This window comes from Natator depressus, chromosome 17 (genome assembly GCF_965152275.1).
Source record: "Natator depressus isolate rNatDep1 chromosome 17, rNatDep2.hap1, whole genome shotgun sequence".
NCBI classification, from domain to species: Eukaryota; Metazoa; Chordata; order Testudines; family Cheloniidae; genus Natator; species Natator depressus.
In genome coordinates, this window is record NC_134250.1 from 15,792,610 (window position 1) to 16,053,175 (window position 260,566).

Genomic DNA, 260,566 nt, shown 5'->3' on the forward strand with positions numbered 1-260,566 from the left:
TACGTAAATCACATATTTTTGGCTCTGTGTAGGAGCAGGCAAGTGACACACGTTAAACGTAATTGTGAGAATAAGCTGATGAGATTTGAAATGTCATCATAACTTCTTATTTAAAGCCTCCAAATTCTTCTCACCTCTGGCTTTTCTGGTTAGTGGCATCTTCTAGCCATCTTTCAGGCCCTGTCTTACTTTACATCAGTGGTTCTCCACCTGTTTACCATTGTGGGCCGCATATGCAGCTCTCTGTGAGTTACGTGGCCTGCATCCACACAATATACAGACTACCTGTATGTCCCTGAGGCTATCACATGGGCCACAGCTGTGTGCTGTTTGGGCCGCAGATTGAGAACCACTGCTTTACATACAGGCTTAACTTTACATAAGGGACTTGCCCCATTGCAGTCCGTAGGACCACTTGTGTAATTTTTGTTGTTGTTGGATCGGGACCATTAGTGTAGAAGGAATTTTTACAAGAGTTGTCTGTGTATATGTGGTGAGAGAGAGGGAGTGAGTGTATTAGGGTGACTGGACAGCAAGTGTGAAAAATCGGGACGGGGGGTGGTGGGTAATAGGCGCCTATATAAGATAAAGCTCCAAATATCGGGACTGTCCCTATAAAATCAGGACAGCTGGTCACCCTAGAGCAGGGGTAGGCAACCTATGGCACAAAAGGCAGCACGCGAGCTGATTTTCAGTGGCACTCACACTGCCTGGGTCCTGGCCACTGGTCCGGGGGGCTCTGCATTTTAATTTAATTTTAAATGAAGCTTCTTAAACATTTAAAAAACCTTATTTGCTTTACATACAATAGTTTAGTTATATATTATAGATGTATAGAAAGAGACCTTCTAAAAACGTTAAAATGTATTACTGTCACGCGAAATCTTAAATTAGAGTGAATAAATGAAGACTTGGCACACCACTTCTGAAAGGTTTCAGAGGAGCAGCCGTGTTAGTCTGTATCCGCAAAAAGAAAAGGAGGACTTGTGGCACCTTAGAGACTAACCAATTTATTTGAGCATAAGCTTTCGTGAGCATCCGATGAATTGAGCTGTAGCTCACGAAAGCTTATGCTCAAATAAATTGGTTAGTCTCTAAGGTGCCACAAGTCCTCCTTTTCTTTTCACTTCTGAAAGGTTGCCGACCCCCAGTCTAGAGTATATATGCATGCGCATGCATTGTCAGCCGGCTGAAAACTACAACAAAATCCAGGGGAAGATGCTTCCAAAACTGCCGCAGAATAAAACTCAAACCCACCTCTCTCCCATAACTCAGCTGGGAGGTCTGAAAACACGCCTGAGACCCCTTTGCTCCCTGTCTGTATCAAACCCATGGGAGCCCGAGGCTACAGGGTCCCTCCCCCAATGGACTACAACTCCCAGCCTGCACCAAGCGGAGAGCGCATGCCCAGTGGAGGTCCGTTTGAGTGGCAAGTTGTTTGTTACACTGTAACACCAGCTGCTTTCTGCACTCTGGAGCTTCTGCTGCCTCTGAGCTCCTTTAACTCCTTTTGCCTCTGGTCCTTTGCTTAGCTTCCCCCTCGCCCCGTCTTCTCTTGCTTTAAACCTCTCTCTAACTTTCACCTCGGTTTCCCTCCCCCACCCCACCCCCCCGCTCCCTCCCCTTTCCTGGAGTCTTAAAGGGGGAGAAGAAAATTAATCATAAAAAAACCTCCCATTTAAAAAAAAATATTAATAATAAAAACCTGGACCCAGGCACAGATGAACTACAAATGAGAAAAAGGAAAAGATGGAGCTCCACATTTTAGAGCACCGGCTCAAAGTAGCCAGCATAGCGAAGGAGAGCATCCAGTTGTTTACCTATGGATTAATCAAACTTGCTTTCCTTTCCTCCAAGACCAGGTAAGTGCCAGCCACATAAATAAGGGGAGCAACATGAAAGACAAAAAGAGGCCGCAAGTGAGATCCGATTCCCTTGGCTAATTCCATTGCAGGAGCTAGGATAGCGATGGGGGGGCGGGGGGAGGAACCAACTTCGTTCCTTGGCATATATTTCTTCGTTGTCTCCAAACGTTGGGGGAGGGAGGGTGGTTTTTATTTCTTTTGTTTGTTATTTGCTATTTTTTTAAAATATTTTTGTTTTAAGAAAACCTCCATCTGTGTCCCCTTGTTTTGCTGTTCTGTGCTTTTAACATGCATATGTCGCCGGGGAGCTGCTCCTTGTAAATGAATGGATGAATGAAAACAGGTGTGGGGAATGTGCAGGGGGGTGGGGGGAAGCCATGGAAAGTTTGTTTTTTAATTTAAAGAAAAGTGAATAAATAAAAAGGCGATCGGTCTGGACAACAAAGACGAGAGCAGAAGCAGCAGGAGGAGGAGTGGTGTGGTTCCCCCCACCCCCAGCACTTATTTAAAACAAACACCCCTTACGCGATTTGCTCTTTTAAGGGTGTTTTTTAAATGCCGAGTACTCTGGAGTAAGGAGGGATTGAAGTGCATGCATTGTTGCAATATTACTGTCTTGTATTTTATTTTATTTTATTTATTTATTTATTTATTAAGCGTTGTGGTTTGTGAGAGGTATCGGAAGGGGAAAAGAATGCAGTGGCAGGCAGCGTGTGAGAATATTTTTTTATTATTATTTTGGCCAGTCTGTAAAAATACATGTGTATTCTGCCAAGGCGCCTCAAAGGAAAAACAATTTGAATTGCAAATACATACTATAGCTATATAAAAATCTAGTCAGGTTGTTGACTTTTGTTGGTTTACGTGGATAGAGTGGGAGGTAAATAATCCAAACTCTTTTTTGGTTTCCTGAGCCTGATAATTTGTGTTTCACTTTTCTTCACTGAATCATCCCAAATAGCATTTATGTTTAAAGACAGGGGACTTTTGCAGGCAAGAGGAGAGAGAATGTTAGCATTATTTTTCTAAATGGTTTCATTCCATTCTGTAATTCAATCTGCTCTCTTCAATAATGCTTACGGATGAATGGACCTGTTTGTGGTGTAATTTGATTGCAGTCCCTTATCTCTTACAGTTAAACTTCTTGCATTGAAATTTCACTCTGATTTGTGGCTCATTCCAGTTGGCTCAACACTGGCATTGTTTGCAGTGTAATGTATATGAGCACCTTGTTTACTGCAGCCTCTGAATACTCAACAGGGTATTAAAGGCTTAAATCTTAAATGTCTTTTTTAATGTACAGTTTCATTACTAATTAAAAGTGACTGCTAACCTTTGTTCCATTTAATTGCTAATCAAGTCACTTTGTTTTCTGATGCTTCATGTCAGCATTAAAGTCTTCCATTGTTGTATGCAGTGTTGTAACCCTGTTTAGTTAGATATTAGAGAGACAAGGTGGGTGAGGTATTAATATTATTATTAATCTTTTATGTTATGTTAAAGTCCACGTTTTGAATCTTTAAATCTGTGGCTCCTAACAAACAGATTATTTTTCAAGTTCAAGAATTGTCCAGTTGTCTTCCAGCTTAAAGTTACATTTCTTGCCCATAAAATTGGGCAACCATGAATAGAGTTAGGGTTGCAATATGTTATCTCTTGTGTTTGTGTGCAGTACTTTATCTTGCATTTTGGGTAGTACTTTATCTACCTTCAGGTTTCATACTACCACCCATCACTGTGGTTTCGGAGTGCCTTCCATGTAGAATTAGAAGCAATAGCAAATTCCCTAAGAATCTTCATGGAGTTTCTGGCACTTCTCCCTTTTCAGGGTCAAAACTCTGCTTGGGGAGGATTTTATGCTTCGTTTTTTAAAATATTTTATTCAGTCCCTCTTTTTTTTTTTTTTAAATATATATATGAATATGTTTCTCTTGGTAGGGATTTAGGGATAAAAGGTGGCACCAGTGTCGTGTCATTCTTCCGGTGACGCACTCCTTAAGTAGTGTTTTCTGTATATAGTGTTACCATGCTTCACAGGTGCTTAGGAAACCAAGGTCCTTGCCCCAGGGAGCTTCTGTTCTGATGGAGGTAGCCCGCACAGTGAAATCAGGGATGAAAGTGGGAGCAGATAACTGGGTTGATTTATTAACACACTTCCTCCCCCTCCCCCGTTCTGTTCTTTAAAGTGAACATGACGGTGGCTTGATGATCATGAGCCCAAAGCTCTCTACTTACTCACAGGACAGAGTTCCCACTAGTGTTACGTGAACCTCAGTTTGGAGTGACCAATCCGGAGGATGAGTAGGGAATTGAACCTCCACAACCATTAAACCTTTGTGCAGAGATATTAAAGGTGCCAGTTGCAATGGTAGCCTTTGCTCTCTGTGTAGGTGTGAGTCTTCCCCTGTGTTGCCATACTATCGTTAAGTGGTGATGACTTTTGGTACACATTGGTCTGGGATGGATTTGAGCCAGGGACCTAGTAGTGAAATGATCAATATCCTGAGATCAGTAGTTTTGAGCTCTTCAGACTCACTCTCACAGTTAGATTCTCATTCTGGGGGAAGATGAGTGAACGTGTGGTGAATTCTGTGATGAGGCATACGTCTGACCCTGTGAAATCCTTCCATTGTTTCAGGGGAATGGTTGGAACAATTTATGAATAGCATAATTTTTTTGGCGGGGGGAAAGAGGGAGAGAGTAGGTCACATCTCTCCTAAAAAGATCCCTCCATTTAGCTGGCCTTTTGCCACTTGTAGCCCACCCCGGCTCTCAGGCCTGCATTCATTATTCTTTTACTTGAGCTCGCATTACAGTAAACACATTTATTTTTAAAAAGAAGTAACTGTGGAAGTAATCTTATGGCCATGAGTAAGAAGGTAGTTAATAAAATGAAAGGGTGAGACCCAGGGCAAACGTGGGATGAACTGAGGCAGGCCTTAAAAAAATTACAAGTTGTGTTTTAAAATTAGCAAATGTTAATTTTGAAATGGCAGATGGGCAAAGGGTAAATAACAGAGCTCTCAGATAAAATACGCTGTGAAAATATATCTATGAGCCAGGTCCTCATCTGATGTTAATCTCTTTAGGCCTACTGTCTTCAATGGAGCTGCATTGAAATATGAGACACATTCTTAACTGGTGTAAATCAGTGACACTCCAGTGAAGTTGGTAGACTTGCAGGGATTCATACCAGATGAAGATCTGGATCATATATTTTTAATGGCACAGTTGAGGTCTGCACATACCAAAACTGAGATCAACATAATTTTCCTGCTGTTACCTTTGTTGTTCCCCCATTGTTTGCTGCTCTATTTTTTGCATCATGTCTAGGCTTGGAAGAATTAATTTTTTTGTTGGTAAACGTTGTCTGCAAAGCACCATGCACATTTAGCTGTGTGGTGCTGTATAAAGAACAGCTTCCATTCCACCAGCACCAAATACACCCCAACCTCATCTCCCATTCCTGCTGCGGTGGTAAAAATTAAACTGCTTCTTACGATGAGGTGATGCACCACGAGTGATCTATAGGAGGGCTTTCAGTTTAATAATACCTATTCACTGGTTGATACATTGCCCCGTTTGTCACCTTTGCTTACCTCCTGCTTCAAATGTTCTAATTACATCCTCCTTTCCTGTCCAGGAGTTAGAATCTAAATACACACTCTAAGCACTAGCAAGGAAGGTAACAGAGAGAAGGAAGGCAGAGGTATCTTGTCTTTTGAATGAGTGTAAAAATACAGTCACAGAGTTGAGTTTGAGTCGTGTGAGACATCTGGAGGTGAGGGCGGTGGTGGTGGGTGTCTCCCAAACCTTTTGAGAAAAGATTCATCCTGGAATCATGATAATTAGTCTGTTGATAAGTCCCTCCCTTCTTATCATTCATGATCCAATCCAATTTTATAATGTCTTCAGAGTTTATATATGTATGTGTGTGTAGTGTACATATGTGTGTCTTTTATCTTTTATTGCTCTTGATATTTGTGGCTTCTGAACAGCGCTTCAGACTATCAACTTTCAGGGGTCAATAGGTCAACACGTACCACATCCCTTCTGAGTTCTCAAACAGCTAATTAAAAAGATAATTCATGGGTGCTGGTTTTTCAAGAGGGGTGAAGTAAGCATCAGATGATCTTTAACCTTGCCAAACCCCTCATCTGAGATACTGGCCATGCAAGACCATGTGACAGCTCCCAAATGCAAAACCAAGAGCGACCAGAAGAAAAATGAGTTTGAGATGAGGAAGGTAATATTGATGGGATTAATTTATTGAGTCTCTGTAAAGATTTCTAAACCGATCAGTTGCCTGATTTTCTGCTGCCAAGGTTTAGTAGTAAAGAGTGAAATAAACCAGTGTGTGGGTCCAATTTGGGGCTAGAATAACATTACTTTATAATCAGGGTGAAGTTGAAAGGTATTGACTTGGGGTGGAGGGTATGTTTACAAACCAAAAGATTTATTTATTTATTTTGGGTTTTTTGTTTTTAAACTTTGGCTACTCAAAATGTAACAAGGAGACAAGTACAACAAACTACATATGTGTCTAAATTGGTTTCTCATTGGGGGAACTAAATAGAGGGAGCTTTTTAGAAGAGATGTGAGTTTATTCTTTGAGCCAATCTTAATAGGCCTGCAAATGAACAATTTATTGGTGCTTTTGAATATAAATGTCTTTTCTTTGCACTATCACTTGTTTTCTCATAAATGTCTTGGCTGGAGATAATTTAATGGAAGATGGTTTAACACTCTAATTTTCAGACCTTGTGATGTGGTAGTGTGAAGAATATCTTAAAATGTATCCAGTTATGTCATTTGGGGGAACACTACAGCATGTTCTATATGTTAGGAACAGGTATTCAGGAGATCTGTGGTCCATTTCCAAATCTGCCATTTTGTAACCCTGGGGAAGTCACCCTGTTATGTCGGATTCCATGTTGCGAGAGAGTGTCCAACTTTTGTCAAATGATCAGAGATCTTCAATCCAAAGGCAAGTTCTTACTGCTACTCAATGACTCTTATTTCCAGTTCCATAATTCTGTAGGTTCTAGAGCAGTGGTTTTCAAACTTTTGTATTGGTGACCCCTTTCACATACCAAGCCTGTAAGTGCCACCTCCCCCCCATAAATTAAAAACACTTTTAAAATACATTTTAACACCATTATAAATGCTGGAGGAAAAGCATGGTTTGTGGTGGAGTCTGACAGCTTGCGACACCCCCCCCCCCCGCCCCCATGTCATAACCTTGTGACCCCCTGAGGAGTCCGAACCCCCAGTTTGAGAACCCATGTTCTAGGGGGTCACCAAAAGGCTTCTACAGATAAGAGAGTACATTTAATCCCAAAACATTGGGAGGGGGTTGGGCTTGTTTGGGTTCTCCCTCCGCCCAGCCCCCCCAGTGAATATTGGTATGGAGGAGATTTTTCAAGGACCTATGTGCCTTCATTGTATTGTAAACCTGTGTGTGACATCAAAAATGTAAGGACTGTGAATTATCAGTCTAATCTATCTACTATGACCACACATTGTTGAGGCATGGGGGTGGTGGCTAGATTAGGCATTAAAGGCTCATGGAGAAATGGCTTCTTTTCTCCTCCCGGTCCTCCCTAGTTCAGCGATTTCCCCAAAGCCCTCTGCCATGTGCATCTGCATGCTCTGATTGCTGCCAAGAGCACTGGCTGAGTACTGAACTTAGCTGGAGAGACTCTGCACCCACTACACTGCAGGCAAGTTTGGGGTGAGCAGGAGCAGAGAATGAATTTCACTTGGCCAGCTGGAGAACATGGCTCTGTAACTAGGAATAGCAGCCATTTATGCTTATGAAGGGTAAATTCCATTTAGGGCTCTTAGAGGAGATTATCCAGTGTTTATAATCTTAGGACCTTGGAGATAACAGGTTTCCTCCCGGCTGATCTGGTCTTCTTTTAATAATTTATCTACAAACATTGTTTCTCATCCACCTCCCTTCCTCTATTCTTCTGACATATTGCCAGCGTTTCATTGTTTGTTTGTTACCATTGCCTGAAGCCTTGACCTATGAATCCTGTCAGACCTTGCAAGTTAAGCCATGTAAGAAGGTCATGTCTATACTAGAGAGGTTTCAGCGGCGCAGCTGCACTGCTGTAAGATCTTGTGTGTAGCCACTCTGTGCTGACAGGAGAGAGTTCTCCCATCAACATAATTAAACCACCACCGAGTGGCAGGAGAAGCTCTGTGTACAGTGACACTTATGCCGGTGCTTGCGGGAGGAGTTTTTTCACACCCCCGAATGACACAAGTTTTGCCAATGTAAGTGGTAGTGTAGACATGGCCTAAGAAGTTGGGAGGAACACTTAGCTAGAACCTGGATGGAATTCAATTGAAACATTCAAATCCCCAGCTTTGTGCCATGAAGCATTGTGTTGCTGGAGGGAGATGCTGTCTTCCAGGCATCAAGTAAAACTGAGGTTCTGACCAATCTTTGTCATTGACTAGGGCTGTTAAACCCAGGATTCTGTCTAGATTTGAATTTGGACAATTACCTTCTGACCATCTAAATTCCTGCTGTCGTTTCAAATGAATCTGGTATTTTTCCACACTTTCTATCCTAAACGGTTTGCATTGCCACAGCTGCTGCTTTGCATCACTGCATTTCCTTGGTGTGTGAGATGCAAGATTAGTAGGGTAAGTTAAATGCCCAATGATGTGTGAACGCTACCTACCTCATTCAAATATTTTTAGGCTTAATGTTTGTTCAACACTTGGAAGTGTTCAGATGGACAATGGTGAGTTTGGAAATGAAAAATGTGACCTTTTCTGATTTCTGGCTGCTCCCTCTGCTGGTTGGATGTCTGAATCTTCAGCAACAGAACAACAATATTGTATAACGTATCATGGACTGAATAGAGACACTGGATTTATGACTTATTACAACAATCTGTAACCCCCTAACAACCCCTTCTTCCAGCTGCTCCCTCCCCTTTCCTTTCCTTCCTATGACTGGAGGGATGTTAACAGGCCACTTCACCTTGAATTGTCCCTTGGAATGTATGTTAACTATTTATGCTAAACAGTCTGTTCCACCTCGTATTTAGCAGTGACGTTCTGGGTTAAGCCGTGTCTACATGTACAGTGCTGAAGCAGAACAGCTGTGCTGATACAGTTAAGCCACTGCAACGCATCTGGTGCAGACACTCGATAACGATGGGAGAGAGCTCACTCCCGTCAGCATAATAAAATCACCCCAGCAAGCGGCATAAGCTATGTCTACGAGAGAAGCTCGCCTGCTGACATAACACTGTGCACATGACTGCCTATATCGGTGTAACTTACGTTGCTCACGGGTGGTGGAATATTCACACTCTTGAATGATATAAGTTTTGGTGACATAGGCGGTAATATAGAAAAGGCTGTACTTTCCCAGACTGGAAGAAGAGCTGGGTGTAAGCTCGAAAGCGTGTCTCTCTCACCAACAGAAGTTGGTCCAATAAAAGATATTATCTCACCCACCATGTCTGTCTTACATGAACTGTGACTGTTGTGTTTGTATGACGACTTCTTAGTGACAATGTTGTCAAGTTGTTTATTGACACAGTTTTTAGAATCAATAGGCTATTCCCTCAGTGTATAGATAGTTTAGATTAGGTCCAGTTTTTAAGGCCTAGACCTATTTGACAATACCCCATTTCTGTTTTATAAAAATATAAACCATTGTATTTTTTACAGTGGAATTATCTGCTGGGCATACTAATACATTTATTTATTTAATACATCATTTCCTGCTAATCTCGCATGCCTCAGTGTTACTGTTTTAATACCTTTGGACAAGCATTGCCGTTTCTTTTTTCAGAGGAAACACAGTACGGATTTGTTCTTTTGTTTATTGCCAACATTAGTAAACTCCGTCTCTGATCTGCTGATAATTGAATGCTGGTAAAGGAAGAATTACACAACAAGAATGTTAGTGAGGAAATAACTCTATTCATTTCAGTTGAAAATCAGCAGAGCTAAGCTTGTAAGTAGCAGTTGTCATTTTTAAGTAGAAAGATCTTTCTTTTCCAGAGCTCAACTTGCTTTTGTGTAACTAATTAGAAGATATAGTTATTAAGAGAGAAAACAATTAACAAACAAACATGTTTCATTATAGCATAAAGGCACTACAAATTGTTCGGTTGCGAAAGAGATCTTACCAATTTCCCATTCGTTCCAGACCTTCTATACAAAACTTACTGTACTGGCCATTGCAACTGGACTCTAAGCTCACTTTTGAGGTTTGATGTATAATAAACATCTTGTACTGCTTGATATAAAGCTTTATTCTGCCATCTAAATAAAGCCATTAATGCCTTACAGGCCAGAATTCACTTCCTCACTTTCATCTGTTAAATATATGTAACTAAAGATTAAATGAAAGCTTACAGTTTAGCAGTCCATCTTAGAAGGCTTGTGCTGGTAATGTTGAGGTGTGAAAAGTGCTGTTTAGCTCAAGCTGGCAGAATCTAGAAATGATGAAGTCTAGATTCATGCAGTAGTCAAACTATTTGCAATCATTTTGGGGGTGTCTTTGGTGAACTACACTTACTGTATTATAGACATCTCTAAAAAGAAAAGGAGTACTTGTGGCACCTTAGAGACTAACAAATTTATTTGAGCATAAGCTTTCGTGAGCTACAGCTCACTTTATTGGATGCATCTCTAAGGACCTGCTTGTTTTGATGGGCAGAAAGCTGGCGTGTTTCAATCATGATAGACCAATTGAGTAAGCTAAACATGGCTGCAAAGCCTCATTTAAGATGCAGACTAACATAATACACTATAACTACAGGGAGATGTCAGGTGGGACTGAGCAATTGCAGGCTGTCATTGTCAGTGAACTCCACAATCAATCTGTACTGAGGTGTCAAGGAAGATAGGAAAAAGCTGCTTATATAAGTGTAGATTTGTGTTTGTTTTTTTTTTAATAAATGTGATTCCAAATGCATTGTTGGTGTTTTTCTCATTGTTGCAAAGTTTGGGCACCTCTGCTAGAGATTTAATTGTGTCTCCAAAACAGTGCCAGCTAAGTTGTCATAAAATGTAGCTTTAAAGTCTTCCTTATAAAGTATTGAAATAGGTGGGTTGATTTAAAAAAAAAAATGATTTACTTGTTCACAGTGGAATTTCTGAACCTAGAGGTTCTTGCTGGTTCTGGCAGGCTGGGGATTCACAGGTATTAGTACTAAAAATAGGAATGTTTACAAGTTGGGAGGTGGGTAAGCCAGTTAAAACTCAGGTGTGGTTGTCTGTCTCCGAATGTAACAAGTCATAAAGAATGTACTGGCTTTATAAAACTGTATCTGGGACAACGTCACTGTCTTTTCTGCCCCAGGGTTTTTCAAAATAGCACCATGTTGCAAAGGATCTTGGCAATGTTGTACACTAGTCACAGCAACACCTGAATATTCCTTCCAGTTGTAGGTGGAGGAAGGACAGCCCGTTGGTCAGGGTATCAACTTGGAACTCGGGAGATCCAGCTTCAGTTTCCTACTCTGCCACAGACCTCTGTGTGACCTTGGGCAACTCCCCTAGTGCCAGGTTTTTTAAAGGTATTTAGGCATCTAAAATTCATTGAAATCAATGGAAGTTAGGCACAAAGGCACTTGGGAAAATCTCACTAAGTGGCTATCTGAACTTTCAGATGACTAACCACCTTTAGAAGTCTGGTCTTTAGTCTCTCTGGGCCTTAGTCCACCATCTGTAAAATGGGGCTGATAGCCCAGGGGTACTGTGAGGATGAATATATTAAAGATTGTGGTGTGCTCAGATTCTATGGGGAGGGGGCCATATGAATATTTAAGGTAGAGAGATACTCCTATCCCCTGGTCTCGTTCACAGGCCAGACCATGTCTTAAACAGCGTTTCTGGATCGCTCATGTGTGCTCCCCTAGGCATGGTATGAAGTTGTGCACACTTATTTAGTTCTCTACTAAAGCTGTACATGGTTGTACTGTGGGTGAGAGTTAGAGGCAATGCCTTTAAAAATACGTATTTAGCTGTCTATGGACCAAAGAAAGATACATTGAGACATCAATTTATTTTGTACTGGTATTTTTAGGAGGGCCTAAATTTGGGGGCAAAAGTTAGCAGTATCAGCAGAGGCTGAAAATGCTTCCCTGTGAATAAAATGAACACATTCTTCTGGGTTTCTGCAGTGCAGTGTGGAGTTGGGATTAACTACATTGTGTGTAGGAAGATGCTAGTTAGTAATGGGATAGAACAATGAGAATCCTGATGACCATCTACCTGCAAAGACAGCGCATGATTCCCACAACAAAGAATGTATTAGAGAGGCGTAGTAATTCACAAAGTGTTGTTGAGTTTCGTTGAATCTATACTTATGCTTTTTTGTATGATGTAGGAAATATATTTTTCTTTTCGCTTTGTGTCTGACTGACATGCAGATGTCATAATATTCTGATGGCTTGATGACTGCCATGAACAAATCTCTCTGTAAGTACTGAGCAGAGTCGTATCAATTGACTGCCGAGGAGGTTAGAGAGAATGTGGGTTGACCTGGCACCTGACTTGATTGTTTTTCTGGAAAACACAGAGGGACGAGGTACAAGCTTAGACAAGTCGATCACCATAAATGTCTCAGAACCACTTGGGAGTCTCACTCAGGTCTTTGACAGTGAATCCCGCAGTGGAATCGTGATGCCTTGGGATCTAGTGCTATTGTACCAGCTCCAGGTCTGGAGTCAGACCTCTTCAATACAAAATGCTATTCAAAAAAGTAGAAGTAAACTTCAATGTAACTTTGAGCTGTGTGTGGTTCTGTGTTATCACGCAGGCATGTTGAGATGTTCTTGATATCACTGGATGATATCCTCGCAGTTTGTTTCACTTGGTATTACTTTCCATCCAGTATCATTAAGTATGGCTGTTATTTTTCCATTTGTTAATGGAGATTATTTTCCAGCTGAGATTACACAACTTCACCATTGACGTTGGAGATGGAAGCTCAAAGAAAGGCTGGAGTTATAAGAATGGGGAGGGGAAGCTGCCTTCTTCCTAGTTTCTTGGGCCTTTGAGTTTCCTTATGATAATTTTGCATGACCCTAGTTCCTAAGCTTGTAAAAACTAGCCTATGCTGCAGAGCATTTTCAAGGCTGCTATCTTAAACTAGAGCCCAGCTCAGGCCCTAGCTTCTCATGCATTGGACTAGTATAAAGGAGCTTTGGGTCAGAGCTCTGGTGCAGAGAATCTGTGTCTGGTCTGTTTCGGTACCTGTGAAATGGGGGTAAATGTTATCTCCATCTCACTCGTATTGTGCAGATTGATTATTTACCACTTGGAAAGGTTCTATACTTGTGTTTGTCTTCCTGCAGTTGACTACAACATTAGCCAAACTAACTAGTTAACCCTTCCTTGGAAGTTTTATTTATGTATTTGATGAAATTTGGCAGCAAATATTACGTCTGCACTACATCCTATTCTATTTTAGATTGGCTCTGTGGCGGTACGCCCATCAGTGATAATTATCCTAGATACCGTTAACTTGGTTTGGATAGAGACTGGGAGTGGCTGGGTCATTACACCTATTGAATCTATTTCCCTAAGTTGCGTATCCTCACACCTTCTTGTCAACTGTCTAAATGGGCCGTCTTGATTATCACTACAAAAGTTTTCTCCAGCTCACAATAGCTCATCTTAATTAATTAGCGTCTTACAGTTTGTATGGCAATTTCCACCTTCTCTGCGTGTGTGTGTGTGTATATATATGTGTGTGTGTGTGTGTATATATATACATACATACACACACACACATATCTTCGTACTATGTGTTCCATTCTATGCATCTGATGAAGTGGGCTGTAGCCCATGAAAGCTTATGCCCTAATAAATTTGTTCGTCTCTAAGGTGCCACAAGTACTCCTGTTCTTTTGCGGATACAGACTAACACGGCTGCTACTCTGAAACCTAAAATTATCCTTTGGTTAATGCAGACTTCTTGAAACCCTACTGTGATGAAACCACACTTCACAGAGAATGCTCTCCTTAGTTTTCCTATTGAAAACAAGCTACTCCATGTTCACATGTTTCTGGGTGGTTATTGTACTCCTTATATAAGCATTCAGTCTCCTTATAGTGAATCACAAGCTAAATAGGTGTTGTCAATGTAACACTGTTGCAAAAAAAAGCAAATCACATTCGGGGATGTATCAGCAGGAGTGTTGTAAACAAGAGATGAGATAATTCTTCCACTCTACTCCGCACTGATTAAGCCTCAAGTGGACTATTGTGTTTAGTTCAGGGCACCAGATTTCAGCAAAGATGTGGACAAATTTGGAGAAAGTCCAGAGAAGAGCAACAAAAATGATTAAAGGTCTAGAAAACGTGAGCTATGAGGGAAGACTGAAAAAACTGGGTTTGTTTAGTCTGGAGAAGAGAAGACTGAGAGGGGACATAACAGTTTTCAGGTACATAAAAGGTTGTTACAAGGAGGAAGGTGAATTTTTTTTTTCTCCATAACCTCTGAGGATAGGACAAGAAGCATTGGGCTTAAATTGCAGCAAGGGCAGTTTAAGCTGGACATTAAGAAAAACTTCCTAACTGTCAGGATGGTTAAGCACTAGAACAAATTACCTCCAGAAGTTGTGGAACCTCCGTCATTGAGGGTTTTTACGAACAGGTTAGACAAACACCTGTCAGGGATGGTCTAGTTATTACTTAATCCTGCCTTGAGTGCAGGGGACTGCACTAGAAATCGGTGTTTTCCCACACAGCTGGTCCGTAAGATCACCCTGACAGTTTAGGAAGGGAGCAAGCCTGGTATCGAAAAGGTTGAGAAACAGTGGTCTTGATGATCTGTTGAGGTCTCTTCCAGTTCTGAACTTCTGTGATTCTGTGGCAGGGAAAGCCTTGTGCCAAACAAAGGATAAGAGTCTTTAAGGAAAGGATTTGAATATAGTTGTCACCCTACAAATCAGTAGTTCTGAAGCTGTCACTGCTCAATAAAACTCTACTTGTGTCCCCTTTGTGCAATTCTTGGAAAGGGGCCTGGAATGAATGACGCACGAGTCTTCCAGCCCTACGATTTAGGAATTCATGTTGGTTCATTAAAGGCCTGAGTCTGTGCCCATTGGAAAGACTCCTGTTAATTTTGGTGGAGGTCAGATCCATCCATTAGACAATAATTTAAATATGAAAAGGTCCCCAAATTATATGATCAGTGATGGATCACTTATTACTAGATTTTAATGGTCCCATGAAGCAAAGTGGATATTTGAATGGGCTTCAAATTGTGATTGTGATCAGTGGCCTTTAGAAAAAGGCTATTAAATAAGGCCATGGTTTGGAAAAATAGTGCAAAAGGCAAGGCATAATAAATGCAGAACACTGTGCGTGGTGTGTGTGTGTACATATTTGAGCATATGCTTTAACTTTGATTTTTCCTCATTGTTTATAGTATTTGAGGTGTTAAACCACAGTGTCCTTGGCTGTTAATCCACATTTGACAATGTTCCATGGCATAACATCACTATTCATCTCCTTTCCAGTTAAATCATTCCCAGTGATTAAAAGAGCACCGTAATGTTCTTTTTTTAAACTCTACTAAAATGCTAAGTGGGTTTCTAGATGTTCACAGTTATTAGCTGATCTAGGCTACAGCCTTTTTCACCTGTGTGGCTGATTAGGTTCTACCGCATGTGATGATGGAGGCTGTGCTTTGCTAGAACTGTATGAGGGATGCTTTCTTGACACCTACCTACATACCTGGCTCATCAGTGTTACTAGTATAATGATTTGAGTATTGCATTTCTTCACTACTTTCTTTTTAAAAATATCCAGTAGAGACAAATAGGTTTTCTTTCTCTTTTAAGATTGCGATATTTGGCAAATTCACCAAGAGGGCTACAGATATTCCTGGACTCAAAATACACTGGATCAGTACTTTTTTTTTTTTTCTCATTGTGTTTAAACACACTCTTGATTATATATTCTATGCAGGACCAACATAGGGAAAAGGACAATGAAAGGATTTCATGGTGCTACTTAAATGACCCTTGTACAAAATAAAAGTTTTTAAAATGCACTTTAAGCACTTGTCAAATCTTTAGTGGGAAGAAAACCTGGTATTGATAACATTTTAATGTTCATTTCATGTCAAACTAACTGAGGCATAAGGCAAAATTTTCAAAAACAACCAGGTCCCATTTCAAAAAGACACTTGGACACTTGACCCTAAGACTCCTTGAAAGCCAGTGGGACTTAGGCTCCCATCTGCCTGTCACTTTTGAAGAATGGACTTAGACTCCTAAATCACTTAGGTGTGTTTGCCTGCTGGCTAAAGAATACCTCTCAACCTGCAACATGCAATGAATGATGAAGACCCAGAATGAGGGACACTCACACAGTCATCGATGAAGGAAACTGCAAAGATGATATTTATGCAGCCTCTGGTAGGAATAACTTAAAGTGGCTGGAAAGCTTTATTTCAGTCTTTTAAATAATAATGCTTTTAAACCTATGTGTGTGTGTACAGAAACTCTGCCATGAGACCCTGATTGAGGCCTCTGGTTACTACTGCTGTATACAATAATAAACGTGCGCTTCTCTGCCTGCCCCACCTCTTTGAGGATCTTATGGTACATCACAAATATGTGTTTCACTGCGCCTCTGAGAGGTAAGGAAGTACTGATGTCCTTTACATATGAGGAAACTGAGGCGGGTCATTGAGAGCTTGGGCAAGTCAGAACAACTCTGTGGTCGAGACAGGAATAGAACAGAGTTGTCCTGTCTTCAACTCCTACACTTTCTCCAACAGAATGTTCTCTTTGTGTGTGTGTGTGTGTGTGAGGGGGGGGGGGCAGCCTCTCTGCTTTCTGTTGTACCAACCATCTGAGGTTCTAACGCCAGCCTTTTTTTGTCCCCTTTCACATTCCCAGCTCTTCCAGTTTCATTAGTGGTGAAGTACTTCTTCTTTGCTTGTGCCTTGAGAGATACTCAGGTAGAGTTGAAAGATGTTGCTAGAAACCCAAATGGACAACAGAAACCTTCCCAAGAGTCATAAAAAACAGAGCTACAAATACGCCCATGCAGTATGTGTCATTCCAAAGCCAGAATGCTCTTGAAATGGAAATTGACTCAGCTAGAAATGAGATGTAGTGACCAATGACAAACAAAAACATGTGTTGTAGGGGTGCTAATGGCTGCGCTTCAGGACAGAGAATGTTTCATTTACCAATACCAGATGGCAGCTGCCATCACATGGACTGAATATGAAGAACGCATTTTCAGGCTGCCTTATATAAAATGCTATTAAGACTGTAACGCTCAGAACAATAACCGAATACTGAGCTGCCAGCAGGGAGTCTCCAAGTGGACAAGTGTAATCATGCACTGCTCAGCTTTCAAAGGAAATTGCAGTTAGTGCATTTGACTTGCTCATAATAGTGATGCATTGTTTAGCGTAATAACGAAGCAGCTCTCCAGGACCTGGCTGCTCACACTGCCATCTCACACTGCTAATCATTTTGTTCTAGTCATCCCAGAGATGAACTAATCACCTGCCACATCACCTTGTCAAACTGGCAGGTTGAGTGCACTGTAATTTTTTTTTTTTTTAAACTAAAGAAACAATGTTTCCACCCTTTTTTGATCAACTGGTTCATTTATACACCTTTGTCCTATTGTGTGTGGCTTTGCATTAATGTGCAAAAATGTGTTTTTAATATAAAGTTTAATAAAAAGGACTCTTGTCAAATTTATTTTTTTCACGATGCACAAAATCTTTCTTAAATCACAGTTGCTTCTAATAGCCAGGTGGGATTGCAACAGGCATCTGTTTTCTTATGACTGTTTGTTTTCCCTCCATAGCACATCCTTTTTTTAATTAACATTTCTGTGATGCTCGGTGTTGGATCTGGGCTCCTCTCAAACATTCGTGGATTTAACCTCACAGCACCCCTCTGACACAGAGAAGAATTACTGTCGCTGTTATGTGCATGGGGAGCTTGGAAGCACAGGGAAAGTAAATGACTTGTCCACGGGCCCACAGAGAATCTGTGGCAGAATGAGGAACAGAACCAGGATATTCTGAGTTCCAGTCCAGTGCCTGATCTCCAAGGCCGTCCTTCCATGTTGTATGTACAGTGGCTCTTTATTGAAGGGCTGTTCGTGAGAGAGGGTGGCCAGCATTGAAAGAGAACTCAAGCATTTGTTGTGAGGGAAAGGCTCCAGCACCATATCAACGGGTTTTGTGCACACACACAAAAGTGGGTGTGGGAGGAGAGTTGAACTTGTGATGCCTTGGAGCCACTGACCTTGATTCTTATTAATGTTTGATCTTTCGTTAGCCGGTATGGATTTAAGCCAGGTGTACCCTATAGACATCTGCTGGCATTGCTGTGTTGGTGAGAGCTGTGGAAAGGTGTGATCCCTGACAGCTATCGCTGTGCTAATGGAAGTCTGCAGTGTAGATGCAGCTATACTGGCAAAGTTATTCTTTCATGTGTTTTGTTCCTAGGAAGTAGTTTAGCTATCCTGGTACGAAGCACAGCATTGTCGGCATAGCTCCATCATCACAAGGGGCGTTTTGCCAGTAGGGTACTGGTATTCCTGTAGGGTTGACGTGCTCCTCGTGAAGACATGGCCTTTAATTCTCACCCCACACCCTCCTCCTTTATGATCTTTCTGCATGGGAAGGAATGTTGTCTTCTGGCTAGAAGGGTGGTTCTCAATCAGTTACAACAGGGAATTAAAATAGGAATTCTGTTCTAAGGGTTCATTGCTTGACTTGCCATCCTGGCCTGATATGGCCAGGGACATGTGTAGTGAACATTTGACTATCATTGAGACATCTTTTCATATTGCATAAGAAGGTACATAGTATTTCCAAATAACAGAAGAAAATTTTATGGTCATGTCACACACGGACTGTGTTGTGTCCAGAGCTTAAAGTCGTCTGCTGTTGCCAGCTAATGGCGTTACTCCTTTAGCTCTGATGGTAGAGGCCTGTGCTTCTGGTGCTAAAGACTTGAGGCCCAGTCTCTGCTGAGAAACCATGGGGGTCAGGTTCATTACAAAATAGTATCTGAACTACTGTGTACTGCAGATGGGCAAGCTTCCAGCAGTGGGGCGCATGCAGCATCCTGAATAAGTATGCTGTGTCCCAACTTTCATAAAAGGTGAAAAAATACCTGGAACTTTCATCATCCTGTAAAATAGTCAATAGGTTTGTGATTTTTTGTTGGAAAGTTCCATATCATCTCTCAGAGAGAGTTTTATTCTTTTAATATTTGTTTTACTTTTGAAACACACAAACGCACAGTTTTCTACAGAGGTAGAGGATGTCAAGACACCAGATGATGATAGGACCCAGACCCCAAGGGTTAAATTAGTTAATTATCATTTCTTGGCACTGATCAGAAATAAGGTTCCAAGTAAAAATAGTAATCAACACTCTCTGAATGGGTGAGTTACAGGCTAGAGTGTGGTCACACCAAGGAGTTCTAATTGTATAACTGCTCATATTGAAACGTTACCAATTTATGTTAGCCTGTGGCCACAGCTTCAAGCTTATGCTAACTTCCAGAGAAGACACCTGTCTTATTTACCCTCTCTACGGAAACAGGAGTGGCAATGTCAGAATAAACCCAGCCATCAGGTCCCTAAATACCTGATGCTGAGTGCACTGAAGACCGTGGGAGTCTTTCCCTTGACTTCTGTGGGATGTAGATCAGGCTCTAAGTGTCAGTTTAGGTGGAACACTTTATTCACCCAGGCTGGGCATTGGTAGACTAGAGTTTTCTGGAAGAAAATGTTTTTGCTGAGAGCCACAACGTTAAGGTCCTTGGAACTGGTTTACATTGTGCTAGTTAGCACTGCTCCCAGCAAGTCATTCAGCTGGCTCCAGAATTATTTCAAAACTTCATACACCGAGGGGTGGAGTAGGAAGATACTGGTAATCTGCAAAATGGTACAGAAGTTACTTGTCTCCTCGATGCTCTTCTGGCTCTGTTTGTAACTCTCTTTGTGGCTGCAGGATTGGATGTTCGTTCTCAGGCTATTTATACACTTAAAAGGCTAGAGTGGCATAGCTGCACCGCTGCAGCGATGGGAAGGGATCTCCCATCCCTATAGTTAATCCGCTCCCCCAAAGGCACAGGCTGTCTACCTTGGGGGTTAGGTTGGCTTAACCATATCACTCAGGTGTGTGGATTTTTCACACCCCTGAGTGACATAGCTGGATTGATCAAACTTTTCAGTGTAGAGAAGCCCTTAGGGTGTATTAATGAAATAACAACATCCATAGTGGAATTATGCCATGTTTCCAGAGCACAGCTACTCACCGGTCTCTGAGACAGAGTGGTCTAAATACACAGGTAGACTTCTTGGACTTGTATAGGCCAGATAAAAATGCTAACAGTACTGGAGCATAGGAGTGCCTTTGATTGACTGTCCCAGTTAGCAATCTTTGGTCTCTGTTTAAGACTCTACTTCTCAGCACCCAGGTTAGTTATCCCTAAAGACATTTTGTTTTTAGTCATCACCCCCAGGTAGGGGGGCAGCATCTGTTGCCCAGCACCGGGAAGAGTCCACAGGGCTTCAGAACATCTCCAAAGGTGGAAGACAAAAGCAGTCATGCAACAGCCTGCAGCCATGGGAGGTAGGGGTGGGGAGGGTACTCTGAGGGGAGGATGGGTGCCAACTGCAGTGCTACTAACAGGCTTCAGGCGACGCAGTGTATGCATTGGCCAGTGGTATGGTGAAAGTGGGGGGGAGATATCTCTTAGTTTCCAATCCACTGTTGGGTTTAGTTGAGGAAGTTTATTAGTCCATGACCAGTTGCGATCATGGTACTGTTGATTATCGTAAATTGTGTTTGTGTTTGATCAGGAAAGATCGTGCAGGTAAAAACAGCATGCTGTGATTATTTTCTTTTTCTACTCCTTATTTTATCATTTAGGAGGCACAGTCAATTCTTCTATCAAGGTCAAATTACCTGGTGTTGGTAGCATTACAGCTGGCACTGAAACAAGCTGATTGGCGTGATTTGAATAGGGGTAATTCAAGGAAGAGGATTAAAGGAGCCTGGCTTGGTATCGGATGGTTTTGCCTGACAATGATGAGAGTAGGCCTGTGTTACAATAGGAAGAATCTTGGTCACATTGAAATCAATGGAAGTTTTGCCATTGACTCAATTGGGGAAAAATGGGGTTGGCCTACTCTGTTGATTGTTCCATACATTATTTCTCCTACACATAGCACACCTAGTCAAGTTATTTACGGCTTCCTCTTCAGGTAGGCTAGTGGTTTGTGTGGGTGCTGCTCGTCGGTTAGCTATTTCCAAAAGTACGAAAACGGAGATTAAAGATACACCATAGATTTGTGCACGGTATTGAAGCACTGTAGCAATTATAATTTGTTCACTGCAGCATTATTAAGTGAAACTGAGATTTTGTTTTTTCAGAGATCCACTGAAATGTGTTTTGGCTCCACTTTGCTCATCTTGGCAGTGATGAGCTCTGGAACCTTGATACTCTGTTAAATTTCTGATGAAAGAAAGCTTGTTGATGCCTTAGGGCCATATTTTAAAACGTATTTAGGTGGCTAGTGGGATTTCAAAAGCATCTAAGTACTTAAAACCCATTGAAATTAATGGCTGTTGGGCACCTAGGTACTTTTGAAAATTCCACTAGGCACCTAAATACCTTCTAAAAATCTGGCCTTTATAACATGTCCACTATACTACTGAAAATTAGTTTTAGCCCAGGAGAAGAATGATGCCTTCCTTCTTCAATGCGTACATCATTGCTAATAAATTTACAGGGGAAAATCAGTACTGAGCGTATCTTCTAGATCTGCTAGCTTCCTAGCCTGTGCTCAGTGAGTTCAGCTCAGGTAACAGCTCTACTAGGTGGGCTTCAGTATTTTTACATGTAGATTCATATAGCAATGTGGTCTCTCCCCCTTTGAGAGGTTTTAAATCTGTGGAGCCCTATGGAATGGATTCTCCCTATTTCTCTGCAAGTGGAAGGCAAGGAATGCTATCCCTATAAATATCCCCATATAGAGAACTAGTGTGCCTCATTTGTTACATCCCCTCTCCTAAATAATCCTTGATAAATCAGCACACCTTGTGAATATGTTTTGAAAAGTCCAATAGGAAAACAGGACACCTCCTTGTGTTTGTTTTTTTCCTAGAAATTTCCAGTCCTTCACGTTATCTGAAGTTCATCACTGTGCCAAAAACTCTGCCATCCTTATTTTGACCATTTGTTTTACCTAAAATTTCTCTTTGTTGATATCTCTCTCTTTCATTAAAGCAATTTGATCATCTTTAGACCATAGCAGATCTCCTGAAAATAGTTTTTTCTATCTTGGATAGGAGAAGCCACTGACAAGTTCTTATCCGAGTCTGTTCTGCTTTGGACAGTACCTCTGGAGGGTCGGTCTCTTATCAAAAGTGCATTCTTCTCTGGGATTGGGGCTTAGGGATTTGTTTTGTAACAGAAGGGTTCACTTCCTCAACTGGCAAGTATCCTTTAGTTTGATTGGCTGAAAGTTTTTCTGTACTGACAATATATCAGGCTGATATGCAAGACATTAAATAAGAGATATTACCTATTTCAACATATCTTAAAAAGTTTTATATGCTCTCTGATGCCCTGGTAAAGGAGGGTTATGTCCATATGGATTTTTATATTTCCTGTATGGGGGTTCTTTCTGGACTATATCATGCCTTTGAGGCTTTTTGTTCTTGCAGCTAGACCCAAAGACTGTGATGCTTCAGAGAAAGAAATGCTGCTTATGTTGATCTGGGTAAAGAGATCAGCTGCTGTTCCTGGGATTCTACAGCTCATGTGAGACAGCTAGCAAGTATAGTGCTTATAAAATGCTTCATTTGGATTGTAAGATCTTTGAGGCAGGGACTTTCTTTTTGTTCTGTGCTTGTACAATGGGGTCCAGAGTAAAAGCACTACTGTAATGCAAATAATTGTATAGTGGGCAGGATGGATGCTGTAGCTCAAATAGAAGTTATGGGTTTGGTGCAAGAATTTCAGGGAGTTCTTTGTTCGTGCAGGAGATGATCATAATGTCCCTTCCAACCTTAAAATATAGGGATCTGTGGAGCCAAAACTCACTCTCTCTCTCCAAGATGATCTCTTTCCTTGACTACTTTTTTTAGTCCATAGTCGGGGCAGCAGAAATGAAATTCCTGCGGAGAAAGGCTTAGCATAAAAACTATGAGACTGATTACACTGGTACGTGGTACTGAAGTGTGAGTTGAATCTAGAACTGCTTCATAGTTTCCATTGCAGGGCACTTGGACGTGCGGGCCACGTTTTTTATGGAAGATTCTTGAGTTCAGATTTTCAAGGGCACAATGTCCTGTGCTGATTTTTTTTAGCCATGTTTGTGAAATCAAAGATCTGTTGTCTGTGGGAAGAGCATAGCAGAATCCAATGGGGGAGGTGTAGAAATTTGCTGACTGGTAGCAGGCACTGATCTTGCTGGAGTCATGATGCCCTCTGGCAGCATTGTCTAGTGAGCATAGGTTTGAGAACTAGGAACTCTATGAAGTTCGAATCCTAGCACTGTCACTGATGCTTCGTAAGTAGGGCCCTTCCAAATTCATGGCTGTGAAAAACATGTCACGGACTGTGAAATCTGGACTCCCCCCTGAAATTGGGCTATTGTACGGTGGGCCACAATTTCAGTGGTGTGCCGGATCAACCTTTTAGACTCTGTTTAGGCTCCCCTAGTTGTGGAAGTAGGATAATGAAACACCTCTGCTTTGCAGAGGAGTTGTGAGGCTTGACTAGTTAATGTTTGTGAAGCGGTGAGTATTCATTTCTGTATTACTGTTATTTCTGTGAGGACTGACATCAGTAAAGGGGAGTGATTGATTGCAGTCATCAGTTGGGTCCTTGGGACAGGGGATTGTTGGCTCATCTCATCAGAATACAATTTTACTTGATTATAGAGGATAATGCTGGAAATGCCTCTGCTCTGGGATGACCACATGTCCAGATGGTGAAGTCAGCATTGCACGGACCCCGCTCAATTACTTTATATGCTGGGATAAACGCTGCTATTTATTTATTTATTTATTTATTTATTTTCTGTTGGCTCAGTGATCACCGAATCCCATTGTTGTCCGTAAATATAGGGGGGGGGGGGGAATAATAAGAACTAAATTTCTATTTTAATTGGAAATAATTGTTTAATTTCCCACCCTTTCTGTAAACACAGATGTAAGTTGAATGGGAACAACAATCTTGTGGTGGTTCTTCGAGAGCTGTCCTGTGGGTGCTCCACTTTAGGTGTTCATTTGCCCCTGTGCTCGTAATCGGAGATTTTTGGTAGCAGTGCCCGGCTGGGTAATGCATGTGTGGTCCCCATCTCGTGCCTCTTCAGGTGGTTAATTGGCGCTGTGTGACCAAACCCCCCTCAGTTCCTTCTCTACCACCTTTGGCTTCGAGTCGGAGCACTTACCGATGCCTTGCTATTTAGTTCTTTTTAGTCTATTTACTACCATTTATTTAGTTAGGATAGTTAGTTGGTTAGTTTTTTCTTTGTCCCCATTTGTCCTCATTTAAATTTTTTTTTAATTATTATTCTCCTAGTTAGAAATTAGGTTTCTGTTGACCCTTTAGAATAGTCAGCCCCTCTGGGGGCAAAAGCATTTCCTGACGGTCATGCCTGGTTCCCCAGGCTTTAAATGTTGCCTCACCTGTGGGCTCTCCATACTGGTTTTGGACGGACACACTCATGTGTTCGCTGCCTAGGCGAAACACATATAACACAGAAATGTCCTCATTGCCACAAGTTAACTGCTCGATCAAGGAAGGCTGGAGACTTACAACTACAGCTCCTTCTCATGGAGAAGTCTCTCAGACTTGCATCTGATCCTGAAGCCCAGACCCCACTTGGACGAGCCTCTCTAACCACGGCTTCTGACAAGGGTCCCTCCTCCAGCACCCAGGCTTCTGGTCACCCTGCTAAAAAAGTGCCCCAAAAGCAAGTAACCATGTCCCCAATATGGAAATTGGCAAACAGCCTTGGCACCAACCGCACTGGCTGTTCTAGACACCGATTCAGTGGGACCATCTGGCACCGCTGGTACCACGAGAGCTAAGGACTTTAAACGAGCCAGCTCAGACACAGACGCTAAAGGGAAATTAAAACCCCGTGCCTCGGCAGCAACTCAGGCAAAGCCGCGATCAACACACAGCAGCGCGGCACGGCACCGGTCCAGACTTTGGCTCCCTCTTTGACCTCCACTGAAATTTCGGCCTCATAAAATAAAATTAAGCTACTTTCTCAAGTCTGTCATAAGCCAGTAGAGCAGAATTAACAAGATTTGATAAAGTGCAGAAAATGACTATAAAATTAGCATCGTCTTATCCTGCCCTTTGCTAACTGCTGACTTAAAAGTGAGATTTCACTCCTGTTTGGTACAGGAGGGAGTTGAATTCTGTTCAGGCTCATGCATCATCTACAGCATCGTTAACTAAATTCCTTTTGCAAAAAGAACAGGAGGACCTGTGGCACCTTAGAGACTAACAAATTTATTTGAGCGTAAGCTTTCGAAAGCTTACGCTCAAATAAATTTGTTAGTCTCTAAGGTGCCACAAGTCCTCCTTTTTTCGTTATTACTGGTGGTGCACAAACCAGCAAGAACCTAGCATGACTCAGTACATCTACACTGCAATCAGAGGTGTGACTGCCAACACCTGTCGCCATGTAGCTTTGATCTCACTAGGTCAGGTAACAACAGCAGTGAAGCTAGCAGCCTAGGCAGCAATATGAGCTAGTTTCTCAAGTGCATACCCAGGATACGGGGGAGGCTTATACAGCCTGTGGTCCTGCAGCGTCACTGTTGCTGTCACTCGAACTGGCTAGATCAAAGATAGCTCAGGTACGTCTACACCTGCAGCGGTCACCTCAGGCTGTAGTGTAGGCATACCCTGCGCGAGTCCAGGTTGAGCTTTCAGTACCGGCAGCTAAAGGAAATCCCCAGTTTATGTTTGTAAACTTAGCAAATGTATTATGAAAATTGAGTAAAGGTGACATAGTAGGAGCCCCGCGTGTCACGTTCTCAAAGAAACGCTGGTCGTAATGCCGCTGTACAGCCTCTGGAAGAGCCACAATCGAGACAGTTTTGTTCTCTGTCCAGTTGTCACAATTGGTAGAGAGTGGTAGCCTTAACCCACGGGTTGTGCTTCAGAGAGGTGATCACTGTGTGTAAGGCAGGAGGCACAAGGGTAATAATTTTGAGCTGCTGTCTCTCAGGGGCACAGACAGCCTCCTCCCCTCCACCTGACCCCCACCCCACGCTCCCACCCTGAGAAAATGTTGTACTGTCCTTTGCACAGGCAGAGTTCCCAGCAGTCTGAGGGTATGATGGCTCAAAGGGCACTGGCAGCCTCTCTGTCTGAATCGGAAGTAAGTTTGCTTTGTTGAGAGCCGGACGGTATACAGTTAAATACACTTGCAGATCAATTTGTCTTTTGCTGTTTGGCAATTTCTGGGGTTTTTTTGGCGGGGGTGGGATGGGAAGAGAGGGGTTGAAAACATGACATCATGGGTAGGGGATATTGCCACACTGGTAATTCCCAGACCCTGTAGCATATCCCAGCATGGTGCTCTTGTCCTCACAAAGTTCTGGGACTGTATGAGCATCTTCTTTCCCTTGTAAGCCCTAAAGGAACCCCATTTGATGTGCTAGGATTGTTGTTCTGGCTTTGATAAGGTGACTATTAACTTAGTTTTATATAATGTAAAAAGTCCCCTAACGTTGTTGTTAATATTTTAGTACACATCCTAAATTTTTCTACCCCCTGTGGCCCAGGAATTGCCTACTTCCTGGCCACTCTCCAAGTACCATCTTGTTCTCTTCCTCCCGTACAACTAGGCACAGAAGGATTAGATTTTTATCGGTAAATGTTGGTTTCAGCTTACATACATAAACCGATGAAAAGATAATTCCATTGATGATTCAAAAACATTGAATCAATTTGTTTCAATAGTGTTGAAACAATACAATATAATTAAAATGTGTATGCAATATTAAATATAATGTACACAATATGAAATTGTCAGAATGAAATTAAATCAGTCAAAACGTAGCATTTTTATCTTATCAAAAGAAAATGTTTCACCCTATTGAAATCAGAAGTCAAAGTGATTCATTTCAGCACTTTTCCTTCAAAAATGTCACTGAAATTATTGTGTTCCCATAAAGTGTTTAGTTTTCAACAAAACTGCCTTTTCTGACCGAAAACCATTCCTTTAAAAAATTTTCAACCATCCCCACAAAACAGTGACTGGCAAATGGGATTGTTCGAGTTTTAACATAGTTAAAAGGTTTTTTAACAATGAAGATAAAACACAGGAACAATCTTTGTTCTGAGTTTGTACAGCGCCTAGCACAATGGGGTCCTGATCCATGACTGGACCTCCTACATGCTACAATAATACAAAATAACAATAATCAGTAGAATTTGAAAAGCCTGCTTATCTCAGCAGTGTCCCTTAAATATCTTGATTTATGGAATGGGTACAGATCTGGTCCAGGAGCAATTTATGAGCACACACAAGGCTTCTTGTTTGACTCATCTTGCTGACGATCTTTTATTAAAGCTCTCGGCTCAAGGAGCTGTTTTTGAAGACTATATGGCCGTCCCCAAATTCCCAGGAAGGGGTTAGTTGAGCTGAAACTGGTTGTGTTTAACAAGTGGTGGTGACCTCACAGGTGGGTCTGTATAGTGTAAATTGTAGGTTGTGTTGGAGACAGCATTTCACAGCAGGACAGCGGGTAGGGAGCTGGATGGAAAACTCTATCGTGGTTTAATGTTTAACCATCTTTTGCTTTCAGGTGAGCTTGCAGGTTACAAAACTGGTTTGTTCTTCTAGGCAGAACCGGGCTGGGATTAGCAGAAAAAAATCCGCTTGATACAATATGGACATGTATGAATGGTGGTTGCTCAAGCAGACAGAGATTTGCTAGGCCATGGGAAAAGAATATGATGCCGTGTGCTTGTATAACAGGAAGTGTCGTTGATATATGGAAGGATCCTGAGGTGTGTGTGTGTTTGTTTTTTTTTCCTTTTCTTATTGTGGTGCAACATGAGTATAAAGGGTCCTTAGAGGGCTGACTGCAGCCTGTAGTGCCTTGGCTGTTGAGCCTGGAGCTCAAAGGAGGGTTGTGGAAAGGGGACCTCTCATTGGCAAGTGCTTATTTTAGAAACAGCATCCCAACAGGCTCTGTATAGTAGTAGTTGTTATGTTCATCCTAGGACACCAAAATACTTCACAAATGTTGGTTAAGCCACAGAACACCTGTTTGAGGTAGGGTTGGCAATTTTGGTTGGACGTATTCCTGTAGGTTTCTTCACAGGACATAATCTTTAATTCAAGATTAATCTTTAATTCCTGGAGACTCCAGGACAATCCTGGAGGGTGGGCAACCCTAAGGGGAGGGCATACTGTTTTCAGGGTTGCCAACCCTAAATGTTCAAAAACGATGAGCCAGGCCCTGAGAAATCATGAGGTTATTTTAAAAATAGTTAATTTGGGGTTCTTTTTATTTGCCTTTTTGTTTCTGAGTTTTCAAGGGTGCATTCGGTTCACAATTTCAGGCTTGTCTCTGCAACCCTGAGGGCTAGAGACTTAATATAAAAGAAAATAAGAAGAAAATTCAGATTTCTACATAATCACCTGACTCCAGGAGCAGAGGCTTTTTAGGAAGATCACGAAATATCACAATAGAATTGCTAGAGTTGGCAACACTGTATTTTGTGGCTGGCAAAACAAGAGGGGTGACATGTTCAGGGTCACAGATTGAGTCAATGAAAGAGCCAATAATATTATTGTCATTATTATTATTTGTATTATCGTAGTACCTAGAAGCCCTAGTCATGGACCAGAATATTCTTATACTGGAGGCACTGTACAAACACTGGTCCAACCACAAGGCATGCTGGGCCAAATTCATCCCTGGTGTAACCTCCATTGAGCTCATTAATCTGAATCTGGCCCACTGCTTTCACAGAAGAGTGTTCCATCTAGTCATTGGCAGTGATCGCTGGAGGCCATGGTGTGGGTACTATGTGCTAATATGGTTTAGGGGAAATCAAGTGGGAAGACCAAGGATCCCACAGGAAAAGGAGCAGGTGAAATGATGCCGAGACCAGAAATGATTATCATCATGGTCTGTGAGTAATGGAGAACGAAGGTTTCATCACATAGCTGAGGGGTAACCTTGTTCAGGGTGCCTTATGTGCTATCTGAACACAAAGGGCTTATTTTTCATATCTCAGACTCTGTATGAGCAAAGTCGGGTTGCTTCCTTTATTTGGGGTTGGAAGGATTAGATTTTTGTTGGTAAATGTCGATTTCATACATGCAAACCAACTAAAAAAATATTTCCATCAATGATGATCTAAACTGACAGAGGGGCAAAGTTGGGAGAACGCTGCTTGAGAACTTATTTAGAGTTTGATTTAAGGCTGTTTACTCACTATAGATTGACACATGATGTTGACAGTTTGTGTTTTAATTGTTGTAAAGCTTTAACTTTTTGAATCCCAATGTCTGCTGTCATAAATAATTACTGTCCGATTCCACCCCCCCCCCCAATTTCCTGCAACTACGAACATTTAAATTGATATGAAAATGCTTAAACATAATTTTATGGAACTGTGACAAATTCAATAGATAAAAATAAAGAAACTAAAAATTAAACATCTCTATTATCCATCAAAATTATTAAAATAAATAATCTAATTCTGCCAAGGCTACCTGCATTGGAAAATGAGGGAATGTGGCTTCTTAGGCGCTTGATCATTATGTTAGGTAGTGAATGGATGGAGCTGATGGTGCAGACCTCTGTTTGAAACTCTTCTGGGAGGAACTAAAGTTGTGTTTAAAAACCAGGTTGATAAGGAAGGGAAAGGCTCCCCTCAGAGTCCTTCCCTTTGCCCTTATTGCACATGAAATCGCTATCGCCGTTAAGTTCAGATTCTTTAGCACTAAGAAATGTAATAACTGTATTTCTGCTGTGATGGCTAGTGCTCGAATGGATAAATATGACAACACACCTTGAACTGTGGAAGGTCAATACCACTTTCACTTTACTGTGGTATCTTTTGGGAAATCCCTGTTTGTGAGAGCCCTCAAACTTGGCCTCAGAGATGCATTTTCAGTGCAGTGGACAGGGCAATTCAGGGCTCTGATGCTGTAACTGCTGGTCCCAAATGAGTCCTCCACCCTCATGACTGCCCTCAGGTTTTCAGCCAGCCTGCGAGGTGGTGCATGTGCATTACCCGCCATCCTGCCACATTATGCTGATCACTGTCTAAGTGTTGCATTCTCTCCCTGGGCTCTCAGTGTCCCAGACTCTTAACAGGATGTGTGGGATCCTGGCAGGTTTCACACTTGCTGATCCTTTGCACTTTTAGCAAGCCCATAGACTCCCTGAGGGATTCTCTCTCTCCCCATTGCCTTGTTCTCTTCTCCCACTGTTGCTCTGCAGAACCCCTGCACCCTATAGGTGGTTCTGCTCTGTAGAGCCAAGAGAAACTTGTCCTACCCAAGCATCTGAAGGTAAGTAGCTATTTACCTTCCATCTCTGGTAGGGGGACCAGTTCCTCAACCTGGTCTCCTTGGAGACACTAGGCTGCTACACCTCTACATTAAAGTAGGGAATACAGAGCTTGTTTAAGCTCCAATTGTTGGCAGTAAAAATGTGTGGGGATAAGGGAGTACAGCTGCAGAAGTCAGAATAGTTTAGTTCAGTATTGGGCTTGACTGGTACTGAGTGTGATGGGTTCCGTCCGGGGTGCCATCTGGAACTGGGGTACCACTGAGACCCCAACCCACCCGCCTGGACTCCCTTTACACTGTATGGCTGTGACAAGCTGCCCAGCCCACAAACAGGTAGGGACACACCCAGCTGCAGTTACATGCAGTCGCTGTGACCAGCCCTGCATGGGAACTCTCCAGCAAGGGAACTTCCCAGCTACTCAGGCACACCCCCCTTTTTGGAGTGTAAAGCCACAATGTACACCCTCTTGCGCTGCACAGGGAACTGAACTTCGTAAGCTTGTGAAATTCGCCCCTTCCCTCGATGTGGAGAGGAAAACACAACAGATTTCTGCCCCAACTTATGACTCCCACACACTGGTTTTAAACAAAGCAAAAACCGGTTTATTAACTACAAAGGATAGATTTTAAGTGATTATAAGGGATAGCAAACCGATCAAAGTAGATTACCTAGCAAATAAACAAAAACGCAAACTAAGCTTAATATACTAAAGAGATTGGATATGAATAGCAGATCCTCACCGTAGGTGATGATACAAGCAGGCTGCAGATTCTTAAGGGGCAAGCTGCACTTGCTTACAGCTTGGAATCCCCCGATGTTTCTTTCACAGGCTAAAAATCCCTTTAGCCTCAGTCCAGCACTTCACCACCATTCATTCTTTGTTCCTCAGGTGCTTCCAGGAGTCTTCTTGGGTTGGGAGTCAGTGAAGACCCACAATGATGTCAGTCCCCTACCTTATATAGCTTTTGCATATGGCAGGAACCCTTTGTTCCAAACTGTGGTTCCCACACCAATCAGTGGAAAACTACTGACATCCCAAGATGGAGTCCAGCACTAGGTGACTTGGTCACATGTCCATGTAGCAGCCATTACTCGGAGCTTGTCTGCAGCGTCCTCAGGAAAGCTCCACAGGTGTGAAATAAGCTTTTTCTAAGGCCTGTTATTCTCCCTAATGGTTGATTAACTTGAATGGGCCCTTCCCAGCCAGCCATTTAGACTGAGAGCCTTTTGTCTAGTGGGCGTTCCCCATGTGTAAACACATCTGTAATACAGATACACAGTCAATCTTCCTAACTTCGGGTACAAAATACATATAAATAGGATAGTTGGATTCAGTAAATCCTATCCTTTTCAATGATCTCTCACGTGACCTATCTTGCATAAAATACATCATAATTATGCTATACTCATATCGTCATATCTCTAGGAAGAATATGGGGTGCAGTGTCACACTGAGGTCAGTAAAGTAAAAAGGCAATGAATGAAAATTAATACTTGGGGAGGGAGGGGCAATGTGAGCTTGAGGCAGAGTTGTCTGGCACTAGTTCTTGACAGTTCACAGGCCTATGACTTTGCTGCCACAGTGGTGTTTGTGTAGGCTCCCTGTGGCACACAAACGCATGAACTGCATGTAAATGTGACAATTACCAATGGAACGCTACACTCGGATGCAGCGGGCGGTGTGGTGGCTGGTTGGTTGGTTGGGTTATTTTATTTTGCAGTGGCTTAGCTTGTGCAGTCCATTATTTACTTTAAGGTCTAACAGGATCCCTTTGGCAACTTTCACAACACTTATTTTATGGGAACATGAACTTTAATGGGTGTTCACTGTAAGTGGGTGTGGACCAGAGCATCGGACCTTTTTGTTCCCCTCCGCTGCATGTGCGCGGCGTTTTCGCACCTGATCCAGTTGTGGATCAGAATGGCATGACTTGGGCCCAGCATTAGCAAGTTCGCCTCTTATTCTTTTTGGCAGGTGGTTGCAGGCAGGAGCAAGAAGGGAGGCTAATTGAAAATCTGAACATAATTTTGTGTTTAGCTCTTAGGGTTGTAGCTCTTCTTGTAGATTCATATTTCCTGTGGGATCTTCAATTTCTTCTGCAGAGTGCATTTGAATTTTTAAACACATTATGAGCATAAGTGCCTATAATCAACTCCCCCTTCCCCACATACTGTATGAACTTTTTATCAATTTGTTTGCGATTATAGCCTTAGATTCCAGATACTCTCCTTTTTATAATTCTCACCTTTATAAATAGTATTTATTTATACAGTACACAGATGTGTTAACACACAAATCCCCACCCGAAAGATCTCTCAGAGCAGTGAAACCTGTCTTAAAACTTCATTCTCGCGGCTGATAAAAATCTGTAGCAGAAGAGATCTTCGGTTAGGTTGTACTTGGCATGTTTGGGGATTTTGGGGGATGAGATGAATTTGGAGAACTATTCTCTTAAAATATTTTGAATTTTTACTTTTTGGTTAAATCATCAGGATACTTTGGAAGGGGAGGGAGGGAGAAAAGAGCAGCACGTCTCTGTAACTTGATATGTAACTTAAGCTGAGGTATATGCAAAGCGATTTAAAGAGCATCCACACTGCAATAATTCCCCATCCTCCCTGGTAAGTCCAACCATCTGTTCTGTAGATCTGTATGGAGTTGCTGATGTGTGAATAGTGATTTATGGCGCGCTTATGCTTTGATTGAAACATGCAGACTTAGTCCAAGTATCCGGCAATTAACTCTGCAGGTGCATGAGTTCTCCCACATGCAACAAGTTGCAGGATCAGGGCCTTAATGCCCGTTTGAAAAGTAGCCTCTGTTCTTATGTGATTCCAGAGAGTACATGCCAGCTCCTCCGCTGGCACAAGGAATCTGCAGCTAGAACTGTAGGGAAACTGCCAGTGGCGGTGAAGTACAGAGAGACTGCAGCACAGATACTGGGAAACAAGCTTAAAAGGAAACAGTCACATTTGCTGAATAATCCTTGATCCTACTGCTGGATCTATAAAATGATTTCATGGGGATTCCACTCATGGTGGATGCCTATACCTATGAGGCAGCCTTTTAAAATCGTTGCGAGTCTGCCGGTACAGATCAGGTTGCAGGATCAGAGCCGAAGTGGTTACAGTGGAAGTTTGGGCAATGGGACTGTTAGGCCGTTTCCCACCTCTGCTACTGTCTTGCTCTGTAACCTTGGACGTCTCCTGTAAATTCTCTATGCCTCCATTTTTTTCCCTTCGGGAAGATGGGGATAATTTCCCTACCCCCACAGTGGGGTTATGAGGGTTCACTTAAATGTCTCTGAAGTACTTTTGAGATCCATCAGGGGAAGGCGCTGTAAAGCCCCAGTATCCCCAGCTGCTCGTGTGGACAGATCCCTGCTCCAATGCAGAGCCCCACTGACTTCACTTGGACTCTACATCAGCCCAGCTGTCTGCCCACATGGGACAGCTTGCGGAATCCAGGCCTAAGTGCTTCTTAAATAGCTGCAGAGATCAGTATTGTTAATGTGATTAGGTGAACGGAATAAAATTACTTCCTGATAACATGAGTGCTGAGAAATAGAACATATGAGAGACAGCATCTATTAATTTCTGTTCCTAAGGAATCCGACATAGCCACGCGTGGCTCCTTTCCAGCCACCTCTTCAGTGAAGTCCGGTCTGCCCTTCGAACAAGTAAACGAATACATGTAGCAGTCACACTACAGTCAGTTGTTGGCCTGGGCAGAAAGCATACCCATCTAAAATGTTCATTCTGTTGAACAGAATGTTTTGGGGTGGTGGTGGTGGTTGTTTTTTGACAAAATTGAGCAAAAAGCAAATTTGGTGGTTTCAGTTCTCTTTTCCCCCCCCCTCCTTTTTTTTATCCCCCACTGTTGAAACCAAAATGTTTTGACCAAAATGAAAAATTTCCACAGAGAATTTTTGTCCAAAAAAAAAATACATTCCTCGTGGGGGTGAATATGGACCTCCACATTTCTAGGGCCTGGATTGTGCAATTTACAGCATGCAGGCAGACTGCTGCCATGCCTTCCCTGGCTCTGAGGGTAGTCTCAGCTGTGTGTTTTAAATGGCAATATCAGGACCAAAGAATGGATCTATTCAGTGTTCAGAGACAGGGAACCATGTAAATACTTAGCTGAATGAGTTGTGGAACTGGTTGAAGACCAATTGAGCGGAAAAAATGGCAATTTCTCTCCCTTGCTTTTTTATCAACATTTTGATGACAAATTTCAGCAGATGTGAATTTCAAAATCATTTCTGCTCCCTCTAGAAGCAAGTTTTGGCCATGGGGTAATGGGAAAGCTTGTTAATACTTTAAAGGGCAAGTTGAATGATTTTTTTAAAAAAGCAAAACAAAACCTTTTTGCCCTCTTAGTGTGCTTTGAGACATACTCAGTGCTCCCATAGTCTGCACTAGATGCTCAGTCTTATGTTTCAATATTTAAACTAAAACAGTGGACTATTTTCCCCTCCATGTACATAGTAAAAATTCAGAGTCCTAATAAGTGAATTCTTTTTATTTCAATAAAATATTTTTCAAATTCCTTTAACGTGTTGTCATGTTTTTCTCAGCAAACATGTGCAACATCTTGTGGACACAGGGCTGAATTCTGAGATGAGATAAACTGCATGTCTCCATTTGTCTCAGAGTTTTAGCTTCATGTGCAAACTGGAAAGGAGGGATTCCAGGCGAAGTATAGCTCGGGTGATGCAGCACGAATCCCAGAATGTGTGTGTGTGTGTAATCCAGAGGGATTACAGCATGCACAGATTAAATGCTATGATCTGGGGTTGTAAAACTGGAGCATTTACTCTGGGTAAATAAGATGGGAAGCAAAGTACATATTTAACCAAGTCAGCAACAAACTATCGCTACTAAGTCAGTAACAAACTATCGCTGCTCCCTAGTGCACGCTTAACCTGTTTTTAAAAGGACATTTACGCAAGCCTAAATACATATTTACCTGAGAAACCACACCATAAATAAAAAAAACTATTCTGGTCTCTCTGGCAAAAACAAAATAACATTGCGCAGAGTTCCTTTCTATTTAAAAGTGGGCTATTCAGGAATGAGCAAAGGGTCAAATCCACAGTGGAGCCACCTTATATTGATTTAGGCTATATCCTGTTTGGTGTGATTGCAAAGTCTAGTATAGTGTGAGGGGTCCAACCTAACGGTCTAGGTAGGGGTAGTTGAGTGTGTCCTCATAAGGAGATCAGATGAGGAATTTGAGCTTGGCCAGCTCATCGTTAGGCATTATAAAAGGAGCACATGCGACCTCTGAATGGGAGTGGATAACCCTGTACGGTAATGTTTCATTTAGCTCAGGAATGAGATTCACAGGTTCTAAATGGATCCATATCCACCAGGAAGTGGTATTGACTTGTTATGGAGGACTAGGTGAAATATAACTGTGGAGGAGGCTGGAGGATCCCTAGAAAAGACCAATGCTTGGAATGAAAAATGGGCAACAATCTCGGAGCGTCCAAGAAACCGAGCTTTAATGCAGACACTCTTGACCCTTACCCGTGCTGTTACTTGTGCTCAGTCTCGGATGTGTGCTTCCAAGGATGTCGTGCTGGCCTTAACTTCCCCGTGTGTGGCCTTTGGCTTGTGTTACAATGAACCTGATTTTGTATTTGATCCACATTGCATACCAAAAAAACCCCACTTTCTGAGGCCTTCCTCCTAAACTGTCTGATACAGACTAACACGGCTGCTACTCTGAAACCTGTATAAGGGAGGTTAGTATAGGTGAAAGGTGCCTGATTGATCACTCAAGTCACGTGTTCCTCTCTGGAGCTGCAGGGCCAATACAATTGCCATTGTATCCCAGCCCTGAACTGGCACCAGCAGAGCAATGAGAGGGCAGAATGTAGCACTCAGCATTTACAGTCCCATCCCAGAGGCATATTATCACACAAAGGTGCTTATTTGAGTCTTTGCCTCTCTGCTGAACAGGATGTGATTTATGATGAGTGGCTTTGATAGAATGGAAATCTCCATTGTCTACGTTGCGAACAGACTTTTTTTGGCAAAACATATTTGGAAGTAAGAGCTACAGTATTTGTCTGTTCTTGCTCCCGCTTTTGAGAGTGAAGTGTGAAATTCCTCCTTGCTTATTAGAACTGTGTCCAATGGTTCCTTAGTGCCGAATCTCCTCCCTCCATTTGAGCCAATAGCATTAAACAGAGGAGGTGACGAGATAGTAAATTAATTTTAATCCCGGTGAATTCCAAATACTCTGTGGTGCTAACGAGAGTGTGTGCTTAGGTTTTTGTGACCTTCAGAATAATATTGAGAGGTAGGACTGGGATTTACTTTTACAGCCAACCATTGCCACATTGCTCAATAAAAACCCTGTTCGGTTTCCAAGAATATTAGGAAACCCAAGATGGTATTGGAAGGGGGGAAAAAATCAACTGCATTTTAAAGATCATGTTACAGGAAAACTTGAGTTACTCTGCAGTGATATTTATTACCATGGTGGGGAGTGTTAAGTAGTCTGGCAGATGCATTGTGAATGTTAGCTGGAACTCCCTTCTGCTAGCATGTTGACTATGTAAATGAGTAGCAACTAGTGCATTTTAAGAAATGATCAGTTTCCTTTGCTATGGTGTTAGATGATTGCTTGTCCTGTTACTTGGGCTTGGAGACAAAGAATGTATGACAGTAGCCAGTGACTTCTAGTGATCTGTAGAATTCAGCTCTCCAAAGTGGCATATTGATCATGAGAGCTTATGATCCACTGCAAAGCAAAGCTATTGGCTGCTCAGCAAGAGGAACAGGTTGTGTCTAAAGAAGCGCAAAATAAAGTGGCACGTTGGGCCCAAATCTGGTGTCTCCTTGTTGCATATTAGGGATAACTCAGAGTAGTTACACAGTGTATGTGAACATAACAATCAAACCAACATAATCACTCTCCTGTAGCAACACCGCTTAAACGTGTAGCAACATTAACTACAGGGGTGAGCGCGGAATTGCATGGGTGATTCACTGTACAGGTGGGTAAAATTGCTCCTCTCTTGTGTATCCTTTCTGATTCTGCTTGGATTTATTGTAATAATTAAATAAATCAGTGTTTGTGAGGAGCCACTTTCTTCCACTGTAATTTTTAAAAATTGCTTGGAGGTGGAAAATGAAACCTCGGGTCTTTTGTGGTTTTGTCTTGTGTGGTTTTTCAAGAGAATGGCTGGGCAGATGTGGCCTCGTTGGCAGAATTTAAATACCTTCTTTTCTCTGAGGAAATGTAGCGTTGGTGCAGGAGACTGAGCAGCCACTGTGCAAACATTCCCAAATCGCTCCCTCACCCCTGCCTACAGGGAGAGAACCAAATGCCTCACGTTTTCCTCTGGGGCAGAACCTTACTTTTTTTCTGTCCCCATTTTTGTCCAGTCACCAGGATAATAGATCTCCTAATGATAGTGAATCCACTAAGGGGGGGAGGGGGCTTCATAATTGTCTTCTCTGCAGCCTGCATGACGTGGAAATAGCCTCCAATCTCTGCAAAAGGAAAAAAACCCTCTTTGGGTGCAGCCAGGTTGTCATGAGTCAGTGCAAAGAGGAGCTGTAGTTTCTTTTTGGGTGCCCAATGTGGGGACACAAGTAAGCTACTTCTGTGCCTGAGGTGGTCTGTTAGTTAATCACTGGATGTGGGGCTTGGGAGATCTGGTTCCTTTCTAGACTGCCACAGACTCACTGTATGACCTTGAGCTAATCAATTGGGGCCAGATTTTTCAAGTGCCCAGCATCCATAAGTGGGGTCAGGGTTTCATACCATGCTTTTTAAAATGTGGTCACTTATTTCAGTGCTTGAGTGGGAGCAGAGGTCTGAAACTTTGGGCCTTGATTTATTTCTGTCTCAGTTCCCTGTCTATAAAATGGGGATGATAATCCTTCCTTTCTCCCACCCTCTTTCTGTCTTGTCTGACTCAGACTGTAAGCTCTTCAGGGCAGGGACTGTCTCTTACCATGTGTATGTGCAGCCCCCAGCACAATGAAGCTCTGATCTCAACTGAAGCCTCTCTCGGCAGCACCAGAAAACAAACACAGTAATAATTTCAGAACCCGTGTCTCCCAGCTAGCAATGCTGCTGGTGTCGCCTGCTCTGTTATATTTGTTTGTGTTTTTCCCATCTTTCTAATTATGCTGACATTTACTACCCGGCAGCTGTAATCTGGGAAGGAAAGCAGCAAGCGGCAGGCTCTGCAGCTGACAACCACGCTGTACCTTGGCTGCTTGTCAGCAAAGGGCCACAGCTGATCCACTTCCCTCTGGAGATGGGCCTGAATGCCATGGGGGCTGCAGCCGCCACTTCTCCAGCGCCCATGTTTGCAAGGCGTGCCTTGGAACTCATCCCCCACCAATCTTTACACCTTGGGGGTGCGAATGCAGTGTAGACATCTTCAACTGGTGGTAATGTATTTTATGGGACACGTATGTAGCTGGTTCGTGGCTCTGACGTTCTGTGAAGGGCAGTTTCATTTTCTTCCATGGCAGTAGCTCCTTGCTGACCTGGCAGCTGGCTGAGAAGGTGTTACAGGGAGGGAATGAGTGTCATCCCCTTCCTGTGTGTAGGTGTGTTGTGGCGGGAGGGGAGCAGGGAAAAGTGGGTTGCTTTGGAGAAACACCGCGGAAATGAACATGCCAATCGACAGTGTTGGCATTTCCCCATTGAGGCCACACTTGATGAGTTTCCCTGTAGGTGAGGTTTTCTCTTGAATGTATTAACTCCCAGTCCGTTGATTGCTGTCTAGAAACCTGTGGCTGATCCAGGTTCATTGCTTTATCCTGCGTGAGGGTGTATTGAGTTATCCCAGTGCCCACTGTTTTCCTACTACACCCTTCCTGCCGCTTTCCTGGTCTGAAAGATAATGAGAAACCCAAACACCATGGTCCATCCTTGAACAACCTCTTGTTCAGTGTGGTTCACTCTGTTAGCTAAACCACGAAGCGTGACGATTTCTCAAGGGCTTTGAGATCCTGCAATAAATGGTGCTCTATCTTTTAAACCACATTTCCCTGCTCTTGGGGCTGGACTGTATTATAGATGTCGTCCTACTTTTGGAGCCCTTCAGTGTTGCTACACCATTCTAGATGAGACAGAGTTCAATGGCAAACTGTAGTGCTCTGATGTTTCTAGATCATGCATGCTTAGCAGGATATTTACTGCCTGTACGAGACGTAGAACCGTAGCACTGCAGGGACTTGTGATGGAGATGGGATGGCCTGAGCACATGACTGGGGTCCAGAAGCTCCTATATTTTAATCCTGGCTCTGATCTATGACTCTGGGCAAATAGTGTATCCTCCATTTTTCAGTTTCCATGTATAATGATGATATTGACTCACCTGCTTCAGAGAGGAGATGTGAGAGTTAAGTATTATTTGTAAAAGCACTTTACAAACGGGAAACGTTCTGTATTGGTGAGTGGTAGGAGGTATGATTAACTGGTCATTTCAAGAGGCTTATGTTGAGTCATGTTGGACACTCCCTTTATTCTCTTCCATTTTGTGAGCTCGTTGCTCCCCCACCGTTCCTTATGAGCATGAGACTGGGGTAGCTCTTGCTCTGGCAGTCACATCCCATTCTGTAGTGTAGTGCAGAGCCCTACCACTGGATCTCTGGGCTGGCAGGCAGTAGTATATTTATCTCTCCCCCTTTTTCAACCAGGACTTCTAATGCTACAGCTCTGCCACAGGGGTATAATTACGTAAACCATAGACGTGTACTTCAGTGCCCAAGCAAATGGTGTTGATTTTGCCAATAGTTGAAACCTCTCATTTATTCTACCATTGAAGTAATATAATTAAAAATGGGACGGGGAGTTAAATTTGTTTTGACCAAGCCAATTATAACTGTGTGTGTGTCTGTCTGTCTTAAAGTGCCCTATAAATGGCTTGTTTGCTTTATAACGGACAAAGCACTGCAGTGCTGATATGATAAACAACCTCCAGCCCCAAACCATGTGCTATTTAAAATGCACAGTTATTGGCATAAACAATATTGTTATTGGCAGAGGTAATTGGAACCTTGTGTTAAAACAGAACAAGCCTATGTGGTCTTGACTGGTGGAAAGGTTTTCCTCCTTCTTCATGTCCCAGTAGTGCTTTGTCTTGTTCTTTTTACTGGGTATAAATAAAGGCTCTGGTAATTCAGCAGAATAAAAAAGCTTTCAATGACTGCTCCAAGAATGTTGCTCTAACGCTGGGTGCCGCTGGCCAACATTTACAATATTGGAATGGAAAATTGTTTTCCTGCACTGTGTGGAATTGACAAGGAGGAGTGGGGGTGGGTGTATGCTCCTCTGGACATGGAAATATTTTTTTCCTTTTGGATTGCTAAAAGAAGAAAATCCGGAGGAGTTACTTTGCTTGACTGGTCTCAGGAGTTGTATGAATTAATAGGAAGCTTCTTCATTAGTTCCTGCGGTGCAGAAAGTGCTGTGCCGGTGTTTGTCTGGCTAGAAATGCACTGCCTGTTGTTTTGTTTGCCTTTCCGGCTTTCAGGTGCTCGTGGCTGTTTGCTGTCCATGCAATCAGTGTTCCACTCATGCACGAGGGCTTATCATTTTACAGCTGCTAAATATGTAATCACTGCCATCCCCATGGAAACGCCGGGACTACATTTTTGACATGATACTGATTTTGAAGCTTTGAAAGTGTTATTGCTTACACCAGTAAGCTTGGCCATGGAGGTGAACTACAGGGCAAGCGTCTCGTTAAAGAGAGCTAAGTGGCAGCTATTGTTTGAGCGCTCTTTGACAGGGTTCAGGGACAGTACCACTTCCCCCTCCCTTTGCATGTAGGAGGGAGATATGCAAAAAGGCAAACAAGGAGTCAGAGAGAAGAATTCCTGTGGAAAGGCTCATCTCCACACCTAGGTTCTCAGCTTCGGTTTGAACTGTAGGCTGGGGGATGGTTTTGTGGTGTCGCATTTGTTTGTGGCGTACGTGGACTTGTTGTTGTTCTTTGTGATTATACATGTTTGTTTTTGAGAAACAGACCTTGTTGGTTCTTTCTCTTTCTTATTTCTGCTCAGTCATCCCGACTGGTTTTTTCATGTTCCTAAAGGAGACGGTAAGTATCTTTAGGAGCAGGGGTGCTCAGGAGTACAGGTACTCCTCTGTAGTGCAATTTTCAAGACTCGCTCTTCAATTTTGAATGTTAACTACCCAGTCTGCTAATTGCTTTCTAGTTGTGAGAATGCCATTCAACCACACTTCCTTGGATCCTTTCTTGAATGGGCTTAATTTACCCAGTTTGTTCTAAAGAACGCATCTGGCATTGGCTAGGCCGGCAGCCTCTTAAGATTACTTTGACCAATGTGGCTCCTTATTGCAGAGAGGAGTAAATCAGGAATCACTCCAAGAAGTCAATGGCATGAAACTAGTGTGAGTGAAGTATCAGACCCTTAGTCTCTGTGGAGTATTTCCTGCTGTTGATATGCTCTCTGGAATACATTTTTAAAATGATCATCTTCGTCCAGAAGGCAGGTTTCCTGAGATCAGCGTTGCATTCTACATCTTATAATAATCTTCAGAATTCTACTTATACGTTTTCCAAGCAGTAGGAATTATTTGCTCACACATAAGATTTTATGTCCCGATTTTCCTATTAGAATGTGTTTGTGAAAGGTGGAGATTGACAGCACAGGTGACTATGAATTCTTCTGTTTTATTTTCGCCCCAGCAGTGGCAACGTGAGCTTCCCTATAACTCTGTACTGGAGCTTCTGTCTCTTCAGAGTCCCTGGCTCACTCATTCCTTGGGCTCTTTGCTGAGACTGATGGCAACAAGAGGGCGAGTTAGTAGAATTTGTCATCTGGACACTAAGCTACAAACGCCAACTTATTTTACGTAGGATAACAACAGTTCTTACATAGCAAGCAATGTTCATTTATTGCCAGCCTGGTCCAGATTTGAACTAATGTGCTAAAGGGGAACATATCCATTCCAAAACCTATTCTCCAGGCCATCTAGCCCCCTTTGTTTTACATGTCATCAGTCTTTGAAAGTCTTTTTTTTTTTTTTATTTCCTTGTCAATTACAAGCCACTGAGTCACAAGAAACAACGTTTCAGACTCTTTTACAGTTGTGTTTATTTAGAAGTGGACAGGAACACGGAAAAGGGATTTAGTGGTGGTTCTGCCAAGAACAAGAGATGATACTTCCAATAATCTATTAAAGATTAACCACTTTAGAGATGAATAGAATCATAGAATGTCAGGGTTGGAAGGGACCTCAGGAGGTCATCTAGTCCAACCCCCTGCTCAAAGCAGGACCAATCCCCAATGAAATCATCCCAGCCAGGGCTTTGTCAAGCCTGACCTTAAAATCTTCTAAGGAAGGAGATTCCACCACCTCCCTAGATAATGCATTCCAGTGCTTCACCACCCTCCTAGTGAAAAAGTTTTTCCTAATAGCCAACCTAAATCTCCCCCACTGCAACTTGAGACCATTACTCCTTGTTCTGTCATCTGCTACCACTGAGAACAGTCTAGATTCATCCTCTTTGGAACCCCCTTTCAGGTAGTTGAAAGCAGCTATCAAATCCCCCCTCATTCTTCTCTTCTGCAGACTAAACAATCCCAGTTCCCTCAGCCTCTCCTCATAACTCATGTGTTCCAGTCCCTTAATCATTTTTGTTGCCCTCCGCTGGACGTTATCCAATTTTTCCACATCCTTTTGTAGTGTGGGGCCCAAAACTGGACACAGTACTCCAGACGAGGCCTCACCAGTGTCGAATAGAGGGGAACAATCATGTCCCTCGATCTGCTGGCAATGCCCCTATTTATAGAGCCCAAAATGCCATTAGCCTTCTTGGCAACAAGGGCACCCTGTTGACTCATATCTAGCTTCTCGTCCACTGTAACCCCTAGGTCCTTTTCTGCAGAACTGCTGCCTAGCCATTCGATCCCTAGTCTGTAGCAATGCATGGGATTCTTCCGTCCTAAGTGCAGGACTCTGCACTTGTCCTTGTTGTACCTCATCAGATTTCTTTTGGCCCAATCCTCTAATTTGTCTACGTCCCTCTGTATCCTATCCTTACCCTCAGTTGAATCCTAAATATGTGCTTTAGGATTCAACTGAGATTCATTTTTATGTTAAATGTGTACCAGATATAAAGTAAAAATAGGGTGCTTTGATGATCTGTTGTTTTTTTTAATTCCTTTAGCAGATTATTAATCTGTCTAGAATCACTAAACAGAAGAGCAATATACAAAATCATCAGAAGAGGCATCTCTTGATATGGATCATTAATGTGTTTTACTGGATGGGTTTCTCCCTGTGGGATAGATCTACTGTCCATTATCTAGCATCAGGGTTTTGTGAAATTATTGTGCAGAAGGATCTAGCAAGACTTTTATTGGATGGAAGGAATGTAAAAGGTATAGAATTACTGGCTCACAGTTAGGAGAAATACTGCAAGTCCTACAGAGGATTTGTATGTTTTTGAAAGGGTTTTGTTCTCAGATTTTTCTTTTGGTTAAATTTATATCTCCCCTCTCTCTGGGGCTATTATTATAGATCAAGACATCTTGTAATCAATAGCCTGTCTTTCCACCGACCTTTTTGGATGAAGCCATTCCATGAAACTCTAAAAAGACAGTGTTTTGATAACCGCATGCACACTAACATCAAATCCTAAATGGTTTGAGACCAGGTTGCCTGAGAAACCATCTTTCTCCTCATGGTACGTTGCTACAGCTTAAATCAACAGATGTTCTCCAGCTAGAGTCGCCTTGATCTCAGTGGGCTATGACCGTTGGCAGGAAGGGGGAGGTAATAGTATTGCCCTACCTCACAGGGCTGTTATGAGGATAAATATATTGAGATGCTAAAATACTATGGTAGCAGGGGCCATATAAATACCTAAATTAGACACTTAAATGTGCCATCGTTTTGGTAAGGTGTTAAGCCAAGGGTCTCTTTTGTCACTAGACAATAAGGATAATGTTCTTAAACTGTAAACTCTTTGAGGTAGGAACTACAGTCTTTTGTACAGCGTGTGTGTGTGTGTGTGTGTGTGTATATGTGTGTGTGTGTGTGTGTATATGTGTGTGTGTGTGTGTATATATATGTATGTGTATATATATATGTATGTGTATATATATATGTATGTGTATATATATATATATATATATCACAATGGGGCCCTGATTCAGGCTTTGGAGTGCTACTGTCACATAAATAATATAATTCTCTAGTATCTGTCACCCCAAAGGATCCAAAAGTGCTTTATAAACGATATACCTACAGCACCATTGAAATGCAGCTGACCCGTAGGCTGCATGTGGAAGCTAACCAGTGGACACCACTCTTCAGAGGGGAAGTTTTGGTTAAGAACACCAGCATAAACTCCTAAGCTTTTGAAACTTCCGTAGGGATGTTAATGTGTACACAGAGCAGATAGGAGCTCAGTTTTTAATCCCACACTTTTAAAAATCCCACACTTCCTAAATCCTGGGGAGTTCCTTATATGGAGTCAAAGGGCAGATGATAACTCTCAACATCCTGGCCAGCAGCCCCTATCTCTGTAAAATCGGAGCTAATGCCCATGCTGAGTGAGAGCTATTGCTGAGCACATCATGGTGCTACATCTAAATCAGTCCTCTATCAAGTGTCTTGGGATACACAGAGTTACTGTATTTTAGAATCCGGCTCTGTTCCCCACTGTGTAGACAGTTATTTGAGAATACAGCCAGCAGCGAGAATCCCAGGCTGCAGAATGTTGCTGTTGCAATAGATTTTTGTTTATTCGTTTTACTACTACCGAGTACTTGGGCAGAATACTAAAAACCGGGACCAACATTTTTCCAAAGACCATGCTTAAATCAGTATTGAGGCAAGGGGTCTGACCTCCCCCCCCCCCCCCCCAAGGTGCTGAGCGCCTGCAGTTCCAGCTGACATCAGGGGGCTTTGCTGACTGCTCTGCACCTCTGAAAAACCAAGCTTTTTATCAAAAACAATGAGGAGTCCTTGTGGCACCTTAAAGACTAACAAATGTATTTAGGCATAAGCTTTCATGGGCTAAAACCCACTTCATCAGATGCATAGAGTGAAAGATACAGTAAGTAGGTTGAAATATACAGCACATGAAAAAATGGGAGTTGACTTACCCAGTGGGGGGGTCAGTGCTAATGAGGCCAATTCAATCAGGGTGGATGTGGCCCATTCCCAACAACTGACAAGAAGGGGTGAGTATCAACAGAGGGAAAATTATTTTTGTAGTGACCCAGCCACTCCTAGTCTTTATTCAGGCTTAATTTGATGGTGTCCAGTTTGCAAATTTAATTCCAGTTCTGCAGTTTCTCGTTGAAGTCTGGTTTTGAAGGTTTTTTTGTTGAAGAATGGTCACTTTTCAGTCTGTTGTTGAGTGTCTGGAGAGACTGAAGTGCTCTCCTACTGGTTTTTGAATGTTACAGTTCTTGATCTCTGATTTATGTCAGGTATATTTATACCTGCCTACTGTATTTTTCACTCCATGCATCTGATGAAGTGGGTTTTAGCCCACGAAAGCTTATGCCCAAATACATTTGTTAGTCTCTAAGGTGCCACAAGGACTCCTTGATGTTTTTGCTGATACAGACTAACACGACTACCCCCCTGCAAGCTATTTATGTGCCGGAATGCAGATCTAGGGGCCTAACTAGGCACACAGGTTTGACAATGCTGGTCTGAATTACCAAAGTAGATGCATGTGAATAAATAGGACAGAGACATAAAATAGGATGCGGGGGGAGGAAGAGCTGTTCCATCTCTTGTTTCTTCATTTAAAAAAATGTCCATGCTAGAATTAAATTTGTTACTGGGATTCATTAATTGTTTCCCTTTGGGGCTGTAGGTCAGCCAGCGTGAACTCCAGCTACATTAAACTGATGTGTAATATTTCGCTCAGGAGTTAAAAGGGCATTGCTCACTAACAGCTCTACTGCATTGATCTAATTTGATCTGATTGTTCCAAATCAGTGAGTAGCAAGCTTTGACTTCTGGTTCTCCTCCCCACATAGCCTGCTCCTCCTCCCATTGAAGTCAGTGGTAAAATTCTCAATGACTTTATGGGCTTGATCTTGTGTCCAATAAAGATTTATATTTTCTTGCCACTGTGCCCCTCCCTTCCCAGTACTTGCACTGTTCTGTTTGGGTCCTGAGGAGTGAGAAGGACACTGACTGAGCCATGGAGATAGGGAGGGAATTGGACTTTTGGGGGGAGTTTTTAATGAGGTGCACTCATTATACTCCTCAGGCTATAAATCTGAGCAAAACTTTGTTGTGTTTCTGTGCGGAGGCTTCAGTGGGGGTTAGCCAGAAACAGGGCAATTGTAGCAGGTTAGCATGTCACGTATGAGGGTGAATTGCTCTAAAGAGGAGGAATAGAAAAAAGCACAGGTAAGAGGAGCTAGGCAGAATCTGCAGTGCTCCTCTCCTTTGTACCATCTCCGTCTTGGCTTATACATCTAGGACTGTCATGCTGCCTAAGGCAATGGCAGAGTATTGTGCATATAAGCACAAGGTAAAAAGCGATGAGTAGGATGAACTCGATTCTGTATTGAGAGTGCTGCTATGAAGCCACCAAATTCCTCCTGCCTGGTAGCAGGAGAGAGACCTACGAGGGGAGGCACATAGCTAACCACTTTGTTAGCATGATGAGCCTCATGCCAGGCACCAGTCTCCGGCTCAGATAAACCTTTCTGCCCATACCCTGCCCTTGTTTTTTCCCTGCAAGCTTACAAATAAAGAGCAGACCTGCAGGGGGATTATGGGTTGCCACTGCCTAGTGCAGAGGAATATGCCTAGCAATTAATTGTACTTTACCTCGAGCTTTCACTCGTGCACAACATCCCTGAATGCTTTGTCACGCACCTTGCAGGTCCACAGCCCAGGATAGTGATGTTCTCCCTTGGTCTCCTTCTCTTTAATCCTTTGTTGGATCTAGAATGCAATAAGCCCCACTTTCCATTCTTCTCATTAACCTGCAATGGCTCCTTACCAGAGAACCAAGTGTGAAGACAAAGGATTCATCTGAGAATTTAGCAGCTGCCTTTGCACCTGTTGGTGGGTCCAGACTCTGCATAGACTTTCATAATTGGAGCTGTTGGATTAAATCCCCTAGTCAGCTTTGAAAATGTCAATCCACATCTGCAGAGTGTAAGTTTCATGCTGTACATATGGTAACCTTATGGCCCTCAGATTCCATTAGCATAGACCAAAGTGTACTGGACTGCATGCCCATCTATTCTTTTGTTGCAAAATTATTTTTAAAAATGAAGTGGCTCTTTAATAAAGTAATGTACTGAATGTGCTTGGGGATTTTTTGATCAGCCTAAGAAACCTCGATGATTTTTGGCAGCTGCTCTGACTTCACATATGCATCTACTGAATTCAGCCTGCAGACTGTTTCGGTGTGTATAGCCGAGTTAGTCTGGGCAACAGACATCTCGGTCTTTTTGCTTGTAGGTTGCGCCGCTTCCATGGATATTTTGATGCTCTTCAAATAATCTTCAGATCATTTAAAATAAAGAGAGATGCAGAAGCACATACACAAACCTCTGTCATCAAATAAACATTGACCCCGCAAATTTTCCATTAAAAGCAAGTTAGGGCTCCATTAGCTAATGACCAAGACAAAGGAAAATGCTACAGGACTCTTCCGGACCCAGGTGCAGTCAGGACACTTGACGCTGCTTAATTGTTCTGCCTAGAGTCTTCAGAATTTGCTTTCCAGTCACCTCTTCCATAGCTGTGGAATATTGGCCAGCACTGCTCAACTGCTGGTTTTTATTGCTGGGGAGCAGAAACAGCAGTTTCTATTAGAAGATGGATCAAAATTTCAGGGATGTTGGGATCGTGTTTCAACCATCATAAAAGAAGGAGCCATTTTCAGAATTAGCATCTGGTTCCCGTTTTGGATTTTAGACACTTTCCACATGTTGGTATGTTCACATGTTTATTTTGGGTCTCTCTCTCTCTCTCTCATTTCCTATCGATATGTTAATTGGAAAAGTGCAATAATAATAAAAATCATACCACCTAACTGTTCTATAGAACTTTTTGTCCATAGATCTCAAAGTACTTTACAAAGGAGATCGGTATCATTATTCCCATTTCACAGATGGAGAAACTGAGGCACAGGATGGTAAAGTGAATTCATTAAGGTCACTCAGCAGGCCAGCACCTGCAATAGAATCTGGGTCTCCTGAGTCCTGGTCCAATGCTGTATTCACTAGGCCACACAAAATGGATACACCTGCAGATATTTTCATTAATAAAGCATTGTGAGGTGCAGTGACTGAGTGGTTAAGGTGCTTGACTACAGTCCTGAAGGTCATGGGTTTCAGTCTTGCTTGATCTTATACTGAAAAGCCACCTCTTGTTCACCCAGCTGCCAAATGGGTACCTGATCCATATAGTTAGGGCGGTCAAAGGCAGTTGGAAATGATGCTGGCCACATCACTCTCTTGTGTACCATTGGCTATGAAACTGATGTGCCTTAACTGTGTCAGCCCAATGAGCCATTGGCTTGGCGGGACTTTGACTTTGACTTTGCCAACCCCAAGTATTCAAAAAGCATGAGTCAGGTCTCCAAAATCATGAGATTATTAAGCCTCCTGGTTTTTAAGACTTCAGGATTTGTGCTTCCAGGCTTTTCACCACAAACATGAGAGCTAGAAATGTGCCATGATTGGTGTTTTTGTTTTTAAAATGAAAGCTGGGAGTCTCTCATAATCACATACCTCCAGGAGCTGGGACTTCAAAAACAAAACATGTCAAGACTTGAGATAAAACCATGAGAGTTCACAACACTGAAAACATGCAAGTTGGGCAGGCCCTGTTGGAGCGGCAACAAATTGTTGTAACATGGCAAACCAGAGTGACCATGTTCCTCGCTCTGACTTTCATATTTCTCTACCCCTGTCATATGGTATCGAGAGTTCTTGAATGTTACTATTAGGCTGTATGCGTTCAGAAGTACAAAGAAAATGAGATTTCTGAAACCATGGTGATTTGCTAGATTTCATAGACTTTAAGGCTAGAAGGGACCATCGTGATCATTTAGTCATTTCCTGTAGAGTCTGGTTCTGGTCTACTAGTGCACGGTAAATTGCTCTCCTCCATCTGTCTTGGTTGGCTTCTGTCCTCGGGACAACTCTTGATACATAATCCAGTTCTTGCTTTCTTCACAAAAGAAGCTGACTGGGTCGGAAGTAGCAAGGGGGGCAGGGGGATGGGGGAGGACGTTCTTTGGATCAGACCGCAGACTCTTCAGACTCATGTCAGCAAAGGCTTTTGGCTGACCACAAAGGAAGCTGATTTTATTTAGGTTGCTAATAACTTCTGGAACATTACTGGAAACATCTGATAAGTTACTTCATTCTTTTTCTATCCCAGCAGGGCACAGAAAAACAGTTAGCATAAAGCTTTGCTAAATGACCAAGCACAATTGGTCTTTTCACTTCACCGCAGTTGAGCCAGAATTCAGCATTCTTCATCAGCCATGGCAGAATGGCATTACCAAAGAACAACTTGTCTTTACCATTACAAAATCAAGTTTCTTTTTCTGTCTGTCTGTCTGTCTGTGTGTCTCTCTCTCTCTCTCTCTCTAATGGGCATCCAGGTTTGCTTGCTCTTTCTCTTTGGACAGGTAGATGGTACATATACACTTCTGGAATGATATATACAGTGCTCCCACCTTTACGTGTTTCTAAAGATTCCTCTGGATCAGCAACGAACACATACACTCGTTTCAAGAATACAGCAGCATGCTGTCAGCACTAGTTTTGAAATATGTGTTGGAAACTGTTAATGTTTCAAACTGAAACACTTTAAATTAACATGATAAAATGACAACAATCTAACCCAAAGAAGTTTTATCTTTAGGGGCTAGTGTATGTGTGTGTTTATATATGTGTATATATAATTAATAGGTTTATATAAATACTGGAAGGGCCCTCAGATAATCCCATTCATAAATTTACCAAGATCCATCTTAAACTAGTTAGGTTGTTTGCCCCTGCTACTCTTATTGGAAGGCTGTTCCAGACCCTCAGTCTTCTGATGATTACAAACTTTCTTATTTCCAGCCTAAATTTATTCACAGCCAGTTTATACCCATATAGGTATATGGCAGCATGCCCACTGTCAAATGCTTCTCTGCCTATCTCTACCCCATGCATGGGCAGTGTAATAGACTTTAATTTTGGAGACAATTGATGCCTCCATTAATAGCAGCACACGGTAAAGTTTTGAATGGATGGACTATCATAATCCCCTTCTCAAGTAGAAATAGCATATAATAGCTGTAACACATGACCGATCATCACATAAATGTATATTTTTCCAGCCTTCTACCCACCCTCCATGAAAGAACTGCAGTTTGAGTATATCTGAAATTCATGCAGATTACAGAAAAGCTGCCAAAAGAGAGGATTGTGAAAATTAACCAAAAACTAAATTCTGCTCCCTCATCCATCCCTATATCACCATCCACAGCATGAAGGCTTTTGGCACCATGTGTTAACTTTGATGTCACTCTTCAGTCTTTTTGCGTCCTCCCAGCCTTCAGTAGAGCAAGAACTGTATACCTGAGTGTAACAACAACAGGAAGGCTTTCTGTTCAGCTGAGAGTATGGCAACACTAAACAATGCAAAGGTAGAATGAGCATTTGGGAAAAAGGTAAATTGACTTATTATTAGGGACCCAACTTTTGTGTCAACCAGTATATTTTGTGGGGCCTCCCCAGTTTGACACTCACACTTGGTGATGTACAAAGATGCTGGTTCTTAGAAACCTCATTGCTAACCGTGTGACTGACACATCATTAATGGAAATCCAGATACGCCTCCCAGAATAGAAAACTAGAGCAGTGGAGTAAGTGAATTCCACTCGGTTGGGAGTCTGGTGCCTACTCTGCATCAGCACTGTTGAAAATCTTACTAGGCACTTACCTGCATTTTAGGTTCCTAAATGCCTGTCTAAATCTGGCCCTTGGTCTTTATGTTTCAAGTTGTTCATCTGACACGCAACGGTGGGCTGACCAGGTCAGTCAAGGACCTAGAGACAGTTCTAAATTGGCTTTGCCTCTCTATGACTGGCTAAATCAAAATCCTCAATTTAAACAGCCCCTCAACTTTCTGGAAATTGATGTCCAGATCCATGGGTAATCAATTTTTTTTTGTCAGGGTCCAAATTTCTTGGTCAAGGTATTGTCAAGGTCCAGACTCCAGAGAAAATAATACAAAAACAATAACAATAATAATACAAAAACAATAACAATAATAATAAGTAAATAAAAAGATGTCACAGTCCATTCAAAAGCATCTGGTGGTCCACAGTCCCACAGTCTGCCTGTTGACTACCCCTATTTTGTAGCTTGAACCCATGTGTACTACACAGTAATGAAATCCTGAAACTTACCACCCAGACTGCTGCGTGGCCATTTCTATAGGGAGGATACTAAGAAGCCTGTCTGTAAGGGGTTTATGTCAGTATTATAGTCCAGACGATGGAAACAGCTGAAAGCAAAGGCTGAAATAAACCTGGCTGTAGATGGGGGATGGCAGAAAAGATGGTCTGAATAACACTGCGTTCTACTGTCACGAGCCCTTAGATCCTATTGCTCACATGCCTAAGGGGGTGGTGCTCTTGGTTGGTCAGCAGTTCAAGTCCTTTGTGGAACTAGAAACTCACATTAAACTAAAATAAGGTTGAGATTCTCATGTATTCAGGTGACGTTGGGGCTGAGGCTTTAAGAAAAACACCAAATCTCGTGAGACTTGCAATGCACATCATGACAGATGGTGACACTGGGAATGATCCTTCTCCCAACCCCCCTGTCTGTCTCTGTCTGTCTCTCTCTCTTTCTCTCTCTCATGCACAGGGAGTCTGCTTCCCTTTTGATATCTGTGTGGAGGGATAGCTCATTTCTTACTGGAATTTTTGTGACTTCAGCCAAATCTAGAATCCATTGGGCCAAGTTGCCTTTTTGTTGTTGTTTGTTGTTAAAAACATACATTGATTATAAAAATGGAAGGGCTGGTTTGCCGACGCACCGGTTGGAGCTTGCAAGGCTCCTTCAGAACTGTAAGAGCTGTTGCTGTGAAGAAGAGGAAGTGAAAATGTTCATAAACTCACGTACCAGGAAGCATGTAAACCTTGCACAGATTTATCATGTAACAAGCATTTTAAGCCTGATTTTTAAAAACATTATTAAATGTTTTTACTTTTTTATGCACTTTCGTTTGACTTATACTAGTCAATTCCATTGACTTCAGTGGAATTTACTCCTAAATTACTTTAAATGTTGGTATATGACATGAAATGGTGGTGGTGGTACTTCCCAGGGGATGCCAGAACATTCAGTATTCTCTATCACCGTCTTCTGCCAATTCTCCCTTAGCCTTCATCGCTTTCCCTTTCCTCACTTTGGGTACCTGTTTAACACTTGCTTCACATGTCTTCCATCTCCCTTACGGTGACCATGCCTTCTGTCTTTGATATAGTCTAGCATATCCTGTTCTGTCAGCTTCCTTATCCTCACACTTGTTGTTTTGTCTTTCCATGAAATCTGTAGTATCTTCCTCTGCCATCTGTGATAGGCAGCCTCAATTTCTTTTTGCTAGCCACTCTCATTGGCCAAGTCTCTGCGCCGTACAGTAGCGTGCTCGGTACAGTCTGACCTTTAGTTTGACATGGAAACCTCTGTTTGACCAGATCTTGTTCATCCTTCCAAAAGGGGTGGCTGCTTTTCCTGTGAATATCTGTATTGCAGCCCCCCTTGGTGTCACCCCACTGCCCAGGTAGCAGAGCTCTCCTATCTATGTGATTTCTTATCCATCCATGCACATATTTGCATCTGTTGGCCTGTTTCCCACCTTCATAATCGCGGTTTTCGCTGCATTTACTTTCAATCCAATTTTTGATGCTTCCTGTTCTACCTCTGGTGCAAGGGCCATCATTCCGTTCCACGTCGTACTTTAATAAAACAATTTTTGTCGGCAAAGTCAAGGTTGATACCTTCATTTGTACGTCTCATGAATCTCCTTCAGCTTGGATGCTGCTGTAGTTCCTAAACTGCTGCCTCTCTCCCAGGATAGGTATAATTAACAGCTTGTAAGTGCTGCGTGCTTCAGTGACAACACGATGCGGGTCCTGTAGCTGAACTGCAAGCGCCTGCAATGAATCTGGGTTGCTCTGAGTCTGTCTGCTTGGTCTGGGCTGAAATAAACCTGGCTGTAGATGGGGGATGGCAGAAAAGATGGTCTGATCATTGCTCCACTTCCCCTGCTCTACCTCTGGTGCACACCACGTCTGCCCCATTTCTCCTTTCCTCCTTCTCACTCCCCCAAATGCCTTATCAAGGGATGGGGGATCTCTTTGCACTTGAAGGAATTTGCTCTCCCCGCTCCCTACGGCTTGCTCTCTGTCTCCTTATTCAGCCCCCTGTCTTTCCTTCAGAGCTGCTTTCTCTCTTACTAATAGCAGCTCTAAATAAAAGGGAGGGGGAGTTGGAACAGAGTCCAGGGCACAAAGGTCAAGAGTTTCCTCCTTACCAGCTAGCCTGGCCCATCCTCTGCTCCCCCATGCTTACCCTAGGGGAGTTGTCGTAGGCTCACACCCAACTGTTGTGTTTTTTAAGCTTGCTGGGTCTGGACAGAGTCCTGTCACTGTCTCAAGATCTGGGCCTCTGGGCACAGGCCCGAGGTGCAGATCCTCTGCCTAGTGCCCCTTCCTGAGAGATGGGGACTCCGTAGTCCAACCGCCCTGAAGCTAGTGCAGGCTCTCCCAAGCCTCCCCAACAGCTATTGCATACTCCCCAGAGTTCCACTAAAGCTTTGGACCCTCTGGAGTATGTGTGTCACCCCTCCGGAGATGCACACGCTGTGCATAGGAGTTCTAAAACCGCAGTGACTTTTCCTCTGAAAGCCTGGGTTGGTTATAGAGCTCTAGATAAAACAGAAAACACCTACGTGCTCCTTCGGGCTGGTAACGGAACTCTGAGACTCCACCTTTCCACCGAGGCCCCGCCCCCGGTTCTTCTCCGATTAAAAAAAAACTGGACATCAGGGCTTGTTAGATGGCACTTGGGCACACAAGGTGAAACCTGGACTGTCAGGTGACAATCCTAGTGCTCCTTTTCTCCCCCCATAGTTTATGCTCACCCCTTGTGTGCATTGTTAGGCCCCATCTATGTCTGAGGTGGGTAGGCCTCTCTTTCTGTTACTTCCTGCACAGTCTTTGTGTTATCAGCTGGTGGTTGAGGAGCGCGACAGCCCACCTGAAATCCCGATTGCCACTGGCTCCCTTCGGCCCCAGGCAGTTCATTGTTCTAGGGGGGGTTCCGTCTGAATGGAAGACCAGCCAACTTGACAATTCTTGATTGCTCTTCGCTGTTGGTCCTCTGTGGGAGGTCATAGACAGTCTTCTAAAAACCCCTGGGTAGCTCAGTCTAATATGGAGCGTAAAAGGGGCAATTATAAAAATGAGGGTATAGGGAGGATTACTATCAAAACAAAATGGGTTTGTAGTTTGATACAGACAAACATTGATCTGTCACAGGAGCTACTTCGGAGGCAGAGGGAAATGTGCTCTCAAGCCCCTCCTCTAGATTTCTAGCCCAGGAACTGAGCTGTGAAAAAGCCTTCTGCTGATCCAACCCTGCACAGTGGGACTTGATTGCTCTAACCTTGTCCCTTACTATCTGAACTAACCAGCATCTCCATTGGCTGTTAGCAGTATGGGACCTCAGATATGCAATTGGCAAGTTGTGATTCAGCCCAGTAGAGGGCGGTGGTGCACATCCGTGGTAGCCAACTCATTACAATGCTAAGAGCCATATTCATATTCTCTTACAATGAGTAGCACCTAGCTCTGCAAATAGCCACTACTTGTGGAGTGGAGTGCTATTCAGTAAAAGGGGTTAGGATTGGGCTCTAAATGACTTTAATTTTCTTTTCCCTTTTGTGTTTCATGGAACTTGGGTTTTCAACAGGAAACACAAAGGGAAAACAGAAAGGGTCCTGCTGCCAAATGAATGAATTAATGACAAGTCCTCTCTGAGGGATTTATTCAACTAAATGCATTGGGGGTGGGGGGGGGGAGAGGCAAATCAATCAATCTGTAGTCGGAATTTTGATTGATGTGTTCAAAATGTGTTTATGAAAGGCTGTAAGTGGATCTTGGAACTACCACCAGGAAAAAAATGATGATGTTTAGTTTGCATGGTAAATTAAGTGCTTGAATATTCAATAAAGGGTTTGGGTTTTTTTAGAATTGTTTTTATTGTAGGTTAAGCAAACTTTAAACATATATATAAAATAAATAAAGACCATTTTAGTCAGTTTTGCCCTGCCAAATCAAGTACAATAATCACCAAAACCACCCAACAAATATGTCATCTTGACCTTCGCCACCTCTCGGTTTTAACCATTGTTTCGGTACATTCAACAATGTTGTTGTTGTTTGTTGATACTATGGTAGTGCCAGTGGGCTTCAGCTATGGGTCAGGACCCCATTGGGTTAGGTGCTGTACAAACACAGAACAAAAAGATGGTCCCTGCTCCAAGGTATTTGCAGTCCTAGTACAAGGGTGGTTATCATTTCCCATGATGGTAACCATGCAGTAGGCAACAATTGGCTGCTCTGGTGTAGCAATCATCAGGCAGGGGTTGCTGCATCATGAAAATTTGAGCAGTCGGAGGACTTGCATTGGAATGGCATGTGGCAGAGTAGGCCGGAATTATGTGTTGGCAGATCAGGGATGGGATTCCTGGTCCAAAATACCATGGAGTGCTGCAGATCCGGACTGAGGTGCGCTGGCAGAATTGAGTGTATCCCTGGACTGGATTAGTAGGGCAGTGCTGCAGGTTTGGGGCTAAGGTACATGGGCGTAGCTCTGAGGTGCCAGGGACTGGAGTAGCCCGGGGCGTTACAGGTTGGGAGTCAGGTCGGTACACTGGCATTGCTGGGGAAGGAAGGGATTGCCCTGTGCTTGCTCAAATGTACTCAGTGTTTTTAAAAGGATTGAAAAGCCTGTAAAGCATTTCTAACGATAGTCGAAGGAGGATAACATGCTTGGGTTTCTGACCTTCTGGTAGTGATGAAGTAACCAGTCAATGTGTCACCTAGTTTCTTATCTGCCTTTCCGCTTCTTGTCTTGTAGCCAATGCTGAGATCAAAGGTCCATTTCTGATTTAAGTTCTTTCTGTTCTTTGAGCTGCTGCCCCAGTTTAGCTCTCTGAGTCAGCCTGAAAAACATACTGTTTACTTGCTGCCACAGGTCAACGGCAGCAGGGGGGAAAAATTGGTGACTAAGCCAGTTAACGTGCTGCCACAACAAAGCCTGTAAACCATATCTCGGAGCACTGGCTTTATGCAAACCTTTGGGCTCAGCATAACTTTAGAAATCTGTTATTGAAGCATAGACCGATCTACCCTTCCCGTATTGTCTCTGCCCTGCCCCCACTTCCCTCCCCAAAAAGAGTGGGGACTAGAGAGTCACGTTTCTAAAACATTTTTACTCTTCTATAAATGTTTTTTTACACCTGCATGCCTGCACTGAAAGGATGCTTGGGCAGCTGGTGTACGGCAGCGTTGGAATCTGTTCTCTCCCCCGGGGTGCAACGTAGAAAAGAAAAAATAGTGGCATTGGTGCATAGTGCAAATGCCCCGTCTGGAACTGGATTGTTCATCAGTTCATTGATTTTTAAGGTCAGAAGGACCATTCTGGTCATCTAGTCTGACCTCCTGCATAACACAGGCCATAAAATTCCACCCAGCATCATGTGAGGGAAATGTCACTGTTATGTTAGGTATTGAATCAGAGGATAGATTGGGACCACCAAACTGATTCTACTTCTGGCACAGTCTAGACACTTGAGGGTAAAATTCTGTGTGAGGCCTATGTACCACCTGAGTCTCAATAAAGTCTCCTTTACCCCTGTTCTGAGGACTTAAGTGGTGCATCCTTTGTGCTGGTCCTCTGTACAAGGCTGAATTTAATCTCTTCGTGCAGTGGTTCTCAGCGCTTTTTTCATTTGCAGACCCCTAGAAAATTTCAAATAGAGGTGCAGACCCTTTTGGAAATCTATTGTCTCTCTTAGGGGGAGAGAGAGAGATGATTTCTGTTCAGTCAGTTTTCAGTCAGAGTCTTTTGCGGACCCCTAGAGTCTGCAGACCACAGCTTGAGCACAACTGTCTTAGCGCATTAGTCCTTTATCCAGCATTTACTGTTGTTTAAGTTTGGCTTTGTGCTTATGTGGGGAGTTGAGAGATTAAGTGTTCTTGTCTTGATTATGCTTGCAGTTACATTCTCATCTGATTGTCTGTCTGGGTCAGTGGCTCTCAACCTTTCCAGACTACTGTATCCCTTTCAGGAGTCTTATTTGTCTTGCGTACCCCCAAATTTCACCTCAGTTAAAAACTACTTGCTTACAAAATCAGACCTAAAAATAGAAAAGTGTCACAGCGCACTATTACTGAAAAATTGCTGACTTTCTCATTTTTACCATATAATTATAAAATAAATCCATTGGAACATAAATATTTTACTTAAATTTCAGTGTATAATATATAGAGCAGTATAAAGAAGTTGTATGAACTTTTAGTTCGCACTGACTTTTCTAGTACGTTTTATGTCACCTGTTGTAAAACTAGGCAAATATCTAGAGGAGTTCATGTACCCCCTGGAAGATCTCTGTGTACCCCCAGGGGCACGTGTACCCCTGGTTGAGAACCACTGATCTGGGTGATACTAGTTTCTGAACCAGCAGTCTTTCTGACATACCAGTGCTCTACTGTTCTGTTTTCATGCCTTTCCGGCTGTAAAAATGCAAATGTTGAGCTAAAAGGAAAGTAAAAGCGTCATAAATCATCAAAGGGATTCACTCCATTCATACGATCTCACCCTCCGTGTTTTCAAACAGTATGTAATATTGAAAGAAGACTTTTGTTCCACGAGCATACTTAGTGGAAGATCACTGAGAATTCAGATCTGCATGTGCTGTGCGAGGCCAGGAAGAATGACTACTTTACACTTCTCTTTCTGCAAAGCAGGGATTCAATAAAGTGAGGATAATGGTACTTGCCTCATTATCTTACTTTGAGATCTAGTCAGAAAAAGCAGTCGGTACTGTTCTATCTCCGAGAGATTATTTTGCTTTTGTTCGTGAAAAACTGTAACTTAATGCTCTCCTAACCAGGGTTAACTATTTTTTTATTTTATTTTTTTTTTTGCTCTCCAGTTTTAACATTGTCTCCCATTCGTGATTGTCTTAGCACAAGATTGTGTCTGTTTGCTTATGCTTCTTAAGGACATTTTCATGTTTTCTCTCACCTGAATACATTTAAAAACAGAATGCTTTCTAGTACTGCTAATCACTGTTGTTTGCTAGCTCTGGCGAAGAGGGTACCATTTGGGTCATTCTACACTCTTTAGTGCATTACTGGCTTGTATTGTGTTTCCCAGAGCTCAACAGTGCTGCTTCGTCCATATTCCTTTGTCATTACTCTGAATTTTGATTCCCCAGCAGAACAGATTAGTCATGAGGATTTCAGGAAACCTAAAATAAAATGGGGAGCACAGATGAGCAAACAATGCTCTTTCCCATGCCAGTGCTAGTTAATGTACTGAAATGCAATCGACAGAAGAGTTTGCATAGACTATAAAAGAAATTGCTTATCTGTATGCTAAAGCATGTTGTTTTAAATCCTGCCTTGAGAAGAACCCAACCGTTCCTATGCCTTTCAAATGTCCCAGATTTTAAGGGACACTGCTCATGTCAGTCTCATCCTTGTGTATGTTCCACCCAGATTTGGTGTCCTCTCAATTTTGTTGCTAAAAACTTATTTAAACCAGAAATACAGAATCACAAATCTTAGGCTACGAAAAAAACTTATTACACTAAAGCAGTGGTTCTCAAAGTTTTGTACTGGTGACCCCTTTCACACAGCAAACTTCTGAGTGCGACTCCCCCTTATAAATTAACAACACTTTTATATGTATTTAACACCATTATGAATACTGGAGGCATGGGTTTGGGTTGGAGGCTGACAGATTGTGACACTCCCCCCTTCCCCCCCCCCCGTAATAACCTCGCGACCCCCTGAGGGGTCCGACCCCCAGTTTGAGAAGGAATTCCACTCCATGTTAAGGTTCCTGAATGAATAACTGTGTCTCCTCAGTTTGCATCTTTGTCATTATGGCACCCCAGGGTTGGTCCTTGGCAGGGTGTAAGAGGTCTGATTTTTACAGGAGAGAGTCACTATCTTCTGGTGGTAAATAATAATACAGAGAAGCTGGGTAATACAATCTCCTATATGAGATTTACTGATGAAAAGCACTATATAGGAGCTGGGTATTGTTAAAGCAGAACCCCTGTTTTACAAACTAATGGGGGATTGAGGAGTTTATAGAATTGAAAAGTTTATAAAACTGAACATTTCAATAATACAGTAGGTCCGATGCATATGTCTCAGTGCACTGCATCACAGTGCTTTCCTTTTGTCCTTCAGACAATTTCAAAATGATTTCCAATGCAGTGAAGGCATCAAAATATGAAGGATGTCAACTTGTTCTTCATCTACATCACTTTCGTCCTGTGATTTTTTTCCCCCCCGCCCCCCCCCCCCCCAATCAGGTATCTGAAGACCAGGCTGCAGGCTATACAGCATGCTTGGTGGTGTGCCACCTTAGCAGATGTGAATGGTTGGTGGTTGCACCTTCTCTCCTGATGTGGCAGGTAACTGCAACTAATGAATGTTTTTATGCTTCCCTATGTGTCCGGCCCATCTTTCACTTTCCAGATAAATCTATTGATTGGAAAGGGGAAAAAATGTCATTAGGAACATTCACTACTTTCCTGTTAGGATAGGGGCTGTATTATCACCCACCCCTACTCCACATGCCTTGTGTTGTGCATGTCTCGTCTTGTCCTCATGTAGGCTTGTATATAGGGACACAAATAGAAAGGTCAAGGCCGTTATTCACTAATTTTTTTAGCCCTGGAGGTGTTTGGTGTTTTTTCAGTGATCGGTATACTTGAATTTCTCTGTAGCGATTTTGTTGTCTAAACCCTTATGCTTAACAGGAGGATTATGTGGCTTTGCAGCATATTGTTTGTTTGCTTTAAAGAGAGACAGATCATTTTAACTGGGCCTGAATAGCAGCAGAATCCTGTCTCCATAGCACTGACACAATGCAGATGGTTTGTCCATTGACATTTCATAAGGCCTGATCATTTTGCAGTCTGTAGTTGGATGTTTTCTTGGAAGAAATATATGGTTTTTGCCAATTACAAGAAGGAGAACTTTCTCTCTTAAAAAAGGGGAATGGACAATGCAATACAATATTAACTGAAAGGGATATTTGAGGTTTTCATGTCAATTCATCTAAATTTTTCAAAGTCAAGTAGGGAGGGTGGGAAATCTATTCAGGTACTAAAACATGGCTGCTGCACATCATCTCTTTTCACTTCCAAAATGCTTGTCCTGTTTGAGAAAATTGGAGACGGAAAGATGTTGTCTTTGCCAGGAGGCGATTACTCTTAGAGCTACCTTCCCTGCTTCCTCCCTCTGCTTGTTGCGAAGGTTTTCCCAACGCATAAGTGTACTTTGTTTGTTCCAGCTCACATCTAAAGGCCTTATTTAAGGCGCGCACAGGCTGCTGCTATACAAATGCTCTTTAATTTGACTGAGAAAACAGCCTACATTCATCTATGGTGGCTAGAGGCACTGAACTCTTACTAAAATGCCAGCTTTCCTCTTGGATTAGTTTCAACTATAATCAGAGGTAGGTGGGGTGGGAAGGAACCTCAGCTGGCCAGTCACAGCCCAGCAAATCGCTTTAGTGCAAAAATAAAAGCTGGTTTACTAAATATTTCTTACCCATGATATCTAATATACACATTATGATTATAAGTATGAAATAAGTACATCGTGTACTATAGTGACTGCTCCTGTCCTGCAGGGCTGGCTGGGCTCTGCTCCTTGCTCATAGTTTGCAACCTCCAGGGTCGCAGCATTGCTCACATTTGACCCTTCTGTTGAGCAACCCTGACCAAGACCATCCCTGACAGGTGTTTGTCTAACCTTTTCTTAAAAACCTCCAGTGATGGGGATTCCACAACCTCCCTTGGAAGCCTGTTCCGGTGATTAATTACCTTATAGTTAGAAAATTTTCCTAACCTAAATCTCCCTTGCTGTGTATTAAGCCAACTACTTCTTGTCCTACCTTCAGTCATCATGAAGAGCAATTGATTACCATCCTCTTTATAACAGCCCTTAACATATCTGAATTCTGTTATCAAGTCCCCCCTCAGTCATCTTTGCTCAAGACGAAACATGCCCATTTTTTAACCTTTCCTCATAAGGTCAGGTTTTTGAAACCCTTTATCATGTTTGTTGCTCTCCTCTGGATTTTCTCCAGTTTGTTCACATCCTTCTCAAATAAGTGGTGCCTAAAACTGGACACACGACTTCAGTTGAGGCCTCACCAGTGCCGAGTAGAGCAGGACGGTTACTTTCCATGTCTTACATACAACACCCCTACTAATACACCCAAGAATGATACTAGCCTTTTTTGCAGCTGCATCACGTTGGTTCATATTAAATTTGTGATTCGCTGTAACCCCCAGATCCTTTTCCTGTAGTACCACTACCTAGCCAGTTTACTTCCCATTTTGTATTTGTGCATTTTTCCCACCCCACCCCACCCCACTTCCTAAGTGTGGTACTTGTCTCTCTTGAATTTCATCTTGTTGATGTAAGACCAGTTTTCCAATTGTCAAGTTTGTTTCAAATTCTAATCCTGTCTTCCAAAGAGCTTGTAACCCCTGCTGGCTTTGTGTTATCCACACACTTTTCAACTTATTCTCCAATCTGTTATCCAAGTAATTAATGAAAATATTGATTTGTAATGGACCCAAGACAGACCCTTGCAGGACTCCACTGATACGCTCTCCCAGTTGGACAGTGTACCACTGATAATTACTCGTTGAGTATGGTTTTTCAACCACTTGTGTATCCACCTTATAGTAATTTCATCTATACCACATTTCTCTATTGTGCTTATAGAATGGTATGTGGAACTGTGTCAGAAGTCTTACTAAAATCAAGATATATCATATCTTCTGCTTCCCCCCCCCATCCACTAGGCCAGTTACCCTGTCAAAGAAGGAAATAAGGCTGGTTTGGCCTTGTTTGTTTTTGACGGATCCATGTGGGCTATTCCTTATCACCCTGTTATCCTTTAGGTGCTTACAATTTGATTGTTTAACAATTTGTTCCAGCATCCTTCCAGGTATCGAAGTTAGGATGACTGATCTGTAAATTCCTAAGTCTTTTTTGTTCCCCCTTTCAAAGGTAAGTACAATGTTCGCCCTTCTCTGGTTCTCCTTGTTCTTAAAAATTTGTTTTAATGATCATTGGAATGAGGCACTTTTAGCACTGGTAAGAGCCAAGTGCATTGTAGGCAGAAATTGTGCATCATCCACCACGGCACTATGTTAATGAAGAGCTCCAGTCCTGGGACTGGCTTGAACAGAGATGGACAGCATGATGGAGAAATACAGATACAGAAATATCCAACCGAAGCTCAATTTCATTTTTTTTATTTCGTCCACAGTTTGAACCCTGCTTTCCCAACTCCAAGGCAGCAGGCAGTTGTCATCCCTTTACTTAGTGAAGTTCTTAACCTGGGGAGACCTGCATACACTTACTATTTACTTGTATTTTAGCAGTGCCTAGAGGTCCCAGCAAACATTGGGGACCTATTGTGCTAGGTACTGCACGTTATAGTAAGAGACGGTTGGTGTGCTGAAGAGTTGACAATCTAAAGAGACAAAAGATGAGAGGGGAGACAGGGGCACAGAGAGTTTAGGTGATTTGCCCAAGATCTCAGAGCAGTTCAGCGGAAGAGCTGGGAGTAGAACCCATATCTCCTAGCCCAGTGCCATATCTGTTACACCATGGGTGCCCTCCTAAGTACCCATGATGGGATGCTGCCTATTAAAGTAACCAACAAATAAACCTATGACCCCAGAATAAAGAAGAGAATGAGTAACTCCTTGAAATTTTGGAAGCACCTAGAACAGAGGTAGGCGAACTACGGCCCCCGGGCCACATCTAGCCCACGGGACCCACCTGCCTGGCCCTTGAGCTCCTGGCCTGGGAGGCTCGCCCCCGGCCCCTCCCCCGCTGTTCCCCCTTCTCCTGAAGCCTCCACTTGCCATGCTGTTGGTGTAGTGTATTAAACTGCTCCGCGTAGGAATGTGCTACTGGTAGCAGTTACGGAGAGCGATTTACTACACTGCACCGGCGCAACCCTCTGGGCGGCCAGGCAATGCTCTGGGCGGTGCGGCTTTGGCGCCGGCAGCCACCGGTGCTCTGTGCCACGCGGTAAGGGGGCAGGGGAGTTCGGGGTGGTGGTCAGGGGGCGGGCGTATGGGTGGGGTTGGGGCGGTCAGAGGGCAGGGAACGGGGAGTGTGGGGTTGAATTGGGGCAGGAGTCCTGGGGGGGCAGTCAGGAAGGAGGGGGAGTTGGATGGGGCAGCAGGGGGCAGTCAGGGGTAGGGATTCTGGGGGTGGTCAGGGGACAGGGAGAAGGGGTGGTTGGATGGGGCAGGGGTCCCGGGGAGGCAGTCAGGAAGGAGGGGGGGTTGGATGGGGGCGGCGGGGGGCAGTCAGGGGCAGGGATTCCAGGAGTGGTCAGGGGACAGGGAGCAGGGGGTGGATGGGGCAGGGGTTCTGGGCAGCGGGGCCATCAGGGACAAGCGCTGATCCAGCGCTGATCCCTGAGATCTCCCTGCCACCGTTTAGGAAAGCTGCAAGCCAGGTTGAGAAACATTGGTCTAGAATACCGGCTCAGCACTTCTGAGGTTAATTAAATACAGGTTATGTGCTGCTTTTGTGCTCCGCTTGAAACTGGAGCTCATCTGCTGGCCCTGCAGAGACCTGAAACAGGAAGCCAGGGAGGCCGAGCATTCTGGAATTGCTGTAACATTCTTTTCAAGACAGAACAGCAAATGGAATTGACTATGAGTTTGTGGAAAACTAACCATGTCCCAGTGGCGCTGGAACATTTTTAATAGTAGGGGTGCTGAAAGCCAGCCCCCTTACCCTTTCCACTCCTCCCCCCTCAGCTGAGGCCAGGACCCCGGGGGCGCGGCGTCGGCAGCTAGGAGCCCAGTGGTGCTGCAGCACCCTCCGCACCCGTAGTTCCTGCACCTATGCCATGTCCGATTTCTCTCAGTCAGACAGTGACTCACTCCTTGTGAATCATTTGCCTTCCGTGGAGCTCTGGATTTTCTTTTGGATGTTGAGCTGGCTATCAGATTCAATTGTCAATATTCAGAAACTACAGACTTTAATCCTAGTCCACTCACTACTGATTGATAACTGATTTTTGGTGGATGTTTTTGGCTCCAGGCACACCCTGGGGTCTTGAAGAATTCCACGCCCTTCTACACAGGGTCCGCTCCTTCCCTGCTTGAAGGGACTTATTTCAAGAGTTCAGGTTTTGGTAGAGCACTCTTTAAATAATATGACCTAGCACTTTCATGAATATGCGTGTGTGTGTGTGTGTGTGTGTGTTTTACCATTTTATTTTGTCCCACTGCTGATGTTTATAAGACTCTTGATCTGAAGGGGTGAGCAGGCAGGTTTGAAAACACTGCTGTGTGCGCACCCCTGCTCTGCTCTTCTCAGCCTGCCTGTTCAGAACCATGTCGTGGGAAGGCCCTTCAGTGTTTAGGACACAGGTTCTGTGGAGCTCTTGCTGCAGAGTGCCACATGATGCTGGCTCCTCCTTTTCACCAAATTGCACTAAAAGTCCGCTACAAATAACTAATTTCCTAATATTGCTTTCCTGTGTACTCAGTTTCTTGGTTGCCACAATGATGGCAAATCAGAGAGAGGCGGGTATGTGCAATCACCAACAGGAGGGCTTTTTCTGAAGGTGCCTTCCCAATTCATCCCCCACCTCCTACACACACACCCCATTGTTTTGAGATGTTCACTTATAATGTACTGTCCAGCCATTAGATGTTCCAGAAGGACAAACAAACACGAGACACAAAGCTGGCACTCAAGCTCTGTAGAAGAAGCCTGTTTATGTCTTTAGTTGTGGTGGTGTCTTTATTAAACATCTCCGGTTTAAGAAGGATTGTGATTCTATCTATCATGATGCCAACCAACTTAACTTTTCTCTCAGAGCAGAGGGAAGACTTAACAGTTATCACATTTACACTCACCTGTTAATGGACACTAAAGTCATGTGAGACATGTAGAATCTCAGGCAGTATTCCCTGTGGACAGGATTATAATTCACGATATTGAAGTAGTTGGCAAATTGGAACCCTTTTGAAAATGGTGACAACTGAAAATGTGTTTATTGTTCCATGCTGATGGAGTACGCCTTTTTCTACCCCTACTGAGGGTATTCTGTGCCCAAAAATTAAAAATTCTGCGCACAGTATTTTAAAATTCTGCCAATTTTATTTGTCAAATAAATGTGGAGGCTCCAGAATGTCATTGGGGAGCACAGGCCACTGACTGCAGAGAGGTGGGAGATCACTGTGCAGCAATCTCCCTCCTCCCGTCCCCACAGGACATGGACTCAGAGGTGAGGCTGCACTGAACTCTGACAGCGCAAGGACTGGCCTGCCCCAGAAACCCCCAGGCCCTGCCCCTCCATGCCAGGTGTGGGCAGGCAGTCTCAGCAAAGCAGGATCCAAGTGTGGAGGGGCTTAGTGTGGGGGGATCCAGGTGTGGGTTCAGAGGGTTGTGTGTGGGGGCATTCTGGGTGCAGGCAGCTCAGTGGGGAATCCGGGGGTTGGGGGGAGATCTGGATGCACAGAGGCTTCTTGGTTTTCCAGGTGAAGGTGGTTGGGGCTCAGCAGGGTGGGTCTGGGTGTCAGGGGGGATAGAGCTCGGCAGCAGGGTCTGGGTGTGGGAAGGTCAGTGGGGGGTCCAGATGCTAAGGGAGTGGGGCTCAGTGGGGTGGGGCTCCAGGTGCAGCTGGTTGGGGCTCGATAGTTTGGGGATCTGGGTGTGGGTGGCTGGTTGGGTGGTCCAAGTGCAGTGGGGCTTGTTGGGGGGGTTCTGGGTGCGGGGGGAGAGAGGCTTGGCGGGAGGGTCTGGGTATGAGGAGGTCTGGCTCCACGGGGGCTGGGTAGATGGGGGAGCAGCTCCCTGTACAGCGATCCCTCCCCCTGTAGCTGAGGAGTGATGGGTGCAGGAAGCATGTGTGTGTGGCAGGGGGTTGCAGAGCTTCCTACAGCCAGGGGAGAAATCTGGGGGTGGATCTGACATAGCCGCAGTGCTGTGCAGGGGAAGAGGAAATCCCATCCTCCCCAGTCTAGCAGCTGAGCCTGGCACAGGGTAGGAGCCACTAGCTGGGTCTTCCCCAGTCCCGTCCACTGCCCCATAGTGATTTACCTCTCTGCTGGCTGCCCTGGGCACCCAAAACATACTGCTGGAGAGGGTTGCATGACGGCCCTTTGCTTCCCCGTCAGAAAGTCATTTTTCTGTGGGGGAAGCAAAGAAATCTGCAGGGAACATAAATTCCGCACATGCGCAGTGGCGCAGAATTCCCTCGGAAGTAGTAAAGGCACTCATCGGTAGCCATTCTAGTCCACAATCATTTTGCCATGTCTTCTGCATAGCTTTACATCTCTGACAAATATTGAGAGCTTCTTGCACCCAAATGGGCAAGCTTTAGTTTCTCCCATTCTAGAAACAAAAAGCATATGCTATGAATTGCCATTGTTTTCAGTGTTGCCCACACATCGAGCCCTTGGTTTTTGGTTGAGCACAATAATATCAACTACGTACCTAGAGTGTTTGGCTTCCTCTACTAACGTCATTCCTAATGTGCAGGAGCACAGTACTTATGAATACTCAATTGCATTTTATTGCTGGTAAGATTCCAAAGTCAGTGTTTTCTAGCAGAAGGTATTAAAGGAATACCAGAAGAGGAAGAACAGAACACTCTAATACTGATGTGTATTACCTTATTGGGTGGGGGAGAGGAGAGGAAATGTTGTTTACTTGTTTCTGCGTTGCATTGTCTGTGCAAGATAATCCTACTGGCTCTCGTCAATAAATACTAAGTTTGTTTGTGACTTCGTTAGATATTAAATTGTCTTTTGTGCTGTAAACCTTAAATCCCACAGCCATGTCTGTAATGTATTTCTCATCCCTTTTCTAATTTGTTGAGGATATTTATGTGGTTTGGATAAATCCCATATCTCACTCCACCACCTCTTGTCTTGCACTAAGTTTACACTCCTGTGGCTTTTATCCTGAAGGCGTGCTCATTATCTGCATAAGGGAGAGGAAGCTGTTAAAATACGATCTTCCCTATAGAGAATGGAGGGGAGTATTGAAATGGAAAGGAATTCCCACCGCATCTTTTGTGTGGATGTGTTGTATCTGAGTTGATGGGCTTTTTAAAATGTCAGCGTAAGGGCGGGGAAAGATGTGTCTGCATCAATTGTATGAGTCTATTAACTTTGGTAAGAAATTAATTGTCTCCCAATGCAGATGCAGACTGTTTCCTTGCCATTAATAATTCCCTATTTATTGCACCTTCGGAGATTTCATTACAGTCCTCTTTGCAGAGCAAGGATAAATTGACATTTTCATATAACCATTTGTTGTTCCTCTGCAGAGATTTGAAAAAATGACTTTATGGGCACTTCCCAGTCATTAGCGGCGATACAAATGTAAACAATGTATTTAAAGAGGCATTAGGGGGAAAATCCAACCAGAAGGAACAAATGAAAATCCTGGGATAAAAAGTGATGCACGATTTTACAGTTATCCACAGGGAAGAATATTAACAGCAGACAGTATTTTGCTGCACATTAAAAGGTAGTTTTGCTTTGCAAATAATTTTGATGATTTTTGCAACTTCTCAGACTGAAATATCCAGCTGTTTTTCTGTGCTGTTTTGAAGTCGGACTTGTTGGTTCCAAAATTAGAAATAGCAACAATAAAAGACACTGAGTGGATTGTGTAGACTTTCTATCTTAGGAATTTTATATAGCCTCCATAACCATAGCATCTGAACGCTTCACATTTTTGTTTTGTTTTGTTTAATCTTCAAAACACCCCTGGGATGGAGCCCAGTACTAAATCGCTCCATTAAAGTCAGTGGACCAAATTCATCACCGAGGTAACTCCAGTGACTTGAATGGAGTTTTGACAGGAACGCACTAGTGAAAATGCAGTCAGACTGCGGGCAAAAGAATTTTGCTTATTAAAAAGAGCATCTCATTTGTGTGTGTTGACTCCTTCATAGCCTCTGTTCTTATTAGCCACATGTAGCTTGACACTTAGGATAGAAAATAGAAAAATAGATGGTGTTTTATCTAAATATCCTTCCTCTTCTGAACGTTTCTGTGACCAGCCATTGTTGGGAGTTGGGCCTTTCAGAGAACTGGGGATGGTAACATCACTTTTTATGCCGTTATGAGGTCCACCCTGCACCCAGGAACACAGGTGAGGCAGGGGAGAGGAGGCACGTGAGGTCACGTGCCCCCCAGATTTCTTCCAAGGTTTATACTTATTTCTTTTTTTAAATTTTTATTTATTTATTTTATTTGCAGGGAGTGGATTCAAAATACATCCCCCTCTGCCCAGCCCCCCACCCCCCACGCACTCTCTCCTGGGCTATCAATAGTTACGCATTGCCTCTGCTCAGAAAATCAGTGGGAATTTTTCAGTTGGTTTAAATGGGAGCAGGATCAGCTTCTTAGACTGGATTCTCTTTGGGGCAGATAGCTGTCAGCTGCTTGGCTCATCTGTCCTACAGTACTGGGATCCCTAGCAGTCCAGGAAGAAGGACAGGATGAGGCTATCGCTTCCTGGTTGCTGACCCCCTATATCTTTTCCGTAGTGAGATGAGACAAGACGCAATTTCATCGTTCTAGTCTCACGCACAGGATTTAGAACCTAGCTTCTGTTGCTTCATTGAATGTAAATGTTTTGGGAAACATAGATTCCAAAGCATTTCTTCTGGTTTGGACATATTCTTTTCCATTCTGTCTTTTTAATTTGGTTGTTGGCTTTTTGTCTGTTTACCTTCCAGCTGTAATGTGCACGGACACAAGCCTTTTCCCTGTGAAGCCCCCAAATACACAAAGGATGCTGATGATTTATGAGTAACTATATAATGCATCTTTATTTTATGGCAGAAGGATAGTGGAGTAAGGCAACAATTATAATTAGTGGCATATGGATTGAGTAGGGCGGGCTTGTCAGCAACGGCCTGTTTACAATTCATGTATGGAGTAGTGGACTTTGTCATATTATTCCTAAAAACGCTTCTCCCAAGCACACCGTCTTTTGGAACTGACTCTGCAAGGTGCATGTGACCTCATGGGCATAGAAGTGAGTGGGAGTTCAGCACTGAGCCTGTGGCAGTCATGTCAGTTGGGGAAGTTCAGCCCAGGGTGCGGGTATTTGACAAATTAGGGTCTAGGGCTGTGGCTTTAAGAGGGACCTAAGGGAGTGTCCGGTCCTAGAGTCCGTATTTACCATTTGCATCAGCAGGTGGAGAGGGCATTTAATATGCAATACTGTTTAGTTTTTATTGAAAGTCTCCCCCCTTCCCTGATTGCTTGTTTCTTGAAAAAGTCTCTAGGTGTGTACGTGTACAGGTATAGGTAGAGAAGTAGATAAATGAAGGTATATACGTATATGTGCTTGGAGCAAGTCTAGCTGATATGGTGGTTAATACATCCATGGCCTGTCTGCCTTCAGGCTACCAATGTTGCTAACATCAGTGGGACAGAATGGATGTTAGCAGCGGGTGAGACATGTCTGCTGCTATAGGGAAAGCTGTAGGTCCAGTATTTTGAATTGTAGTGTGGATCTTCTAACTTAGAAACTGAGCAGTTAGTTGCTCTGATTGGGTTTTGGTGTGGCAGTGTGCAGTGCCAGGTATTTCATTTTAAGGTGAATACACAGCTGTAATGTCCCAGTAGTGTCGCGCTGGATTACAAAACTTGTTGACATTTCTTAACCAGCTCTGCAAAAAACTGACCAGTAGCAACTATGGCAGCAGCTTACGTAAGGTGTGGAGGGTGCTCTTGAGCAAAAGGTTAAGATAGAACGAATAGGAGGAGCGTAACTCACATTTCGTATAATTCAGAGACATGCTAGTAGTATTGTTTCCGGTGCTCATGTTAAAGGCACAATTCTGTAAAAGAAATCACCAGTTGCTTGTGCCCTTTACTCATTTATGGTGGCGAAAGGCCGTTTCAGATTTGTTGTTTTTTGTTTTGTTAGGGAATTGTTTTGTGATGGGAATCGGAGCAAACTGTAACACAAGTGTTGTGTTCAGCGATCAGACAGCCTTTCAGGGCTGCCTGTGAAATGGCTCATGAAACCACATTTAAAAATACCTAGGATTGTTCTTTCACAAAATCTGATATATTTGCTGTGTGTGCTTCAAACTTAATTTTTATATTGGTTTAAGTTTATATTAGTATTGCGCTCTTGCTCTCTCGCGCTCTCTCTCTCTGAAGGTCCATTTTGTAAATTGAAAAAAGAAAAGGAGGACTTGTGGCACCTTAGAGACTAACCAATTTATTTGAGCATAAGCTTTCGTGAGCTACAGCTTATGCTCAAATAAATTGGTTAGTCTCTAAGGTGCCACAAGTCCTCCTTTTCTTTTTGCGGATACAGACTAACACGGCTGCTACTCTGAAACCTTTGTAAATTGAGTTACTGTAACACGTCATCCAAGTCTATCTAATGTGGTAACAGTGGAGAATTCCACCAACTGTTGGAAAGCTCAGAATAAAAACCTGCCTCTTGTGCTCTGCTCAGCCTCCACAGAATATATAGCTCTATAGCCTGGTGTTGTCCAAAAGCTGAAATTAGTATAAGCACATTCCGTTCCCTCAGAGCCTGTAACTTTGGCAAACACAAATCTGTCGAGGTTTCCCTTATGCTTCCCATTGACCCGGAGAGACAGGTGAATTGATGATGATGGGGTTTGCTAAACTGCTTGGCTTTCAATTCACTTCATTTTTCGCCTTAGCTTCAGGAGTGTGAAAGTGAAGCAAAGCTGCCTAAGTAGCAAATGCAATGTAGATAAGCCAGGGGAGTTTTCTTCGGGAGGCAGTTCAACAATAGTGTTCCTGATTTGTGCTTAGCAGTTGGCAAAATACAAAGAGATACGGAGAGTGTTCTTAAGACGCCAAGTTGGCTTCTTGGGCCTACCATGGTTAGCATTGTTATGCATCATATGCAGGGCCCTGAACAAACTCTAATTTTAAGACCAGTTCATTCTACACAGCCACATGTCCTTTGTTTGGCAGAGAAGGAAAAGCTCCAGAAGTTTCCCGATATTGGGAGAACTCTCTTTCATATGTAGGGTTTGTTACGAAGCACAAGATGAACTGTGTGTGTAGAACAACGCCTGCACAAATTGCAGGGCTCCCAGGACATAATCCCATATTCCATATCTGGGCCAGTTGCTGGGACTGCTTCAGCCAAATGTGCCTGTGTCAACTCTGGTGGCTTTGGATGGCATGTTTGCTAAATACTTAACTGAGGCTGGACAGCTTTAAGCTTTTCTTTTCTTCCTTTTGAAGGTTGTCTTAATGCAGAGCAATACAATGGAACACAGTCTAGCATCTGCTCAGTAGGACCAGAATGGCAAAAATGCTTCCGTCAGAACAGACTGTACAGACATGCTGAAATGATACAACATTTCAGTGGGAGTCTTAGGAGTCTTGCCAGATAGACAATGTGCCTTCTCCGTAGTAGAGCTACCTGTTCCAGTGATCAGGTAACTTCGCCTCTCTCTGCCACCTCACAGCTCTTAATAGCAACTGTCACAGGCTGGGCAGTGAGAGAAATGGGGAAACTTCTTATCTCCGCAACAAACTCCTCTTCAGTGTCTCCTTTCTTCCCTCTACATCTCTACATTCCTAGAGCCTACATCTCTAATTCCTCAAAAATCGCACTCCGCCGACTCTGACCGTGATGTTAGGTAGAATAGTGCATTGTATCCTTTCCAAGTGAAAGGTGTGTCTCTGTAACATACCCTGTTCCTGGAGATAAGGTTGTGCATTTGTAGGAGATCCTGAGAAACCAATGTGTTGGTTGTGGATAGTTGTATGTTGGCATTGAGAGGGAGTTGTGCATTGAGGTTGTGGAGCTGAGGGGGCTATGAATGGATCTCTGTGTTACCATCAGGATGCTAAGGAATGTGAGCTAAGGCTGGGGCAGATGTGAGAGGTGCCTTTACTGATTTCTTTTTCTTGTCTTTTTTTCTTCCCCAGTCTGTGTGTTGAGGGAAATTACTTGGGCAACATTGACTCAAAACAGATGAACTGATTTTTAAGGGAAAATGCATAGAGAGAGAGGCACATGTTCCAGTGTTCTTGAAGGCAAGAGTCTTATCCCATATTGCCTAGCTTTAACTAGCAAGTTAACTATGTAAGCTTCCCCTGCCTACTTTGCTAATTCACCTCAATCAAGACCTAAAGCTGTCCTTAATTTTCTCGAGCTAGGCTTCCCCTCTGCAGCAGCTGCCAATCATATCTGCTTGTGTGCTGTGGTTTTGTATTGTGCGCTGATTGAACCAAGAAATCCAGAGGTGTGAGAGAGGCTTGTACGCTTTCTCCTTTAATCAGAGCTCTCCACAGACTTTGATTTCTAGGCAGTTAGGAGCTCAACTAACAATTATTCCCCCCACAAAACTCAGAGGTGCCAAATGTGTATTGTGACCAAAATAAGAAATCAAGCTGTTGGAGTAGAAGGGAGAGTTTATTATTTACCCTCAGGATTCCCTGTTTGCCTTCAAACATTCAATCACGTACTCCCCATATAGTCTAGTGGCCTTAGCTGTATGATTCATTTAGTTTTTTGCTCACTCATCGGCTTGATGAAGTGAGTCTAAAATTACTGCAGAACCACCACAAAAGACACTAATGTCTTTCAGCATGTAGTAGCTCTTGAAGCTTGTGGGGCCAGTGGAAGATGAATGGCTTTGTAATTCTCTTCCATTTTGTGTTCCCTGCCTTTGGAGCATTCAGCAGTCTGCTTTTAAACACACACTAAAGAAAGCGGTTGGTTGTATTAACAGCAACCTAGGACATAGACCTGGAAGCACTGGGCACCTGCAACCTGTGCTGTCGAAGGGAGCCCCAAGGCTGCAAGGGGGGCCCCCTGATATGGTGACATGGTGTCGTGGAGCTGGAACATGCCCTACCCTTGCGCTACAAAATGACGTCCTCCATGTGGCATGACCTCACATGCGCTGTACATGCGAGGTCACGCCGCATGGAGGACTCAATATTGTAGATCAAAATGGTGTCCTCCGCACAGTTAGGGGGTCCCAGAATTGAGCTTTGTGGGGGGCCCCCACAGGATAAACACTGCCACCAACTGGATGGAACCTCTTGGGCCATCAAGTCCAGTCCTCTGCTATCCCAAGCAACCCCGCTCAGATTTATACTCTAAAGTTGTTTACTCCTAATGAAACTAGTACATTCAAAGTGTGGTCAGGAAAGTGTACCTTACTCAACAAATCTGCCCTCCCCCCGCATATTGTGTTAGTGGCAAAGTGAGTTTGTGTCCGTTTTCACTTGTCTTAGCAATGCTGTTCCCAAATGCATGGGACAGCGCCCCTGGGCTCTCTCATGGCTCTCAAAGCATCAACAGAATTGTTAAACTCACTCCAGCTGCAGAATCACTGGTGTTGGTGACATGTAAGCCAGCAAGATAACTTCTTGATTCCAGGTTAAGCTTAGCACGTACTAGCAGTTTGGAAAACCTGGACATTGATTGAATTTATATGAAAGTCACTGATATAATCATTGTGAACTCAAGAGTGCTGCTTTCATGGTCCTAAATGAGGATAGAAACAGACTCTGTGACCTCCCTACACCTTGAGCAAATTCTTACCCAAATGCAATATGTTGTTTTGGTAATTCTTGCTTTACAACTGGTGGAAGAACTCACTTCTGTATGAGAGTCTAACACATGATCTCTGCAATGTTTTCCTGTTGTAGGTTACAACTGAGATGAACATGAATTTCTGAACAATGAGGGATTAAGCATTGAGGCTTCTCCCTCGGGTTAGTTGATCCTCCAAAGTACTGAGTGTTTCCAATTAGAGCTGGCTGAAAAACAAAAAGTATCTTCCATGAGCATTTTTGAAAGAAATAGAAAAACATTCCCAGACATTTTTGGGTTAAGTGAAAAATGATATTTCAATTCAAAACAACAACAAAAAATGTTTCAGATGTAATAATTTTTTTTCTGATTTTGGCTTAGTGGGGTTTTGTTCTCTCCTTTTTCCTCACCCTCTGTCCTCCTTTTTCCTCACCCTCTGTTTCTCCCATCCCTGGCAAAGCTGGGAAGGGAGAAACCTCCCTTCCTTCCCAAAATTTTTACTTCATTTTGAGTCAGTTGAAATGAAAATTTATTTTGTTTCAACTACATTTTAATTTAAAATACAAACATTTTTGTTCTCAGAAATAAACTTTTCTAGGCCAACATTTCACCCAGCTGTATTTTCTGTACCCGTAGTGGGAACCTTTGACTCCTATTGACTGGAAGACTACCCTTGAGAATCAGACTCTGAATAGCAAATGAGACCACGGGAGTGACATGGCTACACTACTGTGGTCTGTCTCATACAGTGTTGAAGAGGGCTGCCAAGCAACTCGCCCTAAGAAACAATGGAGAAGTGCCTGATCCATGAAGTTCAGATGTAGAGTTTTGATTCTGGCCCATCTCTAGTAGATCTAGTCTGGGTGGTAAGTGGTGGTGTTCCCAGCAGAAACCACATAGCAGAGCTTATGTGAAATAGTGTATGTGATGGGGGGAACAGTAGGGAAAACTTTTCAGATCAATACATTCTATTGCATGACAAGACATGGATAAAGCAGATGTGTTGCCTGCAGCATGTCCGTGCCTAACCAGACACCACCACTTAATGCATTGTTTTCATTTACTACATGGGAAATTGTGTACATTTAACTCCTTCAGTATTCTATGGACAAATGCGAGATGAATGCAGTTAACACCTAAGGATGCAATGCATGCAAGTTCCCTGCAGTGTCCCACGGTAAGTACTTCAGGTATTTTGCCTGTAGGCAGGCATGTGGTGGTGGGAGACTTCTTTTTGCTCATATCGTGCATAATGGATTTCTTGAAAATTAAGGAAGCCAGCGCTGGTGGACCCTTCCACCACTCATCCTTTCTTTGTGTGTAATTAAAGTTCTTCGTACATACAGCATTATGATGCTCCAGGGATTAGCAAATGCCTTTCCTTTAATAGGTGAGCTTTATATTGTGTTTCACGTCAGAGCATGCTGAACATTTATTTTTTCACTTAATGTATTCATTTCCTAGATATTTGCTAGCACTTGACTTCAGTTTGGCTTCCAATTTCTCCTCTCAAATATAGCAAGAATATTCCGCCCCATCCCCCAAGTGATTTTAGGAGAGGTAGATTTTCTGGCAGAAGGGAAGATGGAGGAAGCCGGTAAAAGCCAGAGTGGCATGTTCAGACTCTCCCTGCTAATTGCTTTTAGTGGATATGTGTAAAAAAAATGTGGTGTGGTGAGTGAAACAAAGATCACGTTGTTGGCTTCACATCAGGGGCAAAGAAATGGAAAATAGCAACACAACAGATCTTCTGCTTTGAGAGGCGAAAACACCATAATTTGGACTTCACCAGTGTCATGCCTTAAACTAAATATGCATGTTGTTATGACCAAGAGAAGATTGTTTGGTAGTTATGTTGCAAGATAGGTGTTGAACTCTTCCACCATTGTAGGTTGTGCTCATCCAACTTGGGAAGTCTAGGTTGACTATGTCTGGCTACAAAATAAAAAAAGGAAATTTTATCAGAGTTACCTGTCATAATCATTTCAAGCTACCTTTAATCTTTCATTTGCATAAGTATTTATTTTGATTTGGCTGGGCTTGCGTGGTCCATGTCAGATGGGATTGTTTTCTTGGAGACTTGAACCAGGGTTGATATTAATCTAGTGACACTAACTAGGGTCCAAGCCAGGTTGCCATTTTAAAACATTTGCATGTTTGGTAGGTTAGCAGGGTCTCTTCACAAATGAAATCAATATCTTTTCTGTTTTATCCATCTTTCTTTCGAGGCTTTGTATATTGTAATACAAACTATTTTTTTTTTTTGTATTTGCCCTTAAGGTTTTCACTGTCTCAGTGATGTAGGTCCTATTCCTATTGCTCTGCTGTCAGTAATGTGGGAGCCTATGTGAAGGTTTAGATATTTCCCCATCTGCAGGCATGAATTACTGGAGCTGTGTGTTGATTCCTCCAATCAGTTGTTATTATTTGTATTACTCTAGTGCCTACGAGCCTTAGTCGTGGACCCCGTTGCACTAGGTGCTGTACAAAGAGACGGTCCCAGCTCAGTTGTTCTCATTGACTTCTGTGCTTTAAGAGCATCGGTTACTAGATTCTTAGATTTTAAGGTCAGAAGGGACCCTTATGATCATCTAGCCTGGCCTCCTGCATAATAGACTATGCAACTTCACTGAATTAATTCCTGTTTGAAAATTCCTGCTTTGATATATCAGAAAATAACTAGTAGTAGTGTTGTCCATTCATTAGGAAAAAAGTTTCTTTTTGTCATGAATTTGCTACTGTCATCGCAGTGACTCTCTCGGCTAACGTTGCAGCCATTTTAGGTTCAGCAACTGCCCTCCCACAGCCTTGGATGTGAGAAGGACTTGTAACCAGAACATAGGGTCTGCCCCTCCTCTCCAACCCTTTTCTAGGTGTGCCATGAGATCTTTAATTTTCACTTGGACAGCCAACGGGGACTGTAGAAGGGAATTTGATGCAGTGTTTCTTTTGATGGATGGTCCTTTTAACAGAGTAGCAGCCTTCTGGTACCACACAGCAGCGTGAGTTTGGGGGATCAGTAATTACACTGGTGAGATGTGAACCTGCAACCTTTAGGCCCCAAACTGAGTGTGCTCCCACTGATACCTCCAGGAAGGGACCTCTTTTGCCTCTGGAGTTAGTTGAGCTGCACATTTTCTTTGTTACTCTCGCCAGCGAGGCAGCTTAAGTGTTTTGACTAGCAAATAAAGATGGCATTTAGAGACTGCTAATCAATTTGCTCTTTGCAATTTTCATTGACTGTACAGTATAGTAATTAGATGGTATAAAGTACTTAACATGTTACACAAATGTGTCAAAATGTATTAACAGCATAAGTGTTTTGCTGCTCTAAATAAGTTTCACAGTATGTCATGCTAGAATCCACGTCTTGTCATTATTTTAAAAGCAGTGAAAAGCTTGTGATTGCCAAGAGGGTTAGCATGAGACTCTCTTCCTGCAGGAAAAGATGTATTCTTATCATAATGTAAAGACAGATGCCTATAAATCCCCTGTTGCGAATACATGAAGACAGACTGGAAGTTGCTACAAACAACACTTTCTTGATTGTTCATCTCAGATCTTGCTTGCTTGCTCTTCCATTCCCATTCAGATCTGCCACGCCCGTGTCTGCTGTCTTTGATATGTGAAGATGCTGGCTGCTCACTTAATCCTGTGAATGCTGTTTTCCACAGACCAAACTGCTTTACACTCCCCATCTCGCTCTTCCCGGACAACAAATGTGCAGCATCGTTTCTTTCCAGTCAAGAAGGCTGGACTTATGTCTTTCTCTTACGGCCATCTTCTGTACTTATCTTTTGACTGCCCCACTGCTTCCAAAGCAGTGCCCCTAGGCGGGCCTGACCCAAAGACCATTGATGTCATATTGAATTCAGCGGACTTCGGTCGTGTTCTAATTCCAGGTTTCATCCTACTGGCCAAGTCTTTCTTACTCGCTTTTGGATCTGGGCAGGCCTGGAGAGCAAGTATCTTGGGGACACCTCCCAAAACGAAGGCTCCCAGTACAGACCTGTTAGTAAGGCTGACAATAAACATGAATGCTTGGTTTGGTTTTCTTCCCCTCCTCAAAGGCTAAGTGCTGCTTGAGAACAAAAATTATGCTGCTGTGCCCCTAGGTGCGCCTTCTTAAAGCTTCAGTATTGCTTCTGCTTCCACACACAGTAAGTTGGACAGATTCAGTGATGTAACCTAAGAATAGATGGGTCTACATTTACTGTATTGCTGGAAAAAGACATTTGTTGTCAGGCAGTCAGAGCCAGAAACAGTGCTGAAGTGGAAATGTGCTGAAACATGAAGAAGGCAAAAATCCAGAAGAATCTATATATGGTTTGGTTATTAGTATACTAAAAATATTCCCTCTTAAATGTGTTCTCTCCACACTCACTTAGAGATACTGATTGCCTGAGATACTCCAGCCCATGAAGAGTAACTTCCTCTCCTTGGTTGGCTTCAGTGTGATGTTTAGGGATGCTGCTATTCTTCAGTTCTTCCTGAACTGGTATAAGGTGAAAGAAAGATTATCAGTATACGTTGGGTGGAGGATGTATGATATACAACACAGCATGTGTCACTGTGCAGGAGTGGAATCCAATGTAGGGGTCATTGTTTCACTGATAAGCCTCAAAATGAAGCAGTCAGTCAGCTGAGACTTCTGAGGAGTAAAAATGCTTACATAACACTCAAAATTAATGTAGATCCTATTTGTAGAGTATCTAATTTAAAGCAGAGCTTTTGGGTTTCTTTTGCCACTGTGATGGTAAAAGTTTTTTCTCTGTGTAATATTTATCATGCAGAGTTTGCAATTCAAAAGTTTCCTTTTCCCTTTGTACCAGCGGAGAAGGTATCAAGGCTTGAGCTTCGTGAATGTGTACTGTACACCACAAGACTAGTAATATCTTCAATAGGAGAAAAAAACGATACATGTTTTAATTGTGACTGCTGTATGCTGCTGACCCTTTGAGGCTTTGCTGTGAGGTGCAGGTTGGGTTTAGGATATGGTATATGGAAACGTCAGATTGTGACCCACAGGATGAACAATGTAAGGGCCAGTAATGTTCAGGTTTCAGCTAGACCTGTTCTTTGAATGTCATCACTTTATTTAGACGTGTCAAAAAAATGGCATCTGCCATGTGTCTGTGCAATTTCTGGTAGAGCAGTCAATATTTGTGTGTTTGCATTAGAGAGAACTTGGGGGGAGGGATAGCTCAGTGGTTTGAGCATTGGCCTGCTAAACCCAGGATTGTGAGTTCAACCTCCTTTGCAGAGGCTGATCTGTTAATAAAATGCCATATGGCTTAGTCTGGAGAGGAAGTCAACTCTGTCCTAATCCTGGATCCCGCTCGTGTGTGTTACATCTGGGCAACTTGGATTTCTGAATTAAAAAACTAACAATAAAGGGGGCCATTTAGGGATGTGGGGCTAAAATTGGGAATCGGTCCTGCTTTGAGCAGGGGGTTGGACTAGATGACCTCCTGAGGTCCCTTCCAACCCTGATATTCTATGAACTCAAGAGCAAAACTCCCCCAGAAAGCACTTCCACTGTGTGTGAAACTTTTCCTGCCTTACGACCATCTCTTCTATGTATTCAACGTGCACGTGTCCAGGAGGCCTGTGGGGTAGCAAAGCACCAGCAAATCTTAATCCGCACTAGCATGTAGAACTGGCCTGTGTGGACCCTGAGGACACTCACTAAAAGTTCCCTAGTTAATGTGGTACTGCTTGTAACAGGACTATGTTAACGTTCACTAGAGAACTTTTAGAATGTGCCAGCAGGGTCCATGCAGGCTAGTTAGCATGTGACATGCTGGCATGGCTAAAATTTATACCCCTCTGGTGCAGGCTAAAGCACCATGTGGAGAATCCCTAAGAAAGTTTGGAATTTGAACTTTTCTTGGAACAGACTTTATTTTCACTTAACGTTACTTGTTTGCTTCTATGGCTCTTTCCTTTTTCCTCCCTTCCTCCCTCTTCCCTCTTCCCCCTACCTCATTCTCCTTTTGTCTCAGAGTCTCGTCACTTTCTGCCAAGAAGTCACCAAGAGACTGGAATGACTCAAATAGTAATGACAAGTATTGATATCACAGATATAGGGCCTGGTAGCACTGGGAGCATATCATTAATAGAGATGGAACCAAAACAAAGCAAAATTGGTCTGATCTGAATAGACACGTGCAGATATGTTGTCATTTAGTCACCCGTGGCCTTACTTCAGTGGCCACCAAATTCTTCTCTTGATTTGGTGTCAGTCCAATCAGGAAGATGGCCATGTTGCAATTGACACCAGTTGACAATCTTTGTGAAGGACTAAATAGAAAACGGAAACTGAATTAGTATCTTCTCATCCCAGGTCTTTTCCTCCAGATCATGGTTGAGTCACACAGGCCGGGGGGAAGGTGAGGGAAGTTTGTTCTCTGCCTATGTTACCTCCATCCTGTCGATAAACAGAAAACTGATTTCCAATCAGGTGTTCCACACATTTTATCCATATCAAATTCATACGGTGAATATAAGCTGAACATTTATTTACGCTTTAGATGTGAAGTACTGTATGAATGAATTTTAAAAAAAAACTATAAACCCAAGTTGCTGTAAACTGACTCCAACAAGAACGTTCTTGACCTGCAAAATGGATGCATGTCTTCTTATATATCGTACTTTGAGTGTGCATATACTCTTTCCAGTTTTGCTAGGTGGTGTCATAATGCATTGTAACTTGTTTTATGGATGGTAATAAATTTGCTTTGCCAGAAATCAAAAGTTTCCTTTATAAGCAAGATAAAAAATCCTTGTGAGATGATAATTCATAGATATCCAATGTTGTGGGACAACTCTTTCCCTTAGGGCAATAAATCTAGTCTGGGGTGATACAAAGGAGAGCACGAGGCCTTATACGTTCAGGATTACTAATTATAGGGGAAGCCGTTAACAGCACCTATAGTTAGGCTAACACTTTCCATTTATAAAACGTTACTCTTTTTTTATTAAACATTCTATCACCTCCATTGTTGCAGTAGATAGACCTTTGAAATTTGGCAGAAGGAAAACCCTGGGGCTAGAGAAGTGCCTTTTCTTTGTCCCTCGTAATTCCTTTCAAGTTTTGCTGAGCAATAAACTTTTGAAAATCACCATTTCCTTTCAGTTGCTTGCATTTCTTAGGAAACTTTTTGGCAGCCTGTCAGAATAATAACTGACCACAAACATTCTAAGGCTGGACACCTGCGGCCGCCGCCACCCAAAGCAGCAGCTGCAGATGCTGCACTGGAAATGTCCAGGAACTGCCAGAGCAGCTGTTGCATGGGAAAACTGGGCCAGGTTACCCTAAACCAAAACCAGCACATGCCTTCAGTGACCCATCCCTCCATCTGGGGGCACCACATAGGGAAGTGGGGAGAGAGTAGTTGGGCCTAGCTCCCCCTGACCACTCAGCAACACATCCCTATCCTGGGATAAGAGTGTTTTGTCTGACAGCTAATATAGTTCTGTAGTTCAAGTGGTAGAAATCTGTGCTGAAGGTTCATGGTTCAGATCTTTGCTTATGATGGTGCAGCACGATATGGTTCTACATAAGAAAAAATTTTGTACCTTTTCCCTAGGAAATTACATACAAAAAACTATGTTAAAAGAACATTATTGAAGGACTAGAGGTCAAGCATGTGGAATTTAGAAAATGCCAGATTTAAGGTTGCTTGTGCATCCTTAACTCTGTCACCTTCTGCCTATGTACTACGACACAGTCATTAATTACATGATCACATACTTTTTTTTCCCAAAGGGTCACGCCTTTTCCAGTGCAGATGTTGGATGACTAAGGGGGGTAGAAATAACTTGGCCAAACTTAAGGAACATGGTCAATCTTAAATCTAGCATTTCCTAGCTTTTGAGTATTTAACTTTGCAACCTAAACAATGTTTATAATAGGATTTTTTATATGTAGTATATGTATATTATGCCTAAATTACTTAAGATTATGATGTGTAAAATCTACTTGAAAAAATATAATTTGGGACATTTCAAACTAAAACATTGGTCTAGATTTTGATCTCTATTTATGCCATCCTAAAACTGGATTAACTACTGATTTCAGTGGACAGTGAAAGTAAAGGAGTTACTTGAGGTATACACTAGTGTTACTGACATCAGAATCTGGCACTGTATTTGTGAAACTTAGCAAAACCAGCATTCTAGTTTTTTGTTAAGGCTGTGTAGAATATTCCATGAGAAATTAAAATTACTCAGAATATGCAGTATTTTTGTTTACTGGGTGTGTTCACAAATATTCATACCTGGCAATATCGAAGTCTGTGAAAATACTGGGACAGTTTTTCATATTGTAGAGCGGGTTGAAAAATGTTTTTTATTTCCATTTAAAATACGGACCAATAATTCCCCCCATATTTGGGGTCAGAAGGAATTTTTCCCTGGGACAGATTGGTAGAGACCCTTGGGTTTTTTCACCTTCCTCTGCAGCATAGGGCACAGGTCACTTGCAGGTTTAAACTAGTGTAAATGGTGAATTATCTGTAACTTGAAGTCTTTAACCCATGATTTGAGGACGTCGTAACTCAGCCAGAGGTTAGGGGCCTATTTCAGGAGTGGGTGAGTGAGGTTCTGTGGCTTGCAATGTGCCGGAGGTCAGACTAGATGATCACGACTGTCCCTTCTGACCTTAAAGTCTATGAATGACAGTGTAGCGAGAGAGCATGATACTGCTGCTCCACACTGTGATCCCTATGGGAGGTGGGCCCATATTTGAATAATGCAGCACAATAGGAAAAGTTTCTGCCATTGCTGGGAAGCAACCAGATAATGTCTGGATTAACTCCTTGAGTCTGGAGACCATTGTGTTTGTGTGTGTGTGTGAGAGAGAGATGATCTCATTGCACACGCTGAATTGTTTTTCATTTACGTATCCAGAATGGCAGACCCTAAAGTTCTGTCTATTTAATATACCATGCTAGGGATGACAATGTGTTTGGTGCTGCGCAAAATAGAGAGGCTGTGCCCCAGATGTCTCGCGGTGTCAAAAGAGAGGCACAGAGAAGATAGAATGCACTGGGTGATTCAGAGGAGGAAATGTCTTGGATTTGTGTCCTTTTATTTGATTTAATGCTGCTGTTATTGACTTAGTTGTGCTGAGAATCATAGATGAAGAGCACGTCGTCAGGAGGTCCTGGAATGAGGGAAAGGAAAGTGGCTTGGCAGATGGGATTGGGAGGGCATTCTGCATGGGGCAATGTGGAAAAGGGCTCTGAGATGGGAGCAGAGTGGAGGGGTTCAAAGGTCCATTTCAGGATGTAGAACCTTGAAGGCTAGAACAAGAAATTTTGAACACGATGCCATGGACATGGGGGAGCCGTTGGAAGGGTTTAAAGAGGGGAGTTACATAGTCAGATCAATGGACAAAGAAGATCTTTTTAGCTGCTATATCTTGGATAGATAGATGATGGGTCACTTGACAGGTAAGTGGAAGATCAAGGAATAGAACCCCTGGCCCTATAGGCTGGGCACACTGACTCCTTACAAAGAGAGCAGGCAGTTTTGTGGGTATCCTTGCAAACAAACATAAATAACTCCACTCAGTCCATTGGCTAATAGAGCTGCTGTCCTGTTCCCCTGTGCAGGTGCAAGTTCTTCAGTCTCACGGAAACACCAGAGGACTATACGATCATTGTGGATGAAGAGGGGTTTCTAGGTAAGTCGCAGCACCTGCTGCTTTCTACTCCAAGCTGGGGGCAGAGGGATGTGTGTTCACAGTTTTGTCATTCTTCTGATCAGACCATCAACTGAAATGTTCGTACAACGGTTCTGTTTGCAAATACCAGAAACACAGTTATGAAAGACGCTTTGATCATTTAAGCAGCCTGTCTCCACTGCTCCACTGTAAAAGACATTTCACATATGGAATGTGAATAATTTGTAGTTCAAGTTGCCAACTTAAAAAAAAAAAAGGCATATTAGAGAGCTTTTTTGAGGAGCAGGGGTGAACCAGAAAACCACCACATACAAAGCGGTGGTGGACTTCTGGAAATGCAGCACCCCCTCCTGGTGTGACATGGCATTTCATCAGCTCTGCCCCACTCTCCTGCTCGGTTCTTCCGTTGTCTGCTACAGCGGTGGCTTGGCTCTGCAGCCAGGTCACATTTGAGTTCAATACCTTCACGGGTATCTGTGTCCCAGACAAATAATGTTTGACAAAACAGCAGGAATCAGCACGTCTTCCACCCTTCCTGGGCTCCTCTTCAATCTCACTCTTCTTCTAGAGCAGTGTCTCATAGGGCTCCTCCCAGGAGTAAACCAAATGAAAATGCAAACTAATCCAAATCTGCTCACCCCAGGCTCCAGCGTTTACAGTAACCCTACAAAGTGTTTTGAGGTGAGCCCCCCAAGCATGGGTCCACAGAGTCAGGCTAGCAGGGTTCGCACTAGTGCTGTAAAAACAACTCTGTAGACAGCGCCCTGAAGTTGCAGCTCAGACTGGAACTAGGGCTCTGAAGACCACTCCCCTCCTTTTGGCTTTAGAGCCTAACCCACGATGTCAAATCACTGCGTACACAGCTATTTTGAGAGCACTAGTGTGAGCCCTGCCAGCCTCAGTCTGTCAGCCTGGACTGAGAGGCTTGCTCCCTGTCAAGGTTCCTTCCCCACTCTGAACTCTAGGGTACAGATGTGGGGACCTGCATGAAAAACCCTCTAAGCTTATTTTTACCAGCTTAGGTTAAAACTTCCCCAAGGTACAAACTATTTTACCTTTTGCCCTTGGACTTTATTGCTGCCACCACCAAACGTCTAACAAATATATAACAGGGAACGAGCCCGCTTGGAAACGTCTTTACCCCCAAAATCCTCCCAAACCCTACACCCCCTTTCCTGGGGAAGGCTTGATAAAAATCCTCACCAATTTGCATAGGTGAACACAGACCCAAACCCTTGGATCTTAAGAACAATGAAAAAGCAATCAGGTTCTTAAAAGAAGAATTTTAATAGAAGAAAAAGTAAAAGAATCACCTCTGTAAAATCAGGAGGGTAAATACCTTACAGGGTAATCATATTCAAAACATAGAGAATCCCTCTAGGCAAAACCTTAAGTTACAAAAAGTCACAAAAACAGGAATATACATTCCATTCAGCACAACTTATTTTATCAGCCATTTAAACAAAACAGAATCTAATGCATATCTAACTAGATTGCTTATTAGCACTTTACAGGAGTTCTAACCTGCATTCCTGCTCTGGTCCCGGCAAAAGCAACATACAGAGAGAACCTTTGTCATCCCCCCCCCCCCCCAGCTTTGAAAGTATCTTGTCTTCTCATTGGTCATTTTGGTCAGGTGCCAGCGAGGTTAGCCTAGCTTCTTAACCCTTTACAGGTGAAAGGGTTCCTCCTCTGGCCAGGAGGGATTTTAAAGGTGTTTACCCTTCCCTTTATATTTATGACACTCCCGTTCACTCCAAAATGCTGTGTAGATGTGCCCCGTGTCCATATTAACTTCTCCCTCCACCTGGCTTCTCTCAGGCCCTTCCCACAGAGAGAGAACTCCGGACCCATCTTGGGATGACAACTCCCAACTGCATTGACTGGATTGCTTCCTTTGAACTCCTCCTTGAGCCTGAGGCACCCTGCAGATGTAACAAGGCAGAGCTAACGCAGCTCTCAGGCTCTCGTTAACCCTGGCTAGATTGATATGGGGTTTATACACCACATCACAGAAGACTACAGTTACCTGCATGTTACCCACTGAGGTCGTTCATCATCCGCTCCCCATGAGCATATCAGATCTTGCTCCTCCTTATTGCCCTGAGCCCCCCAGTCAAAAGAAGTACTCGAAGATAAATATTTTATAACCTCCCCACCTATAAAAAGACAAGAAATAGCTAGTTAACGGCTCACTCAACCCTTGCAATCATAATGTCACCTTCTCCGTCTCTGCCACCCATGATACACACGCTACCTCCTGCCATACGAAATGTGCTGCCTTCCACTCTGACCATGTGCACGGGGCAGAAGTGGATGTTTTCTCACTGTTCGGAATGTTTCATCAACCCTGGGTTGCCAAAAGCGTGTGTGCGAGCTGTAGTTGTTTTAAGCGTGTGGTGTTGGACAGTTGCTTAATTGAGGGAATGGTTTGGCTTTGTAAGTGGAAATAGTTTGTAATGGTGTTTATCATTTTGAGACGTTTTTATTTGCAGCAGTGTTATTTAAGTGGTAGAATGAGGAAGTGTAGCACTGCTATTATTAATATTTTTTAACAGCTGCTCTTTGCGGTTGCACTTAAAGGTTACTCATTTTGCAAGTTTGAAGACTAAATTCAGTCATTAAAGTGTGAAACAGGAATTTATTTCTCTATAAAACTTATAACTATGGAGTTGCTACCAATGCCACCATAATATTTAGTAGTTTTTGTGAGTGCCTATGACTTAAGAATCAAAGCATTAGGAGGAAAAATTAAATTGCATGCCGTCATTATTAGTGATTAATAATTTGTAGTAAATGATTATTTCAGTGAATTACACCCTTTTTATAAGAGCAGTCATGAATAGATCACAGTTTTCTTGATTGTATTCCTCTATTGTAAATTGTTGGTTTAAATAATTTCATTAAGTATTCCCTGGTCTGTAAAGTGTTCATGAGAGATTTGGTTTTGATGGAAGATGCAGGTCACATGCTACAGTTCTGTTCCCTGATAGGAAGAATGTAATGCCTAGTTTGTGTTTCTGGAGCAGATGTTCATTGCTACTGATTCAGAATGTGTTTCCTATGAATGTTCTGTAGTGTTTGTATTGTGGTGACCCCAACTGAGATTTGGCCCTCAGCAGAGTAGCATATAGTCCTTGTCCCTGAAAAACTTTAGTCTAATGGGAGAGACAGACCAAGGGTGAGGAGGGGAAGAGATGTGCTAAAGATCATCGAGCATGTCAGTGTCGGAGCAAGGAAGAGAGCCCCGGTGTCCTGCGTCCCAGTCTAGAGCCATAATCACTAAACCATGCTGGGTTTCTAAATTTGCTGCAATCGATGACATGGCCATCGCCAGGGCTGCATATGTGGCAGTAATATCCATATGGGAGTGGTTCTTTGGCCTTGTCTACACTGAGAATTTGCCCCAATTCCAGCCATTGGTGGCCACAGCCCAGGCGCTGTAATTGCACCAGTGCAACCCCTAGTCTAGGTAGGCAAAGTTTCCGTTTGCACCAATGAAAATTTACCCTTGCTTGAAACTGGGGTAAAGTCAAAATAGCAGTTTTGCTTGTCTACAGTAGGAGTTGCACTGGAGTAACTATACCAATGATGTAATCAGAGTAAATCCTCAGTCTAGACAGACCCTTGTCTTCAGGTAGGTTCATGAGTCAGTATTGCCCCAGGACACCTCGGTGAGTCAGACAGTGCCACCACATTCAAGTAGCAGTTCTTTCTGATTTGATGATTTGGACTTAATTTCCCCTTCTCAGGCATATTGCTCCTTTCCTGGTTTGCATACATGTGCATATCTGCTGGTGACTGTCCTACTAACATTGCATCCTCTATAACATTTGGGGTTCAAGGACAATGGATTAAGTGGTGGTGGTATAAGGAGGATAATTATAATGACATTTTAGTCGAGACAATCTTGTATGCATCCATCCGTCCACACATACATTTTCTCTTTCTCTATATTTGAATATATTGCCTGTGGCTAGCTTCTCCAAGAAAGTGGGTAACTGCATTCTGTATCAGCTATTACATCTAAATGGTATTTAAAGAGACTCATATTGCAATAATCCACAAAGCGTGACTCACTCCCAGGCAAATTGCTGTGGATGCGTAACCAGTCGGAGACTGAGGAAAGGTGTTTTGGCCCCTGATCACCCCTGCAATTCCAGAAGCAACTGTGAATGCAAAAGCATCCCCACCCTGCAGATCTGTTGAATAAAGGGGGGAGACAAATGCCGTAATTTCTTCCTGCCTTACCCACAACATCTGTTCCCCAGGTCATTATCACCTCTGTCTTGTCTGAATTGAGTTCAAATACTTTGTCCTCAACCAGATTCCAGTCTCAGCCAGGTGACAACGAAGACACTGCACAACCATGCTGCAGGTAGTCATTGTATGGATGGTAATTCAGGCTGAACTGGGTCTGTCTCTCCCCCATCAAATACACAGCAAGCAGGAGGGAAGATGAAACAGAGCCTCGCAAAACCCAGTGGGACAGAACTCACCCTCTGCGTCTCTGAGAGCAAAGAAGGGAACCACTCCAAAGCGATACTGACTGGGCGCCAGTTACTAAAAACAGTATGGGCAACAGTATCCAGGGCTACTGACAGCTTGAGTGAATTGCTGCTGTGCCTAGCTAGTAATTGTCTACATGCTGTCCTACGTCAAAAGTCTGCAAATTTCTGGCCAGCTCTCAACCCGGCACACAAACGCACTGGGCTAGTGTCGTCTGAAATTCAGACCTCCTTCCTGAGGTTTTCCCATTATTCTTAAGGAAGAACAATAAAATCTCGGTCTAAATTTCTTCTTGAGGTTACCTCTTTTACCATTGTCCCAGCGGGGTCCCTGTCCTTGCTCCCAGTTCCCTTTATCCGGCTCAAAGCCCTTAATGCACCTGGGTTGGTGTCAGTAGCACCTACCTAGGATGGCTGTGAGGTTAAGCTGGCAGAAGTGCTCTACTTTTCTTCGCAGGGTCCTAGTGCTGCATTGATACAGCCTGACTGGCAGGGATCAAGGACATGTGAGGACTTCAGGTTGTCTCACCATCACCTTCAAAGGGAAGATCAAAGGCTAAAGACTTTTTTTTTTTATTATTATTATTTTTATTTTTGAGTAGGGGCCTAACTTTCATTCTTCTGCGAGATGCTTCTGTTAGGAGATGCTTCGGTAGCATGAACAATCTCAGCCTAAAATGGGCCCACTACATCTCGTTTTGATTTAAGTAGCTGTGAGGTGCCTGGAGACGACTCAAAGTTGAGAGGTGGAATCTTTTCCCTTGGTGAGCAGTGCTGGCAAGAACTCCCCGATGCGGACACGTCACGTGTTCTTTCCAGACATGGACGAACCCGCCACCAATCCCTGCTGCTGTTCTCCACTAAGTGGGGGGACAGTTGTGCTTCTGTATGGAAAATCTGACTCTCCCTCTGTTAACCGCCTTAGGCGAGACTTTGCAACAGTAAGAAGAATGTTCCCAATGCCCTTTTGAGCCATCCAGGCCTCTTCCACGGCCAACAGCAATCAGGAAAAAAATTAGGCTGGAAAAAATATTAGCAGTTTCAGCTGTGCTTCAGGTTGAGGTTTTTGTAGGCTGTCGTCTTGGTTAGCGCTCCACACTTAATGACGTGCTGTAATCACTGTTACCTGCTCTGGCTGAAAAAGGCATCTCAGGAGTTGGTTTGCCTGGGAATAGGAAGAGAGGCAAGCTAGTAAAGATATCCTCTCGCCACCCTGGAAAATGGCTGCCATTCACAGCCCTAACCTCCTTAAGTATTCATTGGGATGGAACGAATTCACTCGAGCCTACTTCTTTGTTTTAATTCCCTGGTGGTGGTGTGGGGGTTATATCAACACTGATCCTGATTGGTTCCAATGGTGGTGTCTTGGGTCTTTTTCCTGGTCTTTGTATTTGACTGGTAACGTAGGGAGATAATGCACAGAAAACTCTGTGCCCGAGTTGCTGCTGAGTCATATTAGCAAAAAAGAGTTTGGCCGTGAGAGTGTCCTGTGTGAAAACAGGTGACTGAGTATGTCAGGGGCTGGAGCGCTTGAATAAGTATTGCGAAATCCTCATGCGCATATTCAGCACATGGCAGAAGCTGAGGTGCTATGCTTGGTACACTGTTACTGCGCTTTTCATTTTTGTAAAGGTTTGGCTGGAAGCTTCCTGAGGTTGGTACAAATTCCTGTCTCCCTCAAACACGCACGCTAAAGCCAGATTCTCCACTGTTGCTTCATCTCCAGTGGAGCTGCCCAGATCTACACCAGCTGAGTGTGTAGTCTGTGCTCTCTTTACATCCTTTCATTCTTTTTCTTCAAGCATTTTAGCTTTCATGTTCTCTAACAGCGAAACAAATGACCGCACACCAGGAGGTAGCGGCGCTCTTCGAGATCCTGAGTCATGCATCCTGGGAAGGAGTTGGTAATGTTGCGTTCTTGTCCCGGAGACACCATCAAAATAAAATAATAGTGGTTTTGGTTGGGTGGCGGGGGCTGTGTTTTCCTCAAATGGAATTCCAGTCAGCATTCATGCTGCAGCTTTTAAACAGCCTGTCTGCTTTTTACTTCTCCATATCTAATACCAGCTGGCTTGTTTTCAGTCCTGTTCATCCTTTTTCACTTGGGAGTCCACTACGAGGCTTAGTGATGGGTCTGTTTGGGTAGCTTTGAATAAAATGCCATCCATCTAGCCTCCAGTTTTACAGTGCTCCTTTATCATTGCACAGCATGATGTGAAATGAAGTACTGAATCACTACCTGATCTGCCTTCTCTCCTGGATGCTTGAGCGTAACTAAAGAATGGCAGTAACTGATGGGGCCTATATGACTAGAAGCTTTGGTATGGAGAAGGGAGGATGTTAAGTTTCTCCCTGTGGCATTTCTTTATGTAGCGCAGGGATCGGCAACCTTTTCCAGTCAGGGAAATCCACTGGCGGGCCGGGACAGTTTTGTTTACCTGCAGTGTCCCCAGGTTCAGCTGATCATAGCTCCCATTGGCCGCGGTTTGCTGTTCCAGGCCAATGGGAGCTGCGGGAAGTGGTGCAGGCCGAGGGATGTGCTGGCCACCACTTCCCGCAGCCCCCATTGGCCGGGAACGGCGAACCGCGGCCAACGGGAGCTGTGATCGGCCGAACCTGTAGATGCTGCAGGTAAACAAACCGTCTCGGCCCACCAGCGGATTTCCCTGACGGACCGTGTGCCAAAGGTTGCTGATCCTTGATGTAGGGTTTCTCTGTTCTCTTTAGGTCCAAATATGTCTCCGGCTTCCCTCTTCATGCTGACAAGGAGAAGGGATGGCTTGTGTGGCCAGTCAGTTTTATAAGGAACTAACTTTTGCTGGCCCTTCTCAACAATTTTGACAGTGGTAGTTATAGGGTCAATGGTGACCACTCGCACGTTTCCAGAATACCAGACATTTGGTACTTCCGGGAGTGGTGTGGGCCCACGTACGGTTTTGTCTCAGTACCGGTATGGGGGAACAAACCATTCAAAAAGAGCGCTGTCCAGTTGAAAACCATACAAAGGACCTGCCTAAGAGTCAGAGGAACTGGTATATAACTTCCTATTAGGCGGTGGGTTTTACATCATATAGTCCATTGGTTTTCAACCTTTTTTCATTTGCAGACTTCTAAAAAATTTCGAATGGAGGTGCGGAAATCATAGGCATAGTCTGTGGACCCCAGGGGTCTGTGGACCACAGGTTGAATGCCACTGATATAGTCACCTTGACATAAAGCCTGTCTGCATATAGGCCACACGTGCCACCTGGGCTTTCATCACAAGTGGAATGGACAAGATTCCTTCTGCCGGCTTGTTAGCATCACTTGTGTAATTTGGGTGGAACTATCGTGATGATGCAAAGCTGCTTTGGCCCAGTGGATAGCATTCCAGACAGGGAGATGGGAGACCTGGGTTATACCCCTGCCTCCAACTTAGCCTTGCTATGTGATCTTGAACAGGACACTTAACCTCCCCTTGCATCACGTTCACTCAACACCTGTATCAACAGGGACTGTGATGGTCGATCACCTGTGTGATGCAGTTTGAGATCCAGAGAACCATGCTCATCGTTTCCATGGTGAACCTGCTGCTTCCACAGCCATCTCACCTGGTGGATGGCCTTTGAGTGTGATCCTCACCTGCTGAAGTGATGGATGGTGGCTTTGACCTCGAGGGAGTGTTGCAGGTGGGGGTGAGAATTAAAGCAAATAGCTGATGCAGGGAGTGAGTCCTCATGGCTCACCAGAGGCGAAGGGTAATAGTGAATGCCAGTTTGGGGTCTGTTCATGTGCTGTGGACTTCTACCTCCTGGACACTAGACTGAGACCACCAACCTCATTTCATGTAGGTCACTAAAGGATAATCACTCTGCTGGCCTGGTCTGGATTTGAACAAGAGAGGAAAAAGTGCCTTGTGGTTGAGACACTAGATTGGGACTGGAAAGATCTGAGTTCAGTTCCTGGCTCTTCCCCTGGATTTTCTGTGTGACCTTGGGGAAGTCAGTTAATCTCCCCTACATCTTATTTCCCCAACTGTGAAATGGAGACGATAATTGTCTTTTTCTCCCTCCCTTTTCCTGCCATGTTGAGATAGTAAATTCTTCAGGGCAGGTCTCTCACGATGTGTTTGTACAGCACCAAACCCAATGGGGTCCCATTCTCAGTTCGGGCCTTGAGGCACTACCAAAGTACAAGTTAAAACACACCAACAACAAAAAAGTGATAGAGCTGGTGGTTGAGAAATCCTACACGTTTTGGAGAAGAGGAGGCGAGGGGAGGTTTCCTTGAAATTCACAAGCCTCAGTACATGTCCTCAATATGGAAGTCACTCTACCTGGTTACCAGTTCTCATCAGACATCCTGTGTGCCAGGTGACCTTGGAGTCATGGTCTGTCTGATTTTTCTATTTTTCTTCCAGTGGCTAATTCAGTAACAGAAAAACATTGTGTTGCTTTCACATCCTTTCCAGTCCACTAGTAGAAAATGGACAAAAAGCCAGGCCTGTAAATTAGTACAAGCACTAAGCATTATTAGTTCAGTTCATAGTGTAAAAAAAAGAAAAATCTTCACAAGGGGGAAACAAGCTAGTAGATGAAGAGATTAAAAAAAATTTTCTGTTATAAATATCCCCCTCCTTCCCCCCGCCAATAACTAGCCCTTTGTATCTCAGACACAGTTGTTTAATTTGCTGCCTGACACTTCTAACCACAAATTCCTTCCCCTGTTCGCCACATTCAGGCCATTGGGAGTGCCTGTAAATTGCTAGGCAGAATATATTTTCTCACTTACACTCTCTAGCTCTCTGGTCTTTTCACTGACCTAACTGCATTGTGTGTGTACTTTTGAAATGATGTGGTAATAATAGTATACATGCAAATTAAACAGGCTGGGAACTGACAAGTGACTACTCAGAAATGTTTGTTTGTCTAGAAAATTACTTTCCTCCTCCTGATATTTGTGTGTGTGTGTTCTGCAGGAGGCATCGTGATCTAGCGGTTAAAGCCTGGAGTGACGAATCAGGATAATATGGATTACATTCCTTATTTTGTCCTGTATCACATTGGGAGGAGACTTAACTTCACCCTTCCTCAATTCATCCTGTCTGTATAACGGAGATAAACTATCCTATCTCACAGTGGGATTGTGGTGCTTAATTAATGTTTGCAAAGATTATTTATTATGCCTGTTACCTTCCTCATAGAGTCTTTTGACCCATTTCCGCTCCTTGCCCCTATTTAAAGAAATACTGTACAAATAATAGATATTTTCACTGTTTCCTCCAGCAGATGGGTGTGTGCTGAAATCTATTTTTATTTCCCAACCCCAGTGAGAAAGCCAGACGTCTCTTCCTGAAGCACTGGGCTGGCCATGACTTCCTCCTTTAAATTAATTAAAATCTCTGCAGTTTCCATACTCTTTCCAAAGCTTAAGATAAATAGATACCATGTGTATCTGTTCATCTATTCACTCATAGGAATGAAGGACTTTAAAAAAGTGTTAGAACTGAAATGATGGAATGATTCATTGGGAATTTAGGTAGGTTTCTGGGAGAGAAAAACAGATGGCAAAAGAGAGAGACGGTCCTGCATGTTTACCTAGGTAGGGTAGTGGTTGGCCATTTGTGTGCTGTTCCGTTGGTGGATTTTTCTAGGCAGGGATTTAGAGGAGAGCAGATCCTTTTGTTTATATTTGCCATCAGTAAAGAGGCTATGGCTCACCAGACTGCCACCCTGATGGAAATGAGCCAATCTAGGGGGATGATACACTAGATGACTAGGAAAGGAAGCAGGTAGTGTTTTAAAGACCTTTTGTAATATCTGTCTCCGTTAGGTATTTATATGGCCCCCATTACTGTAGTATGAGTGCCTTACAATCTTTAATTGACCACTCTACCTTGAATGGTCTCTTGCAACATTTGATAACTCCTTATGATTAGCGAGCTATTCCACCTTGTATTTAGCTGTGACGCTCGAGTACCTGTGTGGCTCCATAGCTTGTCTCTTTCACCCACAGAAGTTGGTCCAGTAAAAGATTTATTACCTCACCCACCTTGTCTCTCACAATCTTTATTATATTTATCCTGGCAGCATCCCTGCGAGGCAGAGCAGTGCAATTATCCCCATTTTACAGAGGGGAACTGAGGCACACAGACATAGGTGCTGGAACTAGGGGTGCTGCCGCATCCCCTGGCTTGAACAGGTTTCCATCATCTAGAGTGTTTCCAGTTTGGTTCAATGCTCTCAGCACCCCCATTGTACAGATTGTTCCAGCCAGCCCACCTGCACATAGGGGCTAAGTGATTTGCCCAGAATCACACAGGAAGCCAGTGTGAGAATTAAATTTCGGTCTCCAAAGTACTGAGCTAGCCACATAACTGCTAGAGCATCCTTCCGCCAAAGGGCGGACTTGCAAGAGGCTCTGCCGTCTGGCCTCTTGCACAGGTGGTGTGTCTGTGGCAGTTGCTCTGTGGGAGTTGAGGGCACTCGGCACCACCCAAGACTGTTCTCTAATTTTATTTACTGGCCTGTTCTTTAGGACAGCAGTCTTGGAGATGAAGGGGGCTTCCAGGTCTTGGGCTTGCTAAGGAGCAGCATGCTGTTGTGAAAGTGACAAAAACCATCTGCTGCTAGCAGACTTGGGAACCCTCATTGATATCCCTAAAATGAAAGGCCGGCCAGCTCTCCCTCCTCTCTGCAGCTAGACAGACCCTAATAGCACCTGCATTTCCGGAATTTGTGAGGTGATAAAACTCAGCACATTCATGCGGAGTTTTATTATCAACTTCCGCTGACTTTTGCTGCAGTGAGGTCTTTTTTCAGCAGCTTTTTTGTCAGCCTAGGGTCTGCCTTTTCCTTCGGTGTGACTGAGAGCTTCTTAGCTTCATCTGATTATCCCAGTGCCACCCCTCCAGTACAGCAGGTTCTGCCTAGTCTTACAGTAGAGTCAGCAGTTTAATTATGTGGGTGTCTTTGACGTCAGAAATGCAGAGGACTGTGCTAGATGAATTTTGAAGTCCAGACTAGCAGCAGGTAGCCTTTGCAAAGGGCCATCAGCATGAGCCAATTCTTGTGTAATAAAAGAACAGATTGGGGTGGGGAGGGAATGTTCTCCTTCCCATGCACTGATTGCATGATGGCAGGATGTCATCCCTTTGGCTGGCCAGCTACCCCCTCAGGCTTTGGCTTCAGTGGTCTTAGAAAATACAGTAGAACCGCAGAGTGAGTGACAAACACCAGAGTTACGAACTGACCTGTCAGCCACTCATTTAGAACCGGAAGTACCCAATCAGGCAGCAAGAGACCAAAAAAAAAAAACAAAACCGTAATGTGTTAAACATAAACTACTGAAAAAATCATGGGAAAGTTTAAAAAAAAAAAAAAAATCTGACCAGGGAAGGAAACTCTTTCTGTGCTTGTTTCGTTTAAATTCAGATGGTTAAAAGCAGGATTTTTCTTCTGCACAGTAAAGTTTCGAAGCTGTATTAAGTCAATGTTCAGTTGTAAACTTCTGAAAGAACCACCGTAACATTTTGTTCAGAGTTGCGAACAACCTCCATTCCTGATGTGTTTGTAACTCGGAGGTTCTGCTGTACTGTTTTGGTTTGGGGCTGGATCAGTTACCTGGCTAACTAAATCCTTGAAAACGTTGCCCAGCAAATGGCATCATTGATTGCCTGACCCTGGGCAAAGTAGAAACATTTTGAGGAGGGTGGGGAACTCTGTTTTAAGAAAATAATTACAGCGTTTGTTTTGGTTTTTATAATCTCATACCTTTTAATACTTGTGTAAATGTTGTGTGGGATTTGATCGCACAGTCCGCAAGTTTCAAGCCACACATGCTAAACCCCACCCGGCCCGGAATGTGTTGGCTAATTCTTAGAAACATTCTGGACTCACAGAATCTTTGTGCCAATCCAGCAACATTTTGTCTGGAATGTTGTTTATTTTTAAAAAAGATGAATTTTTCTTATTGCAAAATATTTAATAGGAAAATAGAAGCTGATAGAATGGCAAGTGTTACGAGTCAGACTGTATCCACTTCTTTCTTTTTCTTTTGATTTGTTTGCTAGAAATACATTGTGTACTTTTTTTTTTCCCAGCAATAACCTGAGAATATATGGCCTCAGTGTTCCACCCCGCACTGTCCCACTAAAATCTGGGCTTTTTTTCTCACTGGTGCTGCAAACTCTGTGTGCAAAGCCCTTGCCAAGATATGTGGCGAAAGTTATGTCAGGAGGTGGGAAATCTGCTGATTTTTGCAATTTGCATACCCTAATTACCATAAACAAAATACTTAATCCTTTCAGACTGTGGAAAAACCATTCATTGGTGAGGCACTAAATGGGTCATTGAGGGCTGGCTGCTGACTCTGATGTTAAAAAACTATTGAGCAGAGCTTTCCTGTCTGAAAGCAAATAGCAACGGACAAGAGCTTGAGAAGGAATCGGTATTTGATCACTGCACTGGGTGGAGTGGGCGTTTCAGAGAGGGTGTTGTACTTATTGTGCAAGTGCGCACGCACAGACACATGTATCATGCATGTGCCAGTCTCAGACGAGGCCTTGCAGTACCTATAATTAAAGGGGAGACATTCTTTTCTCTTTTCTGGATCAAACTCCATGTCCTGGAGCTGTGGCTACAGCTGTCTGGAGGATGACAAATCCGTTTGCTGGCAACTTCTGAAGTTTCGAAATTTTTCATTCTGCATTGGAATGAAAACACAAACCTTTTGAATGTTTTCACAAAATGGATTTGTGTCAAAATGTTTGTCTTTTTTTACTTGTAAAGCTGAGGGAAGAAATGTCGCAATGTCCAGGAGAGCACACGTGTGCATGGTGGGGGTCCTGGCCTAGGAAACGATCTGAGCAACTGTAGTTGTGGATCAGGTTCAGATTTTTCAGGTTTAATTCTTATCAGTGATACATTATGATTAAGGTCTTTTGAGGAAAGGAGAGAGCAGGCTGTACAGCATGACCTGGACTTGTCTGTCTTCACTGTTCTTGCGGTGTGAAAAGCTCCTTTTTTACCGCTGTGGACAAACATAGCAACTATTCTGAGAACTTGCTTTGTCCATATTCCACATTTTTGGCCAAATACAATGATGATACATGGGTCGCCTTCACTTTACAAGCCTACACGTTTCCTGTCTTGTAATATCCCTGTGAGGTAGGAATTCATTTTCCCATTTTATGTATGAGGAAACCAATGTACAGAAAGACAAAACGACTTGCAGAGGGTCACGCAAAAATTCTGTGTCACACTGGACGTAGGACCCAGGTTTCCTGATTCCCAGGATCTTCTCTTAACCACGCATCCAAGTCTCCCCATGTCTACATCTGAAAATTGGAGATGGCTGTCTGAGATTACTGAAAATTAAACATCTTGAAAAATGGTGTTAAGGATTTCTCTAACACAATACTGGTATACTTAGTCATCACTTTAACCAGGTAGGGATGTTAACATTTTATTGTCAGTGAGTCCCAGGTCCATACAAAGAACTGATTATGCTGCAGCACTCACCGTACTTCATAACCAGATCATTTGCTAATCTGACAGAAGTATGCTAACACACTGGGGTTTTTGCCACTCTTACTCCAAAATTCATGATTAGAAAGTTCATAAATGAGGCCACAATAATTGGAATTTTTTCAGGTTGAAAATGTTTCTTCTTTATTTTACATGATGGCACCAATCACATGACTGGAAAGATACCCAATTTTTTGTTCTTAAACATTAGCTGGGAAAGTATAAACCACACATTTTTCTAGGGTAGGGTCAAGTGTAAAATGACACACTTGATAAAAGGAGAAATCATTGATGGAAGTTATATCTGAATAGGGTTTTTGTGAATCTGTTTTTTACCCTCATCCTTGATAGCTATTTGAAGGTTCTTCTTTTGAGAGATGCTGAAGGTTTAAAGGATGTGAAGTATCTTAAAACATGCATCAACTGTACGTTCATGCCAGTTTCCAGGTTACTAAAGGATGGTATCTTAGACCTATCCCTCACCGCTGAGTAGAACTATTGTGTATTACTACATGGCATGATGCAAAATTAAAGGGCCTGATCCCGCATACCTTATTCATCCTTGTCGTCCCATTGAAGTGTCATTGGGACTCATTGCCCAAGTAAGGATTACAAGATTGGGCTTCATCCGTGGACAGCTTCATTCCATTCCAAGTTACCTCCAGTTTCCCAACAGATGGGATATGTGTTCTGAGACAGAGAATGGTCTCCATTAGGCAGTGTACCTACAGTGGTAGAAAGTTTTTTTTTTATTTGAATATGGTACTAATATTTGGGGCATATGAGAAACTTGTGTTAACTCTATTTCCATTTGCCTTTTGGCAAAGTTTTGTCTGTCCTCTTGGTACTCAGTGTCTAAAATGATTGTTCTAGAGCAGGGCATCTTAAACTTCCTTGCACCACGGCCCCTTTCTGACAACAAAAATTGCTACACGACCCCAGGAGCGGGGACTGAAGTCTGAGCCTGCCTGAGCCCTGCTGCCCCAGGTTGGGGGGCCAAGGCCAAAGCCGGAGCCCCACTGCTCTTGGGCGGGCGGAGAGCTGAATCCCAAGAGCTTCAGCCCCAGGCCGGGGGCCTGTAACCTGAGCCCACCCCCACCCCCCACTCAGGGCTGAAGCCTTTGAGCTTTCGCCTCAGGCTTTGGCCCTGGGCCCCAGCAAGGTTAATGCCAGCCCTTGGTGACCACATTAAAACGGGGTCGCGACCCACTTCGGGGTCCCAACCCACAGTTTGAGAACCGCTGTTCTAGAGAATCAGGCTTGCCAGTCTTCTTAGACCAGATCTGCACTACAAAGTTTGCTCAGCATGGCTGTGTCAGTGAGGGGTTGTGAGGAAAAAACACCCGCCCTAGCTGACATAGATATGTTGGCAAAAACCCCAGTGTAGATGCAGCCATGCTGAAAGATGAGTGCTAAGGTCATTTAGGGAAGTGGTATTACCGTGCTAACAGAAAAACTCCTTCTGTTGGCATAAGCTGCATCTACACTAGGGGGCTTTGCTGGCAAAGAGTTTATAATGTAGACAGGGTCTTAGCCAAAAACTCAAGTGTCTCTTGCGTTAAAACACTTTTCTCTCCCATTTGTTTATCATCAGTAAGTTTATTTTTCAGCTGCAACAATCATCCAGAAGTGCTTTCGATTCAACATGCTCCAGTAAACAGGACGTGCTGGGTTGAGTCTGCAGTGTATTTTGGATACAAGCAGGCAATAAGAAAGCATGAAAGGTTTAGCTGTAGTTGAGAATTGCAGGTTGTCGGGGGTTATATTATACCACAGAGCTGCCCATATGTTGTCTTTATGCCTGATGCACTTAGTATACCATCAGGCATTAATAAAAAGTCAACAACCAAGTCAACTGTTCTTCCAAGTCATTTATCCAATTTGGAAAGTGTGTTTAGCATCAAGTTAACTTAATTATATGTGGATTTATGATTTGTGCTCATGGTCATTTTTAAGCATTGAACTATGGAGATCAATTATTTTTAAATTCCTTTCTGTGATGGCAGAAAATTATTACCTGGGAATCCTTTAAACCCCACACCCTCCATTCTTCACTGAACCCAAAAGGGGAGGTATTAATAAATCACTTTGGATTTGTTTATTTTTTAGTATTTACTCCCATTGTGACTCCACTTGCAGAGCCCGAACCGAAGAATACTAGTGAAAACCTGGTTCCTGCGGCTATTTCCCTGCCAAGCTGGTGCACTTTTCATACTAGTCTTACAGCTTTCTCCTTAACATCTTCATGTCTTAAGATGTAGTCAGAGTTGCATAAGTGTCACGTTCCTGTATAAAAGTCATGGAAATTGAATTAAAGAATTTGCTAACTTAAGGCTGCACAATGATTGGAATAGTTGCAGTGGCCAAAGGGCTGCTTGCATGATTAAAGGTTCCTGTTTGGCACCCATGATAGCTGTGTAAAGGGATGGAAAGCTCCTTGGACTTTCCCTTTTCCCCAACCCCTTCCCCCACATGCACTGTGCAGCATGCAAGCAGAAGCATGGCCCTGAGAATCTTGCAATAGACATGTTTACTATTTTGCACAAGCCTGAGCTTTGCTAATTTTTTGCTGGGCTTGTTTTCAGCAGGGTTTGCATAATTGCACTTTGTAGGGCTTGTTTAAGATTTACTGATTCGTCTTCAGCTGAAGCTGCCTCACTCCATCGTCCGATTTAAACTATTGGTCAGTTCTCTAATTTCTGCAGCGATAATTAACTGTGTCATTGGAATAAGAAATATAACGTGTGTAGCTCTTGGAGTGTAAATGTGTAAATTTAAACAGTTCCAAAAACCTGGGTTCAAGTCCTCTTCTCAGGGGGCTAAAGGTGTTGCTAATACCAGATCTGTGGACTGAAGATCCCTTTCAGGGACCCGGTCACCCTGAGCTCTAGCCCCAGGGGTTCTCAACCTTTTCCTTTCTGAGGCCCCCTGACATGCTATAAAAACTCCACGGCCCCACCTGTGCCACAACATCTAGTTTTCCTTCTATAAAAACCAGGGCCGGCATTAAGGGGCAGTTGCCTGGGGTACCAAACCGCCAGGGGCAACGAGAAGCTGTTTCTCTGGCTTCTGCTTCAGCCCCAGGTGGCGGGGCTCCGGGCTTCAGCCCCACGCAGTGGGGCTTCGGCTTTCTGCCCTGGGCCCTCCTGAAACCTGCTTGTGGCCCCTCGGGGGCCCCAGACCCCTGGTTGAGAACCACTGCTCTAGCCCACTCTAAACGTGTCTTGCACAGCACCTAGCACAGGGGTGGGCAAACTTTTTGGCCCAAGGGCCACATTGGGATGCAAAACTGTATGGAGAGCTGGGTAGGGAAGGCTGTGCCCCCCCAAACAACTTGGACCCTGCCCCCTATCCGCCCCCTCACTGCCCCCCTCAGATCCCCCGACCAATCCATGCACCCCCCCTCCCCCCGCTCCTTGTCCCGAACCGCCCTCTCCTGGGACCCCAGCCTCAAACGGCCCCCCCGGGATCCCACCCCCATCCAACTCCCCCGTTCCTCCCCTGCCCCCCCCCCGAACCTCTGCCCTATCCAACCGCCCCCTGCTCCTTGTCCCCTGACTGCCCCATGGGACCCCCGCCCCTTATCCAATGCCCCGGTCCCCTTACTGTGCCGCTCAGAGCAGCATGTCTGGCCGCCACACTGCCTGGCCGGAGATGCGCTGCCCTGCAGGAACGCGCTGCCCTTGCGGCTGCAGAAGAGGGGGGACAGCAGGACAGTCCCGCGGGCCGTAGTTTGCCCACCTCTGACCTAGCAGATTGTTGGCACTAAATAAATAATAATCTCTCGGGTCCCGAAGAAATGAGTCTGCTAGGTCCTCACTTCAAATTTGTATGTCTTTTCTGCCTCTTTCCCCCCTCTTCGGAAGGGCTGTAGAAAGAGAGATAATTGGTGGGAAAACAAAAGGTTTTAGGTGGAAGATGGAGGTGGAACCAGCAAAAGACCGAAAAGAAAGAGGGGACAAGAGAACGCCCAGCAGCAGGAGTCAGAGGACAGAGCATAATGACAACAAGAGAAGGGCAAGTCGTATTGTGCTCCTTGGAGTCAGAGAGGTTTAGAAAATGAACCAAAAGGAGCTGGGCCTACTTGAAGGGGACTGAAACATGCAGCAGAGAGGATCCAGCTGGGATGTGTGCGGTAGAGGGGTGGATGTGTCTTCAGTGCTGTTTTCTTCTTCTGCCTTTTGCTGTTGTGTTTTCGGTTTGAAAACACTGCCACCTCCCTCAATGCAGCTGGAGGGTGTATGTGGGTCACCTTGGTGGATAGGTCTCTGGCGATATTTGTTCTGGCACTTTCTGCCAATGAAGGGTGGGGCGGGGAATCAAAACAACCGCCTCCCACACACAAACTCTGCTGTTTGGAGTGGACAGAAGTGCCTGGTCTGAGGATGTTTACGGTGCCTCCCCATGCTTTAAACAGGGAAAAGAGATTTTTCCTTCCAGCCAAATTAGTTTTTGGAATTTGTATAAACAAATTTTGACTTATATGAACGCAGTAACATGCCACAGCGCTTCCTGTTCTTAGTGGTTTGTAGGTACTTTTATTGCCCTCAAAGCCTCAAACTGGAACGTGTATTTCTGTGCTCAGGAAACCCAAGGCAATCTGTCAGCTACTCAGGTTGTTTCACAATGGGGTAAAAGAAAACTAGTCAGAAAATGGCTTAGTTTTAAAAGCACAGTCTGTGTTGTTTAAATACAGAGTTTGAAGGAGCTACAGGACACACTTACCAACTCCAAAGAAAGACACCCAGAAGATAGGAGGGTTAATAGTCATGTTCCTTATACAGCCATTGCTTTACAAGTGGTGGGCTCCAATCCTGCAAAGATTTATGAGCCTGCCTAATATTAAGTACGTGAGTAATCCCATTGAGGCCAATGAACTACTTCAATGTGAGTCAAGATCTAGTTAGATACAGCCACATTGGAACGTATCTGCCCCTGGGGTGGATGGAGGCAGCCAAAGGGAACAAAGCAAGACTCCTTAGAGTTGGGAGGAGGGAAAGTTTTAAACAAGGAATTTTAGGCACAGCCTTGCTCTTATGAAAAGTGCCAGTGGAGTGTTTAATGTCCCTGCTGAGTAGGCAGCTTTGGTTTATCAGCTCTCTCTTAAACCCTGGCACAGACAAAGACCTAGAACAGGCAAATACTGAAGCACCTTCCAACGTGGGATTTCCTGAATTAGCACCGTGGGGGGAAGCGTGCCACCAGTTGATGCTCTCTGGTAAGCATGAAGGTCTACCTGGATTTAGGGCAGGGATTTCAACATTTAAATAGGAGTACTTGTGGCACCTTAGAGACGAACAAATTTATTTGAGCATAAGCTTTCGTGAGCTACAGCTTACTTCATTGGATACAAAAAGCTTATGCTCAAATAAATTTGTTCGTCTCTAAGGTGCCACAAGTACTCCTTTTCTTTTTGCGGATACAGACTAACACAGCTGCTACTCTGAAACCAAATTTATTACAGCATAAGCTTTCGTGGGCTACAGCCCACTTCATTGGATGCATAGAATGGAACATATAGTAAGAAGATAGATATACATACAGATAACGTGGAAGTTGCCATACAAACTGTGAGAGGCTAATTAGTTAAGATGAGCTATTATCAGCAGGAGAAAAATCTTATGTAATGATAATCAAGATGGCTAAAATGGATAATCAACATTTAAATGTTTACTTCAATGCAAATGGTTTAAAAAAATAAAAAAAATTTCATTAAATTTTGAGGGGTTTTTCCTCCATAAAACAGAATTTCAGCCTGTTCTGTAAAGCAGCTGGATGAAAATGACTTTTAAATTTGCTGAAATTTTATTTTTTTCCCCTGTTTTTCGATTAGCTCATGAGAATGGAGTCCTGGCCCACAAGAGGGATTCCTAGCCACTACCTCAGTACAAATAGTATTTATTATTTATTAACTTGTTCCAAATACAGTTCTTCCAGTCTGTTTCTTGGGTGTCTTTCTTTGGAGTTGGTAAGTGTGTTCTGTAGCTCCTTCAAACCCTGTATTTAAACAATACAGACTGTGCTCTTAAAACTAAATAGATTGTCTATTTAAATATGCTGGCGAGTTCTGCTTCCAAAGCACCCATTGCAACTGGTGTGTTCTAGGTGGCAGGAAAGGTATTAAATAGAGCATATAACAAAGCATCTTATTTTAAAGGTAACTACAAGGAAAAGAGGCTTAATATACGAATTTGTTATACACTTGAGTTTGTTATGCAGGCTTAAAGGATTGCTTTATAATGAGCACACAGGATAGCCCATTGAACAGTTACTAGAAATGATATAATTTCTGTGATGATTAAATAGGGTAATAAATCTGTTGTTTTCCCTGCTTATGTTTGCAGCTTTTAAATGGTTTGGCTAAAGAGAGAAAGAAACTCTGTGGGGTTTACAGGATAAAATTAATGCAGCCTTTTTCCACTGAGGGGACTAAAACAAGGCAGTCTATTGTTAATGTAGGTTCGCTGTGACCTACTGTTCTCTCAGGTTTTGCAAGGTGCTGGAATAAGAGCCCAAATCACTGAAGCTCATTAAATGAGAGGCCTAAGCCACTCTGCCTAAAATTTGTACAACTTAGCAGAATGGGGAAGCGCGTGATAAAAAGAAGGCCCTTGTACTTATAAAATGCCAGAGATAAATTGTGTGGAAAATTCTTTAAACTAATGGTCTGAGAAATATTCTGCAAAGGCTATTTTCTACCCTTTGTTCTAATTGCATCTTAAACATTCATAGCCTGAGCAACCGGAGAATCACGCGCACTAGTGTCATGGTTCACTTGGAGCAATTTGTTTTATAAGATAATGAACTGTATCAGCAGAAGTTTAAGACAGATTATTATAGGTGAGGTTTGTAGCTTATAACTTTGTCAAACTTTTAACTGTCTGGGCTGATGTCTCTGCTGGGTGTCTGCCTCAGGCTGAATTGTTTTGGAAGTTTGGGGGGGGAATCTTGTGACTTTTTTTTTTGAAATGTTCTAGTGCCCCCATGCATGGGTGGCATGTGAACCACCAACTGGGGCCACCGCGTAGTGGGACTGGAGCTGCACCAGAGTGGGAAGCAGGTCGGAGGGGGACGTCTGGGAGTGGAGCCTGGGCGGGGTCACACCTGGCTGTTTGGGGAGGCACAGCCTCCAGCAGCCTATGGTACCCATGCTTTGGAGAAAAGACTTGAAATCTGGCTGAAAGGTGGCCTTTGTGTCAGCCACATGCCATTTGCCATGCCTGTGAAAATCCACCCAAACTTGGCTAATTTAAAAGCGTTTTGAAAAATCAAAGTTTGCACATGCTGAGAGAGACCTGCAAAACTTAACAGCCAAAATCTCTGAGGATTTCATGCTCCATCCTCTCTCAGCTCTTCCTGCTGGCCAGACTGCACATGTCACATCCTATAGTTCAGGTCTACAGAGGCTAAGAAGGACTTTGCATGTAGTGACTGCTCTGGGGTGGGGCGAGGCGAAGCCAGGCACTGCGAATGAGAGCAGAAAGCCTGTCTGTCATGAGCTCTCTGTACCCCTCACCCTGCCCCCCGCTGCCACCCAGGCAGTGTGGAGCAGGAAGCAGTGTAATTTGCTCATCGGATCTTCTCTCCATGGCCTGCTCTATTCCCACATTTTGTCCCCTCTGCTTTAGAACACTGAAGTTTTTCTCACGTTTTAGGACATTTGGTTACATATAAGTAATTGGAAAAAGCTTATGTCGGGCAAGTAGTACAGGTGATACAATCCAAGATGCAGTCAGTAAGATCAAATCACTCCAGTCTGGTTTGGCAGGCAGCAATCTCTGCTTTCAGCTTTTCTGCTAACACTGTTCATTTGATTTCTACCTCCCACCCTCTCCCATACCTTTCATCCAACTGTTGTATCCTGTCTGATATGTAGACTGTAAGCTCCCTGGGGCAGGAACTAACTTCTTAGTTACCTGACTATACTGTCATTTTCACAATAAGGCCCTGACTGGGCTTCTTAGGTATTCTTGTAATGCCAATAATTAACAGCAGCCATCCTGATCGTTTGCTGTATTCAAAATCTCTAGCAGTTGGGGAAAAGAGTAGGTCTCTATATGATATTTCTGGGTGTCCTTCGTACATAAGAATCCCAATTATCCAAACCTCCCTTGCTAAAATATTTGGCACTCAGATTCTGTGATGATAGATGGTTCAGTAGATGGGTGGATCTGTCTCTGTCTTTAGACCACAGATTATTTGAATGTATTCGGTGTTCCCTAGAAGTTTGGATACTCAGACTAGTAATAACACTGATTTGTGTAAACCCTTTAATCTGAGGATCTCAAGGATCCAGCACGGTGTAGACACCTCAATAAGTCAACCTAAGCTACGTCGACTCCAGCTATGTTATTCACTTAGCTGGAGTTGTGTAACTTAGGTCGACTTAACCCCATAGTCTAGACCTGCCCATAGGAAGAGAGAGCTCCCGCCCTCCCCTCCCCCTCCCCCCAAAGAGCTTGAGGTCTAAACAGTAAAGATGGACAGAAGGTGGGAGAAAGGAATCATTATTCCCACTTTAGAGGTATCAAACTGAGGTACAGAGTGATTGCGACTTACCCAGGATCACACAGGATTTGATCCCCGCTCTGCTGAGTGGTCCTGTCCAGTGCCTCAACCACCAAAGCAGCCTTCATGTCAGTTAGAATGAGTTTAAAAATATGTATTGTTGAAACCAAGCTCCTGTTTCCCCTTGGCTGGGTGTCAGCAGCTGATCATTAGCGATTTCACAGTCAAGTCTTGCAAAGTGTCTGTTTGATTAATAGTTCATATCTTTTTTGCAAAACTTCATCTTTTTATGCTGTTCATTTATTACTTACCATTTATGTGAGTTGAATATGTTTTACTTTTATGTTAAATATAGCGGACCCATCCTTACAATGAAGTTGTTTTTTTAACAATACAGCTTCACAATTGGAGAGAGTCACTGGGACTGGAAAATGCAATAGTTGGTTAATAATTCTTTGCCATCCCGTTAGCACTGGTCATCAAAGCATTTTAGGAGCATGAATGAATTAAGCCTGAGAACACTCCCTTCAGGCAGAGAGGCATTACTGTACCACTTGTACAGATAGGAAACTGAGACACAGTGGGCCAAATTCAGAGGGTTATGTAAGGATGATTGTAAATTACAGACTGATTAAGTTGTTTGAGTCTGGTGCTGCAACATACAGACTGAGCAGGGTGGGCAAAGGTATGAGTCACTAGTTGAAATACTCACCTCTGAATTTGGCCCTGTGGGTTAAGTTACTAGCCCAAGGTCACACAGTGAGCCAGTGGCAGAGCTGTGAACAGAACCCAGCAGTCCTTGTGCCCATCACTTGACTACTCTCCCTTCTGATATACTATTTGCAAAACATTGAACATTGTGGAGCTTTTATAGTACTATAAATGGGGTTACACACTATCAGAAACACAAGAAGTTTCTGCTGTATATGATGAAATAAGGAGTTGCCTGTGAACCTGTAGCTGCTCCCCACACTACCACCACTGGCTTGGCTTGATAGGGTAGCTGGAGAGAGAAAAAAAGAGGGTCAGGATTGGTTGGTGGTAGAGGGACTTCTCTACTAGGGGTTCAATTGTTTTTCTTTAGACAAACCCTGAATGTCATTCTTAGCTAAACCCTTCCCTTGAGTTCAGTTAGTTCATCCAGTCCGTGTACTCTTTTATTCCCTTTTCAATTAAGCATCCTTTTTCAATAACTCCCTACAACAGGGAGACAGAGAAACTGCTCTTCGTTGTTCCTGCGTGGTTTACAGCTGGAGGTTTCCTGCGGACTAAAACAGAAGTGTTGCAATACCAAACTGCAATCTTCTGTTTGATAAACAGCACCCAGACCATATGTTCGCTGCTGATTTCCAAGGATGCCTTTTCCATTTCGCATGCACGCACATGAACAGAAATTGATACATATCCACAGCCATGTAGTTGGGTTCAATTAGAACGGACATAGGGGTTGTGCCGCTTTGTGTGCTTGCCTGCAAAATAAGAGCTTTGTAAAGAAGAGTTTTGATCGCTACAGAAGAAGAAACCGTCCATCACAAGCTTCGTCAAGTTCCTTTGTCACTGCACCTGGGGCTGTTCTCTTGCTGAACTGTGCAGGTTTGAAATGACCTATGACTATTTGTTGATCCTCAGAACCAGAAACCTTTGTCTCTGTTGAGGTGGGTTTTTATTTTTCATCTCTCAGTGCTGTGAGTGATCGTATATTTAAAAATCCATTAGTAGCTTTTATAGAGAAGAAGACTACCAAGGCAAATGCAACAAAAACACTGGCCTCTTGACAGGTTTCAGAGTAACAGCCGTGTTAGTCTGTATTCACAAAAAGAAAAGGAGTACTTGTGGCACCTTAGAGACTAACCAATTTATTTGAGCATGAGCTTTCGTGAGCTACAGCTCACTTCATCGGATGCACGATGAAGTGAGCTGTAGCTCACGAAAGCTCATGCTCAAATAAATTGGTTAGTCTCTAAGGTGCCACAAGTACTCCTTTTCTTTTTACTGGCCTCTTGCTTATTTTGAGATGTGCCTCTCTAATATTTGTCAGTCTCTAACAATAAACTACCTTATGATTTCAGTGGTTAGCAGAGACCAAGTGTAGAGTACTGTGGAATGGAAGTATCTTGCTATAATGTGTGAGATATATATTTAGGTAAATAAAACCTGAGCAACTTTTTGCACCAGCTTTTGTCAAATTATTTTACTCTCTGTTGTTGTTGTTTACCCAAGATCATAGTTAGGGCCCTGCCAAATTTACGGCCATGGAAGAACTCATCACAGACCGTGAAATCTGGTCTCCCCTCGTGAAATCTGGTCTGTTGTGTGCTTTTACTCTATACTATACAGATTTCACGGGGGGGAGACCAGTGTTTCTCAAATTGGGGGTCCTGACCCAAAGGGTGGGTACAGGGGGGGGTCACAAGGTTATTTTAGGGGGTCATGGTATTGCTACTCTCACTTCTGCACTTCCTTCAGAGCTGGGCAACCAGAGAGCAGCGGTGGTTGGCTGGGCGCCCAGCTCTGAAAGCAGCGCCCCACCAGCAGCAGGGCAGAAGTGAGGGTGGCAATGCCCTACCATGCCATCCTTACTTCTGGGGCCCAGCTCTGCAGGCAGCAGCGCTGAAGTAAGAGTGGCAATACCATCCCATGCCATCTGTACTTCAGTGCTGCTGCTGGGGGCGGCTCTGCCTTCAGAGCTGGGCTCCTGGCCAGTAGCCGCTGCTCTCCAGCTGCCCAGCTCTGAGGGCAGCGCTGCCGTCAGCAGCCAGAATGCAGAAGCATGGGTAACAGTACCGCGAACTCCCCCCCCCCCCCCACAATTCCTTTTTGGGTCAAGACCCCTACAATTACAACACTGGGAAATTTCAGATTTAAATAGCTGAAATCATTAAATTTACTATTTCTAAAATCCTATGACCGACCAAAATGGACTGTGAATTTGGTAGGGCCCTAATCATAGTGGTTAGAGTTGGCAGAGGCCTATTGGGCATGTCACTTCACGATTCCTCCTACAGTAATGTACCTCAATGCTTTTGATCTTCCTCTTCCCCGTAATTTGGACCAAACCTTTAATTTTGCACACTCTCCTGCCAGGCTGGGGGCTCCTTCTCTGTACACACGATGCTGCTGTCTTTGTCCTGTGCTGTTCCTTACAGGTTCAGCTGTACATTTCTTGCTTATATAAATGACCCTACAGACGTTCCTCCTGCATAGGACCGTGATTGCTCTCTGCAAAGCTCTGACTGGCAATGGCTCCAGATTTTAATGCCAAACAGCTTCCCTTTAGCTTTGCTCAGTGTATACCGAGCAATGGCATCGATATTTCTCTCTCTGCTCAGTGTTAGGTTTTTCAGACTGTGTGATAACCTGCATTGTGCCTGTCTGGTCTCCTTCACATCTAGCTATCGGAGGGTTGGTTTTTATTTATAAACCTAGGGCCAGTCATTGAAGCATCAAAGCAGAGGCATTGCAAGGCTCTGGATGGGGGGAGAAGTGGGGTTTGGAGGATGAAGCGGTAGAGCGGAGGATCCTTAGGAGCTTGCTAGCTAAGGACTAGTTATTTGTCATATGATTTTCCTTCAGTCTTTCTTGGAACCAGCTCATTTATTTGTAATAGGACTTGACCCTAAAAAGACAGAGTTACTCACTGCTGTGATTGTCAGAGAGAGAGGCTCTGTGATGTTCGGATAACAAAAAAAAAAAAAAAAACCTTACACAAGTCAGTGGTGTGATATGAGAGCACGTCATGCTACTGGGCTGATTTTTATTTTTACATTCAGAGGCTGAGTTTAGCACCCGATGCTGCAATTTTTAGTTCCAGAGATGTGAAATGATGGATAGGGAATATTTGTGGCTTTGAAAAGCTTTATTTCTTTTGGTGTGGTTTTTTTTTTTTTTTAATAACACCTAGTTTTGGAAGAACTAGTCCCTGTTGCTCAGCCCGTACAGCTGTTAGGAAGAATAATAAAAACTGTGAACTTTTTAAAGAGCAATTTGAGGAATGCAGATTTGAGATGATCTTGTGAACAGGCAAAGAAACTTCCTTCAGTAGCAATTTTTCCTCACCTCCTTTTAAAAATAACTTTTTTGTGCCATCATCAGGAGATTTAAAAACCCTTGTGTACTGAGAATTTTGGTGTATGCACAAAATCCCAGCATGTGGCTTTAAACTATAGACAAGCTTTAGCGGAATTTCTAATTTAGGAATGGTTAATTCTGTTTGAGTTTGGCCGAGAGAGGGAAGTACTAGCAAGCTTAGCAACAATATTTTTACTCCATTTGATTTTCTTATAAGGATTTGCCTCCCTCATTTGATGGAAAATGCACTTATTGATCAACTCTCCAGTAAGGAGATTTTCTTTTTTTTTAAGCCATGCTTGAAGGAATTCTGTTTGGACAACTACATGTTATGCTTTACCAAACCAAACAGAATATTTGTATCTGTAGTGCTGTTATATAATAGCGATTATATCATGGCTGTTGGTGCCAACTAAAAATATACTCCAAGATAACTTCCAATTCAATGAAGCATTTAACTAGTGTCCTCTCAAGGTTTCTCCTTTCAGATAAAGGTTCTTTTACAGACTTTGAGGAATAAATAGGGTTTGCCTAGACACTATATCAGTCTCTTCCTGCTTCCTACTTTTCCTACCTCTCATCCCTTTTTCTCTCTCTCTCTCTCTCTCTCTCTCTCTCTCTCTGTCCCCCTTTTCCAATCTTTCTTTCCTCCCTGCTACATAGAATTTTAGAAATGGATAAGATCAGCAGTTCTCAAACTGGGTTGGAACCCCAGAGTGGGTCACGCCATGGCTGGCGTTAGACTTGCTGGAGCTCGGGGATGAAGCCCGAGCCCCACTGCCCTCGGCCAAAGTTGAAGCCCAAGCCCCATCACCTGTGGCCAAAGCCCAAGGGCTTCAGCCCTGGGTGGTGGGGTTCAGGCTTTGGTTTCAGCCCTGGGCGGCAGGGCTCAGGTTACAGGCCCCCGTGCCCAAGGCTGAATCACTTGGCCCCCCACTGAGGAGGTGTGGGCTCAGGTTTCAGTCCCCCCTCCTGGGGTCGTGTAGTAATTTTGGTTGTGAGAATGGGGTCGCGGTGCAGTGATGTTTGAGAACCCCTGGATAAGGCCTATTATCCCACCTCTTCCCGTGGCATGCAGCACATCCTCCTCCTCCTAATGAGCGATTGTTCCACGCAACTCCCTTTCAAATGCTTTGTACAGTTCAGTTTCAAATGTATGTGATGCATGTTGGATCTCCGAGAAAGACACATGTAAAACATCACGTGGAATGGACTTTGCAACTGCTTGTGCACTATCCGTTCAAAATTAGACAACTTCCTGTGCAATATTTTAGAGAAGCTTTTCTTCCTGTAGCAGAGCGAGAGTTAAAAGGATGGTGGCTTTTTCATTATGAGCCCCTCTTTTCATGACTGTTTTAAGCTGCATAGAGCTGAAATCTGGTGCACGCACACGTAACACCAGTGCAGCTCTTTCGTTGATGGTTTTCTAAACAAGTGAAAATGTAACAATGCCATTGTTAAGCATTAGAGAATTGAGGATCAATTCTAGATTGCTTGTCCCCCTCTTCAAGTCCGCAAAGCTAAAAATGAGTGATGGTTAGAAGCTGGAGCTTTGTGTACTCTTCAGGCTCCATTCATCCTTGGCTCAGACCTGCCTTCAGTGTGACGGCACGGGGTGCTGTGGGAAGAATTTTCATCTTCCATCTTCAGGGTTGCTCTTTATTGTTTTTTTTAACCTCATCAGCTGAATTTTTTAACATGTTTAAAAGTGGCACCATGCTTCTGCGTCTTTCATCCTCTTTATTTATTCACTCTACAATTTACACACACACGGTGAAATCCTTGCCCCTTTGAAGTCAGTGGCAAATCTCCCATCAGCTTAAATGAGGCAAAGATTTCACTCCTTGTATGGAGATTTATAGCAACCCCTTGCACTGATGTAGCAGCTGCTGTCTAAGGGTCTCATGCACATTCCGTTATGAGTCACTTCTAGTGCCCTGGGTAAGTGTTAGATGGGGGGACTCAGAGACATGAAGCAATTTACTTGAGATCACATAGTGATTCAGGGAATAGAGCCCTGATTCCCATACTCTTGCTCTAATCAATAGATTGTGTGTGCAGTTTCCTAACCAGACATAAAGGCCAAAATTTGCAAAGTTGGGTGTTTAAACTTAGCTTCCTAAAATCAATGTTAGGCATCTTAACGTTAGGCACCCAAGTTTGAAAATGTTGCCTTGAATCGGAATTATGGGTGTCCACAGGCATTTCTACAGTAAGATCTATGTCCTCTCATTTCCACTGAAGGAACCAGAGGGAGATACATCTTGATGATTTTAGGTTCAGGTCTGAAATATCCAACACCCCTGCAACCACGGGTGCAGCCCAGCCTTTATCCTTCAAAGGTGGATAAGCTGGGTTCACAAGAATAGTCTCCTGGACCAAAACGTCCCCTTCCCAACACAGTTGTTCAGCATGTACTGACTGCATTTCAGCAGGTACTTACGGTGAGCATACGTGCCATTTTGGCCAGGACAGTCCCTTTTTTAAGCTCTGTCCCGTCACGACTTTTTTGGCAAAACTGGGCATTTGTCCCGTTTACTCTTGCCAACTGATGATAAGCTGGCAAGAGCAAACGGGACAAATGCCCAGTTTTGCCAAAAAAGTCGTGTGCGACCCCTAGTGGGTGAATGGCAATGCCAGCCCCGCGCAGGAGGGAGGGCTCAGGACAGAGGCATGGCTCGGGCTGGCCCTGTGCACAGGGTGGAAAGGGGACCATGGGCGTTCCCACCTGCAGTGGGGGAGGGGAGCCTCGGGCCAGCCCCGTCTGGTGTCCCATTTTCCCTTTGGGAAAATATGGTCACCCTACATACTGTATGTGGTGTTGGTGAAGTATTTTGTTATTCTAGGTGCTATAGAAATGTAGGTTATTACTGTTCGTGATAATCATCATTGCTGCTGCTGTTGCTCTGTGATAGAAGTATAATGTGGTATGTCTGGAGAGAAGTTCTGTGTGAACTCTGTCATCCCTGGAGGAGCAGAAGGTCCAATAAAATGACACAGAAAACGAAGAGCTTCTTACGCTCACTTGGGTTCTGTGTTGGCTACAGTGGCAAGTGCCTTTACAGTGTGCCTGAGAATTTGTTCCATTTTCAAAAACAATAATAATCCCGGATAAATACATGAAATTAGGATTTTGTGAAGTATTAAAAGGAAGCTTTGATTGAAACTGCCTTCACTCTGCCACTTCAGGTTTCACACTCTCCGCACTCTGGCTGCAGGGTAGGCACGGAGAAGCGCAATCATTCTTGGAAGACAGGTGCAATTAGGAAACATGGGCTTGTGATTAAAGCACTGGGCTGGGACTCGGGTGAACTCTGTTCAGTTCCCAGCTCTTCCACAGACCCCGTGGGTATGTCTACACAGCAAAAAACAGCCCCTGCCGCAGCAAGCGTCAGAGCCCGGGTCAACTGACCCAGGCTCATGCTGCAGAGCTAAATAGAGCAGTGTAAACATTCGGGATCAAGCTGGAGCCTGAGCTCTCAGACCCTCCCACCTTGGCAGTTGTCGCAGCCCAAGCCCAAACATCTGCATTGCTATTTTTAGCCCTACAGCACAGAAGGGAGCAGTTGGGTTGCTGTGTAGCTGTACCCTGTGTGAGTACAGGGAAATCACGTATTCTCTGTGTTCCCATCTTTCTTTGGGGCAGTTGGGTGCTAGCATAATATAAATGCTTATGAATAATCATAACAATAATAGGCAAATAATTGTGTAGGGCTCTGGGATCACATAACCTGAAGTTTATATTCTTGTACTTTGTTGGTGGAGTAGGACGCTTCAACCACTTGTGCCCATTACTTTTTCTTTAAAATAAAAAGAGAGCGAGAGAGAGAGAAATGAGTTCCAGGCAAAGTGATTTCTGCGGGTGTGTCTGCTTGCAGAGGCCACTAACAATTTACTCCTGCCTCTGTGCGTTAAATACCAAGTGGCAGATAGTTCTAGAAGTGAAATACAAAATCTGTGCGGGGGAAAAAGACATCACCATTAACAATGCCGAGCCGATCCAGCCATGCAGAGTTATCGCTCTATACTTGCTTTGGCTCTTTTCCCTGGGTGACTCCCCCAGTGCACTAATTCAAGTGGTGGCCATGAATTTTTAGTGTCAGCAAAGACCTGAAAGACTGAAATGTTACAGCCTAGAAGTCCGACAAGTGGACCCCAGAAGCCAGAAGATCTCACTCCAGCCCTTTCTAGTTTATTAAACAGAAGTCATAGGTTGAGTGATACCAAGTAGAAGGAATAAAGAAGGTTAGAAAGGGTTACAAACAAACAAAAGTAGGAGTACCCTTCTAAGACTAAAACTTAATTTCAGCCAGTTACAAATGTTCAATTAAGCAGATTTCTCGCCTGTAATCAATTTCCAAGAGACTGTATTGCCAGCTCTCGTGATTTTGTCATCAGTGTCGTGATAATTGTTTTCCTTAAAGCCCCAGCTCCTGGAGTCAAGTGGATATGTGATGATTTCAGCCTTCATTCATTAAAAAAAACCCATAAGTTTCTTGCCCTGGTGGCTGTTGAGGAAGCTTCAGAATGTGATCCTGATGCACCCTAAAAGCTCAAAAAGCAGATGGCAAATAAGAACACCAAATCTATTATTGTTACATAATCTCATGATTTTTGATGAACCTGACTCTTGATTTTTGAACATTTGGGGTTTGCAATACTGGAGACTTCAGCCCTCTTGGTTGAAGGACCCATTGTTCTACCATCTCAAGAGCTCTGGCCTCTTAGACCCTCAAGTGATGGATAATTTAGGGGTTCTCTGCCCCTCCCTTTATAGTCCAGTAAACCTTTGAAAAGCATCTCTCTGAGTGTACTGACCTCGTTGCAAGAAGCAGGAAGTCTTCCTGGAGTTGACATCTCCATCCCCTTCTGTCGAGATTAAGTGGTCGTCTTCTTCCCTTCCTCTCATGATGGCTTTTTTTTTTTAGCCTGGCATGTAAATTTTCTTTCATTGTCAAATAGACATTACTTCATGATCTAGACAGGCTGCCTCCCCAGCAATCTTGAGAACTTTGATGGTTCTGTTTGCTGCATATATAAATTGCATTCCCATTGTCACTGGCCACCCTGCTTTTCATTTTTGAGTGGCGCAGATCTGTTTTCTACTTCATTCAAATACAGAGAACACCCATAACTCCACATAGCATGTTAATACATACATTTCACAATGAGATTAATCACCAGTGTGATTAGTTTTCCAGTGATATAGTACATGGCACCTTTTTAGATACAGATCATGATGCCAATGAGTCGGGGTATACTGGTCAAGCCAGCTGAAGATTTCTGTCAGAGGGAGCCCCTTGCTCGCTGGCCTTGGGATGCTCTTAGGTTCACACCTGCCCCGTTACAAACTGCAGGAGAATTAGCCACTAGCAGGTCAGAACCCTCTTTCCCGGCTAGGCGTCTGCCACCATATTTTCTTTCCCCTTTAAATAAAAGGAATCTGTTTTGTCTCATTTGTCTGTTTACAGTCTCCAGGACGTACCAGCAAATACACATAATTTCACCAAAGAATTGTTACAAGCATTTCACAGTGGCATTATTGACCGGTGTGGTGTTAGATTTCAAATGATATATTACGTGTCCCCTTTTAAATATATATTATGACAGCAGTGTGTGAGATGTAGTGAGCATCTCAGGCCTGACAAGAATTGCTGACAGAGTAGTGAACCGCAAAGGGGCCTCTGTGTCACACCTGCATATCTTTAAGTATTCAAATGAGTTCTCCAAATTAATCTTTTAGGATTAGTCATCTTAGATGTGCAGCATCATTGATGGGTTGCCAAGGACCCGAGTTTTGTCACCATGACTACTAAAACAGTGTTATTGAGACATACAAACTGTGCTAAGGTTTATTAAACAAAAAATTCACATGGCAGAAAATGAGTGGGTGGATGCTGAAGGTGCATCTTTCTTAGCTGATGGAATTCTTGAGGATTAATGCTAAAAATTCATCCAGCCATCAAAAGTGGGGCCTCTGAAGAGGGAAAAACACATTCCTAATTTGCATCAAAGAGGCAAAGAGTGTTATCATGTAAATTTCATGTACTACATCTTTCCTTTTCAGTAGATGATGTGTTTGGATTTGAAAAACACTACACAGAATCAAATTGGGAGAACGTGTTTTAGTTCCCCAAGGAGTACTATATGGTTTATCACTCCTTCGGAAAACTCATCCCCGGGTTGATTGGGAGGCTGGAGGTTATTGGAATGCAGCTGAACTTTTTGGGATTTGCTGCTGTGATGAAGCAGTTGTAATTATAGCAACAATTTGTTGCACTGCAGTTAATTGATGTGTCATGCGAATTACGTATGAGCACCAGGGAGACTTGTTTTTTCCCCAACCAAGGAGATGGTTTCTTTGGATTGCAGAGTCGTGTTTGTGCCATTTGTTTTCATTGTTGTATGCAACACACTACACAGCAACACAACTGTTCCTTTTTGTAATCTTGCTTCACCTTCATGCATGCCTAGAGCAAGAAACCAGCCCCCTGAGTGCTTTGTCTCCTGGAATTCTACCCTCTCTTTTTCTTTTTTGTATGTGATGGAGACCTGAGAATTCCACCTGTAAAATTCTAATAAGCACCAAGTGATTTAGGAACACAGGTTCTAGTGATTTTCCCTGGGACTTGAGCCCCTAAATGTCTTAGGTGCTTTTGAAAATTCAACCCAACATCATCTTCTCATTCCCTCAGTGTTGGTCCTCTGACTCCATGTATCATCTCCCTTTGGTTAATGGAATAAATATTTACACGTTATCATTTGTGTGCTTGGGACTTTACAGACAAGATAGGAGGCAAGTCCCCTTGCTTGAAAAGCATAAAATCTAAGGGCTAGTCTACACTAGGAGCGCTCCAGCTGCATTGATGCAGCTGCTGTAGCACATCTGGTGAAGACGCTCTATGCCGACGGGAGAAAGCTCTCCCATTGGCCTAACAAAATCACCTCCAGAGAGACCGTTGCTATGTTGGCAGGAGAAGCTCTCCTGCCAAGATCATAGAGTATCATAGAATATCAGGATTGGAAGGGACCTCAGGAGGTCATCTAGTCCAACCCCCTGCTCAAAGCAGGACCAATCCCCAATTTTTGCCCCATATCCCTAAATGGCCCCCTCAAGGATTGAACTCACAACCCTGGGTTTAGCAGGCCAATGCTCAAACCACTGAGCTGTCCCTACCCCCTAAAGCTCACTTCATTGGATGCATCATCATAGAATATCAGGGTTGGAAGGGACCTCAGGAGGTCATCTAGTCCAACCCCCTGCTCAAAGCAGGACCAATCCCCAATTTTTGCCCCAAATGACCCCCTCAAGGATTGAACTCACAGTCCTGGGTTTAGCAGGCCAATACGCAAACCACTGAGCTATCCCTCCCACAGAGATAGCCCTGTCCACACTGGAGCTTAGCTTGCTGTAACTTACGTGGCTTGGGAGGTGGCTTATTCACACCCCTGAGCAATATAAGTTAAATTGACGTAAGTGGCAGTGTGTACAAGCCATGAGCAAGATGGGTGATAGAAGGGGAAATATCAACAGGCCCTGGTGTATGTGAGGTGTTAGCTTCAACCCAAGATATTCTTTCTGTGTTGGTGACATACCTGGCTACGTCTCTGAAATCATTTCCTCCTGTCCATCTGCTGGACTTGACTCCATCAAATGCAGGCGACACATTAACTTCCTATTCCAAGACAGACACCCTCATCTTGGGTGAAATGTCCTCTTTGTCACGTGTCTATCGCTTTCCTTAACTTCACTCTTAATACTAGAAATCTTGATGTTATCCTTGGCCCCAGAGAAGTTTTCACACCATATCCCTATCGCTTAGCCACACTGTTGCCAGAACTTGACCTTGGGCAGTCTGCCACAATCTGTATCTGTGCTTTAATCATTTCCTGTCAGCAGTACCGAACTTTCTAGCCTAGCGGTCACGTGGGCCATAATGCTAAGAAGTAGAACACGTCACCTCTTATTTCTCCTGTACATTTCCAAATTCAGCTGAAAATCTCCTTGTTTATTTTCAAAACTCCCCATTGATTTGCCCCACCATAGTTTTCTGGTCTCATTTCCTGCCCACTGCTCACCTCTCTTTCATTCCTTTAACGTACAAATTTATAGGTGGGGCAGCTGGCAGGACATTCTCTGGGGCGGGAAGGAGGCTCCCAGGATCTTACTGGGCACATCCATAACATTGTGAGCATGCTGCAAAAGACCTCTGTTTGATACGGGTTTTGGAGATGGCTGAGAGTGTGCTTCCTGAAACAATGAAGGGGTGGAAGGGAGTCTCTGTAGATGGCTGGCTAGTTGAAATGATGTTGAAATGATGGATGCGCCTGGCATTTTATTGTGTTCTCTTTATTGTGATGTTAGTGTGCCTGGGGGTTAGCTACCATGCATGTGGGTTAGCTACCACAGTGTCAGAGCTTCCTCATTTGGAGGTTTCCCACTTAAGCCATTTTGGTTTCCCTCATGTTTTGTTTATACCTCTAATTTCCCACAAATGGGCAGGCAGGGAGCTCTCTCTACCACACTGCACAAGATTCACTTCTCCTGCAGGGGATTTTTATTTCCGCAGCACAGAGCTCATTAGAGGTCTATATGGGTGAGTAGATCCTATTTATTTTCCAGTTTTCATGCTGCTCCTTATTTGTGTGTGTCTTGGGTTGTTTTGAATGTTGCAGGGAAATAAAGAATATGCTTTAGGTTCAAACCTATCACGGTGAAAATGAATTGTGCTGATTTCCTCAGAGGCTGGCTATGTTGATCTAATGGTTTAGGGGGGTGGTGAAAAAGAAGAAGCCATGCCTACTGTAATTCTATTTGGGTGAACTGGGTGCCTCCAAAGCACCCAGCAAGATTTTTGGAATCTCATTTTTAATTATGAGTGGTGTTGCTGCTTCTCTGGTACTTAATGTCGGATTACCTCAAAGCTTGACTTTATTTCCATTCTGGAGGTCATAAATACTCCCTCCCTTAATTTCTTCTATACATGCCCCTGTGTCAGAGAAGATCAAAGATGGCTTGGAAGTGAAGAACAGAAAGAGAAGATTTCTGTGTGAGCCAGAGGATAAAGCATTGGAGAGCAGTTCAGTTCCTGCTCAGCCATTGATGTTCGGTGTGGCCTTGGGCAAGTAGTTTCACCTGCATCCCTCCTGCTGCCCTTGGGGTAGGTCTACCCTACAATCACAGGGCGCGATTGTCCGGCTTGAGTTGACATATCCGAGCTAGCTTGAATCTCGCAAGCTTGGGTCGCAGAGCAGGGAAACTGTGGGAACATGCACTTCAGTGTGGGCTGTGCAAACCTGACCAGAACCAAATTATTCACGGTGCCAGTCTGCACTGAAGCTGCACTGGGGTCCATGTTAGCTAGATTAAAGCTGGGACCCAAGTTAGCTAGAAGAGCTGCAATCACACCCTATTGATTACAGTGGACACCTCATGGACTTAAAGGGACTTTAATGAAGGGACCATTGTGATCATCTAGGCCTTCCTCCTCCATAATGCAGGCCACAGAACCTCTCCCACTTCCTCCTGTAATAGACCCATCACCTCTGGCTGAGTTACTGAAGTCCTCAAATCATGATTTAAAGACTACCCTGTATCTGTCCTGTCTGTTTAGAGCTGCAGGGCCTGTCACTCGTAGTGCATGTATGGCACCTAGCACAATGGGGCTCTGATCTCAGGTGGGGCTTCTAGATGCTGTTGCAATAGTTACCATTAATAGTTCTTTTTAAAATAGAGAGAGAGAGAGAGAGATCAAGGAATTAAAATGTTGCTGAAAGTTGCAGCCTAGGCCAGTGGACTTCATCCTGCTTGCATGGAATCACTGTGATGTTTTAGAGACAAGGTGGGTGAGGTAATATCTTTTATTGGACCAGCTTCTTTCTGTTGGTGAGAGAGAGACCTGCTTTTGAGCTACAGCCCAGACCTGAAGAAGAGCTCTGTAGCTCAAAAGCTTCTCTCTCTCTCTCTCTCTCTCTCTCTCTCTCTCTCTCTCTCTCTCTCTTTGTATCTCTAATATATTCTTTACCCCCCACCACACACACACACACTTTTAAAAGTGGCAGGGCACTTTTACTGGCCATAAGGATGAGCAACGGGGCTGGGGGTTTGAGGTGTGAGGGGCAGGGCCTTGGGGGGAAGGGGGGTGGCATAGGAGTGGGGCCACGGTTTGAGCACCGGTGGGGGCCCACGCCCACTATTGGAATGCTTCCGCCGCCCCTGCAGCAATTACATCCCCATGATACGCTTGGGGAAGTTTGAAGGGGAGAAGCTAGAGACAAAGGGTTTTGAAAAGTGTCCACTGGCTTAGGATGCCTTCATTTTTGGAAGCCCAGTTTACAGTCTGATTTTTTTTAGAGGTGCTGAGCCACCCAGAGCTCCCAGTGACGTCAGGTCAGGTTTAGCGTCTCTGATAAATCAGGCCACACACGTGTCTTACACAGGGCACCTCAAATTAGCGGATGCTTTTGACAATGTAGGCCACAGACCGAGTGAAAGTTGATGTCGGAGCTAGGATGAGAACTTGCAAGTTCCCGGCTCCCAAACTATGTTCTCGACTGTGCTTCATTTTCTTGTGTCTTAAATAATTTCCTTTAGTCCAGTCTGTCTCTCGCAGCAAGGCTAAGGGCTTGTACACACGAGCGCTTACTTTGGTATAACTTATGTCGCTCAGGGGTGTGGCAAAGCAAACACCCCACCCCCACCCCCACGGAGCAATGTAAATTACACACACCTAAGCACCGATGTGGACAGTGCTTTGTCGGTGGGAGACACTCTCCCAATGACATAGCTACCACCGCTCAGGGAGGTGGAGTAGCTATGCCAAGGGGAGAGCTTTCTCCCATCTGCATAGAGCACTGCAGCAATTCTAGTGGAGACCTGCCCTCAGTCTTCTGGAGAAAAGTTCTCCCCAGGGAAATGACAAACAGACTCCCAGGAAGTGATATCCCCACCCCTCCCCAGCCCACACATGGTGTCAGTCATGATGGATGGCGGCCATGAAACGGAGCCATCTACCTGGGCTGGATTGGTGGCTCATCTTCTGCTAAGTGCTAACCAAATGCTACAAGAAAGAAAAACAGACTTCTGTCTAAACTTTCTTCCCAAATCCCCCATTACTTACAGGCATCTCTTCCTTGCTGGGGCAATCCCCCCACCCCTATATGTATATATACAGCTACAGCTGTAGCTCACGAAAGCTCATGCTCAAATAAATTGGTTAGTCTCTAAGGTGCCACAAGTCCTCCTTTTCTTTTTGCGAATACAGACTAACACGGCTGTTACTCTGAAACCTATACATATAGTACGTCTGTCTTTTTATCTATGTCTGGGGCAGGAAATATTGTAATAAAATGTTAACACTTGGGTGAGCCTAGCTGTGAGCAGGTGCTTATTTTTCTTGTCACAGACTACATCGAACAGTGGTCAAGGCAGTATCTGGCTTCCCCCTTGCTGAAGGCACAGTATTGGTAGGGAACAATGTAAGCCATTATTGCTGCTTCCTCCCAGGGAGAGCTAAATATGTGGACTGCCCTATCTCTAATGCTCCTTATCAGGAACCAGCTTTGTTTACCTGCTAATTCCCTGGGTGATGTATCAGATCAGCATGATTTCAAAGTGTTAAGAGCATCTGTGCTTGCAGGAATTTTGCACTTGGCTGGCCTGGGCCCTCCCTGTGTTCAGATTAGATATAAACACATTCCTGACAGACAACCACGTGGGCAAAGGAGATGTGCTTTCAACATAGCCTAATACGAGGAATGTGGGGACCTGTCAGAGGAGTAGGGCTTAACTCTGCAGTTTCTGAAGCCTTGTACTTCTTTGATATGCAACCCTGCAGGAGTGACAAGGAAAGTGCACACCTGACACAGATTCATGGGGCCTGGTCTATGCCCCAGCCTGCAAACACGCCCTTAGGATTGCTCCCTGCAGTGTGCTGGACCTCCAGCATCCACACAGTTCCACTGGGACAGGCCCAAAACTGGGCCTTGGGGCACCAGCGATGCCTGTCTCTTTCCATGGCCCCATGCAGCAGAGTCCTGCCAAGCCTGACTCCTGTGGGAGGCTTGTCCCAACCCCTTTCAGGGTGCAATGCTCCCAGTGTGTATATGCTGTGACACTAGGCGGCCTTTTTAAAACAAGATGATGATTTATTAGTCACCTGGTGTGCGGCAGGGGACAGTGCTTAGGTCAGCGTAGAGAAACAAAGGCAAAGACCAAGTTCAGACTGGCCAACGCCAGGGCTCCCTTGAGCCGTGCTGCTGAAGGAACCATCTTTGCTTCCTGTCTCCTTCTCTGTCCCTTTCTCTCTGTCACAGGTGAGAGCCTCCTTTGTCTCTGTGGTACGTCTACACCAGGATTTAAAAACCCGCAGCTGGCCCATGCCGTCTGACTTGGGCTGCAGGGCTGTTTAATTGTAGTGTAGACGTCTGGGCCCCAGCCTGAGCTCTGGGACCCTCCCACCTTATGGGACCCTAGAGCCCAGGCTGCAGTGTTACGTCTACACCAGAGTTAAACAGCCCCACAGCCAGAGCCGTGGCACGCAGGTGTCTAATTGTTGTGTAGACATGTGAGCTCAGCTCTTATCACAGCCACTTGACACTGTTCTCCTGCTCGTCCACGTGCCCTGCTTCCCTGCTGAGAGATGGAGGAAATCTCCTTCCTCTTGGCTGTTAGTCACTAGGTGTGAATGTCACGGCCATTTAGGGTTTCGCTGTTTTCCTGAATGATCCTCCATTTATATAGGTTGGTTTCAGCCAGTCCTTAAAACCCATTCATATCACTCCAGGCGCTTTTATGTGACACAAACGCCCATGTCTCCTGCTCTGCCCTGGGATCAGCGTGCTAAGCCTTCTGCACCCTCTGAATAGCAATACCCTGTCACATCTGTCACTGCCATGCTTGTCATTCATAAAAATGTTACAGAAAATTCCCACTTTCGTCACAACACCCAGGGAAGCCTTCTTCAATGGCATAGTAAAAGTTGAGCTTAGTCCACAGGCTTGGTCCAATGCCAGTGATGGAAATGGAGTGATCGCCAGTGATTTCAGCAGTCTTGGGATAAGGCCCCAAGTGGGCAAAGTGAGTTGTTGGCTCTTGGTAAGTTTGGGGATTTGATGTGACTTGTTTTAATGGATGCCTCTGACACTTCTAATTTAGACGCTAACCTCAGGGTTATTCCCCACCCTACCTTGGAAACTAAAGATGAAACACGCTACATGCATACAGATGTTAAGAGGCGTGTGTATAACAATCACACAACAGTTTAACTTATTTGCCATTAATATTCTAACCGTTTTCAAAAGCAGAGTTGGACTAGCCAGACACGTCTGTAGCGCCCAGTAAAATTAACATTACAGGTTGGATGCTGTGTTACAAGCTTAATTTAGTAAAAAGAGGGAGAGCATTTGATGTCAGTGGGACTTCAGCACCTACCTGAGGTGTGATCCTGGGTGAGATTGCTTTCCTCAATGGGAGCTCAGCCGGTTGCAGACACAGGCAAAGCTCTAATCAAGATGAACTGACCCGCTGCTGTGCAGGTTTTTGATGGGTCCCGCTTGCCTTTCATACCCCTGAAACAACCAAGTCACAGGTCCTATTTACAACCCAGCTTTACTCTGACCTGGTGGCAGTTTGTTATATAGACAGGATGGTCCCCAGCTTGGAATGTGGTCCCCTGACTTGCTTACATATTGGTGGTCTGGTTGTGTCCTCAGTCCCCCATAGTCATCGCCTTGAAAACTTCCTCTGCTTCCCAAGTTTGTGTGCTTCTTTCTCTCTTCTTCTTCCCTTACCCCGCTATACTTGTAGCAGCATCTTTGACAGCCTCCTCTTCCTGTACCACATCAGTTCTGTATCTCAGCAGCCCCCCTTCTCTGCATTCTATCCTTTTTTCCATCCTGCCTGGCCAACTTGCAAGGACATCAGACAGCAAATTTCCTACAATGGCTTGGGTTATTACTCGAATTCAGTTGCGATTTCTGGAGTCAAGTATTGACTTTCATAACTGTGACGATCTATTATTATTATTCTCCTCTCCATCATCCCCTCATCTTGTTGAATAATTTCAAGGTGTTAATTGCCTGCCCCAGCAATCAGTCCATTGATCTGGAACACAAACATTCTTGAAATAATTTTCTGTCTGAGCCCGTCTGTGGCTTACGCAAGTGGCAGCATTTGTTTCCTTGTTTTTAATTTCCTGCAAAGAAAAGCTCTTGTATTGTTCTTGACAAAATGCCTGTGACTCTTTCAGCTGTCACTCCTTCAGGCCATGTGGTTTTCACGTAAGTCTGACACTAATAGTATGCACTTCTCGTATAATTAAAGTGTGTGGGTGGGAATTACAAGTTCTGCTCAGTCATGTTGTTTCATAGAGATTGCTGCCCTGTGTTTATCATATGCAGTAACTCCCTGGGACTCTTACTCACTTAGAAACCTTATATTTGGGTCAGGTTGGGAGGGGAATTAGGCAGTTTTTGCTGTAGGTCTCTTGAAGAAGTGCCATTATTTCTTCTTGTAAGTGTAGTACTTCCTTCCTGTAATGTACATACCATGAAAAAAGAAATGAGGGATAATTGCTCAAGTACTTTAAAAACGTGGCATGCATCATCTGCACCAAAGGGATGATTTTCATAAGGCTAATACTTCCACAAGCAACCCGCAGTTTGCTCGGTCTATGCCAGGGTGGTGTGTGTGTGCTCTCTGCAGCTTACTTGCGTAGTTTCAGTTAAGCTAGAGGAACTGCTCTTTTCCCTTTTCAATCAAATACTTTGTTACTTTGTGAACTCCCTCCCCCCCCCACCCCCCCGGAATGGTCAGGACTGTTACTCCAAATGTAGCGCACGCAGTTCGGGCTTGTCGCCCATTTGAGATAACTGAGATCAGATGCATACCTGTTTGTTGTGATGGCCGAGGGGGATGGATACAAATTTCAGTAATTAATGACTTGGAGGAGAGGTTTCAGAGTAGCAGCCGTGTTAGTTTGTATTCGCAAAAAGAAAAGGAGGACTTGTGGCACCTTAGAGACTAACAAATTTATCTGAGCATAAGCTTTCGTGAGCTACAGCTCACTTCATCGGACAGAGGAGCTTTGAATGTCTTTTCTGGGGGTCGTCGCATAACTGGACCATGTAGTATGTGTGTTTTCATGGGTTTGCATTTAGTGTAGTTAAAATATAAATCCAGTTCTCTTCACCAGACCTTTTAAAAGTATAGTATCCCACCGTAAAGGCAGCCTGTATTTTAAAGACACAGTAGCATGGACAAGTGTGGCATTGGATCTTAGCGGTGAGCTGCTATACTAACTCAGATGAGACACAGTGGTGAAACTAGATTGATATTAAGGATGGCTCTGAGGTGTACATCCGTGTATGTAACTGTGTAGGAGGGAGGGGAGATGTTTGTGTCATTTCCAATTCCAGCCTCCTTCCACGCTTGATGGTAAAATACTATTTGGTTTGGCAGATGTGTCTCCTGTGGGTTTTCATTCTCCGCCATTGGCTTGTGTAATACCGTTTCAGGGATTCGGGCACTACTGCAGTAAGTCATGGCTTTAAAGACTTCACCCCTGGAAAAGATGGCACGGATTGTGCTGCTGTGTTAGAGATCTGTCTGAGTTAGGGTGTGTCGTGTTGACACCTGCACACTTGGCTGTCCAGAAACATCATCTCTAGAATAATTCAGCACATCCAGGCTGAGAAAAGAGTTCCCCAATTTAAACAGAGTATTGAAGCATCCCCTCCCTCTACCAACCAGGGCATTTCCAGTTCACATTCAAAGCAGGAGGAGGGGAAGAAAGGCACATCTCGCAGTCTGTAAGCTGAGCTGCTATGAATCCTCTCAGTGCCTGGAGCGGGGAGCCTTTCCTGTGTCACCTGATTTTATTTAATTTGTTAGTGCCTCGTTAGTACCCTCTGCATTAGCAGAAGATCTGAGAGAGAACTGTGAGAAAGCAGGGTTCTATGGGGCTCCTGAAGCTGGTAGGTTCTATTTGGCATCTCCTCAATTTTGTGCTCATGAGCCAGGTTTCCTCTTCCCCTCACCCTGAGTTTTTTCTTGATCGGCTGTAAGCAGGGGAGGCTGGTGTCTCCCCCCATTTCTTTAAGAAGTGTGAGTCTGCTTGGGCTTACCCTCTTTGTGGCAAGATGTTTTTGTCTGAGATCACAGGTAAAGAGGAAATTTGTCTCCTGGTTAGACCAGAGCACCAACAGCCAGGACTCATGGGTTTCATTACCAGTTCTTCCACTGACCCACAGTCTGGCTTTGGGTAAGTCACTTAGGTCTATGTTTACAGTGCTGCAGTAGCGCTTAGTGAAGATGCTGCCTATGCTGATGGGAGAGCGGTAACTCTGTCAATGGGAGAAACCATTCTGTCGACATAGCACTGTATACACTGGGGGTTAGGTTGGTATAACTACATCACTTAAAGGGGGTGGGTTTTCCACACTCCTGAGCAATGTAGTTATACCAACATAAGTTGGTGGTGTAGACCAAGCCTTGAAAAAACTAATGTTTTGTGCAGCAGTGTAGAACAGTAAAGCATTAGATCTTGTCTATACTAAAAAGTAAGGTCAACCCAGCTACATCCCTCAGGGGTGTGAAAAATCCACACCCCTGAGCAACATAGTTAAGCCAACCCAATCGCCAGTGTAGACAGCGCTGGGTGGACAGAAGAATTCTTCTGTCAAGCTAGATACTGCCTCTCAGGGAGGTGGGTTAGCTATGCTGCTGGAAGAGCCCCTCCCATCAGCGTGGGTCGTGACTACACTGAAGTACTAGAGTGGCACCTGCAGCGTGTAAAGAGGCCCATAGTTGCAGAGATTCCACAGACTACCAATTGAATTTCCACCAGCACTGGTAGGAAAGGCTGGCATTAATCTAACTAATGTCTGAAGCTCTTTACAACAAAACTGTGCCATGAAAAGTAAGGACAGATGCATAAAGGGAAGGTCTTGAGAAAAAATTGGAAAAAATAACCCCAACTATACATACAATATGATGGTGGCTAATTTAGTTACAACTAATCAGGAAAGAGATCTTGGAGACATCGTGGATAGTTCTCTGAAGATGTCCACACAGCGTGCAGCGGCGCTCAAAAAAGCGAACAGGATGTTAGGAATCATTAAAAAAGGGATAGAGAATAAGTCGGAGAATTGCTTATTGCCCTTATATAAATCCATGGTACGCTCACATCTTGAATACTGCGTACAGATGTGGTCTCCTCATCTCAAAAAAGATATACTGGCATTAGAAAAGGTTCAGAGAAGGGCAACTAAAATGATTAGGGGTTTGGAACAGGTCCCATATGAGGAGAGATTAAAGAGGCTAGGACTTTTCAGCTTGGAAAAGAGGAGACTAAGGGGGGAAATGACAGAGGTATATAAAATCATGAGTGGTGTGGAGAAAGTGAATAAGGAAAAGTTATTTACTTGTTCCCATCACATAAGAACTAGGGACCACCAAATGAAATTAATGGGCAGCAGGTTTGAAACAAATAAAAGGAAGTTCTTCTTCACACAGCGCACAACCTGTGGAACTCCTTGCCTGAGGAGGTTGTGAAGGCTAGGACTATAACAGGGTTTAAAAGAGAACTAGATAAATTCATGGAGGTTAAGTCCATTAATGGCTATTAGCCAGGATGAGGTAAGGAATGGTGTCCCTAGCCTCTGTTTATCGGAGGGTGGAGATGGATGGCAGGAGAGAGATCACTTGATCATTACCTGTTAGGGTCACTCCCTCTGGGGCACCTGGTAATGGCCACTGTCAGCACACAGGATACTGAGCTGGATGGACCTTTGGTCTGACCCAGTATAGCCATTCTTATGTTCTTATTTTTATGATCAATGCTGATTGAAGTGTCTCCTCCAGGATTATTGCTAGTTGAAATTGTTTGGGGAGGGAGGGGAACATTTAGAAAAAGGACTCGAACACCTGGAGTTCATGAAAACTTCACAGAATTTCCTATACCGGTTATGCTGCATGTCCAAGACTCACTTGCATTTTATATAAGGTGATTCTAATTTATTTTTGTCACCACAGCCATTTCTGTGGTCCCAGACTAGCTAGAGATGTGTGAAATGCAACTGTTTCACGCTGTGGTTCATACAAACCCTGCACCAAATCAGTTCACTCAAGAATGCAATTCCATTGCACATGCTGCAAATTCAGCATGGTCTCAGTAATATTTTGTTCAGGCTGCAAGCTTTGCGTTGGGCTTCAGGTTCAACGCAAACCCAAAACCAGATGAGATGCACTCAGCTTAGCGTAGAAACTGTGAGAATGTATATGATTTCTCTGAGTTGTCCCAGGTTCACTTGGAAGGCTCATCACTCTAAGCTGCTGTGCCTTCAGGGACCCTGCTGCAAATGTGGAAGTTGCAATGGCACATGTCATCAGGCTGGTTTCTTGTGGCTTCTGGTTTCCTTGTGAACATGTTGCAGCACTCTGCATAAATGCAGGATTAGGACTCCAGTGATGGGTCAGGTAGAACTATTAATTCATGAAGTCCATGCCAAGACAGGAACGGGTAAATTCTGAGGGCGAGGAAAGGACTGTCTTGTGGCTAAAATACAAGGCTTGAGTTAGTATTGAGCAAGTTTCTCTATCTTTGTGCCCCATGTGTACAAGGGCAATGATACTAACATACGTATAGGGTTGTCGTCATCCTGACTTGATTGCCCAAATCTGGTTCCAGGTCTTTAAGCTCTAGCCGGGAGAGGCTTGTGCTTCTGGATCCAAAAGTCCCAGGTTCAATCCCTGCAGTCCAAGCAGTGTCATTGTTATATCTACACTGGTGTTCCTATTCTTAGTACAACCACTTGGAATGCACCACAAAAACAGCCTAGTACAGACAAAGCCTGAGAGAGAGGGTTTTGGAGAGTTTGGAAAGAGAACTGGAGAAATAGTTGGAAGGAAATGAAACTTCTGGTGAAATGCATTGCCACTAGTCTGGGTGCAAGCAGACAAACTGATCTTGGCTCACAGCTTTTTCTTCAAAACACACGTATCATCATAAGTAAAAGGGGAGAGAGGAGTGCCAGGGTTCTCAGCCAGGGGTACACAGCGGTCTTCCAGGGGGTACATCAACTCATCGAGATATTTGCCTACTTTTACAGTAGGCTACATAAGAAGCACTAGCAAAGTCAATACACATTAAAATTTCATACAGATATGACTTGTTTATACTGCTCAATATACTATACACTGAAATGTAAGTATGATGTTTATATTCCAGTTGATTTATTTTAGAACTGTATGGTAAAAATGAGAAAGTCAGCAAGTTTTCAGTAATAGTGCGCTGTGCCACTTTTGTATTTTTATGTCTGATTTTGTAAGTAAGTAGTTTTTAAGTGAGGAGAAACTTGGGGGTACACAAGACCAAGCAGATTCCTGAAAGGGGTACAGTGGTCTGGGAAGGTTGAGAGCCACTGACCTAGTGGTTTATGATTTATACTTCTGTAGCACCTGGGAATCCCAGCACGCACGAGGACCCTCTTGTGTAGATGCTGTACAAGCACAGAACAGAGCCATACTAAGTAACAAGAAAAAAGAAAAGGAGGACTTGTGGCACCTTAGAGACTAACCAGTTTGTTTGAGCATGAGCTTTCGTGAGCTACAGCTCACTTCATCGGATGCATAGTGAGCTCACGAAAGCTCATGCTCAAACAAACTGGTTAGTCTCTAAGGTGCCACAAGTACTCCTTTTCTTTTTTCTTTTTACGAATACAGACTAACACGGCTGTTACTCTGGATACTAAGTAACCTCTCTCCGCCTCCCTTTATGATGACCTCTCATGAGGGTCATGAAGTTTAATCATGGTTTGTGCAGAATTTTGGAGGAAAAAAGCCACTCCCTCATCTCACTTGCTGCGATGCCTTCAAAAAACTCACCAATGGTTTTGCAGTTGGCGTGCTGTGACTGTAACTCATCCTGCTGACCAGTTTTGTCTCATTGCTGCCTTGTGCTTCCTAGGCTGTTTGTCACAAACCTGTTGTCTCTTGCCTTATATTTGGATTGGAAGCTCTGTGGGGGCAGGGGCTGTCTTTTTGTTCTGTGTTTGTACAGCACCTAGCGCCATAGGGTCCTGGTCCATGGTTGGAGATCCTAGGTGTTACGGTAATACAGATGAATAATGATGATTATAATGAAGGTGACACAGACGTGTGCAGGTTGGTGATATTGGTCATGTACAAAGCTTTAGGGTCTGAGCGTAGCCATATGTGGGAGGATGCTAAACGTTGCGTCCTATGGAAAAAAGATGTGTAACTGAGCTCACTTGGGCCATTTGAGGTTTGGACTCAGCAGTGGAGCCTGAGCTTTTAGTGTTTGAGCTAAAGGACTAGTTCCGCTAGATTCATGGGTAACTGAGTGAAATTTAGGGGCCTGTTCTCCCCTGTATATTGTATATTGTAACTGTAACAAGGATGTCAGCCTAGATGATCTAATGGTTCCTTCTGGCCTTAATGTATGTCTTAGCAGCTATAGTAGACTCCTCTCCTCTTATGTGGCCGTGGTACTAGAGTGGCACAAAGACCTGTCCTTTCCTAGCGTGGGCTACGCATGCAGGAGTTTGGCCGTCCTGCATATTTGCCAGGCTATGTAGTTTTGGTGTGTGTGTGTGTGTGACGCAGTCCCGTGGTAAGACTGCTATATGAAGATGCATTAATTCCCTAATTCCAAGTAGTCCGGGTCACCTCTGCTCGCAGGTGCTGGGAGAGATGGAATTGTGGAGCTCAGCAATTAGGGATAAACAAAGAGGTAATTTGTGAGGTTCCACTCTCCATCAGGAGATCCAAACAGTGGCTTTTAAACTCCTTCCTGAGATTGAAAATGGGGGTGTTTGGGAGGTGGGGGAAGATGGAAAGGAGGAGCTATTTGCAGGTGGAGGAGAGAATATAGCTTGCCTCACATGGCTTGAGACCTTTTTCCTGTGAGGGGAACTCATTCACATTGCAAATGGGCTCTTCCCCCAGGGAAATCCTGGACTTTCATTAATGAAACTTGGGTATCCAGCTGCACTCCAGCTGTTGATTCCAGGAGGCTCAGGAGCCATTTATTCTGGTGGTATTTTGAAGAGCTAGAGTGGGCGGGGGGGAGGAGGGGGACTGATTGAATTTCTGCAGCAGCTACTGTTTTTCTGACTTCAAGGAGATGGGAAGGGCATGGAGACCCACACCTTAATGGAGGTATAGTCCTGTATTGGTTGAGTGTGGCTCAGCTCATCTCATGGCTGTGCCAGCACAGACAGCTGTTCAGAAGCTGCAGGGATGGGAGGTATCAGGAAAAATATAAAGAAGAGTTGTAATTTGGAAGTGTACTTGGTCAGATGGTTCGTCTGACTTCCCCTTCATCGACTGAGTTCTCTGCTACAAACCCTTTTCTGGGTTAGCTTGTGTGCTTCTGCTCTTCATAACTGCCAGGGTGTCCTACCAGGGGAAAGGTGATCTCTTAAGTAACCAGGGCCCTCAAACCTTTACGGTTTTACAGGCCAAACCCAGCCAGTTAAAGTTCTCTGGGAAATCAGTTATCAGGCAGTCCGGATCATGGAGCATCGGTATGTTGCACTCCCTATGCGAGACCCATGCAGTTCGTACTAGCTGAAATTTCTAAAATGGTTTAAAGGTTCATCTCCATGGGGAGCATGCTGTAGAAATCCGGCCCGAGGTGACACAGGCCAAGATAACAGCAGTAAGGGCCTGCCCCTGCTAGAAAATAGCAAAGTGTTAAAATCACTCTTAGCAGCCCCCGGTATGTAGATGTACAGAAGCAGCTGGGGATCCAGCAAGAGATTCGGGTTGCTAAGCTGCGTAATGAATGGTGGGCAGACACTCCCAGTCAAGGATGTGGATTGTTGTCTCCTCCATTTCTTCTGGGTTGTTTTTACTGTTATAAGCAATATCTCTGTCTCCTCTGGATTAAGACAGCCAGCTCTCTCTCAGCCATGTCCCGTTCTCCATTAGACACCAGGAAAGTCATGCCACTGCACATTGTAAGAGATGGAAACCTAGAACTGGGCATCCTCATTATACTGAAGGATATCCACATTTCAGACCAGGTCTGCTCGCTAGCAGCCCCCTATGCACACTGAACAGGAAGGGCAGCAACAGAATTTTATGGACCCCCTACACAAGAGAGCCCTCCATCAACTGCCCAATGCTATCGTCTGGGATCTCCCAGGAAGAAAAGAAAAGAGCAGTTCCATTATTATTGATTATTTTGGTATTACAGTCCAATCACAGACCTGACCCCATTATTCTAGGCATTGTACAAACACAGAACAAAAAGATCACCCCTTCGTCGAGGAGCTTACGGTCTAAGCAGAAATCCATGGGCTGCTGCTTACGTCCTTCAGTAGTCAATAATATTGAGAGGAGGTGAAAGAACCCGATATTCCTCCATTGCTGTAAAAAGGTCATCATCCAGTGGAGCTGCTGCTTGACAATGTGAAAGGTTATTTATAAAAGTTGATATTGGCCAATAACAGTTGGTTCTTCTTCGAGTGCTTGCTCATGTCCGTTCCAAGTAGGTGTGTGTGCACCGCATGCAGTCGTCAGAAGGTTTTTCCCCTAGCGGTACCTGCCGGGTTGGCTGTGGAGTCCCCTGGAGTCGCACCTTCTTGGCGGTATATATAGGTCCCTGCCGACCACCACCTCTTCAGTTCCTTCTTACCGCCTGTGACGGTCGTTGGAGATGCTGCTTCTCTCCCTTGCTACGGCAAGTGATCCCCTTGTGGATTTTTCCTATTTGAACCTGTAAATAGTTTTTACTTAATTGGTTAGTGTTTCAGTATTTTATAGTTAGATACGTTTCTGTTGCGGTTTTCCCCCACCACGATCTGTTGCTCCCGGGGACCAGGGCATGCCTTCGTCTCAAGGCTTCAAACCATGTGGTTCCTGCCAGAAGCCTATGCCCAGGGGAGACCCTCACGACTCCTGCTTAAAGTGCTTCGGAGAAGCCCACCAGACTAACAAGTGTAAAATCTGTAGAGGCTTCTGCCCAAGAACCAAGAAGGAGAGGGACTTTAGGTTAAAACTTCTCCTCAAAGAGTCAGCTCTCTGTCCCCAGCCGGCACAGCCCATGTCAGGCCCAAAGCCCAGCACTTCGGTGCAGTGCACACCGGCCTCAGTAAGGGAGGCTGCGGCGCCAACAAAGGACTCGGGGTCTAGAGACCCGCGGCATCGCCACTCTCCGGCACTGAAGACGAGCTCTGCGGCTTCCTGGCACTGCTCTCGCTCACCGGTGCTGCACAAGAAGCAGAAGAGAGCCGAGAGGGGGCATTCGCCCACAGTTAGAGCAGTGGAGTGCGAATGTGCCCATGGAGTGCGTCCTGTGCCGGGACACCCAGCCCCTGCTCCGGCAAAACTGGCACCCTTGACTCTGTCCTAGCAGGGAGGTCTGTCGAGTCTGGTCCTGTTGGACTCCCCTGCGCAGGAGAGCCAGATGGGGGAGCTGGGTCTTCCATCCACCCCGGACACGTTTGTGGCCTTTGGATCCTGTAGCAGCAGCATCCAGGTTAAACAGCGGCCCCTGTATAGTTCCTTTATTTGGAATAGGGTTTTCAGTTTGTTTTGTTAGTTTGTTTTTCATACATCTGAAAGAGCTGGAGAGTTTATAGTGGGTAAAAGTTGTTGGTTGTTCTCTCCAGTCCCAGCGACGTGCCAGACACATTGGTTCGCTGGAACCAGTCCAAATTCCTGTTGGCGCCTTTAATTGGGAAACAGGGACTGGGATAAACAGGAGACTCCAGAGCTGTAAATAGGTCAAGTGGCCACATGACACCATCTCTGCTCTCCACGAATGCACCCGAGGATGCGGCGTTGACCAGGGAGAGCCATTTTAAGAAGCTTTTCCTCCCCCTGTCCCCCAAGCCTAAATATATTGCCACCTCTGCTTCCACTAATCAAACCATTAGTAAAAACTTTCCGCGGAGGAGTCTGCCTTTTCCCCAGTCTGCTTGCCATGCATCCACTTAAACTGAGAGGACCTCTGCTGGAAAGGAGGAAATCGGCTGGAAAATGGAAGCTGGATAAGCCAAAGAGAAGCAGACTGCAGCACTGTTGGTGCAGAGGGAAGCCGTGCTCCTCCTAGAGGTGCTGAGATGAAATGTCTTACATCACGCACAAAAATGTTGTGTACTAGAAATAGTCCAGGGAATGACTGCCGCCTCCTGTTTTGTAACACTTCCAGCGCCGCAAACAGTCATACCCAGAAAGCTGGGACTGCTCCTGACCTTACACTTCCTGCTGGCAGAGGGTGGAATAAGTAAGCAAACACGAAGTACATTGGAGCGTACTGTTCTAGCTTCCCAGGGAAAATGTATTCTAGTTCTTTACCCGGGCCTTTTATCATTACCTCTCTAGATATCTCTGGTTAACTGCAGCTTCTGTATTAGTGATCGTATTGTACGTTATGTTTGGTAGAGCTCATCAGAAAATAGAAAGTATTTTCCTGGAATAAATGTTCAGTTTTATTTTCAAAGTGCGGTTTAGTTGTTTCGAAAACCAAAAATTTGTACAGGAAAATGCCAAATTGCTTATGGGGCCATTGAAACTTCAGCAAGTCACATTGTGCCAATACAGTGTTCTTCTAGCAACTCTCTAAGCTGCTGGTGGTTTTTGTTAACCGACTTGATAATGCTGGTTATGAGCCACTTCTCCCTGTTTGGCATCACGGCCGAGTGAAATGTTCTGATTGATCAAAGTGCCTTGGACTTAGCTTTCTTAGTCTCCTAGTTTTTATGAAATAAAGGTTGGACTAATGAGTTTCTGATTCACTCAAGGGAAGGGTGTAAATAACTCCCACATTTGTGAATAATCGCTCTTGCAGTCAGATGAAGTTAGTAACTTGGGGTCATGGTGTGAAATTCTCGTGTGTGTAATCTGTAGTATCCACATGAATGGTATGAAATGCAAACCTGTTATTAGACGGCATGTTGTTTGAATCAGACTGTCACTAAATCATGAGACTATTAAACTGGATATAGTTATTTGCTTTAATGTAGCCCCTCAAGTAGCTTTTTCGGACGAGTTAATCCTTGGTGTACGAGAGCCTGAAACAGCATTTGGGGATCTTCAGACAAATTTCACTTGAAAAATGTGCTGAATGCACCACAGACCACTAAAAATACAGACATGGTTGTTCCTTATTGTCACAGGCCAAGACGTGAGTGGTCAGGCCTAGTGGCAGTCAGTCAGAGCCAGAGTCAGGAACCAGGAGCTGAGTCAAGAACCAGGAGGAGGGGTGGGACAGAGTGAAGGCAGGGCTGGAGCACGGCTGGAGATGAGGCAGATGTAAGAGAGACTGCAGCTGCAGATGAGTGCACTGAACAGCTGCTGGCTGAGTGCTACTGCTGGGCTTAAAAGCAGTCCTGGCAATGCTGCTTAGCCAATTAGGGGTTTCAGCTGTGGTTAACTAGCTGATCCCAGGTCTAGCTGCAGGCTGTCATTCCTGACACTGATTATATGTATTATGGTAGCACCTAGGAGCCACAGGAATGGACCCGGACTGCATTGTGCTATGCCCTGCACAAGCACAGTTCCAAGAAACGGTCCCTGCCCCAAGGAACTTAGGAAGGGAGATGGCTGGTCATTTCTCACTTGTGTTTTTCCTTCATTTAAAGGTAACAAATCTTTCCACCTCTTACGGGCTGACAGTCGTGTTTATTACACTCCATCTTCTCCATCTCTGATGCAAAGTTATAGAACTTTCCTTCCTGATCTCATTATAACAATCAAAACCCACATCTCCCAAGGAAAACATTAGGAGAGTGAAGCGCATATTTTAGGTGCGGCTGGTGGTACCGCCTATTAGAAAGGTTGCCAGACGTTTCCCATTGTAAGACCCTGTTTCGGTTGCTTACAACTTTGTCAGACCTTCACAGTCAGGGCTGAAATTTTCCATGCTAGACGTTTGAACTAGGGGTGGGGGGTAAAATTTCAGTCAAAATGGTTCAGCCATTTCTGAGAACAAGGCTAAGGGAAAAATATGTTGTTTTCCCCATGTTAAAAAATTCTAGCAACCATTGAAAAACAACCATCCAACCCTCTGGTGCCCCCACGTTCAGGAGAAGGAGTGGCCTTTACATCAGGAATGTGGCATTTCCTAACTTTTGAGTGCTTGACTTTGCAATCTTCATAATGTTCTTTTTAACATATCTATGTGTGTGTGTTCAAGTGTGCAATAATGTCTAAATATGTTGAGAATTAAGATTTCACTGCTTGCTGGGGAAGGGCGGAGTTGGAATGAAAATTTCAATTTTCTGTGCTACTTTAAAAAGAAAAAAGAAAAGGAGTACTTGTGGCACCTTAGAGACTGCTAGTCTCTAAGGTGCCACAAGTACCCCTGTACTCCTTTTCTTTTTGCGAATACAGACTAACACGGCTGCTACTCTGAAACCTTTAAAAAGAAAGTATTTAAAGCACAGTGGCACTCATTTAAAGTTGTTATGGTGTTAAGGGGTGTGGTGCCAGGAATAAAAGTGGAAGATGTAAAGAGATAGGGGAGTGTCTGTGTCCCTCTGTGCGCAAACACATATTATATAAAACTGAAATGTACATTCCACCAGGACCCCTGAAAAACCTATAGTCTCATTTGCAAACAGTGCTGGTTCTAACACGTGCTTTCTCTCTAACTAATGCTTTAAAAATTCCTAATGAGCCACTGGGTGAGATATAACCACTGACCTGCCGAGTGCCGCCTGTGTATGACTATATGCCTTTATGGTCCCATTTGTGAAACTGGAGTGCCCACCGCTGTGCAGAAATGTGATTCCTAGGACTGCGTTGCTTGAACAGCAAAAGGGGCCTTTCACACCATTACTTTCATGGCTCACACTCGAGATGCCATCTCCTAGAATTGATGGTGATGCATGCTGTCTTGACTGTTGCCATTAGAAGAGAAGCGAGAGTGACAGATGACCAAATAGCCAGAATTAATTTTTGTGGTTAGCTTTAATGGAAAAAATTGCAGAACCTGCCAGGTTGTGTAAGAATTGATGCATAGGAGTGGAATACAGAAATTTTTTCCAAGAACAAGGCACTAATGAAATCAGAATTAGAGCAGGACTGACAGGGGATAAGGAGATTTTTAGTTGATCAAAGTCGTTGAGGGTTTTTTGTTTTCCTTCCTCTTTCCTTCATGCACTGACACGTTCATTCTTTGGATATAATCATTTTGTTTTCTAGCCCTAGACCAAATTAAGTCCTTTTATCCATTCGAGCTATTGTGTTTGGGTAAAAAGAAAAGGAGTACTAAGTGGCACCTTAGAGACTAACCAGTTTATTTGAGCATAAGCTTTCGTGAGCTACAACTCACTTCATCGGATGCATAGTCACTCACTGGAGGAGCTAAATATGGCACTCAACTCAAACTGAAGCCAGGGACTTTTCTGCCTAGCAACCGATTTGCATCACGTTGGTGCCTGGTGCCAACTGTGTTCGTGTATAGTTTGTCTGGCAAGTGAAATGTCTTCGGTGACCAATTATTAAGCTAGAGGCAGTGGACATTAAAAATAAAGAATGGAGGAGAGCTTTGCATCCCCCAAAAGGTTACTGTGTGAACTGTAAAATCCTTGAGGTACTTAATCCGCTGTTAGACATTTCACAGCTGCCTCTGTGGGATCCCTGTGAGGAAACTGGCCGATAGGATGATTTTGCTTTTCTTTCCCTGCTTTTCTCTCTCTGCTACACTACATCATCCAGGAATAGCAGTTTCCTGAATGGTAAAGGCTAGCTCAGAGTCCCAGCTGTGAACATCCTTCTATGTACAGTATAGAAGCATTTCTTCACTTCCCTTGCCCCGTAAAACCTTTTGCATCCCTTTTCTGGCAGGGGGAGAAGAAAGCTGCTTCATTTCCTAGGTCAAAGTAGTAATTGGTTTTTTCCCTCCTGTTGTGCATTTTTCCCAATTGTACCACGTTGCAACATCCAGCAACCTAACAGGCCTTTCTCAATATAGGTCTTATCCAACACCTATTGAAGCCAATGGAAAGACTGCTGGGTGCTGAATCAGGCCTTAGAACCAAAGATAATCCCTCACTTCATTATGAGCCAGGATTTAAAACGGCAGAAGGATGAAAATCTTTTTTTTTTTTTTTTTTTTTAAAGAGCCATTTTATTGACATCTTCAAAAAAAAAATTGTGCTTTCAATTAAAATCCATGGGAGTGGTCCACATTTTGTGTCTTGCAATTATTAAAGCTTTTCTTAAAGCTCCAGCTACTGGAGTTACAACGTTGCATGAGAATCTCAGCATTCGTGGTTTAAAAAGTAGGTTTCTAGCCCTTGTGATTGCAGAGAGAAGCTTGAAAACATGGTGCAATGGTACCCTAAAGGCTCGAAAAACAGAAGGCATTTAAAAAGGACACAAAATTTATTTTAAAAAACTCATGATTTTGGAGGGCCAGACTCATGATTTTTGAAGTTTTAGAGTCAGCAGTACTGCAAATAAACATTCATCCATAGAATGAGGAATCAGTTGAGCAGTCATTTACTATTGGGTAATATCATATAGCATATGCAGTTCATCGCTGTAATAAAAAGTATTCATACACTGAATTAAGATTGGACTCTCACTGCTTGTGCTTATGAGATGAGCCAATGTATTAACGCAAATAAACAATTTATAAAATAAACAAAGCATCTGTGCGTCTCTCCCTTCATCAGTACAAATCTGTCACACGTACATTTTCATCAGTAACTAAACATGAGTCCTTAAATGGGTATCTAATTGAAGAAAGATTGAAACCAATGTCATATAAAACAGCCCACAATTTACCCTTTCTAACAAAGGGAACATTTTCCTATGTGGCTGTACCAAAAACAGCACTCATCCAATTTTCTGTGTAAGCAGATGATATGCACAAAACTAGTTATTTTCCAACGACCACTGTGGGCCCTTAATTGTAACCCTTTTGTAGAATGTTTGGAACAATGTACATCTTAAAGATAGGAAGAAAAATTGATGCATTTTTATATTATTCCACTTTCTAATTATATTTTGTATGTGTATAGTGGCTTTGCTGGAGGGACAGTAGTGTACAGGTGTTTTCCAAACATTAAGTAAGCCTTGCACTTTCTCTTCGGGGTAGGCAACAATTTATTATGCCTATTTTCCATGATGGGGGGCTGGGAATTAAAGTACAGAAAGATTGACTTGGTCACAAAGGCCAAGGTCACAAAGGAACTCCATGGCAGTGTTAGGAAGAACTTTGGTGTCTGTGTCATGAACTGCAATAACTTATTTCCTGCCAATGAATTCTCTAAAGTAATTGTCATGGTTGTCTGAAGTTGTCCCAAACATATTTCAGAAGAGTATCATTCCATCTAAGAATAAGTGCTACAAGAAGAATTAATTTTCACTCATGCTTCTATGCCAGTCCATCAAAGTTGGTGGTAAATTATTCATTTTTTGTCTCTGTGTGGCCAGTCTCTGGTGTTCCTAAAGCATCCTGCTGAGGGGAAATCAGGTATTCTGTGTTGAATCTGTCTGTACTCAGTGGCAGTTGCAGATTTCAGAAGATCTGGTGAGCGTTAGAGTAAAGAGACATAGGAGTCTGTTATACCAGAACAAAACATAGCTACATCTAGTCCTATATCCTGACCACAACAGTGGGCCATAACTGGTGCTTCAAAGGGAGATGGAAACTGGTGCTGAGTGTTCTGCTGAATGACCATGTGGGTGGTGAGTTCTTGAAAGCATGTTATTTTCCACACCAGTTTACTTAACATGAAGTAATGTTAAGTAAAGTTCATGATGACGTGAACCCTTTGGCTCATCCACGCGTGCCAACAGTGGGTTAGACAGTGAGGTTTGTTTAATGGGGACATGGGCCGCTGAACTGAAAGACTGCACCTTTCCCAGAAAGCGTGCCCTTCCCTGCAAACCATTACACTACACAAACCTCCTCACACAATTCAAACCAGATCTGAACCTTATTGGGAGCTTCATTTAAAAACCATCCACCCACTCCCAAACTTTTCTAAAAATTATTGATAATTGTCACATTCCTTACTCATCCTTGTTCCAGTCGGTAATGGTAAGGTCATGGTTTTGATTAGAAGTGGGAACCATGGGACATCTGGTCGGAGCAAGGGAAATATGATTATGAAATTTCCATGCCAGTTCTGCGAACTTGGAGGTAGCATCTGAATTCCTAGGTGTTTTTCCTGTCTGCGCTTGCCAGGCATTCACTAGTGAGATGATGGTGCTCAGCTCTATGCAAAGCTTTGCAGGTCACCATTTGGGGTTTCTCCATTCTTGTTCCTGTGCGGGGAGAGGCATTTGTAGGCATGGTTGGTTGCTGACTTTCCACTGGTGGTGAAACATCAGCACTGCTTACTTTCCTTTTCATTTCTTAGCTTATTCTGCCTCATTGCGTCTGTGTTAATGTTGCATTTGATATTTCCAGCACTCTTTGGACCTCACATTTTACAGTTCTTTGGGCAAGGCACTTCTCCTGCCTCCCCTTCCCCCCTCTCCCCCCGGGTCTTATTTGATGCTATTTAGAAGACATTGTCAAGCCTCCCATCCGTTTGTTTCATTCAAACTGGGGTTGTACTTTTACCTCTGGCTGCCTATTGGAAACAGTGTCCAGCAGTGGTAATTTAGTCACTTTCCGTACTCATTTTTTAAATGTTAATTGAATTACGAGATGCAAGGTTACCTGGGCAAAGAAAATGACTATAAGGCATGCTTCACAGGGTTTGTTAAACCCAATTAAACTAACATCATAATCGCTTCACAGTCATTACAAACATAAATGGCAAATGAGCCTTTTTCACCCTCGAGGAAAAGGTTGTTGGGGGATAAAAAGATGGATCTTCCCCACTGCAGCTCTCTGGTTCACCTTCCCTGGCTACTTGCAATATGCTTTTCAGATTCATTTCACAGAACTCAAAGCTCTCCGATCCGCAGAGCTTAGGACCAAAAGGGACCACCAGATTCTCTAGTGTGATCCCCTGTATATCACAGACCACCAGCGCCACTCAGCACCTGCACGTTAAACCCAGCAACTGAAATTAGACCAACGTGTTACAGCCTCAGGGATCCCAGTCCCAAAGCATGTGTCTGGCCTGGCTCAGCTCTGTCCCAGCAAGCCTCTGAGCCGGTCAGTGCGAGATGCATGGCATGGTTGCTTTTTGGACCAAGTGTTTGCATAGTACTGGAGACTTTGGGAAAGAGGTGACTTGTCCATGGCTTAGTGAGATCCAGGGGGATGATGCTGCTTTAATGGCTTGGTGATGTCGGAGCAGAGCTGTGAATATGCATGACATGCAGGTGGCCTTAGTGTGAGCTTGTCTGCTTTGCGCTGCCAAGAGGTAAATACATGTCCTAGAAGGAGCGCTTTATATCTGGAGAGAGGAGCTGGGTTGGGAATAGAGGAAGAAAATGCATCAGGGACTTATTCAGTCAGCCTGGGTAATTTAGGGACCTGGTTTCTACCTGTCTATTGATGTAGTGTTGGGGTTTGTTTTGTTTTGCTCTGTGATGCAACGTGCTGTCGGATCAGAAAACAAGCTTGGATACATGGCTGAAATAATTTCCCATATGCGGCTGGTGCTGGGGTCTCAAAGGTGATTGATATGCCAACTTATCTAGCTTCCCTGGTGCCTAGTTTCGAGGCTGTGCAGCCAGCCTTAAAGTCTGCTATCTCAGTAATTGGCCTATGAAGCTAAATAGCAAAACACAAGAGCAGAGCTCTCCGTGCCCTGTTTGTCCTTTGTTTGTTCAGGCTTGTTTTTTATACTGCATATAATTGTGGCTGTTCAGGGAAGCGAAGTTAACACAGTATGTGTCGATCAGCCTAGTAAAGATTTGCGAAGCTCTCCCTTTCTTCTCACGGTGGTACTGTGTATTAATTGTATTACAAAAAGAAAAGGAGTACTTGTGGCACCTTAGAAACTAACAAATTTATTTGAGCATAAGCTTTCGTGAGCTACAGCTCACTTCATCGGATGCATTCAGTGGCCCTTTTGTGCTAGGCGTGGTGCAAACACACAGTAAGAAACAGGCCCTGCCCCAAAAGCACATACAATCTGAAAAGAAAAGACGGACACTCAGTGGGATGGGATACCAAGGCATGGGCTGAGGGGACTTTCCAAGGTCACACCGCAAGGTCAGTAGCAGAGCTAGGAATAGTAGCGTTCCAGCCCTGTGCCAATATCCACTAGACAGTGCTGCCTCTCGTATGAGCGATTTGTCAACGATCCAAATGAAATCCATGTTTCTGCATTTTGCCAAGGACACCATAAGAAGCCTGTGAGCCTTCCCTGCTACTGTTTCTAAAAATACTGCCATTCACAGATCTGAAAATGTTGGCCAGCTGGGACTATGTCTGCTGGCCCTCTTATTTGTCGGCCATTGACAACAAAATAAATGCTTCTAAGAATTTCAAAGTAGCCTGAGAGATTTAATTGCTCAGTTCCCATTGAAATGAAGGGGAATGGAGTGTCCAAATCCTGTAGGCATCTTTGAAAATCCTGCCTTCTACTTACACATTCTGTATGGCTCTAGAGAACATGCTTGTATGCCTGTTGCTGTATCCTCTTCTCTTTGTTTGCTTCACTCACATGTTACATCTTGTCTTAAATGAAGACTGTAAGCTCTGTGGGGTAGGGCCTGTCTTTTACTACATGTCTGTGTGGTGCCTCGCACAGTGGGGCGCTTGCTTCTTTTGGGGCATCTGGGTTCTGTTGTGATGCAAATAATCTGAATCCCACATACAAACACAACTCAGCTTTGGGTCCAGGTCTGAATGTTGCAGCTGCCCCTTTTATGCCTCTGACTGCTTGAACTGAAATCCTGAATCTGAGCATTCCAGGTCTGCGGAGAAGTTCAGAACTCGGTTGCTGAATCTTTCCCTAGTCTGCTGAAGTATTAAAGGATTCTGAAAATGAATGAATAAAAAAAAACCTATTAATTGAAAAACATCACCATGAATTAAAAAACACTATTAAAGAATTTTTTAAAATGTAAAATGAGCAGACGAGAGGTAAATAAAAAGGAATAAATAGGAGAGTTCTGTGTCTGTCTTAGGTACTTATATGGCATCCATTACTGTAGTATCTGAGTGCCTCACAATCTTTAATGTATTTATCCTCACACCAACCCTATGAGGTAGGAGAGTGGTTTTCGGCCTGTGGTCCGTGGACCCCTGGGGTCTGCAGACTATGTCTAAGATTTCCAAAGAGGTCCACATCTCTGTTCAAAATATTTTTAGGGGTCTGCAAATGAAAAAAGGTTGAAAGCCACTGAAGTAGGGAAATACAATTACCCCCATTTTACAGGTGATAATAATACGTGGTTCTTATGTAGTCCTTTTCATCAGTAGATCTCAGAGCACTTTACAAAGGAGGTCACTCTCATTATATCCCCATTTCACAGATTGAGAAATGGGGCACAGCAAGTGAAGTAACTTGGCCAGGTCACCCATTAGGCCAATGGCAGAGCTGGGAATAGACCCCAGGTCTCCTGAGTCCCACTCTAGTGCTTTATCCGCTAGGCTACACTGAGGTAGGAAAAAAAGCTACACTGTTCACCTGCCCAGGAACACACAGGAAGTCTGCGATAGAACAGAGAGTTGGACCCAGATTTCCTAGTTTCTGGACTAGTATCCAAACCACTGGATCATCCTTCCCCTCTAGTTAGGGGTAGTTATGTATAGAAAGAACTCTAGACGGCTGCAAAAAAACAAGGGAAAGAGAAATTACCTGGAAGAGATCAGAGAGAGAACCCAGTAATATTATAGGGAATTGATGCCACCTTTTATGTTGTAGCATCAGTGCTGCATCCCACCAATGCTCTAGCATATGTCTTAGACTCGTAATAAACTTTCTCCACATCATTCCATATGGATTCAGAAATGGAAATGGATCTGGTGGTCACATAGTGACCTAGGTTTCTCTGGCGCTGAAATTTGTCTGTTTTCTCTCCATCTCTTTTCAGAGCTCCCTTCATCAGAACACTTGAGTGTGGCAGATGCTACGTGGCTGGCTCTCAATGTGGTTTCAGGCGGAGGCAGCTTCTCCAGCTCCCAGCCCATCGGGGTGACCAAGATTGCCAAGTCAGTAATAGCGCCGCTGGCTGACCAAAACATTTCTGTATTCATGCTGTCCACCTATCAGACTGACTTCATCCTGGTAAGACCAAATAAGATGGCCAGGGCTGCTTGTGATTCCGTGTTCCCTAGCAGAATTTGCTGGAATGGGGGCAGAGGAGAGGTTCCAACTACACCATTTTAAAAAAGAAAAAGGCAGGGGGGTGGGTAGCAAGCATTAAATACTTGAAGTAATGCTGCACTGGGGGTTCACCACTTTATTGCTGGCAACGTCCTTGGACACTTACAACCTGATGTGAATGCCACTGAAGTTGATAGGAATCTTTCTGTTGATTCCAGAATCAGGCCCACCAATAGTTGGACTGAGGCCACCAAATTCATTAACCCAATACCCGCTGGATTGCGACAACCTCCAGGCCTTGTTGTTCCAAGCGTGTGTTGTGTATATGTTTCCCTGTGGCTCAGCAGTGCATAAGGACACATGTGATCTGATCCATTGTCCAATTCAGACAGTGGGGTAGTGGGTGCATCGTCACACGCCCATCTCTGTCACTGTCCTCAGATACGTGAGCGGGACCTGCCCTTCGTGATGCATACGCTGGCTGCTGAGTTCACCATCCTCAGGGTCGTGAATGGGGAGACGGTGGCTGCCGACGACTTCGGGATAACGAATGGGTTTGTCAAGCCAAAATTGGGTAAGGACCTGCATGGGCCCTGCTGATCGGTGCTTTTGCAGAGGAGTCAACATTTAACCTACATTAAATGTTCCGTGTGCTTCATATACTAAATAGATTGGATATGAATTAGCAGATTCTCACCCTAAGAGATTATTCAAGCAGGCTGCAGATTCTGAAGGGATAAGCTGCACTTGCTTTACAGCTTGAAATCCCCTGGTCTTTCATACAGTCTAGAAATCCCTTTAGCCTGCGTCCAGCACTTTCCCCAGTTCAGTCTTTGTTCCTCAGGTGTTTCCAGGAGTCTTCTTGTGTGGGGAATGAAGAACAACAGAGGATGTCACTCCTTGCCTTATATAGCTTTAGCATATGGCAGGAACCCCTTGTTTTAAAACTTGGTTCCCAGACCGGTTTGTGGAAAAATACTGACATCCCAAGATGGAGTCCAGAGACATGTGGCCTGGTCATAGGACCTTGCATACCTCGCTGAGTCATAGCAGCCATTACTAACTGGCTGTCTAGAACTTCCCGGGAAGGTTAAGTTCTTCCAGGGTCATTGTCTTTGCTGATGGGCCATCAGCACTATCTGGCTTCTTCATTGTTGTACTAGAAAGGGTAATTGTGGGTGTCCCCCGGAGTAAGCATGATTGAAGTACAGATACATCATCAATATTCCTAACTTTAGATACAAAAATGATACACGCATACAAATAGGATAATCATATTCAGCAAATCATAACTTTTCCAATGACACCTCACATGACCCGTCTTGTGCAAAATGCATCCTAATTATGCCATAATCATATCATCATAGTGTCACTGTGATGAATATGGGGTGCAGTGTCACACCATCTGTGTCCCCCAAAATGGCATTTTTCATTTTCATCATGAGAATGTTTTAGTGTGGTCTCCTATTTTCTTGGAGTTTGTGTTCCAAGGCCTGTGAATACTCATCAGTCAAATGCCATCTGCGCCCCTGTATTACGAAAGATCAGAGGAAAAACCTTTTTTTTTTTTTTTTAAAGTAGTTAAGGACATTGAGGTCAATGGTAATTGGACAAAAATAACATGGTTTTACAAAAGGTAGATCGTGCCAAACCAACCTGATCTCCTTCTTTGAGAAGGTAACAGATTTTTTAGACAAAGGAAACGCAGTGGATCCAGTTTACCTCGGTTTCAGTAAGGCATTTGATACGGTTCCACATGGGGAATTATTGGCTAAATTGGAAAAGATGGGGATCAGTATGAAAATTGAAAGGTGCATAAGGAACTGGTTAAATGGGAGACTACAGTGGGACATACTGAAAGGTGAACTATCAGGCTGGTGGGAGGTTACTAGTGGAGTTCCTCAGGGATCGGTTTTGGGACCAATCTTATTTAATCTTTTTATTACTGACCTGGGCACAAAAAGTGGGAATGTGCTAATATAGTTTGCAGATGACACAAAGCCAATACAGAGAAGGACCGGGATATCATACAAGAAGATCTGGATGACCTTGTAAACTGGAGTAATAGTAATAGGATGAAATTTAATAGTGAGAAGTGTAAGGTTATGCATTTAGGGATTAATTCCAAGAATTTTTGTTATAAGCTGGGGATGCATCAGTTGGAAGTAACAGAGGAGGAGAAGGACCTCGGAGTATTGGTTGATCACAGGATGACTATGAGCCGCCAATGTGATATGGTCGTGAAAAAAGCTAATGTGGTCTTGGGATGCATCAGGCGAGGTATTTCCAGTAGAGATAAGGAGGTGTTAGTACCTTTATACAAGGCACTGGTGAGACCTCATCTGGAATACTGTGTGCAGTTCTGGTCTCCCATGTTTAAGAAGGATGAATTCAAACTGGAATGGGTACAGAGAAGGGCTACTAGGATGATCCAAGGAATGGAAAACCTGTCTTATGAAAGTATCAGGGGGGGTATTATGAAAGGAAACTCAAGATATCCTGTTTTATGAAAGGAAACTCAAAGAGCTTTGCTTGTTTAGCCTAACCAAAAGAAGGCTGAGGGGAGATATGATTGCTCTCTATAAATATATCAGAGGGATAAATACCAGAGAGGGAGAGGAATTATTTAAGCTCGGTACCAATGTGAACACAAGAACAAATGGATATAAACTGGCCATCAGGAAGTTTAGACTTGAAATTAGACAAAGGTTTCTAACTATCAGAGTGAAGTTCTGGAACAGCCTTCCAAGGGGAGCAGTGGGGGCAAAAGACATATCTGGCTTCAAGACTAAGCTTGATAAGTTTATGGAGAGGATGGTATGATGGGATAGCCTAATTTTGGCAATTAATTGATCTTTGATGATTAGCGGTAAATATGCCCAATGACCTGTGATAGACAAAGAATGACATTCTTTCCTGGGTGTCCGGCTGGTGAGTCTTGCTCACGTGCTCAGGGTTTAGCTGATCGCCATATTTGGGGTCGGGAAAGAATTTTCCTCCAGGGCAGATTGGAAGAGGTCTGGGGTTTTCTCGCCTTCCTCTGTAGCATGGGGCACGGGTCACTTGCTGGAGGATTCTCTGCACCTTGAAGTCTTTAAACCATGATTTGAGGACTTCAGTAGCTCAGACATAGGTGAGAGGTTTGTTATAGGAGCGGGTGGGTAAGATTCTGTGGCCTGCGTTGTGCAGGAGGTCAGACTAGGCGATCATAATGGTTCCTTCTGACCTTAAAGTCTATGATTAAAGTCTAAGTTGCCATTACCTCTGCCTGCCTCTTACCTCATTTGAATCCATCTGATAGACTGTATATGCCTCAGGGCATATACTGTCCCAGTGTCTCATACAAGGGGAAGCACTTACACAGGGCTTATGTAACCCGCGCCCACTCTGTGTGGTCTGGGCCACACAGCGAGATCAGTTAGCCAAGGGTGTAGCTGAATGGGTCGTGATTCTGAGCAAATGAATGTTTATGATGTAGTGATAATATATCATCACCTAAATAGTCCCACAGCGCTAGAAAGCCTTCACTACCCATCTTGCAATTTGAGATTCCTGTAACTGTCGAAATTCACACGCTGACCAGAAGTCCCCACTTGTTTCCAATGTGCCCAGTGCTGTAGCATTTAGGCTCCATGTGTCAGTTAGGAGGAGAATGTTAATATTCCAGAGGACTTTGTCCTTCTTCCCTGCTCCCTAACCCTGGTAACCGATTACTCTCAATGGCTGTCTTCCAAGAGGAATATTGCCAGGACCTTGTTGCTGTCCCAATACTAGGGGATGCCTGACTGAAGAAAGCAGTTGTCTTTGGGCCTTAACTGTTACTCGGCTTACCCTGATTTCTAGAGGTAGTCAATGCAGCAGCCAAAGGCCTTCCACCAAGAAGACTGTGTCCTCCCCTTTCTGAGGGTCATCCTATTGACTTTACAAAGACTGGAAGTCTGGTCTATGGCACTGAGGATAACAACAGTATCTGAGGGGATGTGACCTTGATACCAACTTGGCTTTATACCTGTGTGTGTGTGTCTCTTTCAGTTCAGAGGCCTGTTATCCATCCTCTTTCAAGTCCAAGTAATATGTTCTGTGTCACCAGCCTGGATCCAGATACCCTTCCAACTGTTGCTACACTCCTAATGGATGTCATGTTTTACTCCAATGGGTACGTTTATATCAGGGACAGGGGCACACAGCACCATCTGTGCAAGCATGGCCTGAGTGTGAACATACAAATATGCATCGCTCTCTTCAAGATTGGCAGGAATCCAGGGCTGGCGTTGTGCAATATAAAATGCATCATCTATAGTGTGGGCTTCTTGAGGGTTGCAACCGTCGGTTGAGATTTTTCAAAGGCCCATGGGAGATTAGGATGCCCAGTTCCCATTAATGGATGCCTGCTTCCTATTTAGGTGGCTTTAAACATTAAAACCAGCAGGACTAACTCATGCCATGAGCTTGTGTGGGCATATTGCAGTGTAACAATATTGCATTGCTACCACCTATTAACGCCTGGCAAGCAAGGCTTGAAAGGCATCAGATTTCTCTGCCAAAAAGCGGGCCAATTCCAGGAAAAGTTGGACCTAAAAATAGAACCCTTCTTCTCAAAATGCATCTGATAAAATTAGCACATGTTTGTGGCAGGATTTCCAATACCCCTGCTGACTGGTGTTAATTCTGTTTTTGTTTTCTTTTCTTCAGAGTAAAAGACACGGTGGTGGGCAGTGAAGACTCTGGACACATTCGCTTTTTCTCCTTCTCTCTCATTGAGGGTTACATCTCCTTGGTGATGGATGTACAGACACAGCAGAGGTGAGGCCCACGACTGACTTCAGCACAGGGCTCATCTGGACCCCAAAAGACCACAAGCAAAATTTTCAGAAGCACCTATGTGACTGAGGCTCCTAACTCCCATTTTCAAAAGTGGTGAAGGCACTTGGGAGCCTGAAAGTCTCACTGAAAGTCAATGAGACTGAGGCTCTTAATTGCCGAAGTCACTTTTGAAAATGGGACTTAAGCTCTTAAGTCTCCTAGGTGCTTTGGAAAATGTTAGCCCATCGTTCACAGATTGAACCTGTGCAGACAAGAAAATCTCACGGAGTAGAATGCAGGCCGCTTTAAATGACACTGTCTTCTGACATCGCTTTCCCATGCAGTTAGTCAGTGCTGTGTCTCATTGTCATGGTAATGCACCACATCTTGCCAGTGCAGCAGCAGCTAATAACGCATTTGTCCAGCAAGCCCACAAGCTGACTTGAATAAAAATACTGTCCTGTAATATTTGTATTATTCTCCGTCTTCCAGTCCCAGATGAGAGCGCACAACTCCTTAAAGGGCTGAGGGGCTAAAGGCTGCACCAGATGTTGTATCCAGAAGCAGTCTGAGATGTTGATCATGACCTACGAGGCCGTGTATGATTTGAGTCATGACTGTCTTAGGGCCTGATTCTGCGGGGTGCTAGTTGCCTCCTGGGGAAGCTTCTTAAGCCTCCATTGACTAAAAGCCGTCTGTGCCTGGCAGGATCGAGCTCTGAAAGAGAGGAAGGATAGCTAGGGCACCAACTTGCGACTCTGGGGACCTGGGTGCAATTCCCTCCTCTGCCACAGACCTTCTGTGTGACTGTGGACAAGTCACTTCATCACTCTGTGTCTCAGTTCCCCATCTGTAAACTGGCAATAATAGCAGTTCCCTACCTCTCCAGGCATTGTGAGGATATAGACGCCTCATGGGGGCCATCTAAATACCTAAGATAGATCGAGGGCAGCTTCTCTCTCCATGTGGTTCCATGTGTCAGCTAGGGCCCTTGAACTAACAGTCCCTAGATTTGAGTATTTGGGGAGCAGAATTTTTTTCAGAAAGCCCCTTCTGTGAGTCCTCCCACATTTCTCTCTCTCACTCACACATGGCTTTCCCAATTCAGTCATGTTTACAATAGAAAACCTGAAGCCAGCTTCATTTGCCTTGTTTTGCCACATCAGTTTTTTAATCCTGCTGCTCCTTGTCCATTTCAAGCTGGGCAGGGCTATAGATAGGCTTGACAAAGTTCCATATTTTTAAAATAATTTTGACAGGTAATATCAATATTTATTTTTAAACATTTTTTTATTTGTATTAACTTAAATTTTCACAGATTGCACACAGTTATGGGATTTAAGCTTTTTTTTAATTGATTTAAACTTTCAGAGTTGCAAAAAGTGTCAGACAATAACTATTTAATGACAGTAGATGTTGAGGTTCAAAACATTAAAAGCTTCATAATCTTTAAAACCCAAATTGTCAACGTCATGTATCAAATAGTTTTACATCGGTTTGCATGTGTATGGTGAAATCGACATTTAGCAATAAAAGTTGAATCCTTCCAAGCCCAGTTATAGACCCGGAAGAGCCCTTCCATCATTTTGGTGCAAGGGGTGTTTAAATTACTACTACAGTAAAAGCTCTTTATCCGACACTTCACCAACCGGAAAGCTCTATAAACCAGCCTTTCTGATCTTCACTGAAATACCGGTTTATAGTCCGGTTGGTGCAGGGCCAGCAGAGTGTTGGGGTGCAGGAGTGGATATTGAGTGCGGGCTGTGGGAGAGAGTTTTGGTGCAGGAGGGGATGCGTGGTGCTGGATCTTGGAGCCGCTCACCTCAGGTAGCTCCCCGCAAGCAGCGACCTGTCCCGGCTGCTCCTAGCCAGAGGCACAGCAGGTGGCTCTGCGCACTGCCCCCACCCGCTCCTCCCGAGCACTAGCTCCGCAGCTCCCATTGGCTGGGAACCGCAGCCAATGGGAGCTGCGGGGGTGGTGTCTGCAGGTGGAGGCAGCACGCAGAGCCACCTGCCGCACCGCCGCTTAGGAGCAGCCAGGACAGGTCACCACTTATAGGGAGCCGCCCAAAGTGAGCACCACCCCCAGATCTGACCTCCCACACCCCAACCCCCTCCCTCTTAATTAACTGGCATTTTTCACTTACCGGCACCTCCCATTGCCCCAACATGCCAGATAAAACAGCTTTTACTGTATTTTTAATTACAGTCTTTCACCTTTTTTTTTTTTTTATAGGTTTCCTAATAATTTGTTGTTTACAAGTGCATCTGGAGAACTCTGGAAGATGGTTCGGATTGGCGGGCAGCCACTTGGCTTTGGTATGTAAACAGTCGGAGAATCAATTAAGTGCAAATATAGCCACTCACACGTAGACATGGAGGAGGAGGAGGGGAAACAATTGCATTGGCTAAGCCTGTTTTTTAGAGAGTCTTCAGCCTATTGTGGAGTTGAGAACAAGAGTCTGAAAACCAGTTCAGTTACAACTAAACCCAAGGATGAATGGTCTGATTTTCAAAAGGGCTGTGTATGCGGTATCTCTCATTGCCCCTCCGCCCTCTTCCCCCCCCCCCCGTGCCCCCGAACAGATTTAATTACTGGACTATGGCATTAGCTACATTTAGGCCCCTGCTTTCAAAAATTTTGGCCCATGAGCTTTCATGTCCGTGTGAAACAGGAAAAGGCTAGGCTGGCTCAGTCCATTTTAGAAACCCGTCAGTGAGACCAGGAGACAGATATTACTCTGACTTCCACCAGCATAAATCCAGGGCAACTGCGTGGCTTCCGTGGATTTAGTACGAAGTCTTACAAGTTTGTGAGAGCAGAATTGTGGCCCTAAATTGTGGTCCTAAATTCCCTCTTAGCTCATCCCATTTTAAAATCAGCATGGCTTTTACACAGTCTATCTGGCAGAAACCGCGTGGAGAAAGTGCCCAAGCTTTTCAGAAGTGACCTGTCACTTTGGGTGAGTTGTCTAACTTGAGACCTTTTAAAGGGGCCTGCCTTTCAGAAAATGCTGAGCACCCGCCCTTTAAAAACCTTGGTCCTTTAAAAAGTCTCAAGTTGGGCACCCAGAGATGGAGGCACCCAAGATCACTAGTCACTTTTGAAAATTTTGGCCATTTGTTTAAATAACTGGCTTTTGGTGGTGGTAATGTCAGCTTAGAGCAAGTGTTCTTGGAGCTTAGGATCAAGTAAGAAGAGTCTCTCTGAGCTACTGGAAGTTAGCTTTGATGCAGCAGAGGCTTATCCTAGGATTTCAAGTGAGTAAGGTGCCCGGGCCACTAGGTCAGCATGAACACCAGTCACTGTGGCAGATACAGGGTTCATGTGGGTAAGGCTAAGAGACGTCCAGCATTTAGTCCTTCTCAGATGCAGGTCAGATGGTGTATTATCTGCCGCTAATGAGGGAAGGAGGAACGCAGAGGGAAGGGCCCATGAGGGAGCTTTGAATCTCATTCGTGGTTTCTCGTTAGACCCCTGAAAATACTTCTGAGTATTAGTGTTGTGTGCATACGTTTTTGGGATTTATATTGATCCAGTAGGAAAAAGAGGAGGTGTGGCAAATAACGCAGTATGTTGTTCCTGCTTATTGGGCCTGATCCTGCAGCGCTTGCTCCCAAGAACAGTCCCATTTTCTACATGAGCTGAACAGGAGCATTTGAGCATAGGTGTGGACCCAATTCTGCAACCCTACTCAGCTCTGATTCCACACAGGAAGAAACCGGTTGGCTGAGATTGTGCTGTAGGTGTTTGTCAGATAGGCAATCACTCCGTAGGGCAGAAGAGATGGGTTCCAAGTTCCAATGTCCTTTTTGATCTAGTTTTGTTACCTTCCACTGACCTCAAACCAAACATTCCTAAACCACTTCTGGCCTTTGGACCAAGGACTGGGGACAGGAGCTTTAGCGATGATGGTTATGGGTGGTTAAAGTGTTGACATGCCAAAATATTTCCTGGGCAAACCTCAGCCGTTCGCAACGCAAAGCGATGCCTGCAGTACAAGCAGTTGGGAAAGGGCAGACTTTGCTAATGATAGACTAGCGTGTGATTCAGAGCAGCCCCAACTGGTAAAGAGAGGGGATGAGAATTAGCACTCCAAATTGGTTGGGTGCTCAGGCTTTCCCTTACTGAAAGGCTGGAGTCCCAGCTCCGTTTACCATTTCTTGGAATGGCGGCTGGATACCACGTGCTTCACTGTGTCTGTGGATCTGTCTATACTGAAGTCCTGGTGGGGGGCTGCAGTTAGGGCAGACACACCTGAGCTACCTTTAATCAAACTAGCTCAGGTCCTGGAGCAGTGACACCCTGGCAGTGCATGGTTCAGTGTGGGCCATCCCTGCTAGCCACGGCTTCACTTCTCGATTCAAGCTAGCTCCGGTGCGTATGCTTGAGCTGCAGTCGCGCCCTAGGATTGCAATTTAGACACACCGGCGGCCCTGGGTCAGTCAAAGGGCCTTGGCAGAGGAGACTAGGTATGTGCTGGAGCTGCTGTGTCACTCCCATTCTTATTCGTGCTACAAGAAGGTCACTGCCTTTTACTAGTGGGACATGTGTCCTCTTGGAGCCCAGTTTATTTTCTCTTGCTTCAAGCATCTGCCGTCTCATTTGAGTTGTTAAACAGACCGTAAATACTCCTCCAGGGGCGTGCTTTGTGCTACTGTGTGTGTTTGGGGGAGGAAAGAGCCTGCACATCGAAGCAAAGGGTATTTGTTTTTTTGCACACGCACAAAAACAAAAATACCCCACATCTACCTGATCAGGTCGCTAATTACGAAGTTACAGGGAAGTCACTTGGAGAATAAAATCGGAAGGGAAATAGCATGTAAGAAATGATAAAACAGCCTAATCAATGGAAATGGATAGAATGACAGATGCAAAGGGCCATCACAATAAAGAGCCACCGACGTTCCTGCTTCAGCACAGTTGTCAAGCCGTTGTCTGGAGTGCTGCAGGCCTGCAGAGAGGTGACTGTTCACATGGGTCTGTGTCCTTCTCACGCCATCTGTTGAGTCTCATTAAAAGCAGCTGAAAAGAGGTTAAATACTTCCCTGATGTCACTTTTGCATGTAAGCGATTGTTGTAGATGCCACAGGTATGTTACATGATCACCAATGTGAATGGGCAATAGCCAGTGGGCAGGGAAGTCACGGCTGGATGATAGCCCATGGGCAGGGCAGGTATCCATGAGACAGCTTCTATATATTAAAGTGTGGTCCATGCTAAAAAGCTCCCTGCCTTTAACATGAGGAGTTGGCCATTCATTTTTCAGAGCTTGTTCCGTTAGCAGGGAGATACCCCTTCAGTATTAACATGGTATTTTGAATCGGCACAATATGTCCAAAATGTAATTCAGCAGCTGTCTGAATCCAGATTAAGTGAAAATACACAAAAGACAGTGGAATGAAACAGCCATGTTAGCGCAGACTCTTAACCCAGATTCCTACAGGAAACCCTGGGATTCAAAGGCCAAGCAGTTGTAATTAAGCAGCTGTTTAGGGAATTGTGTATAGCTGTTGCATTATCCTCAGTATTTCTAATTCCTTTTCTCACTTTTAATCACCCTCAGGCAGTAGCACTGGAAGGACTGCAAAAGTGAGGGGACCAAGCAACCAAACTGGGCCAAATTTGAGTGGCATTGCGACCTCGCACATGGGGTCTCAACGCCACTCACTCCCATTTGGCCTGCCGCTGCTCTTGTCATGCCACCCACCCTCCAGCGCCAAGAAGGGAGCTTGGGCCCCCATTTCTCTCCCCCCTCGTTGCCCTTCTGGCAAGTTCAGGTTCTCAAAAGTTGGGGGGGCATGGCCCTTTGCTCCCCCCACCCCTGTCTCCCGCACCCATGCCCCAGGCTTACTGCTGGTGGGTTTCTCAGTTTCTTTGGCATCATGACAGGGGCTAGTTAGACCTATGAGTGCTTTCCCATGGCGGAGCTCTGTTGGAAACATTATTTTTGTTCTTTGTCTTCCCCTAGATGAATGTGGAATTGTCGCTCAGATTTCTGAGCCTTTGGCTGCCTCTGACATCCCAGCCTACTACATCAGTACTTTTAAGTTCGATCACGCATTGGTAAGTATCTGAATAGCTCAGAGGTGTGAGGAGGAGGGCAGAGCTAGTCCTTTTTCCCCCCACGAGAAAACAATCCTTGGCATTTCTCTTTACGACTGCTTGTTAAAGTGACTCGGGCCTGGGGTAGCCAAGTGCAGAGGGGCCAGAAACCTCTCTCCTCTGCTTGAGCGTGATCTTCCTGATGATTTTCATCTGCTGCTGAGTGACCATTTAATTCAAGTCCGTGTCAGAGGGGTGGGAGTGTGTGGGGTGGAGGACTGAGGGGTGCCTCATCGCTAGTCAACTTTCACCCTTCCGCCCTGCTGCACCCCTGTCTCTAAGACTTGGCTACCATGGCTGGTCAGCTGGGCACATCAGCAGCTTGAGGTCTGTCCGCTGTCTGAGCCTGGCTGAGGCTGATGGGATACTGCTGAGATGGCTCATCCCAGGGAAAGGGGGAGGGAAGCCCAAGCTTATGTCCTGCGTATGCTGGCTAGAGTGCAGCCCCGCCAGCTGTGATTTTCTTTGTCTTGCTTATTGTGCGTGTGTCTTATTGCTTAGTCCACTCTTGAGACGGTCTCCTGCCACTGGAATCCTTTCCATCCACACTCTAACTCAAACAAATGGCCTTTGCCCTTCAGTACATTGCAATGGTGGCTATAAGGCTGTGTAAACTGGGGCAGGGGGACGGGGGGTTGTGGCTCCTAGTCATCCCTTCTGTTCTTGGAAAATCGTGCTCCACGATACTACTACTGCCATCATGATTTACAGAAACCGTAGAGCTGTGGCTTCAGGAAATGCCGCAGCGGGAACAGAGTTTCAGGGGAAGTGACGTTACCCCTCTCAGTCTTTGCCCATTCTTAGACAGAAACATTGTCTAAAGCTCTGAAGTGTTTGAATGCCTATTTTTGGTTTGTTCTGCCTTTCATGCATCTTTTTGCTTCCAGGTTTCAGCTAGGTCTGGCCCCCAAATACTTCCAGAGAGCGTGATTTCATTGCAGTCCCAGCTCAGTTGGGCAGGCCTCTAAGGAACTTTATCTAAGCATCTGAACTGGCTAATGCCTATCCCAGCTGAATTTGTACTCCCTGGCTTGGGCCCCAATCCTTGCGAATCATTATTGCTTACGTGAGCAGCCACTTTCAAGTCATTAAGACCATTCCCTTGGGCCCCAATCCAGCAAAGCATGTTCTTCACCTTAAGCCTGTGAGTAGGCCCATGGAAGCCAAGGAGCAAAGTTTTGCAGTCGTTCTGGCACCACTCACATGGCGCGATTGAGGAGTTTGTGGGTAGCCCCGACAACCTATGCATGACAAGAATCAGGACACGCTCCTTTCGCCATTGCAATGTTTTATAGTGCAGGTGGCGTATTCTGGTTTGACCAGTATCTTTATCTCCCTTCTAACAAGATGAAAAGGTGAGACTGTTACCACCTTACTGCTTCTTCATAAGAACATGTGTTGGTTACCAATACGTCAAGTCAGCCATGTTTTTCGGGAATTTCCCGTGAGAACCAGTGGCCTCGACTCTGTTTAGATTAGGGACACTCTGCTCTGTATGCCCAGTGTTAGCCCAGATACACTGACCTAAGTGGGGAAGATTGTACCACTTTAATTTCCATCTGTATTTTTGCAAATCCAGGTAGAAAAAGCTGCCACCTTGGGCCAATGCAGAAAGAGCTGAAAGCTCCATTTCTCAGCTCCCTGGCTGTCCTGGGCCACATGACCTGCCACCTTAAAGGCTAGATTTGAAAACCCACCTCTGGTTTGGTTTCTGTTTGAAACTGTGCAAACAGTGGGGAGGGACTGGGTTGGATTTTCTAGAAAACATGCACACCGTTGTGTGACTGCATGCACAGTTACTACAGTTGCATGCACAATCACCACACTTGTTTGAATAATGCTGCACCTGCAGGATGCAACCAGGATGGAGTTTGGCTTGGATCGGTTCCTCAGCAGGACAGCAAATCAGCAGTCCATGTGATAATCTCAGCTAACATAAATCTGTGACTGGGTTTTTTTTTTTTAATTCTGTCCTTTATTGTTTGCATTACAGTTCCCATTACATCACCAGACACTTATTATACTGCCCTGACTTTTGACCTGTAAAAGCTCAAAGAGCAGATTCAGGGTTTTTTTTAAAAAATTAATTACTTCAGCCTTTCACAGTTGACACAACCCATTTACAGCCCATAGGCCGTATGTGCACAGAGTCAAAGTAAACATGGTTCCAGATAGCAAAGGTCAAATTGTTGTATACATTTGGCTTATTTTCTTGAACATTAACTACACTGATAAGATAAGCCAATAAAACACCATTTCAAAAGTCAATACTGTTAGCTTTGTGCCACATTCCTGGTTGTCATTGTGGGTCCAGGTGCATGTTTTCTGTATGTGGCAAAAGATGCTGAGTGCTTCTGATTGCAAAGGCAGCTATTTCTTCAAGACCTTTTAAATTATACATTTTGCTACCGGCGTATACCTGCTGGTCATTTGCAGCCGTGCAATTGCAGTGATTCTGCAGTGATTGCAATTGCAGTAATTCTGCCAGCAATTTCCTCATCTAAAAGTCTCTCTCCACTTGCCCCCTCAAACACCTTTATGCTTTCTGCCTTCTTGGCCAGGATTAATTCAGCTATTTAACCTCCCCACCCAGAGAGGTTTACTGATCACTCGTGCTGTCCAGCAGAAATCAGTGTCCTTGCATTTTCCTTGCAACATTTTCTTTCACAACGTTGTCCAGAGCCCCTTTCCAGCCAAAGAAAATTGTTCCATTTGGCCTCTCAAAACTCTCTGCCAAGCTGCATCATCGCAAGTTAGTCCTTACTGCAACAGAGGAAAGCTTGCTAAATTGACTCAACTCCAGAGGGTTGGGCATCCAGCACTGAGTCTCCTGGCTTGAGATGGCCTTTGATTGGCAAGGCCTCACCTTGATTCCTGGCCCCGCTTCTCTAGCTTGAACTCCACCCTTGGATAGGGTGCAGGGCTGCAGGGGCTTTGAGGCCTGGAGACTGGTCCTCCGACTGTGCAATGAGTGCTCTGTTGTTTTGGACAGCTCTTCTAGACACACATCAGCTCCAATCGGCTTCAGGGATTCTTCAGTCCCAAGGAGAGATCCCTCTCTAAAGGCTTGCCAAAATATTTGGTATTCTCCTCAAGAGTACATCTCATCCTTAGACAGTTCTTTTTAGTTGGTGGGGTCTGCCAGAGCTATTAAGATGAAATATGGGAAAAAAGCAGCTAATTCCTTCCATCCCTTTCCTCCTCTTCCTGATGTATGAAACAACGGAGAGGACTGTCAGATCCTCTAAAGGAGCAGCTGCTGTGGGGGGCAGCTTACCTCGGGAGAAGGGTGGATCATCTCCCCTCTCCGCCTGCTGAAGGCTGGAAAGGTCTTTAGCAGTGGCTACCCCATGTTCTGAGTTGCTTTGAAGCTTGTCTGTGTTAGTAAAGCTCTGAGTTTGTTCCTTGGAAGAAAGCCTTTCTCTATAAGGGGGAGATTTTGGACCCCACTCTCCATTATGTCGACAACCCTCCTGGCCAGGCACTGCTGCGTGTAGATGTTTCTCAAGGATTAAATTTGCATCTTGTGTCCCCTCCCAACTGCCCCCCTCCTCCCTCCACAGTCTCTCGGTCTCTGTGCACCTGGCAGAAATGAGAACGTTTTATAACAGCAGGTTGTTCCTTGTTCGGCCTTGTTTTTCTCCCCCACGTACCATAGTGGGAGAAAACTTGGTCATTTGAATTGTTAATACGTGGCTGAATGTCTGTGAATAGATATTAATAGAAAATCAACTCGTATCTCTTCCCATTAGCTGTAGGATCTGACATGACTGGCCCTCTTAGCCCTCCAGTCCCTGGAATTAAAGAGCCTGAGGAAAAAATCACACTGGGAAGGGGTGACGAAGCTTAAAAGTGCTCTTAAGACCTGGCATGTAAGGGGTTACAGGTAGAACCTAAGTGCCCTGCCTATCCCTTTGATGATCTAGGGTGGAGTTATGAAAGCCAAAGAAGCACCTGCTGCAGGGCAGCTGCCAGGAGAAAGGAGGTATCCTCTACCCTCCCCACCTGCTGACAGTTGTTACCAGGTGTTTTAATTGCTTTGCTCTTGTTTTGAAGCTGCTCCGTGGTGTTAAAGCCAGTGCCAAGGAAGGGGCCTCAAACAGAACTATAGCTGGGGCTTTATTTTGCCTTCCCTAGCTGATATATCTACCTACAGTTGGGCTTGTTACAACTATAAAACTTGTTCAGGCAAATGAAGCTCTTGCAGGCCAGGTGAGAGGTTCAAAAGGCTACACCAATGGAAACCTGGATGTCCATGGGGGCAGCCTGTTCAAACTGGGACTCTTTGTATTCCTGGCCAGTAGAAAAATTTAGCCTGGCTCATCAGTTGATGATTGGCATAGCTTCAGTGGACTTCTTCATTTTTAAGCCAAGAGATGGACAAAATGCAGGTCCTCAAAGCCCCTTGGCCAAAATTGGGGTTGGCTTTGTCGTCTTGTGATTCTGCCTTGCACAGAAAACCTCCTGATGTGAATTTTATTTACAACAAACCTTGGGGAATTCATTGTTCGTTTTTTTGCCTCTGACCATTAGCCTGGAAACGATCTATTTGCATTTTCATAACAATGAAGCGCTTTCTTGAAGGAGGTGTAAAGGAAAACATCCAAGATCTTGCCGGTAACCCACTTAGGGTTAAACTAAGGGCATGTCTTCACTGCAGTCGCTGCTGTTATGGCAGCTTGGGTATGTCTGTGTAAGGCAATTGCCCCTGTGATTGCAGTGCAGACATACCTCGAATCAGTGGGATTGGGCGAGAAAATCTGCAGGATGGCGTTTTCAAAGGTGCCAAGGGAGTTGGGCACTCAGCTCCCATTGGTTTTCGTGTATTTCATGAAATGCAGATCTCTCGCCCTGCTGATATTTGAGCAGTGGTCACAAACTAACCTGAAACAGTAGAATCAACACTTTTGCTGTATCTTAAGTTAACCATGCTGAAACAGGAACTCATCTTATTTCTGTGCAAGGACAATGGGACCCTCCCATAACAGGGTATTGACCTGGGTGAACACTTCGCTTCCAGAACAAAGGAAAAAGCTTTAGTTACAAACATGGGGCAGAGGTATTAGAGCATCCAGTGTCAACAGGAGAAATAAACGGTCCTGAGCTAGAGCAAAATAGCGCAGTGCCCTTCCAAGACTAGACAACACATCCAATCATTACAAGGGGCAGCATAAAGAGGAGGGAAGAGGTTTTGAGTTAGGATTTAAAATGACAGGTGCTCTTTTTTAAAAAAGAGGGAAAAACCCTGATGGAAGGGAAGGGAGTTGGGAGAACAGCATTAAATGTCAGCATGCAAATTTAAACCAAGGACACAGATGGATGGAAAGCGGAGAGCATGAAAATGGTGAAGGAAAGCCAAACCATTAGCCATGCTGCATGGTTCTGGGCTGATTTAAAGAGGATTTTGGAAGAGCAGCGTAGAAAACATTGCAGAAATCGAGGTGTCCTTTTGTTGTAACCAAAGGAAGAAACTCACCTCACCATGAGTAGGGGAGTAGCATTTCCTTGAAAAGATATAGGGGAAAGCCAGAAAGTTTCAAAAGATTATAGCAGTTTTCTCATCCTTCCCCACTCCCCCCTCTTTTAGCCACTAATTTCATTGCAACATAATTCCAGTCCCGCTCTCCCTAGCTCTAAACAAGCAGTGCAAGGCCCACTCTGGCCATTATCCTCCGGTTCTAGGCAGGATATTTAATATTTCACTACTTCCCCTCCTAAAAAAATACTGTGAAGGCCTCAAAGATACATGTACTGCTCACCAAAGCTCCCAGCTGTTCCTATACGTTACCCTCATTTGCTCTTCCCTCTAGGGTTTGCCATCTCTCATTTCCTCATGTGTTGGCTAGGGCCCAATCCTGTAAGACACCCTGTGCAACTTCACCGGGCTCCCCATGGGTTTACGGCTCAGTCAGCACCAGACTGGGCCTTTAGAGCGCAAACACTTTTTGAAACAGGGACGTTGTCTCTTTCCATGCCTGTAAAGCCCCATGTCTCGCTGTGGTGAGAAATAAGCAATAAATACTCTGTGAAGGCCCTCTCGGAAATTTACCCACATTTATGTCTCTGTCCCCTTTCCAGCTCTTCTGAGAAAGTTGCATCATTAGCTGCCTGAAGCGAGGCATCATAGATCATGATGGTGCTGATGGGACTACAGGCCCCTTTGGCCAGAGGTGGTGTAGGACAGAGTTGACAGAGTTGTCAGCTGCATTCCCCTTAGGGGGCAGCCACTCTCTCTTTTCTTTCTCTCTCCCATTCCTCTGCACTGGCTGGTGCTATCAGCATCTGCTCCTCCATCTGGCAGTGCCAAGAAGCGTGTGGTGAGAAGGAGAGTTGTCTGCAGCTGCCAGTGGGGTCACTGTTAATTGCCCAGAGGAAGTGCTTTTAAAAAAACAGAGCGGCCAACGCGCTCTTCTCCTTCCCAGTTGACTGCGTCTCTGCCTGGAAAGACTCAGGAGGGGATGTGAGGGCAACCAATCTGGAACCTAAGAAAAACCGAGTTACTTCTTTACCTGGGACTTCCTCAGCCCCAGTACAATGTGCAACCCCGCTACCTACTGCCAAGTCATTTGTGGGCAGTGTTGAGAGCCAGCTATCCCATGCGACCAGGCTGTAACACATAGGACAAGGCAGTTTGTTACTAAGACCACTAAAAACCAGACTAAGAATGTAAGATGGAAACATCTGTTTTGTGTTAACTGTGGAGCTCAAGTATCCTGCCCAAAGTAAATATGATGTTCCCCGTGGTTCACGTTAGCTTTGTGTGCTGTCTGTCCTAACTAGCCTCTCTCTCCACAGTCGCGATTCAGTGGCTTTTACTGGAAACATTCCCTCTCTCTTTGGTTTTCCACAGGTACCCGAAGAAAATATAAATGGTGTCATCAACGCACTCCAAGTCAGTCAAGCTGAAAAACATTAGAAATCTTCTGAGCTGGTTGCAGATGCTTTTTTATTATTATTCTTTTTCTCACAGTATTTCTTGAAAAATCTGATTCCGGAGAGAGAGATTGAGGTGCCATGAAAAAAGACTGTGAACCGATGAGCAGAAGCAACTCCAACAAGTTTTTTTTCTTTCTGTCTTAAAAGTGGGAGGGCGGGGAGTTGTTATGATGGTTTCCTGACATTAGACTCCAAAGCAAACTGTTTTCCTGCTTTTTTGGTGTGAAAGGAATTGCAGGTAGACAGGCAGCCTCTTGCTGAAATGCAGAGGTATAGACAGATTGCATACACAGTAGCTTTAGGGAGAGCTTCAAAACAACACCTGAAAGGGAAGAGCTGCTTTTTTAGCAGAGAGCATGAAAAGCATAAATGAAAGAAATGTGGAATTAAAAGGAAAACAAAACATTGAACTGTATTGATCTTTCCACTAGCATCAGACTATACAAAAATGGTAACAATCCCTTTTGATCTATGTTCAGATTGGGTACTATTTTCCTTCACAATTCAGTGTTGTGAGAGGGTGGGAAATAAACTGTTTTTTTCTTCTGCAATTCAGAATTGGCTGTACAGAGAACATTGCAGCATGGTTCTTTATTAAGGGCTGTCTTCTGCCGATCTGTACTTTGGGGGCCTCTGTGTGCTGTTGAAGTTGCGTATATTAGCTCCATTTTCCACAGTCCCCCAACATCCTCTTACTACAACATTGTGTCCAGGCATCCTTCCAAGCCCAAGAAAGTTTGCCATTCTCTGATGTCCATTATCTCGTGCCATTCCTTCCCTTTTCCCCGATTCCCAAGCTCTTAACATGTAGGGATTGAGGATGGTTGTAAAGAGGCCCACTTGCGTAACCAGCCTAGTAGATGCAGGTGATGTACACTCAAATCCACTCCCTTCCATTCCTACTGAGCCACTTTCGCTCCCCTGATGCTGTTCCGCCACATCTCTATTCACAAGGGTAAGGAAGCATCCGAAAGTCCCGAGCTCATGGCTTCCTCAAATGAGGACTCCTCCTGGACGCAACATTGGTTTTATCAGTGTAGCTCAGGGCTCTGTTGCCTTTCTGCACCCACTCACGTCCTTCTGCGGCCAAGGCTCTTGGTGAACGTGTTGCCATTCAGTAAAACAGTTGGCCAAGAGCACTGTGCTTTTGCAGGGGATGTTGATACCCGTGCCCTTGGGGTCCTATTTATTTTACCTGCTACTTAATTTCTTTGGTGAAACGTGGTTCTGGTTTGGCTGCGAAGCTAGGAGTGGGAGTCTTTTCATTGACTCGGTCTCTTTTCTAACTACAAAGCCCCGAGGGCCTGCTCCAAAGCCACTGAGTGCTACAGAAATGTGCTGAAACTCTGACCTGGTTCCTTATCCCTGTATTACCAGTTCTTTTAGAGGAAAGTGATGTTGGTCTTTAATAGACAGCCCTACAGCCTGCAGTCCTGCCAGGAGCTGCTTACATTTTGACATCCCCTTGCAAAAGAAGCAATGAGCCAGTGAGAACGAAGCTCAGTAGCCCAACGTTTTACCTGGTGCCATGCATCTTCTTCAGCCCACTTCAGAACTGCCCCGCGGTCAAGACAGGGGTCGGGCTGATGGTGAGTATAGAGCGGGGAGGGCAGACATCGCATGGGAGTCTGCAACGAATGCACCTGAAATGCCATACGTCAGCAGCAACCCGCTCTCTGGTGAGACACAGGATCTGTGAGGAGGAAGGCCACATTGAGATCTTGTTTCATAGGTGGGAAACTGAATTTCCCTTGCACCTTTTAACCTGTTTTACCTCTCCCCCCACGCTTTTTTTTTTTTAAATTAAGAAATTGTGGATCCTGTAGCTTTCGTGAGGATTTACAATCCCAGTGTAACTTCAGAGAGAGCCACCTACACAGACCTGTATCTTGCAGATTTTCTCCAGGCATCTGTTCCCAACTAGTACATATGATATATTCATACGTGTGTGTATGTGTTTATGGTACAAACACAGATACACACACGCTGTTTACAATGTCCTTCAGATTACACAAGTATTAAGAGCCTGATATTTGGTTTATCAGAAAACACCCTCTAGCCCTGATGTTGCAGGGCCCACAAAGTTAATGGAGGATCCTTCTGGGGATTTTTTTCAATCAGTCTGTTAAACAGTTAATGAAACTAGAGCATCTTTAGGCAATAACATGGATCTCTTTCCTTTTTAGACCCTAATTCAGTCCACCATCGTTAAGTGCTTCACTTTAAACACCTGCTTACTTTCCATTGACTTAAGCCTATGTTCAATGTTAAGCACTTACTTAAGTGCTTCACTGAACTGGGGCCTTAAAAAGAACGTTTTGCTTTCCCTTTAGGCAGCTTTTCAACTGCCCCATGGAGAACTATAGTAACTCTAGACTTTGGGGGTTAATGCTAATTACAGATACGACACCCTGTGTCTCTGGATATTTGCTCGAAAAGCTGCTTTCCTCATGCTCTTTTGCAGCATATTCACAGACATGTTGTGTAGTGTGATCTCTTTTTTAAAAAAAAAATCCCACCTACTGAAGGACTAAAATTGGTATACAAAACTGTTCTTTGCCTAAAGAGCCCTTATGTCAAACCACAAGTCCCAACTGAAGTCTGGCTGAGCTGTTGGAAGGTTATGGGGGTTTGTTTTGTTGCTTTTCACAGTACAGACACTATAGGGTTTTCATCCATTGGGACAGTGGATGTGTCCCTTTGTGGGACTATGGTTTTATTTAGTGATGCACAGACTCCTTGAATGAGATCAAAACTGCCATGTACAACTTGTCATTCAAGGTCTTTGAGCAGTAGAGCTGCAGACTTTTTTGCAATGTTGTGGGGCTAGAAAATTTTGCTTATCAAGGGTGTTAGCTATCGGAAAACTATTATTAATTAGTTTACACACTGGAGAACAATTACATGAGTTACCCTCTCCGTGTGATATTTCTGCTTCCTTAGGACGAAGACATTTATCTGAGGGGATTACTTGAAATGAGCAGCAACTTTACCGAGCCTTAACAGAAACAGGAAAATAATGATCTTGTTATAATTGTTATTTACACTGTGCACTCAGGCTAGTCTAGATGACAATATTTTTTTTCCGAGGGAATGGGCCTTAAGTTTATGATGATTACAGATGTCTCTGGCGTGCTTTAAAACTCTCTTCACAAGGCAGATCGATATGCTGTCATAAAAACATTAGCCTTGAAAAGTCACGTGGTGTGGTATGACATTGAGTGATTCAGTATCTCTAAAGTGGTCATAGGATTTGCTGTTTTTTCCCCTCTCTTTTTGTCTTCGTAACCACAGAAGATCTAGATTATTTTGGACAACTGTCTGGATAATTTGATGTGGTAGCTAAAGAGTCTTTGAAGAACCAGTGCAATAGGCAAGTTGTACCCTGATGATGAGAACTAAGCTGTAATTTCCAGCTCGGGGAATCAGAGCTGTGCTAACTCTGATCAAGTTAATATGCTAAAATTAGCCGTGTAGCCAAGGTGGTGCAAGTGACAGGACGGGCTTGCCGCCAGAGTATGTATCTAGAATTTCAGACGGGATCTTACTCAAGGCAGCTAGCCTTTCCGCTGTTTCTGCAGCTTCACTGATCTTTGTAGCATGCTAGCTTGACCAGAGCTAAAGTGGGTATGTCAATCCAAGCTGGAAACAACACCTCTAGCGCCAGTGTAGACATACCCTAAGAAACTAGTAAAACAACCAGGTTTGGTGCCAGGATGGGGCATTGAACACCTGAGAACTAGTGCAAGATGTGAATGGGATCTTCGTGGTTTCAGCATATCTCTGTCATTGGCCTGGACCAGTACCTCAGACCCAAATTTGGGGAGAGTTCAGATTGGGATCCTGCTCTGGCCCATGTCTAGCTGGTATAAGGGCTGTGCGTTGCTTGTATGTTACAGCAGCTATTAACTCTGCAGGCTGTGCTTGCTGGGTGGGGTGGCGACAGGAGGGGGAATCCCCTAAAGCAACATGTCAAAGCTTTGTTTAAAACAACCCAAGGACTTCACAATACCCTTTCTTTTAGCACCGGAGGAAATCCAAGTGGATGTACCTTCCTCGCAGTGCTGACCCCAAACTACACAGCTTACTCCACTGCTGTGAGCTTTGGAGCCTTGCTGCTACCCTTTTCCCTCCAGCATTGCAGCACTTCCCTGCAAGGGGCAGAGCAAGGAAATCCAAGACACTCTGAACATGCTCAGGATGAGTGGAGTCGCAGCAGTAGGGTAAGGAAAGGAATCCTTTCCTAGGCATGATCTGGATTGCCACATCCATTTGGCCCTGCTGCCGCCCCGGCAGTCTTTAGCACCTGATTTTGTGCAAAAAATAGATATTTTCAAGGGTTGGGTTTTGTTTTTTATTTAAGGCCTTGTAACAGTTATGTCTCTGTAAGGATTGGTGGAATTGCACTATTCCTTAAACATTACATATATGAGGGAAGAGTGGGAGATAAGTGTGTAAGAGTGATTCTGTATTCCTTCAGGCATTCTGCATAAATAAAACCATGGCTCTGCCTTCAACCCGCCAGGGCTGAACCTAACTGCGTGAGGCTCTCTCTGACCCTTTTGTTGTGGAGTTTTATTCAGCGGTGGTTGCTGATCCAGCTGGATTTTTGAAGCTTACATTAACTGCATGGAATCCTCTTCACTTTCTCCCCTCCTGCCCCCATCTTCGTTGCGTTGCACAAAAATTCAACAACCACCAAAATGTTTATGCACATCTGTTTCTAAAAGGGAGCAGGGGAAAAGCAGTTCTCAGTCTCCTTCCTTATTTCGCTGAGGCCTTTGTTTTCTTAGAAATATAAACCTCTGATGCGTGTTACTGTGTAGCAATGACTAATTTTTGTCTTTTTCTATTGATTTCAGCTGCAGATCCCTTTTTGCTGTGCGAGCGCGGGTGTGTACGGTCCTATAAATGTAGCGTGTTTACAGAGAAATACTAGTATGTATCTATTGTACACATATATAAATACCTGTGTTTTCTGTTTTATGGCTATATACTGTACATGGCATATATACTTGAGCAATATAGGTTAATATATACTATGTGAATGTGTGTATATTCTAGATACACACTTAGCATGTGTATATGTAATAAGTACTATTTATACACATATATTCACCATATATTTTTAATTCAAGTATATAGGCAATGTGACTATTTAGATATGCTGGCTGGATTTCTCAAACCTTTTTAAAAAAGGAGAAGCAGCTAATGAAGCACTGGCTTTTTTCACTTGTTGCCAGTAGGCAGAGACCTTTAAGGATGTCCAGAGCAAAGTAGCTGCAGGCTGATCTTGGTTTTGTCAGTTACAGAAACACTCCTTTCCTTTTTAGTTTGCTGCCTTGGATAGAACGCGGTCTAGAAAAGATGGTGTGGTTTGTTTGTTTGTTTGTTTTAACTGCATTGTTTTGCTGCATTGAATTGCTTTAACGAGTAAATAGTGAACGTTGAGTTTCAAAGTGCCTGTTCAGACCCCAAAGTCCATTTGGCACAGAATAGGGCGTCCACCCAATTGTGTGAACAAGTGCAGAACTGGGATCTTGATTTTATTTTATCTTTTGGAGTTCATATGCAATTTTTGTTTAAAGCAACCGAGCAGCTTTCTAACTTCAGCCTGTAGGAGGAGCACAGTCTGGACAGCTGTGAATGAAAACTTGTGGAAAACCTGCTGCCCTTTGAGCCCGTGTTGACTAAAAAGTCAGCTAGTTCAGTGTGAAATTCTCACAGCTCTCCCTGTGCGAGTGCACATGTGTTTCTTTGTTGGTGCTTGGGATTTTCTAACTGGATTTTATCATGAAGGGTTTTAGCTTTTTAGAAATAGGCAATTTTGGGGAGATCTGGCTGCTGCTGATTTAATGGCAAAAAAACAAGCTGCTGCTAATGCAGCTGTTTGCTATTTATTAGAACCTTAGTATTTATTGCCCTGATTGGCAGTTTAAATCAATGCATAGTTTTATAACAGGTCGAAGTGGGGGGAGGGTTTTTTAAAAATAAGAATGAAAAATCTTGATGTGGTATGTGAAAGTTTGTTGTTCTTGCATCTCATAATCAGAATCTCCTGACTCCCTGGAGTGGTGTTTGTAAGAACCCAGATGGGAAAGGTACTTTACCAAAAACATCAACTAGTTTTGTTTTCTTGCTTCTGTAAGCAGATCCTGTCTAAACCACTTTAAGCTACCAACTTTTGTCTTCCCCATAAGTGCATAATTGGACATCCTTTTAGAGGTTTGGATGTCTTTTTGCATCCCTTAAGAAACAGGTTTGGTTTTTGAATCATTCGGGATTGTTATGGGATTATCTCCTCTTTTCCTTCCTGTGGAGAGGTTTAGTTCAAGTCTCCTATTTTGTATGGGTCTTTGAGGTTGTGGAATCTGTGGTAGGTCTTGTTAGAATTAGGATCATCTTAATGGAAATGTGGTTTCAAGAGAGTGATCATCAGGCAGCTATTTCCAGTGTATCTATTTTTTTTTTTTAATTATTTTTTAGTTTCCCTCCCAGTTTAGTCTGACTATTCTCGGGGCAGCCAGAGATGCCTCTGAACAGAGATGAATTGGGCCTTCTCTGTAACAAAAAACATGCTGATGTCAGACCCTGCCAAGGGGATGCAAGTGAAGTCTAGCAGTAATTTACTCTCCCGTACAAAACACACCAGGCTCTTCGAGGCACATTGTAGAAGAGAAGTGTTACTGGAAGTGAGGATCCCTGGAGCCAGTGAAACCATCCTGGAGTAATTAATCAGGTTCAGTTTATCTGGAATCTTAGGTTTTATTTTCTTGGCTCTTCAAGGAACATAAGGGTGTCAAGTATGGTAGCCGAAGCACACTGTCTCTGCAGCATGCTTTTGCTAGATAGTAACTTGGAGAGTAACCACAAACCTGGGCTTTCCCTCTGGAGACACATTAGAAGGGAGGGAAAGGAGGGCAGAGAACACGCAGCATAGTAAAAAAGCTCAATTTGGAGAAGACAATAAATCCGTCCTATACATTCAAATGCTTTTGACTCCTATAGTCTAATATTTTGTGAGATGATTACACAGGTATTCCCACACCCACAAAGTCTCTCAAGTGGGCCTCTCCCATTGAGTCACTTGGGGTCAGATTTTGATACCGTAAGACGGTCACATTATCTTTATTCCACAAATCGTATTAATCAGGGTGGACTTGATTTAAAGCAAATTGATTTAAATCACTAGTCAGGAAGACTCGATTTAATCATGGTTTTCTACATAAAAGTGCATTCTTGTTGGCTGTTATAACCCTAATACATATTCTCCACAACTCAGAGATAGATGTAGTTTTCATTTTTAGAAGGTACACGCTATACATTTTTAAACAGTGATTTATTTTGAAAACTTTTCAGATTAGTTTTACAACTATACCAGAAAACAAATGATTGTTTGGTTATTTCATTTACCAAAGGTAATTGAAGCAGATATTTATGAAGTCATTGGGAGGTGAACTATCTCAAATTCAACAGGTTAATCATTAATATTTGGAGGATTTTCTTGCCATGTTGTCTTAGGAGGAGAACATCACCAGACAGACATTTAAATTGTTTTATTTAACTAAAACAACAACGTTAAGTATTCTGGATTTTTTTCTTCAACAGCAAACATATAGTATTTTAACAAAACAAGCGTATGTCCCTCGCTTCTCACATTTATCTCCAGACTTCTCCTCCTTGTCCAGATCTATTCCGCCCCCAACAAGCTTCTATTCATTGAACTTTTTGAAACTTTGCACCTTTAGAGAGAGGTAAGGGATTGACTCTGTGTACACAAATTTGCAGAGGGACAATAGAGTTGAGGTCTGTTATTTTTCACCTCTATATATTATTTATTTATTTTAAAACATTTTTGCTTTTAACAAGCATGTTACCTCTGGAGACACAAATCCACAGTTTGAGAACTGAAAAACTAAGCATCTCTGATGATATCCTCTAGACTGAGCACTGAGTCCCATTGGGTAGATAAAAAGATTAATCTGAATAATCTATACAGAAGCCCCTGGAACCCGATAAGATTGGGTCCCTAATCCATGAACTATTGGAACTCATTTACAGAACTTTTCTTAAACATTACATGAATATATTGTCTCATACTTTAAAATTAGAATTTATAATCCTTATTCCATGATGAGATATCTTTGAGCTATAAGGTATCTTAATTAAAACTATCTTTAGATAGGCTTTTTCCTCAAAAAGCATTTTACCAAAAAAATCCTATTTAAATAAAAATCAGATTTTTTTTTTTTTAATCATTGATTTTTATCCACCCTGGTATTAATGATTGCGTCGGCCCATTGAAGCCACGGAAACTGTTTGTGGAGTAAAGCGCTAATCAGCATGAGTTATCAGCATCTTGCCCTGAAAAATGTATCATTTTTGTCGTCTTAGATCTTCCATAATACACCGACATTTTTTGCTCTTACAGATGTAGTTGACCTTGAGGAGCCAGATCTTCAGCTGATGTTAGTTGATAGAGCATCATTGACTTCAGTGTAGACATGGCAACTTACGCCAGCCTCGGGGCCTGTCCTGTGATCTTCCTAGTCCTTTTGGAATCCTCACATCAGTGGCAGTAGTTTCACACGCAGGTCCTGGCCCCACATTCTCCCCAGGATAAATCAGAAGTGAATGCAGCTGCTGATATAAACCCATTGCAGGTGAGATCAGAATTGGGCCCTTCACTCAATAACCAGAATGAAAGCCTGTATTGGATGGTTTTAGGTAAGGCAGTGTGTGCGGGGGGGAACCCCTGTGGGTGATAAATGGTGTCAAGGTTTTGTTTCTGACTCTGCAAGGCAGGTGACAGATCTGGGCATCAGGGTTTTGCTTCTGTCTGTGCAGGGCAGGTGAGGGCTCCTGGCATCAGGATGTGAGGCATTATTGAGGCGCAAACGTGGAAGATTGGTCCCTGTTGCAAGTGAGGGTGTCTCAGAGTTTGCAACAAGGAGAGGTGAGGTGAGATGCAAAACCAAACGACGCAAAATAAATAATTTTTGTTTTTATTAATCTTGCAAAAAGAACAAATACGTCTTTGGTTTAGTCACGAATCGAAGCTGAATTGCATTCTTTTTTAAGACAACTTTTTTTCCCCAGCCCAGTGGAGACCTCAGTCAGAATCAGGTTGTTTTGTCTCACAGAGCCGGCCTTGAGGAGAGAGTATTAGTGCACCAAAAATGGAAATATTCAGTGAATCTTTCTAATGTTGCAACCTCTTTCCCAGGAAAAGCCTCAGAGCATCTCTTAGGTAAGATTTGGGTCACAAACTCCGGTGCCTGCACAGAGCTTATTGCAGGATCAGGGCCTTCGTTAATAGCGTTACCTCACTAGTCTTCTGACCAAAGTAGAGTGGGGAGTTGGCACACTAGTTTAGGTTATGGGACTTGAGGGGGAGGCGAGAGAGCTCCCTCAGACTGATTTGTTTTCTATCTGGTTGCCTCCACTCTCTTTATCATGTGGGATATTTTTTTGTGGGACGACCCCATCCCTCCTGCCTATGCATTGTATCTTCCTGAAAAGCAGAACCTTAAAAACAGAGTGAAGAAAGCAGAGATGTGGCAAGTAACGTCTCATGCCCTATAGGCCGTGGTTTCAAGAGCGCCTCATTCAACAGCTTAGCAATGTTACCAGGATGATGGAAAATATATGTGGGGGAGAAGGGTGTTGCCCTGCTAGCCACTGGAGTGATTGTGTGGGAGATAATAGACCAGACAAGTCTGAACTTCAGCAGCTGGCTCACAAGCAAAAATGTCTCCTAGAAGAATTCATTAAAGGACAAGAAGTCATTTTCTGGTGGAGCTTATTTTTTTTTATTCTTAACAACAGTAAGCAGTTTAACGCATCTCACTTAGCTGTTATAATGCAGTCTATAAACGTTGGAATGGATTAAACTTTTATTACCTGCCAGATAGTAAAATCCAGTACTTCTTTTGCCATATACAATTTGTGTGTGTGTGTGTGTGTGTGTGTGTGTGTATTTGGATGCATATGTACTGGATGAGATTTATAAAGCTACCTAAGAAATATGGATGCCCACTTCCCATCTATGCGTGCCTGTATGCCTCTATAATGTGTCCATTGTACAGACATATCTATGTGCGTGAATTAATAGAAATCGAGCATACAGATCCCTTCGACAGCTTTGCACTTCTCAGCCAGTATGTAAACGCTACATGCACACGCATATGTGCAGTAGATTCTTTCCGTTATTCAGTCCTGTATTCCTGTGGGCCAATGGTAAACTAAGAATCTAGTGTTTTTAAATGATCTCTGCTTTACTCTTTCCCATCCCCCTACCCCCCAGCCCCATCTAATTGTCTTAGTTTAAACCAATAAACATGTGTGCAGTTTGTATGTTAATAGCCTTATGTTGGCCCCACTAGACTGTGTGCCAATAGAACTGGCCATTTCCCTGTATCCAGAAAGATGATGGCGGGCTCTGATCCCATGCCACTGAAGTCCATGGGAATTTTGCCACTGAGTTGGATGGCTCCCTAAGCTAGAACTGAGTTGCTGCTTGCCGGTAGTGACGGGAGAACCGAGCTGAAACCACAGAGTGTGAGCTGACGAGAGGGCTGGGGCCAAAAGGAGGCAGCAGTGGCTTTGCCAGCAACAGGAGAGAATTGTACGACAGGAGCCAGAAAACACTTCGCGAAGGGGGGAGGAAGAGCGCATGCTTTTGCTCTTCTCTTCGTACATGAAAAACTAACTCTTTTACTTTAACAAGCATCAAAACAAAAGCCCATAGACTCTGCAGAGGGAACACTGGCCAGGCATGGCCATAAATCTCAGAGCAAACACTCAAGCCAAGATGCAGTGAAACTGGCTCATCTCGGCCCCCACCCTCTACTTAGGGATGCAATTCACCCCATGCAGAAGGTCATCTCAAGGCTACGTTGCACTTCTGATCCACTTTAAGTGACACCCAGCGATGGACTGGTCCTAGACAAAGGGGCGAATGTCACCCTCAGTTTTCACGTGGGCTGTGGTGGCCTTAGCAGGTTGGTTTTGTTCTGAGTTTGTCTTTGGTCCACTTGATATGTTTTTTTACCTGCCCTGAGCTCTGGGTGTAAAATCAAGGTATGGCTGAGTTTTGTACAGCTGCAAGCAGGCTGCCACCGCTTACATAGTAATACCTCAGACTTAACAGTTACTATAGTATCTGCTGAAGGAGTCTGATTGGTGGCAAATGCTCAGGACCAGGTAAAGAGCCATGGTTGTGCATAAGCATTTCTAGCTAGAACTCACCATCTTCTTTCACTAGCTACTCAAAACCCCCATCGTATGCCACTAGGGCAATATCACAAAAATGGCTTCATTCATTTGTTTCCAGTTGCTGCATGTTATTGATCAGTGAAAGGCAATGTTTATGCAGTAGGGTTTTTTTCAGCTTTCCAGTGGGATGTTGTGGGTTTGGTACCAGCCTTCATCAATTACAATAATAGCTAAATAAGAATAATAATTCTTACCAGTTATTTTCTAATCTGAAAATGAACTAATACCAAGCTCCTAGTTCTCTTAGCCTTCAAGGGGAATGCCACTGTGCTAAAAAGAGAAACCTCCACCATTTTCCCCAGTCTGATTTTTATAGAGATATAACTGTTCTGAACGCCAATGTTCTTTAAGGCCCCAATCCAGCAAAGCCTGTGTGCAAGCCTATTTCCATACTTAAAACTATGCACATGTTTAAGAGTGGATGCTGGATTGCAGGGAAATAGGGGGGCATTTGAATTGAGTGCATCACGTGAATATGTACCACCTCTAAAATGAACCCAGTCTCTAAACCTCATACATGTTCTTTTCACATGAGCTGAAAGTGGGGTAAGCGATTTCCCCTCTCTTTGGCCAATACAAGCGTTTAGGGGCATTTAACTGCTAGAAAATTCTTAATTCAGGCACTGGCTTGACAGTGGGCTTGTAGCTTTGTTTCTCCTCTATGCTTCTCAGCCTGTTGTTACAGCCATGTCAGTGATGGGTCAGGCTAGCTGGTGCTTGTATGGTACGTGTCAGTGACTGATGGGTCAGGCTAGCTGAAATTATTCCCAGCTGTGAACGGTTGGGGGGACTCTGTCTCAGTGGGTTCCTATGACCGATATGCAGGGGGTCAGGAGGGTGCATGTTTTGGAAGTCAGCCATCAAAAGGCTGAAGTTGGTGTAATTATACCAGGATGTGGCCTGGTATCTTCGGTTTTTTGCATTTCCTGTGATGTAGCACAGGGGAGCCAAAGAGGGGCAATTTATGGCGACCACGCTTCCCAAAATGCAGGGGTTCTGGTTTTAATCCCAAAGCAGAAGGCCACTCAGACCAAGCTGGGTCTGATAGTCTCCATAGGCTACGGTGACCGTTAAAGATTAGGGTCAGATGTTGTCTTCTCCTTTTTAGGCAGATTAGGCTGATGCTCTTGGCAAGTTGTCAGTATAGCCCTTGCGTAGGCAAAGCTGGGGCATCAGTTATCTGACACCTTGCGCTATACACTCCTGACAATGCTGAGACTCAAAACATAGTATTAAATGCAAGATTTGGTGACAGGACAGTTCCCCTTTGCAGTAGCCACAAGATCCCTCTGTGTAAGAGCTGATCTCTTTCGACCTGCAATATCTAAAACAGTGTTGCCAAGCTCTCCTAATACTGGGTGGGTTTTGTTCTTAAAGCCCTGGCTGTATTCATGGGAATACATGAGAATCTCAGCTTCCATTTTTTTAAAAATAAGTTTTACCAGTCTTGGTTGGGCAGAAAAGCTTGTCAAGGTGACCTGAGTCCACCCGAAAAGCTCTGAAACCAGAAGGCAAAGAAAAAGAACCCCAAATTTATCATTTTTAAAAATATTCTGATTTTTTTGAGTCCAGACTCATGATTTTTGAACGTGTGAGGTTGGCAATACTGCTAAAACAAAAATTCTTATGTAAAAAGCCGCCCCCTCCTCCCCTCCCGTATACGTCTGGGAAAAGCAGAGAGCTTTACCCTTCAGCAAGACTAGGATGTGTGTTAGAAGAGAGAGATCCTGAAGCGTAACCCATCGTCTGGAGCACACACAGGTGTGCCAGAGCTGTTCTAGACTGTTCCTTGGTTAACCTGCAGCACTGTGCTTCTATTTAGCTAGTCTCGTCTTGAAGAAATAATTGAATTTTGAATGTCTCCTTTCTGCCAGCTGTTCTCCATGTTTTCCTTTTGTGTTTTTGTGCGTGTGTGGTGCCATTTCACATAGGCCGAGATGAAATCCAGTCAGTCAGTATTCAGGGACATCTCATTGGCAGATGTGTTTGCTTGTTTGTAGGTTAAAAAAGACAGTTCTGCAATAGAAACTTCCAGTTTTTCCTTTGTATGTTGGGAATGGGTAACGTCTGCTTTGAGGTGAAGGCCTAGGCTTTACTTCTGTTGTGCATTTCATTTAAAAAAAAATAACTTCCCCTCCCTCAATATCATCATCATCACCACCACCACCGCATCCCTTCGCGGTTGCTCATTCTCAAATCGGCAGGTTTTGGTGACTAAAGAATGTTCTGTCGCAGCAGCACTGGGCTGACAATTAGAACTCCAAGGGCCCGATTCTCATTTACACCAAAGTCACTTTACGCCATTCTGGCAATGTCAAGGGAAATTCAAATGGGTGCAGGCTACATTCATGCCCACTTTAAAGCCTCTTAGCCCTGCCAGAGCAATGAAAAAAGGGGTCTTCGTATCAACGAAAATGAGACCCCAAGGCTCTTTGCTATTCCCATCTTCCTCTGGGTTTCTATTTGCTCTGACTTTGTAAACGTATACTGTAGCGTAGGGGGCAGGAGAATACATTTATTGGTTTTGAGGTGGGGGTTGTTTTTTAAAACTTCTCTGGGGGGATAAGAATGTCCATTTTCCCATTGTTTTTGATGGCCTCTTCGAGTGCAATTCTGAAAATATTTCCCAATGCAAAGGCAATCCTCGTTTGTCAGCAGGTTTCCTATAGACTGTGGGAAAACCACTGCTAATATTAATAACAACATAGGTCTTAATCCTGCAATTGATGGTAGGTGACCGCTGCTATCAGTTACTGGATCTGTGGCCTTAAGCTGCAGTTCAAGAGCAGAATGCTGACTGCCCCTGCTCCACTTTTGAAGTCAGTACCAAAATTCCCATTGACTTCAGTGGGACCAGGACCCAGCCCTCTGTCCCATTGACTGTCTCTCTTCATTCATAACCCCCTGTGCTTTACCTGTGGTAACTGATATTCACTGCGGTCATTAGAGGCACTGAGGAAGGACTGGGGACTTGTTTCATCACATGCCAGATACTGTGCTGGCCTTAGAGTCGGAGTCTGGGAAGGGGTAGTCCGAGGGGGTGATAGTTTGTTGGTGCTGGCTCTAATTCTGCAGCGTTTCCTTCCAGTGCAAACTCCTTTCTACGTTATTTTTTAGGAGGTCAACCAAAACTAGGCCCTCAAAGCCACAATGCCGGTGTCAGTCTGTAATGACAGTGCTCCCATTGAGTGAATGGGCCATGCCTCGTCAGTGTTCTCTAACACTACCCTTGGAGGTCGTGTATTTAATGCACCAGCTCTCAGAGCCGGATGCTGTAAACCTTTACTTGTGTGAGTAGTTAACCTTGATGGCTCCAGTAGGAATATGGAGGGCCAGTCCCGAGGTCCTTAGTGGGCCTAGGCCTGGTAGATGGAATTTTGAACTGGGGGGGGGGCCCTGAAATCCTGTTTCTAAGTCTGAGGCAAAGAAACTTGAGAGCAGGGCTTTGTGGAGCGGGCTGTATGTTGGATTTTCCCAACATCAGTGTTACTTTGCTTCAAACAGCTCGACCCTAGGCTGCACCTTGAGAACTTTCATTTGGATGGGCTATTTTAATGGAATGACCATGCCAGTTCTTAGCTGAGCATTTTGGGACAGACTCTGATGTAGAACCCCCTTGCAGTCAGACCCCCTTGTAAACTCTGTTGCATTTAGCAGAGTTACTCCTAGTGTAACTCACATCAGAATCTGGCCCTTTCCCTAGGGCACTTCGCTGTTAATGGCCATTTTATTCCTGTTGTGACTTACTTGAACAGGGCATTGATTACTCTTTTTCTTGAATTAAAAAATCCAGCCCTGGTCCAAATTACTGCTAAGCAGACTGAAGCAGACCATAGTTAGGAGGCTGTTGTGTGGCTCAGGTTTTCTGGCAAATAACCAGATCAGAGAAATTCTCATTCCTAAGCCTTGCCAACCCTAGGACCTGTGGCCGGTCACCCTTCCCACCTTGTGCTTCATTCAGCCCAGTTGGAAAATTGGGATAAACACCACTGAAATCTCCAGAGACTCCTTGAACACAATGCATCTGAGCTGAACTTTCCTGTATAACTTAATCACCAGTATGATATGTTCAAGCCCTAAATGGCATCTGAATTTTTGGCAAACACTCCTGGTGCTGAAAGCAAAATTGTTGCTGTTACCATACAGTGGGGTGTGAGGGACTGGGGGTGTGAAAAGAAACATTTGGTAACACGGCCTTGTTTATTTCCATTGTGTTCTGTCTTTGCTGGTGTCTTGCAGAAACGGAATTTACAAAGCCGTTCCTTAATTGGAACCATCTTTTTTTTTTTTTTAATTGGGATAAATGATGTGATGGAGACTTTTCTTTAAAAAAAAATAATGTTCCAGAAAGTGGCTGACTGAAGGGGCAGTTCACCCCTATGCGAGGGACTGGTGCAACACTTGTGTTCCCTAAGACTTTAATCCTGCACAGACTGACACACATATGCATGTTGAGTGACTCAGCTGAAGCCAGTGGGGCGGTTTGCAGCATGCAGAATTATGTCCATGTACCAGTCTTTGCTAGGTTGAGGTGGAAAGGCTTCAGTGAGATTTAAATGGTTGATAGCCCTTGTGCCAACCCTCTGCACAGAGGTGAATTTCACCCGGTCGCGTTGCGACAGCAGCGAAGGGTGGTGTTCTTGTATGAAGCGTGGAGCTGGAAGATGGATGGTTTTGCTTTACACAGAGAGTGCACATGCTTATTTTACTTGCTGGTCTTTTGCTGAAACTCGAGATTTATTGTACTGTATGGAAAAGAAAAAAAAAACCCTCATGTTCCAAAACAAATGACAGTATATTTTGTACTTTGTAAAGTGTTAATTAAAATGGAAAAAAAAAAAAAAGCGAAACATACGCTGTCTGCTTTTGTACTGATCAAACTGATTAAAATAAAGCAGAGCTTGGCATTGTCTTTATAAGATGTAACTCTCTTTTGTTAAGCCTTTTCTAAAAGGCAACAAATGCCAGGGAAAGAAAAGTATGTCCTAGGTTTTATCCCAGTACTCAGCTGCTTGCATCAAATGGTGACCAGGCAGCTAAGATCCTGAACATCCTGTTGACCTTTGTACTCACACCAAGCTCCAATGAATTATATGGGCCTCCCAACAGTTGCGAGGGCCTGTTCATGTAGATCCGATTGTAGGGTCAGGGTTTAGGTGGTAGCAGGCACCAGAAGGCCCCTGGCCAAATCCAGCCCAGATGGGTATCGATACGACTCTGCTGAACACCTGGAGGGCAGTTCCAACTCTGAAATCAAGCCCTCTGTCAGGACGCCATGTGTGCAGGGAGGGATGCCAGCATTCTTGGTGGTACCATCCTCCAGGTGCACTGGTGATGCAGGGCTCACTCAGCTGGAAGGTAAGCAATCCATCCCATTGCACTCTTTGAAAGCAGGAGCCAGTAAGCCTAGCGCCGTCCCTTATGGGGAGTGGGGGGTGAAGAGGGGGACTGCAGAACTGTCTCCAACTATTGCATTATACAAGTGTCACTAGCACCTTTTGGACCATTGTTATTAATTATTATTATTATTAAGTGCTGGCAAACGTTCCCTTGTTCTGACAGGTATCTCCCAGGCTGTGGGAGCTATGGGCGTGTGTTTGCCTACACAGTCACTGCCCTCTCTGCACTGAAGTCTGTGCTTTGGGAAGAAGGGTGCCACACAAACCCGAATCTGAGCTAAACTTGCCACTCTGGCTCCGTGGAAGATCTCCATCCAACTGGACCCAGGCCCATGTAGATAGGCTTTTGTGGAGGTCTGGGTAAGGGGAGTTGAGGCCAGTGCTTTACCATCCAAAGATCCAAATGACACTGATCTTCTGCCTCATTCCCTTGACTTAGGACCCCAGCTCGATGTGCTGCAGACTCCCTTAGGCTAGCTGTCCTCACAGCAGTGCGCAGGCCAGTAGTTCTCCACGCAATTTTGAAGTACACAGCTGTGGTCTCTGCCAAGGGATGAAATCCAGCATGGACACGTCACCACGTCATGGTGGACTCGTCAACCCTACGCCACGGCTGGCTGCATTTGCTGTGGTCATTGGCAGGCTGTGCATTGCCCTGGTCCCGTCCTGGCCTGTGTTATCCCTTCGGAGATTTGAAGACTGGAAGATGGAGTTGAGTACTGTTCCCAGGTAAGCAACTGCCTTCGTTGTTCAGGAAAACAATCGTGCTTTCCAGTGTGTAGTGCTGCGCTTTAGGATCATCTCTCTTGCCGAGCAAGCCAGGAAATCCCCCATTACCACTTACTGTTCTCAGCAACGGTGAAGTTTTGACGGGGCTGGAGGTTCTGGTTGAAATTCACAGGAAATGCAACTCCCATGTCTCTGTCTTGCAGCGTGCTGTACAATTGGGCATTAAGGAGCAGAGGTGCATTTGGTCCCCACTGAATAAACAGCGAAGCATTTGTAAATGGATCCTTAACGTGTCGCTTTGCCTTAGTCATTTAGTGCATTTAAAACTGACAACAAAACCGTTCAGTGACGCGCCATTGCACGAGTTACCTGGTAGTGTGAGCCCAGCCGCCTGCCATTGTCATGCCATCTTTTAACTTCAGGCCTGATCCTGCCTCGCTGAAGTGAATGGGAATCAGATGGGACCTTAAGGTCAACGTTTTCAAAGTACCTGAGGTGATGTCCACACTAGCAATGCTTCACCGGTACAGGAAGACCAGTATACGATCCCGGCAAAGTGCTCCAGTGTGGATGCAGCTATGCAGGCTAAGCTGCTCTGGGTGCTGGTGTAGGAAAACCACCCCCCCAGGAGCAAAACAAGCTTTACTAGCAGCTTTGCCAGTACAGCTGCCTCTTCGGTACAGGCTTCAGCTGGCACAGCTGTGTCGGCCAGGGATCACACCTCTTCACACCTGACTGACATAACGATGCTGGCAGAAGTCTGCAGTGTAGACCTGGCCTGAGTGATTTAGGAGCCAAAACCCCATTTTCAGAAATGACTTTGACACTTAGTAATCCAAGTCCCACTGATTTTTCCATGAGACTTATGCTCTGACGTGCCCGTGGCACTGCTGAAAATGGGACTTAGGCCCTTCGACTCTATTCCCCCCCCTTTACACATACCCATACTCTCATGCACACACATACGGATGTGTATATGGCTGTATTTGAGTATACAAAACACATATTCGTATATGCACATGTACACGCTCTCACAAACTTTGGCACCAGTTAACAACTTGATGCAGGTGGGTTGTTGCTCCTAAAGCTGAAGGCCAGATTTTGCCCTTTGGAAGATCCCATAGTGTATGTGTGACTTTTCTGAAGATGTGTGTGCAACGTAAGAGTCGTGCGAGCTACTTGATCTGCTGCTGCCTTTCATGTCACCACGGCTGTCAGTGCAGGAGGTTCCTATCTGCACATTTTGATACTTAGGCCAAACGTGATCTTTTTTTTTCCTCAGTGCATGCTTAGCATTTATGTATTTCTTTTCTTTCGCCTTCAGCCATAGAAGTGGCTGTTTTCCCACTGGCCATGTTAACTGTGAACCGTGTTGTCTGACAGATCGTCTACACTGGAGTGGAATGTCAGGATCCCAGCATTGTCTTCTCCTGAAGAGCATCACTCAGTGGAGGGGAACATCGAAAACATAAGAAGTGTGGGAAAGAGGCATCTCCCCTGGAAACCTTGTCCCTCCATTCAAGGTAGAGATGACTTGAAAAGAGACATGGGGTAAAATTTTCAAGTGTGCCTCTAAGTCTCATTGACTTTCAATAGGACAGAGGGCTGGTCTACGTGGGGAAAAGCCTGGAGTAGCTAGTGCCGATTAGCTAGTGCACCCTAACCTGCACACAGGCACTCTTGGGGCAGGGTAAGAGTGTTCACATGGGGAGTTCGTGTGCTTTAATTCACACCCTGGCTATCTCCGCACTAGCTTCCCCGTGTAGACAAGCTGGGAAGCTCTTACATCGTATAGGGAACTTTTGAAAAGGTTACCCATGCAACCAACTGCCCTCTAGCAGCTAAATATCCAAGTAGGTCCAAAGGCTTTATTGGCTGCAAGAGACCTGGAGGCATCCCTCTCTGCTTGCACAGATAGCTAGAATGAGCTATAACCTTGCAGAGCTCTTTCTGCCACTCCTGGAACCAGACTAGGGAAATAGCAAAATTAATTCCCCATCTAAACACCCTGGTCCTAAAAGCAGCTCACCTTTTTTGTTTTGAGTCATTAAATTGTTCTCATCATATCCACAGTGAGACTTTAAGGCAGACCATAAAATATTTTGCACCAAATTCAGAGATGCCGAAGGACCTTGCAGCGGTCACACTATGTTGTACAGGATGGACACACAGGAATTTCACTCAGATCTTCATGGTCCTAAAAGCACAGGTCATCACTACATGAGCTAATAGAGAATCTTCATTAACTGTTAGCAGTATAGAGCCTATGAAACATGCTTGAGTAGTTCTGAGTCCCTTTAGTAGAAGACAGTGATGCAGTCTCATGACCGGTTATATTTAAATAAGCACAGATGGTAGGATTTGGTCTGAAATGTATCCACTTGAACAAAAATTACAGATCCCTCAATAAAATAAGAATTGATTTGTTTGTCAGGTCTAAAGCTCTTCCGGTCAGGGACCATAGCGTCTCCTGTGTTTGCAGAGTGCCTAACAGAATGAGGCTCTGGGTGCTACCTCGATACAAATAATAAGAAATATATTTGCTAAGAAGAGGCTTGGGGAAAGAGTCCAAACTAACAAATCAGGCCTGATCTACTGTATTTTAGGACTTCAATGACTGGTAGAAACTCCTAGTTTTGTTGCAGCTTAGTTCGAGCACTCTGCAGTATGCTTATAAAAATAAGAAGATGGGAAGTCAAACCAAAGCAGGTCTATTTTTGAGGTCTTCAAGTTCTAGTTCTCAGAATCATTTGGATCAATGGGGAGGCAAGATATAGTTGGTCTGAGTGTTGAGCGTGCCTAAAATAATCCTGGCTTTACAGGATGTAATATATTTCATTTACAGTGACATGGTTTATTAACGCACTCCAGACCATATTTTGCCCTCCGACAGCCCCACTATGAGGTCAGGGATATTGCCTGAATCTAGCTAAGGGTGGAGCATGAGCCGTCCCAGTAGGATTTGCAGGTATGGAAGTGCAGAAATGTATAGCTGGAGCGGAGCACAAATGAAATAGTCCTCCTGCCTGGGTAGCAGTCATTTTAATAACAATCCTGCAGCTGACGTTACTCAGTTCCCATGCCCCAGCTGATTCGCCATGGGCTGCGTGAGTCAAGGAGACTAAATTCCGCTCACCCTCAGAGATCGGCCATGTGCTGTACAGTATCTGTTGTAGGAATAGCTGAAGGACTTGAGCTTATAGGGCTATCAGCCCATTGTCTTACCCAAGGATTAAATTCAGCTGCGCGGACCCTGGGGTAGCACAAGCCAGGATTTGGATTTTCAAAACCAACTGATGTCTTTGGGCTCTTCAAGTTGTTGGTACAGTGTAGTATTAATGGTTAATAACTGTATCACTGGACAATCCAGATTGGGGCCCCGTTGTGCTCGGAGCTGTACACGCACAGGGGGAACTGTGTTTCCTGCCCTGAAGAGTTTTCACTCTATTTTCAGCCAAAGCTGATAGCACAATGGTATTTGTAAGGCAAATGACTCGTGCTAATCAATGCGAATCAAGTAGGTTATTCTTGTTCTAATTTAAGATGCTCCCGATGTGCCTTCCCTGTTCTCCCTCTCCTACCCCCTCCCCTTTACTGCAGGTATATTTATGGCTGTCTAATTTGCTACTTTGAAGGACGAAGTGCTGCAGAGATTCCTTCCATTGTACTACTTCTCAGTTCCCTACCGTGGGACTAGATTGTTAATTATTCTGACAGCTGTGTTCCTAAACAGATGTAATCCGTCATGGGAGGGGGGGAATGTAAACTTTACAACCCCTGGGTGCTTCCAACAGGAAAAATCTTTCCGATTTTCCTCGTATCCAACAGTTTTAAAAGGTTGATCCTGCATGGGACAGTAGAGGATAATAGAAGAATATTGAAAATCAGGCATTTTAGTTACTGAGTGGGTGGACGACTGAAGGAAAGAAAAGGAATCCTCTGGAGACATGTTTATAACACATACCTGCTACAGGATACGGGATTTACAGGAGGATATAAAGCCTGATCTATAATCATGGCCTGGAGCTTGTGCTGTGGCGGAAAGTGCTGCAGGGAGATGCAATCTGAACAGCGTTCTCTGTGATGTGGGGAGGGGACCGTGCGTGTGCAAATCAAGAGTGGCATGTCTCAATTCAGCAAGATGCTAGGAAAGGCATTTGCCTTCTATCCACAAAACATCACCCGAGCCATCAGCTAATGCCGCCCTAGCCAGAGTTGGCAGAGAGGATGCCAACAGGCCTAAAGGGGAAAGCGCCATTACAAAGGACCCACCAGTCTGCAGCAAGAAAGGGGATTTCTCTTTCCAGGTTAGTTTTCTTTTATTGTGCACTTTTAACTCCTTTGCCTGTTAATACGCTGTAGCGGAGGGGAGAACTTCTTGCTTTGTTCAAGTTTAACCCATAATTGGTACCATAGATGCCATGACTCAGCTGTTCATTCTAGTCTGAAGAGCGTACGCTGGCTTGTTACAAATGCACCCCCTGAAAACTAGAGCGGAAGCCAGGTTGTCTAGAGGTTAGACCAAGGGATGGGGAGTCACCAAGGGATGGGGAATTCCTGGTTCTGTCACCTACAGACTGTGTGACCATGAGTTAGTCACTCAGCCTCCATAGGCTGCTTCCATATCTCACAAGGGCATTGTCAAACTTCATTCATTAGTGCTTTAAGATCCTCCATTGAAAGGGACTATAGATGTGCAAAACTATGGTGTTCTGTTATTAAGCAAATCTCTGAACTTCAGCCTGGAATCAACACAGATATATGCAGTGACTTCAACTCATAGGTCCTGCCCAAATCGCACTGCAAATTTTATAAAGATATAATTACATCCTTTATGTGTCCCAATGAGTTTATTTTGAGCTTGAATAGCTGGAAGATCAACTCAGTCAGTTGCAGCTTCAGCACTAACCATTAAAGGCATCACTTCAAGGAGCACAGGGTTTAAAAGTTTAACCAGACTCCCTCAGTTCATTGAAGTCTGGTTTTCTTGGAGCAACACTTTTAAAAAGATTCCTCCCCATACCTTCCCCCGTCTCATATGAGGAAAAACTTGCTTCTAACAGAATTTTAACAAACATCTTTTTTAAAAAAAACAAAATGACCATATTTTACAGAAGTGTGTCTGCGTGAAATTCTTCCCTGAGAGTTTCTTAGATACCTGCACTGAAGAATTTACTGTAAAGCTTTTGGGATGCAATGGATCTGATTGATGTGTGTGTAAATTTAGTGGGCAAGGTGCCGCAAATCAACAGCACTGGGAAATGATGCCCTGGTCTTCCACAGAAGAGTTCACACAGCATGAGGAGCAGCAATAAGAGTGGTATCAAGCCACTCTCATTTAGAGACACTGCCTCATTATTATTTTGTTTGTCTTCATGTTTATAGTAGCTGGTAGATTAAGGCCCCATCATGCTATGTGCTATGCAAACTCATAGTAAGAAACAGGGCCTGCTCCAAAGTGCATAGAGTGTAGGTGTAGACAGCCTCAGATAAAAGTAGTATGACATTTCCTGTTATGCAAATGGAGAAACTGAGGCACAGAGTGATTAAGTGACTCGCCCGGGGTGTCACAAGAAGTCTGTGGCAGGGCCAGGAGTTGAATCCAGGACTCCTGAGGCCCACTGTGCTGCTTTAACCACAAGACCACTCTTCCTCACTACCTCAGGGCCATTCAATGGCTGATGAGCATGCCTGTTTGGATAAATACTGGTTTAAGTGAGGTTGACACCTGTCCACTAGAGATGAGTCTGAAACCATCAATCCATTTCACACAGGCCAACACACCTGGGTGAGAAGGTAACAGCTCTCATTCCCATAGACCTGCAGGTAGTGACCTGAAGGTAGCATGAGCTATAATCTCTGTGAGCCATCCAGGTGGGTACAAGTCTGATCTCACTGATTCAGGGCCAAGCTCACAACTGCAGTCAAGGGGCAGTGAAGAGGAAGTGGCAGGGCTACGCCCTCTCTCTCCCCCCCTAAGGAAAGGCTTCTCTCACTCTAGAACACTGGGGTTTGTTTGCACTGTCTCCACATCCATGACTGCGTTAACCAGAAACACCAAAGAAGCTCTTAGAGTATTTAGAGCCCTCATCGCTCTTTTCCAAGCACATTAGACCCAAGAAAAGCCCCACTGCATCTTAGCTGCCCAGTCCTGTGGCCCCCTGTGATGTTTGCCATCCTTTGTCCTCCCTTCTCCTGCGTGGCACAAGGGGGCTGGGTCAGCTGTGAAAGGTGTTTCACAAAGATGGATCTGTGTTTATCCTGACAGTGTATCACTATGAAAAATCGCCCTCCACGGACAAAGCAAGTCAGTGCAACACTTAATTCAGCTATTTACCAGAGGTCTGTAAATGACCTGACACCGAAATGTGTATATATAGCCTTATTCTCTGTTGTGCTAACCCCCTGGGCTTAGTAGCTACTGTTCTATTAATCATTCGTAATCATCATCTGTTTGGTTTTTTTGACCTCTGAAATATGTGATGGGCACATTGGGATTTAACCAGCCTGTGGCTTTTGTGATCAGCTGATACAAACTAATAGCTGCTTTTCCACATCTGACTGGCAGGTCTGTATGCAGATAACCACAGACGACATGTTCTTGTTTTAACTCCTCCTGTTGTGATGTCTTGTAGAGAGCGACACCGCAGCATGGGGGAAAAACTAGACTCATCAGCAAGGGACTGGCTGTTCCTTCAAAGCCTGGCCAAACACACCATGCTCACCGAGGAACCAGGTAAGAGGCTTATCCCCATCCTGAATTCCTATATCATGAAGGCACCACGCGGCAGTGGTTAGATCAGATTATGACAGACGGTTCTCTTCCCAGCTGTGCTACTATGATTGAGGGCCCATTGTGCGAGGCCATTTACACACACAGACAGTCTCTGCTGCAGAGAGCTTACAATCTAAGTGCATGCTGACAGTACACAGTATTATTATTATTTGTAGAGCCTAGGAGTCCCCAGTCATGAACCAGGGTCCCGTGGTGCCAGGTGCTGTGCAAACACACAGCAAAAAGGAGCTTATGGGATTCTAACAAACGCTCTCTGAAAGTGTTTTGTCAGACAGGAAACAACTCCTGGCTCGGAATGACTCTCAAACTTTGCTTTGTTTCCGTCATTCAGGCCGAACAGCACCAGAATGGCATCATGCCCAGACTCAACTGTGCAGTTCCATGGATATGCATCTGGAGGCACAGTACAGACCACTGCTGTGGGGAGACATTACTGAATGATATATTGTCAGTAAACACATTGGGTGAAACTCCTGCAGGCATACAGAAGATGTGACAGTGACAAGATCACTGAGCCCCCACAATGAAGTCTCCCTTAGCTTCTCTTCCGTAACTCTTCCCCAGCAGGGTTGTTGCCAAAGATTGTGCTGTAGGAGCTGGATAAATTATTCCAGGCCTTCAGTTCTTTGAACAACGCCTCACGGAAAAGAATTTTCTTCTTTTAGATGTTTCAGTTGAATAAGGGAAGCGTCCTTACCTTTATGGATTTATACCCCTGCCTGCCTTCCTACAGATCCACTGCCTCCTGGGAAATAGCAAGTATCTTATAAAGGCCAACTCAGAAAGATCTGAAGAGTCTGTACACAGAGAATTCTTTCTGATGTCATCAGTGCAGTTTTAGACAATAGCCTCGGGTAAATCTGAAGCCCTTTGGCACGGGATGTCTGAAAAGGCAGAACATGTAGAAATGAGACATCTTCAACCTCAGTGGCTCAGCCTACAAGATTACGAAGGAAGGGTAGAGTCAGCGGTGTCAGAGTACAACCCAGGAGTCCTTACTCCCAGCCCCCCTCCCCACTCCCCAACTGTGCTCCCTCCAGAAAATAACTCTCCTACAGAAAGACTTTTAAACTAAACTTTGCTACACGTTTAAAAACAGTAACGGTAACAAACCCACCCCTTTCCCTCAGAAAAGAAACTCAACATCTTATGTACCGCAAAACAGATTGTAGTTTAGAAAACTGGCAGCAAAATCAAGCTCATAGTACTGCAGGAATAACGTTTAATCTTCCAGAACTGCTCTACAGGTGGCATAGGGGCCTTTTTCAGACGATTTATGCTTGTGTTCTTTGCAGAGTTTCTCTGGGATGAAATATAATGGCACTTGGAAGGAGACGTTGAGTAACACAGACAATGGCTGGAATGAATGAGAAGTGCTGAGGAGAGATGTCCCGATCCTGAAGTGATCTTGCAACCAACTTAGTCGAACAAGAAAAACAGCTTTCCTCTGCATCCTGGCCTGTTCTGATGAAACAAGCCCATGGTCACGTCCCTTTGTGGGAACAAAGGTTGGTTCTAGCTCTGTGAATATGCGGGTGTGGCTTCTCTCACGTCTCCCCTCCAGAGCAGCCAGTCTCCAGACTGCTTATTTTGAAGTGGTTTGGAGAAAGATGAGGGCTCTCTTGTTCTCTTGCCTTACGAGGACACTTAAGTCTGTGAAATTTGTGTTGAATGGTTCTTGTCTGGGTAACATTCCACTGAATGTTCTGAAAAGAGCAATGCCAACATGTGCTGAGGGCGGTACGCAGAGGGGGATTTGTTGAAGATGTAGTGAGGATGGGCATAGAGTTGGGAACTGGAAGATGCTCCCCTTGTCCTCTCTGCTGCTTGCTTTCTTCCTTCACCCTTTATTTCAATAAAAAAGTGGGGTGGCTCATGAAGGCGAGGCTTGAGCCAGTCACAGCAAAGGCAGGAGCTGGTTGTCTCCCACCACACAATACACTTTTAACCATGAAGCATGCTGCCCTTTTCTGGAGAAGGGCCTCCTAGGAGTGGGCTCCCACTTGTGTGTTAGTGTTGTAATGCACACAAGTAGGGGATAGGGTGAGGCCCAAACTGTCTTGCATGTGTGAGAGAGGATTTGAAGTGAAAGGTGATAGTCACGCTTTTGGAAAACTTTTCCTATTCCTGGGACTAGTGCCCAGGAAACCTCCTCTGCAAACCCTTAAAACACCCTATATTAAATCTCAGAAGTGCAGGCCTGGAAGGGACCTCAGTAGGTCATGTAGCCCAGTCCCCTGCACTGAAGACAGGATTAAGTAATAAACAGACCCATCCCTGACAGGTGTTTGTCTAAACCATTCTTAAAAACCGCCTGGAATCTGCTCAGCGCTGTGTGGTCTCAGAGCCTGAACACAATGCAGGGAACTAGCAATGGTGCAAGCCATATTTTCTGAGCCTCAGTTTCCCTAGTTGCAATATACGGATATTTACCTCCATCACAAAGGTGAGGATATATTATCCACTGTCTCCAATGCTGTAAGTGTGGCTGTTATTGACCACTGGAAACAGGCCTTGATCCAGACACCCCTGTCCTTGGGAAAGTTTGAATCTAGAGCAGAAATTTGTGGTGCCAGCAGTTGTTATAATCAGTGATACTAAGGATGACTTGTCCCCGTGCAAGGAGCTCAGTTTTGCATTTCTTATGTGAAATGTCCTATCGTCCCTATCCTGGAATTCCAGCCGGCCAGGCTTTGCTGTACTGCTCCCAGAGCAAACTGCATGGCTCTTCCTGGGGCATGCTCTGATTTCCAGGGCTGGCCCTTTCTCCCCTCCCCTTTTGCAGATGTCCTTGAGAAGTGTGGACATGCCAGAAATACCAGTGTGCAAAGGTTTGCGCTGACCTCCAGCTTGGGAGGGGAAACACTATATTAAACTCAATATGGTATAAAAGTAGAATTGAAATAAATCTAAACAAAATGCTTTTACCATATCGAAATGAAATGTTTCACCGTTGTTTCAAAAATTTCCCATCAAGAATGTTATCGAAATCAACACAGTCCCCTGATTTCAGCAAAACTGCATTTTCCAACAGCAAACTGTTCCATCATTCTAGTGAGTATCTGCATGTCTTTTTTTTAAACAAGTCTCTGCACTCACTAGCGGAGCTGTGTCCTAAGATATCGGCACTCGTGTTAGACTTAGTTGAATGGGTTGAAATCCTGGCAGCATCCCCTCCACCCTACATAAATGGAGATCCATGTGTTTTGCTGTAAGGGGGGTACTAAATGAGCCCTTAAAAACCAAAGTCTTGTCTGCACTGTGTGGGACGCGGAGGAGGAAAAATTTCAGGGGCGTGGGGCACCCACTTCGCATTGACTTTGTTGCTGTGAGGGATTCTATGGCATGTCTCCTAAGAAAAGGGGGTTGTCAAGATGTCTTTGGCCAAAATGTCCAATCTCCCATTGCTGTTGTGCTGTCTGACTAACTTCACAGTCTGCCACTTATTGCTCTAGCAATATCCCCCGAGCCTTGACTGTTCAGGTGAGCAGTTGTCCTGGGAACCCAGCTCCGTTAGTAACATGCCTTTGGATTTTACAGAGTGAGCTTGAAGGCTCCAAATATAGATGTTCCAGTTCACTGGCAGCTCTCCCTGCCTGTCTCACAAAGCTATAAAACAGTGTATTTACATCCTCCCCACACCTGGAGTTGGGCTGCCGATGATCCTTCACACATCAGCCTCCAACCAGGACTCGCCTTTCCTCACCTGCATTTCAATATTCACAGCATGGTGCCATTAATTAGAAAACAAGGTATTGCAAATGAGGACTCAAGCTACCTTCCACTTGGGGTAACCTCCTGTCACTCAGATTTATTTCCCCAGCAGGCAGAATAGAAAGCTTCAGTGTTTCCCCAGCGCGGCTGTCACTGCTGTTTCACGCTCCCATCAGTACAAGACACCAGCACGATGAGCAAGTGACCTAGGAAATGCAGATCCTGGCCCAGCTAGTCAGGAAGTCATCAGCTTCCATGAGTAACTCCCTTTCTGGCACTTAGAAAGCTGGTCTAGGTAGACAGTAAAGAGGCTGGAAGGGCACTGCAAGCTTCCTTGGCTGTATACTGTTGCTTTGTGTGCTCACATCTGAATGTTGGCTTGGTGCTTGGACGCTCCTGCCATCTTATAAGCTGATCTGTTTAACTGCTTGTTTGTTTTCAGTAAAGGGAGGGGAGTAAGGAAGAGAAGTCTGTTCTTTGCCTGCTACGGTTACAACCAGCTAGTGGGCGAGAGAGAAATTTTAAAATCCAGGTTAAAGAGGGACCCCTTAATGAAAAGATCTTGTTATGGCTTAAGATAAGTTCTGGGCCACTTGCGCTCATTAAAGATCCAAAAAGCAAAGCTTGTTTGTCCGGGCATCCTGCCTAAATGTTAACACTGCCTTCCTAAATTCCCCTGTAGTCGCAATAACATTTATTAGTCTGCCTGCTTCCTGTCCTGACCTGTTGCACACAGTTGCTGCACACTGAGTTCAAACAGGCAACTCTTAACAGAGCAGGCTGCATTTCAGCCATGAGGGAAATGACCCTCCCATATCGTTTGCACAGCAATTCAAAGTGCAGTGACACACTTCAGCCTGAATAGAGGTATCTATGAACGTACAGGGAACAAAAGCAACCCCAGTTACTATGGAGGGGTATCTGGGAGACTGCAGTGTTTCCCTATATTTAGAAAAGGAAGTAACTGAGGTATTTCAGATAGTGATTGCTGGATTTTTGATGGGGGAAGCTGTAAGGATTTGTCTACGCTTGAATTTTCATTAGTGGTTAATTCACGCAAGTGTGAATTCTAGTGTAGCTGGACCACCAAAGTTAGTGCCAGGATGAAAACATTCATTGCTTGTTGTGTTTAACCACAGACTGCAGCTTCACGCTCCTTACAAGTAAGTGGATAGCAAATCCTCTTGAACATACTGGGGATTTTAGGAGTGTAGCATGTTAGTAACCCTAATTCAAACAGCCCAACGTTAGCTATGACTAGCAATAAACGTGTGTCTACACTTGTGTTAAAACATGACTGAAAAGTCAAGTGTGGACACAATGGGTAAAACTTTCAAAAGTACCTAAATGACCTAGAAGCCTAAAACCCAGTGACTTTCAATGGAGCTTAGTCTCTCTTGAAAATTTGAACCACCCTATATTATTTTTTATTATTTATTTGTATCACCATAGCGTTTAGGAGTCCCAGTCATGGACCAGCGAGATGGCGTATAAGCATACACTGTTACTGCCCCAAAGAGCTAACCAGAGCTCCCCTCTCTATAAAAAATTATACTGAAAAATACTCATCATCTTGCTTTTCTTATTTAATTCAATAGCACTGATGGAGTGTTGGATTAACACGACTTTAATACCGTCTCTGGATCAAACCTGTGCCTCTCTAAACTTGTTAGAGCATTTAACTGAAAAGAATAGAGACTCATTTACCTGAAGTTTCCAAAACCTTTCATCATTATGACGGATCACTAAGGAAGATATTTAAATAACTCCACATGAGTAGGAGGCAAAGTTTTGTTGTGGATTATAAACTGGATAATGGGACCCTACCAGCACACCAGCAGCGTGAATACACTGCTGTAGTCTAGTATGACAGCTCCTATGGGAATTTGTCATTAAAACTCCCATTGACTTGCAATGGGAGCTGAGCACCTAATTAATTTAAGCTCCTTTGAACTCCCAGCTGAAAATGTCTTGATTGCCTGAAGCTTCATTACCATTCAAGAATGGTAAAGCCATGTTTTCCTACCAAGGCGAGAGGAAATGTTAATTAAATATAGCAGTAACCTTCTGCAACTCTTTCTGAAAGCTCTCTGTGGTGCCAGGACTCTTCAGAGTTAGATTTTTCCCATTACAGCAACTGTGTGCTAAGACCCCTCCTATCATGCTGCCTAATACTGTTACCTTGTCAGTCTGTTGTCTTCCTCTGGTCTTAGATGTAGAGTGTCTTTTAGTACAGCACATGGGATCCTGATTCATGACTGCAGCTTTTAGGTACTATAATCTACTACTATTACAGTTATGTTACAATAGTGTCTTGACGGCCCCTTCTGGCCTTAAAGACTATGAGTTATCTACTAACAAAAAGAGAATGCTGGTTCTTGTCCCTCTCAAACCTATTCCTGTAATAATGTCTTATTCCCCTCTAGGATTTTTACCCCCCTTGGAGATGGCAGCATCTGTTGTTCATGTTTCCTAACTGTGCCACCTTTGGTTGGCTGCCACTGAAGGACTAGAACATGGTGCGTATCCCCATTGGAGGGGCTTCATGAAATCAGCTATTTATGCCTGGCTGCTGGTCTCTATTTATCCACAAAGAACGGAGAGGCTGATGCTGTTGGCTAAACAACTGCAGAGCAGGGCTTTAAAGGCGCTGCAGTGACAGCTCTTTGAGGTCATGTACAAAGAGGGAAGGTTGGCATATGTTGGACACTAGCAGGCATTTGGAAGTATGTGGAGTCCATGCTGACAGGGTTGAATGGCATCAAAGCACATGAGCAGTCAGCATCCCCATAAAAACTAGAGCTGGAGAGAGTAGCTTAGATATGGGTGCCAGCTGGATGGACGGATGCCCAGTAAACAACCATGCAATTGCCCGAAGGGTTACAGCGTGGGTAGGGTGGAGACAGGACCTGCCAGTTGCAGAAGGGACTGCTGTGCTCACTGATGTCATGCCCTGCCCCCTCCCTCTCGGTCTGGTGTGCCCTCTAGCATATCCAGAGGTACAAAGGTTGTGTCTCTGCTACCCTCACACCTGGGCTTCTGCAAAGATACTTCTGCCAGGCTTCCCAAATCCACTCTATTCCATTACATTTGTGATTTCACTGCCATCTTCTCCCTCTGGACCTAGATTTTCAAAAACAGAAGCCTCCAGTTAGGAGGTAAACACTTTTGGAAATCTCACCATCTATTTAGGTTCCTGTCACTCCAACTGGGGGGGGAGGGCAGAGGCAGTGTATAGTTGGCACCAATTGCAGCAGTTGTGTGTGGAGATACATGTTGGAGTCTGGGGTAAAAGGCAGCATCCCATGAGATGAGTAGGAGTTAGAACCCTAAGAACAATTACACTCAGCCTGAACCCCCTTAAGCATCATACCTGTGCTGCTGTAGTGCAGACAAGATATAAATTAATGTAGATCACTGCTCATTTCACCCCACACTTCAGCATATAAATCACATGAACAGGGGATCTCACTCTCTGGAGGAAGGAACTCTTATCTACCTGCATGGAGCTCTGCCTTCATCTACTCCATTTTTCAATATAATTGAGAGGGGAGCTCTTTGGGGCAGGTGAGTGAAACGCTGCATATGCAGCTCTGAGCCAATGTCTTGTGAGTTACACTGGAAGCAAACACTGTATGACTGGTAATATTGCTGAAAAACAGTTCCGCCAGGGTGTATTAGCATATATTTATTTCAGCCCATAATATAACTTTCCCTTTCAGAAACATGGTTGGGGAAGACCATCACGCCCTCGCAGTGGCGTTTACTGCCATCTGTATGAGTTAGTATTATGTCCTGCAATTTCCTTATCGAGGAACACAGTAAAATGGTCATCAAACAGCTCCCCTTCTTGCCTTAATCCTTACACATTAGTGGGGTTTGGCAGCAGGACAGTTGGAATCTTCTCAGCAGCCAATTAAAAATGTTTGATATGCACATCCCTGTGAGTAACTGTTTCTCCATATCCAGAGCCTCCAGTTAAAGTTCCAAGCATAGCCGAGGTTCTTCACATGCCAAGTGCGTGCAGTCAGTGCCGTATTCTATCCCCTGAACATGAGCACAAAGGGTTCTCCTTCCTGAAAGAGTGATCATGGGTTCATCTTTTACCATCCATTCCCAATGTGTAGCTGAGGTACAGCACAGCTGCTAGATAAATGATTTAACCAGAGTTACCATATGATCAACTCCACAAGCCACATCAACTACCTCGCCTGGGACTGTCACCTGAAAAGAAAAAAGAAAATTTGCTTTCAGGCTCTTTCTACCACATATGTGCACACACCCATACCAGCCAGGCTGAGCACCTTTTAAAGTGCAAGCCTTTGGAATACCTTGGTGATGGGGTTCAGTCCAGGGAATTGAGATTAGACTGAAGAAACATCAGCTCAGCGAAAAGAAAAGCAGCACAGAAACAGCCACCCCTACAGAATTCATCAACATGCTGAAAAGCACAGTGCATGCTCATGTACTGATCTGTTAGGAAATGCAGGGGATTGTAGCCCCAGCCCATCTGTTCAGAAAGCAGCACTGACTCAGCAAGATGATTTGTTAAAGCCTGGGAGACGCTTCACGTTTGGTCTCAGTTCAAGGACAAGGGTGGATTTTTGAACTGGGAGCATAAGCAGGTTAGTTATTAAATTATACTGAGGTCTTTAAGAACAGCTGAACACTAGCATTTCAAATGTGTAGTCCTCAATGGAGGACTGAAATAGCTGCTAGGTGGTGGAAAAGGCAATCAGCCACGAAGGCTAACAGATCCTCTACACTATATATGGTGCCCTATGGGAGCTCATGCTGCTGCTCTTTTAAAAGAACAGTAAGGTGCATTGCACCCTAAGATTCCTGACCATTTTAAATGGACACACCACTGCCATCTACTTTCCTAGTAGCTATGTCCAGGGAGAAATGGGATAGTTAAAATTTATGCACTTGGCATTTGTGCCTTTTAATTCACTAAGTTTAATTACCATAAGATAATTTTGTAGCAAATCTTAACTAAATAAGTGAGGAAGAAGTATTTACAACTTTGATAAACTACACTTCTGTATGAAATTGTCCCTGCTTTAATGTTTTTTCCTTCTCTCCCTTATTCTGTTTTTAAAAAGGATGTTTTATGTGCCTGTGACATGAAAGTTGAGAATTCAGGCAATTAAGTTAGACAGTTGTGCCTGAGAGGGTGACAGCTTGGCCCCCAAAACATTTGAAAATCTTGTCTGAAAGGTGCGGACACTTTCAAACTCAATGCTCCATGAACATAGGTGTGGGGATTTTTCTTCTTTAATTTAAATGAAGTTTGACATAATCTTAGTGAACACAACAGATGCTGGACAGGGCTTGGGCTCTGACACTTGATATACAGAACACTTAACTAGAGCCCAGTTCTCCTGGTTCAGTATAGGCTAATTATAAAATGCCAGAACAATACTGGAGACAACATCTAGCTCTGACCCAACTCCATCCCTTCTGGTCAGGAAGTCCAAGGAGGAAGTGATAAGACCATCTTGCATTTGAAGTTTTCATGTTACTTTCAGTGCCAAAATCAACAACTAGGCCCAGTGAGTGGGTGAGACCTCACTCCTCTTTGTTATACAATACACTAAATACAGGGCATGTTTGTGCTTGAATGCTGTGTACTTACCCTCCATGGGAAATACTGGTCTTCCATTCTTCCAATCCCCAGGCACCCCCTTATATTCTTGCCCCACACAAACAGCTCTCCTCTGTCTGCAACAAGCAAAAAACCTGGGTCAGATTGCCTATGAACTAAGTAATTTTATGTACAAGGAAAGGGGTTGCAGCTATGGCCTTCTAGTCAATCACCAGTAGGTCCTGTAAGTTTAGTTAAGAGAACACTTGATAGAGCAATGTTGTCTTCACAGAAGAGCTCAGGGAACAGAGGCAAACAAGAAGTTTTTGGTCTGAATCTTTTCTCCTCCACCCAAAGTGCAGGATTTTGTTTAAAGGAACAGAGTCCACTAGAAAGTTCTGAAGTCAGTGGAAGCTCCAGGTGTTCATTTTCAAAACTCAGGTTCAACATCCTCAGTCTATGTGCACAGCTCTTAGAGTCAAAGCAGGAGCAGCGATGTGACTTTCAAGATGTTTAACTTCATGCGTCAGAGCACACAGTGAGCCAGGTAAGCAAAGAGATCACTCCACATCTGATAGAGTGGTGGCTTCCAATCAGGGTAGGGCAAAACTGCGTTCAGTACAGCTGGAGAGGTCTTAGGCTTCTCAGTCACTGGCGGTGCTCTTGAACATTTTACTTGAGTCCCAATTTCAAAAATGATTTATACCAGTGAAAGAACTCTGGGTAGTCAAGGCCTAACTGTTTCAGCAGGGGGTGAGGTTTTTTTTTTTAAAACTGAAAGAGAGGAAGAAGTCCCTGCATGGACACAGTTCTCCTGGTATATAGCTGTTCCCGTATGAGACTGGAAACACCAGGATAAAGCACCCTACACTGCTTTGACTACAGTGGCAGTAAGAACAGTACAGCCTGTGTGCATGGACAAGCACTTTATCCACCTTGGTACAATTGACATACGCTCTCCATTTCTTGGGTCAATGTGCCTCCACCATTATGGAAAGTCACTTGAAGGAGATAGGTAAAATAATTTTGGAATTGAGCTGTAGCCAAATGGGAAGGATGAGAGAACATTTACCCCATCGAGGGAAGCTTTTACTCTTGAGATAGAGTAGCTACATCAGCTTTCCATGGTGCTGCCCTCTGCTGGGCATTTTCAGACTACAGTTATTTTCTTCACATACAATCTTGATGTATTATAGTTACAGCTGCCCTAACAGTGCTGCTAAGATTGTCAAGTCAGTATTTGCACTGTAATGCCGTGGTTTTTCTGCTTCAGACACTAGGTTAGTTAGTTCAACTTGCATATCTGGGCTGGTTGCAATTTAGAAAGCAAAAGGAAGGGGCACAGTACTGAACCCAGATTAGGAATTTATCATCAACAGAGGCCAGGCTACCATCTGTCATTGACATGGTCTGACTGAAAACATGATCCAAGCCATTGCATTGTTTCAGCATGGTATTTTTGAGGTTCACATTTCACGTTTAAAGAGTGTTTTAGACACAAACATCTCAGTAAGATTTTAAAAGGGGAACAAATTGAAAAAAGACACTTTCCCCACTGATCCATGGCCTGGAAACTTACTGTTAAGTGCAGCAAATTGGCTGAGTCCGCAGCGAATGCGAGAAACACGGGTGTCTGGACTGAAGTCTGACAAGCCAAAGAGGGTGGGTGGGATCATTTCTGGAGTTGCTGTTTCCATCAGATTTGGTCCTTTCCCAAGAATTCCATATCCCCAGACAAAGACATTTCCTTCTTCTGCGTTACAATAAAAACAAATTCTGTGAGTACATTCACTCTTATTAATACAGCCTCAGAAATCTAATTAGATCCAAATGGCTATTTTCTTTGGGCTTGGCAAGTCATTCTGACTATTTAAAAAAAAAACACAATATGTTTCCATTTGGCTCCTTCCTGCATTTGAATTCTCTCTAACTTTGCCGTCAAAGCCAATTTTCCTTGGATCATGTTTCCCAAACGTAGTTCTGCCTCTGCATTATTAAAACTGAGTGTTTTCAGTTTGTCTCTGAGAGAGAACAGGCCCACAGTGCCCAAGGTACAACATACAGAGACCCTTATGTCCCACCATTCCTACCCTCTTGGATTTGTGACTAGCCAGCTCTCTTTCTGGTGTGAGACTTCAAAAAGAATTCTTCAAGTTCAGTACTCATGAAAGCTGCCAGATGGACAGTGTGGGAGAATTAAATCGTATTGACACAGCAGTGCATGCTCCCTGTGCCAGCATGCCTCAGCTCTGACCTTCAGGAACTTCTTCTAGGGCTAAGTATTTCATTCCTAACAGCCTGTCTCCTCTCCCATCTCATGAAATCCAATGGGAGCCCTGCAACAGCAAAAATGAACTCACCATTTACAACAGCATTGCCCGTCCCTCCACATGCAGCATCCTTTATCTTCCCAATCTTGAATGGTAAGTGCCTCGGAACATTCACCTATTCAGAAAAAACAAACAATTCTGACCTCAGAGAATGCATACGACAGCGATTAGAACCTGGACATTCACTGGTGTTTTTGGAAGTTTCTCTTAGGACAAAGAGAATGTAAACAATGTCTACAGAATGTCTATTGTTGTAAAAGTCACCTTTCTCCCCTGTATCTATAGCATTGTTCAGGTGGTTACGTAAACTATGGATGCTTCCTCCATCTGCTGGACTGAGGTCACAGTGAATGTGATCCCACAGCAGGAAAATGAACTGTGTTCAGTTGAATGAGGCCAAAGGTGAAGACAACTGATTGGGGAAAGTGGCAAAGCTGAAAAAATTCACCTTGGACTACAAAACTGAAGAATGTTAAGGGGTGCATACCTAAAGGAATCCATTCATCCCAGAGCTGAAGAACTAGATAGGACAAGGAAGCTAGCCGCTCAACAGGTGTTTGCAAACAATCACAAGAGAGACCAGAAGGCCATAGGCTGTAGCCCTTTTGTGACAGAGTCTAAAAGGCACTGGAAAACCTGTAGTTTAGTGGGTGTGAATGCTGAATGTTACAGATAGTTGAGCATTTCCTTTTCCAGAATAGTCATTACCCAGACTTGGCTCAAAGGCAACATCTTTGGTGACCAAGCAATCTAATCCCATTTCCAGTCGTTCTCAGTATCCTCTCCAGGAAGCCTCATATTGGAACAGTCTGACCCCATGCTATTTAACCTACTAATTATCTCAAAACATCCTTCCAAACTAGATAATTAGCCCTAAACTGGGGACACATCAGGATTAGCAAAAGGAACTAAACTAAAAGTTTACTAAAATGGCATTAATTTGATGGTCTGCTCTTAATTTTCCTTCAAATATAGCTGAATATCGATGAACGAGGCAAACATCTGCTTAATTGCCACATTCAACCTTGAGTCAGCATTTCAAATCTATTTACCATAAACATTTGCTCTAAGAAGAAATTTACTTCTGTGAAATGACCCTGTGGGATTTTTGTAGAAGGCTGTGTTCGAGCCAGTAGGGAGGAATGGATGCAGCTTGCACCTTTTATCTCATAAGTTTGAATGCGGCTAAATTTGTCAGATTACTTTTTGCTTGTGTATTTGAAAGCAGATTACAAATAAATTTGAAATGGATGAATTCTTTTAAAAAAAACTGAACTATTCTAAGTATTTGGTCACAATATAATAGAGTACTCTTTATCACCAGGTCTCAAAGGAGATCAGTGTCATCGTTCCCATCTGTAAGATGGGGAAACTGAGGCATTCAGCAGGGACATGCCTTGCCCAGTCAGGAATAGAACCCAAGTATCCTGAGTCCTAGTCTAGTGCTCTCTGCACTAGGGTATACTGCCTCAGAAGTCAGTTTCCTGACTGGATGCCAAAAATACACCCCACAACCATGACTTTGAGGCTGAGCTTTCTGCAAACCTTTGTCTCTGTAGAAGCCATCTGCAGAAAGCCCATGTACATGAGAAGCAAGTTCAATTTTAAAAAGCAATTGCATGTCTGGACTTAGTCTGTTTTTTGCAGTCTCTGCTGTAGACTCAAACCTTAATAAAAAGATTAATTAAAGGACTGCATTATTTGCACAAGGAATATTTTTCAAAAACTACAGATTAACAGCACAACTGTCCACACTACAGATTGCCTACGCCACTTAAAAGAGATTTATAAAACATTCACCATGAGCCTTTATGGTCCACTGAGTCATGGTATAATGAAAAATCTTTGTGAGCTTCTGGCACCCTGCAGCGATTGTTTATAATCTGACAGAGGAGAATTCCCCACTCTGTGGCAGGCAGTAAGTGCCAATTCATCTTCTGTGGGGATTTCAGCAAGCCAGTGTCAAAATTAAGCTATGATGTTATCAGATGTGGCTATTTTAAGAGATGACTTTGTACTGAATTAGACTGACACTATTATTTCCTGCCTTAAAATTAATGATGGGATGTTGAAAAGGACTTCACTGTTATATATAAAAACATAGCTTAATTTATTTTTACACATTTAATGGGTTTTGGCAGCTATATTTTAACATGCTTAAGTATTATTAATCAGAAGGAGTCTGTGCATGCTATAGGCTCATCTAGGAAACCATCAGCCCTGACATCAGACTAACTCAAGTATAAAACAGAAAAAAAAGTGTAAGTTGAACACTTTGAACTTCTCTATCTGCAGATTTCAAAGTGTTTTACAAAAATGATCCAAATCAATCTCCCCCTAATCCCTGTGAGATTCATTCAGTCACCCCAAAATATATCCAGTGAAGTTGGGTCCACACAGCCACGCCCTCATATGTTCTCCTATAGGTATAACATGCCCACTATAAGCAATGCAGTTACCTGGGCTGTCTCTCTACCCTTTACGGCTAGGAGTTTCAGAATTGCCTGAGGGAATTAGGTGCCCGACTCCTGTTGAAATTCCCAACATACAGCCTTCCAGTTGGATGCAGTTTTAAATCAACTTTCCCTCTGGGACAGAGCAACAGCAGGGCTTTGCAGAAAAGTCAAGACCAGTGAGACACAACTCATTTGACAGACTTAGGTATTTAAAAACAGAATATTTTAACTACATTAAATTGGCTCCTTTGAGTGGGGCCATCTGCCACTTGTTATTCGGCTCACAATGTGAGGGGTGTGGCTGGATCCCCAGCCAGACCAGGAAGCAGCAATGATCAGGACAAGTTAAAGATCATTTGCTTCAAGCCCAGAGGTCTCACTGCTGTTATCTTTGGGGACTTAGTGCAAGTGGAGCTACACCTTAAATCCATTGAGAGACTGAAGCTAGAGCAGAATGTGGCCACCTACCTCCTCTGAGAGGGATCCTGCACTGAGCACATGATTCCAGAGTTCTCATCTTCTGTGGCTGCCTACTAGGTTTCAGAGAGGAGTTCAAGGTGTTGCTCTTTTTCCTATGAAGCTCTGAATGGTATGTGACCTGCCTACTGGAGGGGCTGATTACTGCCAGAAGAGGCACTCCAGTCGGACCACCCTTGGTTTGCAAGCTGGCAGGGCCTTCTCCAGGACAGGCCCTCAGCTTTAGAACATACTTCCCTTGCTTGGCCTGAAACAACCCTAAACCATGGGCTTTCAGGGCAAAACACAAATACAAGCAATAAGATTATTCCCAGACAGTAGGACATAGTAATTGTGGGTGAAGATACACTGCTAGTTGTGTCACTTTACAGTGATTGTGTTGTCAAAGGCACCTGGAGCAGGGAATAGGTACTTATTTTATAGCTTCATGTACAGAACAGTTACAGTGAAGCATGTAGATGCTCCATTATTTACATAGTGCCCAAAGGTTGGCAGGTGAGTTGCAGATGGAACATCCGACCTAACCTAACCTGTGTCGTCTCTGTGATGGAAGCCAGCTGCATGTATTCAGAGTTTCCCCATCCAAAGAGATCTCCTTCATCAGATACAGCCAGACAGCTGTCCCCATAGGTGGCAACCTGAACGATATTTACTCCAGCAATATCTCCGCCCAGTTTGGTGGGCACACTGGTGATATTGTAATGGCCAAGACCTGATAAGGGGAGAGAGAGATGTGCTGTAATGAAATGCTGTACTTGTTCATATTAGAAAAAAGGTAGATACCATGCGCCTCATGGTGCCAGTCATTCAAAGACTGGATCTTTTGAAGCAACAAGAAAAAAGTGCACCTGCTTCTGGGGATGTGTTATCTCAAAGCTAAAGCAAGATCTGACTGATACATCCCTAGCATGCCTCCTGTGTTCGAGCAGCTTGGTGGCACAGCTCAAGAGCCCACCATGTATATTACAAAGATCAAACAGTTTGGTATCCTGTCTGGCTCTGTAGAGGAGATAAATAGCAGAGCACTTCAGAGCAGGCTAATGCTACACTAAAATGCTTGATCTTAAGAGGATGGTTAAACAGGAATTAACTCAGGGAAGCCCTGTGGTCTGTGTTATGCAGGAGGCCAAACTTAGCTGATCACAATAATCCCTTCTGGCCTTAATCTATGGAAGAGTTGCTGAGAACCTGTATTTTCAATGGGAGTTGCAGGTGCTCAACATCTCCCAGGATTTGGTGCCAACAGGGCTATTTAAAAAAAGGCTCACCATGCTTTACCCATCTCAAGACAACAGTGGTGAGCCCCCCAGTGATATTTTTATTATGACTGAGCGGTTGTGAATCATTCTTGTACCAGCCCCACACTCTTGTTTCATGTTGAGCAAACAAGTTGATTTCTTACCTTGGTACCTAATGATCCAAGCCGAGGCCTATCACCCCAAAACATGCATTGGGAACTAACACAACTATCCCGAGCAAATTGTGTTGTAGCAGTTCTTCCTCTATCTGCTATAAAGCCAACCAATTCCTACCCTCTGACTGGTGACTATCAGCTCCGATGTAACGCAGAGGAATCTTTCTGCTCACAATTCAGACTGATGTGTGCCACCCTGTATTTTGGAGGTGGCTGTTAAAAACAGCGAGGCTAACATACAATGGACTATGTAAAGCATGCATACTCCCATTCACCACTTCCCCTCCCCACTTTACACTCCTAAAGGTCCTTCATTGCTGTCACCAAACAATCAGGTTTCCCTCCAGAGTCAATTAACTCCACTACGGAGTGGGAGAGAGACCTGTTCAGCTGTCCTGTGGGTTGAGCACATTGAAACAATACTAACCGCACAGAAGTCCCATTCCTCACAACATCACACAGACCAATTGCCTAGAAAAAAGTAAATAAGCCTTCTTGATAGTATGGGTCTGGACAATTCAGGAGCGAGACTAGGAACTGGATCAAAAATAAAATGACTCAACATGACAACTCCTGGGACTTGATGTGACTGGTCATCATGCTGTCTTCATTTACCTCAGCAGGCTCCAGAGCTAATGCACATGCCAGCATATCTAGGGCTCCCATGGGACCTTTCCCCCTGCTGTGGAACAATCTGCTCACACACCACTTGTGATTAATGCTGTGTGTGTACTTATGAAAAGATGCAAAAAAACTTGACAACTTCCACTTAGACATTCGGTCCTGCTCTGCAGAAGCGGCTAAGACGCAATCCACACTATCTAAAGAACCAGGTTTAAACAAGGCTGTGAAACATATTGTGACCCCCACCGTATTAGAACATGGGTTTATCTTGCCTGTGCAGACAGATGTGTTAGTGAATGCTCTTTCAAACCCAGCTGAGACCCAGGCTAAGATAGGGTCCCTAAAACCAGTTAGGTTTCCTGTCCCCTCAGAAACACAGCTGGGTCACAACATATTTCACAAGCGTAGGTGGGGCAAGGTGAAGAGGATGGTTGATATGGTGAAAGGCTGCCTGGGGCCAGATGGAAAGCTAGTCTGGGAGTAGGGGGACACAAACTGGGGAGAGCAGTAAGAGGAAGCAATAGGCAACATGATGCAGCCAAATAGGAGGGACAGAAGAAGTAACTCAGAGGAAGGCCTCAGAAGCAGCCCCAAGAGACAGGAGGAGCTATTAGGAGAAGGACCTTGGCCAAAGCTCCCTGCCTAGGACAGCAAAAGCAGCCAGGAAGGTGGTCTCAGTAAAGGCCGTTGTCAAGAGCTACAGGAACAGGAAATGCGGGGGGGGGGGGGGGGGGGTGTCTGGAAGAAGGACAGCAGCAGTAGGTAAAGACAATATAGAGCTGGATAGGTAACCCCACATCGGCGCTGACCTCCCTGTGAGGGAGCACAGACTCACTCAAGTGGATAATGAATTCTTCTGGGCTCAGCCAGCACTGACCAGACCCAGCTGTCACTTTGCTGTCCCTGGAGATTAGCATAGAAGATGACAGCCGCAGACCTGAATGCCCCTGAGACTGCATGGACCAGGTACAAAGTGGGGGTGACCAAAAAGAGGAGTGGATTTTCCCTCTCTCAGGGGAAGGAGAGGGAAACGGACCTTGCTGTTGTTTGTTTGGAGAATCTCTTCTGTGCCAAACACAGGAAGGACTCTGTAAGCAACGCCAATCAAGGTCTGGTGGGGACACCCACCTGTCACACCCCAACCAGAGTCCTTCCCCACTGCCACTTCTCATGTCTCACCATGGGTGTGGGGGGAGTCTTAAGGTCAAACAGGGTCTAAAACGCAGCAAGGCCAGGGGACATTCAAACTTCTTCTCTAATTGCTCCCACCCTCCAAGAAATAAAAGGAATAGGCTTGGCTCATTCACATGAGCATGCAGAGTACTGTCTATACAGAACATGTTTTTATCTTGCGTGTGCGGACAGAAAAGCATGTCATGGTTCAAGTCAAGGCTCACCAATACATCGAGATGGGATCGCTATGACTATTTCAAGCACTATACAGCAATCCCATACCTATGCACTGGAGATAGATGGCTTGAAATATTCTCAAACAGGTTTTGCTGGCAAGACAAAAACATCCTCTAACACAAGTGAGTTGCAATGTACCTTATCTCAACTTGCTGCCACCGTTAAATATCTGGCATTCTGTCTTCCAGTCAGTTGATCAGAGCAAACATTGTTCCAAGCTTTTACTAGCACTTGTTGGATTTTCTGCACAGCAACTTCAGCTCAGCTTCCACTTTTCTGAAAGGCCTACCTGTTTGTCCATCAGCTCCCCATCCACAGGAGTAAACCTTGCCTCTCTCCGTCCTGAACAGACTGTGATCCTGCCCACAGACAATCTACATGCAAGTGAAAAGCTAAGTCAGATCATGTTGAGAATTAGTGCACCATGACATCATGTGCGGACTCACGAATGTGAGCCTCTTGTACTCAACATGCCTGTTCTCTTTAGCCAGAACTTGCCAATTTGGGGGCCTTCTGTCCAGAGCAAACACAACAGCTACATGTACAAGAGGGAAGGTTAAAACCACCCCAACACAGGCCTTGGTGAACACAGTAGAATTTCGGCTTTGTCTGTAGTGAGCGCTCCCGAAGTGGAATTCCAAACAACACAGTGAACAACGAGGCCCAAGCATACCATAGCCCAACATCATAAAATGGCATCAATGAACGATGGAGGAGAACTCTCATCACAACCTCCCTTCCAAGAATATTTCCTGGTTCACGTAATGTCAGCTACACCTTGCAATTTGACTCTTTGACTTAAGAACTACAGCAACCCGCAATGTCCCTCTGCCGCTCCACATCTGTTCTTGGACTGATACTGTTTTACGCAATACCCACACCTGTCGTGGGATTGGCGTGAGCTATTCCAGTGATACTCAGACTGGGGTGCGCAAGCCGCAAGCGGCTCTTTAACGTGTCCCCTGCCGCTCTTTGCGGCACATGACATGAAAACACGGTGGGATTTAATTATTAACCTGTCAAAGTTATTAACCCATCAGGAGGCTTTTACTATGTTATTAACCAATTAAGTTATCAACTTGCACTAAGTTATTAACTTGTTTGCTGTGAGAACATAAAACTAAATATTTTATTGCCCTGTCATACGGTTTAAATATGAATATCTAGTACTATAGTAAATGAAACAATGAATTCCCACGACTGTGGCTCTCTTGGGGAATGCTGATCGCTAATTTGGCTCCTGAACCACTGAGGTAGGGCCAAAATTTCCAAAGGTGAGGCTTAAAGTCTCTCCTAAATCACTGGGTAAATGTTCAAGAACAGCGAGCACCTAAGAGCTGACACCAATATCACAGGGAGCTGCAAGGTGCTCAGCCCACCTGAAAATCTGGCTAGTGATTTTTAAGAGCCTAAATGAGGATTTAGGCTTTTAACGTTAAAGGACTTATTTTGGAAAACTCTGGCTGAATATAATGCGGTCCTCTCCCATCCCACTGGCCTGGATTAGTTACCTTGCTTTCTAGGAGATCACTTGGTGGATTTTATGGGCCAAATTTTCTCAAGTGCGTACATGCAGTCCAGGCAAATGAACACGCAAATGGCTAGTTGTGCAGTTTAACTGACCACTTTGTACATGCAATTACTGCAGCTGCATGAAACAGCAGGGCGATCGTGTGTGCTAATTACGCCTCATCCAATCCTAGAAATCTGCATCTAGAATCTGACCGTATGTGAATCTAGCTGGCAATTTACAGGGAGAATGGTCTCATGGTTAAGGCATTGGATAGCACTTGGGACTTCACAAATAAAAGGTCTCGGTGCCCAACTGCTGCAAATTGGTGGTAAAAGGAGAGGTAGCAGACACAAAAGAGAAGGCCGAGATGACTGAGAAATGGTCAGGGATAGACCTCTCAACAGATAATACTCAAATGCAGCCAAAGAAATTCAGCAGCAGAGGGTGCCCATCAGCTAAGGTCTCATGTTTCCTGATCCTCCCAGGAATTCAGACCCAGCAAAGTCAATCACACTAGCTGGGAAGTGGTATAGGATAAGGGGCAATTGTTCAAGCCCCAAAGAATCAAGCAGTAGGGCCTCTTTCCCATTTTAGAAGACGTCAGTTGAACGACCCCCATCCTCAAAACAGGTTTTAGATTGAGAAAAGGCTCTTACCTGCACAACCCTGCCTTCAAACTTTCGCAGTCGGTGAATTAGATGGCTCTCACTGCATCACCAGCAGAGAAAGAGAAAAGGTAAAACAAAGGGAAGATTTCAAGGGTTTGCAACTGAAACTTCCAGAGGCTTGCGCTCTTTGCAAAATATCTGGGAAAGGGAGTCTTCACATGTACTCAGAACACTTAACACTATAGAGCACTTTCCATCTTCTGAAGGGAGGGAAATGATTTCCCCTTTCTATAGGTTAGTTTAAGTGACTATTAAGTAGAACTCCTATTGCTTTAGATTAGAGATGGGACTTTTCTCTCAGGAGCTCCTGATTCCAGTCCCTGGATTATACCCAAACCACTAGATTATACTGCCTCCAAATTAATTTAGCACTAGTCTACCCGTTCTCACAGTACATTACCTGGCACTACATTAGTAGGGATGGAGAAAAGCTGTACTAAAAACCTTCACTGGGGAAGGGAGTATGAAAGTAAAGAAAATAGACCTGTAATTAATTATATGAGAACTTCTATTATGCAAAAATAAAGGGTATGAATTCGGGGGGTAGTCTCACCTGTAAATTTCACCTTCAGTAACTTTTCGGCCGCACTGCCCATAGGAATTGTTGCCCATGCTGAAGACTGAAAAACAACAACTGCATGCATCTGACTTCCATTTAGCTATTCAAGTTAATATCAAGCATTTATTCTCTCTCATAGATGTTGGCTCCTAACTGCAACACGGCCTGCATAATCCCAACATACACCCAAAATGCTTAGCTCTCAAGCACCCACAAGATGATCTTGAACCTTCTCACCAGGGTTCACCTAAATGTGAGAGATTCAAGACATTTCAGGCAACAGTATCTAAGCAGTAATGTCATATGCAGTATACTAGTACCTGGAAGCTAGTGGCCATTCCTCCATAATTGACTAGCTCCTTCCGCTGTTGCCTAGGAGACTTAGAAATAAGATCAGCAGTTCCACAGAAGCACTAAATCAAGTGATCAATTCTCTCAGTGATCAATAGCTGCACTGGGATGCTAAATACTGCACTGAAGTTGGTGTGCTAAAGAATTCTCAGGGCATTTGAGAGCCAGTCAACACGGGTTCCTCTCTATATAAGCCTATTAATTCATTACCTTTATGAATGCAACATTCTACCTAGCCAAGTAGCACTTAGAAGTTTCACAAAGAAAATGCCATAAGGTATTGGCATACCTGTCCGAAACCTGAATTAGAAAATACATCCAGCTGAAAGAGACAAATACCCAACACTTAACAAGCCCCAGGGCTAGACAGACAAACCATATTTTAGAATACTTGCAGAACAAAAACATCTACAGCTTGGGCCAGATGGAACGCAGAATGCGAAGAAGATTTAAGCTTAGAGTTTTCCCTTCACTGAACAATCCTGCTTTAAGGGTTGAAAAAACACTTCCATGTGCCATATTTATACAGTCAGGTTTGGGTTCAGCTTTTAAGGAAAGAAGAAAAGAAAAGACTTGACTTGAGCTATCAGACTCTGTTGTCCCTTGCCACACTATAAGTGATACTGTACCTCCTTCCTTGTCCGTCAGGATCAGGGAATGAGCTCTCCCGCAAGACACCTGCAAGATCCGAGTCTCCTGGGGAGTGTCCAGTGGTAATGGAATGGGAGATGGTTCCAAGACACATTCATAGCTTTTAGCTTTAAGAAAGAACAGACAAATCAGAAATTACCAACTTCTACAAAGTGAACTTGGTGTGTGTTTGCTCGTGGATCATATTTATGAACACATTGCCAAACAGATTCCTGTATTAGGTAAAGGACAATTTATGATCCAGAAAGCAAAGATCCTAACCAGAGTCCAGGGGTGACCTGGATCTATCTCATACCAATTGCTAATAGGGAAGGCTTGGAAACAGCAAGTGCTGGATTCTGCCCAGTGAGCAATTCACAGAATGCAGAAGTTTGGTGGCATTAGATTTCAGGCAGCCACATTCAAGGAATTTGAAAATTTCATTTCAGCAAAGCAGTTAAGCATGTTGGATGGATTACTGACGAACTTGAAGTTAAGCATGTGCTTAACTACTTTGCTGAACTGGGGGCTTTGTGACTCAGGCACAATGGGAGGAAACATTCAAAGTCAGTGTGCAAGGCGAACAGGGAACCTCACAAAAAGAAAAGGAGGACTTGTGGCACCTTACAGACTAACAAATTTATTTGAGCATAAGCTTTCGTGAGCTACAGCTCACTTCATCCGATGCATTCAGTGGACCTCATGACACCATACTTAAAGCACAGCAGATTAAAATTCCTCTCGGAAAAAGGAATGCAGGAACAAGCAGCAGCAAATGTGGCTTCACAAGGGATCAAAGATCTAAAGTGTTTTTTTAAATATTGTACTAGAAATGAAAGAGTTGGTAACTCAACAGAATACACAATTAGTTAAGGCCATCAGGGAAAAGAAACGAGCAGCAAAAAAGCAAAATATAATTAGTGCTAGACAAAAGGTTAAAGGGAGATGAAGAGCTTTTACAAATGTATCAAAGGAAGAAATTATACTAGAGGGAAAATGGCTCCCTTAAGATCAGACTGCGATCTCTTTACACACAGTGAGTAGAAGTACTTTAGGCCACAAGACATCCCACTGATTGCCTAGGATCTCTCGTGTGGCAAGGTACCCTCTTTGTAGGTATCAACAATCTGGATCTTAGCGACTGGAGGGAGCTTGCAATGCAAACAACAGGAAATGCAATCCAGGAGACTGCCTACACAGAGGCAGGTTTCACCGGGAAATAACAGCCATTCTATCGCTCTCTAATGCCGCTACATCTGCCCCTCAATACCAGAAAGATATTGACAGGCTGGAGGGAGTTCTGAGATTTAAACTACACTACAAAGCAAGGTCAGCCAGAAGTGTGTAAAGGAAAAAAAAAAAAAAAAAGCACAACCCCTAGTGAATGTCATGACACTGGCAGAGCAGGTGCTAGCTCATGCCAAAATCCCCATGTTTCAATTGAACACTGACACAAACATAGCTGGAATGAGGCTGGCTCACCTGTGTGTTAATATTGTTAAAATCATTCCAATACCTATAAGAATGTATTTCACAACCATTTCATAAATACTAGTTGCTGAATGCATTAATATAATTTACAGCATCTGTATCCCATACAGTAAGGTAATATTTGAGCAGTTGTATTGTAAGCCTCTGTGACTCTGTGTAAGTCACCAGACAGGAAAGAAACATTAGTTAGTATGAAGAGCTGATCTGCAACACAAGATGTCACGTCTTTCCCAACAGGAAAGGTCCATCGACACCAGACAGACTATTGTGGGATGTTAAAGAGACTGTTGTTCTGCTCTCCTCCCATGAAGATGAATCATGCAAGTGGATTCCTCCCATCAGCCGAGTTTGCAGCTCAGAGCGCATGGCAGGTGGGGATGAAAACACCAAACAAATGAAACTAGGCATCTCTATGCTGCTTCAACTTTGGTGGTGGGGTGTCGGTGTGGTGGTGGGGGAGGATTAGGGATAAGAGAGCCCGAGATGGTTAGCTCTAAAGGACATATAGAGCTTGCTTATTGTAGAAGCATCTATTACCTTTTGAAACATATGACTAGTATCAGAGGGGTAGCCGTGTTAGTCTGTATCCACAAAAACAATGAGGAATCCGGTAGCACCTTACAGACTAACAGATTTATTTGGGCATAAGCTTTTGTTTTCACTCCATGCATCTGAAGTGGGCTTTTTACCCACGAAAGCTTATGCCCAAATAAATTTGTTAGCCTGTAAGGTGCCACCGGACTCCTCGTTGTTTTTTTGAAACATATGACTGTTCCTCATTTGTGTGTGTGTGTGTACGTTCACCTGCTTTAACTTCACAAATAACTCATTTCCTTTTCCTATCTAATAAATCTTATAGTTTTTATGGGATTGGTTACAAGTGTTGTCATTGGTGTGAGATCTAAGGTGCAGGTGACCTGGGGTAAATGACTGGTCCTTTGGGCTGGGAGTAACCTGAATATTTCTGAGATTCTTGCTGTGAGGAACCATCTGTATCAGAGACATGCTCCCGTGGGTGGCAAGACAGATCAGAGTACCAAGGAGACTGTCTGCGACTCCAAGTTAAGGCTGTTATAGAGCCTGAGGAGTTTACACTTGACAATTGATTGGTGAAATCTAAGTATAAAAGTCACAGCCAATCTGGGGTTTGTGTCCTGGTTCCTAAAAATCTGCCCTGAGGTTGGTGCCCCCACTCTTGAGCCACGACAGGCAGCAGGACAGTTACGTCAGCTAGAAGTGTGAAAAAAATATCACATGCCTTGGTCAGTGTAACTTTGCTGGCAAAACCTGTGGTGTAGACACACCTGCCACCAAAATAGTGCTACTTACGGTTTAGCAGATATTGTTCGGAGAGATGACGTACCTAGGCCAGCAAAAACAAAAAAATTCGGCCTCCACTAGGGGGCTCTGTCAGCAAAGCTATACCAGTTCTCTTGTGTAGACAAGCCCAGAGAAGAGCAACCAAAGTGATCAGATAGCTCAGCATTTACTTTCTTTGGCCCAATCAATAGCTAATTGAAGTGGAACGGCTTCAAGAGGAAAGCCTGAGGGAGCCCCACACCAGGACCCCGCCTAGCCCAGCACTTAGGAGATGGCTGCTTACATCCCACCAAGCAGGCAGAGGGGGAATTGAACCCCATCTCCCACATCCTGAGCAACACCCCAAACCACTGGGCTATAGAGCATTCCTGAGACTAGCTATCGGTGGCCCAACTGCTATGTAATTATTTCATTAAAGTGGCCCAGCATCAACAAGAGAAGAAGAGCAACCCACATCACAAGATCCCTTAGATCAGCACTCAGGGCACACACTTGCGAGACAGCAGATCCCTATTCACATCCCTTCTCAGTGGGCAGAGTGGGGAATCAAAGCAGACTCACCCCTACCCCAGGTGAGTGCCCTAACCAGTGGGTAAAAGTCAGGAGGGAGAGTGGTGCCTCCGCTGAGGACACTCATCTAAGAAGAAGTGACAGATCGCTGTTCAAATCCCAGCTCCTCCTGAGGCCATGAGAGGAAACTGACCCAGGCTCTGCCAGATCCCAGATGAGTACCCTAACCATTAAGCTAAACATTGTAAGGGAGGCCCTGGCCCTCCCCAACCGCCTTGTGTGGCATTAGGCGCCTACCCAGTTGAGCCCCCGAGGGAAGATAGGCAGCACAATGGTTGGAGAAACATGCTGGGATTTAGGCATGAGGATAAGAGGGAAGGTCCTCTCATAGATCAGTAACTGGCTAAAAGATAGGAAACAAAGAATAGGAGTAAATGGTCAGCTCTCAGAATGGAAAGAGGTAAATAGCGGCATCCCCTAGGGATCTGTACTGGGACCAGTACTGTTCAGCATATTCATAAATGATCTGGGAAAAGGAGTAAACTGTGAGGTAGCAAAATTTGCAAATGATACAAAATTACTCAAGATAGTTGAGTCCAAAACAGACTGCAAAGAGATCTCACAAAACTGTGAGACTGGGCAACAAAATCACAGATGAAATGCAGTCTTGATCAATGCACATTAGAAAACATAATCCTAACTATACATATAAAATGAGGGGATCTAAATGAGCTGTTACCACTCAGGAAAGAGATCTTGGTGTCACTGCAGACAGTTCTCTGAAAACATCCACTCGATGTGCAGCAGTCAAAAAAAAGAACGGAATGTTGGGAACCATTAAGAAAGGGATAGATAAGGTGACAGAAAATATCATGTTGCGTCTATATAAATCCATGGTACGCCCACATCTGGAATACTGTGTGCACATGTAGTTGCCCCACCTCAGAAAAAATATTAAAATTGGAAAAGGTTCAGAAAAGGGCAACCAAAATGCTGCGGGGGATGGAACGGCTTCCGTATGAAGAGGGATTAAAAAGACGGGGACTGTTCAGAGTGGAAAAGAGATGGCTAAGAGGAGATAGGACGGAGGTCTATAAAATCATGACTGGTGTGGAGACAATGAATAGGGAAGTGTTATTTACCCCTTCACATCACACAAGAACTAGGGGTCACCCAATGAAATTAATAGGCAGCAGGTTAAAAAAACAAAAGGAAGTATTTCCTCACACAACGCACGGTCAACATGTGGAACTCTTTGCCAGAGGATGTTGTGAAGGCCAAGACTATAACAGGGTTCAAAAAAGAACTAGATAAGGTCATGGAGGATAGGTCCATCAATGGCTATTAGTCAGGATGGGCAGAGATGTTGTCCCTAGCCTCTGTTTGCCAGAAGCTGGGAATGGGCGACAGGGGATGAATCACTTGATGATTCCCTGTTCTGTTCATTCCCCCTGGGTCACCTGGCATTGGCCACTGTCAAAAATCAGGATACTGAGCTAGATGGGCCTTTGGTCTGACCCAGTATGGCCGTTCTTATGTTCACATGCACAGAGGCAGAAACGTAGGTGGCTAGGGAATTTTTAGAGCAAAACCTTAGGCACCTACAGGGTTGGGCAACAGCTGTGCATGGGTTTTGTGAATTGTGGTGGTGCCTAAACTTGGGATTTAGGCACCAAGTCCCTTTATGCATCTAGCTAGGTGTGCCCATGGTGTGGAGTGAGTGTACCCATTCTTAGCTCCCCTGAATTCCACTTTGCATGCCTGTAGCCAGAACTGAGCACACTCCCCAGCTCAGCACTGCATGCCTGAGGCATCAGCACTATCTGCAGCTCCAATTGCTGGAGTTCTCAGGGTAGTTTGACACATTGTAAAAACAGATTGGGGGAAGGGGAGCTCTAGTCACCAAGGGACCCCAGAATTGTAGCCCAGATGCTACTCTGGGTCTTCATCTGGCAGAGAAGTTGTCAAGCCAATCTGGCTCTGCATTTGCATGTTAGAGCACTTTACAATTAAAGACAGCTCATTTGCCAGGAGAGAAAGGGAGCTGGATCTCAGGAGCCCCTTAACCATGACCCCAAATTTGCACCACAAACGGTACCCAAGGCCTTCTACTAGCATACAAATTTCCAAGCTAAGCTGACTCTATGAACTTTAGCACACTTTGAAAGTTTACCCTTAAACAGCAGCCTGCAGCCTGTGTGTGGCTCTGGCACCGTTTGGCATTCCCGGTCTTGCTCACAGGAGCACCACTTTGTAAAACCAAAGTGGAAATCTACTAATGTTTGGACTATTGAGGTTGGAGCTACGGGTTGGTCAGCTCAGGGGAAGGCTAGTAAGATATATTCATTGTGCACACTGCTCATTTTCCCCTAGCTTTCTGAAAAAGTGATTTCTTTCCATCCCAAGAACAAGCAGGAAATATCAGCTGCAGTGTTTCAGTAACCTACCTGCATGCTGTCATTTATCTGCCTGCTCCCATTACCTGCACTGGGCAGAAACACTCAGGCCTGATCACTCCTCAAAGAGGATACAACAGTCTAGGAGGAAACCGCATCTCTGCCTGCTGATGATTTATATGTTAGGAATTCAAGGCATGGACAGACCTGACGTAACCAGAGCATTAAGGAAGAACTAAGCAGTAGCTGAATCAAGTAGCCTTTGCTCAGTAGCACTAGCAAGATTTGAAAGAAGGTAACTGCAGACCAATCCAATTGCAGCTTTTTAAGAGTCAGCAGCCTACATCTCACTGATATTGTTTTTTTACGATGGTAAGAAGCAAGCATCTCTGCATAATGTGTGCTATGAGTTGTTTGCTAAGAAGCACAAAACAAGTGAGAAACTCCCACCAACAATGGCCTCCTTCAGGCAGCACCTGAAATGTGCAAATTATCAGTGAGGCTCAGAATCTTCCTGTGTCTCATCAATAATGGATGGGTGATAACTAGCCCAGGACATCTTGTTCCTAAAATGATGGTGCTGCCACCTGCACCAGAAGTCATCCTCATCTTTGGGCAGTGTAGCTGTGAGCATAGGCGCCGACTCCGTGGGTGCTCCAGGGCTGGAGCACCCACAGGGAAAAATTATTGTCCAAACAGCTGTAGCAAGCTCCGGGAGGGAGGGGGAGAAGCTGGAACATGGCACGCTCAGGAGAAGAGGCGGGGAAGAGGCGGGGCCGGGGCAGGGATTTGGGGAAGGAGTCCAATAGGAGCAGGAAGGGGGCAGAGTTGGGGCGGGACTTTGGGGAAGTGGCAGGGGTGGAGTTGGGTCGGGGCCAGGGGCAGAGAGGGGTTGAGCACCCACTGGTGCCAGTAGAAGTCGGTGCCTATGGCTGTGAGAGCACCTGTGCAACAAAGAGACGCAAAGGCTGCAGGGAAGATTTGGTGTGCTCCAATGCATGCAACCGTGATAGTAACTAGTGTAGCAACAGAGTACTGAACACACTGGACACAGATTCTGAGAGGGAGTAAACATGTTCCAACTATCTGCAAATTACTGAGACTATTTTTGTGAATAAATATAGCATGAAGGGTACTACATTAGACATTCAGTAGCTAGCAGTTAGATGTATGGGTTACATAGGAGTACATGGTTATACTTTGTTACTCACACAATATATTCATACAAGACATTCTACAGCCCTTCTATTAAGAGTCATTACTGTTATATAAGAAGTTCACATGTATTGTCATTGTATTCAGTGCTAGTAAGAAGATAATTACAGTTGTACCATGTGTGCGTTAGACTTACATCTCTGGCCAGGCAAATGTGTTTTATAATTGGGGGGTCTTGTCTGCATAGTTCCAAAAAAAACAGCAGAAAGGAAAAGCTTTTGTCAAATCAGACCATTCTACAAACAACAAGCAGCTCATACTGTCGTATGACTAGACTTCTGCTTTAACGAAAGGCAAAAAAAAAATTTGGGAAACATGCACACAATATACCATCTGGAGCTAAATATTTCCCAAACCTTCCAAAGCAGTACTATTTTGAGTACATAGATGCATTCTCAATTGTATTTAGAAGCTGTCTGCCAATTTTGGTCAAAATGTAACTATGTTTCCATGAGTTAAGGCCCTTTTTGTGATTTTATGATTTGTTATTGGATGCCCAATAACGTTAAAACATTACATGATACAGAAAAACTGCACCACTTCCAGCATCTATATCCACCCGGGCGATGGCAATGACCACCAGATACGTGCCTAACATGTGGTAGCAAAGACATTTTCCTAGCTGATGGGTTACCCCTTAACGCCCAAAATGGGTCTGGGCTGGTACACTACATACATTTATAAAACCACTCCACGGACAGAACTAAATTCTTTACAAGACAGAATTCTCAAAAACCCTCTCAGCCACCAACACTGCAACCCAACCCCATAGGCCCTCCACCCCCAGGAAATGCCTAGGACAGTCTGTCTTAAAGGTCACCCAACACCCTTGGGATTTAGACTTCTAGAAACATCTGCAAATCTGAAAATTTTCCAATAGCTTATTTCTGATCCCTCAAATTCCGACAAGAACTGAGATGCTTACTTTGATCCTTCCTGCTTCTCTGAAAGCCAAGCTGAGAATCCTTGTTCAGCCCCATGCCCCAAACTTTGGTAATGTCAGTGGTTTTTGAGGATATTAGCGTGAAGCCATAGCCACATGCTGCAGAGGATATCTTTAAGAAAAAGCAAAACATTGAGTTATAAATCTGTTTTGGAAAATTGAAGCTTATTTGATTTTATAAACTCAGAATCATGTTTATTTAGATTACTGCCCCCAATTCATGGCAAAGGAGTCTTCTGGGTACAACCCTTACAAGAGGGTCATCAATAGTTCTTATGCTGTTGTGGTTTAAGAATAAAGCTCAAACAGCTGCTAGACAAGCTTCTAAACACTTGTTCTTTTTAGCAACTAGTCCAAAAACTCGGTTTGTTTTTAAAGACACAGCCTGATCTAAACTTAAAAATTAGATCAACCTAGCTATGTCGCACTGGGCTGTGAAAAATTTCACACCCTGATCACTGTAGTTAGGGTGACCTAACCCCAAGAGTAGACATGGCTAGATCAACAGAAGAATTCTTCAGTCATCTTAGCTACCACCTCTCGGAGAGGTGGATTAACTACACTGATGGGGAAAAAACCCTTCTGTCAACATGGGAAGTGTCTACACTAGAGTTCTACTGTGGCACAGCTGCACCACCATAGCTCCACCACTGTGGCAGCTGTAGTCTAGACATGACCTAAGCAGTATGTATAACAACTCAGCAAAACCTATCACATCTGTGGATATACGAGACAGCCCCAAAGTAGTCCAGACTAAAGAGAGACTATGCACTGCTGACCTGATTCTTCTTGCTTCTTTTCTGAATAAAATCCAGGATGGAAATTAATTCTAAAACTTTTTTTTTTTTTTTTATGCTTTCAGTAATAGCACGCATGGACACAGTACTCAGGTGCAAGTTTAGCACTCCAGGAAGTAATGACTAGTCCCGGACTCTGGGCAGCCCTGGAGAGATTTAAAACCAAAAAGCTGTTCATCTCGATGAGACTACAGAGCTCTATCAATACACCTAAATTCACAAATGCAGCAACCCCTGCAATCCACTCCTGGAACACGTCAGTCATGCAAAAACTGTGAGGTCTTCAGGGTGGATAAAAATCAATGACTTTTTAAAAAGAAATAATCAAAAAAATTGGATTTTTTTTTAAATCGGATTTTTTTTTTATAAAATGCTTTTTGAGGAAAAAACCTATCTAAAGATAGTTTCAATTAAGATACATTATAGCTCAAAGATATCTCATCATGGAATAGGGATTATACATTCTAATTCTATAGTATGAGACAATATATTCATGTGATGTTTAAAAAAAGTTCTGTAAATGAGTTCCAATAGTTCATGGATTAGAGACCCAATCTTATGGGGTTCCACAGGCTTCTGTATAAATTATTTAGGTTAATCTTTCTATCTACCGAATGGGACTCAGTGCTCAGCCTAGAAGATACCATCCGAGATGCTTAGTTTTGCAGTTCTCAAACTGTGGATTTGTGTCTCCAGAGGTAACGTGCTTGTTAACAGCAAAAATGTTTTAAAATAAATAAATAAATATACAGAGGTGAAAAATAACAGACCTCAACTCTATTGTCCCTCTGCAAATTTGTGTACACAGAGTCAATCCCTTACCTCTCTCTAAAAGTGCAAAGTTTCAAAAAGTTCAATGAATAGAAGATTGTTGGGGGTGGAATAGATCTTGTCAAGGAGAAGTAGTCTAGAGATAAATATGAGAAGTGAGGGACATATACTTGTTTTGTTAAAATATTGTATGTTTGCTGTTGAAGAAAAAAATCCAGAATACTTAACGTTGTTGTTTTAGTTAAATAAAACCATTTAAATGTCTGTCTGGTGATGTTCTCCTCCTAATACAGCATGGCTAGAAAATCCTCCAAATATTAATGATTAACCTGTTGAATTGGAGATAGTTCACCTCCCAGTTTACCTTTGGTAAATAAAATAACCAAACAATCATTCATTTTTGGATATAGCTGTAAAACTAATCTGAAAAGTTTTCAAAATAAACCATTGTTTAAAAATGTATAATGTGTACCTTTTAAAAATGAAACCTACATCTATCTCTGAGTTGTGAAGAATATGTATTAAGGTTATAACAACCAACAAGAATGCACTTTTATGTAGAAAACCATGATTAAATCGAGACTTCCTGATTAGTGATTTAAATCAAATCCACCCTGGCAGTCGTTTTGCGAAATAAAAGAATGAGAAGCAGGACACAGAACATCAAAACTTTTCCACTTCCGCACAATTTGAATAACAAAAACGAACAAGATTTTGTTTTCTAAACTAGTAAGTTGTTGGGTTTTTAAAAAAAATAAAAATAAAGACTCACAAACAATTTACATAAATTTCAGCCCTCCTCAGGCAGAGTGCAAGCCACCAAGAATTAGGCTAAAGGAGAAGAATGAATTTAAACTACTTCTTTAAGATGGGTTTCTAATTTGTTCAAAGTGCAAAGGTACAAAAGAGCAACCGACTTTGGGGATACTTTTCTTCTTTGGGGGGGTTAAAAGAAATCGTGAGCTCTCTAACATTGCCATTTTCTCCATCTCGGTTATGGCTCTGGCAATATAGTATATACCAGAAGTGGGCAAACTATGACCCGCGGGACCGTCCTGCCCAGCCCTTGAGCTCCTGGCTGGGAAGGCTTGCCCCCCAGACCCTCCCCTGCTGTCTCCCCTCCCCCGTAGCATGCTGCCGCACAGGCAGCATGTCTGGCTCTGGCCGGGTGGTGCGGCTGCCAGTCCTAAAGCTCTGAACAGCATGGTAAGGGGGCGGGGAGTTGGATAAGGGGCAGGGAACCGGGGGGGGGGGGGTGTCAGGGGACAGGAAGCAGGGGGTGGTTGGATGGGGTGAAGGTTCTGGGAAGGCAGTCAGGGGACGCGGAACAGAGGGGGTTGGATAGGTGTGGGAGTCCCGGGGGGCCTGTCAGAGGGTGGGGGTGTGGATAGGGGTCGGGCAGTCCGCAGATAGGGAGCTGGGGGGTTGGGTCCCAGGGTCCCATCAGGGGGCGGGGGTGTGGATAGGGGTCGGGGGGGGGGGAAGTTTGGGGACAGGGGGGTTTGGTCCTGGGGTCCTGTCAGGGGGCGGGGGTGTGGATAGGGGTCGGGGGAAGTCAGGGGACAGGTGGGTTGGATAGCGGCTGGGGTCCTGGGAGGAGGCGGTTAGGGGCGGGGGTCCTGGGAAGGGGAGGTCAGGGGACAAGAAGTGGGGGGGGTTGGAGGTTCTGAGGGGGGCAGTCAGGGGGCGGGGACCAGGTTGTTTGGAGGGCACAGCCTTTCCTACCCAGCCCTCCATACAGTTTTGCACCCCAATGTGGCCCTCGGGCCAAAGTTTGCCCACCCCTGCTATATACCATGCTTAAGCTCTCTAGAGCAGGGGTGACCAATGTGTGGCTCCGGAGCCACATGCTGCTCTTCAGAGGTTAATGCAGACACCAGCTTTCCAATGTGCTGGGGGGTGCTCACTGCTCAACCCCTGGCTCTGCCACAGGCCCTGCCCCCCACTCCACCCCTTCCCACCCCATGCCCTCACTCCTTCCCCCTTTTCCCCAGAGCCTCCTGAAAGCAGAGGTGCGGAGGGGTGGGGAGAGAGAAGGTGCTGATCAGTGGGGCTGCCTGTGGGCAGGAGGTGCTGGAAACCGGGGGGGGGGGGGGGGGGGGGGAGCTGATGGGGGACTGCTGAGCTATTACTGTGGCTCTTTGGCAATGTACATTGGTAAATTCTGGCTCCTTCTCAGGCTCAGGTTGCCCACCCCACCCCCCCACAGCGTACAAGCTCCTGTGTGTTTGCACAGGTCCAAGAACAATGGAATCCCATTCCCGTTGGGAGCCTCTAAGTACTATCACAGTGCAAATAATAAACAATGATTGTTATGACGACACAAACTCTCCTTAGGCACATTGACTCAGCTACATTGACAACAATGGAATTAAGGTAACGCTGATAAATTAACCCCCAAAAGCTTCATATTTTCGGACAGACACCTGCCAAGTCTGATTCACTGAGATAAATGCTAAAATCAGTGGATAGAAGAAAGTTTTTTTAAATCACCTTCTTAGAATGAATATGTTGCTCTGCATTTTTCGACATGACATTTAAAATCTCAGACCTTATTCTCTTTCATTCAAACAGGCTTAGAGTCCTGTTACACTGAGCTCGCGTTGACAGTCATTTGAACTTGGAGATTATGTCTCGTTAAAACACAGAAAAAAATCCTCATCACCAGAGGAAAATATTTCTTTAAAATGAATCCCCCTGAAAAACATCAGAGACAGGCCTAAACAAAATGATTAGACCAAAGCTTGGGAAAGTTCAGGTGCTAATTTTGCAGCTGGTCCCTCTCACTATAATGAGCTGAACCAAACATCCAAGCCAAAACACCTGTGATCACGGGGAAAGTCAGGATCTGAAGTGTTGACTTGGATGCATCTCCACTCCCAAGTGTCCTTCCAATAATACTTAATGGGTCTCCCAGCTGTTTCCACCCACCTTCTCAGCTGTTTCCAGGCGGTAGGGTGTGGGCTGGATCCTCCGGCGCTTTTTCCAGCCTGCATCAGGCATAACGAAGCTGGGGATCCCCAGGGCCCCAGCATGACAGAAACCCCAGACAAACACCCTCTCCTTCCGCTTGGCCCTCTCCCCCACATACTGAAAAACTGGGGCAGAGTCCTCAGTTTCTCTCACTTCTCTGCTGCTCCTGGTCCTGGCTACCTTGCCAAAGCCTCTGGACAGACCTTGCAGCGGCAGCTCCCTCTGGGGCCCCAATAACCCCCTGGGGGGCCTCAGCACCTGCAGCCTCCTCTGACCTACCTGGGACCCCAACACCTGCAGCCCACTCTGGGCTACCTGGGACCCCAATACCTGCAGCCCACTCTGGGCTACCTGGGACCCCAATAACTGCCTCTGGGACCCCAGCACCTGCAGCCTCCTCTGACCTACCTGGGACCCCAATAACCCCGCCTGGGACCCCAGCACCTGCAGCCCCCTCTGACCTACCTGGGACCCCAATAACCCCCCCTGGGACCCCAGCACCTGCAGCCCCCTCTGACCTACCTGGGACCCCAATAACCCCGCCTGGGACCCCAGCACCTGCAGCCTCCTCTGACCTACCTGGGACCCCAATAACCCCGCCTGGGACCCCAGCACCTGCAGCCTCCTCTGACCTACCTGGGACCCCAACACCTGCGGCCCACTCTGAGCTACCTGGGACCCCAACAGCCCCCTCTGAGACCCCTGAAGTCCCTGCACCAGCAGCTCCCCCAGGAGCCTCTGCCAGCCCCGGCCCCCAGCGAGGAGCAGCGGAGCCGGGGCCATTGTCCCAGCAAAGCCCGATACGCCCCCGCCGGGCCGGCAAAGCCAACCGCCGCCGCCACCTTGGCGACCCTTCCCCTTTGACCTCCCGGGGCCCGCCCCCGAACCCGGCAGGACGGACTCGCCGCGCGACTTCAGCGCCGGGACGCGGGGCAGCGCGAGGGTCACGTGGGCAGAACGTGCGGCGGCCATGACAGCCGAGGCACGAGCGCTCCAGCAGCCCCGGTCGAGACCTGCCAAATCTCGCGATGTCTGCGATTTAAAGGGGCCAGGCCCATAATTTGGTGGGGCCCTCCTGTAGCCACCCACAGCAAGCCCTGGGTCCCTACTGGGGTGGTGCAGGCCCTGGTGCCCAGCCCCCTAAGCGCTGGACATAGGCCCCCCAGCGCGCCTGCCACGGCGGGAGCCAGCCCTAGCCCCTCGGTCCCTGAACAAAGGCAGGAGGCCTGGGCCCAGCTGCCCCCCAAGGCCCCTCTGCCCCCCAGGGCCCCCCTTCCACCAGGCACCCCCGCTCCCCTTTTCTCCCCTCTCTAACCTACACCCCTTCTCTTCTTTTTCACAGAGACGGGGACTGCGTCCATGGCTGCTCTGCGCCCCGGGCACACCCTCTCCACTGAGCTTCTCCCTCAGCCCATCTCGCTCCCGGCCTCTGATGCCGGGGCAGCTCAGAAGCAGAGAGGCTGAAAGGGTGGTGGAGAGGAACCACACAGGGAAGAAAAACAAAACACTGAACGGAGACTGAAAATACTTGGAAAGAGCCCACTGGCTCGCTCCCTCAGACCTACATCGCATGGGGAAGAAAGGGCCTACGTACTGACACTGCAGGCTCAACGGGGCAGGCACTGGCTTTTGGTTATATGCATAAAACAGCATCTATCACATTAGCTTATCCTGTCTGTAACTGAGGTCTGTAGGTGCTACCGTGCAGTTCTGCCAACTCTCGCCAATTTATCACAAGTCTCATGATATTTGGTGTTCGGTATTTTTTAATGAAAGCTGAGGTTCTTATGCAAAGTAAGCTTCTAGCCTTTGTGACTGCAGAGAAAAGCTTGAAAACTCAAAGCCTAAAGCCTCAAAAATCAGAAGGCAAATCAAAGGAATCTCAACTTTGTTGTGTAAAAATCTCATGATTTTTAAGACAATCCGGTGATTTTCATGGGGCTGACTCACTGTTTTTAAACCCGATACAAATAATAAATAAAGAGTCTCTACACGTTTTTCTGTTTTCCCACTAGAAGGCAGGAGGGAGCCAAATTTTGTTAGACCATAGCAGCCCTTGGACACTTAGCAAAAGCTATCAGTTACAATTACAGCCATAGATTGTTACTGTAGATAGCCAGATGGAATTTCCTCTTTGATATCAACATCTTTTGTAAGGTTTCAGAGTAGCAGCCTGTTAGTCTGTATTCGCAAAAAGAAAAGGAGGACTTGTGGCACCTTAGATACTAACACATTTGAGCATAAATAAATTTGTTAGTCTCTAAGGTGCCACAAGTACTCCTTATCTTTTGTAAGAGGCCTGTGGTAAACCCACTGTGCAACAGCCACTGCGTGTTGGAAAGGATCTGTCAGGAAATCCCTTTCTTCAGCAACTCTTGCAAAATGTCCCTCAACTTTTGTTGAACATGTAGCGTCTCTTGGCTGCAGGAGACAGACTGCAATTCAGCAGCTCTTTTCTCTGACTTGTTTATCAATCAGTCATTTAGCCAACATGAGTGTATTACAACCATAAAATGCCTTTTCAAACCACAGACGTATTTAGCTAGTAAAACACTGTAATGGATTAAAAGAGATGTATGTATTAACTTTACATGGGAGTCTCCTACAATAACAGTCACCAAAAATGGCTATATTACAAAGCAAGCTCATAAGTGCAAACCGTATCATCGAGGTTCCAAGTACAAATGGTGGGAAAAGAATCAATTAAGAATCTCTTATTGCTCAATGCAATGGAATGCTGAGCACCTTCCTCTACCTTGAAAAAAAGTCAATGAGAGATGAGTTCACCCAACACCTCATATGATCAGTGCCATGATCAACTGTAACGAGGAATCCAGTGACATGTTAGCCCTGGTCTACACTCGGGGGGGGGGGGGGGGATCAACCTAAGATACGTAACTTCAGCTACACGAATAGCATAGCTGAAGTCGGAGTATCTTAGGTCAACTTACCTGGCCAGGAGGACGGGCCCCCGTCGACATCGACTCCGCTTCCGCCTCTCACAAGCTGGAGTTCCGGAGTCGACGGGGAGCACGTTTGGGGATCAATTTATCGCATCTAGATGAGATGCGATATATCGATCCCCAATAGATTGATCACTACCAGTTAGAGACTAACAGATTTATTTGGGCATAAGCTTTTGTGGGTAAAAAACCCACTTCTTCAGCTGCATGGAGTGAATCTCCTCATCAATTATTGGGAGTGGACTACATCCATCCTGTCTAAATTGGCCTTTAACATTGGTTCTCCACTTGTAAGGTAACTCCCTTCTCTTCATGTGCCAGTATATATTTATGCCTGTATCTGTAATTTTCAGTCCATGCATCTGAAGAAGTGGGTTTTTCACCCACAAAAGCTTATGCCCAAATAAATCTGTTAGTCTTTAAAGTGCCACCGGACTCCTCTTTATTTTTGTGGATACAGACTAACACGGCTACCCCTCTGATACTTGATCAACCGTATTTTGTGTAGCAGATCATAGTAAACTTTTTTTTAAAATGTAATCAGTTACTGAGAATATCTTGCCGAATTCTGTCCTAGTGCACCAATTCAACCTCATTGTACTCCCTGGGATTGCACAAGTATAAATGAAGACTAAATTTGGCCCATCAAGTTTAGAACAATTCAGATTTGTTGAGAGACATGAATTATATGTGGAACCTTAATTGAAGTGCCATAACCTGTAGCTCTGAGAAACTCTGTGAGAACTGCCACTCTTGTAGAGGTGCCGAAATTTACCAGAACTGTCCAGTCTGGCTACACAGTCCTGGCAGAGAATAAGCATCAGCTTTATTTTTTTCCCCAGTGGGATCATTTGATCTTGTTCTTCGTGCTCTCTGTACAACGATTCATGATCAGGTCCTTACTGGGTCGTGGCGGAACAGCCGGTTGGGCCTTGGACACATTTTCCACCATTTCATTTTTCTCTCCTACAAATGACAAGACATAAAAATATGTGAAAGTTCCATGCCAGGCCCACTTTAATATCTGTGCATATTGGTCTGGGACTTTCAGAGGAGGCCAAGTGACATAGGTACCCTAGTCCCAATGAATTTGATCCCAGCATAAAAGTGTTTGATGTCAGTGGGTCCAAGATCAAGTACTAGATTGTCTCCTTCTAAAGGGAACACGGCAGCTGAAAAAATGGTTTAGAATCTGTGAGGGATTTGTTAGTATCAACCCCCATAAAGCCATCACTCTCTTGTTCTAAACATTCAAAAACTTCCATCTGGGGAAAGTATTTTTCCCTTCCTCCTCTCTACGTTTTTCTGTGGTTTGCTTTATTCCTGGATTTCAAGGCCAGACAGGACCATTAGATCATTAGTCTGACCTCCTGTGTAACACAGGCCAGAGAATTTCATCCACTTATATCATATGATAATTTACTAAATATGGGCCCAATCCTATACGAGGTGATGAGCGCATCTTGAAAGGTACTGAGTATCCTCAATTAGCCTCTAGTCAAAGCAAGAACTAAGCGCATACTTAACTTTAAGCACCTCCATTGAGTTCTATGGGAATTAAGCAGGTGCTTGTAGTCAGGCTCATGTTTATATGTTTTGCTAATAGGGATGGACAATAGGGATGCTTAAAGCTCTTTGCTAAATCATGGCTGTAATGAGGTGCTCAGCGCCTTGTAGCATCAGGCCCTAGATTAGTTGAGGGGGCTGATGTCACAACATTTAGATTCCAATACTACTTTTTGATTCACCAAATTGCAGGCAAAGGAGCCAGCAGCAGAGTTTGGATCAAGTTTCAAATTGTCTCTTGGGTAGCTGGCTGGTTCTTGCTCAGAATCTAGCTGATCGCTGGATGTGGGGTTGGGATTCAGGAAGGAATTTTTCCCCAGGTCAGACTGGCAGTGACCTTGGAGGGTTTCACCTTCCTTTGCAGCATGGGAGTATAGGCCATTTGTTAGGTTCATTTGGGTATATCACAATCAATTCACTGCCATTGCAGGGGGCTCAGGCACTGGGTGCACCTGGGTCCCTCCTGTTCTCTCTCTGGGGCTCATGATAGTCTAGTCTCTCGAAGGCTATAACACTTTGGTTTAATTTTGGTTGTTGTGTATGGAGTGCGTGTGGCCTGTGTTAGACAAGTCAGATTAGATGATCTGCTGATCCCTTCTAGCCTTAAACTCTAGGCCTATAAAGTCTGGATCCAGAGGTTTGGTGTAGGTCTCTCTCTGGCTAACTCAATGTGTTATTTAGCTTGCTGTGTTGCTTCAAGATCATTGTATAGCTTCCCATTCACTAGGAATGTCACAAATGCATCACTGGGCTTTCCATACATTACCTCCCATTATTTGCAGGCATTTAAGACATTTCACAAATCGGAACTCATTAGTTTCAGCCCTTTGGGGTTAGTACCTGCCCTTCTGGGGCCTGCCCTATTTCCACCTCCATGATTTTTCATTCGCTCAATGCCCTGCTATTCCAGAAACGAACCTACGCATCTCTTGAACTCCTTCCTTCTGCAGTCTTTGCTTCAGTGGCCTTTCCCTTTTACTTTTTCCATATATGTCTAACTCTGTGTATGAAACCCACTTCCCTATTTACTGCTTGTAGAAAACTGCTTTGTCAGGATTGCGAGAGACTGTAACCACCATCAGATTCATCGGGCCATTTCATAATGAAGACAATTTCTCTAGAGCCCCTCAGTCTGTACTGTTCTAAAGAGAATAAACCCAACTCCTTTGTAGCCTGATGCTTGTAAGCACTGAGCACCCATAGCCATCAGTGAAGGCAATGGGAGGTACACATGCTTGGCTCCTTGAAAATCTGACTCTTGGCCACTCCTTACAGTCTGGATTGACCTGGCATCGATTTGGTTGCCTGTCACTGCTGTAGAAGTGCTGTCTGCAGCTCAAAATTAGACCAAGTGGCCGTCATTAACTCTGGTGTGTGGATTCTCCCACTGCCACAAACACCCCTGAGCAACCTCAGCAAGGTATGAGGACTTGCCATGTGGTGGATAGACTAGGAAGCGTAGTGATGTCCACCAGCCCGGAGACCTAATGCGCATGAGGGTCTCCTTGAGTACAACCGTCCTCACCCCCTACCGTACATGACACGGGCTTTCAGTCTAGTGGGTACGTCAGACTGAAACTTACTGATCGTGTTGGACTTGTTCTGGAGATTGCTCTGCATCTTCATCTTCCTATACTTCATGCTGTTCCGTCTGTACGTCTCCTGGCTGATACGCTTCCGAATTTGGTTGTGGATGCTCTTGACATTTCGGATGGTCGACCTGCGTAGAGAAAGAGTGAATCTTTCAGCTTTTGCCATTTTAGCTATCTATGCTTTCTTACTTACAGGTCCCCACAGTGGGAACTCTCCCCTCTTGTAGGCCTGGCAGAGTCTCATCCTGAGGAGAGCATTCTCATTGGATGTAGCCTATGATTGCTTTTGATTATCCAAGGCAAAAGGACCATGGATTAATGTCAGCAACCGTGAGCAACCTTATGTGGTTTGTTGTGTAAAACCTGAGTCAGGCAGCATCTAGCTGCTATGAATGAATGGTTTAAAAATGAATAAATAAGTGTGAAGCCAGGATATAATTACAGTAAACAACAGTGACGCTTACTTAGTTCTTCCATCGAGCTCAAGTACATTGCAGAGGAAGGCGAGCATCAGTTACTTGCCCTAGATCAAATAGCAGGTGAATGGCAGAGTGCCCCATCCATTGGGCCACACTGCTCACCTATGCCTATTTATATCCATTGTTTCTGGTATACCACCAGTGTAATTCCGATGTAGGAATTCATGGCTATCAGAGCATTCAGATTGCATGTGTTTGACTGTGTGTGTGTCATACACACATTAAAATACTGGTCCATTTGATGTCAATGGCAAAATTCCCATAAATTTCAGTGGGATCAGAACCTGGCCCACAGAATGATCAGATTACATGATTTAGGAAGCCTGGTTTCAGCCTGTTTCCTGAGCTACACCTATCACACACACAACTAAAGTACTGTACAAAGTGAAAATAAACACGAACACAAAGACATGGGGCCAAATTCCCAGCTGGAATAAGATAGCATGCTGCCCCTGGGAGTTCTGAGCAGGTGTTTGCCTCTCTTCTGGGATCTGAACTAAGACCAACTCATTTTCATAACCGGTGCATCTAACAGCTATGAGCAGATGGCCCCTACTATCTATCCCGGCTATTTTTTTCACACTGGGTTCATACTGTTTACCTAAGTGTAAGAAGCTTCACACTCCATTACCATACCTCTATTCTCTCCTAAAATTTCAACACTTCACATCTGTGAAATTACATGCACCCATTTCATAGCTGCCCTAAGTAGAAGCAATTATCTTCACAATGGGAGGTATGTGTTCCTTACAAGGGCTACTTTGTTTGACTAATGCAAGTCAACAGCAGAGCTTTTGGGTGCTTATCCAGATTGAACCCAAACTCATTGCTTTTCGTGGTTCATCCCTCACTTATAATATCTTTAGAGTGTCTCTCTCTTTCTGTGTCGTGACAACTGCATACTCCAGTGACTGGTGCCCTACAGATATTATAGCTTGACTAAATATTTACTGCATGGACATCAGTGAGGCTATGCCAATCCACACCAGCTCAGGATCAGACCACAAACTGGATTTGGGAGCTTATGTATGAAACCTGCCTTGGAATGATGCAGAAATGAAGAGAGAGAGTTCAACTCTGCACTTTCCAGCAGTTGTTGCTGTATCAGCACCGGGGAGTTTTATTGCCTTTTATCTTCTCAATCAAAACAAAATCCCTTCCATTAGCTCAAATCCTCCCATCAGATTAGCTAGTTTGGCAGCTCTGATTAGTCAAATCTCTGCTCGCTTTTCAAAGTGAACGCAGTGAACACAGTTAGAAAACAGAATCCAATCTGAAAATTAACCAAGATTATCCCCAGAGAAGAAACTTTGCAGGTGGACACCTAGAAGTAAATCCGAGTAGAGAGAGTGCTCGAGTGAAGTCTGCATAGGCCTGTTCCGAAAAGAGTTTAGCATCCTCAGATCCCAGTAATGTCAATGGGAATTGAAGTTACTCAGCAGGCACCTTGCAAGATTGGTTCCTTTGTCTTTCTTTTCAGGAAGGAAGCCTTTTAGCAACCCTCTTCCCCCACCCCTCACATAGCACTTAGGTAGTTCCTCATTTCTAGGGAAAGCAATGGGCATTCCAAACCACAGTCTGGTTCGCTTCATCACACTGTCTCCACAGGGCAATCAGACCCTGTTTGCCCACCCTACCTTCGAGGAGGGGCGCCTTTGTTTCTCAGCGTATTCTTCACAGGGTTGTTCTCTTCCCCAGATTTCTGCAGATACATGGAGGGGTAGTAACCGGTGATTTCTTCCTTCCTGGGGTGCAAAACAACATCACTTACACCTACAGCTCCTTGATCAGCATGACAGCATGTCTGCAAATCAGGGGAACAACTTACCAAGGGATTCGTGGAGGAGTCTCCATCACGGACAATTTTTAAATCGAGATGGGATGTTTGTCTAACAGGTCTGCTTGAGGAATGATTTTGGGGTAAGTTCTGTGGCCAGGGTTCTACAGGAGGTCAGACTAGATGGTCCTTTCTGGCCTTGGAATCTATAAATCTACCATCCTGGCAGTTTAGCAGTTCTGGGGGTATTATTTTTAACCTCTAGTAGTGGTGACAGCTGACAAAGCAACCTGCTCCTCTTCTCCTTCATCTCAAAACCTGCCTGCAGATACCTCAGAGAGTTTGTCTGTTCTAGAGAATGAGTGGATAAGATCACTACACTGAGAAATGCCTTTTAAGGCCTGATCTAAATTCCATTAACTTGTAAGGGAGTTGCACTAAGCCCTTAAAACATTGCTCATGGTGTCTTAAAGCGTCTGTTTTATTTAAGCAGTAACAATTAAGGTGCAAAGCATTGCCTGAGGCTTAAAGACCACCAGGGATTCGCTGATGCTCTATGGGACAATGCAGCTGATTAACAATAGCAGAAAATGCCCAGCACCAGGATTGCTATAGCAAACCAACAGCTTCCCCCACCACCACCACCCATTACCCCCATGGACAGTTACAATACTTGGCACTTCTATCACACTTTACGTCCTCATTGTTTGTAACCATTAACTAATGAATTATCCTCACAACATGCCTGTGATGTGGCTTTTACCCCTCCCATTTGACAAGTGAGGAACCAGGGCAGAGCAGTTAGGTGACTTGCCCTAGGTCATAGAAGTAGTGGGTATTAGGAGCCGGCATTAGAATGCCAGCATTCCTGGTTCACAGGTCTCTGATCAGAGCACACAGGACATCTCTCTGGATTGGGTGATACAGTTTCAAAAAGCACGTAGTGGGTGCTTTCAATGCCCTAAACATTAGCCAATTAGCTGGCTAGAATCCACCTCAATGTACCATTAATTCTACGGCATACAATAGATCATTACACACACACACACACACACACACACACACACACACACACACACACACACACTTTGTTAGAAGAGCATCACTAAGGTTGCAAAGCCATGCACACAAATGTTAGGAATTGCCAGAATTAGGATGGCCTGTGCAGCCTTAATTTTGACTCCCAAATGCAATATAGAAAAGGAGTACTTGTGGCACCTTAGAGACTAACCAATTATATACAATACAGTTGATAATTAGGTGCTCACATCCTATTTTTCCCACAGGCCCCCTGCCTCATTCAGTGCACAGATGGACGGTGCTCACTGAATGAGCAGCTATTCAGTATTGTGTTGTTCAAATGCGTGGTGCTAGGCCTTGTTTACTGCACACGATTCAAACCCGGCTCTGAAGACAGAATTACTAATTTCCCTGTAGGCTTTTCTCCCTACTGGCTCCTAGTCCCAGCCTCCCTCCCTGGTCTCCTTGTCCAGTCTCCCTCCCCACGCTGTCAAGCCAGGTTCAGTTCTCCCCCAAACTCTGTCTCTTTGCCAGATCTTATTCTCCACCTCCCACACAGTCCCATTCTCCTTGCCCAACAGGTCCCCGTCTCCCTCAGCTCCTCACCAGCCATCAGCCCCAGTTGTGATTTGCACCCTCTGAGAAGCTAGATGTTCATGTTTCTTCAACCCCACCCCCTCGGCCCTTTTCCCCCTGGGCAGCTTCCTTCTCCATGCAACTTGGAGCCAGCCGCAGGGTTACTGAAAATACTTGAGAAAGCCTCCCTGCTTTCCATTCCTATGCCTTGCCCCAGCATGACCCACAGCAGAGCTGCAGTTTCAGGGGAAGTCCTGCTCAGATGAGGCTGGAATAGGCTCACTGTAAACAGAATCTTCAGGGCTTCTAGCTGTGCGATAGCAAGTCTCCACTGAGCAAGTGCCACCTGCTAGTTTTGAAAGGCTTATAACTTGGCCCAGTTTGTCACGGGGATGGCAAAAAGGCACATCCCTGGCACAAAGGCGACACATGTTTCAAGGTCCTGCTCCAAAGCATGGGGGCACTAAAGCTTTTAAAGGAAAAGGTCTCCCAAACAGTTTAATACGGAGGGGGTGGGGAATCAATGTATTTTCCCCAAGCCTCATTCTTGGGAACAGCTCAATGTCTGGGGTGAAATTCCACCCTTCCACCCCCAAAAAATCTATCTGAGGCAGACACCTAGCATGGCAAATTTCAGCCCAAATGATTAAAGTTTGGCAAAATTATAAACAACTGAAAACAGGGTCTTATAATGGGCAGTGTTAGCCGACCTTAATAATGGGTGATGCTACCAGCCTCATCTATAACAACCACCCTATAATTCATGTTGGTAATTAGATTGAATGGCCAGGTTCTCTCTCTATCCCTCCCCCAGAGTGGCCCAAAGAACCAAATCCGATTTATCCTGACATGTGATTTGGATTTTTCTTACCTGACAACCCACCAGCCATCAAGTAGCTTATGGATAACCTCTATGGTGTCTCCTTCTTTCAGTGTCAGCTCATCATCCTCAGCAGCTGTGTAGCCTTTTCTGACAACATAGAGCTCCCCTGAGCACAAGATAATAGAAACAAAGGCTTAAAGGGTGCATTAGGTGTTAATATCCAAGGAAAGGCTCTTCAGTGATCCAGACCACGGCTCCGGAATGACAGAGACAACACGCAAACAATGTATCCCATTTTAAACAAGACCCAGGATGCTTTGGGACTCTAAGCTGCATAGTTTGGATCCAGATCTGGACTTCCCCAAAGTTTGGGGAGGTTCAAGTGCTGGGGTTGGTTTTGGGCCCCTCTCTAGTTTTGAGCCAATATGGCAAGACCTCCAACTTAGTTAGAAGCAGTCAACAAAAGCAGGGAGAGTCATTTAGCAATGCTGAATAGTAGTCCAGTAATTGAGCTTCCAAGGACACAATGAGGAACAAGGAAGTGCAATGCTGGTTCAAGCTGTTACAATCTTTCAAAAACCACCAAAATATGACGGTTAGTGCAAAGAAGCAGGAGCCTAAGATAACTTACCTTCTGTTGTGTGAGATATGCCTTATGGATGTGAACACTGAAGGTTAATAAAAAAAAACCTGTTACATCTTTCACTAGAAAAAAGCCTTTCCATGGGTCTTGATTCCAGACAAGGACTTGGAGGGATCCTGCCTGTATTAGCCAGTCAGCCTGGGAACTACAGAGCACCAAATCCACAGCATCTCTGACCCTCTCCGGCCTCCCTCTTTCTTGAGGCTCCATACCACACCTTGCTTATGTACTAACTCGTTAATGAAATATACGTGCAACTGTCTCATAGTAGCCACCAGCAAAAATACAAAAGAGACCATGCAACAATTCCTAGAAGTTGAACAATCATCTGTAGTGTGGAGTCTCAGGTTACTGGGAGCTCCTGAGGTCAGTAGTGAGGAACCTAAACTATAAGCGTCATTTGATCATGGTGCCACTGCGTGGGAATTCACACAGCACTGGCTATACTCCTGAAGTCCAGCCCTAGCACATACTGGCTCACTGTACATTCTGAGATGGATCATCTAAGTGCAGTTTCTTCTAGGATTACTCCAGAAGCCTGGTCAGGAACATGGAGATGTCCAGCGTGGATCGATTGGTGGGGGTTTGGGTTTTTTACCTGCATAGTTCGGATCCTGCTCTTCAGATTCATCAGGACCTTCCATAGGCTCCAGGTAAGCGGCTGGGACCCAGCCACGTTTATTCTTTACCTGACAGAACCACCAGCCTGTAACAAAGCCAGCACAGCAGACTTTACCATTCACTGTAATGCCTTGTACTCGACAGGCTGCATCTCCAAAACCTGTACAAATAAACTCTCAGCGCAGGCCTGTGAGTGAGCGGGGGAGTCATTAACCACATCGGAGAGAGAGGGGAAAGAGAGAAACAGAGAGGTTAAGGGACTTCCTTGAGGTCACACACAGTCACTAGCAGGGCGGAGAAGAGAATCCAGGCCTCCTGGCCCTGTTCTTTAACTGTGGGACAACTAAACCGCAGAACCATGGGACAACCCATCTTGATATTCATTTTCAGGGGTTACTGTTGTGCCTCTCCTACCAATGAAGCATCAGCAGTATAAATGGAACTGTCCATGGCTTCCAAGCCTACAAAATTTGATAAGATTCCCTAAGGCCCTGTCTACATTTGGAAGTTTACCAAAGTAGCTGTTCCAGAATATTCTAGAAAACATTGAAGGCAACCTAACAAAACCCAAACTCTGGATCTTTTAATTGACTATTGGACTGTTCATTAAGGAGCCTCTGTGTGGAAAGCAATAGGATGCAAAGGAGTGGAAGGGGGACAGGGAAGAGCTGTTGTAAGGATCATCGGGGTAAAGAGGCTACTGTGTACGTAAAAATAAGTCATGCATCTGCCTCTGAACACTTCACAGTGACTTGACTGTGCAGGAAGGGAAGCCCTCAGTGTTTCCCTGAGTAGCTCCTGTATGTCACGGTTTAGAAGTGGTTCTTTGTGTCAGTTACCATGACAACAGGAAAGGGGAAGTCCACTTTTGTTTTGTAAAGATATGGACCGTAAATTTAGGAGGTTATTTCCTCGCTGGGCACCAATCCCACGAGTCATGAGGGAAGCTCAAAGGGCTTTCTAGGATTGCATCACAGCCTCACTAAGAGATGTCCCCTATCATGTGACTCCCCGTTTTCCTCACTCAGGGCAGGATTGTGATCATAGAGTGCTTGCTGTCTTTACATAATTGTGTATATATATATATATATATATAAATGCTCTCAGCTTCCATACTTAGGCACGGAATTTCTTAAAACACATTTTGATATACAGATGCTCACTTAATTACTCCCTTATTATTATCTCTTTGTCCTGCTGTAGCACCCAGGAGCCCCAGCCTGGGACAAGAACCCTCCTGTGCTCGGTGTTTGTACAAACACAGAACAAAAAGATGGCCCCTGCCTCAAAGAGCTTCCTGTCCACACATCGAGTACATTGCGGGTCTAAAGCACCGCGCAAGCTTTCACTAGCTCAGCCACCCCTCAGGAGGGAGGCAGGGGCTCTGATTTACAGGCGCACTGGGAGGAATTCCTCCCTGCACTGTGGCTATGTTGCCATGGTTGCACCTGTATAGAGTGGCTGGTACAATTCGTACAGTGGGGGAGCCGAGAGCCGTTGAACCACACTGTAAACCCTGGATATGATGAAAAGCACTTCAAGCACCCCTAGTTCCATCACCTATGCACAGTGGCCACAAAACAGCCAGAAGGCTTTCCTGGGGGGGTACCTCCAAGCAGAGAGGTGGGTGCAGAGATTCCCCCATCCCAGCTATCCCTGCTGCCCTAACAGCCCAAAGCGATTGGAAAGGCACGTTGCCTCCCCACTTGGCCTCTGCTGGGGGCTCAGCACTGGCGCCCACAAAACGGTCACAGAATGAGTCAGTGGCAGAGTCAGGAAGGGAACCCAAGTGTGCTTAGCGCTCAGGCCTGTTCCCAACCCATTAGGCCTCACTACTTCTGTGAAAGCGGCTCTGCAGACCTAGAGATAGGCCCAAAACAAAATCCCTGTCTCTACAATGGGCTGAAACAACAAGCTGGATCTGAGCAGCCCTCCACAGCAATGGGCTTTACCGCTTTCACTCTTCTCCACAACGTCCACCATGTCCCCAGTTTTCAGAGCCATCTCGGAGCCGGAGTTCTTCTCATAGTCTGCAATCGTTCGGTATGTCTGCAGGATGATGGGGCCAGTAATGTCTACAAGAGAAAAGTGGGGACAGAATTTCAGGAGCTCCTGTCATCGTTTTCCATCCAGCACAGTTCTGTTGATCGGCCGGGGAGAAGTTAGGGAAACTCCACAGAACCTCAGTGGAAAGTCCAAAAGTTTCTCAATTCCTAAGGGGTAGCAGTTCTGGTGTTCTCACTGCCCTCGGCGGCAATGCTCTTGGAGTTCCTCTAGCAAGGATCAAGAAAAACAGCAGCAAGAATTATAACTGCACTAGCCAGACAGCCCCTGCTGCTTAAGGACCCCAAATGATTGTATTCATAGCAAAGTAAGCAAGCAGTAGTATTTAGCATGTTGCGTAAGTGTCCCAGAAAAGGTTTGCCCATCACAGGTTGCCATCACTCATGGCATTTGCAGAAGGGATGGGCAGCCCCACGAGCCGAGCAAGCCCCTGGCTGAAGGTTTGAAACCTTACAAGTAAAGGAGAATGGATTTGACTTTCAAGGAGACCTCGCCTACTCACTCCAGTCATGCATGGAAAGCGTCTAGACTGAACATGTATTATGTACAAAAGGAGAGAGGGCAGCATATCAATGTTCTGTAGGGTGCCCCAAGCATGAAGAGAGGAACTTGGTTTCTGTTGAGTTCTATCGAGAAATAATGCGACTGCGGCATAAGGCGCCAGTTCTGCAAACAATTTAAGCACGTGTTTCAATACATCCTTACTGGGCGCGTGTGCTTTGCTGGATCAGGGCCGACGGTGCTGCTGGAATGCAACCTCCAATACAATGCATTCGCCCATGTATGGTGAGAGCATGGCCTGGAGGCCCCTTTGACTCCTTCCGGGTGCATGAGTCTGGCACTTAGTGCCACAGTGGGGTCTGTATTGGACCCGCTTTGGGGCTGCCATTCCTTTAGGCTGGCATGGAACCCTCCATTCACCACTCCATGAGCAGTTTCTCAGTTCACTACACCCACCCTACAAGCCGCTTCCTCAGAGATGGCTGTGCTGCTCTGTGTGCAGCTGGCACCTCCTGCCCCATGGCTGAGGATATCTGCCTTGCAGCAGGGCCAGCCCTACTGTACCAAGGGGCAAGGAAGCTGGTGCCTTGTGCTGAACACTGTCCCACCCTGGAGATTATGCTCCCTCTGTAGATATTTTCCCACAGTGCTGATAGAACCATGTGCTCACTGTGGCTAGAACGGTTGCTTATGAGCATTAGAATAAAAACCACAACTACTTCTTACCTGCGACATTTTTCTTGGAGTCCTTTGGCACTAAATATGTCTCTGGTTTCTTGATGCTAGATAAACAAGAGTGAAGTCAGTTTAATGCCAGTGGATGCTGACCCTTTGTTTTCTCCCTGGTCCTATCAGCAACAGGGTTCCCTTCCCTCCATACAAAGAGCATAAGAACAGCCATACTGGATCAGACCCATAGTCCATCTAGCCCAGTACCCAGTCTCAGACAGTGGCCAATATCAGAGCATCGGGGGAGTGTACAGAACAGGGCAATTTGGAAAGATCCATCCGTTTTCCCCTCCTGGCTTCTGGCAGTCAGAGGTTTAGGGTCGCCCCGAGCATGGGGTTACATCCCTGACCATCTTGGCCATCATCCCTGCACCTCCAGGTCCAGTGTAGATGTACCCTCAGAAGCAGGGAAGGCCATTAGAGGGCTCATCAACTATTTAAAGAGATAGTACCCAATTCCTATGCAATACAACAATGAAAATAACCTCATCTTTGGGCAGAGGCCAGGCCTGAAATACTTCAGCCCAATAGTCATTCAATCTTTCTGAAAATTTGACCTGAAAACAGGAGTTTAGAATGGAAATGCGCAGGCAACCTTAACTATAGCTGTTATTAGTGCTCTGGCTATGTAATATATTATATCATATCATATTATTTATATGTTCTAGGATGTTAGTCTCCTAGTATATTAATATAAGGAATCCGATCACGTTAATCAGAACATCAGCAATTGAGTGGATGAGAATTCTTCCCATTCTCACTTGGGTAAAGACAAACATTAAGGAAGTTGCATAGAAATGTGTATGTTACAAATTTAACATCAAGTTGAGTTAGATTCATAGATTATAAAGCCAGAAGGGACTATTGTGATCATCTAGTCTGATCCACTGCCTAACACAGGCTGCAGAGTTTCCCTGTTTCAACTAGAGCGGATCTCATAGAAAAATACCTAGACTGGATTTTTAAGTGGGGTTAAGATGCCCTGAGTGTTCTTGTGGAAGTGGCCATACTCACTGGCTGTCTGTGGGTGGGTTCAAGTCGTCAGGCCTGACTTTGAAGAAGTTCAGAACATGGGAGCATCGGGAAATCTTGTGTGGCAGATTCAGTAAGGCGTAGCAGTATTCAGTCAGCGTGCCTTGCCTGTTCTGTGTAGATCGCTGGCCATCAAACCATTTGGGTGCTAGAAAAGAGCAAAACCAGGGAGACATATTTTTTGTGTCTAGCGCTTTTGGTAGAGCTGCCTCGGTAGAGGTAGAGGTCACCTTGATACCGAATATCAACCTGAAAAAAGAGCTGAGGAGAACCCAAAAAGGTTCTAATCTACAGTGACTGTTAGTCAGATGGCTTCTTGCTCCCTCCTAAGGTAACGGAGTTTGGGAGCATCTCAAAGCATCCTTGGACGCTAAAGGGACATTTTTGAAAGCAGTGGCTACTGCTGACACCAAATGGGTGCCATCCGTGCAGCTACATCCCAAGGGTGCTTTGGAAAAACGTGTCCTTGGCAAACATGTTGAAAGGTCCATTGTCAATACGGAGCTAAGTTTTAAAGAAGTTCTACAGCCGGAACACAGAGTTCCTCCTTTTGTCAAGCCGGCAGCAGAAGCCCAGCGGCAGCCAGTTGCACACCCTGGATCTAAGCAGAAGCTCTGCAGTGAAGACAGACAGAGCACCTTTGCGGAGAGCGTGCTCATCTGAGCAGATTACTTCCAGCCCCCACGAGGGAACGGGCTGACGAAGAGCGCTGTACAGATCACAACAGGAAGACCCCATGTTAGCGCTGTGGAGCTCTAACATAATCCCCACAGCCGTCGCCGGGGTAAGCCCACCTCAGTTTAGATTAGCCTTTGTTCTAAACGGTCCTGCTTCATTTATATGAGGCAGAGAGATCCCCTCTCTCTCTCTCTCTATCACAGGGCAGGCTGAAGCTTTATAAACACAGTCCTGGAGAAGGAAAAATATTGACCACCGCCTCTGAGCCACATCGTTAGACCAACCTCACCTCCACCCCCTGTAGGCAGCGCTATGTGGAGGCGGAGTAACCACGCCCAGGGGAGAAGCTCTCCCGTCGGCGTAGGAGCATCTTCCTTTAAGCACTCCAGTGGCGCAGCTGCATCAGTGCCGACGCAGCGTTTTTAAGTGGTGACCTACCCTAAATAACGTGCCTAACGTCACCCGGGAAGAATGCGGCCGAACAGAGACGTGACCCTGGGTCTCCCAAACCCTAGTCGAGTGCCCTAACCACTGGCCCATACCACTTCTTAATTCCGAACAACTTCCCTATGCAGCAGGACCGTGCTATTACCACCGTTTGGCGGGCAGAGATCTGAGACACAGAGAGGCTAAGGGGAGGTCCAGCCTTAGAACACTATGGCAGTGCAGCTGCAGCGTTAGACACACCTACGCTGACGGAAGGGGCTCTCCTGTCAGCATCGGTAATCCACCTCCCTGAGAGGCAGTCGCCTGATCAACGTAAGAATTCTTCCGGCCATCTTGCGCTGTTTTCACCCAAGGTTAGTATAGTTACATAGAATCTCAGGGTTGGAAGGGACCTCAGGAGGTCATCTAGTCCAACCCCCTGCTCAAAGCAGGACCAATCTCCAATTTTTGCCCCAGATCCCTAAATGGCCCCCTCAAGGATTGAACTCACAACCCTGGGTTTAGCAGGCCAAAGCTCAAACCACTGAGCTATCCCTCCCCCCATCTTGCGGGGGCGTGGATTTTTCACACCCACAAGAGACCTGCCAATACCAATGTAAGCTCCCCGTGTAGACCAGGCCTGGGTAACTCTAAGTTCACACAGAAAGTCTGTAGCAGAACAGGGGACGGAACCCGGGTGTTCCAAGTCCCAGGTAGTGCTCTAAGTAGGGTCATCCTTCGTCTCGCTTCCACGCACCGTTGAATTGCCATGTGTCGCTAGCAGCAGTGATCACACCTCAGACTTAGTGATGGGAGATGCCGTGTTAAGAGGAGCCCTACACCTATTGAACGGAAGCCTACAGCTCTCGGATTTAATAATCCAATTTAATCAACTGGAGGGGGAAAAAACCTCCTCAAACCAGAAGATGACCAGGAGTGGACAGGTCAGCCTGAACTATAATTCGTTGTTACATAATTATGTTGCTTACAGACTGTTCACACAGGATGGGGGAAAGGTGGGGCTTGTGGGGAGAGAAGGAGATAGGAGCATGTGCATTAATTCTTTAACTCTGCAGTAGGAAGACAGGCAGCAGGGAGGCTGGGCTAAGTTCTTGGCAGAAGCTAGCAAGAGAATAAACGAACTGTGGAGATAATACAAGGAAATTAATCTTCCTGAAATTTTGACTGTCACCTCACCCAGCATGTTTGCGTTAGGTAATGAAATGATCAGTACATTGTCTTGAGCGCTCTGAAGAACACAGGTGCATGCATAAGTTACAATCCAGTGCAACCACTAACTTCACCCATTAAGAAGGGAAATTCTTTCAGTTCCTCAAATCATTATTACTATGTGCTCTTTCTGGAGCACACCCATGTGCCTTTAGGCAAATCAGCACTATAAATATACTGGTGGTTACTGCGTTCAGGTGGCAGGCAGAAAGGAATGAATCTCAGCACTGTTACAGAGGGGTGCAGTTTGCATTTTGATTCATTCTTTCCAGGGAAATGAAGGTCTATCTTGATGTAGGTCTTTTGAAGGTCACCTCAGTACCACACTGTCAAATGTTATGGGAACCTGTAGTTTATTTGTGTAGGTGGAAGCCAAGAAAATTCCCTTCTAACCTGTAGGGTTCCCACCCATCAGCATGTATTTACTCCTAGCCAGAGACTGTATTTCCCTCCCGCGCCCTATGTGCCACACGGCCAAAGAGCTTTGCTACCACGTAGGCACCTAAATGGTCAGATTTTCAGATGTGCTCAGCACCTAGCCGCTCCCATCGTTCTCAGCTATACTAGTAACTTCATGCCTATCCTGGCACAGACAACACGGCAGGCTTCAAGCTCTCTGGGTCAGACTTATATTCATTTGGTGTCCTGTGCAACATACGGCACATTAAAGACAGCACATTGCTGTGGCAATTGTAATTCTCCCGCGAGTCCTTTGAATTTTATAATGGAGAGTGGTTTCCTGCTGTTTATTCTGCACCTATACAGGCCATATGTAAGACAACAGGGCAGAGCTTCAGACGTGGCTTCCCAACATACTATTAACTATTTCTTAATGAAGTTTTTTGTCTGTTTCTTTAGTTTATTGAGAAAAGTGGAACAACGATTTTTTCCTGCTCGTGTTGCTCAGAAAGGTCTGAAGGGATTTCATTCATAATTTCAGCGACTCCTGTGTTTCACCAATACTGATATCAGTGTTACAAGCAGCTCTCCTGGCTATGCTGGTGGATCTTACAACTTCCTCAAATGTACAGATGTTGTTTCTGGGGCCTTTCAGCAAAACCAAGACACAGCCGGTACAGTCTGACCAGAGCAACATCTTTGCAACGGAGCCAAGAATTTTCATGCACCAGGACAGGAGGCAGACAAACATACCACTTCATCTTTCCCTTTACGATCACCACCTTTCACTGCTAAATCCAACTGACCCGATGTTGGGTGTTCCTCATATCTGAGGGATTTCTTCATTAAAAATAGAGCAACAAAAGCTGACAGAGAAATATGACCCCACCCACCACAGCTATTACAGTAACTAATGTCAGCAAAGTGAAATCTTCTTTGAGAAACTACTTGTGTGTAAAATTCCTTATGAGGACAGGGGAAAGTACATTGGGGGCATTCCCCAACCAATGGCACTTAGTAGGTTTGCATTTACCCAAAGGTTACTCAGATCAGTGATAGGGACTAATGCCAAATCCAGCTCCCAGTAAAGTCCATGGGCAAATACCTCTTGATTTCTGTGTAAGCTTGATTGAGTTCTAAATCCTGCTCCACTTACTCACTCAGGTAATCCCAAGGAAGTATTGTTAACGGCTATTTCTATGCATGCATTGCCTCAGAAGCATTCATAAATTATTCCTCATAATCACTCTGAGGGAGATAGGTAGCATTATCCCCGTTTTACAGTGAAGGGGAAACTGAGGCACACAGAGAGGTGCAATGACTTGCCGAAAACTGGGAACGGAACCCAGATCTCCTGACTCCCACTGCCTTAACAAGTAACCATGAGAGCTGGAAAGCTTTCTGCCTGCCAAGGATGGTGCTTAGGCTGACATGGGTCTTTACAGCAGTCGCTCATCTCATCCCTAAATTGCAAGAGGGAGAAGTGGCTGGGACTCAAAATGAGTGTACATTAATGGGGAGCAGTTACACCACTTTCCCTGCATCTGCCAGAAGTGGATAGGCTATAGGCGGTTACTGATTTGTGATCTGAAACAGTATGTGAAGTGACTTTTATTTACAGTAATTTCGTGTTTGTTTTAAACAGAAGCATGTCAGTTCACCTAAAAGCACCTCCCGATTCTGCTAAAATGCCTCTAAAAGCACTGGCACACTTTGCAGCTGTATTGTGTTTTTCTAGAGTTGATCACCTACACTTCAGGAAATACACAACAAGCACAAGTACACCAAGCCACGTGCGGTGGGTGTTCATTTAGTCACATCTTCCTCCAGGGGAGAGTTCCAGTCACTACAACAGTCTGCTACTTACACCTAATGGAGTTACTGTATACTTTTAATGACAGGTTTCAAAGTAGCAGCCGTGTTAGTCTGTATTCGCAAAAAGAAAAGGAGTACTAGTGGCACCTTAGAGACTAACCAATTTATTTGAGCATAAGCTTTCGTGAGCTACATGCATCCGATGAAGTGAGCTGTAGCTCACGAAAGCTTATGCTCAAATAAATTGGTTAGTCTCCAAGGTGCCACTAGTACTCTTTCTGTGTGTGTATACTTTTAAAGGTCTCAGGTCCCATCCCCACTGAAGACCCTGGTGTCTGTGTGTATGCAGACATATTACAGAGGGGCTGCCGTCCCTTTTCATTCCAGCTTCCTGCTTTGAAGAGAGTGGCTGCTCTATACATCTACTTACCTGGTAAGTGAGGGATGATCCTGTTCTCAATGTTGATGTCCCCAGATTCAATGGGAAACATTTCCTTCAAGGATTTCTAACATAAGAAGAGAAACCAGTATTAGGCACACAGTCCAGTCAGCATATCCAGGCAAAATTCCATCCGATTCCTAGAGTGCTCATCCCTCAGGCTCAGATCGAGGACACCAGTAGAAGAGACTCAGGCCCTGGCTTTCCAAAGACCTCAACTTTGGCCTCTGACTGCGCATCCAATGGGGAGCTCAATTTTGCAAGCCCATTTTATAGCACCTAGACAGCTAGCTTGCTGGTTGTGGTGACAAATCAGGCAGCTAGCTTTAAAAGGTCAGATCCTGAGAGTTGATGGCACTCAGCACCTTGCAGGATTGGGCACCCATTAAGGACATTAGGTAAAATTTTCAAAAGTGCCTAAGTGACTTAGGAGCCGGGTCCTATTTTCAGAAGTGACTTTTAGGCACTTAGGTACCTCAGTCCCATTGCCTAAGTCTCTTTTGAAAATGGGAAAGTTTTACCCTTTAACACTGAGTTCTTAATACAAATTGTAAATAAAGGCAAAGAAATAATCATCAAATAATAGTCTGCCTCCATCTGGGGACCGGAATACTTTCCAAACTGGAATAAAGCTTCACAACACTCATGAGGGAAGGATTGCTATCCAGGTGTTACAGATGGATAAACACCGTTCGTGATTAAGTGAACCTGAAACCGTCAATAGACTGCAGCAGCAGATGGCTCTTTTGGTGTGTGCCGCTGGAGATACTGAGTTAGAGAAGCCACTCTCCCAGGAAGCCCTGGGACAGGATGTCTGTACCTTGTGGTAACAAGTTCTCCCGAGGGCAGTTTGTATCCAGCTTAACTTCTCACTTCACTGCAGTAAAACGTCGCTAGAAAGAAAATCAGTTCCAGACTCCTCTGTCTGGTGAATGGCAAAGGCCCCCTTGGAAGGTGCTACAAAAAGGGACAAGTGCCTTCTTCCAAAACAGCCTAGCAAAGGCTGCTAATTAAGTGGCTAATAGGGTATCTAGGCCACTCAATTCCTGTCCCTCTCCTGGGGAAATCAGATCGCATATGATCTGAGGTCAGCTGGCCCAGACTGAATGCTACAAGTTTTATATTATGGTTCTGAAAACATAAGCGCAACTTCCATTGAAGTCACTGTGAACCTTCCCTCACCATGCATAAAAGGCGTAGGCATTCCCGTACCACAGCGATGAGCCTGTTATAAAGGTCTAGCTAGACAGAATACCGCCGCAAGCCTTCATAACCACACCAGAACAATCTGTATAGAACTCTCCAAAACGGACAGAATTTGGCCTTCGTTATTGCCTTTGAAGCTCCTCCAGCCCTCTGCCTCCGCAAGCCAGACTTAGCCTGAACCAATACCAACCGAGAGTTGACTTACATGAAATTCATATATCTCCGTAAATTTTCGATAGACTAGTTTTTCGGTTAGATCCTGCCATTTCACCAGGAACATGTAAACCTATTGAACAACAAACAGAGTTCAGATTCTGCAGTTTATCCTGTGGGACCCCAATTTTTACCGCCATGTAGAAACAATCACGGTCTGTGATCCATTTTCCAAGAGACGCCAGGTAGATATTCTTGTTTGCTGGAACGAACACCACACACACACCTAGCTACAATCTATTTCCAAATCTGTGTCAGTAACAATCCTCATTTTTCTCTATTCACAGAAAACTCAGCAAGCATATACAATACAGTAGGTTCTAGCACAGGATGGTACAAAGGACCGATTTCCTATAAACATAGCCATTCAGCAAATATCACATAGGACTCTTCCCTCTCCCCCTCCCCCATTCACACTACCCATGGTGCCAGTCTAGACTACCTGCTTGTCTGCTCCTCTCAAATACCCCTGTGCTTTCTTCCACACTGCCCCCACTAAGGGAATGCCCCCCCAGAACTGATCCATGAGGCTAAAGTCCCATTCTCTTTCATCTCTCTTCCCAAGAAGACCGTCTCCTGTGATGCTTAGAAGAAAATCAGCCACCTCTGTAGAGGCTCAGCTGCGGGGCAGTTGAGTAGAGGCAATATTTAACTACAAAAACCTAAAAAAAAAAAAAAAAAGTAAAACTGGTTGAAAACGCCTATTTTATTTCCATTAAAATTTTCAGTTTTTTTCCATGACAATAATTCAGAATGAATTGACAATTTTTTTCATTTTGGTTCAAATTTTTTTTTATAAAAAAAATTGAAAATTTCATCAATGCGGAACTGTTTTCACAGAAAATTTTTATTACAGCGAAACTTTTTTCCCCACCCAAAAAAAAAAAATGTTGATTGAAAAATTTCATCTAGCTCTGTTGCATACAGAGAAAGATTAGGGATTGAAAAGGTTAGTCAGAGAATAGAAATGCAAGAGAGACTGGGGAGAAATGGAGAGCAGGGAGCCAGGAGAATTGCTTTTCCAACAGTGGCAAGTGATCAAAACCCCCCAGTGACACCCTCCATATTAAAGCAGGTGACTATTGTGAGCCAGGGCGTTCAGTTCCTATTTGCCCCAAAGTTCTTGGTTCTGAGCACCCCGCATTTTGGTTCAGCCTATTACAAAGACAGTAATCAGCCAAGCAGCTGAGATCTGGACCCAAAGTCTCCTGACGTTCTTGGGTGTTCAGGTCTGGAACAGACATTTCTAACTACAATCCAGACTGCTGTCTCAGCTCAGAAGAGCAGCAGCATTCCCCCAGAATTTTACTTTTAGAATTTCTCTTTCAAGGTATTATTTAAAATTGAAGGTAAAACAAAGCCGAGGGAAACTATACCTAAAGAAAAAAAACCCTTCAGTTTATTGCTCTGCAGTGCAATCTCCGAGTACTTACATAATGTTGGCTTGGAAAAAACCTTTTCTCGAAGCCAAGCAGCTCAATGTGTCTGATGTACGTATCTGCCATGGCTGAGGCTGGCCCCTTGTACTGAATGCTAGAATCTGGCTATTTAGCTGGTGGTAGGATGGAGCTGTTTGTCTGGACACTCACTGCTGCCCTCTCCTCCTTCTCTGCCTGTGCATCGGGTGACTTCTTGTATCCACCCTGAAAAGGGGAAGTTGCACTGACTATATCACCCATAGTTGTTTCACCAATTGTTGGTTTTATTAGTGGGCTGTTTCCTGCTGTGAGTCTCAGGATCAGGAACTAAATAAATCCCTCTGGGTTCAGCTCTCTCCTTCTTTCTCATCGCCAAAAGTCTGCAGACGCCGTGGGGAGAAGGGTGGAGATGCTGTGAGAATCAGGATCCAGATACCTCAAGAGGAGAGTGAGGGGGCCTGAACCCCAAAGAATAAGCAAGTGAATGAACAGGCTGTCTACAATGTTATTGTGTAGCAAGAGATGTCAAGTAAGGTCTTTTGGGAAAGCATGTGATGGCCATTAGGAGATCTGTGTGCAGGTTGGGATTATGAACGTAGGCAGGCGTACAGAACATTGCCACTGGAACCAAGATGCAATGCAGCATCACCATGCAGGAGTTGTGGGAGGGAGGGACGGACAAATCAGGCAGGGAGTGGTTGATGTGAAACTAACTCCAAGCACTGAGCATTGTATAATCCAGGGAAAGGCAATGGTGGAGCATGAAAGTTCATGGAAAGTCACTGACAAGGAAACCTGTCTTGGGAAACTAAGGAAGGAGGGAGCTTCCCCCACTCTGTGTAACCATGAATTACCATGGGCTGAGAGAAAGAAAACACCCGCTACCTCTGTTACAAGGGAAGGGTTTCTTTGAAGTGAAGGCTATCCACAAATATCTGAGCAGGGGGCTGGCTGCGAAACACTGGCTCCCCTCTAGGGCACAGGGCATGCTGGGAAACTGTTCCAAGGCAACAGGTAGCTTGTATTAGAAAAGGGAACTGAGCTAATACAGCAGTGTAAAGGCTGAGGTTGCATCTTTGTGTTTATTTTTTGCGTAACTTGGGTTTGCTTTTCCGCACTATTTCATCTCTGAATTGGTAACATTTCTATTACATAAACTTCTTGTTTATTTTTATCCTGTTGTGCAATCTTCAGCCCCTTGGGGACTGATAAGTTGGGGCAGGTTTTACTCCCCCAGGGGTGATGAACCAGAAGGGAAAAGTCCAGGTGTCTGGTAGTTAAGAACTCAGGGAGACAGATCTGGGGGAGCTCAGGACCAAAAGGGCTACTGGGGACACCAGGCAGGTGGAAGCCAGGGTGAGACCCTTATGCTTATAGGCTGGCTCCTGGGGTCAGAGTTCTGAGCGTTAGCAGCATGACATTAAGGCACCCAAAGTTACGAGGGAGAACCCCTTAGTGGTCGGGGTGATCCCCAAAACATCCCAGGGGCATAGTCGTTACAGGAGTTGCACTATCAGCAACCACGCCAAACACTTGTAGTAACAGACCCTAATGGATTCAAAGTGAGGGAACAAAGTACAAGGTGTATTATTTTCTTTTGTTCATTTTGTGTTAAGGGAAACAGAACACGGAAAGGGGGAAGTGAGCCAGTTAGCGTGCTTGGACACCGTGGACAAAGAGCAGCATGGGAGCTTATGTTTGAAATATGGTCCTTCCCCCGGGGGAAATCAGAGGATCAGGTGCTAAGTGTTTTGAACGGGAGGAACAGAATGAGGGAGATGGACCAGAGCTGGGAAACCAGCCAGACCTTATTCCCTGCAGGGCTGGCCAGATGGCAGCTCTGCAGGGACGAGGTGGCATATGACCTCCAGATGGCAGAGCTCAGAATGCAAGAGGAGAAAGCTCTCTAGGGGGCAGAGGAGCGGGCCCACCAGTGATGAATGGAGGCGATGAAAGCAGAGGAGTGAGCATACCAGCAGCCAATGGAGGCACAGAAAATGCAGCTAAGAGTGCTGGAGCAGCCGAAAGGTATTCCCCAGCCTGCAGGTAATCCCGACCCCCACCCCCAGCATTTACTAGCTGGGACAGACTGTGTCCACCTTGCCAAGACTCAGCCTGTATCGATACTTAACTGCTTTTGTAAGAACATGCCAGGCCAGTGGCATGGTTAAGGACAAATAAAGGTCTCTACTGATCCCCAACATTTCAGTAAAGTTTTCCAGGTCTTCACTGGTTTGGGCCAGGAAGAAGCAATGAACTATGATAAATATAAGCAAGCTGTGCCACTAAGGTTTCAGATTACTCCCAAATCACACTTTGTAAAGTTGAGGGACCTAGAGAAGCAGGACAATATCCATCATGAGGAGTTTATGCATAAAATGTGGGATTATAGGGAAAATCTGGGCAAAAAGTAAAGGGCCAGAAGGCAATTATGAGAAATTCGTTGATTTATTCGCCCAGGAACATTTCTTTAATGCTTGTTCAGATGCAATCAGAGCTGCCCTATGGGAAAAGCGTCCTGACATAGCGCAGACGGCTGCCAGTTTGTTTTGGGGATTGAAAGAAACCCCCAAAGGGAAGGAGAGAGGCCCAGATTTGTTCACGGGAGGAAGCCAAGGCCAAATACACCCCAAACAGGTACCCTCCAAGTAACCCAGTTACAAACCTCTGGCCCAGGACATGCCTATACCGAGCATATGAGGAGATACTGCCTCAAGCTCAAGTCCCATCCTGCCAGGGTTAACACAGCTATGGTGAACTCAGGACCTAAGGAGGGTGTTAGTAAACTTTGTAAGGTCTGAACCTATGAAGGTGGACAAGATGTTCATTGAGGATGTCCAGGCAGATGGCAGGGTATGCTATTCCTGGGGAGAGACGGCTGTGCAGATTGCACAGGTTAAAAGGGAGATGCTCAGAGAGCTTGACATGCTTCCCAGGGGAAAACATCAGACTCTTCTTTATGGAAAGTTGGGAAGTCACAGCACCCTGAGCCTACGCAGAGTTGGAGTGGAAGGGGGTGACATATGCTCTGACCGTGGGAATTTGGGATGGTATCCCTGCAGACTCTTTGGCTGGAAATGATGACATATCAGTGCCATGGGAAATTGTGCATCCCTGAAGCCCTTTTGCCTAGCCCAGTGGAGGAAGAGACTGAGGGGACAGGGAAAGCCCCTTTGCTGGGCAGGGACACATTCCCAGGGAGGGGGCGCCAGCTCCTCTCACTGAAGCAGCCCTGCAAAGAGCTTTTGTTAATGGTCAGGACACAGACGCTTCCCTAGAGAGCATTAGGGAAGCAGTGCATAGCACCACCCCTGCAGAGGATAATAGGGAAGAGGGTAGGATATTTAGGGAAACCCCAGTGGGAAAGAACAAAGGCCCCAGGGAGCCCTACGGACAACACCTATTGCCCCAAAAGCACAGGGCAGCGTTACTGTGGGTAGCTCAGGACTGCCATTCGCTGGCCATCCAGGAGTAGAGAGACATTGAAAGGCTTCAGAGGGATTTTTATTGGCCCACTATAATCCTGGACATAAAGGAATATTGCAAGTCCTGTGACTTGTGCCAAAAGTGGAAAAAGACGGGAAGTCTCTGCAAAGTCCGTTGCAACCATTGCCTCTAATTGGCTCAGCATTCCACAGGGTTCCCACGGCCATTATGGGTCCATCCCCTAAGCTGCCCAGAAATGGAAAAACATACAGTAGGTATGGGTAGTAGTTGACTTTGCTAGCAAGTCCCACGTATTCTGAGTCATGGAAAAGGTGCGGCGCAAGAATGATGGTCTGCCCCATGTCATCCAGAAACAAATGGGCTAGCTGGAAGATTTAATGGGACACTTCTATCCATGCTGACAATTTGTGTGGACAGGAAGGCAAAGGAACTGGGACGTGCTACTGCCTTAACTATTGTTTGCTTTCAGAAAAGTACCCCAAGAGTCAACAGGATTCTCCCCATTTGACCTCCTGTATGGATGGAAGCTCCAAGGTCCCCTAGACCTGGTCAGAGATTCACGGGAAGGTAACATTGACAGCCAGTGACTGAATTTGTATTCAAATTCAGGGCAGAGCTAAAATCCATTATGGAGCTGGCACAGCATACCCTTGAAAAGAGCCAAACTGTACAAAAAGCGTGACATGGCAAAAGGCACATGAAAGAGCCTTTGATACGGGTGATCTGGTATTGGCGTTAGCCGCTGTAAAAAAGCATAAAATGCAGGACTTAGGGTCCCTTCAAGGTGGGAGAGAGACTACACGAACTCATGTACCAGGTACAGAAACCCTATGGCCAGGGCTTACCCCAAACAGTCCATAGGAACAGACTGAAAGTTTACCATAACAGAGCGGCTCTGGTAAACATGATATGCTGTGCAGATGAGGACCACAAAAAGTATCGCCTCTCCTAGATTTGATGTCTGAGAGTAAGGGGAGGACTTCAGAGAGCATTAATTTAAGTGAAGGTGTAATGGGATCACACCTACCTCCCACGATCGTCCCCTGGCTGGGTGCATGGCCGCACCTCTCTCGGTTTCTGGTGACACCCGTCAGTGGTTTCAATGACTCAGCCGAATCCCACACAGTCTGTAGGTAACACAAACAAAATGAACCCCTTCCGGGGTAGACAGTCCAACAGAGACCTATCGCAAGGCCTTTCTGTCTTTAAGCAGTCTCACAGTCTTTACCCAGTCCCGGCCCTGGTATCAAGCCGTACCCCCAGCGCTCCCTCCCTGGAGACAATGGTTTTGCCCTCTCTGGGCCTTTATGGCCCCAGCTCTCCAGCTGGGCCACTAATAGTTCAGATCCTCTTCCAGGGGTGTGTCAAAGTCCAATATTCAGGCTGCTTCCCCAGTGGCTAATGGTGGGGAATCTGGGCCCACCCACTACTCCATGTTTCAGCCCAAGGGACCCTATGAATAGCAGCCACCCACTGCATCCCTTTGGTCACTCATGATGCTGCTACATTTCCCTGGGTCACTTCCCTGCAGCCCCTTCACCTTCATATATGCTTCACCCTTACCGAAGGGCATACAGCAAGTCCCAACAGCCAGCCAGGAGCTCCCTCTCACTCCCCTAGTCCCTGCCAGCAACTGCTCTGTTTGTGGTTCTGCAGTCCTTCAGCTGACCAGGAATGCCATGCTCACTCCTCCAGTTCAAGGCAGCGATGGACTCTGGTCTGCACTTCAGCTCCTTTTATACTAACCTGCAACCCTCTGATGGGCTAGCCCCTGGCCCTGCAGCCTCTCTAGGCCACTTGGAGGACTCAACTCCTCTGCTCCTTTCTTGGACAGGGTGTGGTAGGACTCTGACGCCTCTAGCAGGGGACCTCTGAGCCTGCTACTCCCTGCCACAGAAGGGCTAACCCCAGTAGAAAAGAGAGGAGTCGTGGCTGTGTTACAAAGCCAAAAGGTGTCTTCTAACAAACCTGGTCTCACTCCCTCAGAGAGCATCACACTAACAACGAGGAGCCATGCCCAGTAACTAGGAGTGTTTACAGAATACAGACAGGGAGTCGGTACAGTTCTGTCAGAGACAGCGAGAAGTTCTGCTTCCAGGGTACCCCATAGCCTTAAAGGGCTCGAGGAAACCGGTCCCTGCATATGAAATGTCTTTAACACACTAACTGACCTTGTGTGACAAGCCTGTTGGTTAAGATGTAACGCCTCCAAGGTAAAGGATTTCAGAGGAGGCTGGCAGACCCAGATTCAGTTACACAGGTGTAAAGCAGGGGTATCTCCACTGAAGTCACACTGGATTTACATCTGTGTAAAAATGCAGATTAGAATCTGGCCCATCTTGTATAAGGGTTAATGTGCAGGACAAAGAGCCCCTTGTGGTAGGCACCAGGCAGACCCTTAGTGCGGTCCATTTATGGACAGAACTGAAGGGGGAAGGTCACTCAGTAAAATCAGTTACCAATTAGTCACCCATCAGTCTAAGGCGTGCCACACAGTGGTCTGGCCCCGTCTCATAGCTCATCCCATCCCACACAGTCCCACTGACATTGATGCATATTTCTTTACAACAACATGTGAACTATGCAATTAAGGAAAAGGGGTGAGAAATGCTCTTCAGAGTAAGAGGCAGGGCTAGAGTCCATGTCAAAAAGGAAATGGAAGAGGGATGGAAAGGGGCAATGAGTTTGATCAAGAAATAGGCCCAATCTGCAAAATTCATTTCTGGGTCTAGATCCGGATGTCTGACATCCCCAAAGTGCATGTGGGGAGAGGGATGCTGGATCCACAAGGGCAGAAATTCTGGGTTCAGATTTTGAACCACTTCTGAAAGCTCAGGCGTACTTAGATTGGAAGTTAAAGCCTATTCTCCAGTCTGAACACACGAATGGCTTTGGAAAATTATCTGATATTGAATCCAGCCACAGCTGAGATTTTTCATTTCCTCAAATGTCTGGGACTGACCCTGTGGGTCACACCATTTAAAGCACAGCTGAACCAGGGTCTGAAGAACTGACACGAATTGCTTGCCTTGAATGTTCATGATGAATACCTTCTCATGAAATTTAAGCTATTATTGGATGACGTATGGGGGTGTCGTCTAGTCTCCTTTGTTCTCCCACTGAAGGGATGGTCCTTTTTATTTTAATCTGGGTTTAGCACCTAATGGCCAAAAATGGAAGTGGAAAGAAGACAGAGCAAGAGAAGAGTGTGGATAGATGGTGAGAGGATGTGGAAGTAGGCGTGTCAGAAGGGATAAGGAAAGAGCTGAAGTGTGGAGGGGATGAGACGGGATGGGAGGTGCATGGAGAGGTGACAGACAAATGGAGGAGAGAAGCCCCTCTCTTCTGTTCCTTTTCCAGTCTTCTCTTTGAAAAATCACCTCCTTCAGTTCTACTTGTTTCTCCTGCTCTTCTCCTCCTCTAAAAAGGGTAATTTTAGACACACCCTTACTTAAAACACACACACACACAGACAGAGGCAATGGCTCATGATGCTGCAGCTGGGAGCTGTAATGTTTGGGGCCCATTAGCTTAAGAAACGCTAGCATTCTGATTTAGAAGGGCAGATCTGGGTCTCTAACAAGCAGCTTCTCTGAGCTGAAATTCCATGGTCTCTAACCTATGCAAAACCCTCAGGGCCAGGAAGGACTAATGAAAGCGGGAGATTTCTGCTGGTTTGAAGGGCTTTCCAGACAATCTGAGAGCAATGGGTCCATGTGATCCCCAGCACAGGGATAATCCTGTAGGTCATCCTCCCACCTGGCTCTTGTTCTCAGGCTTGGGGAAGGGGTATTAGAGGACAATGCAGGTTCATGGGATAGAGCAGCTGTTTCCAGCCCTGCTGGACTGTGAGATATCAGACCTCAAAACAGTTTGCAGAAAAAAAAGCTATTTTCAGTTAGCATTGGAGGTTCCTCAGAATTAATAATCATCATTCTCACCCTCCAAAGAACAGGCTGAGTCACCGTCCTAATACAGCCTGGCTTTCCCGGTGGAAGGGATGTGAAAACATAGTTCTGGTTAACATTGTGACAGTCTCCGAAAGTTACGCGGCCTATGCAGGGCACGATGTAGCATAAAGATTTCAGAGGCATTCATCTAGAAATACTGCCTCTGGTCAGCAAACTGCCACTCCAAACAATGCATCTGACCACACCAAGGATGCTGTTAGAGGTAAGAGTGAGATGTTCAGGCTTTCCCCTCTGCTAGGAGGTGAGGTTACTCAGAAGAAAAGCAGGAGTTTGCTGTCTTTAGCCTGGACTGGACTTCAGTGGGCTTTGGATCAGGCTCTCTCTTCCCTCAGCCCAAACCAGCAATGCAAAACAATCTCCTCTCCCCCTTGGGAAGAGCTCCAAAATCCTCCCATGGACCGAGGTCACTGGACTCACATGAGACACCCTGCCCTGAACACGCAGGATTCACATGCCCAAGCCACAGGCTGTGCCTTCTTCTATAATTCCCCTTTTCTTTCTGTTCTCTCTGCAAGCATCTGGGAATTTCATTTCTAACTGAGATTTCGTTAACAATTGGACTAAACAACGGCACCGACTTCCCTGGGAGCTGCAGAGGTTCCCCACGTCTGGAAACCAGGTCACCTGCAGCGATGCTGGACCTTTCTTGACCTTCAGTTTTGTACAGCCATTTCTGTCTAAGTATTTCCTGTCACCTAATTTAAATATGTGGCCAATCTCTTGCCTTCAAGCTAAATAGTAGCTTCTCAGTGGGTTTTTTATGGACCCTACACAGCTCAAGTGAACCTTGTACTCCAGAATCATAGTAATTCAATGGGGGGGAAAGTGTGTTTGTCCCACAGGGAACAACTCTATGTAAACTACACAGCAGTGATTTGTCCAGACCACTTTAGGTGGCCCAGCAAAAGAATCGCAATACGAGATCCCTGCTTTAGCCATATCCCTGACGTGATATATGAGTTAACGGCTGGGGTTTTGTAACTCAGGCTGAAGGAAAATATTCCTGGTTTGGGAAAGAAATCAAAGACCACAGCAGGCTTGATGTCAAGGTAAGGAGGGGGTGGGGAGCTGAGTGGAATGAGGGAGTAGAGGTTCTTAGTGAAAGCAAATCCTTAGAGTTGGTAGCTAACAGGGATTTTACTGGGATTCTCCCAAGACTGATTTTTCCCCCAAGCTCCAGGGAGTTTGGCCCACACCGCTCTCATCTATGGTTCACAGCCTTTCCCATGTGGCATGGGCAGGGCCTTACAAATTTTCTGTCTAGAAATGGTGCTTTTCTGGCCCCTTGCACCGTAGCCTCCTAATCTTCAATGTCTTCAGCCTCACAACATCCGTCGGAAGCAGGGTAGTGCTCCTCCCCCTGTTACAAGCGGGGAACTGAGGCACAGACAGACTCATTGACTTACCCAAGGTCACACAGGGAATCTGTGGCAGAGCAGAGCATTAAAGGCAAGTCTCCCAAGTCCTTGGCTAGTGGCCTAATCACTGGGTCCTCTCAGTTTTCTACATATAAGTCTATTATGATGTGTATAGTGGTCGTAGTACCTAGGAACACTGGTCCTGGGCCCCACTGGGCTAAGCCCCACACAGAATCCCTACCCCAGATGGCTCACTAGCTACACGTCAAATAGGATGCCATAAAAGTAAATGAAACACACAAGCTGAGCAGGGGTGGGTTGGGAGGATGAGGTAACAATAAAAGTCTGCAACAGTCTGTCTTCTCCAGCTGTCCACAGATGAACCAACCGTAGCCCTGCTGCAGGAACTCCCTCAGCCATTTTTCCACCACGTGGGAAGGAACAACAGGGACTGTTTGGGTTGAAGGATAAATAACGCCCCTCGGTCCTGCTCCCTTCCATAACCATGTGATATTTTATGCAGGCTCTAGAACGGGGTAGGGCGCTTCAGTGTGAGCCTGTGCAAAACTTCCTCCTGCGTTTCCTTCGCCTGGGGCTACGGATGAGCACGGGCCAGAGGGGAAAGGTCCAAAAGGCTCAGCTGCTCTCAAAAAGCCCTCTGGGCTGAAACCTACCCAACTCCTCGGGCTGCAGCGCAAGCCAGAGCAAGTGAAAAGCGGAAGCAATTTTGCTGATGTTGCAATACCGAGAACCCTCCTCGCCCCAGGAGTTTCAAAGCTGCACTCCCATCCCATTCATACATGACCTCGGAGCCACCCCATATGTCCTCCGATGGGAACAGGGCTCGATTCTGCTCTGGCTGACTCCAGCGGCAAAGGGCAGGGCAGGGCCGGGCCACAGGAGGAATGACTCTGTTTAACATTTTAATTTGGCTTCAGCAAACTTACAGCCTCAAACAGAGAAAGGGGAACCGAGAGCACATATTGGTATCAGGCCTGCGCTGACATGCAAGAGAGAGAACATGAGGTGTGCGTGCTACTGTGTCCAGAAACACCCCACCTGGCTAAGGCAGGGCATCCCAGAAGAGTGCCAAGAAACAGGGACAGTGCCAGGAATAGGCCACACAGGTGGCGACCTAGGGCACAGAGTTTTTCGGGGGAGCTCCTTCCCAGACCTTTCCTTCTGCACCAGCTAAACGAGTCTGACGCTTTTAGGGCATCTCCACCACCTCACCCTTGGGAGGTGCCCCTAAAAACATCAGCCATGAATCTAGCCCGCCTTGCCACACCCTCACTCCAGTCCCCACCCCACTAGATACTGCTGGGGTTTAACACCAACATCGGGGCAGTGGCCATCACCGCCAAGAAAACCTGTCTATGCCACTCAGACCAGCATGGATTTCAGAGGAATCCACCCACAATGCCAGACTTGGTAGCCAGTCCAGTTCTTTTCCCTCCTCCCACCTCTGTGCCCTTTTCCAGGCTGCACCCTATATACGGGATGAACTCCCAATGCCAGTTCAGTTGGCCACCTGCCTCTTGTTCAGAGATCTCTTCTCCAAGTCCACTCTGCTGCCCTTCAAGCAGCAAGCGCAAAACCATCAGGATAAAAAAACCCGACAGTTATTCTGTCTAGCTGGGATGGGGGTGCTTACATGGCCCCCATTTCTGCAGTACCCAGGTGCCTCACAAACTTTAATGCTTTTATCCTCAATACTTCATGAGGCAGGGCAGTGCTGTCACCCCCATTTTAGAGCTGGGGAACTGAGACACAGAGAGACTGAGCGACGTGCCCAAGGTCACACATGGAGTCTGTGGCGGGGGACTGAACCCAGGTTTCCCAAGTCCCAAGCTAGTCCCCAGCCATCCTTCCTCTCTGGCCCGATTCCTGCCACCTGAGGTCTTGACCCCATAGTCCATGCAACAGGAGTAGGCCCCTGCAGTCTCCCTGACTTTAGTGAGTCTCACAGTGCAGGTTGGGTTTCAGTATCGGGGCCTACATTTCTCTCTGCTGGATTTCCCCACTGACCCTCTCTTCTACACATCTTTTGTAATACAAGGCTGGCTTTATGGCTCTTTTGTACAACACTAAGCACAACAAATGAAAAATAAAACCTTGGGATTCATGGCCTTATCACCTGGGTCCAAAGCAGCCCGGCAAGTGGAAGAAGATTGCAACACAGGGCCTGCTTGGTGGTCAGACTTTGGGGAAGGTTAAGAGGCAAGTCCACCCTGTTCCCTCACCAACCACAAGCTGAGGCAGGAAGTGAGGAGCAGCTGATGACTCTGCATGCCTCCCCGGCTTTTACTGAGGAGAAACAATGAGAGACCGGTTTCCAAGGAATTTGTAACACTTCTAGTTCGCTACACCCACCCTCAAGCAATGGGTGAGCTAATTGCCTCTGATCTGGCAGCGACTTAAGGGGGACGCTATCAGGACTGGCCGGCTACAAATCTGACATATTGTAGCTGAAAAGTGACAAAAGCCTATGTTTTTTGGTAGTCTTGATCATCATTTGCTACCTGACAGCCTGCTGGTGTAGCCGTAGAGTTTATGGGGCAACTTTATGGTGGGAAGGGGCGGGGGGGTGTCACTCCACTGACACCCTAGCTACATTTGGACCTATACCCTTTGCAGGCCTCCAGTCCCTGAAGGGAAACAAACAAAAAGCCCTCAGCAGCTCTGCTCTTCTACCTAATGGAGGGCAGGAGTTTACAGGCACTCCAGCTGATTTCTCTCTTTTTCCATGGTGGGTTCCCCCCCCTTGTACTAGAGCACCCTCTAACTTCACGAGTGCCATGAAGGGGGCTGGAAGAAGTGATGCAAGGACCTGAAGATAACCACCCCAGCATATTATCACACACAACAGTAATAGCTAAACAGAGACTCCCCAAGCAGGACCCACCACATCTCTTAAAATGAAGTTCTAAGACTGGCTGACCAGGCCCTGGCCTGGTAGTGGGCAGCAGAGAAGAGCTGGCAGTCTCTCTCTTCGCAACGTGGCAGGGGCAGCCTAAGTGGAGAGGCCCTGGCTTTGGAATTCACTCCTAACGCTTGCGCCACAGCTCCAGCGCGGCAGCCTTTAAAACTGGCTGCAAGACGCAGGTACACTGAGGCTGGCATTTTAACAGGTGGGGGATTCACACCAGTGGGCAAGAAGGGGTCTAGTTTTCGAGCCCAAAGACTGGCCAGTGGTACCATTTGATTGAAATCTTTGCATTAACTCCTATTTTATAATAGAGAGGGTGTGCTGAACAGCATCAGTACTGAGCAGGTCTTACAACATGGAGCAAATTTTGTTTCTTTCCCCATTTCTGGGTTGTAGTACAGAACACTAAAGGAAATGGTCAACCAAATGGGGTTTCCTGCCATAACCTTGCTTGTTTAGAGCTCCGGAAGGAGCAGGATGAGCGCACCCCTCTTCTGTCCTTCAAGGGAACAACCCCACATAGCAACCACTCCGGCTGTCTAGCCCGCATGTATATGTGACAGTGATACCAACACATTTAACTATCTTCTCACCTTCCCCCGTTCCCCTTCAGCAAAGGGAGAAGCAGTTTCCTTCCCTGGTATCCCCCCCCACCACACTCCAAGGTCTAGGTTACCTGATAGAATGGTGGCAGCAGAACAGCATCTCTCCCCGTTGGCTCAGTGAGTCTAGCTCTGTAGGGCAGGCACTCGCGCCCCGGCAGCTGCTGCCAGCAGGCTCCAGCTGGAGCTAATTTAGACTCTCAGGTGTGACTGTCAACAGCCCATTAGAACTCGGACAACGAGGGTATGGCTGCCACACAACACAATGAATATTTAGCACCTTGAATCAAACGTGAATCATCTTAACCCATGCCCCCAGCCCAGCACCTTAGAGATTCACATACAAATAAATAAGCTGCCTGATTGATCACAAGGAGGTAGGTAATGGTTTTAAATATATCCCCCGTAGGCTACCAGAAGACCTCAGTTTCAGGACTTTGTGACTGTTCACAAAGCCATCCAGGCCAGCAGTCGCTAGGGCTGCCTCATTGTGTATTGTATATGTGTGTGTATTATTTTCCAGTTGAAAGCAATGTACATTGAGTGTAAATGGAGCCTGAGATAATGAGAACAGATAGGAGTCCAGTAGAATTGTGTATTGAACAAGCCTACCAAATACATCTCGAGGTGCAGAACAAAAGTAGGGGAGGATGGAAGCAAAGGGTAAAGAGAAAGGGAAGGCACACATGGCCTTTCAGCAGACACAGTCTTGGCCTTGTAAATGGAGAGTTCATACTTAGGTGTTGTTTGCATTACAGAAATGTGCACTGGTATAAACACATCCCTATAATTACCTGGGTGCAAATGCCTAATGTAGACAGATGGCACCTTACGAAATGGAACCACACTGCTAAATCTAGGTGTGTTACACTGATGCAGTTTCATCTAAAACTGGCACCAGTGTAGTTTCACTGGTTCAACCGCCCGCTCCCAGCAGCTAGGGCCTCAGGTTCTAGTATCAAGCAGCTCCCCCCCGACGTTAGCTGCCAGGGTGGTGAGCAGGTGAGAGTTCATCTTATGTAATAAAGCGCCAGATCCCTCAGCTTTAGAAATCAGACCCCACACATTGAATTAGACTCACAAGTGATCAGAAACTCAGCTTCTAATTACAAAGTTTCCAGACCTCATTGTTGCAGAGGAAAGCTTGAAAACATGGACCCTAAACACCACAAGACAAATTCCAAATTTAATTCTTACGATCTTTAAGCCAATCTTGTGATTTTACAGAGTTTAACTCCTGATTTTTGAACCCTGGGAGTTGTCAATAGTGAGCCAACAGAGATTGGAGCAGAGGTATGTATACATCAGCCTGCCTCCATAAAAGGCAGCTAACTGCATTCTGCACTACTAGCTGGGATGGCACCTTTGGGGGGAGGGATAGCTCAGTGGTTTGAGCATTGGCCTGCTAAACCCAGGGTTGTGAGTTCAATCCTTGAGGGGGACATTTAGGGATCTGGGGCAGAAATTGGGGATTGGTCCTGCTTTGAGCAGGGGGTTGGACTAGATGACCTCCTGAGGTCCCTTCCAACCCTGAGATTCTATGAATTGATTCTATGATTCTTTATTATTTGGTTGCCACAAACCCAAGTACAGCTGCAATTTCTTGCTGAATTTCAAGGGTATCCCTACAGGGAGTGCACTGCAGTAGTCTAGCCTGGTGCGGTAAAGATGTGGGTAACTGTTTAAACGCGGTACCTTAGTGTAGTACTTTAAGATGGGGCCTTCTTCCAAAGCATACGATATACAATTTTACAACTATGCAATATTTCAATCAAATTCAACTTTCTCTGCCATTTTCACTGTATTATTTGATTTCTACTCTATTAATAGCTGGTATTCTCATCATACTTAAAAACAGTGCAAAATATTAGAAACTAAAAGCATTTGTCTACGGAAAACTACTTTTGTCTAATTGCAGCTTAAGTCCGTGCCAAATTTAAAACTGAATTACAGAAAGTTATTGCGTGACTGGAAATTATTTAGTATCGTCCTTCCTGTTTCCCCATTCTTTCAGCATGAGGCAAGAAATGAAACTAGATTTCTGGCTCTAACAGAGGCAAGATGCTTCTATATTGGGACATGAAACATACCCTCATTTCTTCTTCATTTCCCTCTCCGGCGCATGAGTAGTAGTTACTTTAAGTTTCAAAAAGATAGGAAGCAACAGAATTTGAGTAGAGCAAGTTTTCAAGGGAGTGATGATACAGGCTGAAAAATAAACCAAACTAGTAATACAGTAAGTAATCAGACAGGCTACGATTTTCAAACATGGGTGCATAAAGGCACCTAAAGTGCCCTAATTTTTACAGCACCCGAGCACCCACAGCTCCCATTGACTTCAGACTTTTACATATTTCAGTGAGGACTACAGTGCCCCGCAGCTCTGAACAATCAGGCGGCTTATTTAGGCGCCTTTGTTTGAAATGTTTGCTCATAAGTTCTGAAGTCCAGGTTAAGCTTATTCATTTGAAATTAACAGCTGTAATTAAAGGGGTATTGGCAATATCTAGAAGGGGGGTTTCAGACATAGTGCAGAATATTTTCACTTTATGTTTCCCCTTTCAGCCTTCAGTTATCTTGGGTCTGGGATTTGTCATAAGAGCTACACAGGTAGAAATGCTTACCGGGGCTATGAACTGGGCACTATGGGTATGGGACTTTGGCTGACACAGGTTCCAACTGTATGGCCCCGTACTACAATCACATCCGTCAGCTTTTGCCTATGCATGGACACAGACATTTAATACTCTGGACAATTAATGAAGTTATTACAGACTGAATGCTGAAGCTTTAAAACCTTAGAGGATTAGAATTAGCCTCCCTTCTGTACTGATCCATCTGTAACGAGTGCTGAAAGCCTGGAAATTAAAGGATTGTGAAACTCTGCTCTTGTCTGGTCCAAAGGCAATTTCTGTATATGTTCTTTAAGTTAAAGTAAAAACCTAATTCAATCCAGAATCACAGGGGCTTTATTTCACAGATGGCACACTGGGATGTGTGAAAGGCACTAAATGCTCTAAAGTCTGATGAAAAATTGTCAGCA

General features: G+C 44.6%; 3 protein-coding genes and 1 long non-coding RNA gene across 4 annotated transcripts; 2 read left to right on the forward strand and 2 right to left on the reverse strand.

Annotated features, from left to right (window-relative positions):
* Positions 1-1,430: 1,430 nt before the first annotated feature.
* Positions 1,431-178,777, forward strand: CASTOR2 (cytosolic arginine sensor for mTORC1 subunit 2). The gene is made up of 9 exons (XM_074974385.1): positions 1,431-1,862; positions 83,981-84,051; positions 144,579-144,772; positions 145,253-145,385; positions 148,844-148,967; positions 149,504-149,614; positions 151,851-151,933; positions 155,587-155,681; positions 162,571-178,777. Exons 1-9 carry the CDS (start codon positions 1,750-1,752, stop codon positions 162,634-162,636), a joined length of 990 nt encoding a protein of 329 aa, XP_074830486.1. The 5' UTR covers positions 1,431-1,749; the 3' UTR covers positions 162,637-178,777.
* A 7,614-nt stretch (positions 178,778-186,391) lies between these two features.
* On the forward strand, positions 186,392-210,641 carry LOC142000256 (uncharacterized). The gene is made up of 4 exons (XR_012642200.1): positions 186,392-186,797; positions 188,153-188,365; positions 192,998-193,090; positions 210,319-210,641. It is a non-coding gene; the product is annotated as an uncharacterized LOC142000256 (long non-coding RNA).
* RCC1L (RCC1 like) lies at positions 188,114-221,430 on the reverse strand. Its single transcript, XM_074974384.1, has 12 exons — positions 220,965-221,430; positions 216,448-216,577; positions 208,590-208,718; positions 207,604-207,670; positions 207,039-207,090; positions 205,159-205,243; positions 201,952-202,133; positions 198,519-198,603; positions 197,738-197,911; positions 196,210-196,295; positions 194,745-194,795; positions 188,114-188,702 (listed from the first exon to the last, which is right to left on the reverse strand). The coding sequence occupies exons 1-12, from the start codon at positions 221,034-221,036 to the stop codon at positions 188,505-188,507; spliced, it is 1,311 nt and encodes a 436-aa protein (XP_074830485.1). The 5' UTR covers positions 221,037-221,430; the 3' UTR covers positions 188,114-188,504.
* Positions 221,431-223,965: 2,535 nt separating this feature from the next.
* NCF1 (neutrophil cytosolic factor 1) lies at positions 223,966-245,411 on the reverse strand. Its single transcript, XM_074974437.1, has 11 exons — positions 245,232-245,411; positions 243,791-243,871; positions 242,371-242,446; positions 237,375-237,540; positions 236,358-236,413; positions 235,019-235,141; positions 233,044-233,151; positions 231,851-231,968; positions 229,244-229,351; positions 227,119-227,255; positions 223,966-224,935 (listed from the first exon to the last, which is right to left on the reverse strand). Exons 1-11 carry the CDS (start codon positions 245,301-245,303, stop codon positions 224,817-224,819), a joined length of 1,164 nt encoding a protein of 387 aa, XP_074830538.1. The 5' UTR covers positions 245,304-245,411; the 3' UTR covers positions 223,966-224,816.
* Between the last annotated feature and the right edge of the window lie 15,155 nt (positions 245,412-260,566).

Coding starts and splice junctions, on each gene's coding strand:
- CASTOR2 (XM_074974385.1), top strand. CDS start 1,750: ATGGAGCTCCACATTTTAGAGCACCGGCTCAAAGTAGCCAGCATAGCG. Junction 144,773..145,252: donor ATCAGACTGACTTCATCCTG/GTAAGACCAAAT, acceptor CACTGTCCTCAG/ATACGTGAGCGGGACCTGCC. Junction 149,615..151,850: donor GATGTACAGACACAGCAGAG/GTGAGGCCCACG, acceptor TTTTTTTTATAG/GTTTCCTAATAATTTGTTGT.
- RCC1L (XM_074974384.1), bottom strand. CDS start 221,036: ATGCCTGATGCAGGCTGGAAAAAGCGCCGGAGGATCCAGCCCACACCC. Junction 208,719..216,447: donor GAGAAGCAGGAAGGATCAAA/GTAAGCATCTCA, acceptor TCTTTCTTAAAG/CTAAAAGCTATGAATGTGTC. Junction 205,244..207,038: donor TTGAAGGCAGGGTTGTGCAG/GTAAGAGCCTTT, acceptor ACTTGCATGTAG/ATTGTCTGTGGGCAGGATCA.
- NCF1 (XM_074974437.1), bottom strand. CDS start 245,303: ATGGCAGATACGTACATCAGACACATTGAGCTGCTTGGCTTCGAGAAA. Junction 233,152..235,018: donor TGTGGAGAAGAGTGAAAGCG/GTAAAGCCCATT, acceptor GCTTTGTTACAG/GCTGGTGGTTCTGTCAGGTA. Junction 229,352..231,850: donor GATGGCTGGTGGGTTGTCAG/GTAAGAAAAATC, acceptor TTTGCACCCCAG/GAAGGAAGAAATCACCGGTT.